This window comes from Harpia harpyja, chromosome 8 (genome assembly GCF_026419915.1).
Source record: "Harpia harpyja isolate bHarHar1 chromosome 8, bHarHar1 primary haplotype, whole genome shotgun sequence".
In the NCBI taxonomy this organism is placed as follows: Eukaryota; Metazoa; Chordata; class Aves; order Accipitriformes; family Accipitridae; genus Harpia; species Harpia harpyja.
Genome location: NC_068947.1, coordinates 41,599,553 through 41,838,450, shown reverse-complemented (window position 1 = coordinate 41,838,450; position 238,898 = coordinate 41,599,553). Strand labels below are relative to the sequence as shown.

At 42.1% G+C, this 238,898-nt stretch overlaps 6 protein-coding genes and 1 long non-coding RNA gene across 21 annotated transcripts; 1 reads left to right on the top strand and 6 right to left on the bottom strand.

The window, feature by feature from the left end:
* Nucleotides 1-28,580: 28,580 nt before the first annotated feature.
* Nucleotides 28,581-34,267, bottom strand: LOC128145293 (uncharacterized). Its single transcript, XR_008236416.1, has 2 exons — nt 29,353-34,267; nt 28,581-29,253 (listed from the first exon to the last, which is right to left on the bottom strand). It is a non-coding gene; the product is annotated as an uncharacterized LOC128145293 (long non-coding RNA).
* A 6,962-nt stretch (nt 34,268-41,229) lies between these two features.
* Nucleotides 41,230-65,825, bottom strand: CD47 (CD47 molecule). 8 transcript variants are annotated; one of them, XM_052794023.1, is made up of 12 exons: nt 65,684-65,825; nt 61,593-61,943; nt 60,183-60,230; nt 57,115-57,204; nt 53,753-53,854; nt 53,277-53,369; nt 52,625-52,720; nt 50,732-50,824; nt 49,248-49,279; nt 46,951-46,975; nt 46,268-46,295; nt 41,230-43,633 (listed from the first exon to the last, which is right to left on the bottom strand). In XM_052794023.1, exons 1-11 carry the CDS (start codon nt 65,727-65,729, stop codon nt 46,270-46,272), a joined length of 1,002 nt encoding a protein of 333 aa, XP_052649983.1. In that variant the 5' UTR covers nt 65,730-65,825; the 3' UTR covers nt 41,230-43,633; nt 46,268-46,269. The 8 variants fall into 8 exon arrangements, with proteins under 8 accessions (XP_052649983.1, XP_052649982.1, XP_052649988.1 ...); XM_052794022.1 differs by lacking the exon at nt 46,268-46,295; XM_052794028.1 differs by lacking the exon at nt 46,951-46,975.
* Nucleotides 65,826-74,791: 8,966 nt separating this feature from the next.
* IFT57 (intraflagellar transport 57) lies at nt 74,792-101,848 on the bottom strand. The gene is made up of 12 exons (XM_052794016.1): nt 101,610-101,848; nt 99,117-99,279; nt 97,907-98,025; nt 96,863-96,953; nt 93,486-93,554; nt 92,814-92,936; nt 88,421-88,492; nt 87,692-87,823; nt 86,689-86,751; nt 84,818-84,884; nt 83,422-83,585; nt 74,792-75,904 (listed from the first exon to the last, which is right to left on the bottom strand). The coding sequence occupies exons 1-12, from the start codon at nt 101,846-101,848 to the stop codon at nt 75,866-75,868; spliced, it is 1,341 nt and encodes a 446-aa protein (XP_052649976.1). The 3' UTR covers nt 74,792-75,865.
* A 337-nt stretch (nt 101,849-102,185) lies between these two features.
* HHLA2 (HERV-H LTR-associating 2) lies at nt 102,186-117,119 on the top strand. Of its 5 annotated transcripts, none has more exons than XM_052794021.1 (7): nt 102,187-102,521; nt 106,906-107,002; nt 108,166-108,486; nt 108,966-109,226; nt 111,127-111,417; nt 114,023-114,108; nt 115,419-117,119. In XM_052794021.1, the coding sequence occupies exons 2-7, from the start codon at nt 106,939-106,941 to the stop codon at nt 115,446-115,448; spliced, it is 1,053 nt and encodes a 350-aa protein (XP_052649981.1). In that variant the 5' UTR covers nt 102,187-102,521; nt 106,906-106,938; the 3' UTR covers nt 115,449-117,119. The 5 variants fall into 5 exon arrangements, with proteins under 5 accessions (XP_052649977.1, XP_052649981.1, XP_052649980.1 ...); XM_052794018.1 differs by lacking the exons at nt 102,187-102,521; nt 115,419-117,119 and adding exons at nt 104,155-104,331; nt 105,452-105,542 and having other exon boundaries at nt 114,023-115,395; XM_052794017.1 differs by lacking the exon at nt 115,419-117,119 and having other exon boundaries at nt 102,186-102,521; nt 114,023-115,395.
* On the bottom strand, nt 116,296-166,615 carry MYH15 (myosin heavy chain 15). 2 transcript variants are annotated; one of them, XM_052794009.1, is made up of 43 exons: nt 166,512-166,615; nt 163,447-163,592; nt 162,254-162,357; nt 161,578-161,721; nt 159,689-159,845; nt 158,212-158,239; nt 157,237-157,330; nt 155,850-155,870; nt 155,172-155,264; nt 153,789-153,852; nt 153,596-153,694; nt 151,551-151,654; nt 150,978-151,116; nt 150,269-150,387; nt 149,050-149,199; nt 147,870-148,040; nt 146,625-146,804; nt 145,209-145,341; nt 143,296-143,363; nt 141,771-141,858; nt 141,422-141,539; nt 141,009-141,132; nt 140,174-140,310; nt 139,543-139,798; nt 138,867-139,109; nt 138,089-138,265; nt 137,417-137,562; nt 136,738-136,828; nt 135,355-135,744; nt 134,239-134,365; nt 133,007-133,125; nt 132,329-132,525; nt 130,966-131,315; nt 130,267-130,391; nt 127,831-127,946; nt 125,616-125,808; nt 124,122-124,325; nt 122,960-123,085; nt 121,390-121,560; nt 120,770-120,874; nt 119,533-119,628; nt 118,899-119,036; nt 116,296-116,427 (listed from the first exon to the last, which is right to left on the bottom strand). In XM_052794009.1, exons 2-43 carry the CDS (start codon nt 163,535-163,537, stop codon nt 116,410-116,412), a joined length of 5,814 nt encoding a protein of 1,937 aa, XP_052649969.1. In that variant the 5' UTR covers nt 163,538-163,592; nt 166,512-166,615; the 3' UTR covers nt 116,296-116,409. The 2 variants fall into 2 exon arrangements, with proteins under 2 accessions (XP_052649969.1, XP_052649970.1); XM_052794010.1 differs by having other exon boundaries at nt 163,447-163,587; nt 166,512-166,584.
* A 19,655-nt stretch (nt 166,616-186,270) lies between these two features.
* CIP2A (cellular inhibitor of PP2A) lies at nt 186,271-216,852 on the bottom strand. Of its 3 annotated transcripts, XM_052794011.1 has the most exons (21): nt 216,599-216,852; nt 214,829-214,976; nt 213,362-213,474; nt 211,700-211,794; nt 210,972-211,068; nt 209,935-210,057; nt 209,633-209,778; nt 208,885-208,960; nt 207,570-207,797; nt 206,909-207,068; nt 205,935-206,076; nt 205,058-205,157; nt 204,056-204,174; nt 198,266-198,449; nt 196,005-196,079; nt 195,811-195,921; nt 194,245-194,441; nt 192,449-192,562; nt 190,524-190,606; nt 189,864-190,003; nt 186,271-188,761 (listed from the first exon to the last, which is right to left on the bottom strand). In XM_052794011.1, exons 1-21 carry the CDS (start codon nt 216,698-216,700, stop codon nt 188,591-188,593), a joined length of 2,724 nt encoding a protein of 907 aa, XP_052649971.1. In that variant the 5' UTR covers nt 216,701-216,852; the 3' UTR covers nt 186,271-188,590. The 3 variants fall into 3 exon arrangements, with proteins under 3 accessions (XP_052649971.1, XP_052649972.1, XP_052649973.1); XM_052794012.1 differs by lacking the exon at nt 209,935-210,057 and having other exon boundaries at nt 216,599-216,851; XM_052794013.1 differs by lacking the exons at nt 213,362-213,474; nt 214,829-214,976; nt 216,599-216,852 and adding an exon at nt 212,042-212,060.
* A 2,963-nt stretch (nt 216,853-219,815) lies between these two features.
* Nucleotides 219,816-231,860, bottom strand: SH2D1B (SH2 domain containing 1B). The gene is made up of 4 exons (XM_052794035.1): nt 231,500-231,860; nt 226,123-226,186; nt 223,473-223,641; nt 219,816-221,004 (listed from the first exon to the last, which is right to left on the bottom strand). Exons 1-4 carry the CDS (start codon nt 231,631-231,633, stop codon nt 220,967-220,969), a joined length of 405 nt encoding a protein of 134 aa, XP_052649995.1. The 5' UTR covers nt 231,634-231,860; the 3' UTR covers nt 219,816-220,966.
* Nucleotides 231,861-238,898: the final 7,038 nt, after the last annotated feature.

Below are 238,898 nucleotides of genomic sequence, written 5' to 3'. Positions count from 1 at the left end.
TTGGACCACTTTATAATTAGCTGAAATCCAAATATGTTACAGTGCAGGCCGTTCACGTTGACAATGGTACTAACTTATTTCTCTAGAAACCTTTAGAGTAGATATATTTTTGTCAAAGCACCCCATCCTTCCTCAATTTAAATTTCAATATTGTTCCTGAAGATATTTCTGTATATTAATGGTACCTTTTTTAAAAGAAACAGAAAATTACTTTTTTCTATATGAATTAATATCTTACTTGATCTGCTTTTCCTTGACTTTCCCTTAGAGAGGGGGTAGGGTTGGGTCAGTTTACTGGATATGACTGTTTTCAGATACTTATAAACCTTTTTGTAGATATGCTTAATTTTTAAGCGATTAGGCACTGAGAGTAGCAGAAATCCTGCAAAGCTTTATAGTTCACTAGGCATTTGCCTTTGTTGGTTCTCTGAGTGATGTCTTGATTTCAGTAGCTAGAATTTTCCCTGAATCTACTAGAAGGGGTATCAGTATTTTCAGGTAACAAAGTCTGTTAGCACAACAAAAATTTCAGACCAATATCTTACTGTATTGGGGTTGGGTTTTTTCCTTGTTTGTTTTGTTTTAATTTTTATTAATTTCAGCTGCTTTTGTTTTGGAAAATCTTATTGCTATTGTGTGTACTTCAGTATACCAGCAAACACTGTTACCCGTTAACACATTGTCCACAAATGCCTCTAGAGAAGAAATTGTTGCACCTTATGTATATCTCAAGCAAACCAAAATATGATGCTTTTCTGCTTTGTTTATTCTGAATATGTTGTATCATACTTTACTGAACCCATTTTAACTTAGCTAAAGCTATTGATATTTATGCATTTCACATTATTTTCTGGATCTGAACCTGTGTATAAATCTTTCTTTAAAAAAAAAAAGAAAAGCATTTACCGTAGTTGTCCTCTGTGACTTATCCATGGGAGGGGGGGAATCTTGTCTCAAGTGTAAAATGCAGTACTGTCCCAGTTTTCCTTGGCTTTTATTTATTTAGTGATCTTTGATACTTCATATGTAGTTTTGAGGTATACAAAATACATTGTCGTAGCCGAAGCTACAGATCTAAGCAGCTGGGAGAAAATTACTGTAATATCTTCTTAATTGTCCTAGTACTGTATACAACTATGGGAAAAATGTCTGCAGAACATTTGAGATGCAGATTCTTATCCCCACAGTAGGCTGTTTTCCAGATATTAGACCAAATCAATCAAAACTCGGATTTTCCAACCTAAATGATGCTATCATTCTAAAAACATCTATGGAGATTACTTAATGCTCTGCTTATGGCAGTAACTACCCCTTGAATGTGCTGTGATTTCAGAAATAGAATATATTTATTTAAGATGACTGAATGCTCTTTTATACTAATACAATATCCCAAAGTCATGAGCAAGAGACTTCTTGGTAGTTTGGGTTTCTATTTTATAGCATTTGTGCATGACTTTTGAAAATAAAGTGATAAGCGTTGTTGGAAAGGGGCACAGGAACAAGGGACTGCTAGAAGTGTGTGAACTTGTGGTGTTTAAATTCCAGCTTTGGTCTTTATTATTTGGGTGAAAGCTGCCTTTGTAGCACAAGGCTGAAAAGCTCTCTGCAGTTTGTATCAAGTAGAAACCCGAGAGAGTTGTAACTCATATCAGAACGAGGGCATGCCTTATAGATTGGATGCTGTCTTTTGGAACAGGACATTAAATTGAAGCAGTTTTAATTTCCACTGCCTGTTTAGCTACTGTACTGATACTGAACAGACTGAAGGCAACAGTTGTAGACACGGGACAGCTGAGGGGATGAAAGGAAAGCTGGCCTTTGTTCTCAGTATGGCAACGTTATGGCAACAAAGGGGAATTAGGGAAAAAAGATAGATGTATATATATGTGAATGTATGTGTGTGTGCCTGGGTGTGTACATTCTGCAAAAAAATAATGTAGGAAAAACAAAAACATGATGGGTCTACAAGAGACTATAATGTATGTTGACCCTTTGAGTGCACTCCCTTTTTTGAACGCTGAGTCTAATATGGCTACCTCTCCTAAAAGACTACTTTCGTTAACTTCCATTTGCTTTCAGGCTTGATTGTGTAATCTTTTCAGCCATTGATACCATTTGTATATCACTGTGTGCTTTACTTTCCAAGAGCAACGTTTATATAGTGCAGACAACGTAAAGGCTGAATATACAGTGGTAGCCAAACTATGTTGCTGGAGCATTTTTGTTTAACCTCTGCCATAGTCATATGGGTTGCAGGATGTGGGCCTGCTAGCTCTAGGTGGTTCAGTGAGATCGGTTTTTGTAACAGCAGAAAATGCAGTGCTCATGGGGTGGTAGACTTCAGATACTGCCAGAGGTGACGCAGTAAGCCAAATGCTGCTCTTGAACTTATTCTGGAGTTTACATTTGCAATCCTGATTTCGCAAGGAAACGTAACTGTGCAACTTGTGTGTTGTATACCTTACGTTATCCATTAGATGCTGTTTGTTTGTCGTGCTTGTTTGATAGGTTCTAGAGCTCCTAGGTATCTTTGCCATGATTTGTAATACTTGTGGCATTCTCCTTACCTTGTACGTATTGTGGAACTGTCACCTACAGCTGCCAGGATGCTGAGGCACTTCAGGACACTGAGCGCCGTGAACGAGTACATTTAGGCTGTGAAAGAGTTACTTGCCTCCTCCCCTGAATTCCCCAACAAAAAGGCGCAGTGAGGTTTATGCTCTCACTTAAGTACTATTATAGTCATTTGTATACTCAGTATTTTCTACTGAATTGACAACTTTGAAGAAGCTTATGAGATGGATGTGTATTTTATGCTCCCCCACTAATTCTTCTAAGGCAGAAATCTAGGAAGACTTGACATGAGATTTCCACTCAGCAACACACCTAAGCTTACGCTGAAAACCCTCTTTACTTAAGGGCCAGCATTGTTGTTTGCACTGTGACAGTGCAGGAGCCCCGATTATGGACCACTACGCTCTTGGAGTTAAGCTTGGGCTTGCGTGATGTTCCTGGGGGAGGCACGTCATTGTGACCTAGGGCCTTCGTTGACATGGAATTTTAAAAAAGACTGCAAATAGCTTAACATTTATTGAGTTCTTCCAAAGAATTATATTGTAGTTTCTGGGTCTGGACTGTTACCACATACCAGCAGACCCACGCTGTACTCCACTGGAACAAAACACATCTGTACAGGCTAACTAACCAGGCTTCCCAAGGTAATGGTCTGATCTACTCTTTTCACCCTTACAACTGAAACCTTATTTTCCCACACACACTGCTACACTTTAATCAGTGGTTGGGGCTTTGAAAGTGACAAGAGGAAGAGAGGCATATATGTGCATGTGTCTGCATCTGTGTATACATATGCATACACACACACATCAGAGTGCAGTGACTTGCAACATGTTCTCTGTACAAAAGTGTTCCCGTGTTAGGTCATGAAACAACATGAGGTTTCTCAGACCATAGTTTTCCAACTTTCTTGCTAGATTTCAGTCTCCTTCCTTCACATTACACCATAAGGTGTGATTTTTGAAAATCACACCTGAAAAAAAACACAGATCCTGCTGACCTGAATGCTACGAAAACCTTCTTTCTCAGCAGTGCTTGCTTTTAATAACCAATATCTGTTGACAGTTTTAACACAACTGGTTTGCTATGATCTTTCTTCCTAGAGCCCAATCCTTCAACTTTTATTCTCACACATAATTCCACTGAAGTTTGACCCAGTATTTGGCTTTATTCTCTCCAAAGCTTGGTGTAAACATGCCTTACAATAGTTCATCTCCATCAATGGTATAACAGAGCTACTGCCTTCTTAGATGTGTGTAGTTAAAAGTCAATAAGTACATTTATAGAATGTCATACTTTCTTCAAAACCCTCTAATTTGATATTTTTTTAAGAGCACATGTTAAGTCATGTGTATAACATGCTAAAGTACATTAAACTGTGATAATGAAACTGAATAAAGTATTTAATAAAATATTTGAAATATTTGATAAGGACCTTCAAATAGATTTCTTTATGTTCATTCTATTTTGGTTATCTAGTGTGTGCCTGTAAACAGTTTCCCATTTAAAACTAATGATTGCAAATAAATACTATTCAAACGGAGCTTCTTTGATACTTCACCTGCTTTACTATCAAATGGTTGTTTACTTTAACATATGGCTGAGTTAGCAGTATTTGCAGAATTTGGTTTTAGCTACAGTATGAATTTGTTGGCTTTTTTATACTTAAAAAGAAACAAGCTTGTTTTCCACCTGGAAATGGAAGATGCCAAAAGCCAGAGATGGATCCTCAGAACTGTAAGCTGTAGTATCCTGTCAGATCGTCCATTCAACTTGTACACAATGACTGTAAAGATGTCACATATTTTGCAAAGAACTTCTGCCCATTTGATCTTGCTTACACATACCTATAATAGGAGCTTCCATTTTATTTTTAAAAACATCTGAGCCTGGTTCAGCACTGTTGACATTTTTCAAAAGATCCATAGACCCATGCAAGTGCCCCAGAATTCAATGGATTTAAATCAGCATAAAGCCAGAGGCTGTGGGACAGAGAGAGCCAGGACTCAGTGCGGTTAGGCTGTGGGAGAAAAGTTGGCCTTTTCTCCTGAGCTTTCCAGGTATCCGCTTTGTTTTTTTCGATTTTGTCTTTGCACAATTGGGAAGCTCATTTACAGTCCACACAAGTATACAAGAAGTCATCTCACGTGAAGAGCCCTTGCTATGTTTTCGGTCTTTGGACACTAAGAGAAGTTACTCAGAAATTGATTCTTTATTAGACATAAGTAGCAAGTGTCATCAGTGTTTAAACATAAAGGTCCTCACTACTTTGGAAACTTATTTAAACCAGGACTCTGTTCTGCCCATGTATTTTACCCTCTTGAGGCATGAAAATCAGACTGTTGGGAATCTTCTCTTTTCCTGTCCTTGGATGCCTGAAGCCTCCTTGATTGCAGTGTATTTTTCTGATCACAGAAGACTTCTCCAAGCACAGACTGCATGAAGCCAGTAGACACCGGTTGTTCACATGGGAGCAGAGCTCCGGTCTCTGAGTCAAAAGTAGCAGAAGGGAAGCCTTTAGGTTGTTTTTTTTTTAACTATGTGCCATTTACTCAGGGAAGAAGAAATGTATGCAATCTTGCACTGCCTTCACTGGGTATGTGTCAGTATGTCTGCAAAGAAACACCAGGAATGGAAGCGCTTCAGCGTTAAAGGCCATGTAAAGGTCATACTTGGGGAAGGGGGAGAAAAGCTCTGATTCAGTGAGCAAAAAAAGCTGGAAGAAATCTTAAGAAATGTATATTCTCAGTATAGTATGCCCAGTCAGGGACACTGAAGTCATTATTCGGGTTTTTTTATTACCAAATTATCTTAAAACCGTCATCTTCATTCCTCGAACTCCCATCTTTTCTCATCTGCTCTCGTTTTGTTCTTCCCACAAAAGACCTGAATTCAGCTCACTCTCGGTGCATCTAGATCTGGTTTCGTACCCAGCTCGCTCTCGCATTGCTTCTTGCAGCTGCGCGGCATTATACTGACATTTTCTTAACTGTCAGGTAAGATAAATTTCCACTAATACTTCTGGAAAAACATGGGGTGGAAAGGCATCATCCTCCTCAAGCGCCGCGCTTCTGCCGAGCCCTCCGACGTTCTCCCCTCGATACCATTTGTTGGGTCCTTTTCATTGTTCATCCTGGAGTTTTTTAAAATGCAGCTAACCCTGCTTTCAAACAGACTTTTTTTCCCCTACAATGTGAGAACATTAAGTGAGACACAAAGTATACTTGAGCATACCATAACCATGCTATATACCAGCTTGTGAATCTGTCGCTTCTTCAGTAGGACACTGGCACTTTATAACAAAATACAAGATGCGTTCCTATATCTGCTGCAAAGTTCTGTTTTGTTTTGTTTTCAGAAATAAAACCTGTAAGATACAACGCCTACCATCTATTCAGTGTCAGCTTCTTTTTGTGGACTGTTCTTGGCACAGCAACAGTAGGAAATTGAGCTCTAATACAGTTGTATTTAAAATGTACTCTAGATTTCAGCTAGGCTTCATTGGTTACTTTCTGATAGGACAAGATAACGTTCGATCTTCAGCAGAAGTAAGCTAGCACAAGATATAGCTGTCGCAACAGCAGCTGATGCTCCAGTTGAAAAGCCAGCCTTTATAAAGAGGTACAAAAAGTTTATTCCATATAGAGCAGCACTTCAGCCTATTTGTCAGCCCATGAAACAAGGAAAAAAAAAAAATCAAACCAGTTGAGTCAGAATGTCAGGTTTAGCATTGAAGTGTAATTTTCTGAATGCGAACACCTAATACTTTAATCCACTCTGTAGCATTTTGTTTATTATTTTTATTACCTTAGTGTTTGGATATGGAGAATTGACATTGAGAGTGTCGGGTGCATTTATTGCACCCTAAGAGAAGGCCAGTGTTGCCATCAAACAACATCCAGTTTAAGAAAAAAAGGGGGGGAAGAAAAAAAATGGAGCTCTCAGGAGATGTCCTTCCAATCCAAAAGAAGTATTTGGAGTACATCTTCGATATCTGGCCCACCAAAGGCTTTCCAGTCATGGCAGACCATCAGGCTCCAGTCAGGTCAGTCTGAGCATCAATTTCCTTCCTTCCAGGGTCTGGGTGGGTTCCCTTAATACCTGGTCAACACCTAGAGTTATGATCTCATTTCAGGCTTTCCTAGTATGAAAAATCTTGATTCCTAGATGTTTTCATGAGTGAGATTCTAAAAATGATACTGCTGCAGGAGGTCTTAAGACTCAACAGCATGTTGCCAAAAGTTTCAAGGTCTAGTATTTCAGATAACAACCTCGGAAAATTTACGATAATGGGGTTTCTGTTCTAATTCGGGCCCTCTAAATGCTGCTGTCTTATCAGTGTGGATTATTAAAATGTCTTACCATCTTTCAGGAGTTAAGGAGAATTTGGAAGTCAGATAGTCCCAATCTGTCAGGAATTTAAGATACTTGGGTTTGGTGTCACTCTCCTGTAATAGTGGCTTTTGTAATGCCACGAAGTCTTTCTGCAGTGCTAGCTCTGAGCTATGCATGTTACAATAAACCTGGGATCTTGAGTTGGTGCATATTCGTTCTTGCATAACTAGTGACTTTGATTCAGAGGATTTGCAGCACACCATTGCTGTTAGCATAGGTCAGGATGATGTCATTTGAAGCAAATTCATTGCACGTCTCTGTCTGACAGACAGTTCCCTGTTCCATTCCGAGCTGTTCCATCTGATTTGGTCCTCGCTGGGTCGGTCAAAGACCCGTTCTTGCCCGTGGGTGAACCTTTCTGGGACTCCCAGTTGTGGCGTTTGTCATGAAGCAGGGCCCTGGCAGAGGGAGGCTCTGTGGCCACAAGCCTCCCAGCCTCTCCCCTTCAGGATAGCAAAGTATATCTGTGCCACAGCAACCTTGTCTGTGCCGCTGGGATCACTTCTTGCCCGCAGCTGCTCAGATGCACTTTTGTAAAACAAAATGAAACAAACCCAGCTGGGAACTCGACGGTAAAGTCGGACCTTCATGAACTTCCAGGTTTCAGTAGGCGGTAGTTTGAGAGTGAGGAGTGTAATGTGTCTTTAGTTAGAGCAGCTATGTAAATTGTGTGCAGAGATTGACGGGTTATGGCAACAAAGCTGAGATTCCTTTTGTTTTGAAGAGCAGTGTTTTCTAATGGAAGTAAGGTGGCAGGGAAATTACCATCGCAGCAGATGGACTATTTCGTTGTCTTCCAAGAGGTTCCCATTTCAAGAGTGAGGTTTGCCAACTGGTCTAAAAAAAAAAAAAAAAAAAAAAGGAGAAATTGCAGTTCTAGTCTGTGGCTTGGAATGGATGCTGTGTTTTGCTTCAGTGACTGTAGCGATAATTTTTCAGTCAGAAGTAATATGTGAGCTCCTTGAGGTGTGATGCAGTTCTAAACCATCCCATTCACTTCTAGATGACAGATGTATTTGGCACATGGCATAAGTGTTGCTAACGAGTGCTTCCCTGCATGTATGTCATAAATAATACCAAGTGCTCATCATCATTTTAATCGGTGCTTAAGAAAATTCTTCCTACTGTGTTTCAAGAAAATACATTGTGCTTGGCTGGCACAAGGCATAGTTTTACCCTGGAAAGTAACGGAGGGAAGCATTCGCTATGTGACTGTTTAATCTCGGTCCATAATTTTTTTCAAAACATTTTTGCTAGTAACTATCTGTAGTGTACCATATTTAGGATATAGTTATTTCAGCTCTGGTGTCTTTTAAAGTGAAGGTAACTACTTAATTCTCATACAGAAATCCACATCAGCAAGGGAATCTCTTGGGGATGAAGCGTTGCTAAAGAATGCCGTATGCAAATGCTAGATCTCATAAGATGTAGGACATACACGACGTATGATTGCAGACCTAGGAGCCAGGCTGTTGGCAGGTGTCGGCACAGGTTTGCAGCGTAATTGTGCTGACTTGCATGAGGAAAAAACAAAAAAGCCTATGGTTTAAACGTCAGGACAGCTGTGTTTAAGACCCATTTGATTCACTGAGTCCAGCACGCTGTCGCTGGCACGGTGTGCTTTTGCCAGAGGGATTCTGAGGGTTGCTGCGGCGGGAGCCTTCGTTGCCGTGCTGCTCGTCCTGAGCTTTTGCTGTTCGTTGGTTTTCTGCTCCTCGGCATTTTTAACTTACCTCTGGCTCTAAAGATGGTCACGGGTGCCTAGATCAGTCGCAGCTGTAGTATAGCGATACTTGGCACAACAGCGGTGTCCCCTGGCAGGGGCAGCAGCCCCACTGTAGATTTAAGGCAGCAAATCGGTAACCAGCGAGGTCCCCCAGGATCGCCTCCTTGGGTGGCCGGGTGCAGTTACTGCCTGCTTCGGAGGACAGGGTGCGGGTGTTAGAGTGGCAGCGCTGGCAAGCCTGAGCAAGTCGCTTGGACGGACTGCGTTGCCCTCAGTGCTGCAGGAGCGCACAGGGAAAAGGCCGTCTGTCCTTAGGGCACTGGCTGCTTTGCTCGGGCCAGGCTCTGGGAACAGCAGAAATAGAGGGTGCTCGTAAAAAGTCCTTGTAAAGGTGAAGCAGAATTGTACTCGGTTGCATCCGTACACACATAGCGACAGGATCCATTCAGTCTTTTATGGCTTGTATTTAAAACTGCCCGGAATACACGATGTTTGCTGCCATGAGCTGTGACAGCCGCCCTACTCACACAGCGTGCACTGTGCGCTTGGTTTCTTACAAATGAGTGAGGAGAAAGTGTACGTATGTTTTACAGATTCCTGTATCTACCTGATGGCAAAATGTACCTGCCATACCTTGTCATCAGGTGGTTAGAAGAACAATAATGTCCGGGTTATCTGTAGGGCTAGGTCCTTATTTTAGTATTTTCACACAGATAGCATATATGCAGATGCATTTTTGAAAGAACTAATTTGTGAGAGTTGTACTCATGGTATGTGTTTCATGTGTGACGACCATGAAAACACCATCATACGTAAGAATCAATATAAAAGCAGTAGTTTAATATTCACAGACTCTGTTACAACTGCAATTAATTTTAAAAACCTACACAAAAAATAGATGTGTGCTGTTCCACCTTGGCAAAGTGATTCTATAATTGAGAGTCAAGGGTTGCCAGCAGGGATTTAAAAACATCTTTAATAATGAGATAAAATTGTATTCTTAAATAAAAATGTCTGGGCTTTTGGACCATTCAGGAAACACTCCAAGTGCTTTGCAAGATAAGTAATTTTTTACTCCTTTTGATTAATAAAACCACAAATACAGTTCGTTTAACAATCTTCAAATAAACAGAAAATGGTGGCTGTCATTTTTTAGATGCCACGCGTTGCCTCAGACCTAGGTGGGAGCCCCTTGGCAGCACTGGCCTGTCACACTTGGCAGTGCTTGTGGGAGGACGTGGTGGCATGTCTGGAATGTGCAGCTGCCTTCAGCATCAAACCACCGTCCCATAAATCTCAGCCATTGGAAATCTGTTGCCATCAAGATAGGAGGGGCATAAGCAGCATAAAAGCTGTTTAAAAATAAGAACTGGTTAGTTTTTGTAGGAAAGCCCAAGCAGCACCAGCATCAGGAACCCAGCAGGCTTTTGAAATACGATGAATTATTTCCTCCTCCTAACAGTTTATTTTTGAGAATAGATTCAGAGTTTATGAGGATTTGGCCTGCTTCATTTTTTAGCGCATGGCTTGTTATAGCAACTAATGTACCTTGAAGTCACATGCTTTTTTTAAAAAACAAACCAAAACCCCCTTCAGCACTGCCTATTAGACCTACGACATTCGCATTAACTCATACTAAGCCTTAACTTGCAAAATAAAACTCTTACCACATTTCTAAATTTCTTTCTTAGAGGGAAAAAAAAAGTCCCCAGACAACTCAATTTTCTTTCTCCATAACTGATGAAGAAACCTTCAGATCACATAAATGTAATACCGGCTTTTCCAGCTACCTTGCCCGTATAGCCTCACCTAAGCCAACAGGTATGCGTGGGGGAAGCCTGCGGGATCAGGACCACGTTTACGTGAAGCATCATTGCTTTGCCTTTGGAGAAGACGCGCTGGCCATCGGGAAACGCGGCACAGCAGCCCCACTGCATCCGAACGGATCGGATGGGGATGGCAGCCGAAGGGTGCGGACAGACCCCCCTCTGCGCCCGCTGCAGTGAGAGTTGCACTTGCAGGATTCACGTATCGAGCAAGGGCTGTTGCTCTGTCTGTCTTGTCAGCCAGTAAAATGTTGCTTTTAATTTCTGTATCTTTCGCCTGCTGCTGTTTGAAAGCTGTCCTAGGCACTGTGTGTGACAGAGCTTGTGTCGGGTGAGCAGTTCTCTGTGGTTTTGAGTTGTTATGGTCAAAGATTTCATGCTGGCTGCAGCAGCGCCTGATACTTGCTGTTGTAATCTCTGGCCGTCTCCTTGAAATACTGTGGTCTCAAGGCCCTGTGCACATGGCGTTATTGCTGATGCAAAGACATTTTTATCCTCATATTATTGTTGCTGGGCATTGATTTCATCCAGAAGCATGAATTCAGAAAGGATGCCGTAGACATTCATAATTAAATGTGTCACTAGATGGTCTTTTTTCACCCATGTGAAATTTATAAATGGGGGGAAAAAAATAATTCAGGGGGCAGACAAGCCTATAGGAAAGGCTAGCATCTCCATAAATCAAATTCTGTGTTTTCTGCTCGCGTTTCTATGGTGAGGGCAGGTCAGCAAGCTGCTAAAGTAACTGTTCGCTGCAGAAATGGTAAACAGATGGATTCCCACGGCCATCCATAGGTGAGCGTGGCAGACTGGTGCTGCTGCTTCTGCTGCTGCTTATTCGCTTCTTTTCATTCCTTGTAGGTTGATTGCTATGAATGTTGTTATATTAATTGTGCACCCTAAGTCAGCTGAGAGGAGCTCCGTGTGTGAGGTCAGCTTCGGGCAATCGTATTACGTGAAATGCAATGTCACAAATCATCATCTCAGTAGCGTTGGTATTTCCTAATGGCGTTTCATATCAATGTTTGCGAGTGCCTGTTTAAAATGTCCCAGGCTCGTAGCTTGACTTTTTTTTTTTTTTTTTTTGAGGCAGGGTCATGTTTCATGTGAACCAGGTAATTCTTTGGGCTACTTGTAGCAGATTTTAAAAACCAGCTGCTCTTTGAATGCCCAACCCATGCAAACTGTTGGCAAGGATCAGCAGAGGATATTTGAAAGATGCAGTGATTCTTGTCAGTGTGGGGTTTTCTTGCTTGTTACCAACTTGCCAACAGTTTGGTCCACATTTTTCAAGACGATTAGAGGCTGAAGGAAAGCTTTCCATGGCAGCTTTTGAAATGTTAGGATGAACATTTCTCTGCATTATTCTTTGTTTGCTGCTCCCATTTCTTTCCAGGGGGACTGTAACAGTAGACAGGCTTCTGATGGTTTGTGAGGAAGGTGTAAGCTGACTTTTAATGGGATGTCTGAAGAGCTTGTGTGTGTTCCTGGACAAACAGCAAGCCAAGGCAGAAAACCGAGCAGCCAGTCAGGATATTAAACACATCCTGGGTCGTGGCAGGATGAGATCTTGGCAGTATTTACTTGGCACAAAGTCACAGGGCCAAAAGGGACTTGGAGGCGTCAGCTGGAGAGTTTCTCTGCCCTAAGGCAGGTTAAGCTGTACTTATCACATACCTGACAGGTGGGTGTTGAGCCTGTCCTTAAAAGCCTTTAATAGTGGAGACTCAACCATTTCCCCATGATGTTTTTTCCAGTGCTTGATGATCTTTACTTTTTGAGGGTGGTTTATTCCCCCACTGCCTAAGCAAAAATTTTAAGGTATAGGAGAGAAAGACAGTGTCCTCAAAAGATGTTAAGACAGAGAAGCATTTTAGCTGTTTTTATAAATGCAACCTTAGAAATAATGATCAGATAAAATCTGAGACGAGATTTTCAAGGAGCACCAGCCCAACTTTACTGCTAGCCACAGGACTCCTCTATGCCTTTGAAAATCTCTTCCTTCAAATGGTGTGTCAGGTTGATGGTTAATAGCCATACCAGAGAGGTTCAAAGAGACCTTTCTCCTCGTGCTGTGTTTTCTATCTAGCAGTTGCCTTTAATTTTTTTTTACAGAGTTCTGACAGTAAAAAAACAGAAAACCAAACAACAAAAAAAAACCTACCCCAAGACAACCCAGCTTGCCAGCTTTTTCCTCGGTACCCTTTTCAGACACTATGAGTCCATCATTAAAGCCATATTGTGAGGAGGAAACCAAAGCAGAACAGCATCGATTTTGTTAGGCAGTGCTTGTGCCAAGAGGCTGGTGAGCCGGCGGGTGCCGGAGCCTGCCCTCGCTCTACGGCCATCCTCTCTCAGCTGCCTCCGGGCTTGGAAACAGGCATTTTCCTGGCTGTCCTCTGGTGGGATGCTGCTGGCGAGGCATCACCTGTGCTCACAGCGAGGTCCCTGCCTGGTGTCCGATCCAGCCTCTCCCGGGGAGACGTGGGAAAAGCTGCCCGCGATGGTGTTGGCAGCGCAGGGACCAGGACATCCCTGGGTCTCCGCTTTGGGATGGGGACCCATGGCTGTACCCGCGATACTCTCTCCAGCTCCAAAACCAGGACTAGTGGAATAATTTTGAAACACTTAGGAGACTAATGGAGCAAGTCCAGTGTGTTAGCAAGAGCGGTGCGCTCCCTTGTTGACAGTGTGCTGATTTACCTGGGGCAATGCCACAGTTTGCCGAGGAGTCTCGGAGGGACAGACGGTGCTTTTCTCTGTGCAGAATACCCATTACTGGGAACAGGCATTCGATGGGGAAGCAAAGGGGAGAGCACATCCCTCAAGCAAGGGGTGCAATTGCCTTCATTTTCTGCCCGTCCCGGGCTGTGGGGAAGCTCCCTGCCTGCGCTCCCAGTCGCTGTGCCTGGCACCAGGGCAGGGTTTCACTGCACTCAGCAGAAGTTGTAGGCTTGCAAGAAACGGGTCGGCAAACCTCTTCCACACTAACGGTCCAGGCACCGGGCGAAGGTCGCCCCGGCGGTGCCGGCACGCTGCTGGGACCTAGCCCCGGGTCCCACCAGCCCTGCTCTTCTGTGCGGCCCCACGCAGCTCAGAGGCGGGGGGAGGCAACGATAAAGTCCCCGGACTCCGGCGGCAAGCGGCGTCAGCGCCTTCGGCAACGCGCGGCAGCCCCTCGTCGGCCCCGCGCTGCCGTGGCGGGGGCCGGCGGCACCGCCAAGGGCGGCACGGGGTGCTGGGGTGCTGCTGAGCACCGGCCGTGCGTGTCCGTGACGTTGCGATCCCAACAAGGAAGAGCAGCCAGCGGCAGCAGAGGTGCCGCCCGTTGCGGCCCCAAGGCCCCCTTTACGCCACTCCTCGTGGCGGTGCGGACCCGGGCACTGACACCCGGGGAGACGCAACCAAAAAAAGCAGGGATTGGGCGCTGTATTGAACAGCTGAACAAAATAAGTGATACCGTAGGCAGGACTCAATGCAGAGGCCCCAGAAACGTTGGCTTCCCGTGGGTGCTTGCTCCAGGTGGTGCCTGGCCCAGGTACGGGCATGGATATGGCAAGGAATACAGATCAGTGAGGGACCCAAGTCTACCTAGTTCCAGTAAGAGCCTTTGACGAAACCCGGTGCAACTGCGTGCCGACCAAAGGCTGACTTTTTAAGGGCGGTATCTCCACAGACAACCCCCTGCAGCAGTTGGCAGTCTCAGAGTGTTGAGAAAAAAAGCATTTCATGGCTAAAAAGGAAACGGGTACAACAGAGCAGTTCAGAAAATGCAATTTCCTCAACAACCTTGTGAGTGGAAGAAATGGCACTATAAAAGGGGAAACAAAGTGTGTGGAAGTGATGAACTGATTTTCCCCAAGCCCAGTAATCACCCTGGCAAGGATGGCCTGGCACTAGGAGTTTTTGCCTCCTGGTTTCACACACAAACTATGAAATAGGGTGGATGCGCCTCAAACTGCACTTCAGTTGCAGATTAACCAGTATGTTCAGCAGTCCCCAGCTTTCGTGATCAATATAATCTTCAGCAATGCCTGGAGAAGGAAGAGTGGTTTTCTCCATGTTTCACAGTTTCTCTCCTGCTCCGATAGACTCCTAATCCCTCGTGCTCCCCCTGATTTCCTCACTCCTGCACAGCCCCAGCAACCCTACCCAGAATAAGCAAAAATAGGTTGTGGTGGAGTCAAAAGCAACAAAAAAGGCTGCACTTTGCAGCAGATTAACCAGAGCATGACTTCCAAATTACACCCTTTTCCTCAGTAGTCAAAAAACCACAAGAGCAGCCAGTAAAGATGAATCTTTAGTTGATTTTATATCCAGTGTAAGTACTTCCCTCCTAAAATTTGCCTTTTTTTTTTCTCCTTCCCAGCATAGCGGGGTGCTTCTTTTATTTTCCCTGCGGTTGAGTATCAGCATGTGCTTTGAGTCCTGTAGAGCTGAACAGGAATTACTAACAGAATTGAAAAATAATACCAATCCTGTACCCCTTGCAGGCACAAAATTCTTACCAAAATATTAAAAAAAGGGGCATTTCCCTTCTGTTGTGCTTGCACGTCCATCTGTGTAACACCAAGGGCAAAGCAAGGTCCAGATACATAAGTAAGTAATACTCCGATGGCAATGCAGGGACTGAAGTGACTGAGTTTTAAACAGCGTCCGTACGCAGTGGCTTTCCCAATTCAGAAGAATTTACATCATGCACCGTACAGGTCAGCTTCTAGCTGCATGCCTCTCTTCTTGCAGTACTTACCTGTGTGCTCCAGAAGGGTACCTGGATGAGGCAGAGAGGGAGACCTGCTGCTTGGATAGCTAAGGTTGCTTCTGAGGTCACTATGAAATATCCATCATGAATTTTCTAGCTTTAATGTTTTGTAAGCAAAGATGTAGAGGGCAATGCTGAATTCAGTAAGGATGTGTTTGCCTGGCCAGGTACTAATGACAGGTATGCTTTTAAATACACTCCATCCTTCATTCTTTAGTACTGCAAATACCTCCTGTTCCATCGGGGAATCCTTTAAAATACCCATTTTTAAGCTCCCCTATCAAAATGTCAGAATTACTATGGGAACAGTTTATTTATTGCCACGCTTTTCTTGATACATGTTTTGTGCTGTACTCAAAAGATGGCTTCTGTTGAAGGTGTGTTGTACACTTCTGGTCAGATGTCGGTGCTTGTACTGGAGGTCGTTTCTGCCTGTGGTCCCGGGGGAGCAGAGCAGTCCCTCGTGCTGGTGGGACCGTGCTGAGTCACACGAGCCAGATCCTGGCTTGGCACGTCGCACAGAAACGTTGCAGGCTGCGGGGGATACCTGGGCACGTGTGAAAAGAGAACCAAAGACAGAAACATCCCTCCCGCCCGCCCGGCCATCTCACTGCGCTGGGTTTTCTGCCCGAGTGGGAGACCCCCATGCTTGCACTGCTGTTTCAGGTCTTTCCTGGGTCTGAGCTGCTCACTTCATGCAAACCCAGCTCCTCACCACCGGGGTGGTACCTGAAATAGAGCGACTGCATAGCAGGGTGTCATCACTGATTTGGGAAGAGGCTCCTAGAAACTCTTATGGCAAGGAGTGTGTTAAGTGACGTCTGCATCATAAACAAAAGTGATGTAGCACCTCGTGAGCAGCAAAGCCTGGGGAGGGTTGGACTGAGAGCAAAATGACATTGTTTACAAAAGGGCACTTGTCCCTCCATCCCTGTTTTTAGTAGAAAATCCCATCAGAAGAGGTGCTGCCCATCTGCTCGTGCATGCCCCCGCTTTACCATTGCGAGTGGACCCCAAGATGCAAACAGGGAGCAGACTGGAAATGGGTGGCACAAAAGGCACCCTTGGTCTCGCTGGGTCCTAACAGTGTCCCCAGCAAACGTCTCTCCCTTCCCCGTCCCCTGCTCAGTGGCTTGGGCTCGGCTCTTGGGCAGCAGCAACAGGCAGCGCTCCGCTGCCTGCCTGCTGTGGGGAGCGTGAGGCCGAAATAGCCCACCTAGAGATCTGGCCCAAAATGTGTTAAAGGCATTTCCTCAAATAGTTGGTTTTAATTTTAATAAGTCATATTTAGTAGCCCTCAGGACACTGGCTGTGGGAGAGGGAAGGGTTATGCCCTAAAAATAAAATTGGATGGATGGATGGATGGATGGATGGATGGACGCGTGAAGGACAGCTGAGAGTTTTGTGTGGGGTGAGAGGCATCACATCTTCCTTAGAGAGAGGAGCCCTTGCAAAGTGGTTTGAACAATGTGGGGGGGTTGGCAGGGGAAGCACTTTGACTGAGAAATATTCTTTTAGATTAAACAACAAAACTCTGCATGCACATACAGACTAGATCTTCATAACTCGGCCAGGCTTTGACAGTGTACTGCAGCATTATTGCTATTTATAATCAACAATTACTAACACTATTATCCAGTAAACTTAGTGGTAGCAATTACAGCAACATAAATAGCAATCCAGATGACTAAAAGCATTGCTGTCAATGCGGATGGCAGCTATAGCATTAGAAAAAAATTTGGAGGGAATATATCAGAAGTTGATATGTGAGCTTGGGTCTGCTAGTCTTTTATATACCATTTTTAATATACTTCCTGAAACGAAGCTTCGAAAAGGTACACTGCCTCTTTAAAATTAGTCTAGGAACTACAGGTAGTTCACATTATTTTTAAAATAATAAATCTCTATATATATCTATATTAAAATATATATGTATACATAAGTTGGCTAGCCTACCTTGTGGAAAGGCTGCAGCTAAACTGAGTCTGAGCTAATATTGTATTACCATGGTCTTCTGGTTTGTAGATAGCCCTTCCTTATTAGATGAAGTTCTGTTCTTGCTCCACAGAAGGTGCCTGTGTATATAACTCCTTTGTATTGCTTTCTGCAGAGTCCCTTATATATTTCTTACTACTAATGCTGTGTAGAAAAGGAAATCCAGAGATTTTACTACTGATAATTAACCATATAATGGCCATTAGCAAAATAAAGATTTAGTGGTTTGGGAAACAGATTATTTATATTGTGTATGGTTTATTGCCTGATAACTTGTTTGGTGACTGGATATTCTTTTCCTTCTCCTGGTCCTTTTCTGCTTTTTCCAGCTATGGTGTTTACTCCTCACTTTGATTATCTAGCAGGCAATAAAGTATATTGTATGTTTTGAAGCCAAGTGGTGTGCTTCTTAATTGTCCATTACGGGGCAGTCCGTGTCGGTGGAGGCCGGACGGTGGAGTTGTGGCTGCTGCCTGGCAGGAGGACAGCTCTCCAGCCGCGGCTGGCACCTCTCCCATGACAAGGCAGGGTCCGGGCAAGCACCCAAGACAAAAACCTGGCGTTTCCTGCCGAAAAGGACGGAGCTGCAACCAGGAGCAGTCATAGCCTTGCTTCCTAGCCATCCCTAAGGACGTGAGGAGACTGCGTGGCCACAGATCAATTACTGCAAATCAATTAGAATCATAGAATCATAGAATCATAGAATCATTGCGGTTGGAAAAGACCTTCAAGATCATCAAGTCCAACCATGCCCCCTAAACCATGCCCTGGAGTACCCTGTCCACTCGCTTTTTGAATACCTCCAGGGATGGTGACTCAACCACTTCCCTGGGCAGCCTGTTCCAATGCCTGACAACCCTCTCAGTAAAGAAATTTTTCCTAATATCTAACCTAAATCTCCCTTGCCTCAACTTGAGGCCATTTCCTCTTGTCCTGTCTCCAGCCACCTGACAGAAGAGACCAAAATTACCTTCTAATTTCACCCAACAACCCTCTTTGCTTCTCCAGCACGGACAGCGGTGACAGCGGCAGATACCCTCACTGTCACGGGCAGCTTCTGGCTCTCTCAACAGCCTGGTGCTCCAGCAGTGCCGGGTTTTTACCCCGAAGTACGGAGATCGGCAGAGCTCGGCGCACACACCCGGCTCGCGTCCACAGCCTGGCTAGGAACGGGAGGGTCGCTCCATGCCTTCCCGCACGCCAGGCGAGGCATCGTCCGTCCTCAGCAGCTACACACGCAGGCAGCGTGTGCCGAAACACCGCTCCCCGGCACGTCCTCGTGCTCGTGCTCGTGTCAGATGGCCCGAACTTACCTGGTCCAGGTCGCTCACCTGACGAAGCCAGTCCTTCTGCGGGAGCCGGGACGTGGGCACGTGGCCCCGCTCCTCTGCGGCGCCTCGGGGGCCGGGGTGTAAGACAGCAAAGCCGCTTCCTGCTAAATCTCGTAAGAAACAAACAGCTTTGGCGTCTGGGGAGATGAAGCTGCTAAAAAACTCAGCCTGCGTCAGTCAACACCATTTTCCGGTGTTTATTTTTCCCCGTTCCACCCTGAAGCAAAAGTTGAAATGGTGGCACTGCCTGTGCAAGAAAGTTTCCCCAAAAGCAGTAAAAAACTCTCATTTGTAAGTCAAATGGAATTTTTTTGCTTCAGTTCTGACCTTCACCTATTTTTCTGGTTTTTGCATGGGCACGTGTGTGCATACTACACATATATACACGTGGCGGAGCCGCTGGAAAACCTTAATCCATACTCACTGGTAATTTAAAATCATTGAATTGCTTACTGGATGCTGATGCTCTAAATGGTGGCAGTTGCAAACGTGACAGTATTTTTACAGTTTTGCATTCGTGCAGCCCTACTTGGGCTCCAGCCTGAGCACCGCTCTGGTCCCTGCACCGCAAGGTGGGTTTTTGTCGGGGGCGGCTGCTGCAGGGGGTGGAGGGGCTCCTCACCAGTGTGTTTAGGTGGGGATGCAGGGGCAAGGGGGACACACCTTCATTTTAGGCGGTCGTAATCGAAGGGCTCAGCAAGTCAAGTATTTTCTGCTCTTTTTCGGGCTGTCCTTTCCTCGTTTAGAAGCGGGAATACAGCATGACCCCTTGAACAGCACAAACCGCCAGTTTGGTCCTCTACCATCCGCACCCCTCCTGCTGGGAAAAAAGTGCTTTTCTGCATTAATAAAAGTATATAGAGGATTATTTAATTTGTTTTGACGTCAACAGAGAAGATGAACCCGAGACTTGCATCCAGGAAATGTCTGGCTTCATCTTGCTGTGCTAGCTGCATCGTGGGGGAAAAAGAGGAATAAAAGCTGGTTCCCATTTCTAAGCAGTGGGGCTTCTCCCTTGGACCATAACCCCCTAAAACACTGTTCCTGTGTCCTCAAGTGCCTGTACCAGGACTTGGCCTTACTTGCACATCCCACCTGGAGAAATCAGTTGGTAATGTAGGCAGCAGCAAAGCTGGCGGCTCTGAGTGGGTACAACAACCCACAACATCTATATTCAGCAACTAGTGAGTGCTGGAGTAAAACTTCAATTATGAAGCATATTTTATATGCATGTGTCTATATTTTATATTTTTTCCTTTTAAAAATTGCTTATTATGGCATATTTATGATTGATGGGGTTTTTTTTCTCCATAGTGCAAATTGGATCTGTCACAGGCTTTTTTGCCAGCACAAATGAGATGTAAGAAAAGAAGGGTTGCTGCAGGTTACTTAGGGAGGTTAATGCCTTTCTCTCCGGATTAGTCCATCTGGCAGTCACAGGGAGCATTTGTACAAATAAAATGAATCTTGTGTTTGTGCTGGGCCTTGTGTCCTCAGAGGAAGCCCCGGGCAGCAGATGCTTCCAGGTTTGCGGAGGGAAGGCTTGGGTGTGCTCCAGGCTCCTCCACAAGCTGTGGTTCGGTAAACCCCACGTCTTCAGCCGCAGACCGGTGCCTTTCTGTAATTTGTTTCACCATTTGGTGAACGCTTTGAACCAGCTTGCCAAAGTGAAGGTCTTGCACCCCAGTGGACTAAAGAGTGCTTTCAGGCTGATTCGAAGGCTGACAAAAGTCTGTGCGGACGCGCTTGTTTTGGGTGAAAGCAGAGTGGGGCAGAGCATGACCAGTCCCTTGGCTGTAACAACCCAGTGGGTTTGGGTAGGAGCATTGGTTATGGGCTCAGTGGTCTCAGGACATGCGTCTGGCAGGATTACGGGGAGGTATCTTTAATTAAACCAACTGGTTTAGGGCAAAAACCAGACACTGTTTCAGCCTGCAAGCCCTGGGTCTCAGCTGTGTGAGCATCATCGCAGCTCATCGTTTTCTACCTGCTGCATGGGGGCTGGGTTGGACAAGACCCTCGAGCCACGAACCCACACCTGGGGCTCGTTTCCGACCCGTGGCCGCGCTGGCCAGGCCCCCTTTGAGCAGCAAAAACCACCGGTGGTGTGTGGTGGTGAAACGCTTGCACCGACCACGTTTCTCCTCCTTGGTGGAAGGTCGCTACCGGCACCGGGAGCTCGTTTTCTGTCACTTTAGTGTTTTTGGAAACGGCTGCTGCTGGGATGGAAACACCAGCACCCAGGTTCCCATGTCAAATCGCTTAAACCCCATTCCTCCTGGCGGGCGTTGCAGGGAGGTGCATACCCCGTAACGCAGCCTGCCTCCGTACACCGCGCCGGCACCGCCGGGACTTTGGGGGGGCTGGCTGCAAGAGCAGGACAGGGCAGCCCACGCACCTGGCGTGCAAGTGCTACCTTGCGTTGGACTTGCTCTGCGAAAAGCGAACGGCTTCCTTGTTGTCTGATAACCGAAGGGAACCTTTGGTTGTGGGTCACTGAGCAGCGGTGATAACCTCTGATTTAAAAATTAAATAAAAAATAAAGCTAGGCACTGCAAGCCATTTGGGGCAGAAATCATCCTCCTCCTCCCCCCCCCTTACTGCATCTCATCAGCTTCCTATTGTTCATTCAGATAGATTTGCAGGCACACTTGGGCTGGCACTTAATTGCTTGTCTTAGGGACCAGAGTCTTTAATTAAAAGCCTGATATTGCAAGGCATGGAGAGGAATCCTAAGTGGCAGCAGTGCTCATGGATGTAAAATCTTAACCGCAGTGCTCCACCTTTCCTGGTCTTAATTTCTCCCTAGCTAAATGAGAATGGATTTTTTTTCACTAATGTGTCTCACTCCTTAAACTTTCTTGAGCTTTCTATGCTATAAATGGTTGATATCTAGTCTCCTTTTCTCCTGATGGCACACCATGAGATTTAAAATACCATGGATGCTTGGGAAAGGAAATTTGCCTGCAAACTTTCAGCAATTCTTTTTTATTCAGATAGAGTTGGGGAAGGGGAAACCAAACGCAAATATTGTCAGTGCCAGCCATCCCTTTGGAAGGGAAATCTCTAATTGTACTAGCCTGGGAAGAGGGGTTTTCTCCCAGGGTCTCCAGCAGTTAATGAGCAGCGGGAGGGGGGGACGGGCGACGGGGGGGACGGGACGGGCTCTGAAAATGCCCTACTGCACTTTTGCTGCTTTTAGTTACTAAGTGAGATTTAACGGTGCCAACCTCCCAGGACATGTAATGAGGAGGCACGTTAGGCAGACACGGGGTGCAGAGCACAAGGAAGCAAACCTGGTACTTGGGCCTCTGGTTATAACCTTTTTCCCCCCCCATATGGCAGACAAAAAGAAGAAGAAGTAGATCTACGTAAGCTGAGTTGCTTGGGTTTGAAGCGATGTGAAAATCTTCTGTTTCTGAGGCATTTGTGATGCCAAACACTTAATTCCTTCTCTGGAAAGAGGTGGTCGGGAAGAGTTGCCGCTATAGACGTCGAGGGCTGGTTTCCCAAAACCAGCTGTCGCAGGCAGGCTCCCATGGCACAGGCACAGCGCCGCAGGGCTGCGCGGCCCCGAGGGGTGGCAAAGAGCTCAGGTGGTAGAGGGGTGTCACCAGGGCTGGAGGAAAAGGGAGGTGTCGGAGTCCCTCGAAAGCGGGGTCCCCCAAAATCAGCTTTCTGAAAGGGCTGTAGGCTGGGAAGCAAAGCAAGCAGAGGGCCACAGTAACCCGCCAAAGTCTCTTTCAGACAACAGTAATAAAGCATCAGCTGTCAGCGGCTGGTGCAGGGTTGGTTATTTTTTTAGGATGTCGCAAAAGAAAGTTCAGCTGTTGAGAGCAGGGTCCGGATTACCCCGGCTCTCGGTAACTGCTGTTCTCCAGAGCTTGGCAAATGCAAAGGCTTGGTCTTTGTGTTTGCATTTTCCGTGGCAGGGAGCTACAAGCCAGCCCTCCCTCCAGACCACTCACACACACACGTGTGCGTGCACACACACACACACACACACACACGTGCACACACGCAGCCTGGTACCGCTGCCCCGGCTCCCGGCAGCGATCCTGTCCACCACGGCCGCTGCCTCATGGCCTGGGGCTTGCGGACGTGCTCCCTCCTTTCCCAGCCTCCTCATCCGGAGCCTCAAGCGACTTCAGGCCTTCCCTTGGCGGCGGTGGGCCTCCATCTCAGGACCTTCGCCACAGGGCTTCCTGCGTCCCCCTCTGCCGAAAAGCCCGCGGGCCGCTGGCAGGCGTTTCCCCGCAGGGCCGTGCCGTGGAGCCAGGCAGGCCGGGTTTTCGCCAAGGCTGCCGCTGCTCCGGAGGGATATCGGGGCACCCAGTGCCCTTCCCGGGAAGTGACAAGTCGTGGGGTGGACATGTCCAGCGTGGGCCGGTCCTTCAGAGGACACGAGCCCTTTTTCCTTCCTGCAGCTCACCTTCTTGACGCTAATGATTTATAGCACTCAAACGAAGAGGCGAAGGTGAGTAACTCCATTAGAGTGCCATTGCTTTCAGGGGTTAGTTTTGGGAGAACTGCAAGGACGGCTCAGCCTGCAAGACACAGGATTCAAAGCGAACTGAAAAGCCAGATCACCTGTCCTGGCGGTGTGCGCGTCTCTCCTTTGGTGGTGGTACGCTGTCAAGTACTGCAGCTGGCGGTGCGTGGTCTAACGCCTCGATGGAGAAGGTCTGCAGCTGCTCATGGAGAGGGCGTCATGGCTGGCAGGAGCGCGGGCACTGCCACGGGTTAGCCTGGCCAGCGAGACGCTGAACCAGTGTGCGTGTAACATGGATGTTATCCCTTAAAGCGTGTGCCCAGCCTGCTGGTGTGGGTGGCTGGCACCCACCGTAGCAGCACGGATGGAGGTTTGGGGGTGGCCAAGGCTGTGCCTCCGGGCAGGCGGTGGTCCCGACGTGCTGGAGTGGTGACTGCAGAGCTGAAAGCATACCTCCTGTGGCAGCCACGCCAAGAAGGGGTTGGAGAAGTGCAAATGGGACCTTGCCTGGGTGGACCGTGGCATCCCCTCTAGCCAGCTCTGGTGGAAAGATCAGTTTCTCTCTACCAGCTTTGTTTATGGAGCATTTTTACCAGACGCGTTGTTACATAGAAATGTTGTCTCTTTTTTAGCTCCTTCCCATGAGTTGTTTGATTTGGCAGGCCACCAAGCCTCAGTAGCTGCTCTGCTTGTCCTTCCCAGTCTGGAGTTTGTCTGGGCATTTTAGCAAACAAGCAGCCTCCCATCACTTACTTGCCATCTGTATTCAAGATGAGGAACTGCTGCGCCAAATGCTGGCGTCTCAGCAGCCCTGGTAAAAACAGTGTCATGGCACGGCAGCAACAGCGTGCAGGTACTCATGTCTCCTTTCGGCTCTTCTGGTTTCCCTGTTTCTCACAAGCCAGTTTTGGACCGCACCACGTTCGCCATCATCCACCCCAGAGATGGTTGCCTTTGATCTGCGATTTGCACGGGGCGGGCAGAACAGAGCTGCTTTCAATCTGGAGCCCATAAATCACTTGGCCGGGGGGATCTGGAGCCCCCCTGCATGAAAACAGAGATATAGAAACCCAGACCTCTGTCAATAGCCCTGTATTTATCGCCTGAATGTTTCATTGTCTGATGATGTGTCGCTGGTCTCTTCATTAGCTGTTGGGTCTTTTCAACAGGTGCCGTTAACGGTGATGGCAGGTTTGATGTAAAAGCTACAGCCACATGGCAGGAAGGCAGCACACCAGGCGGCTGTTGGAGGGGATTTAGTTTTCCCCAGTATTTTCTCATTCCTTTTGTTCCTGGGGGGGAATGCTTTCACTACCGTGCCCTAAATGCACTCGCAGTCAGTGGAGTTTTGCCACATGAGAAATTGGCCTGGCCTGTCCCCCGGTTTTGGTTTCTAAATCTCCAGATTATTTGTATAATTGAGTGACATCCAGTAAAGATCTTTTTAATACCAGGTCCTTTAAAGGCTAATGGAAAATATTCATGTGTATTTATGTGTAATGTAATTATTCCCTTGTTTTGCATGTTACTGAAAAAAGTGGTGTATTCATAACACATGGACATTTAAGGCAAATTTTAGTTGCTAGAAAAGTCTGGATTAGTGATGTACTTGATTCATCCTTTGGGGGCTGGAGTATGGTTGATTCATCACTACAGCTTTAGCCAAGTGTTTAATGTCCTTTTCCTTTTCTTTTTCCCCCAGCTGGCTGGATGTCTAGTTCCTGTTTATTTTAATAGGAATTAGACATGCTTATCCCTCTGACATTTTTGCAAACTCTCAACTTCAATATTTTCCTTAAATAAACATGCAGAGCACAGGCATGCAGAGGCTCACAGTCAGCAGCTGCCCCACTGCTGCTGCCCCCCAGGGCACACAGCCACTACTACCACCTGTTTCCAATGTGCTTTGCTTTCTTCTTCCGAAAGCACCGGGGCTGCGTACAACAGCTCTGGAAAAGCACCAGTGACGAAGATGATTTAAACGATAAACTTGGAGGTAGGGGCAGATGCCCTGCAGCACAGCTGGGGATGTCTGCATGGGGGAAAAAAGGAAAAGGGAAGGGGAAAGGGGAAAATCCCCGGTGGGAGTTGAGTAATCCTGCTGGAAGGTTTATGCCTTCAAAGGCCAGGACTGCAGAGCTGCAATGGGTGTAAATCCCCATCCCTGCAGTGTGCCACCACCCCTCCTGCCTGCCCCCGCTCCAACTCCTAGTCCCATTTTCTGCGTGTTGGTGTTAGCACTGGCAAGGTTCGTCATCATGTAGAGCAGGACTCATCTGATCGAGCCACTTACTTACTTACTTAATAGAAGGATATGAAAGACAACGCTGCTTGCTTTTTCCTGCTCCCTAGCTGATGCACTTGACCCCACAATTTTCTCCTAGGCCTGGTCAAAAAAGGTTCTGTGATGGAAAAGGTACTCTGATGGAACGCTCTTCTGCTTTGCTGTGCTACACAAGTTTAATTCAATTTACGTGGGCTGAGGAACCACATCCGCTACATGGAGCAACAAGTATATTCATGGTCTAACAAAGCCTTGCCAGTCTAATTGAAATAAAACCCAACAGGTTCTATTAATTCAGTTACCATGTTACTGAAATTCATAATCCCAATTATCTAATGACTGCTAATTTTTTATTATTTTACCCTTTCAGTGCATTGGTATGGCATTCTACATTCCTGTTTCTGTGCCAGGAGAAGGACATCGACGATGGGGTTTCTTCCTCCTTGGTCAAGAGCCCATTGGAGGCTTTTTTTTTTTTACACATTTTAAGCAGTCTGGTTGAGCAGTCTTTCCTTTTTTTTTTCATTTGTTTGCAAGTGTAGTTACGCAATGATCACTTGCATGGTAAGAGTCTGACAAACCCTTGCTGTCATTTCCTTGCACAAAGCAAAGCTAAAGCTAAAAGCAAGTTAGGCAACAGTCAGGCAATTTTCTCTTACAGCAAAACACAAGCTGAAATAATGTCAAGACTGCCCAAAACAAGTTTGTCCAAGGTACCAGGCCTTGTGGCACTGAGCTACCGCCTGCTTGCAGGTGTATCTTACTGCAGAGATTTACCCTGGCCCTGGCTCTGTCCCTGCAGTCGGCTCTAGCTCCCCAAAATGTTTGACTTCAAGAGTGCCTCCAATGGCTCCTCTTTGTTAAGCAGAGTGTTCCTCAAAAGATATTTGATTCTGAGGCAGCTTTTCCTTTTATTTTTCCTTTTTATAACCAGCCACTGAAGGTAAACCACCTTCCATTACCCAGAGCGCTGGGGGTGGGGGTGGGGAGCGTCCTTCCCACGTCAGTTTAAATTGCTGCAAGCCTGGGGAGATGCCGGATATTTCTCAGGTCTCACCAGTGTTGCTCCAAGTCTTGAGAGCTGTCAAACTGGCACTGCTCATTTTCATGTAAACCAGTTTATTTCACCCTCTTCTCTATTCCCCAGACTTGTTTCAGCCGATGACGTGATCCAGGCTGAACATGAAAAGACTTTGGCTGGCTGGTACAGGCATAGTTCAGCTACAGCATTTGATGATAATGCAAATAATTACCAGCAGCCCTATGGAGGGAGCTGTGGCCCGAGTGGAGCCTCTCCCGAGTAAAATGCTCGAGGTGTAAGCGTGGCATAAAGAGGCCAAGCTCTTAGGCTTAGCTGTAGTTTCATTGGGTTTTGATGCTGCAATCGAGATTTAGGGGTCATGCTTCTGAGAGCAGCATCAAACATCAGGTGTGACACTCCTGGAAGTACCCGAGAGTTGCTGGGAGAGGAAAGTGCTATTGAGCACCTTCCAGATGAGACTAAAATCAGCACAGAATCATTAAAAATTATGCAGCCTCATCCAAAGCTTTCTATAAATTTTAGTTATTTAGCAAATTCAATGGTTCTCAGACTCTCCGAAGGCCCAGTGTGCCCGTAGATCATCGGTCTCCTGCAGACCCAGGCAAACACCAATGCTTTTCAAGTAGTATATACTTGGGTGAGTACACTCACATCGTGGTTTCAGATCTGCTTACATCCATACAGTTTACACTGATTAGGTGCTGTTTCAAGCTAAGCCACAACAAGGCACTGTTAAATCTATGTAGTACAAAACTGAAACATAAACAAGCCCAGTCCTGATGTCCACACTAACAATTTTCAGGTTATCATAGGCAAGCACAGTGGAACCAGTCCAAAATACCCAGTAAGGGTGGCTTAATCCCACCCAAACCCCAGGGACCCTGTGCAACCACCAAGTCACACCAGATTTGCTGTTAAACTGGTGCACTCACTAGTGCTTTGGCTCAATTCATCTCCTCCTGGGTCTGCTGGTTTGGAGGAGTTGTGTGATGTTGGATCAGCTGCTGTGGTGACGTCCTCCTCTGCTGCAAAGGGGGGTGACAGTGATGCATGTGCATTAATTTTCTTCTGTCATTTAATAACCTGGCAGGTCTGGGCCAGGCATGCCAAACGCAAGCCAGCCCTAAAGGGGACATACGGGATCCTCCTTTGGACAGCTTCCAGCCACGCGTGCGCTGGGGATCTTCGGTGCATGGGCATGGGGACAGACAGACAGACTACACCTAGTTGTATGTAAAACCCCTGAAATTTCAATACAGAGTCAGCGACTCAGCTGTCTTATCTAGTCCATTGCAGCAAATTACTTGCTAATGAGCCATTTGAAAAATGACTTTTACCCACGACTGACCTCATTGTGCTGCTTCGCCTTGCTGGCTACCGGGGAGGGAGAGGAACCTTGGGGAGAGCCCGCCTCGGCTCAGGCACCCGTCCTGGAGCACTGCTAAGCCACCAGAGCAGTGTCACCCACCTGTGGGTGCGAAGGGGAGCAAGTGCAGGTGAAAGTCCAACCTCACACACCTCAGCGGGGTGCGCACATCCCTGTTTTTAAGTGCAGGCTGTGCTGCAGAAAGGGGAAGACAAACATATCTCCACGCAGAGCCAGCTTTGAGCTGTGTGGAAACTGAGGGCAAATGCTGGCCCATGACAAAAAACCCCAGCATTTTCTCTGGCTCCTTCCCAGGAGCCTCATGCCTCCACGTGCCGGGGGCTGGTGGCTGGTGTGCAAGCGGGGAGCAAGGCACCGGCGGCTGGGGCTGCGTGCCTCGGGTAACATGGGTTGAGCGAGAGCAGCGGTGGTGTCTCCGCTAGGACCACGTCACTGCAGGGTCTTCAGCTGCAAGTTTGGGCTCTTTTCCTTCTGCATCCACATGGTGTTAATGCGCACAGGGTCTCAAGCACTGCTAAGGCAATAAATGCAGAAGTCTCTGAAACAGATGCTTTTCCTCCAGCCGGTCTATTGCTTTGCAAAGAAAATGTTATTTCTAACTAAAACTGCTTTATGCTCCTGTGGAAAGTTTTTATCAGATCAAATAGTTTTATCAGCTCAAATATTTGCTATTCTGGTGCTGTGTGAGAATGGCAGGGGTGGTGGTGGAGACACAATGTGTACCACCACCACTAACCAGCACAAGTGGATTTTTTTTTTTTAAAAAAAACCATCCTATTAAACAATATCCCAAGGCTGTAAAGGCCTGTAACCAGGCTGGCCACCATGGCGTGCCACATCCCAGGGACTGCTGGTCTCTGACACGTGATGGGCATGGTCATGGCTATGGGTGACAAGAGGTTGCCAACAGAAACCCTGTGTGCCCCAACTTCCCCACTGGCCTCGGCCAAAACCGCTGCCGGGAGCCTGGGCATTGGCCTGGCGCTGCAGCGAGTTTGGGGCCAGAAGCCCAGTTGGGCTGAAGCCACCCACCCTACACAGCCATGTGTGGAGGGACACGAGGAAGGTGGCTAGCCCAGCGGCACCAGTCTTGCTTGCAGCATGGTATGGGAGAGGATGGTGCCAAGTCTCACGCTGCCAACCACGAGGGGAAGCCACCCCGACACGTGCACTGTGGAGGCTGTTTCACTTGGGGTTTGATGGACGGGCAGAAAGGAGAAGGGGAAGGAACACCACCGATAGTGGGAACCAAGGGAAGGAGTTGAGGCTGAAGTCACCCAAACCCCTTGCAAGGAGGGGAGGAACTTGCCATACTGAGGAAACATTGGTTGTGAACCTTGAACGATGTCCAAGTGCTGCAGGAAGCAGGCATGGGTCAATGTTTTGAGGAACCCCCATCTCCACATGATGTTCTTATACTCCGAGCAATCTGTAGGGAACTGAAGAGAAGTTGTTTGCAACTGTCCAGCAAGCCAAAAATGTTTCTTTTTAAACTTTAATCCATAGTTCTAATCCAGCTTGAAAATCTGTTCACAGACCATTTTAATATTTGGTGGTGCTGAAGTTGGGTGAGGCACATGGTTTAATGCCAGCAGGTGCTCATGGAGGGAGGGTGAGCGAGCCAGCGAGAGGCCACCCTGCCTTCTTCTTCACGTAATTAATCCTTAAACAGGAGAATAAAGAAATTGTATAACTATAAGGGAGAGATCATTCACTAAAATACTTGTCTAAAACAGATGGCTCTGGTGACTCAGATAAAATACTCCCCCTGCTACAAGCTAGCTGAAAAGCAACCATGGTTTGCCATTTACAAAAAAAATGACACACTGTGATGATGAGCCTATCTAGGAAAAATGGAGGAAAAAAGAACACTCACAGGTCCCATTTAAAAGATAAAAAAGGTTTATATCTGGACCACGTCTCTGGTCTAGCACCAGCTTGGTGGTGCGTGTGCGCAAGGATGGGGTGTGGGACATGTCAGAAACTGATTTGTTACTTGCCCTTTTTCAGGATGGAGTTACATCATTTACAAACTCCCAGGGCACAGGGATTTCCATAAATACCTTCAGCTTCTTGGTTTCGGTCACTTCTGTGGCATCGTTGGTTTTTCCTTCATTTGGGGGAAGCTATAGGATATGGTTATTTTTGCCATAGATTTTGTGCTTTAATTCCCCTCTTCTACCCTTGCAAATTCAGCAAATTCTTCCCTTTTGTTGCTTTTGGCTACTGGCCAGCCCCAAGCCTGTGCTTCTTCTGTTCCGCTGGCTACCTTTACAAATATCTGCTGCTCTGCCCTCTTCTTCTGAGACTTGATGCTTTCACACCTCTTAGAAAAGCTTATGTTATTCTGCAGCATTCACATTCTGCTGGAATCCTTCAAAATGTCTGTGTACCTTCCTTGCAGCTTACCAAACACTGCATAGCTGCAGCAATATTAGGTAGACTTTGACTTGAATAAAATATAACTTACATCTACAGATACACTTTTAATTTACCAGTTTTGAGTAATTGCTTGCTTTTCATAGTGTAATTTTTACAGCTAACAGGGAGTAGCTACAGCTGGGGTGGCAGCGCAGATACTCTTCCCTTGCCCAAGCCTTTGCAGTACAGCTGCCAAGCAAGCCGGCATCGCACGACTGCTGCAGGCATCCCGCCTGGGCATCCCTCTTTGGGGTCACACCAGAGGTCAGGGAAACCCAAAAACCACGTGTGCTGCCGGTGGGGTGATGCCAGCTCGTGCTGCCCAGCCTGCACGCCCCTGGCCCTGATGGTGGGAAGCCTGGCTGATGCTCTAGACCCTGCTGGAGGAGGTCTTTCCACCTTTCCATGATGGCCAAGGAAAGCTCTCTGTATAGCTTGTTGTAGGTAGAAGCTCTCCTGGGGTGGAAACCATAGTTTTGGCCCTTAAAATATCTGGTTGGGCTGTTGAGTTTGCTTTCTCGGTTTCTGCTGAAGGTTTCCCTTCAGGACCATGCATTAGGGGCTTCTCAGCCTTTAGCCGAGTGGAGAGAAGGGTTAGGCTTTTAATAAAGTCCATTAATAAAGCCTGCAAGCTATTGGAGTGAAGCCAATGCACAGTGAAAAAGAAAAGATCTGATTAACCATCTCTTTCCTTGTTTTCCAAGCTGATGTACCATCGCTGGTTGCAAAATAAGGCTACCCTTGCCTGTGTTCAGAGTATGGTGCATTCACCACTCCTGTATGGTGTAATGTACATAGTATACACATACATGTATTTATGTATGTATGTGCCTGTATCTAATAACTTACCTTATATACCACAGTACAATGGTATAAGTCCCTTTATCTCCTTATACTGGGGTAACTACTAGTTGCCATACAGAAACTCAGGAATGAGTACCGGGGTCCTTGTGTCTGTGTGACTACAGCTGCAATTGGGGCTACACCACTGCCAATGCATTGCTGAAGAAAAATAAAACAGAAAAGCAGCTTTGAATCCTCCCAGCTCGAGTCCCGCAGGGCTGGGCTGGGAGAGGGCAGCCGTGGTGTGCTCTCAGCTGCATCACCCTTGAGCAAGGGAGGAACGCGGCGGCCCGCGGCGAGTGGTGCCGATGCCTGGTGTGGTCAGAGCCAGTAACCCCGTTCCCTGCTGTGTTTCGCTGCTCTGAAACCTCATGAAAACCACGGTGTGGGGAGAGGGCTCAAGGCAGCATTAACAAGTATGTCAAGGCCGTCTTTCTACCTGCTGTACCCTAATAATGGTGCTGCGTAAGAGACAGCACTGCATTTCCTGCACTTAAGCTCTCAGGCGAGTGAACAGGACTTATTTCGGTGTGTTACGCTACTGGGTAAGGGAAAAATAATCTTTTAGTAATATTAATTCTTTTTTAATTTGTCAGTAGCACACCAGCAGGCAAAATGCCACCAGCATCCCCTGTCCCTAGGTAATAAAGATGAAGGTTTTCCTAGAACATGGCCCTTGGTAGGCTGGGAAAGCCATGTGTGGTGCTAAAGGCTGTTGTAGGCCTCGGTCTTACCCGGTTTGTGCTTGGTTGGGTCAAAGCAGTACCTATAAGCCTTCAACATCATTTTTCTCTTGTGTAAAAACTAAAGACACACTTCAAGAAAGGTAGACATTGCCTTCTGCTAACTTTCCCATCCCACCTCCCAGCCCCAAAGTCTACATTTGGAAAGTCATGAGATTTCAAAGCAGTTTAAGGACCTGCATATTTGTTAAAACAGCCTGTCCAAAAGCTGGTTTTTCTTGGCTTTAATAAGTTGAGAGGTTACAATACACCAGAACTTTTAAGCAGGTATTTTTAAACTGCTTATTTTAATCAGCTGAATTTAAATTTTGGCTCTATTTTTCTGCTTCCCTAAAGAAAAGTTGGTATTTCAAAAGCTCAGGGCTTCAGTTCAAGTGATTCACCCTGCTGCAGATACCATCTGAATCAAAACAAAGCATGGATCCAACAACCACACTCACTAAGAGAGAATTAAGTCACTAAAAACATTTTTTTAATTGGCCTTTATGAATAATCATGACATATTTCCCCAACTGCTCTCTTTTAGCTTTGTTTTAGTAGATATAATCCCCTGCATAAGAGAACCCCCACCAGTTTGAAAAGCATTATCCTCAAAGAAAACAGCCTCTGGAGGCAAGATGGGCCCCACCCTCCAAAACACATGGACCGGTTATTAAAATGTAATGCTGGCCATCCTCCTCCTCACAGGAGGATGGCTGTGTGCCTGCTTGGCACAGGACATACACATGATTTCAGAGGTATTCCCAGGGAACAACAGTGGTTTGCTTCTCTTTTTGTGAATCCTGCAGGCTGTTCCCAAAAAAAGGAGCTGCTACAAACCACTGTCCTCATGATCCCTCATGATCCAGAACCCTAGTTGGCCTCACGCATGAATCCTCAAGTCCCCAGTCTTTTTCCAGTCAAATGCACACCTTGCCCATCCCAGGAATCACAAGTGGTTTTCTCTCTTTCCATGAAATTTCTTAGTTTCAGACCCTCCACTGTGTCCTTTCTCACACACTTCTTTTCCCCAGCTGTAGTCACGTCTGTCCTGTCTTGACAGGAGGTTTTGCCTGCAGATCTAGCTCTCACAATAGCAACATTTATCCTCGCAACCTGATCACCATTTTTACAGATCTCTCTGATCTCCTACAGGCTGAGGTAAAGCAATGGGGCTGTAGTGTGGCTTTGCAAAATGGAGAAGTCAATCAGTGCAGCTCCAAGTCCTCTGTCACCAGAGGTGTACACATGTAGGGGACCATTCTGCTGCACCAATGCATTGTTTGAGGAGCTCAGTCCGTCCAAACCTTCTGCTTTCGTCTTATACCTTTTCACCATAACAACCCTTGAAATGCAACCTCAGAAATTATGTGCTGGGTCAGCCAAAACTCATTAAGTGTCTTTAAAAATAACTACACTGGGATACTGCCTAGCTGGTGTGAGTGCGTATGTGCACATATGTTTTTGGTAAACAGAAGGTTGACATTTTCAAGTATTCAATGGCCAGGAGGGAAAACTTTTCTTTTAATGAAAGCAGATTCCCACATAGCTATGTGATACCAGCAACTGAGCCATTAAGATCACATCGCCGGCAAAAAGACTCATGATTAAATTAAGAGTGGCTGTTCCTCTTTTGGGACATTCAGCTAGTGGTTGTCCCTGACAGTGGCAATCACCTGGCCTGGCCTTGTCCTTCCAAAAGGTAATCATCTATGTCTTGGCTATGAACATCAAAGACAAATTTGCCCGAGGGCGATTCATCCCCATCCCAAAACAGGTGATGGATCTTGCCTTGTAGATGTGCTTTTTCTCTTTTTTGACCATTGAGGAAGCCTAGGTGAGCGGCTGATGCTCAGCTGTTCAGCTGCTAGATGACCCTGTGGGATGAAGTAAGTCCTCTCCCCCCCATCAGATGTAATCTGGAGGAAGAGCAAGGACTCTCCTCTGTGAAATGTGAATGGGGATGACCCTGGGCATCACACATGCCATATGACATCAGGAACAGTTAGAAACTGAGCATTGTTACAATTTAGGAAGAGGTTAAATAGTTGCACTACACTCAGTCTTGATAACTGGTTTTCCTTTTGCAAGGAAGAACCATAAGTAAGGTAGAGGAAATACAAAGAGCACACAATTCCCATTATCACAAGCCTTGAGTTTTCAAAGATACCTGAGATTGGAATAAAAAAAAAAGAGAGAGAAAAGGTGTAAGTTATTTTAGTGTGTAGATTTTGCAGCATTTGATTTTCCTAGCCGTGGCCACGGGGGCTGCAGACCTACGGCTGTTACTGTTGGTCTGGGAGGGAAGACTGTGATTCCCATGTGTACTGGTTTTGGCTGGGATGGGGTTAATTTTCTTCATAGCAGCTTGTATGGGGCTATGTTTTGGATTTGAGACCAAAACAGTGTTGATAACACAGGGATGTTTTAGTTCTCACTGAGCAGCGCTTACACAGAGCCAAGGCCTTTTCTGCTTCCCAGCGCACCCCACCAGCAAGCAGGCTGGGGGTGCACAAGAGGTTGGGAGGGGACACAGCCGGGACAGTTGACCCCGACTGACCAAAGGGATATTCCAGACCATATGGTGTCATGCTCAGCATATAAAGCTGGGGGAAGAAGAAAGGAAGGGGGGGACGTTCGGAGTGATGGCATTTGTCTTCCCAAGTCATTGTTAACGCGTGATGAAGCCCTGCTTTCCTGGAGATGGCTGAACACCTGCCTGCCAATGGGAAGTGGTGAATGAATTCCTGGTTTTGCTTTGCTTGTGTGCACAGCTTTTGCTTTACCTATTGAACTGTCTTTATCTCAGCCCACAAGTTTTCACACTTTCACCCTTCCGATTTTCTCCCCCATCCCACTGGGGGGAGTGAGCGAGCGGCTGGGGGGAACTTAGCTGCCAGCTGGGGCTCACCCACAGCACCATGCAAACTCAGAGTCAGCACGTCCTTGGTGTATCTGATGGGAGAACAAGCAGTACGGATTTCTGCCAGTCTCCTCGCCAGCTCTCCAAAAATCAACCACTTCATCAATCAGACAGGGTAATTTTTTAGAAGTTGGACAAATATTTAAAATTTGCTTCACTGAGGTGCTGCTTCACTGAGCTCACAAGTGGCTGCAGAGGAAATAACAGATAAAGACATATTGCCTCATTTTTGTCATCACTTTGAATCCTTCATATTCTGCAAGAACAGCAGTTCCCAACCATTATTTTTAAACGGCGTCACTGGTGCCGCTTTCCCCTCCCGGTCCTCACCGTCCCTTGCCTTCAGCCGCTTTGTGCCCGGGTATTGGCGGCAGCGGAGCAGCACTGGGACGAGAGGGCAGCAGGGACCAGAGGTCTCCACAGGCCATCGTTCCCACCACGTGCTCTTGCCGTGCCCGGCTCGGCGAGCCCACGGGTCCTGTCGGTGTGTGCTGCCGGCACTGTACGTGGCAGCAGCTCCCCACTGGGACGGCTGGGAAGGAACCACCACGGCAGACAATTTTTTTCCTCGGTTGCTCTTTCTGAGCTATTAAAACATAAACATTAGCATTGGCGAAAGGTAGCTTTAAAATCATCTGGTCTGCATCCCAGTGCGGAGTCAGCTTTTTGTCCTCTCTGCAAAGTTATTATTGCCCTTTTCATCCCTTGTGTTGTCATGCCTTGCCACAGACTGGGTTTTTTTAAACAACCTGTTAGTTCCAATCCTTCCTCTAAGGCCATGTTTTTCTAGGCTTAGGGTCATTTTTCCCCTGGACCCCCTCCAACAGAGCCACAGCTCCCAAAATCCAGCTGGGGCCCTGATGCCTCTGAGCTGAAGGGAAGAGTGACAAGCCTCTTTTAGGCCATCCTCATCTTCCTCCAGCCCAACACGATGCGTTTCTCAACAACAGCACAAGGTGACTTGTGATTCAATCAAATTCTTCAAATGCTACAGAGACACCTCTCCATTTGCACCATCTGGATTTTGGTGTGCATCCACTTGCTGTGGCACATCCCTTTTTGATCCTTTCCCTCTGTGTCCTCTGCTATAGCTACAGATGATCATTTCCAGGTAGTGGCACTTGTGCCACTGTTTCCAGCCCACTGAAGCTGGCTGTGTGTCATCCATCTCCTCCTCCTGATTGGGAATGCACAGAAAATACTTATGTGGTTGCATATGTACCCGAACGTGGACATGCATGTAGGTGTAGGCTCAGGTTAAATAATTTAACAGCTTCCGAGTTATTTATTCTATATTGATGTTCCGACATGTTGCTCTAAGAGCAGCTTTCAACTTGGTCTGCATTCTTATTCATTGCTTGTGGCTTCTCTCTCTCTCTCACCTATGGACTACACAATTCCTTTGAGACTCAAAAGCACTGACAGGTCCCAAAATGGGAATCGGTTTAGGACTACAGGTTCCCAGGCAGACAACCTACGTTTCTTACCATAGCCCTCAAACATGCAGCAGGCCCAAGCCTAAAATCAGTTATGGGTTTTTTTTCCCTCTTTATTTGCTTTTACACCAAAGCGAAAGTAACCTTTTGCTTTGGTTGGCACGGGCAATTTCAGTTTATTCATGCAGTGCCAACAGAGGCAGACCCGCTATTAAATCGAAACCTGGTACTGGTGCCCTGTTCTAGGAGTTGGGGCTGGTTTAACCGGCAGTTCAGAGGCTGTACCTCACAGAATCCGACCAGCTTGGCCGAGTAACGGGGAGCGGCTCCGTGCTGGCAGCGTTTGCCCCGTGAGCAGCCTACGGGGACCTGAGGGCTCCAGCAGCAGCTGCTCTGCAGGAGGATTAAAAGTGACGGGACAAAATCTAAACCAGGAACCTGATCCGCCAGCCACCCTTTGGAGGCTTACGAGCATGTGCACAGGCCCCCAAGGGAAGTGGGGAAGCACACACGCACCCCCACACCTGAGATATTTTGGGCTAGAATACAGGGAAATCTACTGAGGAGTAACTCTGCAGTAATGGAGCGTTTTGCACAGCACAGCTCTTGGAGTGAGTTTGGGTTTCCAGGCTGCCCGTACTTTGGTAAACTGTACTGCTAATTACAGCTGCTTCAAGCTGATGTTAACCCCACTTCAAACCCCCAACCAGCTTGACATGGAAAAGATGCAATTAAAGCCTCCCCCACCTCCTCCCTTTTGCCGGCGTCTGTTCTGTTCTTCAAGCCTTGTGAGCTCTCAGTGCTTTTTCTTTGCTGCTCACATGGGGCCAGATTTTGGACTGACAGACCCTGCTATGTACCAAGAAGGTTATTTTGTTCAGGTTTCCCAGCCTGAGGCTGCAATCTGGATTAAGAGCAGGTTCAGGCACAGAGCAGTCCCTCACCAAGTGCGTGTGATGAAGAGGTTGTTTTTGTACTGTTGGTAAATAAACAAGTAGTCTCCTCTACCTTTTGGTGCAGGGCTTTTCTCTTGTGCTGCTTGTTTTTATTATCCTTTCCCTCCTGGCTTTTTTGACATGCATCATGCTATTAATTCACCTGCAGAGCCTGTCAAGAGCTCACACTGTCTCCAGTGAAGTGTATGGAGTTCATTTAGCCGGCCCTGGGGGACGGGAACCACCTTCTCCTCCATCACCTTCCCTGTGACTGGCACAGTCATGACGTATCTTATCATACATTAATCATAATTCCTTACTGATGCTATAATGAGCTTCATTTCAAGCTCAGTATGACATTTAAAGCTGTTGATGTTTTGGTGCTCTGGTGTACTGTCATTGCAAATACCAAAAGCAGCCTTGTGGTCCAGAATTATTTGGCGATTTTTTTTTTTATTCCCTGATTGCCCATTACTATTTGGTTTATATCATTCACTGGAGAGCTGGTATGAGGAAAAAAGGGTAGCGTAAAGGGCAACCTACCAGGGTTATGGTAGTATCAAGGCATCACCTTTATTAAACACAGCGGTAAAGGTGATAGGGTGGCACATCTACTAGGCAAATCTCGCACCCTGCTCCAAACAAACGAACTGCACATCCATCCCTACTCATCCTCAAAGCTAGGCTGGGGCTCCCTTCCCCACCTCTTGCAGGCAGGCAGGCAGGAGACGATGAGCTGTATTTCCACCTCTCCCCCACAGCCTGAGAGAGGACCAGCCACGCTGCCGCTCTGGAAGTGGTGGAGGAGGCACCGGGGGGTCAGACCAGGAGGGGGAAGGCAGCAGGGGCCCAGCACCCCCTGCCCAATCTTGTTCTGCTGGGATGAAGTTCTCCAGTGACTGCAGTATCAGACGAAAGGGCAGAGAAGGGGTACTGAAGAGAAAAAGCAGTTGCCCTCCTCCTCTCAACTTATTTTATCCAAATTTCTCCAAACCGTTTCATTAAATAGCAATATCACGGTACTGTTCAGCTTTCTCAGTCTATCAAAAAAACAACTTGTTTTTTCCTACCTACATACCAGGTAAGGGAGGAGGAAGCAGGAAGGACATTTTAGGTTCCTACAGTTGTACCTGCTTATCTGTTGCTATGCCAGCTGAAACCTCACAGACGTCCTAGAATAGAAACTGCCTCACTCTGTCAAAGCCTGATGTACTTGATGCACCATTTGCATTCTTAAATGTAACTCTAGCTATACAGGGATTGTTTCCGAAAACCTCACTGTGCAGTGCAGGGTACAGAGGCATCTGCTTTCATGCTGTGCTCCTTTAATTTGTATCATTTCATTATAACCCGTAAATTCTCAGTGTTCTTTGATGCGGGACAAATCAAAGCTTCCAAGTTCTACCTAGGCTGACTCCCAATACCTGCAGAGGTCTGTACACCACACAGCGCCTTTACTTCCACTTCATGTTTAATAAGGTGAATTTTCTCTTTTCCACAGAGCTCAACTCGTAAGAGATGTCAGAGAATCCTAAATCACCTTTTGCTTCAGTGAAACTCTGTATTGACTGGTTATGCTTGAACTTAAATGAAATTAATTGTAATGGATAGACCTTAAAGATCCCTGTTCTCCTTACTGGCATCTTTTGAACTTTTCATTGTTTGTGCTTGGATGAACATTCTGGTCAACAGCAGAGTGAATTTCTGCTGGTTTTTTTGCATATACCTAATTTATTAAAGAATACTGCTTTCTTACACAGGCACACCCCCCCAAACCCCAAACCCCCACAATACAACCAACTGCTCTTGCTCTGAAAGCAATTCCTGCTGCATTTATGAAAGAAAAAGAGGAAAGTTAAAGGAATGTAACCAAATAAAACTACCATTAAGCTGACCCTAAGGGAGAAGTTCTGAAAAATGTTGCCATCCTTCATTTTTTCCACAGGTTCGGTAATCATTCTGAGTTTAACCTGTACCTATATGTGCAGTCTTAAAAGAAAGGGGGGGGGGAATACTAACTAGCTAGAGCAATCAGTTTCAAAATCTTTCCTTATCTGCAAGTACATAAATTGTGAATGACAGGTAAAATTCAGTACTTTAAATTTAAAATTACTTTACAGTACTTAACAGTACTTTAAATTTAAATTAAAACTACGCCAGGCCTTACTCTGCACCAGTTAGTTACTATGCCCAAGGGACATCACTGAGGCACGGAGGCAGCATGCCGAGTTCGTGTAACAACTGTATGTCCCCAAGTACCTCCGCTTGGTCAGCGGGTTGGTAACACGCAGAAGCTAGCACTATATAAATCGTCTTACAACTCCTGAAGGGTCCCAAATGTACTACTGTTAGTCAAGCTGGAGAAACTGTTCACACTCTTCCAGCAAATCTGCAGTTCCTAAGCTCTTTAAAATACTTCTCCCACCAAACGTGTATTCATGACAGAATCTCTCTTCCCTTCATTGCACCCACTCTCCAGCCCAGTAATTTCAAAAGCCTTTCTGTAGTCTTCAAAAACAAGCAAGCAAGCACAAGAACAGAAGGAAACCAAAACTTGTTTCAACACTGCAGTTCTCCTCCCGCAAAGCAGATGATCCCCATCTCCATGCTACTTACGTTTGTGTATTTAAGTTTCTGGCCAATTCATGGATCCACTGAAATATTGCCTGGTTCTGCCCTTTTCTCATACTTCACGACTGTGCCTTCCCCTTATAGTATATCCCAGCTGCGGCAGACGAGGGGGTCTGCGAGAGCTAATCCTCAGTGCTGATGCACGGGTGCAGGCACCGCAGCGCCTTGTGCAGGGTTTGGCGCAGACCCCCAGGCCACGCCGTACCCTCGCCAGGTTGCAGGAGCACGCAGCGGCGGGCAACCAACAAGACAACAGGAGAGACAGCCCAGCTCACGCGCTTCTTTCCTCATGGAAGTTTGCAGGAGTCCTTGAGAAGAGAGGAAGCAAGATGTGCTTAACTCCAGGATAGTACTGGCTGTACCTATGACAAAGGCACAGAACACTAAGCACTAAAGAATTACTTACTGCAGAAAAAAAAAATTAAATTCTTCTGTGAAGCGGAAGGAACTAGAGGATGTCCACTCTGCTATTAGGCAGGCAACTACAGTAGTAAATGTTCAACTATAGAGCTCTGATAAAGCACTGAAGCTCTTCCAGAAGGCTTCTGGACTGGACAGGTCAGGTTTGGGTTGGTTTTCCTGGCTTACCTGATTGGAACAGTCTGAATGACAGGTATTAGACGTGATTGCACTGAGATATTCTCCAACCACTTACATTTAGATTAGCACCATTTTTCTCACCCCAAAGTTCAAGCACGCAGTTTTCCTGAGCTTTAGGACCAGGATCACTGTGAGCTTACAGTTCACCCTGCAGTTAGGTCCCTGCACAGCAAAATCTAAAACTTTTACGTGTCATAGCTCAAACTGTGGTTCATGGCTCTTTAGAGAGGTAAGTGTGTGTGTGTAGGGAAATCACAAAAGATTTCAGAAGAGATTTTGAAGGAACAGCCATGGTTCAAATCACCCTGAACAAGCAGAGAACTGCTAATAATTGTAACTGTTCCCATCAGCTCAGCTCCACTGAAGGCGATGTGCGAGCAGAAACACTTCCAGACAGGACTTACAACCTTCTCCTGTTTCTCCACTCTCAAACAAATGTCAAACACAACTTCAGAAAATCTGGAACTTACGCAGTAGTGCTTTAGCAGTAACACACAGAAATGTCATTTCAGCACTGTGAAGACTGACTGGAAGTATGCCCTGCTCTGCTGTGCTTTTAAAGTTACATTAGGAGCTTGTTATTCCTCAAATCATATTTCCTCCCGCAGCATACTTGGGTGACAACATTCGATGGTTGAAGTCGGTCAGCCCAATTCAAGTTGTTAGAGGGCAATCTACGTACTTCCTTCCCCAACTGGATGACCTTTTTAAGGAGAAACACCAAGATCTCCCAACCAAAACCATCTGCAGCAGCCTAAGCAACAGAGCACGTTCCTGTATATCCAGTAAGTAATCTGGGGGGAGACAGAGGGTGTAAAGGCAGGGGGAAGAGCTTATGAATATGAATTTATGGAAGGAGTTACAGAAGTTCAATGTGATAGTGACAAGAAAAACCTCTCACAAAAACAACTTAAAATGACTTTATTTTTTAGGTATATTAGCACAATATTTACAAAATCGGTTCATGTTTCATAAATAAAAACATTTTCTCAGGTAAAGACTATAGATCTATAGATATTTAAAATGTCTCTATATTTATATATACACACACACATAAACACACAAATGGAAGCATACAGTTATGAACAACTTTGGTTTTAAATTACTGGTGGGAAAGGGCTGGGTGTATCAATGACTTTTTAAAGTCTCACTTTTAAATTTGTACCCACAAGAAATCCAGAGCAGAGCCCATAACACAACAGGATGGTGGGTTTCTCCCATTTCTGGGGAATTGCTTCTGAAGCCTGTACGTGGCCACCGAGCTCCTCAGGTTTCAGCAATGCCTAGTAACAGCTCAGCCTCATCCCACAGTGACACAAACGGGTTCTACTGCAGTTTGCTTTACAGAAGTTAACATAAAGCTATTATACATAATGGTTTTTATAAGGCAGAATACCTCAAGAGAATTCCCATTGGTTTGTTTTTTATTCCTCAACTGCTCAACTTTCAACTTGCCAGAGGGAATCACTAGTTATAAATAGTGAGTTCTGCATGGTACTTAAATCAGGTAAATTCTTACGCTGAATTGTTAATGGAGAGTAATCTCCTATCTTTAGGTAGAGATTGCTGTGATTACAGAAAAACCTGTATCAAAAGATTCATATATAGGACCTCAAATATTATATGAATACTCCCACTGACAAACTTTAAGGTATGAAAGTAAATGTAAACCATACGTGCTTCTTAAATGCTTTATCGCATGAATAACCTTCTTCATTGTGGCCAGTTCCACTGATTTTAGTGAGGGCTGGACCATGGGTTGCTTTAAGTGGTTCAATCCTGCAGCCCTAGCAAGAGGACTGTTTATGAGAGTAAATATTGTAAAATCAGATACCTCAATTGTATTTTGTTGAATTCTTGATGCAAGGTGTCTGCATCAAGACTTGGAGCTCAACATGCAGAGAACTGAATCTCTGCAACATGCACCCACAACATGGATATGAACTCTAGTTTACAACATCCAACTCTGTGACTTGCCAAATGACTCGGAATCTTTAAAAACATGGATTTTATTACATTACTGTTTGGCAACAGCTTTCCAAACAAAGTTTTAAATTGTTACAAGGAGAAAACCATGTGTGCCTTTGAAATACATTACCTTAGTATGAATAGGAGACAGTGTCAAGATTTCTACAAAGTATACATAAAAGTCCAAGAGAAGCCAACTATATTGGAACAACTCTCAAAACAGTTGTAAAACGTGGTAAAATCTCATGGAATGTGCAAGTCCTAAAAAATTGATTTTTAACTGTACCACTTATATATATACACAGAAACAGCCTCCTCACTTCTCATCAGCTCCTCCTACTTACTTTCTATTTTATGTATTTGTGATGTAATGGCAGCATCACAAACTCAGGTCAGAAATTAAATAGCTCCTTCTTCCATTCAAGAAAACAGATTTTAAAACTCTGTCAAAAATACACTAAATAGGACAACTCCTATTTTTATGAAGCATCCATGAGTTTTACAAATTCACTGAGTTAAGAAAACCTGAAATTGCTTCCAGTACCACACACTGTACAACATGAACATACAAAAGAACCACATTCAGCATGAAAATTACTAGCTGCTGTGCTCCAGAATTCCAGTGCTGAATTAGGCTCCAACAGCTGAGCAGTTTCTCATCAAAGAATATGGAAAAGGCATGGAGAGCTTGCTCACTGGACTAAAATATCAGCCACCAGAGCATACATGGCTCCTGCCCATGGAGAGGAATACTACTGTTTCGTGGAATTAGGAGAACTCGATTAATAACTCAAGGAGAGCTGGGAGTAAACTTTGTACTTATGCAACTTTGTGTATAAGCATTTATTTTTTTATAAAAGTTTTGCTGAATGTCAGAAAAGATGTATTTGTACAATCTCTACTTCCTGCTTGTATCATAGACATATGACCATACCTTGCCCATGCACACAAATAAAGAAAACAAGTCTGAATGGTATTGCAATCTTTGGGCTGAGCAGGCCCATTATCGAAGCAGTGACTAATGATAGTTTTTGAAAATAATACCACTAAGGATTACTGCAGGGAGACCCTGTAGTGGGCAAACAGTGCTTTTTATATTTTCACCCTCAACCATCCCATATATACCATAACAGAAGAAAATAAAGATCATGTGGGCAAACACACATGTTCCTCGCTACAGCTGCTGTGACTATAAAATTACATCATTTATTTCAAAAGCACTTTTGCCACACATGCAAAACAACTAGTTTCCTGAATTTCTTCTCGTTGAGTAGTGCATCTTCAAGGCCACGGTGTATCAACAATGGTGTACTTTTCACACATCACATAGCTCTGCAGTCCTGGGAATTAAAAAAAAAAAAAAAAAGAAAAGAAAAAGAAAAAGAAAAGATCGTTTGGGAAGAGCAGCCTACCTAAGTTACAGCTTAAAAAAATTACTTTTTTTTTTTTATTTCAAACTTTGAAAGCACGCTTAGTGCTGAAGTAATAGAAAAGAGCGGTACTAGCAGCAAGCGATGTTTCAGCCTCTCCACAACAGAAAAGTGGACACTGTCTTGGAGCTCCAGCTCATGAATTGGAATAAGCTGTAGCAGCTCCCAGACTTAGCCATCTGACCCATCCTGCCTTTAGTTCTAATGCTGGTTTAGTTTCACATGCCACGTTGTAAGCTGGTGTGCTTCAGCCTCTGGCTCATTCCCCCTTCAGTGTGTGTGTGTGAACTTTCAAGGTGCTTTGGGTTTGTGTGGTGGGGTTTTGGTAGCAGGGGACGGGCTGCAGGGGTGGCTCCTTTGAGAAGCTGCTAGAAGCTTCCCCAGCTCCAATTTGGACCTGCCTCTAGCCAAGGCCGACCCCCATCAGCGATGGTGGTTGTGCCTCTGCGATGACATATTTAAGATAAGGTAGAAAGCAGGTAGAGCTCAAATGGTTCCTGCCTCCAGCTTGCGAGTCAGAGCCCTTGCTTTCGATCTGTAAAACCTTCTGTTATTTTTAGGAGCCATCTTTCAGGGCAGAAAAAGCAGACAGACTTCTAACCCTACCCTAAAAGTCAAAATGAAATGGGTAATTAGCAGTTTCCGTGCTTTTGGAAGCTCTACCTCAGCACTAGAAGAGGCAGGTTTTTATAAGCCTAAATGAGACCCAAGGAAACAAGTCAACTTATTTAAAATTGGATCCCGAAGCAAAACTCTTGCTGGTTCTTCAGCAGTATGTGGTAACTGTATTGATCCCATCCTTACCTCCCTTCTGGTCAGTTCTGAATGCAACAGACTGGCAAATATCTGTTTGTTTCCTGATCTCAAACCACTGCCTTTGAAGAACAAGCAACAGCCACTTCTGAAGCAGGACCTACCTTCCACTCCTCCTACTTCAGATTACACTAACTGGTGTACATTTTATCAATGCGTTTAGGAGACACCAATGCGTTTGTCCTTTGTACTGCCAAAGTGCTTGTGTTCCTATTGGTTTAGAAAATAATCCTTTGGCATACTTGGATGAATCATGCAGTAGTCTTAAGTAACATAAACCTAGCAGTACGTGGTATTTGTAAGGAAGCCTGTTTTTAAAATCAGCTGATACACCTTCTTCCAATTAGGGCTAACTAGTACCTCATTTATTGTCACATTGTCAATTCATGCCTTCTAGAAGTGGCATGATATAAAAATATTTCAAGTAAATTAACAGATTTAGAGTGACCTTACTCTTTATCCTGACTAGCAAAATGTTGTCATTTGATGCAGGAGTACTGGGCTAAGGGTCTAGTGACACCTCATGACAAGCTTGCTCAGTTTCCACAAGAAAATAAGTACCAATAGCGTCAACAAGTGCTCTTTTATCCTACTCCCATGAAAAGGAAGTACAGGTTCTGAACAGAAAACAATCAATAAAAGACTTTTTTCATTTTCAAACCTGAGCATCTAATCTAAAATGTAAGCTCTTCACTGAGAGCAATCTGGCCAGGCAAACTCTGTTACTCTTCCGACGGATATGAGCTGCAGGAACCAAGAATCTTCACAAACTTAGCTACCTGCTTTAGGTACCAGTTTGGGAATTTTGGGCCGAGTTAATACAGTCTTTCTCATTTCATGGCTTATTATAAATCAGGAGGAGTCTATTTACATGTAGTAGGTGTTGCAATCTTACAGGCCGTTATAAAATCAAAAATGACTAATCCCAGCGTTGAGGACATTTCAAATCGGAAGAGATCTTAAGTTAGGCCAGGACACTGCAACATAAATCTTTGTTTACAGTATTTGGTAGATCTTTAAACATCAAGCATAACCAATGGGCAGAAGAAGCCACAGTGCACTTTAGATCTTAAAAGTTCAAAATTCAGGTTTGTCAAAAATACGTTGAAGTTATTTAAGCAGTTCTTAAATTTATTAAGATATGTTTCAGTTCTGTTCATTTTTAAACACTACTATCTGACCCTGAAAAATAATAAATGGAATGAAATCTGATTGGAATACAAACAATCTAACAAAACCCAGAGAATTTAAATAACATCTAAAGGGGAAGAGGGGGGGAGAAAGTCTACTTTTAAACCACTTTCCTGTGAACTTCCATGGGAGATCACCAATTAAATATGTAGAGAAGGCTTAGTTATATTAACGACACCCCCCCCAACCAAATACAACCCACCACCAAGAAAACAGTCCATGCATCTTAAATACTATATAAACATAAAGCAAGCATACAAACTATTTGACTTTCCACATTTGATCAGAAACATAATATTTAATACTTCCCTCTCACTGACTCATCCTCTTCACTGTTTAGAAATACACATTCTTCCCCTATGTATGATACAGAAATTATGTATTCTTTCTTTTCAGTGAAATATAATTTGAATAAGAACAGCATCTGCACTGAAACCTGTCCTCCAAGTTTCATCATATTAGCACTAGGTTACTCTAAACATCAAAATCCCCAGCTACATGTTAATTAAAATAAATAACTGGACATACATTTGGACTTACCATCATTCTAACATCACTCCTTTTGCATCTTTAAAAGCCAAACAAATAGATTAGTAATGAGCAAAGCAGCAAGAAATGCTTCAGAAATAATATTCAGATTAATTCTAAAACTCCAGTTAGAACTTGCTACTAGCCAGCATGCCAATTAGTGAACAGAATAGCAAAAAAAAAAAAAAAAAAATTTCAGTCATCCCTTTCTTACCATAGATTTCCCCCATCTTAAGCACTACCAGAATTTCCCAACACCATGGAAGATTTTCCCCAACCCAAAGAAATATCAAAAGAATAGAATGCCAAGGATTGATTTTGCTATAATCCTAAGTATTCCATCAAGATAAATGCTTATGAAGAAGAATTAACAACAAGACCTGTCCCTCTTTTCCTCTTAAAAGCTGGACGTTTTGCAAAGCGAAGAGGGTGGATATAATATCCTGAGATACTAGATTTGTCCTAAACCAGTCAAACAATGCCACTGGCTAGCAAGCACAGTAGCGTAGAACAGGGAATCTGGAGCTGCAGGCACAATTTCATCGAGAGATCAAACTCTTACTGACTCACAGAGCCACATAAGTTGACATACCGATCTGCCATCTCAGTGCTGTTGTATTGAGAACTAAATTATTTTTTGACCTTTTTCCATAATTAATCCCTTAATTAGAAGATAAGCCTTGAATATCACCTACCATTTAGTGGTTCTTCTACAGCTTTCTGCAAAACATTTAAAAATATATATATGTATAAAAAGCCTTCATGTTTACTTTTGGCTCGCCACAGTTAAATTACTCTAATTGACATATACAGTAAGTAGTGATTCTACAAAAATGAAGAAAGCTGAACGTTAATAAAATTAATGACTAGAGTTCTGAAAAAATTAAATAATCAATAACTGCATTCTCCAGATTATGTTTTCCCCACTGTAATTTCTTCCTCAGATGAAATACCTCTAGGTGGCAGCAAAAGGCATGCAGATACTACTTTCAAGCTCTAAAACCTAACTGATTATTTCTGTGATTTGATCAATGGTTAGTAATAAAGCAGCATGACTAAAAAAAAAAAAAAAAAAATATAGCCAAGTAGCCAAGCAATCAAGTGTAATCTCCTCAAAAGGAAATACACCACAGTTGTGCGTTTAGTCTGGTAGACAATCATCAGAAACAACACACACAATCTACAGAAATGTTAAAAAAAAAAAATCAGTAATTGGTTAAGATGGCAGAATTCAAGATATGCACCTTTTCCCCTCTCACACTCGAAAATATCAAGTATCATTTTGTAAGCGTGCCCCAGTGTCAAAATGAAGCACTTGACTGATGCTGAGTTTTCCATAGTCTTTAGATTACACAGAATCAAAGTGTATTTTCAAAATCACTTCACACCTATATATTGCCTCAAAGTACAGCAGCATATGCTTTCCTTGATGGAAACAAGCAACATACTATAAACACGCTTAGTTTTTCACTAGGTCTTTCTGTAACTTCCGTAAGTTCATGAGCACAAATTATTGTCACCTGAATTCCTCTGTATCTAACCCTCCACTAACTGCAGCCGCAAAAAACGTTATTTGTAGTGGCCGAGATTTCCAATGACCGCTAAGTTTTAAAAATTTCTTTAGATTTCATTCCTGTCTCCAACTCAGAGAGTAACATGGTGTTCACTACTACATAACTGTGGCTATTTCTTTATTTGTCAAATCCTTGCTGCAGTGTAAAGCCACCTTGTGAAGAGAACAGCTCATAAGGAGAATGGAGTTCCCCAAAGGATGTTATTTAGCATGTTGGTTTCTATTTCAAAGCTTATTTACAACCAAAAACTAAGTTTAAAAAAAAAATATCTCCTCTTGCTGTGTTTGCTTCCATTCTACAAGTAAACATAAGCATATCAGATAAAGGTAAGATTGCGTTTTGAAAGAAGCGCATCTATAATACTTTTTCTTTTTTTTTTTTTTTTTAAAACTCCATGCGCTTATATTCCTTCCCTAAGCAAGACCAATTCTCTGAAATACTATTCCTAAAAATGAAAAACAGATAAGAAAAAGCAAAGGAAAAAAAAAAAAAATCTCTGTTGTCCTATATTCAGTCAGCTCTCCCACCCCACTGTTAGAAACCATCTTTCTTCAACAGCTGGGTCTCAGGCTGTAGACTGAAGAGGAGAATATTTGCCACGCTCCCCTGTTACAAGGAAATTTTACTGGTATTATACAGTTGTGCCTCTTTACTTGCTTCTCCAGAACTCCAGAAATCAGGCAGTTCGTAGTCATGGATCACCAGAAAGCACTGCATAAGTCTATGAAAATTACTGTTTTAGGAATGATTACTCTTGAATTCAAAAAAAACTGACTGAAAAACCTTCCTTAAAACAACAAAGTTCTTTTCCATTTGTTCTGTGTTACCTAAAGACAGACACTCTGCTTTCAGATGGTCTCATGAAATCAAGGGACATTACAGGAAAGTAAGAAAAGAAAAAAAAAGATCCAAGGCTATAGCATCCGTATAGCTGGGAATTCAAGAGACTATTAAAGGGGTTTGGTGTAAAAGACCATAGGATAAGAAAAAACGAAGTCTTTGTTATAAGCCACCTAGATGAAAAAATTCAACCGTATTTTGCACTGACCTTAATGAAAAAGTATTTTTATTAAGGTGAGCAAAAGGTCTTTATAAATTCCCGTGAAAGAGTGCATTGTAAAAGAACACCAAAGTTCCCTTCACATCCACCACCTTTTTGTGACAGCCCTTGAAATTCCCATTTGGGCACAACAGTCAGAGCAGCCGCTAGGTAAGGCTGCCACTTACAGTACTGTAGACACACTCAATAGGGACAATGAAGACCACCAACTCACTCAACATTAGACATCTGTTACACAGCCAGAACTTTTGCTTGCTACCAACCTGGTCTGAATTCGAACTACTGAAGAAAGGTTCAGTATCTCACTACAATCCCCTGAGCCATCTAGTCACCCCAAATTTATTAATTTTAAGCTTACCCCTGGACGAGGATGATCTTTCATTCTGGAACCTAAAATAATTACAAAGAAGTGACCAGGCAGATGAATAAATGTCATTATCAACTGAATAAAAATACCTATTGATAAAACTTGGAACAGAGTATCAACACACAAAATTGAAGCTTCTCCTAACCAAAACTACTTAATATGATGATCTGCAAATTCTTAAAGCCTCTAAGCACTCCTCTGTTTAGGAACTGAATAATCTTATGTAGAGTGTGTGAATTGTCTCACTTACACATTCAGCTCTAAAAATGAATTACACTACACACTATTCTTTGTGCTTATTTTGGTGTGCTGGATTCTACCCCAACAGTCACATTTGACTTCTTCAGCCAGCAAAATCAAACTACAAATGCAATATTTATGCAGACCATTAGCACACAGCATTGAAGTCTATAAAAATTACTTTTGTTGTTGTTGAAAGGCTTGCTTCACCTCACATTTTTGACTCATCTTCACCTATCTCAGGTATCAAATATTAGGCATTCTGCCTTAATTTCTTCTTCAACAGAAATCCTCCCTGTTTCAGCGTCTATTATTTCTGACCATGCCCACACACAGTGTGCACATACTAAACCTGGAAGACTGCACAGTTCAGTGCAGACCAAGGACTGCGCTGACTGTACACAATAAGCTTGAGTCTGGAAGCAATATATGCTCAATTGCATGGCTCTGCGTCCAAACTAACAAGCTGTTTGAAGAGCCTCAATGCACAGCTTTAAACAAAGTCACTCTGCTCTCAGACCCAAGCTGTAAAGTCCACATGATGTTAAGCTGTGGTGTGCCACCATTCCAATCACACAGCATTGCTATGTTTTTTGCTTATTTAGCAGGCCTGACTGGCTTTTACACCTTTAAATCTATCTTTTTGAGATCTGGGGAACAGACCAGTTTCTGAAACAAAGTATTGCTATTCTTTGCTCCTAGCTTTTAAAATAAAGCACAAGCAGGATTCACTAAAATGAAAGGTGTGCATTCAAATCACTCTTATTTTAATGCACCTCCAACCAGTGGAAATCACTAGGCGGATTTTGCTTTTTTAAATTCATATTTTGTCTGCACCATCCCATAACCCACTCTATAGAATCTCTGAAATTCTTTTGCTCTCTTCGTTCTAAGCTTCAGCTAGTCAACTGTGTAAATGCAGAGCTTAAACAGCAACATCTGTCCTACAGCTGAAACAGTCTTACTTAAGAAACCTGGTTGTGTCCATCTCAAGACAGTTTATTATGATAAACTGTAAATTTCTTTACTAAAGATTCCCCACAGGCTCTATGAAACAAAGCCAATATATACAGACAACTTTTCAGTGATTTTTAAACTATGTAATTGTGAAATCACACCTTATGTTCAAATAAGCTGTGTCTACCTCTAAAAAGTACAATAGAGAAAATTGTTCTTCTGAATATTTAAGTGCTAAAAAAAAAAAAAAAAAAGGCAGAATATTAGGTGCTACTTACCCATAATAAATACGTAAGCCAGACTAAGCAAATTTGCAATAGCCATAATAGCTAAGCCAGCAATCACAACAGACCCATGTAACGGAGGACAGGCTGTTAAAAACACGATAAAAGAAACTGCATCACCCACCACAAGTAAAAGCACAAACTTTTATTTTTGGATGTAACTGAATACTAAAATAAATAAGCCTGATAAAAACACACAGGATTAATTAATCTTTCAAAGCTATCCCAGAACTACTTCTGCATCTTTTTCTGTATAGATTCTTTAATGATACAGATGCATTTACTGATTTTATCCTGCTCAACTGTACTATTCTACTACAGTTTAGCTATTCTACTGGCATTCACTGCAACTGACAACATTCTTTCATCAATTGTATTTTAAATTTAAACTTGTATCTTCAGTCCCAATTGTTTTGAACTATAATTGCATTAGACCACAGAATACAATACTGTTACTGATAAAACAGAGTAAAAAAGGGAAGAAGGGAGCAGAATATGAGGGTAGTTCTGAGGCAAATCCACCAGAGATAACAGGAATGCTCCATGTTTACAGGGATCACAGAGTGGGAACAGGCTATTATAACCTAACCACAGTTCACTACAGAAACTCCTTGTTGTCTGATGCTTGTTTCCACAGACTTGAAGTCATTGCAACTGCCTGTGAGCTCAACCTAGGATGAGCTATTTCTACTGACACTTAAGGGTCATTGAGCTAAACTTCCAGAGGTACAGATAACATCTACCTTATGTGACCTGTGCAAAGGTCACCCTGAAAAACTAGGGAGCCTTTCATTTGAGAACATTATAAAAACATCCTCCATTTTGCATTACTCTACAGGATTAATGCTTTACCAGAAGTCTCCCACCAGTTTATTTTACTATTACATTTGACAACACTTAGGTACCCCTTAGAAATACTTCTGTAAATACTAAATGATAAGCATAAAACTCAAATCACTGAAGGTCTGTCATTTCACTCAGATTAGACAAACCTTTAGAAACCACTTCAAGGAGAAATAGTTTTCCTTAAATCCCCAACCAAATAAACGATTAAAATTAAGACTGTCTCTATGAAACAATAAATCAGGGGTATAAAGTGCTTCCAATGAACACGAGTATGTATTCTACTACTAAATATACTGCCAAGGATGCCTAGTCCTAAATTCACCCTTTTCTCTGCTGTGGGGTTTTCTAGTGGGTGGAGGGGAAGGCAAGCAGAGGACAAAGGGAGGGTTAGAGGCAGGGATAAGGGTTATCACTGTGTGTGGTGTTTAGTTGGTGTTCCCTGACAACACTGACTGTTTCTCAGTGCTGAAGCAGAATGCCAGCCACAACCAGACTTAAAACAGTCCAAGAACACGTCCAAGTCTACTGTCTCCGTGTTTGCCTTCTTAGGCTGTTTCAATGGTATTCGTTTCTCAGCAACTTGGTTATCAGTTGCATCCAAGTGAAGATTAACAAGGAATTTCTGATTTATTCATTGAATATGAAAAAATTATTATGACTCTTAGTTTCTAAATACCCTAGGCCTCAGAAAGAACAACAGTAATAAAGGTCAGTGTTGGTTTTAGGTGACTCTTTAAGGCACTAACTGTTGCAAAATTAAAACAATTAATTTTTTTTTTTTTTTAAGCAACTGTTCATAAAACACATGCTGGATATAGTCATACTAATGAAAATGATATGTAATACTGCCTTTGGGCTATTCTTCTTTCACCAGATAAAAGAGCATTAACATGGTAGTCCTAAAAGTACATTTACAGAAGTTACTTGCTAACACTCAACATAGTGAAGCCACTTTCACAGCATTTTAGTGTTACAAACAAACAAACAAACATCAGGTACTGACAAAAGTAAAGACACTTTTACAGAAGATAAATTGCTTACCTGAGACACACAGTGCAAAACCAACCACAGCAATTACATAACCAAGAATTTGCAAACCTATCAGAGCAAATGTTGCTTGCTGTAGACTCTCAAAAACTGGGAAAGACAGAAAGAGAAACAAAATTGTAGTTTTTAAAGTTTAACTACAGAGACACAAAAGGTAGATCATTCACATAAAGCTAGAAATCAGATTCTCCTAAATTCCAAGCTCAGCCAGCCAGTGTGATATCAAAACTCACAAGTGACTGCAAGTCATTCATGGCTCTTGTATGTATACACACACACACACAAATTTATGTACATAAATAAAATTATAAATAAGCCACAAGTAGAAAAAAAATGAAACACACACATTCTGAGAGTTACTTATTCATCCCAGTTCCAAGACCCAAGAAGAAAGAGCAGGAATCACTTGGACGTCCTACCCTAAATCTTGTTTTTCAAGCAGGTAACTTATACTTCTTCTCTGAATCAACTTAGCCAAACAAACACAGGTTAAACATTTTGTTTTGAGATACTAGGAAGGTCAGGAAGCCAGGGCCCTATCATAACACCTATTTATAAAAATGAAAACAGTATACAGATTATGGGGGGGTGGAGCTCAGTTTTTCTATCAGTGTGTTCTCAAGCTAGTGAAGAAATAAATACTCACCAATTCCAAACATTAAGTATTGAAGTGGTACCAAAATCACAGCAGGGACTACAATTAGGCCAAGACCAGCTTGATTCTGTGCAGTATAGCCACCTGCAAACATTTGCATGGAAATCAGTAAAACAGAAATACTTAATTGGAACAAAGCAACAAAAGTAAATTATTAGTATCACCAAGCTTTTAGGGTCCAGAAAAAATCCCACTGAAGCACCAGAAGTCACTCCCTAGCCCCTAATATTCATCCAAGGTAGCAGGACAGAAAATAGAAATAAATTTGGAGTCTGTATCTCCCTATGATCATCTGTAGGCCTGACAACCACAATGCTGTTTCTGTTGTATTCTGTAATTTCTTTTTTCCATTTTAAAATTAGCAGATGGCAATTAATAGGTGGTACTAACTTTGATACTACTGCATGGAAGAGATTCATTTGTGCTCTTATTCCCTTAAACTAGGAAGGCAATTTTAATACACTTACCTTGGACAAAAAGAACAGTGCCTACAACAGCAGCAACTGTGAAGATGAAACTTGCTACAAGAATGCCCGTTTTCTTCTGAGGTACAATTTCATATTTTAATGCTTAAATACAAACCAAAGAGAGACAGAGAGGAAAACAATCAGACATACAGATTCTTTCACTAAAATACACAGATTTTATGATTAGGACTGTTGTCCTAAACAAAGGAACAAACTACTAAAAAATTAGAACTATGTATACTACCAAGATTTCAGTTGTTTTCATTGTTTGACATGGTTAATATGGCTTACTCAGATAAATGAAACCTGGCATTGGTGTTCTAGTCAAAATTCTTAATTCCACCTTCTACACATTTCAAGTGATATGTTATCAAAATTACTTTGGGACACAGTACACGTTAACTCAAATGGATGCACTACTGACGTTTAAATAATGTTACAGTGAATTTGTTACCCAGCTGAGTGTCAGACAGGGATTTAGAAATCCCAGGTTTAATTCTCTTCTCCATGACACTGTGTGAGCTCAGATGTATCACCTCTGTCCCCAAGGGAACAGGGTGATGTTCCCATCTCACCAGAATGCTTTGAGGATGAGTAGATAAGGGATGACCTGCGTGTTCAGATGCCACAGACAAGACTAATTTTCAGTAAAACTGCACTACTAAATAGCTGCCATCTCAGAAACAGTTGATTCCAGTGGAGGGTTTCAAAGCAACAGCACTTTAGTAGTCTTTGGAAAAGAAGGAACAATACAAATACATCATCATAATAAGCTGTGTTTGTTACTGCCTTATACACTGCTAAAACTAAGACACAAAAAAAGGCAGCTCTTGCTCCCAGCTTGAAAATTAATATACCAACAACCTTGGTATATGTTGAAATTGGTAATCACAAACAGAGAACAAACAAATACTGTAAGTAACTTCAAAAAGAGAAACAAGGAGCACGTACAGAATTAACATCCCGCTAACATGCACTGCATTAGCACAAAAAAAAAAATCATGAGAATACAGTAAATATTCTACAGGGTATGTATGACAAAATCTTTAATAGTATCTTATCTATGGAACGGTTACAGAATACTCTCTCTCATAATTAAAACTCTATCTTTCATTATATTCACATTGCCTAACACAACAGGATCTCAGTCATACTCTCAAGTACTACTGTCATTTAAACCAAAAACTTATTTGGAATAGTAGTAATAGTAAAAACTTCCTGCATATCTGTACTGGAAATTCACTTTTTTTTCTCACATTGTAAGTACACTAAATAAGGAAAGCAAGACACAAACGCAAAAATAAGTAACTGATACACTATACTTAAATCCTAAAAGCCAATCCTGTAAGAAAAAAAAAACAAAAAACCCTACCCCAAACCAACCAAGAAAAAAAAAAAAAAACCCACACAAACAAAACAACCCCCCCCCAAAAACCCAAAACCACCACCCTCCCATAAAACACAAAACCAAGAAAACATATAGTGCCAAGTGTTACACAGAAAAATCAAGCCCAGTTTAACAAACTATTTGAAGATATACTGTAGCATTGTGGGATTCACAGGTTAACTAAAACAGTGCAAATTAAAGGAAAAAAAAACCAGCAAAAACAGTAAGTACACCCACATTTCTTAAGTTAGAGGTAGCACAATTATTTTTCCCCACAGAGGTCACAGACCTCACAATAAAGTGCAGAGATGCAAAAAAATCCAAGCAGGCTCGACTTACTCCTGCAAAATGACAGTGCTTCTCCATGGATGTATCCATGCATATTTCAGGACAATTATTACTTTCCTATCAAAATGCTATAAAATGTTAAAGTTCTGCTACAAATGCAAGGCAATGACAATTCCTGGACATATCAGACTCCTAAACCATTATAAACAATAATGAAAATCAGGAACCTAACAGTATGGAAATAAAATAATTAAAAAAATAGGTATTAGTTTTCAACCTCTGACCTCAGCTGGACCTTTGAAGAGTCACATACCATTTTCCGAGGTTCATGAAAAAGTAATAAGAAAAATATATAGAGATGGTTGAATATGTACGTGATTACTATAAATCACTCTGAGTGCGACTTCTTTCCATTTCTTATGGACTCGACTCTTAAGCAGAATTTTTTTTTATTTTTATTTTTTAGAAGTCTACAAATTGAAAAAGGCTGAAAAAACCTCAAAGACTGATGTAACAAATCCCACCACAGGGAACCTTCTGAAAGACTAGGACATAAAACACACTCTACATTGCATAGATGTTAGACACCAGTGTATAAAGAATATCTAAGGGTGTCTGACACAGGTAAACGTATTGCCTCTAAAAACATTTAACAGAATAATTGACGTCAGTGTTAAATTCTAACTCAGCCAGTGCTAAAAGACCAATGAACAATTTTACATTAAGAGAGCACCATCCTTCTCTAATATTGATTTTGTGACCATAAAATGAAACATCTTTCTCTTTCTAATGATTCAATAATGTCATGGTGAACCAACAGTGAAGAAAAGCTTCCTTGTTCTAACCAATGACAGCAGACATTATCAATTATACCCCACAAAAATTACACACATGCAAAAAAGCTCATCATTTGCAACAGTATTGGCAGCAGAAACATCACCACATGGTAGACTAGCTGTAAACACAGACCCTTTAGGCTGCACATCATAGTGCATGAAGAAATACAGCTGCTAAAAATCTTAACCCCAGAAAGCAACCCCTGGCCTCCAAGCAAATAGAGCAGACTGGCCCAGATCCTACTGCTTAGGGCTAAACCCCCTATGACAGCGTGCCTGCATTCACGCTGCATGACTGTGGCACTATATGGCACACGGAAGCCCCAAAACACACATCTTTTTGATGAGGTCATGTTTTCAGTTCAAAGGTCCCAAACTCTGCAAATGCTATGGCAGACTATTGTTTTCGTAGCTGGATGCCAAAAATGTGTATGTCCTGAAAGAGTGCAGGGCTCACTGAAAAGGAAATGGAAGACTATGGAGCGCAGAAGAGCGTAGCTTCTTGTGCTCTTATTGACCAAGCCTGTAAATAACAGTGCTTATCAGGAACTATCTTGAGAACTATATAGAAGTTAACTCTCTCGTGGTGGTAACTGTTTCATGCCAAAACCAAGCTCAGAAACGAAAGTATGTAACAGTGTGGATGATCAGGAGAGGATTCCAGAGCAAACCAAACACCAAGTTATTTGACAAAGCAGATGTACCACCTCTCTGTGTATTATCTGGATCAATTCTACCACACATCTTTTAGATGTAAGGACCATCTTTCATCTTACACGGATGCCTTTGCGCACACAAGTGATTTTTAGAACAAATCAATAATTACAAAGAGTTAAAGAATCAATACTTACCAATAACACTTAACTGAGCCGAACACAAAATAATAACTAAGAACAGCAACGCTATGATGATAGCCCTTTCCACTAGAAGAAACCATGATCCTAGAGAATAAACAAAGAAAAATGGCAGAAAGAAAACAAAAACTGAGGTTATTAGCTTTACATTTATTGCTCCTTTTAGGCTATGCTCTAGATTACTCAACACTGTATGTAATAGTTAACATTAAGAGTATAATAGGTCAAGAAAGCTATGATTTATACCTATGTATTTTTCACTCTGATCTTGTATGTGACAATCTTTTTTCACTATTTCTAGTTACCCTAACATTTTCCAAACTGGAGGTCTTAACCTCCACTGAAGCAGAGGATATGTACTATCAGACAATAGCATAAACAAGCTAGTTAGCTTGTGGAACTACAAACAGCACAGTAGATCAGAAAAAGGGTGTATTTAGGCTAAGCAGGAAAGATAGGAAAAGTTCAATTTAGTGCTTCCCCAGCTATCCTATTCTACCTCCAACTGCTGTGATCCCTGAAGAAATCCAGATGTGTGGTAAGGAATACAGGAGCTAACTTAAATGAGAAGGAAACAGTACTTTGTCAATTTCAGAAATCACATATTTTCCTTTAGGTCTTCCCACCATCATCCATTTAGCCTTTTTTCCCCGCCTGCATCTTGGATGCCTTAGGCTGTTCAGTCACTCGTGCTGTAAGACCATGTAAGCCACCTTCCAACATAAAATTCTGAAAATATCTCCACTGAACTAGAAAATGCAGTTGATTCTTGCATCTCTGCTTGTAACTTCATTTAGACTCGCTCAGTGGAATCCAAAGTCTCCATTTCTTACATTATACTTGCCACCACCCCTCTGCTTGCACGCTTGCTTCCAAAGAAATTTCTAATCTTCATTTAGATGCATACTCCTTGCACTTACTGTCCATATTTAAAAGCTGCATCTGCAGCTCCAGAAACATGGAATTAAGTAGCAATACCTCACAACTTTCAAAGTCAAGTAAATACCCTGAGGACAGTTTTAAATTCACAAATTGCCCTCTTCCCCCTCCCCTCCGGGGCAAGGGGTCACTGAAGAAGCTACTGTGGTTATAACATAAATACAAGCAAATCACAACATACACTTGTCCTGGTTTCAGCTAGGATAGAGTTCTTTTTCTCTAAGACTAAAGACTTTCTCTAAGACTAAATTACTAAGAAGAGTAATTTTCTTCTTAGTAGCTGGTACAGTGTGTTTTGGATTTAGTGTGAGAATAATGTTGGTAACACACTGATGTTTTAGTTGTTGCTAAGTAGTGCTTATCCTAAGGTAAGGATTTTTCAGTTTCCCATGCTCTGCCAGCAAGCAGGCGCACAGGAAGCTGGGAGGGAGCATGGCCAGGACAGCTGACCCAAACTAGCCAAAGGGATATTCCATACCATAGAATGTCATGCTCAGTTTATAACTGGGTGGAGTTGGCTGGGAGGGGCAGATGGCGAGCGACTGCATTGTGCATCACTTGTCTTTTCTTGGTTTTTTTTCTGTTTGAACATTCCTTTTTTAATTATTATTATTGGTGGTGGTGTTATATTTTATTTTACTGTAGTTATTAAATTATTATCTCAACCCACAAGTTTTACCTTTTTTTTTTTTTTTTTTCTCTGATTCTCCTCCCCATCCCACTAGGAAGGGGGAGGAGTGAGTGAGCAGCTGCGTGGTGCTTAGTTGCTGGCTGGGGTTAAACAACGACAATACTAAAGGCAGAGAAATGGAGGAGTATCTGCCAGCTTCCTTATCGCCAAAAGCAGCCTAAATTAATTAACTGTTTAAAGGAAGGCTTTTTGCTTCATTTGCATTTTCAAAAAAGCAACTAATATTGAACAGTAACTTCAATGCACAGTTGCCATTCTCTAGATAAGCCAAATCCTACAGGCAAATCACAGCAATGCTGTTCAATGTCACTGAGAATTATTAATGAACTGAAAGTATCTGCAAGCAGAGACTCTAAAGCACCTTCACTTCCTCTGTAGCACTTCCAGATGACACTACCAGGTATTACGAATAGACAAAAAGCAGCCATAAAGCCTGGTATCTGCTAGGACTTCAGCATGCAACATGGAACCACATACAGTCCAGTCTCAAGAGTCTGAAAACACTTCCTGTATGGAAATGCTTGCAATGCTGCTGGTACATGCAACATGCAAATAAGGGAAACAGCTGAACACATTTTCCTGGTAATGCATTTCCCTTACTCTGGTGCTTTATAGCAATAAACTACTGGTGAAAAGTACTATTTTGAGAGCCAATATAAGAAAGTCAGTTCCAAACTAACAGGAGAGACTTCCAGACATGGGGAGGGGGAGGGGGAAGGGGAAGGGGAAGGGGAAGGGGAAGGGGAAGGGGAAGGGGAAGGGGAAGGGGAAGGGGAAGGGGAAGGGGAAGGGGAAGGGGAAGGGGAAGGGGAAGGGGAAGGGGAAGGGGAAGGGGAAGGGGAAGGGGAAGGGGAAGGGGAAGGGGAAGGGGAAGGGGAAGGGGAAGGGGAAGGGGAGAAAAGAGAAAAAGAGGAAAAGAGGAAAAGAAAAGAAAAAAGGGGAAATGTTACAGTCATTCTCCTGTGAAGATAACTGATCAGGAAAGAGTGTGCCCCAAGAGGAGGGCACTGGCACAGAAATCTTGCTCACTCTGCTACCCACTTCCTAGGTGAATCCAGGAATTCTGTAAAGTGAGATGGAGAATAGTTGGCTCTTATAAGTCTATCTTTGCAAAAGCATCAATTGGAACATATTAGAAGTGACAGCATGAATTCATTGCTCAGAAATAACAGAGTGAAGACTGGTACAGGATTTCCATTATTCACTAACCCTTTTCAAAACCAACTTGCTACACTTTCTTCTATTAGCTTATTATCTCGAGAGTCTCTTTAAAACACTGAGGAACAAACAAAAAATTATGCAGAAAAATTTAAAGAGAGAACAAGCGACTGTTTTACCTTCAGCTAAACCCTCAAACATTAAGACTAAGTTTTACATTTTCTAGCATATACCCTCAAACCTAATGTGACCTCTCAACTATAAGTTCTTCACCAACCACATTTTTCCTTTGGTGTTGGGGTATTTTCATCGCCGCAACTGACAACTAGAAAATGAAATTAGAAAAATTACATCAGTTTCCTGCTTTGTAGTCTTTATACCACTTTCAAAATTCTAAACACATAGAAAGTAAAAATAAAACAATAAAACTTGCAAATGGTACTTGATTCTATTACATCCTCCTCTTCTAGAGCTTAACACTGAATGGCAAACACAGTCCAAAAATGTTGAGTAAGGAAGAAGCTATAAGAGAAGGAAGGAAACTGCCTATACCTCTTCCCCTGTTTTTGCAGTGTTCTAAGAACCGAATGATTTTGTAGCACCCTCACTCTTTCAGCGGCTGCGCCCCTCAATCCATTTCAAGATCACATTTGTTTTGGAGTGTATATAGTTAACTTAATAATTAGACCCAACTGTGAATTACACAGATGTTTGCAGCAGGACACAAGTAACATCTGTCTGAGCTTCATAGTTTTTGAATTTGTCATTAAAATTAATAGGAAAAACATTCTAGGACAATTCTACAGTGCACAGGTAAGACTCCATGTGCTATGCATATGTAACATATTCAGTGCTTCTGAGAAGCTTTCCAGAAGCAAGAAGCAAGTCTCCTGTGCGGAACAGATAAACAATACACACATACGTTCAGTGAAACTGTGCCTTCTGCAGAATACGAGACAGACTGCACATGTACAGCAGATCCCATTATTCAATAGCTGAGGCGCTAGAGCACATGGGCTGCGTCTGACAAGATAAGGTAAAATGGCTCACTAAATGAGAAATTCATCACTTAGTCACCATTATTTTAAACACTGTCTTCCGAGGACAACATTTAATGCTAGATAACTGTAACAAGTTACCATCTAGTAGTAGCATTTTCAACCTCACTGGAAAACTGCATGCCTTCAGATCAAGTTTTAGAGCTCTTATACCAAATTTCCATTAGTTCTATCTGTAATTTTTCCAGCATAGCTAAAGACTGCAAGATGCAATTCGTCACAGAAAAGATCTCTGCAGTCACTGTGATGGATGTATACATCTCAGTATTACAAAGATATTAGGAATATGTTTCAGTGTGTAATGCAATAACATGAGGATGCTGAAAATATCACCAACTATATAATCTAAAAGATGTGGGAAAGCATAGATTTTACTATATTAGACAAGTGATCTTCAGACATTATTACAGAATGAAAAAATGTGTTCAGATCTTTCCCACAGAAGCAGTCCCCTATAACTTAATCCAAAATAACTCATATTAGCATTCAAGTTAGAAGGCATGGGTGCTACATTTTTTGTATTTTCAATTTAAAGTAATACATTGTCATACTCATGATTTTTTTCTTTCCCATAAGATTTTGCTTGTTTTCTCTCCCAACAGGTTCTAAAACAATGGCAGACAACTCACCTGAGTGCTTTCTAAGTTCAAGTCTTGTTTCTCCTTCTCTGTTTGATTCTGTTACTTCACAACTGTAATTTCCAACATCTGCTTCTGCGCTGTTAAGCGTTAGAGAGGCAATACCCTTGGGTAAATCCGCCCGAGATACCAAGTTAGCTGACGGAACCGCTGGATCTCTGAAAAACTCCTGTCTTGCTCCATCAAAAGAAAAAATTACTTTTCCTTGTTTTTTCCATGTAACAAACATGACATTTGCATTGTTCTCCTTTAGATTAGTCACATAGCAAGGTAACACGACAGTTTTATTACAGTCAGTTTTTTCAACAACATCTGTCACACTAAATATCAACTGGGCAGAACCTATAAAGAAAAATGAAAATTAACACATTCAGAATTATTTCTTAATATACGAGAGAAGAAAGAAAAAAGAAATACAACATGTGACTTGGGAAAACAAAACAAACTCTCCCACGAAAACACAAAATAGAAGCATGCTTTAAGAGAGTAACAAAAGAAGGAAAAAAGGCATCATTATTATTCTATCACAGCCCCTCTACACAGACTCAGCCATTCTCACATCCATTTAATGTACAGATACCATAACCTGTCATAAATTAAAAGAAAAGTAATAAAACTTTGGGCTGTCACTTCCTTGGACACTTCCCCTAAAATGCCATATGCAGAAATACTGCATTAAGGCCTGGTTTCTGCAAAGCATACACTAACATTAATCACAGGCTGTCCCACTGATGTTCAAATTTTTGCTGCTGATCACACAGGTACCTAAAACCAGAGGTCCAGGCATCAGCTCCACACAAGTATCCTTTACAGTTCATTAAGGACACAGGGAAAAAATTCTACTTTTACACTTTTGAGAGAAGGCAGGCAGGGCAGCTTAGTCAAAGGTTTGTTATGTGTTCCTTCTTATCTCTGAAGGTGGAGCCAAATGCCCATAGGTTTAGATAGTTTCTTGCAAATTCTCTTTTCCTTTCCGATGGAGGAGGTACACACACAATACTATATATTAAATAAGATTATTACTTACTTTGTATTTGAGTGTATACACAATAGGATTTGAAAATGGATAATTTGTAACAATAAACAGCCTGTATTGTAAATCATTGTGATTAATGCTAATAACAATTATCATTCAATGCAGGTAATGAAAAAATCACCACAACACAGGACTATCTTATCACTGCTGGTTTTTACCATTTCCCTCCCACATTGCACCACAGTTTTAAAACAGACCGTAGTACTGACTGATCACTGTTTCAAGAAAGACCTAAATCCTATGCTGAGATTTTACTGGAAATGAAGATCTATTCATCAGTTCCTGAGAACACCGAAAATTATAATATCAGTATTTAAATTACACCAGGAACCCGAAGAGGTTAATTAAACTAGCTTGACTGCAAAATACAAAGGCTTTGAATCTTTTATTTTCTTTATCTTTCCTTGTTTGTGTGAAATTGTATCTTAGTTTAATAGCTGTCATAATAGTCATTGCTCTCCGAAGTCCCAGTGGAATTAATCATTCAAAATGCTTGACTATATCCACCTGAGAAAACGAAATATGGGAAAAGATATGTACTGTAAAACAAGACCACAACCCATAATACTGTAAGCACGCAGACTTACAAACTGGAGTAGCTCCAGTGACTTCAGAGGAACCACTGGTATTCACGTGTATAAACCAGTTCGGAATTGTGATATGTATTTGATGACTAAATTCAGTTAGGGGAAGGGGGGGGGGGGAGATCAATAAAAGTTGTGTCACTTTTTGCAGTAGCCCATTTTTTTCAAAGCAAGAGTCTCAGATCAAATTTAAAAAGCACTGATCTTTGAAACATTGCTTTAATATTCTCACACAAGTCACTGGATTACTACTGAATATCAAAAGCTTATAATAAGCTGACTCTATATGTATTATGCATGACAGCACTTTACAACGAAGAAAGAATTATTCTCTTGTTTACTCATTGTGTTGCATTTTTAAACTGTACCTCAAAAAATAAAAGTAACAAAAGCAGAACAAAAGGAAACTGTACCCAAACCTGAAACTATGCCCTAATAAAAAATAAATGCACACAATTAAAAGCCGTAGTGCTTCAGTGGTTCATGAAATAAATTTCACATGTTTTATTTTAACCCCACCTCACAATAAAAGGTTTCTGAGTGTGTGGTTGTTGGGGTTTGGGTTTTTTTCTCCTTTAGAGCTAGCACATTTACATTTCGTAGGAAGAATTATTCACCACTGTCTCCATTTCACTGAGAAAGGTAATTTTCAACTAAAGGAAGCAACTATACTTCCAAATACTTACCAAAGCAAATAAAACCACCGTCTTGAAGGAATTAAAACAAATTGATCACAATTTTCTCCCTAGTATTAGCACAGACTGGTAGGCAGCTGTAAATTACTGATTCCAGCAGTTTGCTGTTGTGTAGTCTATGAGAGCTGGCATATTTTGCCTGAAGCCAATTAAGAAGTACTCATGTGAACTGCTCCACCAGCAGAGTGCTGGGGAAATAACAAGCAGGCTGCAGACAGGACCAGCAGAAGCACACAGACAAATACTTGCGGGTTTTGTCCTCTGCAAATCTGACTGCTTTAGTAGAAGAGGCTGCATAGCTGCTATCTCACTAAAGGGAACCTGACTGCTTACTACAGGTATTTCCACTATCAACTTCCGACACTCTTCTTGTGGTATGAGGAAGTCATCAGAACCCTGTGGCAATAGTTCCCAGCTTCTGCAGGCAGTAGACTACTAGTGGGCTCCTGGCCTCAAACTTTTTCATGGATTATCAGCTCAGAGGTGTCACATTAAGGTGACAATTTTAGAGCCTTATACTAGGCATTTTGCGGGGCCTTCTTCTGAAGAATATGCAGTTGTGAAGCTGCCACAGAAAGGTTGTTTCAAATGATATATGCAGTGCAAATTTGGGAATAGAGCACATTATGGTAAAATTGGCTAAACTTGGTAGTTGCACCTGATGGACACCTGCATTTCTCACTGACTACAAAACATGCTAGGGCACTCAGCATTTAAGGTAGTCTACTGCTAACTCAGGTCAGACAAGAAGTCAGGTACCAGCTTTGAATATGCAGGTTTAGATGTGCTACTTACTGACAGAACAATCTATCATTTGCACCTCGGTGAAAGCGCCGTATTTTTTTTTAACACTCCCTCCCCCCACCAAGTTTCTTCTCGAGGCACAGAAAAATAAGAAGTTAGATTGCGAGATGTCACTTACACATCAGCAACACCCAAACTTTTCTTAACATCAAGAAATGCCGTCAACCCTAGAAACTGTACAGCAAACCATCAGTTTGACCATCGTTGTTTCTTGAGACAGCACATTAAGCTAAGCTGCTCTAACGCTACGAGGCACAAGACGAGGAGCTTTGCGCTGCTCACGGCGTCCCTCCTCTCCCCCGCAACTTCTGCAAGAAGCAACCCACCCCCAAACCCGGGGAGGACGAGGAAAGCGGCAAGGCGTGGGGCTGGAGGACACCCCCCCCCCCCCCGCCCGCCCCCGCGGGTGGCGAGCTACAGCTAAGGAGACCGCAAGTCCCCCACGCGCCTGCTGCCACCGTGGCCGCTCGGCGGTCACCAGCCACAGCCGGGAGCTCCGGGCGGGGGCGGTGCGAGCCTCCACGCCGAGCGGAGGGAGCTGCAGCCCCCCCCCCCCGCAACCGCGGCGGCAGGGCGGGCTGGTGCCGCTCCGCTCCGCTCCGCTCGCCCCGCGGGACCGGCCGCCTCGCGCCCCGTCCCGCCCCGCCCCGTGTCCCCCGTGCCCCCCCGCCGCCGCCAGGGCGACACCCGCCCCTCCCTTTCCCGCGTGCCCAACGGCTGCGCGGGCCAGGGAAGGCGGCGGCTCCGGCCTCCTTCCCTCACACCACCCTCGCCCCCCGGGGCCTCGCCTGCACCAGAGCCCCTTGGGAGGCCGGGGGGGGGAAGGGGGGGAACGGACGGTGTCGCGGGCCGAGCTGCCGCGGGCCCAGCCGCAGGGGCCGGACGACGCGGGGAGGGGGGGGGAGAGAGGGAGAGAGAGAGAGAGAGAGAGAGAGAGAGAGAGAGAGGGCGGCGAGAACTCACCGGCGCCCACGGCGCTGAGCAGCACCCAAGCGGCCAGCGGCCACATGGCGGAGCGGCGGCGGGGAGCGCGGCCAAGGCAGCCCGACGGCCTCCGGAGCTGGTCGCCGCAACGGGCGGCTCGGCGCAGGGGGGGGGCGGGGCAGGGCGGGGCGCCCGGGGGCGGAGGGGGCGTCCTGCCGCCGCTGATTGGCTGCTGGCCCTTGCTCCTCGCCCCCGCCGCGCCGTGACGGCGAGGCCCGCCTGCCGCGGCCGTTAAGCGCCGGGCTCCCTGCCCCCGCGCCCGGCCGTTCCCGGCAGCGCGGGGTGTCGCCGCGGGCCGGGGCGCAGGGGACGGGCTCGGCGCCAGGGGCGGGGAGCTGGCCCCGCTTCCTTCCCCCTGCCGGGGAGACCAGAGCAGCCGGCGGGAATGGCTTCCACAAAGCTCGGGTTTGGGGTTTTTAAGTGGTTCTGAGGGCACGCGTTCCTTGACCGCTTGAGCTCTGGGGTCGCGGTGTTCCGTTTCTCTCCGCACGCACAGAGCCGAAGGTCGTGTTTTTGAGTCGCGGCTGAATAAAATGGCTGACTAACATGGCCGGGGCCGCCAGGAGGAAGGTGCCGAGTCCAATAAAAGGGGAAGCGTTGCCCGGGCGGCTCCCGCTTCCCCTCAGGACGCGGCTCCCCGGTCGCTTCAGTGATTTCGAGGGCGGACAAAACCCGCTTCGGGGCGGGGTGGGGGGCTGTCCCCTCCCGCCAGCAACCGAAACCCGCCCGTCGCTCCGCGTTGTGCGGCGGCTGCCCGAACGGGGGGGCGGGAAGGGGAGAGGCGGCAGCAGGAGGCGGCGGCGGGCGCTTTCGCTTCCCGTCCCCGTTTCCCGTTAATCGCCTGACACCGCAGTAAGTAATGTAAGTAATCCGGGGGAGGAGAACGGAGGGCTTCCTCCTCCTCCTCCTCAAAACCCCTCTGGAAAACCTGCCCCTGCCAGTGGCACGTTTGCTTCTGGCCGAAGCTGAGCCCCGCGCCGTCCCGCTGCCCTCCCCGGCTCTCGCACGCCGAGGGGAGGGCAGCGGCCCCTCAGCCAGCCCCGCTCCTGCCAACCGCCGGCCCCGCAGCGCCGGGCCGTTCGCTAAGCTGCAAGAGTGATAACGCTCCCCGTGCAACGTCCTTAAAGATAGCGCAAAACGCGGAAGAATTTTTCAGGGATCTGTTGTTGCCCTTAACTTAAAAGCCAGGGTAAATGCTCTCTTTACCTCCTTCCTACCTCTGCAGTAATACGCATTTGACTATCTATCTCAGCAATGTTTCAACAAATGGGTTTTTTCTCTAGAAGTAGCCCTCTTTAGGACTTTATTTAATGGTAGAATTTTCTCAAAATTTTGGATCTATAAATACTAGCAGAATAAATGCATACTTTGTTCTCAGGCGTATGTGTTGGTGAAGCATTAAAAAAAGGACTTGAATATATTTGGGGAACACACACACATGCATATAAATGTTTTTAAAAAGCTCCCCCTCAAAAAAAAAAAAAAGTCCCAAAGTTCAACAGAGGACAAAAGCCAGGGCAGAATCAAAATTCTGCAAGAAACTGAACTTCTGTATTTTTAATGTCTCATGTGGTTTTACTACATTTATTTTGGTTTTGCTGCCACATTAATGCTGGCTTGGGTGGTTCCCCCCCCATGAGACTCTATTCTCTTAAATTCTTCCCCAGCCCTCCTTAAGTGATTAATAGATACCAATGCCTTGACTACTGCGTTTGTTTTCTCCAGATACTCTAAAGCACTCAGACACCCTCCGGTATTCAAGTTTAGTAAAAAGCCTTGAGCAGTGGGAGCCATCTGACTCCAGAAACGATGGATGGGGCTGGCACGAAGCAGCTGATCCTGCTCCTGCCAGACTGACTCAGATGATGTTCTCTGGAGGCCAGGAGAAACGGGCTGGAGCGGAGGGTAGTAGGGAAGACATGTCTGCTTCAGTTGTAGCTCATGCATCTGTGCTCAGGCTGAGTGCCAGCGCGTTGAGCGCAGCAGGCGGGCGTTGGGGGACAGGGTCAGCTCTGTGGGGAGCTGCACAGCATGTTGTCTGTAAGAAAACTAGGGATGCTCTCCTGCTGCAAAGAGGAGAAGGCTACAGCTGCAGCAGGCATTTGTCACTGTTGCCAAGGTAGCACGTAACACACCCACGCTAGCCTAAAAGCAAAACAGCGCACATGGGGAATTTCACACAGCCAGGAGTCTTGCGTGAGAGAGAGCGCGTTGCTTCGTGTCAGGTGCTGCCTCCTATACTACTGAACCAGCTTTCACAAATCCCCGGAAGATAACTCTGTGCATGCTGTTTCCCTGATTTTTTTGCAGGTAGCTGTGCCATCCATCTAGGTGTGCATCTGCAATACTTCGTCTTGTAATGCCCTGCCTTCTGCTGCCGAGAAAGGTCTGCAATGCCTCGGCTTGCTAACAGTGTCAGGAAGCAGGATTGTGCAGCACAAGGCAGTTCTGATGCTTCTGATGCCTACTGAGAGAAAGGTTAGGCAGTTCCACTTTCCTTTCTGAGCCAGGTACACAAAGCAAACCCTGCTGCAATAGAAGAGCTGCGTGCTTTTAACCACTTTTCCTAACATCGCTGTGACCATTTTCCTCTCTTTTTGCCCTGCGGTACTGCGTGTCTCTCCACCCAGTGCATGCATGCTCTAGAAGCTTGCCCAGAAACACATCTCAGAAGCTGTGAAAAGGACAGACCCATCTCTGACTTGCATGTTGGGTCCAAGTGCTCCAAAAGCAATAGGTCATGTATTTTGAAAACTGTGCACGAGTCCCTCATTTATGACTTCCAAGGCACACTTTCAGTCTTTAAATTAGGCAACTGTTTTATAACGACTACTAGGCACTGATCTGCCATTTTATACTGGTTTACTGCTCTTTGGGGTGCCATTGATCACTATCTGGGGTCAGCAAGTGAAGCTGTGACAGGCATGAATCACATACACGAGCCAACGTACAGGAGGCAGTGACTGCTGTGGCTGGCAGAAAAATGCTTGAGTGACATAAAAGCCTGTGTCCCTAAAGCAAAGGGTGTCTGTAGCTGTGATTTGTCAAACTGACTGTGAGAGCTGTCTCCCTCAGCAAGAAATGCAGTGGCCAGACCTCCATCTGTGTTCCTGGACTCACTCAATGGACATAACACAACACTCGCAGAAACCATCCATACCCAATGTCACAGTGCAGCAGCAACATTGGTCTCCCTCAAACACCACAAAGCATTCACAAAGGAGCCTGTTACTCCTTTCTTTTTTGATCTGGAAACCAAGGCATGCTGAGGTTAAATGAACTGACTAAGGTTGCATAATTAGCCAGTGGCAGAGCTGAGAATAGACTCCATATCCATTTCTCCAGGCCTAAGATCTAACTCTCAGACCCGTCTCGGGGGCATAGGCAGGCTACCAAAACTATACATCGCAGTTCTATAGAATATTACATTTTTAGAACAGGCTCAACCCTGAACTTAACTATAGCAACAATATTTTCTTCTTAAGAGAGTTCCTGCCTGGGCAAGAGGGTAAAAATGGGATTCAAGTGACATCTGTAAATATTAATGGACTTCTAAGCACTAGCATATTAAAAATGCTCCCAAAGACCAAAACCTGAATTAACTTTGAGTAATAGCTCCTGGAGACCTAGTCAAAAATAAAGCAATACTGTGAGAAAGTGCTAACCTTTCACAGTTGTTTGATAAGGGTTAAAATGCAGTCATTTTTCCTCCATTTCAAAACTAACTATTTTAGGGAAACATACCGCTTCTTTCACGCTCCTCCCTCCCCTTCCTCACTTACTCTCTTTCTACTCCTGTGGTGTATCTGAATGGATTTTTTTGCATTTCCATTTTTATTTTGCATTCTCTATTCACCTGCCGCTGTAGCTGCCGGGATTCATCACGCAACTTAGCCCTTCAGTGACTTAGCGGCCACTGAAAACCCAGCCTGTGAAACACTCTCCTGCCACAAGGGCTCCTGAACTCAGCGAGAGAAGATTTGCACTTGAGGTTATCGAACACCTGCTACGGGCCACTGCCTGAGACAGCTAGATAGAGCAACTTTCTTGGGTGTTATCTGCAGCTGCCCTCCACTTAAATGAGACTCCTGGAGAACTAGAGCACATTATCAACAAGCTTAAAGAAATTATATGTTATGGTATTTAGGTGGTGAAGATGGTGATCTGCTTTCACCCTAGGCATTTTGCCCCTTCCAGGAAAGTTCTCTAATGGTGAAACAGTATGTATCATTCCAGGGAATAGTTCAGTTAAGCAAAACCTGTAATTTTCTACTCGGTTCTCAAGGGCAGTTCCAGAAACCTCTCATTTCAGTCAAGATGCGCTCAGAGAGAGAGAGGGTCAATTCTTCTAAAATATTTAAGAGGAACAGTTCATAGCTTTAAAGCTGTTTAAAGACATGACTTCCCATGCAGTGTAAGTCAGAACCCCTTTTGGTGTCAGGGAGAAGAATTAGGCTCTACCTATCTTCAAATATCTTGGCTGAGTCACCTAAATGCATTTACAAACCTGGCCTTAGCAGCTTTCCTTAGTGCCTTGGCAGGTCTCTGAGCACAGACAACACATTGTCCCCCACGTTACACGTATTTGTTAGCAATGCACTATTACGTTCAGTTAGTTATAGCATGGAGCGTATTCTAACCATGCCTTGCACTTAGCCAGTCCGTCCTCCCTGGAGGCACCTACCAGCCCAGCCCATCCACCACCCAGGTTTTGCAACCTGCAAGTACAGGCCCAGGGCAAAATAGTGCCAGTGCCTGCATCAAAACAAGATCTTTTCCCTCCATCACAGCCGGCCGACAGAAGGTCTGTGCCTGCTCCCCCCTGCACCGCGGCAGCTGCAGCCGCAGTGACGTCCCCTATGAAATAATACCCAGGGGCCAGAGGCGGTAGGTCTCGTGAGCCGTTCGTTCGGAGAGACACCCGTGCCGGCTGACTCTCCGGTGCCTGCAGACTGACTGGCTGGCTGCCTTCGGCCAGGACGGGCGGAGGATCAGCTGAGGCCCCCCACATTTCCTTGACATGGCACGCTCACAGTGTGGTCTTGCGCTCTGTCCTCTCCCTCCTCCTCCTCCCTAGCCCCAACCCAGTCTGCTGCTGTCTTTCACAAAAATCCATAGAAATATCATTATCATGGAGCTGTCTGCCTCTAGCGATATTTTTCTTTGGAAATAATTATAATTTGCTGTGGCAGTTAAAAACTTATCGGCGTAGACAGATGACAGACAGCACAATCACTTAAGCTTCCCTCTGAGAAAATAAAGCTAAACCCATTTATCATCCTAGTCGGGAACAAAGGGCCTTCCTCTGAAAAGCCGGGCTGTGAAAACACAGAGAGAAGAGTGTTGCGGATTAAATCTGTGGTAGGTAACCAAGCACAAGCAGTCCATTTGCAGCAGGATGGTACTGTGGTAATTAGGATAATATCACTTCTTTCATCTGAGGAGTACCTAGCTAGGGATATATCACCCCGTTCAGAGGCAGTGACTGAGCTCCCAAGAGGTTAATTAAGTGGCTGGAAGCCATGCAGGCCCGAAGAGTGACTGCACCACAGACACAGAAAACTGTACGCGTCTCCCCATGGTGTCTATAGGGGCAACTTGCACTGGGATCCGAAGCTGGACATGAATCACTCCAGGAATATGGAGTAAGTCATTAATTGCCCTCTCCCAGAGCGCAGAAAAGTTTTGATTCCTAGGTGTATCTCTGCGGCACGAAGTCTCCTGGAGCCACCTTTTGTGTGACAGCTCGCATGCCATCCCCGGGAGGGCCCTGCACCCTCTCCACTCCGCTTCCCAGCGGAGCCCGGACAAGGACTGTGCAGCCCTTGTCCTCCCTCCGTCTTGGTTTAGCTGCTACATATAGGGAACCGACGGCTCTCATTCTCCAGCGGGGCTGGATAATCCAGCCACCCTGCCACCGGCCAAATACTCATTTTTTCCAAATGATTTTAACATCTGGCCTCCCTTTGGGCTGAATGGGTTTCTAATGGCACGGGGGTTAGGGGCAGTTGGGGAGGTGAGTGGGAGGGCTTCTCTTTTCCTGAGATATTTTTAAGAAAACGAAAGCTGGGTGAGGAGAATGGTTGTCCTGTGGAAGTTGTTGACTACCCAGTACATGCGAACAGATAGCCTCAAATTCTGTGGGATATGCTTGGATCTAATGGTATTTGCATAGGCACAAAGAGAAATACTGTTAACGTGCAACCAGTTGTTGTATGGGTGAGGGCCGAGAAGGGGACAGAGAGGGGGGAGGATGGGAGAGAAAAGGACAGAGGAATACCAGAAACAGAATTGCACAAAATGTTTTCTATAGCTCTAGTTCCCAGAATTACAAATAAGCCACAAACAAATTCATTAATTGACATGCCTCATGTGCAGCCACATTAATGTCACCACTATTTCACTTGGTCCAGTGCATGCATTTCACTGACAAACTCTTCTGCCTTTGGATGAAATTGTGGATGGTTTCTACTTTTTTTTTTTAATAGTCTTCTTGGCTCCCAACAGCTTTGCCTGGTTAGATTTCCCCTTCTAGCTACAAAAAGAAATTAGACTGATCTCTCTTGGCAGCTGTGAAATGGTTGCATATTGTGTATGTTTTCTTGATAAGCTTGCACGAGGTTTTCTTTTCATGGATACACCACTTTTAGCACAATGTCCCCACAAGATTAGCAAGTGTTTCATTTTTTTAGAGAATTTTTATGTGCATGTAATGTCATGTATGCCATTTCTATACAGCATTACGAATAGTGCATAAAGCTGCTTGAACAGGGAAACGGAACGGATTGAGGAATGTTTCCCCAGTGAATGCTCGATATGATTTGTGATGGTGTGTAATTTGCTAATCACAAAGCTTCGGTTGATGGCAAAAATTCCATGAGATGCAGGTGTTAATTCTTACCACTTTCCAGAGCCAAATTCAGGTGCTGTATAATATACAAAACTGGCTGTGCTGGATCTGCCCTAAAAGCAATTTAGCCCCATGTCGTGTAATGACAGTGCCCAGATGTGGATGCCTGGGGAAAAGGGCAGATGCAGTTCTTACTTTCTTGCTTCCTCAGCCTCCAGTCTTTTTTAGCTCAGACTCCCTGAGCTCCTGGTTTCTGCGTATTTTAGAGCCCACAATGGAGAGAGAGAGAGAGAGGAGGTGAAACTTCCACTGAAGACAACAGATATTACACTGAAAAGCACCGTGGGTGAATGTGATTGCTCTATCTTCTTGTATGGTTATGTGCATGAGCCTCAGTCTAGCCTGTGTTTCAGGGTAACGCTATTATTAAGAATAAAATCAATGAATGACAAAGGAGATGTTCCAAGACAACAGGGAAAAGGCCAAAATGAGTATAAAAGGGTAATAATATTATACGACATCTTTATTATTATAATATTATGAGATAAAGTGGCCGGCATTCTGCCATTCTCTTGCCCGATGTTTAACTTAACCATGAAGGTCTTTTTCAAAATTATATTCAAGAGAGTCTGGAGGGGGGCAGGGGTCAAGGAATCTCTTGAAATTAAAAGCTTTTGTGAGGTGGAGGTGGGATCATTTAACTGTTTGTCTGACATGACTTCTCAAGATCAAATTCAAATGTAAGAAACACTAAGTACTAGAATAATTAGCAGAGTATTTTGGTTTTAGTTATTATGTACTGTTGGCCTGCCTGTTTGGTGAAACTCTTCAGTCCTGGTAGGAGCCATTAATAGCTGATGGGGAATCACAGACTCTGGCCTCGTAGGCTGCAGCTGGACCACCAGCTGAAGCTGGTTGAACTGGGGATTGCCAACAAAAAACTCACCCGTGCCTGCCTTTCCTCTGTTTCTTACTCTGTGTCTTTCCAAGGGGCTGCTGAGCCGACTGCTGTGGGATGGGCAGGCAGAGGGGGCTCCTACAGGGTTAGTTTTCAGGCTGATCTGTGAGCTGTTCCAACTCATCACGCTGCTGTACATTGGCAACTGGTGCAGGAGAAGTGGCAGAAAGGTGCAGATCAGGAAACGAAACGGGCAACTGAACCTACCCACAGCAGCTTCTTGTTAGATCTGTTTAAGCCAGCAGTAAAGCTGATGTCCCAGGGCTGCATGTTTGATTTTTCCTATTGTGACTGCTGGCAGAGTGCTGCATCTCCAGACAGGCTTCATGCCAACACTTACCTGTACAGCTGAGCGGCTGTTCAAGCTGGGGCTTCCGAGGCTTTCAGAGCCAGTGTAGGCAGTCCACGAGGCATTGCCTTCTCCAGCTTGGTGGATCTCTGTGGAGCCAGGAGTCTTCTCAGGCAGACTGGCCCAGGCCCAGGGCATGGAGACATATGGTTGGTCTGTGGCTGTGGGGCAGGATGCCAGGGATGCAGGCAGCACTCCAGCTGAACCCTAGCTTGAACTCTGCAACTGGCTTGTTTCAAGTAAAGCATTTTGGTCTCGTCATGTGGGCATTTTTCCACCTGAATTTGGTTACACCGGAGTATTTTCAACCAGCTTGTCGTAACAAGTGTTTGGTTTGGAGTAGGGACAAAGAAGAAACAAGGAAGAAGTTATTTGCTGAGTTATATGCGGCAAGTTTAAATTCAGCTTATGGCTGTCCTCAAGGAGCATGTCTCCAGTGGATGTTTTTCCAACTAAATTTTATTTAAATATAACTGTCTTTAAACCTGCCTGAGGTGAAATTGTGGGTTCTGCCCTTTGACACCAAATTTGAACTTGCAAACAGGAAAAAGAAGTAAGTGTTCAACAGGAACTCCAATGGAATTACCACCAGTGAACTGAAAAAAACTGTGTAACAGCTTTAGTTTTGTTTGAAATTTCCCTATTGCTTGAAAAAATTATACTGGATGTACAACATTCAAGAATGAAATCCTGTTTATCTACCGAATAACAGCAGATAAATGCAGTTCATCTCTAAAGAGGAAGGAAAAAAAAAAAAAAGCAAGAGGGAAAACATAGTGCCCTGGAAGGGGTTACTGGAAGAATTTTTTTACCCTTTCCCCTCAAGGTAGTAGTGAAACAATGACAATTTTATTGACTTGTAGCTGTTACAAGCAGGGTCTTGCTATGCTCTCGCAGCAGTTTACGCTGTGCTTAACTGTTTCTCTGTGGCTACCACAGATCTCCCTGTGTAACAGCTGGAACAGCTCCAGCTATTCAGAGACCAAAACTGGAAGAGCTGCTAACAAAGGAGGTCTATGTGAAAACCAGCATTATTCCAGCATATTCAGCATACTGGGCTCTGCCTTCCTCCTCCTCCTCTTCTCCTTCCGTTTACAATTTCCTTTGCTCATGTATCTGTTTCTGAAGTCACTTAGCCTCTGTCCTCACCTAACCTTTTGACTTCCCCCTGTTTTTTCACCTCTCCTTAATTCCTTTGATACCTCCTTGTGGCTTTTGGACACCAAAGGTAGTCCTGGTAAACGTAAGATTTGTTTGTTTGTTTGTTTGAGGTGTTTGTGTGTGAGTCTATGCTGGGCAGAATGTATTGTGACTTATGTTAGCTTCTGTTAAGGCTGTAGTGAATTCCAATTTCGTACCAGTCTATTCTCCCCACCCTCCATGCCTCTTTCTCCTTCCTTTAAGCGAGCTGCTCCTTTTTCCTGTCAACTGTGCTTTTCTCTTGCTGTTCCCTCCCATAGCAAATATACTTGTTCCAGTGCTTTTGCTTCCTTGCTGCCTTCCTCTGCAATTGCAGCTGCCTTCTGCCCCTTTACATCACAGAAACAGCCTCATCCAGCTACTGATGACTTTTCCCATGCTGCAGCCTTCCTATTTCCTTTCCAGGATTGTTTCTCTACATAGGCATGTCCAATTGTTTCCTCGTGTTCACCAGCTTTTGTCCTCCCAAGTCCGTCCTCCATGGGAGCTATCACAACTACCGTCTCCTTTACACTGCCTTTCTTCACTCTGCATGCAGGTAGTTGCAGATGCCCACAGGGTCTCGGTTCCGTTTTCAGCTCTCTCCAAGGCAGAGGCACTGAGTATGTGGTCTGTGATTCGGGCTGGCCACTGAGAGCAGTGCCCTTCTTTGCCTGAAGCAACTTTTCATAGAATCCCACAGTCACTTCCTCCTGACAGGGTGACACGTACACCCAGGAATATGATTTCTGGGGAAGAGCAAGGTCCGGCTCAGCAATATGAGTGATATAACTGCCCTAGCTGGTCATGTGGTGGGAATGGAGATCAGCAGGAAAGCTTAAACAGCATTGGTTCCTGGGTGTCCTGGTAAGCATAATGCAAAACAGCACTCAAAATAGCAATTGTCACTTGAAAAATATGACTCATTTTGACAGTCTTGGCTGTTTTAACTGTATAAACCATTTGTAGGGCTCTAATGACTCAGTGTGAAAACTTGCCTGCACAGCTTGTGAAAGGCGAGGTCAGTGCTAGAATTAGCCCCAAACAGAGTCCACCATGGTACTTCTAGGGAGGTGGTCCTGAATGAAAGGGGACCCTGAGCGCTGGCAGCTGTATTCCAACACAGGGTGAAAAGCACCAAGAAGTGACTTCCAGTACTAACCTGACCAGCCGCTGAGAACAGACGCCTTTTTGTCTGGCTTTTGTTTTCAAATGGCCAATAAGAACAGATCAGCACTGGCACCATTGTCTGTAATAAATGTGTTTTCACTCAGTGGAAGACTGTGGCGTGTTGTAAACAATCATGGCCCTGAGTAAAGCATAATCGATCACAGATACATTTGCCAAGGCATGGTTTAAAGATCAGGATCTGTATAATGGAGCTAGCACACTTAAGACAGTGAAAAGGAGGTATCACCATTCTCTGGGATGAAGTATAAAACGGAGTGTCATCAAAAGACTTCATAGCCCTTCACTGCTGTTACATTTTCTGCATCACAGCAAAGCTCTGTCTTCTGCTTGTCAGAAGGTCCCTCACTGATAAACTGGTATTTTGTATTCTGAGTAACTAAAAAATAAATGCCGTGTTTCTTCTCAGATGCAGGCTTAGTTTACTGTTGTGCAGTGAAAGATCTTTCTGTATACTATGGGTCCTGTTCATTGCTATATTCTTGAAGCTTTATGTTGGGGTCACTCTGCTAAAATCAGGAATGGCAAATTGGGGTGTTCAGATACCCCACAATATGTGGCCACAGGATAAAAATCTGCATCCTACAGGGAATATTATAGCTTTCTAAAGGCTACATCCTGTGGCCGTATCTTCTCGCATTTCTCCTTTTCTTCCACCCCTGGACAGAACTTTTTTTTTCTTCCCCACATATGAAAGGTTCCCTCCTCCTAGCCAAACCTTACACTGATAAAGGTCAAGTTAAGCTGCTTTGAAACTCTGAGTATCAATACAGCTTTTCAAGGTGCAGGTAAGAAGGAAGCTTCTTTGCAGAAGCAGGTGGTTGAAATATAAGGGGTTTTGAAAGCTGCAACACAAAGATGTCTCTCCCCCAGACAAAGAGATAAGCAGATCCATTCTGAGGATTTAGGCATACCGGTTACAGCATATGAAGAGAGAGGTGGTGAATATCTGGAAAAAAACAGGTGAGGTAGGAAAGCTAATCCTGACTCAGAAGAACATTTAGCCTGACCCCAAGAACAAGCCAAGAGATCAAGTCTACCAGAAGACAACTTGAATTTGTAAGCAGCTTGTGTATTTTATTTTCTGCTTTTTGTTTGATTCATTCTGGGCACAGGAGTTACCACCTGGCTTCATCACCACTTTCTCCTCCCCCTGATTAGAGCAATCAGTGAGACACTGAGTTTTGATTAGCTGCTTTTAGCAGATGGGTGACAAGCACCATGGTGTTGACCTTCCTTCTGTATGTAGCTGTAATAGCAAACTCAGTCTGCCCGGCCTTCTATGGTCTCCTACAGGTTTTCTTAAATACTCTGTAGAGAAGCTATGGTTTCTATGACAGGATAGGTGAGGCCAGCTTCCTGCTTCTGATCTCCTCTTGACACCCACACTGAATTGTTGTCAGCAGGCCTCCCGGCAGTGGCTGCTTACATGTGGTACTCTACAGAGACACACCAGGTAGCTTCCACCCAGGTGAGCAGAAGCTCAGACTGACTGCATCAGTTATATTCAGATCATGTTGTCAAACTTTCAAGTATTTGGAGGGAAACGTCATCACAGAAGAGTATGCTGTGCACCTGAGAGGGATGAGGATTAACTAGAAGCAATGAAGGGAATATAACTAAGTGAAGGCACATTTTCTGTATTTAAGCAAAGATAACATGGAAGAGCTTTTTAAAGGAAGCTTTTTCATTCTATCCGTTTGAATGTTACCTGTATATCAATCCTGTTCACAGCTGAGAGAAAATCTTTCAATTGTTTATCTTCTCTAACTCAGTTAGCTGCAGTTCTGTTTTTCAATAGAGATCTCACAAACCCAAACACAGTATTAAGTACATTCTTATTTTAACAGAAATGTCAGAGTAGTGGAGTACTTACAGCAAAAAACCTCTCCAAACCTGCCACACCTAGAGCATACCTTTCTGCCCCAGGAGCGAAGTCTTCTCAGAACAATATTTTTTTATTCTTTATTGCTAGCGTGATACAGCTGAAGATGGTGAAAAACTCCAAGTATGTTTTACTTGAGCTCATAATATGGGTACGCTACAGAAGGCTGTAATGAAATGGCTGCTAGACAGATTAGTACAAAATTAGTGAATGACATCCTTAAGATCACAGAGTTTTCATTGTTTTTACTGTTGTTTGATAGCATTTGTCAAACTCGGCAGAAATCCCTCCTGCCATCATACTGGGAACTTGAGCACTTCCTATAACAAAGGAAACAATGATCAACAGATGCTGTCAAACCTCTTGAAACCTTCTGCACCATTTTTTGGCACTGAGTTCCAGCAAAATTTCACAAACAGCCTGTCTCCCTTGGTCTGACTACTGGCTTGTATTCTTTCCCAAATGGATTCTTTGAAAGGAGGTAACATGCTCATGGACCAGGAATGCTGAGAGAAGGATAGAGAGAACTCTTGAAAACCTTACAAGAGCCCCTCTCCCAGGATACAGTGAGAAACTTCAGCCCTAAAACTAGAGGAGGGATGGGAAACTTTTGGTCCAGGGGTTGCCTACAATCCACAGTTTAATTCTTCACATTACTACTGGATAACACTAAGATGTCATTTAAAGTACTGGCATCCTTTGAAAGCCACAGAAACAGGAAAGTGTTTTAAATGAACAATTGCAATTAGTGAGTCATCAAGAGTAATATTATTAGAAAGAATTATTCTGTACTTCTGACGTTAAAATATTCATCTTTGTTGATTTTTACTACAGGTAGCTAAGACGTATGAGTGGCTAGCATGTCTCAGCCACTTCTGGGATGGAGTGCTGAGATACAACCACTCTTAATTACTTAAGACCAGGAATGAAAAAGAACGGAGTGAAACTAGCCGGTAAGTGAAAGACTAGCATTATTCAAATTGTTATTTACTCTTAGTAAAAAGCTCTCAACCCTGCTCATACCAGTGTTGCCTGGGAATAATTGCAAAATGGTAGGGCTGTTACTAGGAGGCTGACAGACAGACATTTCCAGCAACACCAAGCCCTGGAGCAATAGGTCAAGTATTAGCTAAGACCTGAGAAAGCCCTGGCAATGGTGTTTGCTGAAGGGAGAAATACATTGAGAGAAGGAAATGGCAGATGAAAATAACTTTTGCAATCTCAGAGCCTCCTGTGGAAACTCCCTACCTATGTAGAAAAGCTGGCGCTCATATCCTCTGTTTACTTAAGCTCAGAGGCACTGATGTCACAGGCCAGGCTTTTCCCAAGTTTTATTTCAAGCCTTTGTCAGAACATCCAACCATTTCCTAAAACATTAATACATCAACGAGAAAGCGGCAAAGCAGTGACGCTGCTGAAACTGGGACGGGTTATTCACAGACCTGTTGTCATGCTGCCGAAGGCTACTGCTAGTTTCGGCCAAATGACAGGCAGGAGTACGCACGCTGCGTGTGCGCGTGCACGTGCAGCTGCCTTGTGGAGGCACACTGCAGCACTGACGTTCGGGGAGCTGGCTGAGAGCCAGCGTGAAAAGAAACAGCATCACACTAATTTCTTCTTTTTTTAATTAACATTTGTCAAACTTGGAGAGAAGCCCAGGCTGCAAAATTTGGATGCAAAATTCAAAGAGCTCAGAAGCTGGAAATGTTCACATACAGGCTCTTCATTTATGCCTAGTCTTTTTTATAGGTCACGCAAAGATGACTTAATTGCTCTTACTGTAACTTACAATTAGCAATACAGTGATTTTTTTTTTGTATGTCATAGTTTCATAATATTAGGTGGGCATTTGTTTTCCTTTTCAAGAAAGAATTTTCCCTGAAGTTCCTCTTTTTTGGGTAGGGGATGAGGGGAAGGCCTTTAATGCCATCAGCAGAAAAAGGTGAGAATATTTTGACCAGATCTGGGAGTTGTTTGTAACAGTTGGTGGTTTCTCAAACTCGTGTGAACTTCTGGTTCACCTTCCTGCACAGCACTCACTGATGCAAGTTCAAATGATTAACTTGCATCATTACCAAAATACTGACTTTTTGGTGTATGATTGAAAGTCACTATTGAACTCTTGCAATTTCAATATTAAGTCACTAGCTCCACAGAAGGGTCTCTATGCAAGAATTGGATTAAGAGGTAAAAATCCAGCCCTTACTTTGCACTTTTTACCAGCACAGCACATAATATTCAGCAAATCATGGTGTCTGCTGACATTAGAAGAGAATGGGGATTGGAATATTGTATTTATTAAAGATGGTAATGCATGTAACATCACTCAAACATCCTAAATGGCCTGTAAACAGCACCTCTAATAGGGCACCGATGTACCAAGCACTAAGGCAACTTCCAGTTCCTACCAGGGCACTTGCATCCTTTACATCCTAGCCTAGAGATAAGATAGCCCAGGGAAATAACACATTGAGTCATATGACGAGGTTCAGAGGGATTTCAGAGCTGCAGAAACCCTAAGAAGTAATAAGTTGCTAGTGTTCCTTTTCTGGAGCCTTCCTCAGCCACACGTTTCCAAGAGCCAAGTCTCAGCTTTCCCTGGGGCCACATGTGAGACTGAACTATTGCAGTCCTCATGGCAAGGACAAAACCCATGGCTTCTCTAACCAGATTCAGCAAATGAAACTCCTTGTTTGTCCTTCTGTGCTACTTCTGGATCTGTCTACAGCTAGCTTCTATCTGGTTTCTAGATGACATAGTGACACCGTGCCTCCACGCTGATGTATTTCAGAGGACTGAAAATGTTAAGAGACCTTGGAAGAGGAGAGCTGTATATAAAAGTTAACTCTCAGGAATAAGTTCTTCTGCCCCGAATATTCTTCAGAAGAGAGACTGTTTTATAGCACAGCAGAGCTTCACACGCATCCTACTAACTTAGGGACACCTTCGTTTTGTTGGTTGTCAGTTCTGACATTGCTAGACAATGAGCAATGTATGAAATAATGTGAATCAAGTGATTTAATTTTAATGTGGCTTCTGCTTCCCGCATTGATCCAGCAGTGGAATAATTACACAGATAATTGCTTTTTTAGAACAGCCTTTCAGGCTGCTTGTGACAGACCTCATTGCTCTCCACATGCTTTTAAGGAAGGTGGTGTGGCCACTTGCTGGATCAGTAAGACTGCTTTCAAAGCAGGGTCAAGTGGTTTTACTTGTCTAAATGGGCAAATGCCATTCTTTGCCAGACGACAATTAAGGGCCACGTATCACTCTTGAGACAACAACAGAAGTGTCCTGCTAGATTAATGCAGTTTCAGACAGCACCGTGAAAAATAATGTAGATTAATTGCGTATAATTAGCACACTATTTTAGAATTACTTTCGCATAAAGGAGGCTAGCTTTTCTTCCAGAGATTTTTCTACCACATTAGAGGGTTTTTGTCCATGCTTGTCTCAACAGATTCACTTCTAATAGAATAAGAGGCTTGATTCATAAGGGAAGGTTTTTGATTAATTGTGTTTGTTATATTAGCATGAAGGAGGAGTTTTGGGGGGAAAGTATTTACATAAACAGCATTTATACAGCACAACATTTGCAATCCAAAAGCGTCAGTGAGCTGCTTTGCAGGCAATGCAGAAGGGGATTGCTTTATCTTAAGTTGAAGTAAACTCGCTGTTAAAGTAAATATGCAGTAGCAACACCACCTAACAAAGGGAACATGAATAATAACTTTTCTAATTTAAGCTGAATGTGGGAGGATATAGGTAGGCAGCAAAAGAAGTTGGAAACCGATTGCCAGTGTGATTCACAGAGATTTTCAGCAGTTGCTTGCACAGGTAAATTATTACAGTTGACATTTACATATAGCTTTTATCTGATGGGTTTAGGGCTTTTTCTTTTTGGCAAATGAAATACTGGAGCACAACAAAGTTAAGAAACTGGCTCATGGTACTGACTGTGTCAAGTGTCTTGACTTTCAGACACAGAACTGATCCACTGATTCTGCAAAATACTGCTCACCTTTAAGTGAGAGAAATTAATTGTAAGATGAATGGAATTGCCTACAGAAGTTAGGGGAGGATTTTAATATCACTGGAATTGTACCAATATTGTCCATAGCTTATGAACAATGGTAACCAAAAGGATGTACTAATACTTTAATAAGGTTATTTCTTTGTTCCATGCTCCTTCATTACCAATAACATCTAGAATCACTCCCTACCTACACATTTACCAAGACAAAGGGAGCTCCCCATTGCCATTACATTTCCAACCCTTTCCTCCTACATTTTTCTTCTCATTCTGTATTACACAACTAGATTTGGCAACATTTTTCCTTAACAGAGATCAAAATTAGGTGTTCTGACACAAGAACGGAAAACAAGAATAATCCAAATTATGTCCACAGAGCTCTCTTACATACTATAAATGAAAGCAGCGTTTGACCCAATGCTAATATAAAGTGACTCTGAAACAGTGATGACACATGGAAAAAAATTAGAAAGCCAACAGTAATTTCCAAACTGTACTTTCTACATTCTTTGGTCTTATATAGATTTTGTTATCATTGCTTCTGTTAGAGGCAATGAAAAAATAATTACAAAAAACATACATACCAGTCTATCTAGAGGACCACTCAAAACAAAACAAAAAAAAACAAAGTGAGGAATAAGGTGATTGTCCATTCACAAATTTGTGTATGGCTGCTCTAGGAGCATGCCAATATTATTGAAACATTAGTTTGTTGCTTAGTTCATAAACGTCAATTCAAAGCAACAACTTACTTTTACTTGCAGCTGATACCAATTTTGACCCAGCCTTTTAGAAAGGGTAATGCTTTATTATTTCACTATCATCAATTAAATACTTTATACTAAATCTATGTAAATGGCAATAATAGACATTTTAAATTCCTTTCAAGTCCTTTGCAAGCAATTTTTTCTTTCAGCACTGTAGAATATCAAGATTACACACTGTCAGTATCATTCTGTAGACTTTCACACTATGTAATGTTCTCCAATGAAGTAGAGACATGTTCATTAATAAGAATTTATTAGTATATTTGGAAGGGATCTGCAGTAAATCTTTACAGCACAAAACTAAACATGGCTCCATGTTGAGTCCAAAGTGTGCATGTTACTTCTTAGAAATGCATGACAAGCATCTTGTGAAAAAAACAAAAAAGAAAACAGAACTCCACGCTCTCCCAACAAAAAGGAAACCTCAAAATGAACAAAAAAGCAAATTGTAGAAAACTGTATTTTGGGCAAACCAAGTCAGCTCCAAACAATTTTAATAGGTACCTACTGTGGCTTCTGGAATCATTGTTGCATGCATATCTCTAGTCATATTGGATTTCTCTTTCAGCTTTGACTGGAGTAATGTGTGTTCCATTACACCAATTTGTATGTCCATCTGAACCGTTTCTTGCTTCAGTTTTGTTAAGGCTTGTTTAATCTTCACTAGAGGAGCTGTTAAAAAAAAAAAAAAGGTAACAGTACAACTGTCAGCTACTTAACACAAAAGCATTATTTCCTATAATTCACTCCTTAAAATTGAAGAGTTGAATGAACAAAAGGGCATTCTACTCTAAAGAATTGATTGTACTGATACATCATTTTTAATAAGCAAGACACTTTAAAGATAGAAATAGGCAATGACAATTTTGCTGTCTTCTTGACATCTAAGATCTGCATAAAGATGTGCATCAACATTAAGATAGGTTTGTCAATGATGCGTTTGCTCAGTTGAAAGCCTCATCCCGATAGCTGACTTGGGGTTTGGTAGAGAACACAAGACACCTTCAGCAGAATGTCATCTTACCCGTGAACAGCTATTAAAATGTTTTGTGCTCCATACTTTGTTTCTAATCCCTTGCTTCCCACTAATATCACCCTAGGGATGCTGCTGCTGCATCATATTGCCCCTTACAATTCTGGGGTCTAGATGTTATCCTGACCCTTGGCCATGCCATAATACAGAAAAGGTGTTGCGAGGCAGGTGAGTAGCTCCTTCACAGTGAAGCAAGGGTGCACAAAATTTCCTTAAACAGTAACGCTTACAACTAGTTAAGTAAATTAGCTGTAATGGATACAGTTAAATATGGATACAGCTTGCATATTTAGCCCTCCTGTAACATGCATCAATTTATTTCTGCATTCATACTCCTTACACATTTGCAACAGAATGCATTTATCAGGAAAAATCTCAAACCACCAAATTCCGAGTCCGAGATAAACTAATTCAAATAGGTATGCAGTTTTAAATATTAAAAAAGTGCAAACATCAAAACACCAAAATGAATTTTCTTACTGACTCCAGCCAGCCTTAGTCAGGGAATCTAACAGCTACTGCCAGTAACTATTTCAGAGTAAAAGGGCTTGAACTTGTAATGTGTGAATTTCTTCCAGTGAGTTGATAACTTTAAAGCAGAGACACCCTCCCCCCCCCTTTTTCTTTTAGATTTTTATAAATAATTTACCAAAGGGGGAAATTCTGGAATCTCTACCTTCTGCAGACTTACATAACCTTTTCAAAGAGGTTTAGACTCCTGATTTTCTTAAGACACCTTTTAAAATTTTAATACTGATATTTTAGACTAGTCACTCATTCTGGTCTTGTTTTATTTTTCTTTAATAAAGGACAAGTTATGTACCTGTAACTGAGAAAACAGGTGTTTGGTTTGAGGCAAAAACATACTTACCACCATCGGTCATACTGCTTCCTTTCTCTTCCGTTTCCTGCTTTACTCTCTCTAATACTTCTGTAATCTTAAAATAGATATTTTTTTCTTAATTAAAGGAGATGAATGTCAAGTTAAAAAAAGAAAACAAAAAAAATTCTCTGCTGAATAACTGCATTAGTTAAAAAAAATGAACTAATCTTAGTTGTTGCATACAGAGGAACAATTTTTTCAACCATTAAGAAAAATTTAACTGTAAATAAATTAATGTAAAAATTACAGAAAAAAGAACAACAAGTTGGCCAGACAGCATGGTGTTACTGAGAATCTGTGCATCCCAAAACAATAAAAACAACAGTGTAAGTGTTGCAGTGTGATGCTGGATGGAAGATAGGAACCAACGTCCCCGCAGACCAAGATTCACCAAATGACCATGCCAGCTGCCCTTCTGGAAGTGTCAGGACTTCAGCAGGTGATGGTGGAAACCTGAGAAATAGCACTGCAGCAAAAGAAGGTGCAGCAGTCAAGCCTGCTGGCACTGGTGGGTATGTAAAACGTGTGTATGAAGAATAAAAGTGCATTTCAGCACTATCTATCAACCAGTTTGCCTTTGTAAACAATGAAGAGAAAGCAAATGTATGATTCTAAGGTACAGCCTAGGCAATAATTCAGTATTTTTGTCTATAATATAAAAATGGCCCTTCATTAAGGCTTCAATAAGCCTTTTCAGTAACAAAGAAGAAAAATTGCTGCATTGTTATTGTGTACCTACAATGGTACTAGTATCGCCAAGTGGGCTGAGATTTGATTGCATGCTTGAAAGCAGATCAGTAGTAATATCTGATGTGTCTAGTTTATCTCAGATATGCACCACTGCATCTACATAGTTTGAAGGCTGCCAGCTAGTAAGAAGTTCATTGTTACTAATCAGTCAATAACTTCCAAAGCACAAACACATTATAAATCTGAAGTCATCGTAAAGTACTCTCTTTTTCAAACTTACTTACTTGAGAGTGAAGTAGAAGGAAGCTCTAATTCGGCAGAATCCATACACCCAGAAATCTTTGCTAGAAAACTCTCGTTAAACTGCTGTATTACCTATTGCAGTTGGACTAGATGATCATTGTAGGTCCCTTCCAACTGAACTATTCTATTCTAAAACATCTCAAAATTGTTTTACAATTTCCAGCATGTTCTTATGGTGTGATCTATTTTATGTAACTATTTCAGACACTTTATTGTCTATTAAGTAAAGTGGGTTTTTCAAACCAAAACAACAGAGACATTAAAAAAATAATTTCTGAATTCACAAAGGGTTGAAATATTTGGAAATCAGGCAGTAATTCTAAACGAAATGCCGTGAAACAGTCAACATGCTGAGGCAGTTAGGAGTCTGGGTATTTTTCTTTAAATTTGTCAGAGCACAGATTTAAAGAAAAAAAAAACCAGAAGAAAAACAGGTTTAGGTATTAAGATAATTTGACTGGTATGGAAAAGTTAATATTTAGTCAAATACTGCTTTTAAGTCCTTGGAAGATGAAAATTTCAAATCGTTAATTTTAACTAAAAATAAGAGTTAAGCTTTTCTTCTTCCAAAGAATTTATGGACATGATTTGATTAATCCTCAATAATTCTAGGACACAGGTTATAAAATACAGAACATTTACCATCTTTTACAAACTGGGGAAATTAAGAGCTCACAATAGTTTGCCCAAATTCACAAGTTAAAAATCAATGGCAGCCTGGGTTTAAAATTTAGGGACTGGACTAGATTACCTCCACTAAACAAACAGATTAACACAAGAACAAATCAGAAAGAACGGGGTTCATAAAACTGCAAGCACTAAATGCCAACTCTCTGAAGATTGTTTTACGTGAAGATGTGTTGTACCTCAGAAAGCACTCTAATCCTTTCAGTTACTCCTCCACTTCCCTCTTGGTACTTCTCTTTAGCCTGGAAAGAAACATGTTTTTTGCTGTAAAGACAAAGCTGAAGAGATGTATGCAGATAGCTCAGAGAGAACACCAAAACTTGCTCTCACAAGTCCCAATTCCAGAAACTCTCCTAAAAAGTCCCAATGATGTTTACAGTGCTACACATATGAGGACAGGCTTGAAACATCAGCCCCTCTAATGACTATCATTCAAAAATTTAAAGCGGTTTTAAAAATTGTAATAGCCCTAATACATACACAATAAGAAGTATGTTTTCTAACCATTTTACATGAGGAAATAAACATAAAGAAGATTTGCCAGAATGCAGACAGAATTGAATCCTGAAACCCAGAATACTTCTTCATCAACAGTAAATTACTATCTTGAAGTTTCTTAAAAGTTTAACAGTAAGGTAAACAGAAAGCACAGACATCAAATCCTGTTAGCCTTATTTTAATGTTATGCCCACAAATAGGAGGGCTAGCCAAATGGCAGCTTATACAGGCCTCCTAACCAGGGGATCAAAAAGCTTCTCAAACAGCACTCTACTGGCATAAAACTAAATGAAGCAAAGAAGTAATTGGAGGGCTTCGTGCACATTAGCATAAGTAATCAATATAGGAGATGAGTGCTGGACTGAGACTGTAGTTTTTTCCAGTCATCACAGATGTGTGAACTTCACATGGAAAGCAGAACTAGCAATTTACTAGCTGCTCAAGATTGGCAACAGATTTACATAATATTCAGGCAAAACCCATTTACTTTCCCTTGTAGATGAGTTGAATAAAAACTGCTAGTTTAGCTTAAAAACTATATAATTTGACAGCCAATCAGCATTTCCCCTGCTTTATATCCAACAGCAGAATTCACAGATAACTCCTCCGTGTCTTCTTTGCCTTCACCCTCACTTAATAGCAAGTTAATACTAGAGAAGGTGACAACAAAAGATCAGTGCTTACCTCACTCAGCAAGGCTTGTGCTGAACGGTACTCTTGAACCAAGTGCTCCAACTGATTGTTGATGTACTTTTCCCTGCTATTGATCTTTTCCAATGTTCTGCTGATTTCATTAATGAGTTTGTCAAGGTAACCCTAGAAAATCATAATCTGTGAGTTGACAGTATACAGATAGTATGCAAAGAGTATTAAAATGGTGCTGTAATTAAGAAAGGATATTGAAGCCTACAACTGAGAGAGAAAAATAGTACAGAAATGCTGTAAGAAAAAATTACTCCTAATGTGTTCTGGTTTGCCCACCTCCAAAACACGCATTTCAAGCTTTACTGCTTCCATCACTCTCCCCTTCAATTAATTACAAATGTCAATGTCGGTAAGTTACTCTAACAACAGGATTTGACAGTATTTGGGGTTTTTTATCAGCACTTATTTTCAGATTGTATTATTGTATTATTCTATTTTGCCCTCTGTAGTCAGGATGTACTTAGGGTAATGCATATGTTAATGAACCCTAATATCCCTGTTAATCCTCACATATACAACTCTTTACCACAAGATATTTTGCCAGTCCCACTGTCCCTAATCATCATTATCATATGTTTCCCTTTTTAGTTTTACAGCATTAGCACAAAATAAAATGAAAAAAAAAATCAATTTAGTTCTTAACGTATATCAAATAAAAAATAAAAATGCTGACAGATCAGTGAAATATTCTGTGCATACAAGACATACCCTAGTTTCTTTCAAAGAAGATTCAATTCCATCCTTATGCTGATGCATTTGATCTACATGAACCCTCCAATCCTAAAAAAGATGCCACAAAGTAAAACAGAAGTAAGTACAACTTTTAACTTTCTCTGGTTACTAAACAAAGGCTGGTATGCAAGGCAGGGTCAGTTCTCTTTTATACTATTACTGCGTATCATTCTGCCACTGACATGTTCATATCCAGAGGCACTTGCTTAATGTGACACAATTTATAAATCTCCTATATGTCACATGTGACACTTGGATCCATAAACACACACTGACATCCTCACTGATACCATAGTAGCTATGCTTTTTACTCTGTTTGATCTTCATGGAACTATTTCTGCTGGAAACCACTCTGGGCACAAATACTGAAAATATTGATTATAGCTGCACTAGCTCAGCTTATTGTTAGACAAAATGAGTGCTTCAAATGCCCAACACCTACCAGTTCCAGACTATCAGATCTTCTCTTTCTACTCGGTCCCTTACTATTATAAGAAGAAGAATGGAAAGAAATTAAAGAGGCAGAAATACTTAAGCTTATTTTTGATAGTGGGAGAAAATTAGAAGGGGGAAAATTATTTGCAGCTTCTAGGTCATAGGAAATATACACGGACTCAGGGATGAGAAAAGGTGCTGTTTTAACTTTGATACGAGGCTTCTTTTATTTAGAAATCAGTTCCCGTTCCCAAGCTTTATCACAAATTTGTCCTTATCAATGCAAACTTTTTCCATCTCCCGGACACAGCACAGCTGCAGACAGACTGAGTTCAAAATGAAGCAGAGTAGCAGCACTGCAGAATTACTGCTATTTCAGTATTGTGTTTCTGAACATGCTAAAAAATATTTTTAAGATTTTTAAGCTTTTGGCACTGTACTGGTCTAGGTGTTAAAAAAAGAGTGATGTTAATAAATCTTTATCACTTGAATCAAACCTTAGGAGACTTCCTTGTAAAATAGGCACTGTAAGGATACGTGGAAGGTGACAGTGTTTGCTTCAGTAAGATTATCTGATCAGGGACCTTGTCAAAAAGGATGCTAAGCAAAACAGAGAGAGGCACAAAACTGACTGACAAACAACAATGGAAGCAGTAACAAGAAACAAACCTGGCCAGTTACACTAATGGATAAGGGCATGTGGAGTGTGAGAATGTTTGTATCAGTACAATTAACTGATTGAGGACCTTGTCAAAATGGGATGGTAAGGAAAAAGGGGAGAGGAAAAAACAAAACCTATGGAGACACAGACCTGTCAGACAAACACAAAGGGAGACAAGAAACAAAGCTCATCAGTCACACTAACTGATGGGCTATCAAGAAACTGCAAGCATCACTTCAAAGAAGATGAACCTGGCCCTTGCAATTGGTAAGAATGCAAGCTTGAGGGTTCTGGATATTCGGGAGGAGGGTTGGTGCAACTATGCAAACTGATGAAGCAACGTGCAGGGAGAGGACTGGGGAGGAGAAAAGTGGGGAGCAGAGAGGGGTATAAGAGGGGCTGCTGGTCATGTGTAAACTGTTGCCAGTCAGTCCACTTGTCTGACTGAGCCCTGGGCCTGATCACTGCAGTCTGTCCTACCTTCTTATTAAATTCTTTTTTAATTATCTTTCTGTGCAATCTCACTCTCTGTCCCACGTGTGTATGAGTGCTGCAAGGACTAAGTGCCCCCTGCTAGTGAGACGGGATATGGGGCCAGCAACTGGAATCAAACCACGGCTGCACATGTCTCAGGCCTGTGGTGTCTGCAGCTGGAGAGAGTGGGGGTCTCAGTGCCAGCCACAGGAGCAGGTGAGGGTCTCAGCCACCACGGCAGGACTGGCATGTGTCTCAAAATCCAGCTACTGGGAAGGACCGGTATGAGTAAAGCAAGTGAGGGGCTCAGTGCCAGCAGCTGGAGCAGGACCGCAGGTCACAAGCCCACGTTGCTGGTGCCAGCTGCTGCAGTGGGGACAGGCAAGTGTTTGCATCTTCCCTAAACCCGCTGTGCACGTGTAAAATTCAATGGCAGGCTTAAAACTGAACTAGCTGTCGAGTAGTAGGCCCTAGACCCAGGCCTGGGTATATGCTAGTATTCAGGGGGACCCACAAATATAGACTGCCCTTAAGACAAGCGCATGAGTGTGCGCATCTGTTTGCTGGCAAGCATCAAGCTGGACTAACCAGCCAGTAGAAGAGCACTGAAACAGTTAAGAGGGCCTAGGATCCAGGCAGGGGGATAAGACAGACAGAAGGACCATGCCAATAGTTGAGGAATCTATGATGTGCATGTGCTTGTGAATCCAGAGAAGGGGGTGTGCGCTTTCACTACTGAACTTCAATCTTAATTAGCTGAAGAGGAGGAAGGGGGCCTGGCTGTCTAGACTTATATTTTATGGGAATCCTACAAGTGCTGTTGAAGACAGGGCCTTGCTTATGGCAGTTTGTGTAGCTGGCCATGTCAGGGTCCTTTGTGTGTCTGTGTGATACGTGCTTAACTTTGCTACTGGTTGAATCTGCGAACAGGAAAGAAGCAGCAGCTGCATCCATCAGGCTGGGATGGGGACCCACGGGTCCCCAGGCACACGGGGCTGGGCTGCAGCACCTGAGCAAGAGGAGTTCCCAATTCCCAGGATACGGGCACTTATACTGTACAGGTACAAAACAAATCCTGGCTTAAAACAGCTGCACACTTAAACATGTGCCATCCTTCAATCACAGGCAGTTCCACTGATTTGAGGTGAGGCCATCCCCCTGCTTACGACATGCACATAACTACCAAAGGACTGGTGCTTCTGTTGCACTATGTCAGAGGAGCACAGTGCAGCATCTCCAACAGCCGTTCAGCCCATGAAGTTCACCCGCTGTCTACAACTGTGCTGCCGCCCACTATTCTCTTCTGGAACGAAATGAAGGCTAGTAGAGAAAATGTGCTTATGTTGGGTTTTAAGTTTGCAGCAGACTCAAGATCTTTTGTTGGTCTGGTGACAGTTGTTCACAATTTGCCAAACTTTGGAGTTTAAATAAAAACAACACCACCCCACCCCCCCCCGCCCTCGCCCCCACCTCCCACCCCTGCCCAGGACTTTACGAATAAGTTCTAGTTTCTAATGCCATTGATTAAACTATTAACCTGCTCCTGGTACTATGTTTGCATGTACAGCTTAGGAAACAGAATATGATGCTTTTCTTGTAGAATGAAAGAAGGCCAAATACTTCTCTCCAGTTATTTCTGAAAGTATGAAAGCACAGAAGCTGGAAAAAGAAGAATCCTCTTTTATGTTCATTTTGACGTATTCCTTAAAGCCAAGAGATGGTGCATTAAACTGTAAGCTAGTAAACTTCAGTTCCTACAGTGGCTTTAATCTTTCACGTATGTCTTTATTAAGCTTTAATTTCTTACTGTGAGAATCAAGCATCGTGTTCTCTGTAACAGATGGGCTTGCTGAGGATCACAGAAAGGTGGCTCAAACCAGGCAATTCTTCACATAGAATAATGCAGTATAGTGTAAGACAGGCAAGCAATTTAGCAGACAGTTGAGAGCTTAGCCTATTTTTGGCAAGATAATTATCTTTCATTGAATTCCGTATCACTGCTGCAGATCGCTCCAACACCCCAACTAGTCAGGTCACTACAAATGAGCAATTTCAGTACTGCACTGATCTGTGTATGCTATACAAGCTCCTAGAAAGAATGCTTATGGCAATGCCAGGAATAGGTCCTAGGTGTGGACTTGCCAAAGATACAAGTCTACTTCTAAGCTGCTCGTTCTAGACTCTTTGAAATAGATTATGGAGAGAAATACACATTTCTAAGAAATGACAAATTTCATCTTGAGGTAATTACCTGGATAGGTAAGTAAAATCGGTTGAAAGAGTACTCCTTTTTGCTAAACATAAGGAGAGCCCACGATGACTAGATCAGAGGTACAGACCTACTTTATTATCATGCAAAGTTCAGCAAGATGAATTCCATACAATCAACCTTTCATGTGGTTGACAAATGGAACAGTTGAAAGATAAGAAGTTTATCAGCTCTCTTCCAGGAAGATGTTTTAATACCTGCTAAACTGAGGGTATAATTTTTCAGAAGTGTGAATACATTGGAAATGTTTAACTATTTAAGAAGCTTCCACTGAATAAATATATGGCAATAAATCTATAGAAATAAGGTGCCCTGTAAGTAGCAGAAAAAATTATTCTTATACAATGTTGGGAAAAAAGCCTGAAAATTATTGCTTCTAGGGTCAAAGTAAGTGACAAAGGTTCAGACAAGATAGCACTGGAGAGCTCATTATTCACAATTCTTGGCATGACAGAAGAAAAAAATTGTAAATGGAAAGTAAACAACACTTTAATCACTATGTGTACATATGCAAATCCATTCTTGCATACCTTATTGTCAGTCCTGACTGTAACTTTCAGCTGTGGAAGCACACGTTCCACTTCCAGATTCCACTCTGCTGCATCTGTCGTGGACTGTAAAATCTCTTCTTGCTTTGCAGTGTCATTCATGTCCTGCATAAAAATCACAAAGTTTATATACAAAATATCATCGTTACACACAGTGAGAACTGTTAGAAATCATGTTGCAATGGCTTACAGTGTTCATATTCAGAACAATACTTATATCTAAGAATGATCTAGACTACAGATGTAACAGATTTCTTTAATGGCTTTCTTTGAATTCATAGAGATTAGGAATTAAAATAAATATCTTCTCATCATATTTAAAATTGAAAATAATTACATTTATATAATAAGAAATTATAATACATTCCAGATGGGGGGGGGGGGGAATATCAAAATATATTCAAGAAACTAATACCATGTTTCCCTAAAAGCCTCTGCAAAAATTTCTTGCAAATCTGTCCAGCAACCTTCCAGTGATACCAGTTTAGAAACTGGCTGCATATTTTTCTTTTAAAATAAGCTGATTCATTTCAGTTGGAATGTTTTTTTCAAGTTTAGACTATACAAGGATTTTCAGACTTAAATCCAACAGAAATAAATTGCTGCTACAGATGTAAAAATCTCTCAAGAGAGGACTGATGGGTAACAACTTACTGATCTGTACGTTTGTGCCTTTAGAACCTTCAGGTCAATAAAATCTTCTTCATTGTCTGACTCTTCTTCCTTAAGGGAAGTTGAAAAGTAAGACTTCAGTAAGTACTGCACAATCTTTCTCCATAATTTTATTTTGCAGGAGCACAGGACAAGGAGTATTAAGTTCCATATTTCTGAACAAAACAAGACATGGAGAGTTTATGATAATGGAGCTTGTATTTACTTAAAATTTTATGAGGGGACACAATATCTGGGACAAGCTGCAAGATGAAAGCTACCCCACATTTCCCTCAGGATGCCACAGTATTTAAAAACTAAACCAACCAACCAAAAAAACCCCCACAACCTAAGCCCTCTCACATCAAGTGGGCCATTATCAGTAGTTGTATGGTAACTGTAATTTCTTATGTGTTTCCTAAAGCTTTGCATTAAAAATAAAACCAAAACAAAACAAAAACCAAACCACAACCAGCCTTGAACATAGTTTTCAAGATGATGTTTGCACTACATGCAGAATGATGCCACATTTTAAGTGTGCAGAATGATACAATTCAAATTGAGGCAATTGATTTGTTTTCTTGCTCATGACACTACACACTGGGCTGACGGTTTTAGTTCTCTATTATAGTCTCAGAATTGCAATCCTCAGTGACCATGATCAGCTCAGAGCCCATCACTGCATAAGTAAAGATGCTTTTTCTGTGCATTACCCTTCATTTATCTATACTGAATTTCACCTGCCATTTTATCACCCATACACTTCACCCTTATACACCTTGCCCTTCTGTAGCTCTTCTGTTAGCCATCTTCTCCACCGAAGTCAAATTTCATCATCCACCTCCTGTCTAGAAAAATCATGAAAGCTGCAATAACACAGGTCTTAGTGTAAAACCTTTCAAGACTCAGTTAATGAAAACCTGGGAGCTTATTCCTCTACCTTACCTAGTTTTTAACTAACAGGGACCACTTTATTTTCTTCTGGCATGTTTGGCCCCTAGTCCCCTGAATACTTGCAAGAAATTAACGGTGACTAGATTGGGACTACCTTTTGCTAAATGGACAATATATATTTGTGAAACACTTATAAGAACATACTACAACACTACCATAACAACAACAACAATACTAGTTATCAGAACTGAGAAACCAAACTGTGCACATTTCCTTGCACACCCAGCCTCACTGGCTACTGTTGGCTACCTAATATGGACTACACAGTTCCCCGAGATCTACAGAACTAGGCTTGTCTCTGTCAGCCTCATCGACCTCATTCAGAAGAATCAAAACCAAAGAACAATCAATGAACATCATCATTAGCATTTAACTACTGGAAATACTGCTAAATTCAATTATGGATACAGCTAATACATCCAGGACATATCAATATATTGGCAGCAACAATGGACTGGAGACAAAAAAATTACATCGGCATATAATTAATCCCTGTAGAACCATTAGGGGCTCTAAAAAGTGATTATCCCCTTGATATAAACCTAGCTCAATGGTTTTATTAACACACAAACTCGGAACAGCTAATAGAACATGTTAGTTGTGAAAATCATGGCCTAAGATACTACCTGAGAGCAAATCCAGAGGTTCTTTGAAGGGTTTCAACTGTGCTTTAGTTAACTGTTTCGTCCCCACTTCCCAATTTAAACAGCTTAGACCTTAACAAGACACAGAAAAGAGCAGATAGCTGACTGTTCTCATATTCAAAGCTTTTTGCCAACAGCTTACATGTCTGAGGCTGGTCAAACATGCAATGCAGAATGTCTCTTATTCTTCTCAGAATTATTCAAGACTTTTTCTGTGGAGACTTCAAAGATGATAAAAATGCAACCAGACATCCACATCACAATATTTGCATATTGCATGAAATTTAAGAATAGAAGTTTGGAATTTTTCTTGGCTAATAAAAATGAGAAAAATAATGCAATACTTTGGAAAACTGAGAAGAGGAAGAAGAGAAGCAAACTCTTCAACTGTTACATTCTTGTGGACTATTGTGGCATATAAATTGGGACTATAATCAGAACCATATGATAACATTACTGGCATTCTATTTCCAACTTTTATGACCTTTAATTTTTCTCAAGCACTTGAAAAATGTGAACACAAAAATGGGATAGTTGTGGCATTTTCTATCCAGTATTGCTGGGCCTTAACACTCCAGAAAAATGTTTTCTCCTCAACTAATTTACTGACACAGCAAGTGAGCACTTCCAGGCTCACAGCTTTCAATATTTTGGTTTTGATCTACATTTATTTTGCACAGAATCATCAGCTTTTGGAGAAATCGGATGTGAAACTAACTTCTTTCTGTAATTTTCACTTTAATTGTCTTCAGCTAACTTCTGTCTCCAGAAAAATCTTGTTTAAATCAGCAGTAAAAAACCTCACTTCAGGGAGACTGACAAAGGCCTGTGAAAATGACAATGTCTTGTGATCACATTATGCTACCAGTTTACAGTGAGACTCCATCTCTCATAAAAATGAATCTTCTGAGAAAGTCAATCAGCAAGAAACAACATCCGTTCAACATCCATCCATCAGCAAGTCCTAAAAGCATATTTGAATCTACAGGTGTATTTCATAGTCTGTTTCATAGACATGACAACTTCACTGCAATTATTATGGTTAAAAAGCAGGAATAAATAAAACAGTTGATCCTCAAACATTGCCAGCTTGTTGGTAAAAGGATTTCAAAGCACACAGAAAGACTGATTCTGCAGTCAGAATGGATGATGGGATATTACCATTCCATTCATGGAATATATAGCGATGAGCTGCCATGACCTTTGTCTACAGAAACAATTCTGCAACCTTTATTTAGCTCTTTGTTGGTGTTTTTAAACAAATGCTCTGTTTCCAGTTGTTCTCTTCCATCTACTCTGTTCCCAAATTTTCAGACCAACTAAGTACCAAAGTTAGTGTTTCCTATTTGCAGTGAAATCTGATTTATAATAGTGAGCATTCCATTAATTAAGCGCTGGGCAAATTTTAACCTAGTATTAGCCAATTCTGTAAACAGGGACTGAAGTTTTGTTTAACATCAACAGCTTGTATCAGCAGAAAACAAACAATTGTGAATCTATGTAATTTTAATGTATGGTTAGATTCCACTTCACTTTACATTAACTACAAATGCATGTAAGAACATATGCTCTGTCCTGAAGAGTTAACAACCTTATCTGAAAGGAAACAAAAAACTATACAGAGAAGCTGACGATACAGGAATGGAGATGCAGGAAAAAAGGGCGATGGAACAGCTAATAGAAAAGACTTCTTAAACAAAGCCAAACAAAATGAGCAGTGAGTAAAAATTTCCTCATAGTTGACCAATACTAATATAATAAAAGACGGGCAGGTAAACCTACTGCAACATCCTCTTCCAGTTTATTAAGTGTTAATTCGGCATCATCTTCTGTTATTTCTTCTTCTTCTAGCTCTTCTGTTGGATATGCTGGCCTGAAATTAGTTCACAGAACAGCAGAGCTTTTAAACACAGAAAATTAGGAATACTTCTGTAAGTTGCTCCTAAGCAAACAAAACATTTAATGAGAAGTATGGATGATGTGGAACATGACTAGACAGTGATTAGTGTCTCACATACTTAAACAAATAAAATTAAAACTCAGTCTTAAAAGTCTTTGTTTATCTTGGATGGCCTTAAAAGTAAGGGTTAGTTATTATGCTAAGCTGTACAGTACATTCATACTACAAAGACATCTTGGGAGTAAATTTTGATTTGTTTTCTCTTTTGGTCTAACCTCTTAACATTCAAGTGCAAGTCACCACAGACTTATTTTCAGCCTACAGTAGAATTTGTGTACTAAACAGAAATAACAGTAAAATATTTCCAAGATAGAAATTACTTCCATTTCAAAACCCATCAGAAGGAAGGAATGAAATAAAGAACACTTTTTAAGAAATTTTCATATATTTGAAGTTATCTGTCATCTAATTTCTCCTAAGATTTCCTTCGGATTAAATACTCAAAGTTACTGTAGCCTACTTGTAACATGATCACATACTGTGCATACCTCCAACTGAAGAGGTCAAGAATTTAGCTATTGATCGATAGGACCTAAAAGGACATGAAATGTTTCAAGTCAGCTGTCAGATTAACAAGCAGTTATGCATAGGAAAATGACCAAAAAAAGGTCATCAGTCAAATCTTTATTAATTAGCTAAGTCTATTAATGGCCCAAACTCATCCTTTCTGGTAATATACTAAATTGTGTGAAATTGCGTTAGGAATTAATTGGTCCCACTGCTTCAAGCCTAGTTGAATTTTGCATCTCATGAAACATCAAGTAAAACATTTTTAGTCGTTACTATGTTTTGTCTTTACAATTACAACTTGCATTAGTTTGCTGGAAAACAATGCATAAGGGAGGATGCTTAAAAGTGTACTATACCTTTTCCAGCTAAAGCCAGTATATTTCAAAGCTTCTTCAGCTAAACAATCAAGAACATAGCACACTTGCTCTCCGTAACCTGCCTTTAATTTTGAGGGAGGAAAATCCACAGGCCTTCCCTAAAATAAAGAGATAGGCTGTTTGTTTACTAATGGCTACCCATCAATCCGAGTTTCCTCTCAGGGAGGTAACAAGATTTTTTTACACTAAAACCATGTCCATTGTGTATGAAGATTTTACTAATGTTAATTCATATTCTTCCCCTATGCAGCTCCAGTCAGGCAACGGAAGGGAAAACAGAACAACCCAAGGAACAGATGCAGTGTAGAAATCTTAAAGCACCTGGTAAGAGGATACTCATAGGGAGCAGAAGAGTCAGAAACCGTTAAGGGAGCTAGATGGCCAAGCACACAAGTGACATACTGGCAAGGTAATAACAGCTATGGAGAAACTCAGGTACTGAGACTTAACCACCGGCTTTTCAACACTGCCTTGTTTATTCCAGATTTTATTTATAAAATATTTTATTTTTATTTACTGATGTCCTGCAGAGTAAACATCTTAGTTTGTTATGGTTTAACTCCTTTAGAGAACAGCGTTCTTAACATCATTCACAGCTGCACCACAGTATAATCTTCCTAAGATCATACTTCCCCTAAGTCGATATATTCTCCTAACCCCCCACCCCCAGGGGGTTAATATTGAAAAAAATCCCTATAGTTCCTGGCAGTTTACGCAGCTTTTTACTCCTTAACAACAACAAAAAAAAGACGAAAACATAAACAAAACTCTAAACCATTTCCTTCACTATGAATTATATACCATTGACTTTGGCAAGATCAGGATTATAAGCACTGTGCAAACTTTCCAGATAAAATCTTTGTAAATTACACTACTATAAATGAGCAACATATGTGGCACTACAAGAAGTAAGCCCAATTTAATCCATTTTACAGATTGTGGAACAAAACTAATTGGAATCATAATACTGTAAGACCATTTTTGTAGTGCCATAAAATTAGCAAGTAGGTATAGACCGTATAAACTTCCAATTAACTAATTAACATAGTACAAACTTATTCATAGGAAAAGTCTGTCCAGTCCTTGGGAACATAATCAGACAGGAGAGGAAGTGTGTCATTACTGTTATTTCTGAAAGTGATGCATGCGCTTGAAATACACTTGGGAAAACATCATGTTCAACACTTACAAACAATCGCAATTCTGAGAGTACATTTGATATTATTGCATTGGGGTCATCATATTCTTGTGGCTGTTCGAAGGGATGTCCCGCTTTAGTGATCAGCCAAGCGGCAAGCGTGCAAAACATAAAGAACTGCTCACCAGGATTAGTGGGCAGTGCAAAGTAGTGCCTGTTTAAAACGGAGAAAAAATGGTAAATATTTTGAACTCCTGAAGCTCTTACAGCATTATAGGCCAGCACAGGCTAGAAAGTAGTTTCCTTCACTGACTTTCTCAATGAGTGATCCATCTGAACTAAATTCAGGATGTCTAGTTTCACACATAACCACAGTAGATTACGTTTTCTACATGCAGCTCATCTGTTTCCTGCTTTGAGTAAGCTATTAATCAACATTAGACTTCCAAGGAATCAAATGGAAACTGGGTACTCCTCTGCCCTGCCAGCAGGATTATACAGCTTCAGTTAAACACCACCAAATTAACATTTCCACATAAACCCAAGTTACTCCTCTTATTTACCTGAGCAGTCTCAAATCACGATGAGCTCAATTCTGTTCCCATTTAATTTTAGGGATGCAGAATCCATCCCATCACTTCACAAAATACCACCACTGACTAATTAAGAGCCTATACAATGGATTAATTCAAATGTCCCTCGCATAACATAAAATACTTAAAAGCTCAAAAGAATCAAAAGTCAAAGATCTGCAATTGCCAACAACTTGTAGGCCACAAATAAGCTAAGATTTTGCTAAATCTAAGGCATTGTTCACAGGGCAAGTGATTTACAGTGCAAGACAAAATTTAAATTTGAAACTCATCCTCTGAATAGATTAGCAAAAGTGATTGATAACTACTGTCAACATCACACAGCTAACAGCCTACTTCAAAAACAAAATTAAAATGATCCATTGCTAAAGCTTTATACCTTTACCCATGATGCTAGAAGCCAGGGTGGATTTGTCTCATCTTTTATCTACTTTAGAACACATTGAAAAATGCTTTAGAAGTGCATATTGCTCCCCATTAAAGGGAGTTTAGACAAATAGCACAGAGAAAGGTATCTGTATTTGGGTATATGATTATGCCTCTTTAAAAATAAGTAAATAAATAAATAAATAAATAAATGAACTTTGCACCAAGTGACCGCATGAAAACTTGAATGGCACTTCCTTGAGGAGGGGAGAACAGATTTACTGAAGCCTCATTGCCTAAAGAGATGTGTCCTTTTTCTGCATATTGGCCTCATCCATGCCATTATACCACAGTAACCTCACCTCCTGTTCCCTTCTTAACATCCGCAAATACTCTTCCTGACAACAGCAATACATGCAGTTCCTTTTGCTCCAAAGTTCCCCAAACCTCTTCGCCTTCCCATATTCCTCAAGAGTGACAAGAGGCTGGTGTACCTAAATCAGTGCGTCAGCTCAGCTCAGAAGCGTGTTTTTTAAGTGATCCTTCCATCCATCCTCACCTGCTGTGCTTTGGGTTGCTTTAGAGACCAAGGTACACAAACTGAATTTATTTTGGATCGCACTAAATTGAAAGATGTGGTCCTAATGAGAATTCAGTCCATAAAATCAGACCACAGTTAATAAACATAAAAATAAAAACATAAAAACATAAGTTGTGTGCACACTGGATACTCGGAACCAAACTCTTCCCCTTACAGACACGGCTGCTTGCTAAGGTGGGCAAAGGTTTGCTTCCTTGCTCCAAATATATTGACGGTCAGAGAGCTGGCTAAAACCAGCTTATAGCCACTGTGCTCATACTCGAGCCTCTTTCCGAACAAGAGAATGATTCGGACTACATTCTTCCCCCCTACCAAACTGTTGCTTACAGAAAGTGTGACACGCTGCTGTGGAGCCTGCTTGAAACTGACATACGGATTTGGAAGTTGTTTGGGCACGTGGATGTTGGGAGCACATTGGTCCCATTTCCCAAGTTTCCTGTCTCCCCACCATAATTAAAAAAAAAAAAGTATGAAGCAAATATGTATTAGATATGTATTAGATATGACTCAAACCAGACTTAAAAACAATGGGTCCAAGCCCCCTTACAAATACACACACCCCACAAACAGTTACCCTGAATGCACGAAATTCAGCTGGGACAGAATTCTTTTTTGCACAGATACACTGGCATGCAAATATTCAGTATCTACCGGGGGCAGGGAAGGCCAAGTGACCATTTACTTATCACATCTCAGCCTTTAGAAGGACTTCCCGTTCTGAAAGCTTCAGAAGCATACGGGAAGCGGTGAAGTTGGCTGTTTTTCACTTGACCCGGGCATCTTGTCACTTGAGAACCAGCCTTCCTTCCCTCACCCCTGACCACAGCGGCCTAATCGCCCCCCGAAGTTTCCTCCTGCTGACGCTGGGCTTTGCACCCAGCCGCGCACACCCGCCGGACGCCTCCCACGCCCCCCGTGGCCCCTCACGCGTGGAGCCTTCCGCGCCCCCGGGCTCCGCCGCCAGCCGGAGCGGGCGAGGGGCACCTGGAGAGCGGCCGCATGTTGTGGCGGCGCAGCGCCTCCTCCTCGTAGCTCAGCAGCTTCAGCTTGTCCAGCAGGTCCTCCATCAGCACGAACATGTGATACGCCGCGCCCGGGCCCCGCTCCGTCGCCACCGCCCCTTCATCGTCCCGGTCCCGGTCCCGGTCCCGGTCCCGGTCCCGGTCCCGCTCCGCCGCCGCCCCGCGCCGAACCCCCCCACCGCCCGCGGTCTCCTCCGCCATCTTGGAGCCCCGCCGCCGCCGCCCGTAACCGAGGCAACCCGTCCTACCAATCCCCGCCTGCCTCGGCCTCGAAGCCCGCCTCCTGACCCAATCACAGGCGCCCTGGCAGCCGAGAAGCCGCGCCTCTCCGGCGCGAACCACCAATGGCGACGAGGCATGCCGGGTTCAACATCCAATCACAGCTCCACAGCGGCGTGACAGCGACAGGGACCGCCCCACTCCGGCTCTCCATACTACGCGCCGCCGCGGAGGGGGAGGGCTTGTAAAGCATCGGGCTTCGTCACTTCCGCTTGGTAACCATGGAGACGAGAGGCCGCGGCGCGGGGGAGAAGATGGCGCTGTCATTTTGCCCCTGGGCTAAGCATGGGTGGGCAGGAGCGACTCTTTCCACAATGCTGCAGCGGAAAAGGCCTCACGGTGTGGGGTGCGGCCCGCAGTCACCCTTCAACACGCGGGAGCTGTATTTCTTAAAGCTTTGCTGCTCTCCTCTGCCTGACGGGTGGCTCGACCTTGGGCTGTGCGTGCGCGTTTCCTCAGTTAAACGTTAACCCGCTTTAGTACTAAGCTGTGAAGGTGCTACACCGTGCAGGCTGAGAGGAGGCAGCAACTGTACCTGCTGATAGCGAAGCTCGTGGCCTGAGGTGCAGTACTTTACAGGTGGATGTATGAAAAAGTGAGTCCTGCGAGCAGAGGAGTTGTAGCTGGAGGTCAGCTGCAATTGCCAGCTGGAACTGCTGTGCGGTGGTGGGGAAGAGAGCGGGTGGGAAAGCTGGTTCTCCCAGGAATGCAGGAGGCACACCTCACCTGCGTACTGCTAACACCAGCTGGGGTCTTTGAGGACAGACCCCGCTTCCCTTCACGTCTTCCTGCATTTTGTTTGGTTTTTTGTAAGCCCTCTTCCCTAAAATGCTCTCTTAATGCCTGAGCACAATCCCCAAGCGGCATCACCAGTGCTGTAGAAATCACATTTCTGACGATAACTGATTTCTTCTGTTACTCAGTTACAGCTTGCAGGAGTTATCATTGAAGAGTTTGTTCAACAAAGCCAGGCAAAATAAATGGTTAAGAGAAAAAGCTTTTTAAGCCCAAAGAGGGAGAAGTGAATGCAAAAGGTGTGGAAGCTTCACACGTATAGAAACATGGTCCATGCTACATAAACAACTCCTTTCATTTATGGGACACGAATGGACTTGCACATTAAATACTTGAGTTCTGGTATGTGTAGGTGTGGCTGTGAAGGGAGCAGGAAAGAGGCAAAGTTCCACGGCTTCAGGAGAGGTGTATATTTGTTTTATTTTTTTTATATATATAAACCCTGCCTGCAAGAAACACCTGAAACAACGAGAGTCTGAATTTTTTGGCTACTTGTGAAATCAGAAGAGGTAAAAAAACCCCCAACATTCTAATAACAGCTATATGGTGTTACAAGTGTATGAGGTGGGGGAGGTGGGGAATATGGTATGTCTATATTGAGGTAAACCATAGTGTTTTTGGTCTACTTCCTCAGACAATTTTTAATGTTTAGAATGTGGGGACCTTCTTCCTTTGGGAGTACTTCTCAACAACTGAAGTATGGAGTTAGCATTTAAGTCGTAAGGGTTTCATTGGGGGGAGGCGGAGAATTAATTCTCTTTTCTACTGCGGAAAATGCCTCCTGAAGATTCAGTAGGGAAATTCTGGAAAGCTAGTATCATTGTGGCTAGTACGAGATTTTAGCAGTATGTGGTTAACATGGACTTTTTAGAACTTTACACATTTGTTTTTCTTGTTTGCTTGTTGGTAAAACTTGAAATCCTCAGGCATTTCCAGTCCTCATAAGCATGCATGCGCTTGAAATGTGTGTATGGATTGTCCAGCTTGTAGTTCACAAACAAGTTTTACCATGTCTAGTGCACACAGGTGACTCATGGGGGGTTACAAGAGTGACCCAGCCTTGAATTGCCTTGAGCCCTGTCTCTCTGCAGAGACGACTCACGGGGAGCTGTGTAGACAGCTTAGCCCTGGGTAGGCTGATAAACCCTAAACTAAACAGAGCAGTGGCTGCACCTTTCAAAGAACCAAAACCTGAACTGAGCCTTGAAATCCCTTAACAAATAGTATGCCCTGAGTCTCAATCCAACCACTATTCAGTTGCCTGAGGTAACTGGTAGCAAGGTAAAAAAAAAAAAAAACTGGAGGGTTTCAGCTTCAGTTTCAAACCACCACCTTGTGTATTCAAACAATCACAGACCAGCAAAAGAAAGGTAAGAGGAAACTCCACTCAGATATACATAATCCACTCGGGGATACGTCATAGTCCGCTCAGACATAGTCATACACACCATTCCACAAGTCAGGGGATAAAAACCCTAAGATTCAGATTGGAAACTGGGGAGTCACTTAGCCAACTATAGAGTTGGCTTGTGAAGGAGACCCTTCCCCCCGCTTGATCGGGACGCTGGTCGAGGTAGCTTCCCTGGGAGTGAGAGCCCTTACCTGGAGGGGTAAGTGAATATTGTTTATGCTTTAAGTTTGTAAACACGTGTGTGCTTGTGGTTGTCTGTGAATTGCTTGTGGTCGTAGTAGTGTACTACTCTTGCTTTTAAAATTGCAATAGTGCATTCCTCCATTGTATCTGTAAAACCTGCAATAGTGGCGTGTTAAGTCTGTAAGTGAAGTTCAATTAAATAATTTGCTTGAACCTTGCAGTTAAGTCTGCAAGTGAAGTTCAAGTTGTTTGCTTGAACCTTGCAGTTAAGTCTGCAAGTGAAGTTCAAGTTGTTTGCTTGAACCTTGCAGTTAAGTGTTTTTCCACCACAATGTGCTGTTGTTAAGTTACCTTGAAAAGGAATTAATCAGAATCCTTTTTACTAAGGAATAAATAACTTTTGTTTACAGGGTTAGGAGAATATCGCAATATGCATAGCTGTTCTCACAGTGGGTCATAGAGGAAAGTTCACTCAGCAGAGATCGATCCTGATGCCTGTATGCTAGGGGAGTGCTCTGGTCAGGGTTCACATTGAATGCAGAGTTCAGAGATGATGTAGGTCGGACATGTGGTTTGGTTACTGACTAACAGAAGAGAAAGAAAGCATGTGCCTTTTGATGTTCATTTCCTATAGTGGCCAAAGCAAGTGCAGTGTTGCCCCTACCACTACCTGAGCTGTTCAGTATGTCTTGGAAGATGTATTTCAGTGCCTTGCCTTGCTCTCAGAAACCCTGGCTGAGCCTGTGGTGGTTCAGTAGGAAATAAGTCTCCTGAAAACTAGAGCATCAGTAACTGACGTGACTACAGTGATCTTAATTCTAGTTGTGCGCTGTCTGTATAATTTCGTATTGATATTTCACTACAAAGCCTTAGGACTTGATTTCTTGGTTGTGCCATTTAGGCCTGTAACAAACAGGAAAAGCATGTTTCTTCAGTACTTTGCAGTGTGACTCTGACTATCAGCATACATATGCCTGTAAGACCCCAGACCTTCTGAAAAGACGACTGGCCAGAGCCTACGCTCCTCAGGTGTTTCTACAGACCAACAAACATTTTTCTCAGCACACTATGCTGGGAAGATCCAAAGCTAAGAACATGAAATTTTTCAGCTAACTAGTTACTGTTCTGTATTTCAGTACAGTTTTATGGAGTACAGCTAGAAGATGTGAGGCAGCCTGTGCTGTCCAGTCTTCACTCTTTGATGCAGCCCCCAAAGGCATTGCAGAGGTACTGTTGGAACCATGTTACTCTCAAAGTGTCACTGCCAATTAAACGTGACTGTCTATTAAACGTGGCAGATCAGTCACTAAAGGAAATTTAGCATTGATTGCAGTTTCTGACATTCAAACATCAAGCACAATATCTTATATCAATCAAGTTGGAAGTGATGGACAAACGAGCAAATGAGCAAAAAATCCAATAAAACATGATGTACACCACTTGCCAATGCAAGGAGAAAAGGAGGTAGATACTGGCAATTGCTGCTAACACGGAACAAAATTATATATCATAAGTGTTTGTTTTACTCTTGCATTATCTCTGTCTCAGGTTTAATATTTTGGTGCCCCTCTGTTGTTTTTTTCTCCCTAATAGAAAAGTGAGAATGCATAAAATAGTCACAGTAGTTTTACCAAAGAAATAACATGCAAAAATCCTTGGGATGTAAGATTTACATCCACCACAAATACAGCCACACAGACCAGTCAAAATTATTCATTAGTATTAAAAGAACTGGCTAGCAAGCATGGCTAAACCTGTGCTCTGTGTAAGTTAGGAATGGTACCTATAGCTGTCCTTTGGGGAGAATAAAAGGACTAGGGGAAGCTCTTTAAACACTTTTCAAGCTATTTGATTCAGGAGGTAGCTTCTCCACTGTGGTATGCTGTATTTTAGAATAGCATGCCTGGGTGGAGGAAGAGTACGGTCTGTCAGTTACAATAAGATTATTCTTTTTTTGTTGTGTGCAAGAGCTTCCAGTTCATTGTTATTTAACTGACAAACCATAAGATATGATGGGAGAACCTCCTCCCTCTTTGCTTTCCTACCCTAGACTTCCATACACACATTTTTGGAAGTTCGGATGATGCCCTTTTGATCTGGTGAAGAGTAAAGTGTGAAAAATTCTTTATATCTGCAATATTTGCAAATGCAAGCAAATTTCCCACCCAGAAAGTCAAATTTCGCAGTAATCAGTAATATATTTTAGGAAGTAGAAGACTCTGGCTTGACAAGGGACTTCTTACATCCTTTTGGAAATTGTACTTGGCCGTTTTTCCTTAGTGGCCTGTTCATGAATGATTAAGATTAATGTTCCCTAGCCCTGTAAGAATACTGTGGGTAAACACTTTCTATTTATTAAAAATGAACAGCAAGTATCAATCTGCAAGGGATTACATGGTAATGAGAGGGCCTCAACTGTTATGAAATGTATAGCATTACAGGCCAAAAATCTGGGCCAAGGCTGTGCGAACAAAAAACATCATACAAAAGCCTACAGTCCTTAATAAATTGTACAAAGGAAATTATTTAATTAGAGTCTGTATTTTACCTGCATTTAAACAGGTTTTCTCCCCTCCTATTATGTTGTCAGTTTGACATGAGTCTACCATGAACCAAAGAAGACATGAAGGGACAGAAAATACCATCTCTTCTCATCTATTTATTTCACATAGGTGCTACACTTTGGGGTAGGTTTTAGCTCTGTTTTTTATGAAAAATAATAAAGACGACAATTATTATTCATTTTTTTAATAGGGGGGAATGAATTAATTCAAACACTGTTTATTAATGGTAAAGAATCAATTTGGGGTTATGTAAAACACTTCTGAAGCAAAAGATGTCTGTTTGGAAGATGGCTGCACAGATGGCCATGGCCATTGAGCACACTGAGCACCTAAATGGTTACCTGCCAGCGTTTCTGCCCACGGCTTGGCTGCTGGAGCACGTCGTGTGACTGCTCAGCAGGCAGTAGTTGTCAGTTCATACTGAAAATGGTTTGAAGTACATTGGTTGACTTTGCACTGAGAAGACTGAGAAAAAGTCATTCGGATTGCCCTGCCAGATGAGCTGGAGAGGGCATAAAAATTTCCCAGATGACCGCTGCAGCCGGACGCTCGCTACCAGCCTAACAGGTTGTCTGGCCTTGGCCAAGAAGGTCCATACAACAATGCTGAATTATTGCAGTCAGTTTTTTAAAAAGATTAATTTAAAATTGTTCTTTTATGCCAGAAAGGCCTAAATTAAATGTTAACAGCAATTAGATGCTACCACTTGTGTGAATTAATTTTGAGGAATCCACACCTTAATTACCTCTGGGGGCTGGGACAGAGTTTCCTGATGCTGTCTGTAGTAGTGAATGTGTTTCCAGAAGTTCTGTCCTTCCTGTCAGTTGCACCATCACATCCTTTTTTCCTGTGACGGTACAACTGCTTGGCACTATGTGAGGTTATTGGTAACCCAGGCCATTGCAACACGGCACTATGAATGTTTGAGCGAGTAGCAAGCTGCAGCTCAAAAGGTTTTGAGGTTGAAGGTGTGCTTTTGGAAATGCGTTCGAAGCTCGGGTGGTAAGGTGGCGGTGTGCTGATTTGAATATGTAGGTGCTTACTCAGGATATCTGCTTAAACTGATTGTAAGTTTAAAGACTAGAGCTCTGCATTATAGTATTGATTAAACTGAATGAAGACCCTTGCTGTCCCAGAGACATGCCCCAGAAAAGCTGTGAAAGAGCCGTTGGCACGCTTGGTAGGAATGTGCTGCCTGCCACAGCATTTTTTGTCAGGGATAAGGAGGGGCAGATATACGCTTGTAGACTAAATTTAACTTATTCATTTGTACTTACGGGCTTTAGGTTTTACAGAACAGGAAACAGTAACGGGGCTGTTTTCCAAGGATTGCATCCTCCCTTGTCCTTTCCCAGCTGGGGATGATGAAGTAATTTATTGGAAGAAAGGGGAAAAAAACGTGCACAGCTACTACTACCAGAGGGATCAGCTGGAAAGGCAAGACTCATACTACAGACACAGAACACACCTTTTCCACGAGAACATTCCTAGTGGAAACGCCTCCTTGAAACTTAGTAACCTGACCTTGACTGATGAGGGCCGTTATAATTGCTATGTGGGAACAAGGCAAACTAAAACAGAAGTGGAAGTCATGCTGCATGTAAGAGGTCGGTAAGACATCAGAACTGCTTGGGTTGCGCCAGTGCAAATGGGATTACACCAACAGATTTTCTTGTGTTATTTCTCACATGGAATCAAAATCCTCCAACCCCATAGAGCACCTTTTGAGCCTGATGGTTTTATCAAGCAATTCATTCTCTCTGATGAAATGTTGTAACATGAGTTGAAAAATTACAGTGCAGGACTTGTTCTCATAACCTACTGCACTGTGATTTCTAAGGGGTAATTAGGTAGTATACTTGAGTTTTAAAACATTGTTTGGCTTCTCAGAACAGTACTGACCCTGGCATTGACAGTAAATAGTGCTATGCTTTCTTCTCACATCAAACACAGATTAAATTTTGTTCTCAGTTATGTTTATGCTCCCCAATGTTGTTTCAAAAGACCAATCACTTCAAGTTAAAAAGGATTTTAAAAGTATTAGGATTGATTTTTTAATTTTTATATATATATTTTTAATTTACAGTTTCCTCTTATTATGCACTGGAATACCAAAAGACAGACACAGAAAGGATGCTGAAGTGCTATGCCTTTCTCGCTTACCCAGCACCACGTATATCTTGGGTACAAGGCAATACATCCATCCAAGAAACATATCGGGAGGAAACCAGGGATGGAGTTCTCTATTCTCTTAGAAGTGATCAGAACATTATAAACACAGCTGATCCTTACTACTGTCATATTCATCTCCCTAATGAAGAGTGGGCTGCTGAATGGAAGATGCAAGGTAGGAATGAATGGAATTCTCTTCCTGCATTGTTACTGAATGTAACAGCTGGTTTCAGAGCCAAATTAAATACAGTATTTCTGCAGTGGGGCAACATGGATAAGGGATGGTGCAACAGGATGCACCTTCCTCTTTGAAACTTGTCTGTTACAATTACAAGGCAGCATATGTCCAAGAAGTAGGGATGAGAGGGGATAGCACACACTTTGTAAGTTAGCTTTACTCTGAAGTTTTCTTCCATATCGGTTTCACATTTCAAGAGGTGCCTAATAATCAAACTTTACACTCTATCAAGAAAAGAATGAGCTCAGACAAAATACATGGAAACCTTAGTGAACTTGTGGGTTATATGAGGGAGGTGAAAATTTGCCTGCTGCTCTAGATGCGTATGCTCCTTGCTCAGTCCATTTCCCATCTTTTGCCAGACTTTTACCAGTACCATCTGATCCTTTCATTGTACTTCTCTTCAAGTGCATTCTTAAGTGCGCGGGTTGAGTGCTGGGGGTGCATGGGAGTGGAGAGCAGCAAGCACTGTTTGCGTTTGAGCAAACAGCAGCTCATTTCCTCATAGTTAAGGAAAAACAGGGCTATGAAATTTCAACTCCGTTTTGTCCTCCTCCTGAATTTCACTGGAAATTCAGTTCAAGTAAATAACTGGTACTTTTCAACCTCTCGTGGTTTCTTAGGAAATATTTTTTAATTGGATCAAGAGCAATGCAAGAGCAATTCCCTTGTGAGATGTGTATGGCTGCTTCCATCGCCCTGATTGCCCGCTGAAATGTAGCCAGACACTTTCAGTTCCTAATCCACTGCATATGCTTCAGAAGTAGAGTGCAGTTTTTAATTTACATACAATAGCTTACAATATGGAAGGTTTCAAGTATGGCATCATTGTAGGTAACAAGTGCACTATAAGTGTCTATTTTGTTAATCTATCCTTCCGATCCACAAGAGAAAAAGGTACATTTCATTACACTTGTTTGAATTTCTCTGCATCCATCTATCCTCTCACTGCAACATTTTGAAAATATACTGCTTTCCTTTTCCTTATGTATTAGCAGTGTGGGATACAGTTTTGTTTTGTTTTGTCCTCATGGTTTTCAGCCCCACACCTCTGTTCATTCAGCCCCCCCCACAAAAACCAAGCATGGTGGTACCATGTCAAAATAATGTATTAGTTTCCCCTCCAGCAGACTGCCAGCCACCACAGCCTCCTCTGATTTTCCTTCCTTTGCAGCAGATGCCTGCTGTCAGATTGATAGTTGTGCTATGATATTAATTTGTCTTATATTAGTATTTTATACATTAGCTATTAGTTCAACTTACCTGCTCTCTCCTTCCCCTTCCTTTTTTTTTTTTTTAAGCGCTATTCATTAATTGTAAGTGTTCCACACAGACAGGTAAAGTACTTAAGTCCACCATAGCTGAAAGTTATTTCTAACTAAATACAGTCTTGTCTTCTTTTAATTAAATTATGTTGTAACAGTTTTACCCTTTTGCTTTAAATGTGCAGGTATCTGATTAGTTGCATTTTCTCTCTGCTCCCAACATGTGGAATTTCATGCTACTTTACACAGTAACTTAGACTAGGCTGAATTACTTTTATTAATGAGCCCCCTGAGTTAGAGGAGAAATAGGCAAATGAAAACAAAATTTTCGTAAGTATGGCTAATACCAATTAGATGTTTTTATTTTTTTTAATGTAAGATAGGTTTGCTTTTAAAATCTTCAGATGCTTCTAGAAGCATACTGTGATGTTTGAATATATCCAAATAGTGAAATATGTTTTTATATTTGTCCACAGTATTATTGGACTTCAGAAAAAAATCAGAAAATGTCTAAATAACCTTCACAGTATTTAAAAAAAAACTGTAGAGAGTTCTTCAATTATCTGTTTCAGACCAACTGTCTAACATGGAAGGAAGTAGCACTGCAATTCCTTGTGAATACAGCAATAACACTGCAAACACTGAAGGTTTCAGCGTTGTCTGGACCTTAAACAGAAATGCAGTGATTTCAGTCCTGGCCTCCTTCAATGGTACATCTCACTCTTACCAGCCTCGAGTCCAGATTAACCAAAATGACTTGTCACTGATGTTGCGTGATCTTACTGCAAACGACAGTGGAGAATATCTGTGTAACATTTCAACACCTCACTACACAAAACTTACTGTGAGAACTTTGCAAGTTGGTAAGTTGCTGCTCTTTCCATTTTGGAGGATGGGGACCAGTGAGGGGAATGCAGGGCCAAAGGGTCAATCAGAAATCTGTAAAATATTGAGAAAAATCACCTTCTATAATTAGTACAGGTGGGTAGAAGAGATATTTTATTATTTTTGTCCCAAGAAAAAAAAGTTACCTAAGATGTATTTATTTAAAGACTTGAATTTTCTTTCTTTCAATTTGCAGCTTGTTGTGGCAAAGGTCTCAAAATCGGTGGCTGCCCTCAGTTGCCACTGACTGTCCCCAGAGCTAAGGGTACAGGGAAACTCTCAAAATCATGTCCTAAATGCTCTGCTAACAGCAAATATGGTCTTTAAATGTAGCAGGGAGATGAAGAGAAGCCCAAAGATGTGGTATAAATTTGCCTGCAGAAGAAACCTTGTTGATGAGAACACACAGTTGTTATTTTCAAAGCCTTAATTCTACACAGCAGGTCTTTTTTAGACCTGGGGATATATATGTTTATATGCATGCCTGCGTTTTTATGAACTGTAGTAAATTTCCAGCTCTGAACTCTAAGTTACAGTTATTTCATTGTCTCCAGTTTCAAGGAAGCTTACTGATTAACTTTTCTATCTATTGAAAACTCTTACCGAAGGTTAAAAAAATTTACACCAGCTTTCTACAATTATAGTGCAAACAAATTATAGGTTTGTTCAAAAATAGTATGCTGTTTGGGATGCAGCCTCCTTAAATCTCAGTCCAAAGAGAGGAGAAAAAAACCCATTCAAACAGTATCACATAGGCATTATATACAATTAAATACAATCACCTAAAAGACTGAGAACTAATATAGGACACCTCATTTGTTTTTGTTTTTGAGAAGAGGAGAACTTGAAGCAGCCAGTAGGACATAAAAATCAGGGGCAACATAGCAGAAATGGGGCTAGAATAAGTGATAACAACTGCATATTTTTGTCTTCCTTTCTCCACCCTCCCCCATGATAACTTAATTTCAGTCTGAAATCTTGATGTAGGGTTATTTTAAATGCTATATGCAACCTGAAGGAGGAGATTTAGATTAAAGAAAACAGTTAAGTCAGATAAACATACTTCCTTGCAGCTCAAATTCCAGCATGATCTTCCTTATCCTGTAAACCTAATGTTGTGCCTCTGAAGTGGAGAGTATTGAACACCTCCAAGGAGTTACACACTTAACTGATGGTCCTAATTTATGTGCACAAGTCCATCAGTCTCCCTGTACATTTACTGGAGACACACGCACCTGTTCAGTCCAAATGTGATCTGGATCAGCCTCTACAAATGCCTTTCTCTAGCTACTCTCTGCGGATGGATCTTACGGTAGCCATAGGTGATACAAATTGCCTCTTTAGTGGCTAAATTACTGTGCCGCTCACAGAATTTTCCTACTCGTGGACCAGAAATACATTATACAGAACAGAGATGACACTTACCAGAGACATTAGCATCTTTGTGGCAGCAGAGGCTGAAAGCAGATAAGCAGATAGAGACAGCAGGGCATAAGGGAACGAGCTAGATCAGTATGTTGGATAGTGGTCATAGCACAGCAGCTGCTCAACCATCAGAAAGATTTCCAAGTGACACTGAAAAGGAGACTTTTAAGGGGAAAAGTGAGATGAATTTGCAATCATTTCAGAGGCCTTCTCCAGTGTAAAGAAAGGCCACAGCTTAAAGCTGCTCTACCAAAGGAACTGACAAGATGTAACTATAGGTCTACGTGTGGGGACAGAGCCAAGCTAAAGGCAATGACTAGATTAAATGCTCTGTTTTGGCAGTTCTCATTTTTTAACTGTTTGCCAGACATCCATAGGTTGTTCCCAGAGGAGTGTAGAATTTTTCAAATTCTTTGGATGAGATGCAGCAGTGGAAAGGAAGCCTGAAGTAGAATAACTGTACTTAAAGGAATGAGTCCTCCTGGTCTGAGTGTTCTCACATTGAAATTGGCTGGAGTAACGAGATGCTTGGTGCCGTGCAGAGGTTTCTGCTAGACGGGCTCTTATCTCCAGTGGAAACTGTTGTTAAAACCCACCTCAGGATCTGCTGCTTCTTGTGCCCACCTGGATTATATGGTTGCATCATGAAGTTGGGAAATGTTTTAGATGAAAGTTGCAAAGGTTTTGTAACAGAAATCATGAAATCTATGGTCTGGGCCGGATAACACTTACGGAGTTGTTCTACTGGAAGTCAGCAGCACCATTAATGGCACCAAGCACTGTACCTGGGGGCAGCGTTTACCATACTGGGCACTTGATTGTTTTTAAATGGGACTTGTATTAAGAAGTTGTCAAATCATATTACATGAGCACACATGGAATTTTGTATCAGCACAATTAAGTAAAATAATCTGCTTTTAGCTATTGACACAAGTCATTAAAGTATCACTTTAAAGTCTTATAGTATGGGTCAAGTAACTTGAACATTCATGTATTAGTAGCATTAAGAACAACCTGAGACATTCTCCCTAAATCATAGCTTTTAGATTATAAATAAGAGAAAAAACATCGCTTTGATATACTTATTGAACAGTAGTGAACATTAATTTGTGATATAAAGCACTTCTGTTAAACTTTTTGGAATTTCTATTTTTAAAGAAAATGCAGGTAATACTGGGAAAATTGTGCTAGGAGTGATCGCTGCAGTGGTGGGAGCAGGAAACTGTTTCTTGCTCTGGTTCAAGGTACGTACAATCACTAGGGAATTTATTTTTAAAGGCACTATTAAGCTTAAATCCAGACCTTGAATGTTTAACCAAAACATAAATTTGATTTTCATGGGTTAAATATACAATGAAGGAAAACGTAGGATGATAAGTCTCAGCATAAATAAATTGTCCTTGTTCTTGCTATTTTCTATGTCCAGAAGGCCCTCCTTGGTACATCTATGCAATAGTATTTTGGTTGTAACAATGTTAACATGCCCTTCTCTTGACCAGATGCTCTCCTGTGCCCTACAGAAAGATGAAAAATTCACAAATACTTTCTGATAACTTGCTTTAAAAACAAACTGGTTAATTTTTCTCGCTTGTGTTTAAGACCAAAAAAACCCCCCAACCAAAGCATGAAGTCCCTCAAGCAATACACATACCTAGTCTTCAGTAGGGCCCAAATTACTATTTCAATTATATCCAATGGCAAAGCTCACCAAAACTTCAGTGTGAAAAATTATACTAATTGCTTTGTTTAGGAGACTGTTCTAACCATATGATCCCTGATCTCATCTCTCTACACATCTCTCCCATTTACTGGAGTACAGCATCTTCTAGTGAATGCATTTTATTCTCGTGCATTTGTAATAGGCTGTCTCTCTCTTAGAATATTCTGTCTCCTTCCTCTGCATTTGTGGTGAGTATCCTTAAAAAAATGAACTTCATCTCTTAGTCCTTAGGGTACATCTTTCTGTGTCTGACAGAAATATCCATGGGCATATCCATGGAGAGATATAACTTTGAACTCCCTGGGCCTTAAGATTTTGTCACAGCCTGAATTTGGTAAGCTTCAGGAGACATTTTACAATGGTTACTGTGAGGTTTGACAAGAACACACCAGAAAGAAACTCTAAAATGATTGAGTCTTAGTCTTTCTTAATTTTTCTCTCACTTAAAGATTCACTTGCGTGCTTCTTACTAGTCAATTTTAATGCTAACATGCTTTAGAGATGATAACATACTTTTGATATGCAGCTGCTTAATTTAGAGAATTTGAGCAAGATTCATTTATCTTGGGACCTGTTGAGACTTTTACCATATCATAATCAGAGGAAGTGGAACAGTTTACAGGTTAACTCAGCTTCAATTACATTGATGGAGGACTAGATGGAAGAAACAGGAATGTTTCTGCACTGTTATGTGGATGTTTATTTTACTCAGCTAATGTTAAAATGGAAAATACTGACTTACTTATCTTTATAGTGAGTGTGTCTTGTTCTGTTCCCACTAGAGGATTAATTTTACAAATCAGTAGTTCTTACAAACATTTTTGTTTTGACTAGAAATGCAGAAGAAGAGAAGAAATCATATGAGCACCTTGACATACCAGAAGAAAATCCCTCTCTGCACACACAGATGCTACTGAGATTGCTGCTGAAAAGAACAAAGAGTTCCTTCACCTTCCCCATTGAGTTATACTAAGAGCCACATGGAAATGTGATTATCTGAGCAACAGTAACAAACAACTGAACTGGTAGGAAAAAAAAAAAAAAAGTCAATTGACACTTGTATGTGAGGAGTCGGCATGAAAAATTGGAACTTGGATGTCCTAAAGGGACAATGAAAAAGTTTCCGCAGAAGATTCGGTTTTGAGGGATTTTTTTTTTTTTTTCAGTATGAGGGAAGGAGGAGGCTTACTGTCTTGCACTTAATTTAGTATTTTAATTTCAAGCAAAGACAACTTCCCTGTTTAAAAGTGGAAAAGATCTAAGAGAACACCCTATTTCTGAGCCACAGGCAGTCCTGATGGGACATGTCCCTCCACAGCATCTCCTATGTCTCTCCTGCAGCAAAAGTCTTTTGGCTTGTAGTAGTGGAAGCTTCTGAACTGACTGTTCATATGAAAAAGTTTACTTTCTGCTTTCCTACAAAAGTCATACAGACTGACTGGCAGGACAGATGGAAGCTGGGTTATCCCAGCTTTAAGGGCTGTCCCCCTGCACAGGTTTAATCTGTGCTGCTTTAACAATCTGCACATGAAATACACGAGACTGTGAAGCATGACTGGATTTGCCCTTGGTTTTGATTTTGTCAGAGATCTGCCAATTAGGATTTGTTCCAATATAATGAAGTGGGCTGTTGGCAAGATGTAATCTTTTATTGATCCCTGAGGCTTGGCAAAAAGAAAAAAGAAATGAATGGAATACACTATACAGTCTCTTTGGATTTTCACTTGATGTTTATTTCTGTAAGGGCTTATTTTTTTCTACATCTGCTTTCAGTTGTGCCTGATTATATCAAGCATCTTCTCATATCTGTTAGCTTCAGCTGTACTTATTCCTCTTCATGAACCTGAAATGCAATTGAGATAGTATACAACTGTTAAAAATGTTGGGGAGGTTTTAGAGTAAGTTCACAAGCAAATGACAAAAGCTTCTCCTCCCTGGTATTACCAGTTTGTATCTGAAATAGACTAGCACCGATCTAGCCAACCTTTGCCATCTTACTTTAACAATACAGGTTTCTTGTCCTCATGCTAGAGTATATATCCCTTTGATAGCAGATGACTTCTATACAATTCTGTTTCAACAGATGGTGGTGTTCTGAATCACACACACTTCCCAGAGTTTCCAGGAACATGGGTGCTAGTAGCAGTAGACAAGGTATTTCTAATGCTACATGGTTAAAGTAGTCTCTCCAGTGCCTTTCTCTCCCCAAAGGAGATGGGTCATGACTTTTGGGACAGCACTCGCTGCCTGAACATGTTTCCTGGCAGCTACTGCCGTTACTGCCACAAGTCCCTTTTTGTGGAGATGACACCTTTGCATGTACCGTTGAGCTCATCTTTTGACAGCGCACTACTCTGCTATGAACCAGAGCTGGAATAGGTGTTAGCAAACTAGCATCTGACTAATAAAAAAAGGCATCCATTTTTCTGTGACTGTTGCATATTTAAGGCAGAAAGAGGGTACTAGTAAGACACAGGGAATAAATAGCACTCTTAACAGTATTTAAAAAAATAAATTACTCTTATGGTTTACCTATTTCAGTGTCTGTGATGCCATGGCTTTGTGAACTTACATGGGTTTTCATTTTTTTTTGTAGGGCTGGAATAATTTAAAGAATGTCCTGGTTTCAGCTGGGATAGAGTTAACTGTCTTCCTAGTAGCTGGTACAGTGCTATGTTTTGAGTTCAGAGCGAAGAATGTTGATAACACTGATGTTTTCAGTTGTTGCTCAGTAGTGTTTAGACTAATGTCAAGGATTTTTCAGCTTCTCATGCCCAGCCAGCGAGAAAGCTGGAGGGGCACAAGAAGTTGGCACAGGACACAGCCAGGGCACCTGACCCAAACTGGCCAACGGTGTATTCCATACCATGTGACGTCCCATCCAGTACAGAAACGGGGAAGTGGGGGGCAGGGATTCGCCGCTCGGGGGACTGGCTGGGTGTCGGTCGGCGGGTGGTGAGCAATTGCACTGCGTATCATTTGTACATTCCAATCCTTTCATTATTGCTGTTGTCATTTTATTAGTGTTATCATTATCATTATTAGTTTCTTCTTTTCTGTTCTATTAAACCGTTCTTATCTCAACCCACGGGTTTTGCTTCTTTTCCCGATTTTCTCCCCCATCCCACTGGGTGGGGGGGAGTGAGTGAGCGGCTGCGTGGTGTTTAGTTGCTGGCTGGGGTTAAACCACGACAAGAAAAATATGTGGAAATTTTTTAATCTGAAAAGCTGCAAAACTTCTTTTAAGCTTCAGTTACAGTAGTGCTTCCATCATACATAAATGTGTGAGAGACCAGATCTTCATGCAGTTTTAATGTAGCTCTGCTCTAGACAGCGGAGCTACAGTCATTTATAGCAGTAAAAGGTGACTTTATTAGTCCAATATGAAAGCAGAAACTGGAGTGTTTCCTTGCACAGAATGGTGGATACAGAAGAGAGAAGGAGGGTGTTGGGATCAAGTGTGATAAAAATACCAAAATTATACAGAATTTTTTTCTTCCCCCCACTCTTTCTTAACTCAGGAGCTGTCACCCCCATAAAACTTATATGATGTTAAGCATGGCATTTTATGTTTCATTTGCAAATGAAATAAATAGATAAAGCAAAGACCCAGCTCCTCTTACTATCATTCCCACAAATAACAACCCCACTCTTTGCTTGCCTTGTGGCAACCAGGGCAAGTTAGGTAAGCAAAGGCTTGCTTTCAGTTCCAGACCAAGTTCTTGGGCACCTTTTAGTTTCATCAATATTATTGTACTACCGTCCTGCTCAAGTGCAAAACACCACAAATATGTTTCTAATTACTAATGAGTTCCCAGCACCTAAGTGGCTAATCAGTAATATTTTCTTTTTATCCAGCTCTTCAAATCAATAGAAGTTCATTGAAAGAGCAATGTTAAAATATCTGGCAACCGCTAGTGCAGTAATCCCTGGGCTGTATTACATACATAGAAATCTACATCATCAGAGGGAGAAAAAGATGGAGCTTTTTAATATCCCTTGAAAAAAAAAAAAAAACACAACAAAAAACCAAAACCCCAAATCACCAGGTCTGGAAACTTCTGGCTGCTGACCACAGAGGTTAAAGGACAACATCAAGAGGACAGAGAATTCATTTTGCCTAAGCATCAGATTGCTGTCCTAAAGGCTTGCCTTAATGTTAATGTAAAGGGCAGACTGAAACTAAAAAATTCAGTAAACAAGAATTTTTTCTAGTCCATGCTACTTTAAGAGATGTAACAGATCTTCCTGCATACACAGCATCCACTACTGTGTATTAAACAGTCACATTTACCCCATACGGTATAACTGTACCTTTTTCATGCCAATGTCTCTTGACTTGCTCCTCAGCTTATTAACCTGAGATTCAGCTATTTCAGCCCTTTCTTCAGCATCATCCAGATCATGTTGCTGTTTTCTGTACTTCGAAAGGTACAGATTGGCTTGGGCTTCCTGGCGAGAGAAAACAGAGCAGCTGATTTCCTCCTGCCCACGTGAAACAAAGCTTTCCATTTCAAGCAGGATGGAAAGTGCTCAGCATGACTAGGTAACAGCTGTATGGGAACCACTTGCCTCCTGGAGAACTGAGATTGTTGTTTTATAGAGTTGATGTTTCCAGTGGCACTCTACATGTTAAGTGAACTGGGAGGCTCTCAATATGCCTTCTGAGGGACGAAGAGGAAAGTCTTTCCTGTTCCTTCCCTTCCCCCCTTCCCTTGCAAATTATACTGCAGTCTTAAGATAAAATTGAATACCTTTTCTTAAATACAATCAACACATATGCTACGTATTTTAATCTATATTATAAATACATTTATACATACAGGTTTTATATGAATATAAATGCAAATATTAACACACACAAAAAAAATGTGTATTTGTACTAAAAGCTTTGTGGGTTTAGGACAATAAATTTCTCAAAGGTAAAAAGTCCCACATAGTTACTTACAGCTTCCTCTGCTTGGTGCTTGTAGCTCTTCACTTTCAATTGTAGCTTGTCAATCAGGTCCTGCATCCTGGCCAGATTCTTCTTATCTTCTTCTGACTGCATCAAAACACCATTAATTGGATTGCCAGTGTAAAAAGGCCTAAAGCATCTCCCACAATGAAATAGGTATGGCTGCCATATATATAATTTTAGAAACACGTAGTTCAAAATACAAACAAGCAGTATTGTGATCACCCTGTGTATAGAGGAGAAAAATTTCTATAGGTTGATTGAAGATGTATGTAAGCCTGGAGGCTGAGGACTAAAAGAAAGTAGCCTCCCCATTTATATATATATGTAAATATATATATGTATACACATACATATATATGTGCACACACTTTCAGAAGTATACACATAAACACACACAGAGTTCCTTGCTCAGGGATGAGGAGCACGCTTGTCATTACACAGTGTGTCATTATTGAGTGAAACAGACCTATATGTAATTTCCATATTTAGAAATCTTGTTTGGAGGCATTTCTGGTAAAAGGAGCCAGGTTTAAGCTGTCGCAGTCCACAAGCAGAAGGACGAGCTAATTCTGTCTGCCTGTGCTGGAGCACTGTATTCTAGGAAAACAACCTTCAGCCTCCGCATACAAAAGTCAGAGTAAAACAACAGGTAGGAGGCTAAATAATCTCCTAAAGCAGATGGATGGGATTATCTTCTTAAGAATGCTGTTGAAAGCAAAAGGATCAGTGCTCTGTGCTGAAGACCTTTTTCAAAAGGCAAGCAGCAACAGTAGCTGTTAGCAAACCTGTGGGAGGTTCACAACTAGACCTCACTGCTCAACAATAGGTGACAGAGCCCTGGGACTGGGTAACGCTACACTGAGTGATGCATTAGAGTCAACTGAATCCTTCTGGCTCTTTTTTGCAACATCAGCACAGCTGAGAGACAGCTGGCCTCTGTCTTCTCTTGCAGTGTGAATAGTCATCTAAGCCTGCTCCATATTAATACTGTGCTAAAACTGTCCAAATCCCAGCAACACAGGCTTTCTAACGTTAGTCACAATGAGTCAAGCAAGATGATGGTAGCCCTAGGGAGATGTTCCTCCTATCCCTAAAGCTTCCTACAATCAGAAAGCTCTGGGTAATGCCATCCTTCATCCTTCACTGAAACATTGAGGCAACTTATGACACTGGGAGAACACATTCATTTCCAGGGACCTAGTGGTTACTAGAGTCCTCAGCATACCTGATAAGTCAGCTCTTTTATGCGCCTCTCAAACTTGCGGGCTCCTTTTTGGGCATCTGAATTGCGACGGAGTTCAGTCTCGAGTTCATTCTCCAGTTCACGAACCTGCAAAAAAAGGAAAACCCCGTGCCATTATACTGCTACATCTATATAAAGCAGCAGACAATCTGATTCAGTTCAAGAGATGCTAATTTCTTCAGCATCTCCATAGAGTCAAATTTCAGACACAGATAAAAATGTCACCTTTCCATTCTGCTTTTTCATAAATGTATTTGAGCTGCACCAGCAGTCAAAGGTGCAGACATATGCAAAGGCCAAAAAAGTTTAACTGAAGCAAGCATTGGAGAGGCTTTTGCTGGTTTTCGATGTTGGGGATTTTTTTAATTCTTTTTTTAGTTAAGGGCTTGGTCATCTGCTGTGCTACCACAGCTCATTGTAGCTGGATGATGAAGGGGAAGCTTGCCTCCCAGAACTGCTCACCTGCATTTTGTGAAACAGAGGGAAGTGTTCATAGTATCCCTTATTGGCCTCTGTGAACTTATCAGGCAGCCCTAAGGCACCTATGTGGTTCCCGTTCTGTAAGCAGGAGACAGTGGTCTGAAGCTGGATCACAAACTTACCCTGGATTCCAGTTTCTGGATCTGCTTCTTGCCACCTTTCAGGGCTATTTGTTCTGCTTCATCCAGTCGCTTCTGGAGGTCTTTAATGGTTTGCTCCATGTTCTTCTTCATTCTCTCTAAGTGAGCACTAGTATCCTGCTCCTTTTTAAGCTCCTCAGCCATCATTGCTGCCTGAAAAACAACCACATTTTACAGCAGCTCTCTTATGCTATTGGATTATGTCTCAGAAGAAATCATGGAAGATCGGTCTTGGATTATCCCGTTTGGATCATTTCACTGTACCCAAAGCTCCAGAGAATATCTTGTGTGTGTGTATCTTGCCTGCACAGAGAAAATCCAAGGACAGAATAGCTTTGGAGGCCTTTTTTTCCTCCCTATTCTAATGCTGTGATTTTGGATCCCCCCCTGCCTTTTTTTTTTTTTTTTTTTTAAGTATCTGTGCTTTATCATGTCCTCATTTATAAAGCCTACAAGTAAGCCTGTGCCATTCACTACAGACGTTTTACGTAGAACTTATTAAAAATCTAATCTTGGTGTTTGAAGCTCTTGGAAGGTAGTAGCTTAAAACAAATGGCAGACAAATTTCCCGGCACAGCCATAGACAAGAGCTGCCTGAGTTGCTGTAACAGCAGAGCACTTTCTGCAGTCTGTGCTGGGATAGAAAGCTCAGTCTCAACGTCTTACATAGTCTCTGGCCGTTCTGTAAGACAGGTAACAAGGGTGCCAATTAGTAAATTCCTGCTTTGATGTTTGTGCCTGCCACCAAGAGCCATTTACAGATTTTGTACCCATCACTGAGCAGTCATCAGAAGACAGCAGTCATTGCAGTCCAGGCTGGAGCTGAATCAAGGACAATCAGCATCTTCTCTCCGGCAGGCAGTAATAGTGCTGTCAGCTGAGAAGCAGTAAAGACCATGGTACAGGAATAGCTTTGTCCAGGCACTGCAGACACGTAACTCACAGAAACCTCCAGTCCTAGCTTTCATTTTATCTGTTGGTACGATGCAATACATCAGCTGAACTCTGAAGACATGGATTTCTCCAGGTCTGTGGGAAATTAAACTATACCTGCCCAAATTATGTCTTCCTTAGAGGAAGAATGTATTCCGTGTCTCCTCCTGGGATCTTAGTCCTCCTGTTTTTCGAATAGGCACCTAGATCTAGGATACCCTGTTTGGGATTGCGTAATTTTCTTTCTCACATCGGATTCTATGTACACCAGGAGACCAGTTAGCACTAGTTGAGTCTGAATTGGTTTAGCTTATCCAGGTGTATGATTTACCCGATTCAAAGGTGACATGACCTGAAACTTTGAGGATCAGTGGAAACTGCATTCCTGGGGCAAAAAGAAGCCCAACAAAACAACCAAAACCAAACCCCAAACATCAGGAAGAAGTCCTTCCTCTCTTTTTACCTCTAGCCTGGTTTTTTTTGTAGTTTCATCAGTTATCTCCAGATAACTGTGGAGTGCTTTGTAGCAAGCACAGAAATGGCAACTTGGGAAATACTTTCTTGGTTCTCCTAAGACATTGCAGTACTGAAAAGAAGTGAGCAGAGTCAGCCTACTTACATCTGTGATTGCTTTCTTGGCTTTTTCCTCTGCGTTCCGGCACTCCTGGATTGATTCCTCCACTTCATTCTGCATCTGGGAAATGTCACCCTCCAGCTTCTTCTTTTGATTGATCAGGCTTGTGTTCTTTTATTAAGTTTTCCCCAAAAGAACAGTGGAAAAGGAGGAAAAGTGATGATTAGAGACGTAACTTCTCTAAATACCATAGCACACCAAGGCTTACTGATTTTTGCATCTTCTGGATTACAGAAGTATTTGGGAAGGGAGACCCAGGTATGTGGTAAGGGCTGGCCTTTACTACATAGCCTAGCTTGAGACTGAGGAAATATTAAAAATACTCTCAAAGCTGTAAATATTCAGCTTTTGATTCAGATAAAATAATAAGCCAGAGGCTGAAATAGAAGAATGAATAAGGCAGTTCATCCTGGAAAACTAAAGATCCATAATCAGTTAGTCAATGACGTGATTAAAACAGAAGCCCCATGTCATCAATGTGCTGGAGGAAACATTGCAAAACATTGCCAGCCTGTAGCACGTTTTCATTTCGTTCTGACCATTATTTGGTGAAAAGAAGATCTGGTTTTGTAGCAAAACTGCTGGCGCGTCAGGACACGCCCCTCCATGACCCTGTAAATACTGCAGTGTCCATCATGACAAAGTCCAAAGGCCTATCTTAATGAAGACCTGTGATGTGGCAGAGAGCACTTTGCTGCGGGGTGGTTTCCTGCCCTGCACAATACACCTATTTTTAGACCCAGCCTCTACAGTCTTCATTGCTGAGTAACATCAGCGACCTGCGCAAAAGCATCACCTGCGTCGCTTCTCCAAAGAAATGCCTCGCCATCCCAGCCATGGCTTAACTAAAGCAGGAAACTGGTTTTACAGCACGGAAGAAGGAAAGAAATCAAATTTACTCTTGTTATCTTCCATCATTGCTTTTTCTGGGAACTGTTTAAAGCAGTTGGCTGAATCATCAATTCCAGCTAACTTGAAGGGAGTGAGGTGGCATATCTAGAGAGTGACTTACTTCCTCTCCTCATTTTCTCCCTTGAAGGAGGGCAGGGTGTGTCTGACTTATGATGGTCATGGACAAACACTGTCAGTGCTTAATAGGCAAGGCTCAGTTTAACCCAGAGAGGGAGAGAGCACAGAAAAAGCCAACCTGAGTGTGAAGCAGGTTCACACGTTCAGTGGCTTCCAGCAGTTCATGCTCTGCCAGCTTCCTTGCCCGTTCTGTCTGGTCCAGCAAAGCCCTCAGCTCATCCAGCTCTGACTGGAGAAGATTGTTCCTCCTGTCAGAGACCGCCAGCTGCTCCTTCAGATCTTCATTCATGTGTCCCGAGTCATCCAGTTGCACCTGAAGCTCCTATAACAAAACAGATGTTTTTTTACCAGTGCAACTTCATGTCAAGCCACTGCGCTTACATAAGAGGACCTCAGATTGCAGAAGTTGCCATGGGGCCCACCCCAACAATTTCAGCGCTGCTTTATTGGAGAAGGGCTTCTTCCACACTGTAAGCTGAATAGCTTTTGTGTTATGTGATGCAACGGGGAAAAAACCTGTGTGTTCAAATCTGTAAGAGCTTGCAGTTCTGCCCAAGGCAGAACTAGCTGCTTAGGCATGGGAGAGGTGGTGACTTAAGAGGTGTCTTAGCAAAGCACTTTGTCCTGGTTTCAGCTGGGATAGAGTTAACTGTCTTCCTAGTAGCTGGTACAGTGCTATGTTTTGAGTTCAGTATGCGAAGAATGTTGATAACACTGATGTTTTCAGTTGTTGCTAAGTAGTGTTTAGTCTAAAGTCAAGGATTTTTCAGCTTCTCATGCCCAGCCAGTGAGAAAGCTGGAGGGGCACAAGAAGTTGGCACAGGACACAGCCAGGGCACCTGACCCAAACTGGCCAACGGGGTATTCCATACCATGTGATGTCCCATCTAGTATAGGAACTGGGAAGTGGGAGCAGGGAATCGCTGCTCGGGGGACTGGCTGGGTGTCGATCAGCGGGTGGTGAGCAATTGCACTGCGCATCATTTGTACATTCCAATCCTTTCATTATTACTGTTGTCATTTTATTAGTGTTATCATTATCATTATTAGTTTCTTCTTTTCTGTTCTATTAAACCGTTCTTATCTCAACCCATGGGTTTTGCTTCTTTTCCCGATTTTCTCCCCCATCCCACTGAATGGGGGGGAGTGAGTGAGCGGCTGCGTGGTGTTTAGTTGCTGGCTGGGGTTAAACCACGACACACTTTTTTTTTTTTTAAGCTATTACAAATGTTGAAGCAAACAACAAAGCTGAATATACACACGCTTCCTGTACTCCAGCCAACTGACTTGCTCTCCACATTTAAAGGACTTGCAATCTCACAAGAAAATCATAGATTTGCAGTTCCTCATGCTGTAGCCTTCTGCCCCTGCAGGAGGCTGTAGCCAGCAAGGGTTTTATGACTGGATCTCAACCAGCTTGTATGCAAGTCTTGGAAGAAATCCATATTTCAGTATTCTCTTACACCAGATGTGATCACTAAGGGCTTTCCCTGCACATCCTTGGGAGTAGTTTCTCTCTTAATTATCATCACCATTGCTGTTTTGCTCTGTGCTAATGAAACCTAGCCCGCACCTACCATTGGGTGCTTGGGACCGGCAGCTCTTGCAGTACCTTTAGTTGTGTCTGCAAGACACGTGCTGACTTTGTTGCTTCTGCAGCATGCCTGTTAGCATGGCTGAGCTGGATTTCCATCTCGTTGAGGTCCCCTTCCATCTTCTTCTTGAGCCGGATGGCCTCATTTCTGCTCCGGGCTTCAGAATCAAGGGTAGACTGCAGTGAATCTATAGCACGTTGCTGATTTCTCCTGAAAAGGACATGAAAGGTGAATGGAGTCATTTTCCTCTCTGCACAGGAACATCAAACTACATGCAATGGTACTTCACTTTCTGGAAGTGTCCCATTTCCAGAAACAGAAGTATATTTCTGAATGACATACATAGCACAGGTTTCTAGTGCCTCACTGCTGTCTAACTGGCTGGTGTGCTTCACACCCTCAGCTAACCCCTGATCTGTAAGCACCTATAGCATCCTTCTCCCACATTTCCTTTGGCAATATTGGAGCAAGGAGTTCTCTCAGATCTCTTGTAAACTCAAGCAAGTACAGGTTTGAACCTAACAAGAAGCACTTCAAGCTTAGCAGTCACTTACCAAGATACTTACTAAATCATTCACTGGGATGTTTTACATCTCAGCCTTTTTATGAAGGCATTACTGGAAGGGATTAATCAAACTGAAGGTAGGCAGCTACATTCTAAGCTAATTACTCTAGGCACTCTTCATAGTAAATGGCGTGTGTAAGCTACAATTTATTGTGTCTTAAAGTAGATGTTGAAACACATTTCTTATGCACAATTATAAGGGGAATAATTCAGGAATAGAAATCTGTGTTATGGACATCTAAATTTAGAAAAGATTAAGCCCACCCTAATTAACAGCCTGGTCCCCCTGTGAAAGGCAGCTTAGTGTCACTTTAAAGATTGCAAAACAGATACAGACAGGTGCTTAATTTTCTTGACTCTGTAACACTTAAGTCCTATGCTGAAAGTTTTACTCTCTTACAACCAGAAGGTAACTCAAAGCACAGAATATGACTCACACAGGGAAATATTTATCTCGCTGCTGGCCAAGTTTTGCTGAAAGCGTAGGAGTTCTGGGAAATCATTGAGTCAACAAGGAAAACCTTGAGGGCCTTATTGCTTCAGTAAGATACTGAACTGTGCCCTAGACTCCCGGGGAACAACACAGCATGTCTGCTGAAGAACTCAGCAGCAAAACACTCATAACAAAGCTGAGGCATAAAACATTGGTTAGGATAGCTTGTCCTGAGATCTCTGTAATCCAGACATCTGCAGGACTATCAGAAGATTGTACCTGAAAGGGCCAAAATATTATTTGTTTTTGAAACAATTAACATACCAATCCTTTTACCTACACTGGCCAAGGTGGGCCTTGGACTTCCCCTTCCCTACCCTTTAGCCTACCAACAAACAATGACATGGTTCTTGGATTAATTGCATTGCAACACTGACTAATTCAAGGCCAGAGTTTTCTGAAGGATTGCATACACATTGTTGAAAATCTGCCCCAGCATAGCATCATTTTAAGAGTGCAACTCTTCAGACTAGAGTTAGTGCTGAGGGGGAGAGGAGAGACAAAAGACATCATCCTTCTGTCACCTAACTGCTTTCCATTTTCTCTGTTTATCCCTTTCACCTGCAAGCTCCTTTCCTTTTATATTCATATTTTCTCTACCTCTGCAATTCTCACTGCTTACCCAAATGCTGTACACATAATGGCAAGCTCCTCACATCCTCCTACAATCAGTGTAGCTATAACAGCATAAATTAACTAAATGCAGAGGTAAAGATTGCCTTCAGTTAACATAGGTTTGAGTACCACTGAGGTAGTACTCCTGATTTCACCTGTGGTTCCCCCTGGGAGGCAGCCATCCTAGAGGATTAGGAGAAGACAACTCTCTAGACATACTTGTCTCCGTACTGTAAACATACAGACTTAGCGGCCCTTGGTCTGCTGCGACTTTGGTTGTGCCAGTCAATTGTGTTACGGCTGCTATGTGATAAGTGTGATGGGCTTCTGTGTATGCTGGCAGAGACTGAACTGGCAGGAATATCTGAACTAAGAAATGGTAATGTAGTAGGACTTCTCTTTGGCAAATAATCCAAGCTGGTTTGGGTTCTGGTACGAACTGTATCTGCTTGGGCTGGCGTAACTACCTGTGGTGCATTTGACTCGCTTAGGTCTTGAGAATATTTCTGGTCTTTCGAGATTTTCCCCTTAAAAACCCATGCTGCTTCCTGTACATTACCTTATATTTTCCATTTCTTCCTCTTTTTCTGTCAGTTTCCTTTCAAACTCTGCTTTAAGCTGAGAAAGTTCAAGCTGAAAACGAAGGGTCTTACTTTCTTCATGCTCCAAAGCTCCCTGAAATAGTAAACACCAAGACCGGGAGTTGCTATTTTTTTTAAAACCACAAACTGCTGCACAAAGATGATCCCTTCACACTTTTCTTCCCATTCCCAATAGCACTGTTTCCTCCCTACCTCTCTCTCTAGGCAAGGACATGAGCAGCTTACATGGCAAAACAATGACTTTATTTGCCTTCTAATGCAACTTGGCAGCTGGAAAACTGAGCAGCAAGCTCCTCAGAGGACAAATTGTCAAACAGGCCATGGCTCACAACCCCCCCCCAAAACCTTAGGCCCTGCCTGTGTGGTTTTGATATCAATAGACGTTCCCCACTCCACACCCCTGTACAGACACCCTCTGGAAATTCACGGGCGTGTAAGGGATAGGCAAAAGCTAAAGCAAGATTGTTGTTGGAAGGGTGAAGGGGCCCACACATCCCCCAGCTCACAAAGATCTCTCCAAATCATGAAGTGTTGAAAGCCTCCCAATTATACAGTCTTATTAGGGAATATGACTTCAAGGAGAGAAATAACAGACATCAGCTCTATATGACAAAATGCAAAAATACTCTATCTGTTCTTTCCAATTAGCATGAAGACAAGTCTATGAAACAAGGGAGATTTGTTCCTATGTCTTTATTCTTACATTTCTCTCATATATCGAAGCCAAGAACTAAGCTGACAACAGCCCATAGTGAAATAACAGGGCCTCTGACTTCCAGGTCTTGCATAAACCAGGCTTAGTGGCATTCTGTCTCCTTACTGCTCACATCAAACAGGGAAGGAAAGCACAGAACTGAACATCATACATTTTGGAAGTGCTCTCTGAAAGGCAGAATTGCACAGGCTTAGCTATGCTTCCCACGGGAGATGATGGAAACAGAATGGAGGTTCTGAAGACAGAGCTGTACAAAATCCTTGCTAATCTCTGGCTGTCATGCAGCAACTACAGGTCAGTCAAACGCACACTTCATGCCAAGGAGCCACAACATATTAATGGGAACAGCACGCAGGAGTACCGTGTCACCAGTGGTGACTGCCAGAGACCCAAACTCACAAGGAAGGGAGAAAATCTGCATTAAACCATTTCTTTCACAATTAAAATAAGATACATCACCACTTTACTTTTGTTAGTTCCTAATATCACTGAGCTTTAGGAAGCCATTCCACACAGTCCAGGAAAGTAAAGTGTGCCCCTTAGATCCCTCAAGAATGGATGTATTCCTTCTAGCAAAAGAAGTTTATTGACAGAGCATATAATCACTCTCCACATCTCAGAGCTGTGGAAGAAAGGCATGCTCCTTCCTCTGCTCTGATCACGACACCTGTTTGTTTGGCTGCAAAATCCCTGCAAAGTATAAAGCATCCTGTAACAGACAAAAGAAGTTGGACAGCATTTAAGGTTCTAATGGATCCCTGTCACTGGGTGATGTTCGTTTTAGTAGATATTATTTAGAGCACAATTCAAAAGAAATGTAACCTTCACTAAAAATCCCTTGCTATGTGCTGTATTGCTTCTAGCCAGCAACACCTACACACATTGTTAGCTTTGCAATGCACCAAACTTTCAAAAAAACTTGACAACCAGGCCCTCTAAGTGAATAACCAGGATTTCCAGTTGGCTTGTTCTGTATTGTTGGTTTGTTTCAGGAAACTGGGATAAGGCATCCCTCTTGAGTACGTGCATACTTATCACTGTAGAAGTGAATGCAGTGATGCTAAATGCCTTTACCAAACTCCTATTGGGAGTCAAGGATTTTCTAAATGGCCTGTTTTCATTTGGTTTCTGAGACTGCTACCATTTTTTTTAAGCAGGCTGCAGTACCCAACACAATAACTGAGCCCTTATAACACTTAAAGTCAGCAGGAGGTTTGTTTTCTTATTCTCAAAAACAGGAAATGGTGAATTTGCTGTTGGAAACCAGACACTAGAAATATCTGATAAAATAGTATAAGACCATAATTCTCAGCAGTTCCTGTTTCCTGAAAGACTGAAATATTCTGTGCCAAAGTGAGCAAGGACTGGATTTTCAGGAGGTAGGAAGAAGATTTTGAGCTTTCTGAAAGGGGGGGAAAAAACCCCCAACAACAAAAAAACCCCAAACCTACAAGGCACCTCCTTTGAAAGAGCCTCCACTGATGATCTTAAAACTGACATCTCCGAAAGTCACCAGTCACTCTTGAAAACACTGGCTAGCAAGGCCGGAGGAGCTGGGTGCAGAGAGGTTGCGCTTGTTAACAATCAACACATTGGCTGTGTTGCCGAGAGGAGGAAAAAGGAAGGAAAATTGTGATAAAGACACCCTTTCCTCTTCCTCTGAGCTTTCTTTCCTTACCTCTGCCTCTTCCAGAGCCAGCTGAACTTCTGACTTCTCTTGTTCAACCTGTTTCTTGATTTTTTCTACTTCATGGAGGGTCTTGTTTCCTTCACTAATCTGATTGGTCAGATCAGAAATCTCCTCTGAAACAAAAAAGGATGGATGGATTTAGCGATCAGAGTGTCCCGAACAGCCTGCAATTCATGGAGCGTGGATACAGGACCCGTGCCTCAAACCGCTACCTCAAGGGCTCGTCTCTACGCAAGCGCTGCCTTACTTTCAATTACAGCAACTTTTTTTACCTGACCAACCTCAAGGCACAGACTTTCTTGTAAACACTTTCTGAAGTGGTTATAGTGGTTTAGTTTTTATCTGTGATCTGCAGGCTAGCAACACTGTGCTCTGCTTTGGGAGCTGCGTAGGCTTCACCCGCTGCACCTCTGTCATCTTTCTTGTTCCTCCCCCGAGACTGGCTCCTCTGCCAGTGAGCTTCATTGACAGGTGAGCAAAGGCAAGCCTGCTCTCCTCTGGCAATACCAACTTCCATGTTCAAAACCTTCACTGCCAGCATCAGTCAGTGTCTCCAAGCACATTGGAAAGCTAGTGTCACAGATGACATAAACGCCTTTCCCCACAGCTGCTGTGGGGCACCTGCATCCCTCCAGCTGTCCGCTGGCATGGCTTTCGCACTGGATGCGGGGCCTGAATGAAGCCTACCTTGGAGGTTCTTGTTTTCCCTTTTCAACGTCTCCAGATGGTCCAGCGTCTCCTCGTAAGCATTCTTCAGCTTGAAGAGCTCGGTGCTGAGGCCACGGGCCTCCTTCTGGGAAGCCTCCAGCTCAGCCTGTGACTCTTCATACTTCTGCTTCCAGTCATTGATGATCTTGTCAAACCCACGCTGCTTCTTGTCCAGGGAGGCAGCTGCCGAGTTGGCCTTCTCCAGGTCAATCATCATGTCTTCCAGCTCGTTCTGCAGCCTGTGCTTCGTCTTTTCCAGAGAAGAACACTTGGCATTGGCTGCCTCGATTGCTTCCTCAGCTTCCTGCAGGCGAGCGGCAAGCTTCTTCCTACCAGGTGGGAAGAGACAGTGAAATGACCGAGTGCGACCACTGCCATGTTATCCAGAAAAACTGAGACCAAAGCAGTATCTCAAGAAATCAGTTTTGAAAGGGAAAATTGGAGGGGAAAGGGGAAGGGCAGGGGAAATCAAGCCTCTAGAGAGAAGGGACTACGATAGGCAAACAAATTATGAGTGCTGATATGTGGCAGATAGTTTTGTGCATGTGTGTGAATATTTGAAATTGAACTTTTGAACACTCAAGCAGCAGCTTGCTACTTGCTAGCTGTAACCAGTATGGCCTGCTTGTAAATTTTGATAAGACCTGGTCTAAATGAAAGTTTCATTTTCCTCCAATTAAGAGATATGAGACAGAGCCACCAATTAGGAGGCTAGTCACACCTTGGCCTTTTGTTCATAGAATATTTAGGTGGGGAAAACAGGGGGCTGGAAGTCCTGGCAAGAAGAGGTCCTGGAAAGAAAGGAGGGCCCAGAAAGAAGAACGTGAAGATGCTAGATGGAGAAAATATACTGGAAGTGGGGGAAGATCCTGCAGATCAGAGATGCATGGGGGCAGATGCTAGAGATGCTCAGAGACCTTGCCCAGTAACTCCTGAGACTGGTAACTGGGAGTGGCTGCACAGCATGAGCCAACATGACTTTCTGCCCTACCTTCCCAGGGCAGCCATCATCTCCCTGCTGGGAAGGGAAGTCAAGACTGAGGGAACATAGCACTGGGCCAGGGTACAGCAAGTGAGTGTGAGGGATAACCAAGTAGGGTAATCTAATCTTGTTAGTTCTTAAATAAACCCCAGCATCCACATCCACCAGCCCATGGACAAGAACTCAACAGAAACATTGACCTGCTCAAGCAATGAAAAGAACAGGACAGCCATAAATGACAACAATGAGCCAGAGGGATTTTTCCAACCAGGTTGCCCTGTTTCCTTAGCACTATAACCAGTCCCAGGGAGCACAGTCCTGCCAGCCAAGGGCACGATGAAGCCCATGTAACCCACTTACTTGGCATCTTCCAGCTCCTCAGTTCTCTGAATGGCATCAGTCTCATACTTTGTTCTCCACTGTGCCACTTCTGCATTTCCCTTGGAGAGAGCCCGCTGCAGCTCTGCCTTGGCTTCTTGCTCCTCCTCATACTGCTCCCGCAAGAGATCACAGTCGTGCCTGGCTGCTTGCAGAGCATGAGCCAGGGCATTTTTGGACTGCAGGGATAGAAAGGTCACAGTATTACAGGGTTACCTACAGCAAACCCCCAACAAACAGCCCCTAAAAATTCAAATGGAGGCTTAAGCCTTTTTTTCTTTTCGCCCCGGCCTTGACAGTGCAGGTCAAATGAGGTAAGAAGTGTTTGAAGTCCTCCCTAACTGGTGACATGCTGAGGAAGCTATCAAGACTGAAGATAACTTAACACCTTTGGAGAAGCATCCAAACTTTTAAGATGCAAGATCTGAGATTTTGGCTATCCTACTGGGTAAGTTTTACTTAACAATTATGGATGCTGATTATTTTCCTAAACTCTTCTCTTCTGACTTGCCTCAGTCAGGGGCAGGAACTTATATCAGTACAATTACTAGGAAGACTTCTCACTCCTTTGTCTCATTTCAGCTTTTATCCAGGCTACAGATGAACATGAACAGTTTTCCCCATTCCATTTCAATGAATGGAACACAGTCAAAGCATTACCTTGGTTTCCTCTTCTAGCTGTCTCCTAAGTTCATCAATCTGTTGTGTAAATGATGTTTTGCCCCGGGACAGCTGACTTATCAGTGACTCCTTCTCTTCAAGTTGTCTTATAAATTCACCTGCCACAGGATTTAACAAAAAAAAAAAGTAAGATGATGAAATGACAAAGTCCCAGCCAAAGTCAAAGTCCCATCTGTCCAATTCTGCTGAGGAAAAGAACTAATGGTGATTGTGGCTAACCTTTTGTGAAGCTTCTTCCAAAGTTGTAACCATCAGACACTTCACCAGGATACTTTTCCTTAGGTGTTTGTTGTTTGTTTGGTTGGTTTTTGTGGGTTTTGTGGTTTGGTTTGGTTTTGATTTGGTTTTTTTTGTACTGCCAATACCTTGATTTTTAATTTTAGTTCAGCTCACGGATCAGACTAGACTGATGCTTATTTTCACGTGCAGTTGTAGCTGGTTTTGTTTATACTTTTCTTCACTACTTCACATTGGTTTTCCACAGACTTCTTTTCAGAGGGCTGCAAAGCACCCTGAGAACCTCACAACAACCAGCGTACAGAGCAGAGGGATACATAAGGAAAACTTCATTTATCACAAGAAGGGCGTCACTGCAGGGTGGAAACTGCAGACTTATAGGAGTACGTAGAACTAACAAGAAAACACACAGGAAATGAAAAATATGTCTTTGAAAATACACAGACCAGTGGTACCTGATGAAGATGCAGAGGTTAAATAGTACTACTCTGGCTAATAAGGTAGCAAGCACTTAGAGGATATGAGGTATTTTTGGTCAGATGTGAGCATCTTCTAGAGCGCAACACCCAAGGTCACGCTGAGGAAGATGGTATTCACACAGACAGCAGCAGTATGCCAACTCCTTCATCTTCCCTCTAGCATTGCAAGATAGACATACATGTCCTTGTTCCTGAAACTGGGTACCTAGCCAGCGCATCCATTTCAGCTCATGAGACGGTATCACAGTATGCTGGTAAATATGTTTATAGGTTGTTTTTTTAAAAGCCAGTCTGAGGCAAGGTCCCCCCACCAAGGTTATAAGAATATTGAAGATAGGAATGTCAAAAGACACAACGCTGCTGCTCCATTCAGCCATCCTAATCCAGCCACCTTCAGAGCAGACGCCATTGCATAATACATCTCACCAATGCAGTGCTGAGACACGCCTGATAAGTTGCTGGGAAACAGTCTATCTGGGCTGAACATGCACATACCATTCTCACTCTGGAGTTTTGTCTTCTGAGTTGTGAGGTCATTCGTGAGGCGAGTCATTTCCTCCAGTTTCATTTTTGCCTCGTTCAGATGGTCTTCGTAAGTGCGACAAAGTTTCTCTGCATTCGCCTAAAGGGAATCAGGAGAAAAGACAAAGCAAGCTGTAGCTTCCAGGCAACCATTTGGAAGCTGTAGCCTTCCAAATGTATCCTTTTTTTGATTTGTCTTTCAGAGAAATGGCAGACAGCAAAGACACAAATACCACAGCTGTAAAGCGGGGAATTGATGCCCTGTGTCCACAGCCCCAGGCCAGGGGACTCCCCATCAGACAACCTTCACCATTTGTTTTCCCTGAACTGCATTCTGAACAGAAGCACCAGTGTAAAAAGGCTCTGCAAGAACTTCAAAAGCAATCACATGCCCATGAAGTTCAGGCATAGCCTCCTCATAATTGCTAGATGGGAAAATCACCTCCAATGAAAATCGCTCTACTGATTCTGCTTTAATTGCCATTTATCATAAATTGAGTTTGATGATAGCTTTCTAACTCTCAGAATACTGCAATTTCTTTTCTTCACTTGCACTGAAAGAACTCTTTAGAGTGCTCTGAAAGCTACTAAGACTATCTACTCGGGAAACAAAATCCACAATTCAGCCATTAGGAAGTAAAAATACACATAGTAGTCATGCAAGCCTTTGCTTTGCACTCATTGCTAACATGGGTCAAAACTGTGAACCAAGGGGCAGGATCTGAGAGGACTCTGCTTAGAATGGGAGATATCCTGCCTTGGATGGCATCACCCCAGTCATCACCAGCCTGGGGAAGCATCATTTAAGTGACACAGTTTTGTGCTCTGAGATGTATGAATAAACAATATGCCTGGAAGTGGGGATGCACTATGTGTTTTAGACAGGCCATCTTAATTGCCATCCCATCTCCAGGTAAGATGGGTTATACCCCAGCTGGGGAAGGGGGGACACTGTGCACATAAGTACCTTCAGATTGCAAGACACCACCTTCTAAAACACTCCAGCCCTACCAGGTGTCCTGGGAAACCTTCAGACCAGCCTTAGCTACACATGGCCTTTGGGGGTTTGGAAAGCCTCAGGACCCTTACTTTTCCCTTGACCATCTGCTCCATGTTGGATGACAGGTCATCCACTTCCATCTTCAGCTCGCTTTTCTCCTTTTCCAGTTTCTGCTTGACCCGCTGCAGGTTGTCCAGTTGCTCCCCCATCTCAGCCACACTGTCTGCATGCTTCTTCCTCAGGGTGGCGGCCGTGGCTTCGTAGTGCAGTGTGGCCTCCTCGAGGTCCCGCCGCAGCTTCAGGAACTCTGCCTCGCGTTTCTTGTTCATCTCCAGCTGGGCAGCTGTGGCTCCCCCAGCCTCCTCAAGTCGCTCACTTAATTCCTCCAGCTCTCGGGTCAAATCTGACCTCTGCTTTTCCACCTTGGCTCGAGCAGCTCTTTCTGCTTCCAGCTCCTCTTCTAGTTCTTCTATACGAGCCTACCAAAGAGACATGAGCACCTTTGAGTCACCTTCATGATGATTCCCATCAGAAGACCACGAAGCACCTTACAAATTGTTAAACCCCCTGCCAGCCCACACTTTACTACACAGGTGGAAGCACAGCAGTTAAAGGACTTGCCCATTTGTGCCAGTAAATCAGATCATGAGCTGGAGTAAGGATGATGAGTTACATCTTTCTCACAGTAGATTGCTCTACAAGCCCTAGTTCAAGACATTTAGGTCAAGTGCACTGACCTTATACTCATGTACTTGACATTCAGCTGAAGTACATGAGAGAAGTTACTTGATAGTAGGAGTAGCAACAACAAATTGTCATTGAAGGGGACTCTCTGTTCCCATTTTAAGAGCTCTGTGACTGGAGTAACTTCTCTCTAGGAGAGTTAAGACAGGATTTCAAATACAACAGTATGTAGAACTGCACGAATAATGAATATTCAATTGGGAGCAATCTTTTTTATGAAAAAGTTATTTTGATCAATCTGTGCTTCATGTCCAAGTTATGCAAATGTTCTTTATTTACAAAAAAGTAGAGCTGATATTTTGGGTCAAGACATTTTGTTTGGACTGTGCTGACTTTGTTTGGCCTTTTCATCTCTGTTGAAAATTTCCTGTGCATTTGAGCCCTTCCCCAAATTTCAAATCCATGCTTATCACTGCTGAACTCCTCCTCAGCATCCACCCTCAGTTCCATGGTTTGGAACAATATTATTTGCTTAAAACAAAACACCAGAGCCTTTCTGCTTTGCCTGAAACCACTAGCATTCTGTGGTCGTATGTCCTGCTACCGGGAAGGAACCACTATAGAGCGCATCCCGAGGGGAAAAGGGATCAGTCTGGGAAGCTATGGAATTGCACCACTTTGGGTCTCAAAGTCGAGCTGCAGCTAGCCATGAAAAGTCTCTGCAAAGCCCTTCAGTGAGGCACAAAGAGGAACTCATCCTAAGATAAATGAGAAAGAAGCAAGCTAACCTGAAGCTCCTTGATCTTCTTCTGCAGCTGCATCACTATAGCTTGTTCATCTTCTATCTTGGAATTCAGCTGGCTCATTTCAAATTCTTTCCTGCCACAGAAAGGAAAATCCCACTGTGATAATTTTCCCTGCAGCTTCAAGTTAGGCTTTTGCCATTTTTAAAGAGTTGTTCAATAGAACTTCTATCATATCTAAAAATGAATCCAGTCCTCATTGCGATTTGCATGAAAACACATCTTCCTCTGAGCAGCGGTTTCCAAGTCAAGACTCTGCATGCATTTGTGCAATTATATTTCTGGTTCTTTGTGTCATACAAAAGTAACATTATTTTAAGACTCAATGGAAAAATATATTTAACAGAGTCAGATCTTTCAACAATACTGTCATAGCTAGTTAGGATGAACAACTTTTTAGAGACTTCCTTCAGCTTTCTCCTCTAAGCAATGAAAAACACAAATAATTATTTTTTTCTTAAATGCTGGAAAGTGTAATGAATTCTAATGTTTCAGGTATACGGTGCACAAGTAAGAGTGATTTTCCCTCCCTCCTTGGCTACACACTCTCTCCTTATGGAATTTCCGTTTAGCCACCATCAGAGCAGGATGACACACCTGAAGGCTCTGAAATGACAGTGGTAACGGTGCTGCTTTATTTTGTACAACAGAGTCAATCTCTTACTTTTTTAGCTTTTCTTCCATCTGCAGCTTATCATTCTCCAAGTCCATGACACTCTCTTGGGTCAGCTTCAAATCCCCTTCCAGTTTGCGTTTTGCCCTTTCTAGATCCATCCTCACTTTCTTCTCTTGTTCAAGTGAGCCCTCAAGCTTTAGGAACAAAGTCACTTATTAAATATATTGAACACAGATGGTTTACAACAGTCAGATGTATGCTGAGCCCAGTTTTGTGCTGAGCTCTAGCAAGTTGCGAAGCAGAAGTACTTAAGTACAAGCATCCTATTTTATATTTGTTGTTTTCTAGCAGCCAGTGGGCATATGGGCTAAAGAAATATAACGTAAGGGTTAGTCCACGCTTTACATTTGTGCAAGCATTACAGTTCTCTTAGTAGCAAAGTTCTGTTTGACTTCATGCCAGTTACACTGCAAATGCAAACTGAGTGGATTTTCCCTCGTTATCGCACTCCTTTCAAAGGCTGAACTACGCAGATAAGTTTTTAATAACGTTCCTGTAATTATACCTTTTACAGACAGTACGAGGACTGCATTGCTAAATCCTCGATCATTTCTAAAAGGACAGGAATACATTTCAAAACTTTGCAACATTTCAGACTCATGAAAACTGTAAGTGGTGGACAAGCAAGCCTGGGGAAACATGAAGGCAGAGCCGGCTTACATCATCCACTTGCTGTTCCAGTTTCACTTTAGCTTTGCTCAGTGTGTTGACCTTGTCCTCCTCTGCTTGTAGGTCATCCAGAACTTGCTGATGAGCTTCCTGCAAGGACTTTTTCTCCTTAGTAAGTTTGCTGATATTCTCATCAAGAGTTGCCATTTCTTCTGTGAGATTTTTGACCTGTGTGAGAAAGGAAGATGTATTTGTAAGACTTTGAAGAAAGGGATTATCATAACCTGGCTCAAATGACTGCCTGTTCTGAACTTGTATGCAGGAAGATGATGGAAAGAAAGGGATCTCTCTCCCCCCCCAGCCCCTTGTGGCTTTTTGACTGAAATTGCCATCAAGGGAGCCAATGTGTGCCAGTTCTTGTTGGTTTAGTACATTCTTTCAAAGGTACTAAATTCTTTTCAGCGTCACTCTGTGGTGGACTCCAGCTTCTGATTCTCCCTGGGAGAAGTAGGAGATGAGCTTTACATTTACAGGCTCGAAGAAGGTGAGCTGGAAGGACTCATGGTTACAGCAGAAAACTGTTTATTTAAAAATGCCCAAACTAGACGTAATTCTTTAGCTGAATTGCAGCAAAACTCATTTCAGAAAAAGGGAAACTTAGGCTTAGAGTTAAAACTTTTTCCCTCATAAGGTCAAATAACTCTGTATATACTGATCCTTCAGTTTGGCCTGCGTAACAGACAGTGTAAAAGCACCAGAAGACCAGTAGCTCTTGTCAAAAAGGTAATCCATGCCCTCTTTTGAATACATGGTGAAGTTCTAAAGGTACCTTGTTTTCAGTAGCATGCTTCTCTTTCTCTACTTTTGCAAGTGTTATTTCAAGATCATCAATATCCTTCTTGAGCTCAGAGCACTCATCTTCCAATTTTCTTTTCTTAGAAGTCAGCTCAGAATTCATCTCTTCCTCATCCTCAACTCGCTCCGTCAGTTCTTTGACTTTGGCCTCCAACTGAATCTTGGATTTAATCAACAAGTCGCATCGTTCCTCGGCATCTGCCAGAGTGTCTTGCTCCTGGTGTGGCACAAGCAAGAGGACAGCAATGACTGCCTGGCCTTTTTTTTCCTCACTTGCCCCTATCCTGTATGTGGTTAGAGAACCCGACCCAATGCTACAGAGCAGCATAAGGAAAAATTCCTGCTCCTAATTTTGGAAGACAAGACCAACAAGTAACTAATGGAGCAGGATGAGACGGTGGTGAGCACGACTAGTCACATGTAAGCCTGCTTCCACATCTAACTGGCATGGACATTGCCTTGGTCAGAACCTGTTAAGATTGCATTGCTAGCCCACCTGGTTATATGCTAGAACATATCCGCTCTAATTTTTTGCAAGATTCTGACAAGACCAACAGCTTATTTTAATTGAATTGCACTAACACTCCAGTCTGTAAGCCTTTGGGTTTCAAAGAATGTCAATAAATATAGGAATATATATGTCTACTCACAGCTTGGAGCTGGAGAAGCAAATCATTTTTTTCCTGAACTAAAGAGACTTGCTTTTCTTCAAGTTCTTTTCTCCTGGCCTCAGATTTTTCCAGGGCCTCCTTCAGTTTCAAGAACTCTTCCTTCATATTGGCCATCTCCTTTTCAGTTTCTGCAGACTTCAGAAGAGGTTTGATCTTAAAGAAAAGCTTCATCCAGGGCCAGTTCTTCACAACCATAAAAGCGCGAATGTTCCACTGAATTACAAGAAGGGCATCCCTGGTTTAAGAAGAAAACAAACAAAATTCCCTAAAGCTTAGCCCAAATCAAGAAAGTGAGATTTTTTTTTCATTCCTAGTCAGTTTTATGGCTTTGTTCTCTGTAATATTAAGAAGTTGTACTAGGTTCCAAGATATAAAAGAAACTTCCTCCATATCTCTTGATTTTCAGGGACATGAAAAATTTCCAAATCTGATTTTTACCAGAGCTGCAGGCAACTAATATACAGTTGCTATTATTTTTATCATACATCCACTTTAAACCTTTAATTTAGGGTTAGCTATAGCCTTAGGGACTGTAATAATGGCTCCATTCAACATATGATTAAATGGTAATGACTATTATCCAGTAAGATTTAAGGGAGTGCCTTCATACCTGCGCTCCACTATCTTCTGAAACTCAATCCGCATCAGTCTGCCACGTGCCCTTGCCTGGATCATCGTTAAGATTTTCGCAAGTCTCTCATCCCTCATTTCTTCTAGATGGCCCAAGAGACCAGCCTTGAAGAACACCTGGTACATGCACAGATATTATTTCACCATAACAAATGATTTTTCTTCCAGAGTTACGCAGACCTTACTGAAATCATTCAGAAGAATGGTATTTTTATTGACACATTATAAAGTAAAAGAGTACAGAGGGCCAAATATTACTTGCATCAGGGGCTGCACTGTACAGTTCCAAAGCTGTTTTAAAACCGAGTCTCCTCTCCCCAGTTTTGAACAGGCCAAACTATTTTATTGCCACATTTTTATTTCCACAGTACTTTTCAACTGTGGCAGGGTGCAAAGCAGGTCAGCTGAACCACAACTCCCAACTCCCAGATCCCTGCTAATGGGATCGTGTCATAATTGCACATGGCCTCATTTCAAAAGCTGCAGTTGATCTTATGGTCCATATATGTTTGAGTGTACCTATATTATATTAAATAAGCTATTGTTTTACTGGGGGGCATGGAGCATCAGCTGCTGCTGTGTCCACTTGTAGCATTGCTGTAATAAAATCTTTGGGGGACCTTGAGCCGGAGAAATAAAACTCCTTTAGCACAGCTTAAAAATTAATATCACTGTGCTGCTGTATTGCTGGTTTCTTGTATTATTAACTCTTCATTAATTGCCACCACCAGAAATTGCATAATCTCCTATTCTGCAAATTAGACATTAGATCTTTTCTTCTCTTTACATAAGCAGTGGTGATCTTTTCTGGTTACCTTGGTGTGTCCGAAACGATATTGGTTATGGTCAACATCTAAAGATGCCAGCAGTTTTTCAGCAGCTTTTCTGCTATCCACAAACTTATCCTCTGGGATCGCGCCTGGATTCAGAATGCGGTACCTGTTAATAGCAAATGAGCAATGAGTAAAATTGGCCTAGATTCTGCTTCCCCCACCCCTTCCCCCAAAACTTAAAAAAAAAAAAAAAAAAAAAAAAATCACCTAGGGTAATTTCCTGCTTTGCATCTACACAGACACAATCGAGAGCAGAATTCTGCCTTCCATGTTCAGGCAAACTGAATGGAAAATACACTTGAATAGAATAAAATACCTCAAATGAAAATGAGAATACATGCTTTGCTTATTTTGACTGATGGGTTAGGACAGGAGACAACACAGCTCTGCATTACCTTTGTTTAAAGTCAGCATAAAGCACCCTGTTTGGGAAGCCCTTACGGCAAATGCGGATGCCTTCCAGGACACCATTACAGCGGAGCTGATGCAAGACAAGGAAAGCATCCATTTCACCTACAGGGGGAAAAGCAAGGCTAAATTAAATGGAGTTTCTCCATAAGGATTAATCTTCATTTCACCGAGGGAATTGGAAAACGTGAGGTGTCATGTCCTGAAAGAGCAACACCATTGGATAAGGCGAACAAGACAGACAGTATTTAAGTACAATCTGGTGACTTGGACGTAAGTATTGGAATGACATAGTTCAAATATACTAAAATTTCAAGACTGTTGTGTTTTCCATACCTGGAGTTTTTGATTCATTGGGTATAATGCATCGTACAAAGTGAGGAGCTGTAGATCTTAGGTTAGTCATCAGCTTATTTAAATTTTCCTAGAACAGACATATGAAGAACACAATTAGCTTCAACGGTTTAGTGGAATTCCCATCACTTATTTTGTTGGTTTGTTGGTTGTTAAGTCTATTAAGGTAATCTCTCTGAATAGCCTCCAACAAAATTATAGGCTTACCAAAATTATTACAGTGAAATGTGTTCAAATAAACCAAAGTATGAATTAACTTTATTACAGGAATCCACATCCATTTAGCAACGTCTTAGGAAGACACGTTTTACTTACAAACCCAGAAATGTCAGAAACAGAATGAACAGCAAGCAAGATGCAGTATCATCCTGTGGAGCATTTCTGCAAAGCCAGCTGCATTTTTGCCTAGTCACTTCTCTTCTCAGTGAGGATAGTTCACCTTTCCCATCTGTTCTTCATAAAAGCTGGGTTTTTGTCCTTCTGGCCAAGCATTTTCCCTTTATTGATCTTAATCAGACATCTCCCTGGCAGGCATCAAGCTAGCTCGGAAGATGCCAACTATTCAGTGCCTACCAGTGATCACTAAGCTCTGTGGAAAGCGTTTTGTCTAATAAGCAGAAAATAGAGACCATCAGAGGTGGAATATAATGTCATCAACACAACTGTTCAAACTGAAAATTTCTCATATGCCAGTCAGGATGATAAATGAGACCACCTGAGCCGGGTACTTAGCAGCTCCTTGTGTGCTGGAAAGTGGGCTTCTATTTGTGGATTATTAAATTAGTGTCTGAGTGATCCTTCAGCTGTCTTTACACTTCTTCAGCTAGTAAGATACAGGTCTCGATTTCCCATGATTTCCCTTCATGAGGCGTACCTCCAAACAAGATAAAATGATGACTAGTGGGAGATAACTACTTTCTTTCCCTACCTGAGGTTTACCTTCATTACAGCTTCCTCAATGTTACCCATAAGAAATGGTACTAATGTTAAATTACAGGCCCTGGTTTTCCCCAGGCATGATCCTAGCGACAGGTTCCACCAGGAGCACATGCCAGTCCCAGTAGAAGGGAATTACTCAGGAAAAAAGAGGCTATATGACACTCCATTCAACAACTTTTGTTTTCCATGACTGCTCTAACCCTAGGATCCAATTACAAACAGTAATCAGATAGGAACTAGCAAATTACTTGTAATCACTTCCTGTTCCAAAGACATGCATGAAGCTATAAGCCACAAAATAAGTGATAAAGGTTGTTCACAACATTTTGTGATACTTTAGAATAGAAAACACTTAATCTCCTGAATGCTCAAAGAAGCTAAAATGGAGCAGCCGTCGACACATGCGTTTTTAATAACAGTGTATTCACTTAGCCAAGGTCAATAACCGAGGCCCCAAATCAAATTCCGATGTTCAATTTCAATTTTTTTTTGTCCATTACAATGCTTAACGTTCCTCTTCAATGTATTGTCTTAACTGAAACCATCAGATGGGGAGAGGTAAACAAACCTTGTGCAATGAGGACACTGTTTGAAAAGAAGCACCTTTCTTGCGTTTCTTTTCTCCACCCTGGTCAGCTAAGGAAAAAAAAAGAAATAAATAAAAATAAAATCTGCATCTCAGTAAGTGGTACAGGCAGGGCGTGGGAGACAGACAAACTGTTCTAATAGTGCAACTCCCTTTGAATGAAAGGCATAGCTAATGACTTCATGTCTCCGATTGCTCAAATATTACACAAAACATTCTGAACATCAAGTGTGATATATCACAAGTGTGCAGCTCTCTGTCCATACTTGGGATTTTTGTCAAAGACTACTGTAAGCTTTCTGGATTGCATTTGCATTTCAGATCTACACGGCATCACTTGCTATGCAGAAAGTCTATAAATATGAATAAGGTAGAAAAATAACTTTTAACAAAATAGAGTTGTTTGTAGTTCATTAAAAAGCCTATAGGCTGAGATGATGTAGAAAAAGAAAAAGCTAAAGGAAAGGAAAGCTTATGGAAAATTTGTACTGTACATTGTACTGCATAGACACTGATTCTCACATGTCTGCTATGCAGACACTGAACTTGTGCAAGTAACGTTTGTCTAGAATAGAGGGAAATGAGTCTTTGTAATTTTAGATATAGTAGCTTTGCATCCCCTGAATTTTGCTTAAAGGTTCAGAGTCAAAATCACTCAGATCCTCCAAAGGAATGCTAGTTTCTGACACGACATTTACAAATTTTTCACAGGAGCCCAAAACATACGTACATGACCCAAAAATGTACAGCAATTGCTGCAGCTTTCTAAACACTGGACCATTAGATCATTCCCAGGAGGTCTGGCATTCTGTCACCTGTCTACAATAGTCAACATAAAAGCAGAAGTGAAGAGTTCGATGTGCTTGATGCAATTACCCACAGCCTTTACCCCTTCTGAAAGCGACACTGCTGAGACTGGAAGAGGCTAATCTGCACAGGCTATTCTTTTCTCCTGACACTGAGGAAAAGCAAGGTAGTATTGTGACAGATGAGAATATCCACAGGCAAACAGGCAGTTAGTAACTTGCAAGAATTTGCTAGTGGCAGGATTTTTGTTATCTACATTCAGCTCCACCTCTTATTCACATTATGAAGTCTGCAGCCTGCTTGCTTCTTCAGAAAAGTGTCTTATGATTCATGACAAGAACATCTACAGAAGTGGGGTTACTAATAAATAGGCTGTAAGTGATTGCAACTTCAGGACATAAGAGCTACATCTTTGTAATGAATGCCAGTCTTATTTACTTAAGATCAATTTTCTGGATGCTTGCTACTTGTCTTCTCACAAATAAAACAGTTCTGTGTAATGCATACAGCTTAAATATGTTCTCAGACATACGGTAGTCTTGTCAAACAAAAAACCCAACAGCAACCAAAAAGGAAGATGTACTGGCAAAATCTTCTACTTCGGCCAATGTGGAATGATGTTCAGGTACCTTCAATGTCTACTTGCCACTAATCCAACAAAATATTCCAAAACACTCTCTTAAACTTTGTTTTTCTTATATAATTCAGGGTGGCTAGCAAGGAGGACTACAGCGTGGGAAACAAGAGCTATTCTTGTTCATAGGCATTTATGTACAGAATTTTTTGTGCAAGACTTGACTGCATATCTGAACAGTTGCATGCTCAAACTCCCACTGGAGTGTTCACAACACACAGATTTCCTTGCCAAAATTGCTCAGAGGTATTACGCATTCAAATTAGCTGTGTTAATGGCCTCCTTGGTATAACTGGCAAACTCCTACAGATGTTGTGCACATCTAAATAATTAGTCACTGCCTCATTTAGCATTGAGTCAATTGCAGTTGAGAGAATTGTTTTGTTTCTTAAATTCATTCCCAAGCACACATCCCAGAGTTGAAAGAAAACCCATGTGAGCTGATTCTGCTTACCGCTGTCAGCGCCAACATAGCTTTCAAACAAGCTTGCCAGGAGTTTGTTGGATGATTTTTGGAAAATACCTACTACAGTTTCATTAAGCGGGTCTTTGTTCTTCTCAAGCCACCCAATGATGTTATAGGGAACCTACAGCAAGGCATCGAAAACAAACCAGAGATTGCAAATGTTCCCCTTCAGAGCAGCCAGTAGTTCTTTATGGTTTGGCTTGAAGTCAATGACCTTTTGTGAAGTGCTGCTCTCAGACCAGTACCAGCCACCCAGTTTTTCATCACTTCCCCTCCATTTCTCTGCTTCCTAATTCCCAAACCTCTCTTCCTAATAATTACCATCCGAATCCCACACACTCCTTCCAAACTCTCTGGTCCTTACATCTTCTCATGGACACCATGTGGTTGACTGTAGAGATACCACATGTAATCAGTGTTCCAGGAACCCTACTAAGTGCTGAACTATAAAATGCACAAGCAATAATTTCACTTCACAACAGCATGCTACACTGGAATAAACAAGATTTTCTGACAGAAGCTTAATGACTAAAAATCTAACTCCTGGACTTTGCCACAGCTCTGTTTAATGGGAAAATATATTCCATTATTAGTACCACAAGGGGATAGAAATTCTAATTTTCTTGGCTGAATACATTAACAACTACAGATAAAGAGCAAGATGGGCATTATTTGTCTTAATAAATACAAAATTAGCTTAATGTTCAATTATCATTTGAAATTAACAGCATCAGGTAGGTTCCAGCTCTGCTGTGCTGAGGCTTAATATCAACTCTAGTTTGATAAAAAAAATTTCCTCTGTCCCTCTCAAATTTTTTCTGCCCACCTGGTCTGAAAACAGAGCTTTGAAACTGGGCAAGTTTTGGCTCAGGTATCATGGTACTGGACTGTATTCCCGTTCACGCCATCATCGGTGGACACGTGAACTAAACCTTCACAGCAGAATTAACCACATTTGCCTTGGGTACTTTGACACACTGGTCCTAACGTGAATAAAAAGTATGTCAAATTTTTTTTTTTTTTAACATGCCCAAAGTTAGGCAGAAATTACTCAGTTTGTTTGTCCAGGGAACCGAGGTGCTGCTGCTATTTAATCACTAGTCTGAATCTGATGATAGGAAAAGTGATAAAGGCAAGGCAAGGCATATTTTCAGCAAAAGCACTATTAGCCTTCTTCCGTTTGTTTTGTTTTATTTGTGTATCCAAGGTCCAGATGTCATGGGATCTGGTGGCATCTTACTGTGTTGCAATACTTGTGCAGAGAGAGTGGATGCCTGCTTTTACTCCTCACTGTTCCTTTCTTCCCCTCTTCATCCTTCCCACCTTCCCTTGTTGTGCACTATGGGCCAAACCCCACCTGGAAGACCTCTAATACAAAGTCTACCTGCCAGCAGAGGAACTTACTGCACCGGCATAATGAAGAAGTTCAAAGTGAGCTTCGTATTTCCTTTTCTTATCAGGCCTGGGCTTCTGTAAGTTAGGTGATTTGCCAAGATGATTGTCATAGAGTTTTGCTTTGAAAGTCATATCTGTAGCTTTCGGGAACATACATTCCTCTTCAAGGATAGACAGGATTCCCAATGGCTGTGGATTTAAGAACATCTTTGTTGGATAACGCTTAGGCTGCCTGCTTTCAGTAGCTGTGCAGCCTTAAGTTTGATCTAATGGAATTTTAAGCCTGCAAAATTTCTTCTCATCCTGAGGAGGAAGCCTTTGACTATTCTATTAAAATAGTAACCACCCCTTTGACTATTCAGTATTTCAATTCTGCCTTAGCAGGCTTTACGATGACTTCCAGAAAGGGTTTGATTTATCTTTCAAGGCAGTTGGACCAACACCAATTTTATTATTCATGTCTCAGAAAAAGATGAACTAACTTCCTAGCACTGGACAGATTGTTTGAGGGACTAGCATCATGCGCAGATATCCTACCCCTGGAGAAGAAAGTGATCAAGTAGAAGAAAACTTAATAATCAGCCTTTCTACTCCAGCTGTTCCAAATGTCCTGCTAGCGCAAGACTCAAAATTTCATTTTTCCTCACAGATCAGCAGGGTTAGATGCCATGACATAAGAGATGGCAGAGAGAGAGATACAGCAAGGGACAGCTGTCCCCACCAGGACCACATTATACTCACAAAGAAGAGAAAAGGAAAGGCATATCCCATGCTGGGGAAGCGGTGAGAGGGAAGCAAGAGTTCCAGGCTAGGAAGAGCATGAAGAACTTTGCACATCCATATGTAATGTAAGAAACAGGAGCCTCATGGGGGGAGGTACAGGGTGTGGGACTGAAACAGAGCATTTGCCCTGAAAAGCTGACAAGTATGTTTGATGTTAAGCACATGTGGAACAAAGTAAATGGAAGAATAGTAGGGACAGAGAAAGACAAAACTAAAAAACAAGGAAGATTCTACAGCTGTACAAAATTGTGGTTACTGTTGGATCTGTAAGGCAAACTTACAGAGGTAAGGCCAAGTAGCCACAAATGCCACAAATATTGATTTTTCATTGATTCCGTATTGCATGTAGAAAGGCAAGAAGCTTGTCCTGCTGTTTATCCTACTCTGTTCACTGGACCTTGAGGACATCTCCAAGGGAGTATCATGAGTAAAACCAATTCAGTAAACACATCTTAGCACTCCTGTACATACCTTCTCAATTAGATCAATGCAGGCCTGCAGGTCCATGCCAAAATCAATGAATGTCCATTCAATGCCTTCCTTCTTATACTCTTCTTGCTCCAGGACAAACATGTGATGATTGAAAAACTGTTGCAGTTTCTCATTAGTGTAATTGATGCAGAGCTGCTCAAAGCTGTTAAACTGCAGGAGATAAAGAAAGAAGCATTTGCACCACAGTTAACTATGGTAAGGGCTTGGTGGAACAGCAAGAAGGAAACTGTCTACACGTAAAACCTTCTAAACAGTAACCAGTTGAGAAACTACTGAGCATAACACCGAAGGCAAAGGAGGAGGGAGTTCAGAGGCAGGCTGCTGGCTGCCTCATGTGCTGTCCTCTGGAGTGTGAGGATGCCCAGATGTGTTTGGGTCTCTCAGGATGCACATGCCTCTCCTTCAGCAGCTTGCCACACCAGTTCTGTAAAGCAGAGCCAACGCGCTCTTTGCTCTGCTGCGTATGGAGAGCAACACGTAGCAGCCACAGCATTAAGCACTTATCTTCAGGAATGGATTCTGTGAAACAGAAGTTGTGACGTGCTTTTCTCACATACACTTCTTCACAACAATGATAGAATCACAGAACGGCCCGGGTTGGAAGGGACCTCGAAAGTTCATCTGATCCAACCTTTCGTAGGAGGGGGAACCTAGATGAGATTGTCTAGCACCCTGTACCACCGCATCTTGAAAACCTCCAGTGATGGGGACTCTATCAAGTCCCTGCAGAGGTTCCAGTGAATGATTGTTCTCACTGCGAAAAATTTCTTTCTTATATCAAGATGAATACATATCTCTTATACTGAGATACAAAGAGGAAGAAATATCATACCCTATAAAAGATGCTTTCTCTCAAAGAGAAAGAGTGGAAACAATACACTCTCTTAAAACACAGCCCCAAGCATGTGAGATGTTGTCTTTGCTAAAGGTTGCCACCCTCTTCCTCCCCAGGAACTATCAGCATGTCCAGCTGCGCTAAATGCTGAGTGTTTTCTACATCTATTCATGGAAAAACCTTATAAAACCATATACCCTATTTGCTTTACGGCTTTCTCATCACTTTGCCTTCTGTTCATTTAGAACAAGAAATGCCCACCCAAGAGCTATTGCTTAGCATCTTTTATGTTCTTCCACCAAGTCCTCACACATTAATACTCACATCAAAGATTTCAAACCCGGCAATATCCAGGACTCCAATGAAGAACTGTCTTGGCAGCTTAGTGTCCAAGGTCTTGTTGATACGGACCACCAGCCATTTGAACATTCGATCGTACACTGCCTTAGATAAGGCTCCAACAGCATACAAAACCTAAAATACATGTTTCAAAATACCACTATGTGGAACAGAATTCACTGTGGAACACAAGACTTTCAGTGCAGTAGCCTATTTCAATCGCTATTTACGGTTTAAATGAAGTTTCACAATGCTTCTTATAATCACCAAGGCGTACTTAATACGACACATGGCTTTTCCCATTACCTGTGCTGACTTTTCTCCAAATTGTTGTTATGTATATGTATGTATACTAACACGTACATAAATTGCTAGTAAAGTACATCTTGGGAAACAGCTGGACAGCAAGTTGCAAATGTTTTAATCCCTTACATTGCCGTGGAAGTTAGGTACCAGACAGCTCACAGGCCGGATGCCAACCATGATGTCCAGACCTACTGCCAGAATAGGGGAAGTCTGTGCTCAAGTTGCTTATTGCCATTTGCTTCTAATTTTTGAGGGATGCTATGGCATAAGCAGGTGATAGGAAAAGTCTGTCAAAAGTCTCTTCTTTAGCTGATGCGCAACTACACCAATAGGGTAGACCTCACTCCAGCAGTTTTCTAGTTTCTGAGCCTGTACCACAGCCTGTCTTCAAACAACAATTTTCATTGTAACCAAAATGCTGCAGCATCTTCTACAATACTGCTACAGCTGCAGCAGTGCTAACCCAAGGACTTTTGTTTCCTAAATTAAGAGATACCTTTAAGTGGATATTGCCTTTAGCTGATTGAGGTCACACAGAGCTTAAAATTACATGAATAATGGATGAGTGATGAGTGAATAAATAATCCATGGCTCAACTCTTCTAGGTAACTATTCTCATCCAGAATTAAACATCAATCCCCATGTGGTTTTACTGCACCTGGTTTACTTGAGTGGCTGCTGCTAACACATCAGAAAAACAATCCTATCAAAGGCAGTGCTGGCCACTATTCCTTTGTCAGTCTCTTTACCAGTTTCCCAAGTTTGGGGAGATAAAATGAGAACAGGTACTAGAGGTACATGTTAATATTTCTAGCAGCTGTCTGTCTCTCAGATGTTACAGATGAATCCTCAAGGCTGGTAGGACAGGTATCCAAATACCCTGAAAGCTTCTCCTTACCTGTTCAACACTTTGACCTTTGGTCACATACTCGTTGCCAACTTTCACTCTAGGGTGCAATAAACCCTTAACCAAATCGGAGGAGTTGATTCCCATTAGGTAGGCAGCTTTGTCAGCACCTGATCAAGAGAAACAAGGTTTCAACTGGCTTTGAATTTCTACATGGAAATATGCCTAGCCAAGGAAAAATATTAAGTACATCCACTTCCAATGAGAAACTGGATAAAGACGTGGCTCTTTTAATAATTTGTGTTAGGTGTGCCTGCACTGTCCCTTGTGGTAGAGAAGGTCATCTAGCTACCTTAGACCCCAGTTACTGCAACGATCACACTTGAGAAACTCTTTAGGTATAGGGAGAAGAACATATCTCCACACTGATTATAGACAGTTTCAGGTGCAAGAGGAAGTAAAGAAACAAGACATGAAGACACAAAAGAGAAAGCTAAGGCAACAACTTTTTACAACCATTTTGTTCAAATGGTTACAAAAAAGGAATTTCATTGGGTTACTCTGACTGTGTCTATTCACCTTCTACTAAGTAAGGTTACCCACCACTGAACAAGCCACTGCTACAAATCAAGCACAGCACTCTTGGCTGATGAGAAGCTACATTGTGCAAGATCAAAGCAAACAGGCTGCTTCTTCCTCAACACAGTGCATGATACATGCCAGATGTTTGAAGGTAAGTAATTTTAGGTGTTATTCTTACTTTCAGTGCCATCAGCCTCTGCCTGCTCTTCTCTGGGTCTTTGTTTGAATTTCATGTTCCCGAAGTGCATGATGGCACCTGTGAGCTTGTAGGCACCAGACTTCTCATCTGGCACAAAGCCCAAGATGTCCATGGCTTGCTGTGAAAAAGAAACACAGATATTTTGTCACTTCCCTATTCAAAAGCAATGGCCTTTTGCAGCCCTGCAGTCTACCTTTGCATGGCAGGTATTACTAACCTGCCAAGGGGTGTTTTCTCACAAAGCAGCCACTGGAACACCCTGAAGACCCAGTGGCGGCTGGGGAGCAGGAGGAAAGCTCCCTTTATCTAGCATTTTATGTATCAAAACTATAAGAACATTGTGCCCATGGGCATTACATGGAGCATGGCCAGATTCAAAAGTAAAATAGTTTATCAGGCCTCGTGCTTCATAGTATGAATGCAATTAAGACCCATTTCTGCTTTCAGTTTAGTCCAATAGTTTCAGTGACAGAAGTTAGGCTCCTGCCAGCACTTTTCCTCCCCACATGCGCCTAATCTATGAAGCACAAAGTCAAATCAATACAGGCTTACATCCGTTGCCATCAATTCTTCTCCGTCATCCAAGTTGTCCACTGTAACTACTCCTTGTGAGCAAAAGTGGTAGTCATATGGGTTGGTAGATACCAGCAGCATATCTGTAAAAGAACTGCAAGGTCAAAACTGCCATCCATTCAGGATACCCCCAAAAAATGTAGATGGCAAGATCAACTCTGACATACATTTGCCTCTGTGCAACTGTGTATAAAATTGGTTTTTGTTGTTGTTTTTGTTTTTTTGGGTTTTTTTTTTACAACTGCAGGGCAGCAACCAACTCTCATTCTACTATTCCAGTCTGAAGACCAAGATTTAGAGAAAGTGTGAATGAAAAGAATATGGAAATACTGCATACACACCTATTAAGCATGTTTTGCAGTATACCGAGTTCATAATTTCACTTATAGCCCTACTTTCTGCCTTGTGCGCCTGTGTAAAATCCCATCTTAGTACAGAGGAGAAAAAGATTTTGGTATCATCCAAGACAGGGGCAATGGGCATGGTTCCCCCCTTTATAACAGACTCACAAAATAGTGACTTCCAGGACTCTTTGCAGAAGACACTCGGCTCTTGATGAACAGAAGTCTGAATATAGCTGTCACTTTCTCTCCTCTTTCCTTTTCCTTCATATCAAACCCCCAAAATGTAGAATTGTTTTCTAGAGAGTTAGCTGGCTCCAAAACTATAGGGAGAGTCCTGCTTCTCTAAATCAACAGAAAGTTTCACCCACATTTAGCAGACCCAGATTTGGTCTAGATTTCAATCTTTTATATACATACACACACATACCTACAGGTCTAAATAGGTATGTATGTAAATATATATATGTCTATCAATATACGTGTATATAACATCATATTCTCTGTAAGTCTGTCTTACTTTGCTGTGTAGTCAGTTACGTATTCATTTATCTACATTTATATTTTGCTATATTTATACTTATCTATATTTAGATATGTATGTGCTTATATACAAATGCATAAATTTCTCATCTACAAAACAGAAGTCATCATTGGTTTCAGCCTCTTCAAGAGCCTGCAGACATGCTTCTGCTGGCCAGAAAGGTGCGTGCTGTTGTAGAGTATACAGACAGTTTATGAGAAAGAGCATATTTTCCCAGCACAAGGATTCACACAAGAATCTCACTGCAATGCTTCCTTGAAATCTTTCCTATAATCATCATTAATTAGGCCACGTAAAAGCTAAGAGGATTAGGGACTTGACCACGCGCTGTCAGGATAATAAGACTTCAAAACAGATTACAATTGCTATGACTTAATAGCAATTTAGTGCAGCAATAAAGTGACTCTTCAATGCATTTTATAAAATGTGTTTCTTCAGAGCACAGATTAAAGTCAGCAAACCACATCACTTAAGTAACTGGTGAAGGTTTTATTCAAAGCATTAGGAGATGGGAGCAGAGAGACCTAATCTGCTCTCTGCTCTTCTCCAGCAGGTTTACGGGACCACATTCAGCCAGGGAAAACTTGAAAGGGGTAGTAGCCACACAATCGGTGGCAGGCAGCTTTTGCATATCCTCCCTTGCTACAGAACATGCTAGGATGCCAGTTTTGGCACTTGGGGCAGAAAGAGGGAACTGGCTTTTCTTCATGGACCTATAAGCAAATCTCCTCATATGTGAAAATCTGGATAATTAAATTTTTATCACCATAAATGCTTCTGGAGGTGTAGCATTTTCCAGGTATTTCAAGACCTTGGATTACACAAATTCAGTGTGACTTGTTTTTGCCTTTATAATGCTCTGTTTTAAAAGTCCTGTCTGAGTCTCATTCCCTTAGTCTAATCCGTAAATCACTTCACTTCATAGGGTACCTGCATCAGTATATCACAGAAAAATGGTGTCTGTTGCTGCCAGTGGAACAGCATCTTTAAAAGAGTGTATTTGACAGTGGAAGTTCAGTTTTCTCAAGTGGAAACGTAAGGGCCTTTCTGAATACAGGTGTGCCCCCTGCCCCCTCCTCAGCCACTGTCTATTCAGCTAAAGTCGGTTCTTAAAATCTGTAGACCTACGTAATGCTTACCCAGTAATTCTGGTTTCTTTCCCGACAGGATTTGGTAGAAGATGTGATAGTCTCTTTCACCCGGTTGCTGGAAAATCACTCGGGATTTCTCCAATAAATCTAGTTGCACAAAGAAAAATTCAGTGAGAAAGGCTCTCCAAGCTTTCAGATGAGCAATTGTATTTTTGTAAAAAGGAGAGAGTTTGCTGCTTACAAATCTCAATATCAGCAGATGACAGCTTGCCTGTGGTTCCAAAATGGATTCGGATAAATTTACCCTAATTCACACAGAAGAATATTCTAATTAGTGCATGTAGTATACGCAGAGGGAAACAAAGGATGCTGCTTGAAAGCAATCATTTGGCCCAAAGAATCAGCTTATGCTAACTCCTTGACTTTGCACAGGCAGATTTTCAATGAGAAATATCAAACAATGATATTACACCTTTCCAAGCCTAAATCTATATATACAGCTATGTAATCAGCTCATGGGAGAAGGATAACAGTGCACTTATCTGTCAGGCTAAGATATGGGAATGCACGTAGCTTCCAGTTTCATGATGCAGGTTTAGCGTAATGCAGGACTTGGAGCAATAAGCACGGGCATGAGACACACAGGCTCCTTTTTTGACTCCTCCTCATCTGCAGTCTTAACTCATATGCAACTACTTACGTCAGAAGGGTGCTGTGATTTTACGCTGCTTTGCCCATTCAATTTGCATATTCATCCCCCCAAATTTCATAAAAATTGAGTAGTTTTCATTTAATTTATCATATTCAAAACGCATCAACTATTTTAAGTAATTAATTTCCATTCCAGCTGACAAACTCCTTGTACAATTGTGTAGCTTTCCACAGATGCTTACAACCTCTGACCCTCTCCACCCCTTCCAATTTCATTTTTAACTGGGTTTGTTGGGGAAGCATGGACCACAAACCCAGGCTGTCATCCTCATGCCATTCCTTTTGGAACTCTGAGCCAACGTCAACCAGATGTGGCAGAAGCAGAGCTCCCGAGGGGATTGCTCTCCTGCAAGCCTAATGGAAATGAGGAGAGGCCCAAGGTCATGTCAGCGCTGAGGGACAAGCAGGGGCAGCTTAGCCAAAAAGGTAGATGGTATGGATCAAAGGTAGGAGTACTGCTGCATGTGTGGGTCTGCAGAGGGGGAAGATGCTGGAGGAAGCAGGGACTGTGGTGTATTTCTGACACTTAGTGACAAAGTAGAGCTATTGTAGAGAGAGGGAATGTCTTAGGCTAGTGGAAAACATGTTAGGAAAATAAAGGTATGGAGCAGCGGCTGTCCTGGGGAAGACCTGTCATGGCTATTCAAAGGGCTTTATAAAGCTGGGCTTTGCTTGTCTCCTGATCATGTACAGTTTAAACAATTATTCAGGGTAGATCTTTTTATTTCTTTTTATCTTTAATCCTTCCTGTAGTTTTTCCTGGTTAGGTCCTACTTTGTTATTCTCCCACTGTGTGGAAATCCAGTCATCTTAGTGGGCAAAATGAGAAGCAACTTATGGAGGGATTATTACAGAGATGTTATTAACTGGCCATTGTTGAAGAGGACATCATTACGTTATGTTACAGACTTACAAAACGTGAGGAGTTGTCATTTCTCAGGGTTTTGGCATTTCCAAAAGCTTCTAGGGCTGGGTTTGCTTGAATGATTTGATCCTCCAAGGTTCCCTAGAAATCAAGGTTGAAATACTATGGAGAAACCTACAGAACACAAACTCAGCTAGCTTAACTCAGCCATGCATTCACTTAGAGAGAGAAGCCTCCATAGCAAAGTGATCTAGCTCCACCCTAGGGGTGGCACAGTGTGAATGGTATAACAGCAAGACCATCAGCCCCTCATGAGTGCTGAAAAGGCCTCGAACATTCTGCTGCTCTCTACTGTTTTGCTTTGTAGACTTGATATTTTATGCCATCTGCATACAAAAGAAATCACCACATCTTCCTATGTACTGTGAAGCACGTGGGGACATCCAAGTGGATGTGTGTAGGAGAGGGGCTATTGAAGACAGTGGCATTACATTTGAAAGCACTCAGAGCTTGTAATATTTGGGATTTTTGGAGATGAGAAAAGCATTCACTGTCACTCCCACAAAGTTCAGTTTGCTGAAGCAAACTACTTTAACTGCCTGGGCTCCAGGGATCCGTCACTGGGGGAACCATGCAAAGTGAAATGCTGAGGTTCGTGACATGGACCGACAGAGCCCAGTACCATTTTCACATTGAAAAGATAAAATTGCAAAGCTGATGACTTACCCCAGTTTTGGTAGCTGGTTGCTGTTAAAAGAGGAACACAATGGAGAAAAAAAAAAAAAAGAGAGAGAATGTGAGTACTAACCAGAAGATAAAGATTAGCGAGGTTAGATGTCTAGTTGGCACCAACACACCAGCAGAACTTTTTGAAGCCTTCCTTCAAAAAAGCATGTGTGACTGTTACTGCAAAGTTCACCTTCATCATACATCACGAAACAGCCAAGTGCTGTTCCTACCCAGTTTGTTGTTTTAACCCCTGCTCCAGACATCTAGCTGGTTTTGCTCTGGGGGTGTTCCACAACGAACCAAAAGGTTAACTAACTGGACAGAGAAAAGAGACTGGTGCCAGGTGGTAAGAATAAAAGGATGTTAATGCAAACAGACAAGTTTTAGACAATTAGATCATGCTGCACTCTTGGAATATTTAGAAAAAAAAAAAAAAGGGATGATAATGAAAGTAAAATGTGACCTGAGCTGATAAATTACATGGAATATCTTCCAGCTGCAATATCTGTTATTTGCACAATTGTTGCATGGGCACACCAGGTTTCAGACACCATTATGAGCACCAACCTCATTGCACGCAGAAAGCTGGCTCTGGACCACTCAACCACTTGTTAAGAGAGCCTTGCAGGCCTCAGATGAATGTATGTTAGATTTTGGTGACGCAAGAATCTGAGCCTTGCTGAAATTTTGGCCTTGTAAGTACAGTTCATAGGAATCAGTTAATTCACCACAAATGAGCATTGAGCCTTCACGTGCAATGAAGTTCGTAGTGAATAAGCTCATAGCAACACAAGATAAAACCCAGCACAAATACAGTATTCATTGTAACCTCAGAGAGCACTTATAAGCAGAACAGCACTTATCCAAAGAGAAATACAGAAAAGCTGATTGAAAAAAACTTTTTGTCAAAACATTTCTTTTTTGTGAACAAAAAAGCTTTCAACAAAACAGACATTTGGATGAGAAGGGATAATCCTAGTCCTTTTGAAGACTATTTTCCATGTGAAAAAAATCAAATTTCTTAATCTTCATAGTCTCCCCATCTTTTGGCCAACTTTAACACAATCAGAAACATATTTAAACACACATGAATACTAAAACTCCTAGAAAAAAGCAGCAGCAACAAGCAGCTGTTCAGAACCAGGAGCAGTTTTGCTGCTCCATCTGGAGCGTGGCAAGTTCAGGGGACCATTGCCTTTCTACCTTCAGAACAGCATGCTCTATTCTAAAGCAACACCGTGTAGAAGCATCAGTATCTTTTCCTAACCGTGCCTGTTGAGGTCTAGCACGTGGTCTAGTGTTCGGGGTGCAGACTTGTGAGGTTAGTTGTACACAACAGAAAAACCTTTGGAGTGTGAAACGAAACAGCCACCAGCAGACTTACGCTCTTTTTACCAGGTTCACCCAGGGCTGCCACTGTGGCAAAGTACTGGATGACACGTTTCGTGTTGACAGTCTTGCCAGCACCAGATTCTCCGCTAAAGGAAGGAGGAAGATAACATAGGCATCGCTCAAACAGCTGTAACTCATCCTTTCGCCCTCCTGTCCTGCCAGCTCCTCCCTGCACACAGGCTGTTCTCAGAATCACTGACTCTGAGTTCTGCAGCCTGTTGTTTGGCCATTTCAGTGGAAATAACATTAAATTGACTGAATGAAGAGGTGAATGCCTACAATAGCAGCAACTAATTCTTCATGTGACTGGGCTCAGAAATCTAGTACAAACCCACGCTACACTAAGCTTTCTTCAAGGCTATGAAGTTTTATTACAAACATCCAGAATGAGGATGTGAGGTTTACCCATATACAGCTAATGAGTTAGAAAACATACAGAAAAACTGCAGTAATTTGCCAGCATTACCCAGGAGCACATGTGAACCGTGTAGAGAGACACCCAACTCTCCATCTTTCATGCTTGCCAGTAAATGATGTGCCTCTTCTTTTCTGCCTTGGTCATCTCCCTCCCTTTAGATGCGTCTGCACAACATTCTTAAATATAATTTGCAGCAAGAGCAACCACACTGAAAAGAAGGAGTCTTCCATGTCTGAAGAGGGCAGCCACAGCAAGGCTAACCCTGGAAGAAGCTTCTTTAACTGCCTGCTGAGTTGTTTTCATGCCTACTTGGTATGAACACCAGTTGGGGATCAGAAATGGGCCAGCCTCCATCAAATCCTTAGCTACTCCTTTCCCATGGGGCTCAAGGCAGCCATCAGATGGCCAAATTGCCAGTTACTTGGCCTGGAGGAAGTTCCAGGCACTTTAGCTGAGCTCTCAAGGGTCAACTTGTATTTCAGTAGGATGTTTTTTCTTCAAAGGTTTTGGCAGCAACAGTCTTAAATCAGTCAAAAAAGCAGCACTTACGTGATCAGCATAGACTGATTCTCCCGATCTGTGGAGGGGGGGAAAAAAAAAAAGAAAAAAAAAAAAAGAGACAAACTTAGTAGGCTGTACAAATTGCTTATTATAATTGCAAATGAGTACCAACTATTCCAGAATCAGTCCTGCAAGGACAGGAGAGAATCACACGAAGCAGAAATGGAAAGATAAAGACTAGTATCACCTAGTCTGACCTTCAGCAGTGCAAATTCTAGCCCTGCCCTGAATCCTCCTCTCGTGTTTTGTTCAAGTCGGTATTAAAGACCTGTCGGTCGTGCATGTTCCTCCTGTGTCTGGGAAACTATATTAAAGAAAGTAATTTCCTGTCATCAGAATGTTTCTTTTCTTACTCCTGAGTACGTCTTTGCTCACATCTGACCCTTCTGCTCCTGCAATGCTAGATCAACCCAAGAAATTTTACTGTTTGTTCACATGCTGTTCCTTGCTATGCATATGCACTCTTCTTCAGTTGGCCATGCTGCTGGAATGAAGTTTTGTAGTGTCCCTGCTGTTAATGGCCTGACCAGAAATAAGCATTTATTAGAACACCTTGCAACCTTAATGTATTATTAACCAAGTTCAGCAAATGCTAAATCATAGCAGCTTCCCAAGCCGTTGAGCCTAAATTCCTCTTTTCTTTTTTAATTCCAGTCATCATGACAGGCTACATATTGGGCAGCCTGGCCATATTTCACCCTTATCTGATAAAAGAGCATCCTTTGCAGCCACACACACATGCCCTCTGCCCAGCGCCTTCTGTCCCCTCGCAGCTGGGGCACTTTCTATTTTATTAAAACCAGGCGACACCAGGACGTGCTCCCACCAAGTGTCTTTGGGATCTACACTGCCGCCTCTCAGGACCTGGTGTGAGCACATCACTGCTGCCCTCTGCTGATAAACTCTTTCTTTCCAGTAACTTGAGGGTCAGGGTGAGAAAATTTCACACGAAAATCTGGAGTTCATTGCCGCAGGGTTGGTGCCCAGACCCACGGCAGTCAGCACAAGACTGACCCACGGCAGGTTTGTGCAAGCGATGTGTGCACAGCACCCTAGATAGCTGGCCTTCACTAACCTTTGAATGCAGACATCTTAAAAGTGTTAGAATACTGAGCATAAACTGAGAGTTAGTTTATTTTTGAGGTTGGGAAAATACTTACAGACCTTTGGGGCATGGCCCCATTTCTGTTACAAACTGATGGATTCACCCAGTTCAGACAGCTAAATTTGTGCACCTTACAGATAATCCATATACAGAGCTTACTGTTACTAGAAGTACCACAGGGACAGCCAGGGGAGTTTAAAAAAACAATAAAAATTGACACAGACTGCCAAGTCCCTGTTGCTTGTAGAGTATTTGCACGTTTGTTGCACACTGCAAAAGGTCTCACAAACTTCCATCCAGTACCAATCATGTCGGCTAAATAAAGCAAAACCAAATTTGAAAGCAAACAGTGCCACTTACTACGCAGCATGTCGTGGTACGCGTTATCAGCGATGGAGAAGATGTGGGGAGGAGCCTCCGAGCGCCTCTTGCCTTTGTATGCAGCAACGACCTCTGGCTTGTATACAGGCAACCACTTGTAGGGATTTATAGTCACACAGAATAAACCGGAATAGGTCTAGAGAGGAACACAAAACAAGAGTGAAAAAAACTGCTCAAGGAATGAGAAAAAAAGCCTTAGTCAACCAAGCAGGACCTGGTGTTGCCAGCTTCTGAGCTGAGTTTGAATTCTGACTTGAATTTCAGCCTTTGATCTCAATTGCTAAAGCTACTGGCCTGCTAAGTGACTTTAATAAGTGAATTGACAACTGGTATCAAAACTTCAGATATTAAAAAGTTTTCCGGAGGGGAAAAAGTACTTTCAAGATGACAACCAGAAACAGAAACAGCCCTTTCAGCAAAACGAAGGAGCAGCAAACAGACCTAAGTCTGATTTTCTGCCTTGCTACCCCACGAGAGTTTTTTCCTCTTGAAAACAATCATTACGAAGGAAAGAAAAGTTACAGCTTTTCTGTTCAAACTCCATTCTTAGGAGGAGAAACAATCTCCCATTATTAATTTGATGTGAGCACCTTGGGGCAATTTCTGGTGGGTGTTCAAAGAGAAAGCAACTTCATAGTGTTATTCCCCAAAGCTGTGGAGCTTTTTTCAGCTTCTGGAGAAACACAGTTGGTAAAAATCTATCTTTATAGTCGCTCTTTATGCTATCTGCATCAGTTAGCTAGAGCCTGGTCATTCTGAGGAAGAATGAGTTTTCAGTTGTAACCCCAGGGAATCGGTGTTAGCTGGTAACTTTTCAGGTACTTAGTCCAGGTTGAAGCAAAAATCTTCAAAGAAACCCAGTTATTGTATGGGCACAAACACTATGTGCACATAGATTAATGAGATCAATTACATTCTTAAAGTTTCAGGTGAAGTCTAGGTGTCTTCCCCTAAAAATAGCACTAGGACCTGCTCCAGAATGGTCTTGGCATGAGTCCTCAGTCCTATTTTCTACAAGGAAAAGAAAAACCCCAACCACTAAATGGATTAAGGCAAGACGACAAATTTAATTATCTACCTATACTGATCTGCAAGCAAAGCTATGCTTTAGGCCATACATGTCCATACAGCGGTTGTTAGAGAAATGCAGAAAATGTTCAACACTCAGAATTTAAATGGGAAAAAGTTGGATTCGCTCCTCTGACGAACACCAAAAATCAGAACAGGGATTGGCTAGAAAATCTATAAATTCCCCTGACTGATTTCAGACACAGTTGAATGCAAACCGAGAGCAAAAGTTTGGCCTCGTAAAATTAGATGCTACTGAAGCCTGTTCTGGTGCTGACAGAAATTATGTTAACGATGTCATGGGGAAGACACAGAGCAAGGGAAAAGGCCAGAGTGAAACAAGACAGATGTCAGCACTGAAAATGAAGGGAATAAAATTACTGAACTAAAGATAGAAAGGCTCATACTTAAAAGAAGTGACGTGTGTGCTCTAGGCTTGAGGCATTGTTTCTTAACAAGGAAATCCCCATGGCTGGTATTGACATGGATTAATATTAGGAGAGGAAAAATAAACTAGGTCCCCCCAATGCCTTGATGGCTGAAAATATGTCCCATGACACCCGTCTCCTAGGCAAGCAAGCAAAACCAAAGAACTAGACACCATCTTATTCATTCAGTTTTGTCTGTCTGTATTCACACAAGCCAACTCCGAGCAACTTCTTTCCTGAAAAGATAAGCAAGACCCTCAGTTTTGTGACTTATCAAAGTTGTAAACTGGATATGAAGAACACAACATGTTCAAACATTAAATCCGCACTTGAAACACAGATTTCTAAATATAACCTTGTAATGACCCTTACATAGATCATCCAGTTGCTGTAACGCTTTCTCAGGTTGTACAACACAGACGCCTCATTCAGATGGGTCAGCATAGCCATGTCCTCGATCATGTCAAATTTGGGAGGGTTCATTGACTGCACGTCGTCTTCTTTTATAGTCAGGGTCTGCAAAGACAAATAAGTACAGCAACACACTGGAAAACACTGGGATTTTCTGTTGCTTCACACACCTTACAGGAGAATGTATTTTTTTCCCCTGCAGGGGGAAGCCCTTCAGCTCAAACCCAGCCTATGTACGTAACACCATTTGTTTTCACAGCTATCAGAAGAACGAGGGGAAGGCCGAGATGATAAAAGTAAGGAGCGTGGTGGCATGGCTGCGAAAGGAGCCATGGGATTTAGCTACAGCCTGGGCTTTTACCTCGGGGGGCCAAACCAGAACTGGCTGGTTGCATACCTCTGCTCACAGACCGCCCGCTGCTGCGTGGTGGCTGACGGTCGCTTACCCACCACCGCATTGCTGGTTTTCCCTTGGTGGTTTTTCATGCGTCATTCTGATATGGCATCAGTTACTGGGGCTTCCCATTTGCAGCCCGTTTCATGAAACAGGCAACTGAACTTAAAGCGGGACAGGTAATTTCTGGAGCTTACTGCTCTGGCCTTGTTAGGCACAGATCAGACAAAACCAGTGCTGTACCCTTCCATCTGTTGTCTCCACAGTCACTTTGCCACCGCTGGTTTCTGTAATTTCAGCTTCCACGTAAGCCTTCTTTTCATCGGGAACCCAACATTTCTTCTTCCCTGTGAAATTAAGGAGACCGAGGGTTCACAGCCTTCGTCAAACAGTGACACCATGCCCGACCACGCGAGATTGCTGGGTTACTTTTTCCCCACACAAACGACGCAAAACCTCTGGGACCACAGCAGATCGGCAGTGCTGGGGAGCTGCCTGCCAAAGCAGAAGGCGTAGGGCTCCCAAATGTCTCCCCTTTGAAACTACCACTTGGCTTCCTCTAGATCCTTCCAGCACAAGGTGTCAAAATATTTCACAAATGCTGGCTAAGCCTCAGCCTCCACGGGAAATCCATAATCATTATCACCAGGGTGCAGATGGAGGAACTGAGATCCAAGCCTAAATTAAGGCGTTTGCTGAGAAGTCACACAGAAAATTGCGATCTGAGCATGGAATTCAGCCCACATTATTTGCCTGCCAGCTATCAGATTTAACCTTATTCCTGCACATTCTTCTGAAGTTTGTCTTGAAAAACAGCAATGTTAATAACTCACATTGACTTATGTATGTGGCTTTTTAGATTTTGGAGTAGCTGCACTAGACTGTAGGTCTTTAGTTACAGCTACTATTCTGAATAGCAAAATGCTGTGATTATTGGTGTATTTATATTTACTACTACACCTCAGAGCTCATACAAATCCATTTCATGAAAAATAAATTATGGTAAACTAAAAGCTAACATCAGGTTGTCATATAGCCTGCAAATCAAACAGGTGCACAGGTACAACGTAACAAGGCTTCTAGTCAGGCTGCAGATTCTCGTGTTACAGGAGCATCAATGTGTGGTGTTTTTCTTTCAAATGGACAAAGAAGTGAGAGCAGTACTAATACGCCTTGCTTCCAAATCTAGTTACTTACTTACTTACCATAAATTGATAGATTATTTCTATTTAGTACTACCTGGGGTTTTTAATGGCTTTGCAGAAGAAAGAAACTAGAACTTGGTAGAACCAGCTACCTCAAACAGGAGCAGCAGCACAGCAACGACAACAGAGGCTTTGCATCCTGCTTTGCTCTGCATTCCCGCAACTACACTTGGATGTAACCCTTATCCCTCTTAACCAGCCACTGGCAGCATAAAGGGTACTGCGACTCACCGTCGAAGGCAACGGTCTGTGCCATCATCAGCTCCTTCTCGCTCTTTCGGAGGAAGGGAGCAGCGTCCCCGAATTCCGACATGTCCATCATCTTGGCAAGGGTTCAAGGTGGCACAGCTCAAAGAGGAAAAAGAAAGGGACCTGGTCTACCAAAGAAAGGGGGGGAAATAATCTATTTCGTGGAAGATCTGAGGCAATACAAAACACTCCGCACAATGTGGCAGGTGGCCGATCACAGTGATGATTAATTTGAAATGCAAATACCTAACACAGATTTGGGGCTACACTGCACCCTTAGTTAAACCCTTCCCTGGCTCAGCTTATTTAAAGCCAGCCAGATCCTGTGTGGTTCAAAACCTCGACATGGATCACAGTTATCTCCGCAGGAGAATTTAATCTCTTCTTTGTGGCACGAATGGTGCTTAAGAGCAGGAGATAAAATGGACCACTCGAAGCTGTGATTTTAAAAACCACTTAGCAGGGGCCTCTTCTGGCCCCTTTCAAATTTGCCTGGAGCAGGCATATGCTCTCCAGCACATCTCCCTGGGGCTGTGCTACTCAGCCACTTCAAGCATCGTCCCAGGCAAGTGTTTTCTGGGAGTCACGGAGCAAAACTTCACTGCTGCAAACTGAGAACTGCTGCAAGGCAGCGCGTTACACCCTTGGTGTGGCTCCAGGTACGTACGCTTGTGGTTGAGAAAGCCAGCACCGGAGCTGGAAACAGCTCTGCTACCTGCAGCACGCTCCTCTGATCACAGGAATTAGCGTGTTAGAAAACCCAGGACTAACACTGCTCGGGGAGGTCCTGAGCTGGTGCAGCTTCCCAAGTTGCTGGTACCTCCGAATTCACCAGCTTGGGTATCCCCCTGCAGCAAGGCATGCCAGAGGGCAAGTGTATCTGCAGTATTGGTGCAACGGCTTCATGGTTTTTTAGATTGATGTGATCCTACTAATCCAGCTTAATACCTGCACTTGTTTTCTCAAATGACAAGGCCACGGTGTTTAGGAGCCTTTTATCATGAAAGAGAGGGCAGGAGACATGGATGTAAGTGAGACTGATTTGCTGGGTTTGTACTGCCAAGCAATTAATTTGATTGTTATGTACTCTCTAAAGTGATTGTACAGATATGTTTTGGGTTTTTTTATACACACACACACACATATAAATACTTACACACACAGACATGTAAAATACTCAGGGTGCTGTCCAGATAATGTCTAAAAGAAGTTCCACTGCTAAAAGGTGTGGACACACACATGCAATTTAAGAATTCCAAATTTTTTTCTTTAAAGTCAAGACACCATTTGATTCCTATTCAAAGCTGTACAAGTGACCCTCAGATATTACCGCTTCCCTTATTTTATTTACACTGCGATATCCAGAGCAGCTGGGCAAATTTTCAAGAGCCCTATCAAGACAGACACTGTAGTCTTTTAAAATTTAATTCAATTTCTTTCTAACAAAATCCTGGTAGGCATAAAAACTCTTCATTAACTAAGGCAGGTTTTTTTTCCAACACATTCCTGCTGGGGAATGTAAAGCCCTAAGGCAGGAGAGCTGCCAAAAGTTTTACATTCAGCCCTCTCCCGCTGCTGCAGTACAAGCTTGAGACCTTCTGTCTTGTTGCTGTAGAGCAAAAACTTTCTTCCTCAGAACTAGCCTTAACTTTTTTCCTTTTTAAAGATTAAGGGCCTACATAAGCACAACTATCGCCAATTATTTTAACATCATCTGAGCTGACCAAAATTCCCAACTGGAGGCAACACTGAAAACTAGCATGGCAAACTCTCTTTCCCATGGGGAGTGCGTCTTAGCTCTGGTGGAGTGATGAAATTACATCAGTTCATACGTTTAAACAGAACAGCGTTAGAGCATGTAAGTGTCATTTCACATCAAACGTGTAAATGCCAGAGCAGCCACTCCAGTGTTAATCTGTAGGACTCTGGACAGATTCTCACAAGTCCTAATATACACTAAAGTACTCTAAACCACTTCTGTGCAACCTAGCTCCATTTGCAGACCTCTTAGGGACAGTTACTCAGCTATCAGCTTCTTAGCCCCCCCTCCCTTTTTTTTTTTCCATATATATTTGGGGCAAACCACTAGGGCAAGCACGTTATGGTATAAAGCAGCACTACGGCAGCTGGGAGAGAATCCTTTTTTCTTCAGCAGTCTCTTGTACTTGGAGTTACGACAGAGGTCAGAGCCCAGGCAGCACACACCTTGTGGCTGCAGAGAACTCGCTGAAGCAAATCCAGTGCCAGATACGAGAAATTGGAAATGTTGTTTAGTTTATGGTCGTAGGATTATTTTTAAAAGGCAGTATAGTCAGGAAAGACAAGGCAGAGCTAAAGATGTTCGCTTTCCTTTCAGTCTGTTCTAGCTAACAACAAAAAGAGCCAGCCCTTGTGTATGAACTTTGGAACATCCTTGAAAACACCTACTCCCTGTAGAAAGCCAATATTGTTACACAAAGTTAAGTGGCATGCCGAGGACCACCAACAATTTGGTGGTCTGTTCAGACGTGGAAAGGAGGGACCTCGTCTGTCTTTGCTGGGGCTGTTGGAAGAGCTGCTGTAGTGTTAACGGCTGGTCTGCAATAGTAACGACAGCAGGCATCGCCTGTCCTTGAAAGGGAACCCCATAAATTCTCCAAGGGTTGTAACTCAGGTTGGATTAAAGAACTCCTTGGACCAACGAGCTGCTTAAAACTGCAAACTGCATATGCCATCACCTCTCTCAGATGATAGAGAACACAGAAAATATGACTTGCAAGTAGTGGCTAATCAGTCTACCCAGACGCATAATTACAAGGGACCTGACAACTTTCCAAAGCGGTTATTCTAGCTGTCTAAATGAGTGCGCTGATGTTAGAGAAGAAACATGCATTTGCCATGCTAGCAGTCAAGCAGCATCCTAGGATGACTAACACAGGCTACATGTTTAGCGATATTACTGCTAAAACCTTAAGCCGCGTGAAAACCTTAGTCCCATCAAAACCACGGTACAGTGTTAGAGCACGACTGGCTACCCGCATTTAAAAGTGAGAGAGGTTTGTACTCACCCTGGAGAGCACACAGAAAGTGTCACGACTCCACTTGGTCCAGACTTTATATGCCCCTATCTCAAGGTCACTGGTGATAACTGTTTAAAGGCATCAGCAGTTTTCCTCCATGCCTATATTTGTCTGCCGGATCCCGGGTGAGGAGACAATGCCCAAGGAGGGGACACGTGTGGCTGCGCCCTGGCGAAGGGGGGGGCAGGAATGTCAGCAGGGAGCGGCACGCTCCTCGCCGCCTGCCCCTCACCACACCATTCTTGCTCCATGACTTCATGGAAGAAGCTTTTCCTGCTTCTGTGTTTTCACAGGGGCAAGTATTGCTTTTCCAAGTGCCTCGGAACTTAATGACCATGGGCTTGGGGGGGTGGGGGGTGGTGGAAACTAAGACTATTCAGGCATAACTCACCTAGAATATGAAAATCAAAACTTCTTACACAAGGGACAGGCGATTATAAAGGGAATTTGGTTACGTGAGCCAAACTGCCTTCAAGCAACAAAGCCAGGATGTGAGTTCTTACATCCCAGTCAAGAGCTTTAAATCCCCTTCTCGGGGGGGGATTTTAAACCCCAGAGGTTTAAAATCCAAGCCTATAGGCTAAGGTTTGGGATACACAATTATTCCCCAGTTTATGAACAAGGCAAGACAGTGAAGAAATTTAAGAATATATTGATTCTGCCTGAAAAGTGAATCACAGATAATGAACAAAGTAGGCATCAATTTTAGTGAATGTTTTGCTTCAGGAAACTTGTTTATGAGACCAAGTTTAGGCAATGTCTGGCCTTCTTATCGTAAACTCATTTTTCCTGTAAAACAAGCACCATAAGTAACTCGGGTCTCATTTCACTTCAACCCACAAATAGCAAAGCAACTGACACATCCAGATTGATTTGCTTTTACCAGCATGGGAAGATATATAGGTTTCCTTTGGTTCTAGCATAAACTGAATATAAAAGCACAAAGGAAAATAAATATTGCGGATAATGCTTGTTGGCCACAAGGGAAGACAATGTATTAGGGCTTTAGAAAACTCTATTCCAAGGAAGCAAGGGGGAGCAGGGAGGGAGCTTATCCACAGCTTCGTTGAATTCTTAGATATCCACAAGAGCAAGTGGTTTGGTTTGTGCCCAGGCAAGAAGAAAAACGTTTGCATACCGAGCCTGCTATTTTTAAAGCTGTTGTCCTAATGACTGGACAGTGACAGGTTGCACAGACAAAGTTGGTTTGTAAGAAACAGAGGAATTTATGGAAGCGATAGAGTCAAAGACAGGAGATTGGTGTGGCAGGTCTGAGGATCTGAGTGCTTTAGTAACCTGGTATTTTTAGCATTTGGGGAATGCAACCAAGAGGCAAAGAATCACCACTGCTCTGCTAGAGACATGCCCACCTCCAGGCAGACTTCAGTTGAGAAGAGGGGCCTCTGCTAAATCTAGGGATGAAGCTTTCAGTCCTGGTCTGGATACATCTGTGAAAGGAACCTGCGCTTGAGCTTGAAACAAGCGGTGTGTGTCATGCTCCAGCACTCGACTGGCTGTCGCGCTTTTCTCACTCGTTTCCTCAAACCAGAATCGCTTCCCACCCCTCCCAGCCTGCTGCTTTAGAGGTGCTCGGTGCCCCGCAGCATGGATGTATGTTGATGTCAGATCGAACTCATCACCTTTTTGCTTTATAACTGGTGAAAAAGAAAATAGAGCTAGTGATCTCAGCTGCTTTGAACAGTGAGTGATCGTGTAAAGCTCAAGCAGCCACTCCTGATCATGTAATTTGGGACAAGGTAAATTGCATGCATCACCAAGGTTTATGGATGCTGTTAATCTGCTGTGAAGACTGAGAATATGATTATTTCATGCCATGAGGGTATAACCATCAGGTAGAACTGATGTTCTCTGCCTCCTGCTCCTCTCTCACATTGCCAGTAGCTTTACTTCTAAACACAATATTCCTATTACCACCTATTTTGCTTAGAAGGAGGCATCTTTTTCCAAATACGCTGTTATCACTTACGTTTTTTCTGTTCTGCAAATATTCAGCTTTCATCAGTCCTGCATGAACACTACAATCTCACTCCCACGCCTCCCTTTTCTTTTTTGGGGCTGCAAACAACTGTTTCTGTAGCTGATGCCAATGCAATTTCAATGCTTGTGTCACTTAGAAAGGGACACACCCAGCACTGGTTCAAACATGATCAGTTTATTTTCCTTGCTAGCCTGATATGAATTGGTACTGCACGTGTTAGTCCTACCTTTCTGGAATTTATTTGCTTTCTTTTAATATGAACCAGAATTTGCAGCACATTTCCCCGAGATTAAATTTGTAATGGTGACAACCAAAGACATTTGTCTCTCGCAGGGGCTACTTTTAGAAAGGTTAATGCTGGTCACCGTTTCTAGGGAAACAAGGGACTTTGATAAGAAGCCCTTGTGACTAACCTATTTTTAATAACATTACATGTTGGAAAGGAATGCAATAAGGTTTATCAGCTCTAGACACAGATAGTGTCAATATTGTAGTCTTATATAGAAAAGTTGGCATCTGGGATCCGTAAAAGCCCAGTTATGAACTCTCTCTATTTTCTTAGGAAAAAAGATTGACCAGCCAGCTGTGTTTTGCTGAAAGCTGGCCTTTAGACTACTCTTAATAAAATGTGCACTGTAATAACCTGGCACTCTGAAAAAGCAAGATCAATGAGATAGAAGGACAGTAGTTCAAGATACAGATGTTTGGAGAAAGGGTCTCCTGAGTCAGGATCCTCTGGACTGCTCCATAAGCAAGCAGAAAGACTGTCTCTCTGAGAGAGGGATCTCATCTAAAGAGATTGAGAACCTATTATTTACCTCGGGGGTTTTTTTGTCACTGGTCCCTGCTGCTGTTGCAGTCTCTGTTTAAAGGACAAATGGGAAAGAGCCAGAATGATCTAGTCAGATGCTCTTTGAAAGAGAAAGGTCATTGACATGGGAATAGTTTTGGCGGAAGAAAAATGTGAACATCATGCCCAGCAGCAAATCCAGGCCTATTCTATATGAGTGGATATATTTTCTCTTGTGAAGAATTATGGTTTAATTCTTCAAGCCGTTGATGCCCCAAAGAGAAATTGGAGGGGGAGAGAAGCTTAGCTTTAAGAATACTCGCACTCTGCTACGTCTTTAAAGGATGAGAAAACTGGCACTACACAGTACATTTAAAGTGTGTTTATGACAGCTAGATTCGCATTATTAGAACTGGAGATCTTCAGGTTTCTGCAAGCCTTTGTGCTCCCCCTGCCGCAGTGCACATGCTAGGCAGTGGACGCAAGCATCTGCAACCTGAAGAGGTATCGCGATGGAGCTTCTGTTCATGCTCGTTTCAGAATCATCCTTTTAAATACTTTCCTCCAATTAATTCTTTGCTGATAGCTACTGTGTGGTGCAATAGCATAAAGGAAATTTAAATTTCTCTATGGAAAGCATCTGCTTTCAAGCAAACATGCCTGGGGAAATAATTTCTAAGCCACCAAAAATGTTTTAAGTGCCTTTTAAGCCACTGAAATCCATGATCTATTGCTATCAGTATGCAGACCCCTGAAACAGAATACCTCTTCCCTCTTTGAACAACTTGAAATCGCCAGTGACGGTGTAGAATTAACCCACGAAACCGCAAGAGGAGAGTAGCTGATCTTATTAGCGTGGTAGCGCAGAGCAGCGTCCGTCCCTCGGCCGCGCTGGCAGCAGACCCCCTCCTCTCATCCCGTGCCAAGCGCTGAGCTCCGGGCTGCATCAGCACCCTCCCCTTCTAACCCGGGCTAGGATAATAAACATTTCAGAGCTGTCATTGCTGCCTCTCCCCTGCTGACATCTGATCATTATGGTATCTTAAGAACGTTTAAATAGGTCAGGGTTTTAATGGGAGAGCTCAGCTTCTGGGAGCGAGACTGACAGCGCTGATAAATCAATCTCAAACTAACTCACAGCCCTAAGAAAAATAGCAAGGTGAAAACAGTAAAAAGTGAGCCTAATTAAATAAATGGTCTCAGCTCTTTGGCTCTGGAGATGCACCAGGGAAGGCAAAGAAGGTTTTTGTCACGTGCCTTCTCACTCTTCTCTCTCTAAAAGCTGACATTCCTCCACTCCCCCCCAAAAAGTTTACAGTCTCCAACAATCTTGAGCATCCCAGCCTGCCCATCAGGTCAGAGAGTATGTAATGGCATGTTTTCAGAATTGCTGTACATCCTTTTCCCAACTTTCATGTATCCTAATTGCCATTAGCAAGTTTTGGGGTTCTTTTCCCCCACCTTAAACTGCTCTGTATTATCCATAACCACTGGGGCAAGGCAGGGAGTTAAAGCTCTAATAATGCATGTAAGTAGTTCAGGTTAATCTTTTCAGTATTCATTAACTATGCATTTATTTGCACAGCACGTCATTAGAATTACCATAGCCCATTCACCAATTCTATTATGCCCTTCTGAAGCTAATAGTCAGAAGTATTTTAGCCTGGGGGGGGGGGGGGGGGGGGATAAAAATCCATACATGTCTCTCTAGGGTTTGTATTACGCAATCTGGCTTCAAAGACAGGGTCCTTCATTACCCCTACTTCAGCCTGTGACTAGGATACACTCTCTCTGCTCAAGCAGCCTGAAAACCACATTTCCATTTCAATAGGCAGCACTACCCTAAAATACTCCTAGGCCTTCAGACACAACATATTCTAGCTGCCGGTGCCAAGCTCCTGCAAGACAACCTGCCTTTCTTTGCCTTTTTCACATTTCAGCTTCAAGGATTCAGAGCCTGCCTTTCAGGTATGGGCAGAGGTCGGTACAGACCTTGCTGATCGCCTGGCTTTGCTGCTGTGGAAGTTTATTTTTCAGAGGAGATGAGGGGGAAAGAAAGGAAAAATATTCATGCCTTTTTAGACACAAGCGATTTTTCAATTTTTTGCTTCTGTAACTCTGAGCCGTAACTAGACTTTCTGTCAAGGATTGTTTGCTATGTTGTGTTTACCTTATGCCAACTGCAAACTATACTAAAAAATGCAGTAGCAGTTTAATTGGTGAAATAATTGCCACGGGGGGAATACTTTATTAACATTGCAAGTGCCGACAGAATAAACCCAATGTGACTGGCACGACACTAAATAGCAAGAACGCGCTACAGGAAGCAGACTGTGTGAGTTTTTCAGCATTTACATTCTGTAAAGCAAAGACAAGATGCTGTTTCTTTCCAAGCACAGCTACGCCGAGCTGGTCACCTCTGCCAGGAAACTCAGTCGGCAAAGCTCCTTGAAAAAATAAGGCCAGTTTTTAAAGAAAATCTATTTCCAGAGGTATTACTTTCTACCATGAGCTCAAAAAAGCACAAGTCTCTGCTTCTCACATGGTCTAATGATTTGATGCTTCTTGTCAGTTGAATTTAAACACCTCCAAAAACGGACATGACATCCCTCTCTCCAGCAGCAGCGCTCTGGAGCGAATGGCTGGTGTGTGCATATAAATATATATAAACACACACATGTATATATTTATACGTCTGTGTGTATATCTAAACATATATATACACACATGTATAGAGATTCACGAATGTGCAAACAAGTTTATTTTCTAGCCTCTCCCCTGCTGGCTACGATGCTCCACGCTTACAGCGCAATACTAGCTAAAACGAACTTTTCCCGTGGAGGCCTGCTGAACCGACCCCGTGGATGGTCGCCGTACCGCAGCCGAGCCGCGGTAGACTCCACCACCGCCGCGCTCCCCCCGCTTTCACCGCACCAGGCTCCTGCCACCCAGGCTCAGCACCAGCGAGACGCAGAGGCTGACGCCAGAGCTGAAACCCTGCCACCAGCAAAACCCCCCAGGAGCTTTAGGCTCAGCCTCTTTTCTGCACAGGGCATTTTTATTTTCCTGGACGAGCACATCGTGCCTAACCCCAGATTAGTTTCTGAAAAGGCATGGCGGGGCGAGATCGTTAAGGGGTGAGCTGCAGCACGCTGGGCTGCTGCGCGCTCCCATCTCTTCGGCACGGTTTGGGGAGGGCAGAGACAGGAGAGAGCGTCGGGGAGGCCGTGGTGAGAAAAGATCACCCAGAGAAACCCACAGAGCCCTTCGGAGATAGGCTATGCTACATATCTAGACCAAAACCCATTGAGAGACCATCGCCGAGATCGGCCGGGCAGTGCCTTTGCGAAGGAGGACCGCCTTTGCCACAACAGCCAGCAGCAGCTGAGATTTCCAGTAAGGTTACAGGCATAACTCTCTTTAGAATCACACGGGCTCCCCAGCAGCAGCTATTCCTGTTGTAACAGAATTGATTTTAAATGTCTGTTTGTGTAACTGAAATAAACATTTTGTCTTTATAGGGGAAAAATGAAGGAGATGGGGAAAAACATACAGTAAAATTATACGCTTACACAAAGCATATTGCACAAAGCCAAAGTACCTGCCACATACACATTTTTAGATCTCACAAAATGGTCTTAAAAAAAAAAAAAAAGAGTAAGAAGAAATGAAATAACACCTCTGGTATGATGATGCAAAGCTAGATTGCTGTAAAAACACTGAGCAAGAAAGGAAAATATGCCTGCCTCAGTGGGGGCCTCTGAAGCTTCACTTTAAATACCAGTAGCTCAGCAGCATGCAAATGCCAAACAGCTCATTTGACAGGACCACCAGCCCAGTTGTTGAGTAACATGTTAAATTTTCATCAAAACTCACTCAACAGAAAACCTCAGGTTTTGATCTATCCAGCCCATCCCACAGAAACTTCTCACCAGCAGCTCCAGGTATTCAAGCCTATTCACCGAAAAAGCATTTTGGAATAGTCTTGATTGAAGAGCTATTGCTGTACTGCCCTGTGGATGCAGACGGTTATTCACCTCACCTTTCTAAATGCTGTTCTGCAGGTCCAGTGCCTTTGCCTTGCCTCTGCTAGAGAAGAGAATGGAATCCTAACAATAACTCCTGCAGGGCAATAAAATAATATTTTTATTTCTATAGCTATAGAAAGATGTATATAATTTTTTTTTAAATCATCACTGATGTTGTTCAGAGAATCAAAATTTACAGCAGAAGGCTTAGCTGCAAAATTTAACACAGAACTTTGACAAAAATATAGGCTATTTTGGGGTATGAAAATATGCTATGGAAAAAAAAAAAAGGAAGCTTTATTTTTTAAGTTTGATTATTCTGCCTCTTGCCGGTCAAGATATACTGGTCCTGGCAGAAATTCTGGTCCTTCTTGTTGTACTGCAGCTGATGAACAGGGATTTTCCAGAGCAGAAAAATCTCCCCTCCAATCCTCACCCAAATGTGCACCAGAACCGCAGAGGAGGGATTGCAGAACTTAAGCGGAGATGATTTCCATTGCATCGCTAGCATGGTCTGGATACTTACATTCATCCATTACTGACACACCTTCATAATTCAAGATCTGCAATGTATCCATCCTCAGGAAAAAAAAAAAAAAAAAAAAGAAATTAAAAAAAAAAATCACCCTGATACAGAAATTACAACACCTTTCTAGGAAAGGGAAGCTGATTGAGGCAAAAATAGGAGCTACATCCATATAAACAATAAGGCACTTAATTCCCACTGCTTTCTCTGTGTGGAGTTACAAAGCTGATTACCTTCAAAGAAGAGGGACTACGCAGTCTGTTCATGACCACGCTTGCTGGACCAGGAAAAACCACGGTGCACTAGGGCTGTGAGAATTTGACAGTGCCCTCAGAGCAAGTCCCACTCTTCTCCATGTGGAGACGGGCTTCTCACCAGATGGGTTGTCTCTTTCATGTTTACTTGGTTTAAAAAGTAGGAAGCTTACCTGTGTAAAAACTAATGGCAAGTCGTTCTTGCCCGACCAGTTTATTCTGAATCAAGAACGAAAGGGGCAGATTTTAGATACTGAAAGTATAAGGAGCAATAGCACTATGTGGCACTAGTGTTCAAAACAGAATAGGTAGATACATTCAAAGATAATAGCAATGCCCATTATGTTTCAAGTTACATCTCAGGGAAATTTGGCTCACTCTTCATTGGACACACAGACTTGAATTTTAGCTACTTGCAGCAATCAGAAAACTATCCTGAATACACCTGAACTACTTAGTTTTCTATTGCCACACAGGGTGTCTGTGCCTTGGGGTGAAAAAAGCATGCAAATTGGAGTATGAGACCAATCAGTAGAATTTATTTGAATGAGAGAAAGAATCAGAAAGCAGACGTATAAATCCATTCCCCAGAAATAATAAACCAGATGCCAATTAAGACAGAGTCCAACGCTAAGCAAGAATTCTATCCCATACCCACGCAATGCAGACAGGTCTTAGTGATTTGGTCACAGTGTACAGATAAAGTTCAAAGAACAAAAACACCCAAATACTCTTGTAACCAGAAAGGACACGCTCTTTCAGACTACAGCTTCAAGATGTATTTTAATGAGCATTAAAAAAACCAAGTATGAATGAGCACTTTTGTACAGCTTATGGAAAGGAGGTTCCAAAAGGGCTAATGAAACACAATCTTCCACTCTCTTCCTATTCCCCATAGCACAGCCTGTTTGTTAGTAGTAACAACATGTGACATGTCACACGGGGCTCCGCTGAGCTGAGCTCCAGACCTCTGACACCAAATCACCGATAAAGTCATGACATGGAAAAAAGGGCTGTCCAAGTGCCTTCACAACAGCCAAGCTCTGGGAGTCAGCAATGCCCACCTTAATCCAGCTACCTCCACTAAGTGTCTCCCACCACCGTTACCAGAACCAGAGGTGAAAAGGTATTAGCAAAGGAAAGACATTTTTGCACAGAGCTCTTTCACTGGATGGGGTTCGTGTCCGACTTCCACTGTCCAGCTCAGCAGCAACGGGCTGATCGCGGAGAGCGTGTGTGTGCGAGGGCAGGCGTCAGGACCTCAGCCAGCCATCACGGCTGCTCGCAGCGGCGTGCGTTCAAAGAGCAAGCCGAAGACAACCATTCAGCCACCCCTTACCTTATTCATATAATTTAATTTTCCTTAGCATCACCTCCTTTCTCTTCCTGCCCTCACCTAAGGACAAGGTGATCTAGGAGCCGGCCCGTTATCTCCCTCCACACCATTCTCTTTTTGGACTTGGGGGAAACGCACGGCAGAAGAAGAGCAGCAGGAGAGCTCATCGCTTGGGGCTCTGCATTTACAAAACAAGACAACCATGTATGGACAAGAAAGAATAATTAGCAGAAATTGTTTCAAACTTACTCTTCCTTTCTTCGTTACTGTCTTCAAAGATGCCCCCTTCCTCCCCCACAATAAACCCCTCATTGAAACAGCAGGATGGACACATCACCTTGGATGTTTTTACAACCTGACAAAACATATTAAGAACTGACATCTAATTCATCAGTGTCAAGATTCAGCACTTGTCATGTCTATCAGAATTTCCTTAGAGATCTGAAATACCAAAAAAGGAATCCAGCACTTACTAAGAGAGTATCTTCCTAGCCATAAAGGATTAGGGCCCTTAAATAAAAGAAAAGCTGAAAAAGCTGAAAATTCTGTGTAAACTGATAATAAGAACAGATCATTAGTATTCAAAATGCAAATACACAGAGGATATACCACCCTCCTGCACCAACAGTATTTCCAATCAGCCAGGCTAAGTAAATCCAGCCCAGTATTTATGTATTCAACTTGAAGAGAAATACATATTAAGGACAGAATTACAGTTAGGAATAAGACAACGATGCTGCCATTAACCTCCAACCAAGCATCACTGATCCAGGAAATTACGAGATTAGCTAAAAAGAAATCCAACTAAATTGAAGTAAGAAACATATAGTTAGGGAGTTCAAAAAGTCTTAATGCTGCTGTATAGTGAGGGCAGACTGTGACTAAGGCATCTGAGTGTTTGTATTCCTGCAAGCTTTTTTAAAGCTGATTCCACCTTTCTGAATTCATTGAATGAGTAATCACTAGCATTCATTCATTTTATCAGGCTTTTTTGCTTTTCCTCCCTTCAGGAAGTTCCCATTTCAAAATGACTGCATGGAGACTGAACGAGGAGCACCAGCTGGGGCTCCTGCACCAGATTTCTGGCCTTCTGGAGGAGCAGAGCACTATTTTAAGGGCAGAGCTACTGGAGAAGCATAAGACAACCAGTGGTTGCCAGTCTTCTAAAGAGGCTTGCACCTATTTTCCATGACTGGAGCCTCACAAAGCAGTCCATTCCACTCACAGGTTTGGTTTTTAATTCGCACTAAAAGAACTGGCTTAGGGCTTTTTTTTTTTTTTTTTTTAAAGGGAGAACACATACAAAGAAATGGTGTGAAGATCCTACTTTCTGAGTCCTGCCAGCACCAAACTTCTGTGTTCTCTGTGGTTCTCCCTCATTCCCACCAGCAGGCAAGGTTTCAGTGGTATGGGGGACATTTCAAGTGGAAACACGCAAGCCACTCAACCATTAAGCCATTTAAGCTTTAAAGACTAAAGCTAAGTAACACAGTTAATCCACCAGTGAAAGTTTATGTGTGCCCTCTCCCCCGTTAGAGTGGCATTTCAGCCACTGCAGAAGACTGATAGTAAGTTGTGTTATCTCTGAGATCACAGTGGACCTATTTAAGAATTTTTAGCCTGGCTGTACTCTATATGTAACATTAAATACAGCCATAGCTAATAACTTGGCTTAATTATTAGCTGATTTCTTCATATACATGTGGGCAGATTATTTCAATTATTTTTAATTATATGGAAAGTTCCAAGTGTCTGTTTTATTCCATTAAGGTCATTCAGAACTTGGCAAAACCCACAAATGCTTAATTCTTTAAATGACAGTTTTTAATTAATTTGAACTCAGGCTAATTAAAAGATTTGCAGATTGCAACAATCTAGTCCATTTTCAAAAGGCAAGCCTTTACATCTACAGCAAATATGCTCTATTTTCCATTCAGATTAAAGATTCAGCCCCTACTTTAAGTGCAAAAACCTCCTCCAGCCCTAACAGTGGAATTACAACTGATAGCAGGTAATAGAAGTGCTCCATCAGTTTGGGCTCCAAGCTACAAACTGTCTCTCGAGAATACCCAAGTCCACTGCTCCCACTTGTATGAAAATCTGGGCACTGGAGACAGGAACAAGAGCTTTAGCCAGAGCCTTTGGTGGTAACAGCCTCAGCTTCATCCCCCTCACCTACCAAACACTTACCTGTTTGTGCAGCACTGTATGAAGGGGGAAAACAACACCTAGCCCTGACAGCCACTGACAGCCCCCTGCAACAAAATAAGGGAACTGTATTTGCTAGGTACCCTACAGAAGCACTAGGTTCAGTGGATAACTTCAAAAAGGAAAGAAAAATATTTTTCTTTAAATTTGTAACCAACAAAAATAAGGCTGTGGTGACGCTGTAGATCTCTCCCCGCCTACAGTTACTTTTGTCCTCACCGATCGATTCCAATGACATTTGACAAAGTGGCTCTGGTGACAGTCCTACAAGCTAGTAGCTGGCTAGAAGCTGGACTCTGAAGCCAACATGGGTGGAAGTTGTTTTTCTCATATTCTGTGCACCAGAGCCTGGGCCACCTAGCACCTCCATAATTTCCAAGCCAGCATCATGACATACTGTTTCCACCTTAGTGGAACAACCTCCCCAGGAACATGGCAGAGCCCCTGTCGCTGGAGGGCTTTAGGATGCAATTGGCCAAGGTGCTAGATCATCTCATCTAGGCTCCCTTTCCCACGAAATGTTGGACCAGATGATCTTCTGAGGTCCCTTCCAACTTGGGCTGTTCTATGACCACTGGGGGCACAGCCGTGAGGAATCTGAGGTCACTTTTGCATAGAGAAAACAAGGGCTTAAGGAGGACAAAGGACCCGACCCCACAGTGCAGAAGTTTTGCTGCTTTCAGTATGCACTGCTTTCAATGCATGAAAGTCACTAAGTCCTTGACTGACACGAACAAAGTTGGATTTTCAGCACGACACCTTCACACAGCTGCTGGCAATGAGCTTCCTTCATATACAAATATAGTTAATGTATACAGCGATTGTTGGCTTGATTTCTCCATTTAGAGTGAGTAATGCATATAGCCATAGTAACCAGCTCCTGCCACTGAGTCTTCCTTCTCTTCTGAAGTCAATCTGTTTATGCATGGGTCTGTGAAGAGGAGTTTACATTTCTCCTGGTTGGAAGAGTAGGTGAGGGAGACCTGGCTCCACAGTTCTGCCACACGCTGCAGAAATGACACGGAGTGACCTTGGCTATTGTTCTGTAAGTGGTTTTCCAGCATGTCACATGCATCCGTTACCCACTTATCGACCCACTTGAGTCTATATAAACCAGCCAATATTCTCTTTGCTAAACAGGGTTATTAAAAATGCAACATTGATGTGCAGTAATACCTCCAAACAAATTTCCCAGTCAAGGTATTAATAGTTTTAAGGTGTTGGAAAACCATTTTCAATGAGTTCATGGAGTTTTACAGCAAAATAGGTTTGTAGCTAGCATTCACATTAGCATTGTGCCTGCTAAAGAATCTTGAATCTGATGACATTTAGCTTTTAACGTTTTAAAGATACAAGCATGCCAGAGCCTTTAACACAAGATAACAAAATCCAATTTCACTTGCCTAGATCAGCCTTTGTTAAGTGTTGCTACCTGAGTGCCAAACTCAAGTCCCAGATCTGATCTAAGCTTTAGCCCATTCTAAATGGGTAAAAATAAACACATCCTTTCTTCGCCTTTATGGAGATGAAAACATTGCAAAGAAGGAAGTACATGTGTACTATGAAGACCTGAGCCAAGCAGCAAAGATTACCCCAAAAGGACATGCAGCAAGTACTACTTTAGTTGTTGAGCTCTTTATAGTAAATAATGGTGTTTATACATAAAATTAATGATTCGGATAGTGGCTTAGACTACAGACCTGTTCTGGGAGAAGGGAAAATCCCACCTCCTTCCCCAGAAAGCACTAAAGAGATTACAGAGGCCTTTGCATAGAGGAATAATATGTAGAGACTAAGAAAAAGCTGGAAGCTATTGTGATATTTTTAATTGTTACACAGTACCTTACTGAATGAAAGGAAAGCTGGCCGTATGCATGAACTGTGGAAAGCAACTTATTTTAGACAGCAGTAAAACAGGTTTGACATAAACTGTTAGGCTTAACTTCACCTTGGGCTCTGCACAAGTGCAGAAATTACCAGAGCCCAGCTGGCATCAGTAGCCCACTGGATCCCTTAGCTTATCCCTAAGTTGTGAGGCATCATTGTAACTATCCAACCAAAAATTACCAGTTTGTATCAGTGGTATGAATGGTCATTGTTTAATATTTCAGTCCAGCAGAGCTCTCATCCAAACACACGTCCTTGCTAGATTTGCCTGGGACTGATGAAGTTTAACGAGTCTGGGAGAAATCCAGGAAAATGTTATCACTCAACAACAGACAGAGACTAATGCCAGACCTTCAGCTACCTGATCTAAAATTTTTATCATGCTTTGACACTGCAATGAATGGAAAATACTTCCCAAAGATTAGTGCCACTCATCCTATCTCTCCTGTAATCACTTTCTACCTTAAGTTCTGAGAAACAGAAGAATTCTTACAGAATTCAAACACTGACATTTTAAACACTTTCCCTCTAACCTGAGACTTATTGACATAAAACATCAGTTTTACCTCCAGAGGATTTTAAGATAGAGGAGACTTAACAAGTATCACCCCCCCCACCAAACAGTGAAGTTATCTCCTGGAGAACTGTACCTCAGAACTCGCACTTGCGTGGGCTCAGCCAAAAGGCTTTTCACCCTCTAGCAATCCTCCTTGTGTGCAGACTTGGTAAGCTAATAAAATTGTATCTGCAATTTAGGTCTAGCTTCTATCCTTTCTTCTCACCAGCTTATGAATAAACATGACAGTATCATCAGGCCTTGAGTAGTTAGATTTATAATAAACAAGGCTTGGGAGCAGGAGGGAAAGGGGGAAGGAAAAATGTCATTTGAGTACTCCAGGCTTCAGAAATAGAAGTAAAATTGGAGGCTGTGCGACCTCGCTCCAGCACCTGCGTGCGTAAGCGCTCTGCTTCCAGTGATGTGATTAGATGCTATTTTTCCCCTGGGGGCTCTGCCTCATTCTGCATGAGATAGGCCTGCGTGGGGAGGAAGGCAAAGTCAGGTGGTGAAGGAGACACTGCTGTCTGCATGTCCCTTTTCACTCTGTTGCAGAAGCTGCCTTCTGTATGAGTCAGAAGTGGGAAAAGAAAGACGATTTTAAGACTCAGGTAATTGCTTGCTGCATTAGTATGCCAGGAGGCTTCACCACAAAGTACCTGTGTGATGGCAAGCAAGCCATTTACAAGAACTTTTAGATAGGCAACCACCATAACTGGTTTTATTTTCTGTGCAACTAGGTTGAAAACCCCTGATTTGCATGGAAATGCTGAGTGGAAGCGCATGCAAGTACTGCATGCCAGGGCTGCAGTCAAAACAACCAAGAATCATTTTCTGGAGCTGTAGAAAGCACATCCGTGCATGCATGTATGAAGTGTTATGTACTAACAAATGGAGGGTTTCAACTTCCCACACAAGGAGCCCCAAATTAGCAGTTTACCCCAATTTGCATCTTGATTCTCTGTTGGTAACATGAAGGCAATTGTATGTAGATACTGTAATGATAAGTACTGTATGGAAATGAATGAGTGAGAAAGGCTATACGTTAGATATTTTACCTTCATCTGTTCAATAACTACATATGGGCAAAGGTTCTTCAGACAGACAAGCGTTCGAGCACAGTCTAAGCAGCAGCATGTGTTTGAGCAGTTACGAGCTGCAGCCGTGTTCTGCTCATGCAGGGAGAGGCAGGAGCAACCTCTATTCTGGCACTCCACAGAGTCGAGCAGCCTGTTACTCTCTCTGGGGGAGAACAGTCACCTTGGAGGATAGCATGCATCAGCCAGCCCAAAGATTGTGCTTTCCAAGCACACCATGCCTAAAAATATACAGCACTTCAGCCACAGACATTAAACAGGTGAAGGAGTGACAGCAGCCTCACACGCAGAGAAGATGCTGTTCCCCAGTGTATTAACCCCCCCTCCAATAAAAACGACTTCTGCTCTTGCCAGTGAAAGACATAAAGGCATTTGCTTGGTCTTTGCAGAACACAAGCAAGGCAACAGCACAATACCTTGAAGCATACTCTGAGGAGCTTTTCAGCGTTGAAGCAAACCATTAAAATGATACTGAAATGAACACAATAGCTCTCTGAGATTTCCCACTGCCTTAAAAAGCCACAACAAAGAAGTTGTATTGGTTCACCTCATCCTGAATATAAGTAAGAAAATTAAGGGCTTCTTTTAAAACTAGACTCACTTCCAATTGCTAGATACATGATAAAAATAGCCCAAATATATTTTTCTAAGCTTTATCCTTAAAAGATAAAAAGAGAAACAATTAAGGCACTTGATACAAAACACAAGCAAGCAGAAATGGGTTGTGACCATGGCCCCCACCCTCCAACCAAGATTAAACAAAATATATTGTAACTGAGCAGCACTGGATTATTTTTCGCCTGGGGCTTATCAGAAGCCTCTGGATTTTTAAATTACAATAGCCTTCTATTTCCTTCAAAGGTTATAGGACATTCTGGCTGTACTGTAAAACACAACTGAAATGCAACACTTGCGTATCAATATACGCAAATAATACACCCAGATAGATTATTCTGAAGTAAAACCGAGCCAAAACAACAGCTGCTTACTTACAAAATTAGTTTTTAATAACTTAATACACCACAAAACCCTAAACCAAATTGTTTGCTCAGTTACTCTGAGAAAAATTTAACTAATACGGTATTTGCTCTCTCATGTGAAGGCTTAGCTATGTATGGGTAAATCAAGGGCTAGCCATCCCTGCTATGTGGGAGATCCCAGCAGTATGAGGTGCTTGTTCTCATGCAGAGATAACCTTTTCAAAGACGTACTTTGGCCCAAAGGAACAGGATCCTACAGAATTTAATCAGCGTGTATTAAGTGACAAACCCACAGTCTGGACTTAGAACAGAGACTCTGTATCACAGGCCAACCATATTAAAAGAAAACTGCAGTCAACTATTATACTACAGTAGCTTAGCCAAGGAAATCTGGGATTTTTCCACTCCTATCAATTTGTTTAGGATCTGGTGACACAGTCTCCCCTTTTCCCTGCACTCTCTCCTGTCCTTATCCCAGAGCATAAGCAGTGCTGGGAACATCTCACAGAAAAAAAACCAATTGCACTGGCTGTCTCCCTAGGCTTCCCACGTTGCAATAAGGAATGTGTAAGCCACCTTCATCACGTTTCTCAAACGCTGAAGAGTTCATTTCTGATGCAGAGCTTTAGAAGAAAAAGATGTTTTAAATCCCTGCAAGCAAGCAGGCCTTTCAAAGTCCATCTAAGCAACAAGAGCTACAATGCCTGCTGCTGAGTAACATTACATTGTCCTTGGTTTTGTCTCTGCTTTCTTTAAGGGCCCCAGATGTTTGTATCACACCCACACCCACGTAGTATGCTGTGTTCAGGACTGGGATTGTGTACTGACTGAAAAGATACTTCAGATTATTCCCAAATATGCTTCAAGGTGCTTTGTACCATCTTCCTTCCTGCCCCATACACTAAATAAAGTTTTTTCATGATCTGCTTTCCTCAAGGTTGTGCAAAGGCTCAGCTATTAGCCTAACAGCTTCGGATTCAGTTTTACAAGTGTAATACTATGCATGTTTGATACAACCAGGTTGAACGCTTCCTGTTGCCATTAAGACTTCTTGCCTAGACTGTGGCCAATTTTGTCCATGCAGTCCATTTTCCAAGCTAGGCCAGAGCCTGCACTGCAAGACTAAAGTTCTGTGGTAGGTGAACCCAGATTTCTTTCCTCCCAGCCAGGTGCCTTACCCCCAACACCATCTTTTTTGTTTGTTTGCTTCCCCAGTCAACATTGAGAATACATAAGGCTAAAGGAGAAAGTTGCTGCCCCACTAGTTTTGTTACATTGTTTTCCCTTTTTAGTGGTTTCTCCACAAACTTTCTGTTTAGAAGGGAAGATACTGGCAGAAGGAAGAAGGCAGCATGCGGCGATGCTCTTACACATTCTCCTGAAAAGATGGGGTAGCAGGGCAAACACCACAAAAGTTTTAATAGAGATATACCAGTAGACTTGTATATTTCCATTTCCAAAGACATCCTCAAAAAAAAAAGAAAAAAAAATTCTATTGTTATGAGTAAAGTGCTGCAATGTTTGCTCAAAACCCAACACAGCCCAACAATAATGGGTCAGGGAGACAAACTGTAAACACATCAATGGTAGCAATGTATATAAGGGCTCCCATAATTCCCAAGCTTCTGTTTTCAGACAAAAGCGAATAGCCATAAAAAACCCGCCAACCAACCAAAGAAAACCCACCCCCACCTCCTAGACTCAAACTTGCATTTATAGGTCAGTTCAAAAGCCACGCAGGCATAAGAGGAGACATGGAGTTTCTAATCACATACACGACACTAATGCCGAGCATGAAACACATGGATGGATCTAGCTGGCTCTTCTTACTGATCTCCCTTGACAAGAATCATTCATAATAAGACAAGATATTCCAGCTGACCACCAGCTTTTCAGCCAAGACCATCAGTTAATCCCAGGTCAAAGGGCAACATGTCAGAAGGGACATGAGGTTGCTCCTTAGGAAGAGTTCAACATATTGCAACTATGAGAAACTCAGGCATAGCAGATTCAAACAGAAACTGGACATAAAAATGAGGACCATACTACCTTGTTACTTCTGTTCTGAAATGGATGGCCTCTTTGATAAAGGTGCCTAATTTTTCCAGCAGTGACCAGAACAATCCAGACTGCCACTCAGGAGGTGGGAAAGCACCTTGCCCTGGTTGCCAGGCATGGTCTGGGACTACCAGATTGTTTACATCAACAGCTACACAGTTTTCAGCGTGGCATAATTCAGCCTAACTAGTTGTTTCTCATTTCTATGTACTCCTAGGAAAGTAGCCAATTTAGATTGGACTGGGGTAGAGAGATACAAATGTGTCACTGGGGATGTAAAGCTAACAGACTGTTCCCAACTTCATCACGCTGCAGAAGGGAAATTGGTGAGAAAGAGTTGGAAAGGAAGTCTGCTTCAGTGAACAAATCTGAAGGTTTCAAAAAGTAACCAGATGGGAATGCATGGAGTTTATATATAAATCAACTTTGCAAGGTTGAAAGCATTTTTTGTGAAGTACTTGCCTAAAAATGCTTCATCTTTGGCTGCTAACAATAAACTCTAAGAAAAAGGAGCAGAGAACCTCTCCTTACATCTCTTAAGAACACTTAAACCAAACCTATAAAGCTAGGTGGCACAGTTTCAGTGGAGTTTGTCTCATTTTTGGCCTGCATTTATTCCAGAAAAGTGCACTGCTAGAGAATTCCTGGAGAACGACACACACCTCTGAATCAAGACATTTGTAAGCATAAACAAGACGTAAATCTTGACCAGCAGTTAACACTTTTGGCACTGTTGAATCTGTAGCATAAGTAGTTTTTAGACTTTACTCAGAATTTTATATTTTGTTTACACCATCACTAAATAAATCCTACTACTCACAATCAGTACTAAATGCTTCCTGAAAAATCTATCAAAGATGGTATCAGCTGTTCATTATATTGCTTGTTTTAAACAGGCTTACTTACCAGCACTTACATTTAGGATCACTTCCTACAGCAAGGCCATGCTTTCAGTTTGTAAAGCTCAGAAGTCCTACCATTTGTGCAGGATATTAACTTCATCCTGAAGTTAAGAAAATTCCAGACAAAGTTTCAAAAGCCTGGGAGGAAAGGGTTTTTTGCCTACATTAAGTTGCACATGCTAGCACAAATACCACAGCATAGATATTTTGACCACACTAATTAAAAAAAAAAAAAAATGCTCTGCCTTGTTTATAACAGAGATAAGCATAGGGGGAGGACAATGATAGCATGAGAATTGGTTCAGGAAAAGCTTCATGTTCCATCTTCTGTGTAGGCAAGGATGATCAATTGCACTTAATTCGAAAGTCAGAGTTCAATTCCACAGCCTGTTTTATCCCAGAGGTGGGAAAGACTCCACTACTAGATCCAAACAGCACACAAGAAAAGCTTCCCAGTTTCAATACAAGACAGACTTCACCAGAGAAAAGCAAGTGATAGGCACTGTCACTTGGCATCAGTGATGAAAGAGAGGTGGAGAGATGGAGAAGTGGGGGAAAGTGAAAGCCTAAAATAAACCACTAGCAGGGAAGTAGAAAAAGATCAAAAAATGCAGAATTGAGACCAAAAGAGAAGGGGAGTGGTAAGATGAAGACAACATATAATAGACTATGAACTGAAAAGCATCAACTCCAAACTGCTTACTATCTCATTGTCCCCCAAAAGTACACCAGAAATGAACTAGAGAACACAGAAAATACACACTTCAGAAAAAGAAATACTGTTTTTACAGCAGGACTGAAATAATGTACAAAGCTATTCAGAACCACATGTTGAATCGAAAACTTTCTCCAGATTATGTAAATAAAAGGCAGCTACTTTCAGATAAGTACTGGAGTGCCCGATATTGAGACATGAGGTTGCTCTGAACTAAGACAGCTCATGAGTCTCTGTACTTGTAAAACAGACAATTGACAACCTGACATAACACAGATAATTAAAAATCGACTCTGTTGAAGAGCTATTCGTTGTGCTGGTGCCAGCTACTCTCTGCACTAAATGAAGGAGCCTGTGGGGAAAGAAAAAAAAAGTCCAACAGCATATTGGATACAGCACATAACAAGAATATTAAAACAGCACAGGGACTTTATTACAGAACTATTTTGAACACTGATAATATCAAGATGCCTAAAAGCAAAACCCCAGAACACAGCTATTTCTCTGCACGAATTAAGTGTAAAGATTCACAGGTTTTTCTACAGTGAAAAGAGCTATATGTTTTGAACAAAATTTTAAACAGACATCAATTTATTTCCTAGTTCCATTAGCCACTATTCACTACCAATTGGAAAAGCACTGCCAGGAAAGAACACAAAAACACTGACAAAGTAGCTTGATGTGTCCATGCATTCATTCGCTATGCAGCCCAACAGAGTTCAGCAACACTTGGCTTGGAACAGCATACTGAAGCAGCACATTTTTCCAGGGGAAAAAAACAATCAATATTTATACACCGTGCTTATTACTGTGGATTCTATCATGTAAACTCCAAAGACTCGTTTACCATTTTCTGGGGACATGAACCTTATTGCTGCATGACCTTACTCTGGTGAGCAGCTTGACATTTTTGCCCTCCCATTCCACCATTTGAAAACAAAGTCAGACCAGCATTTATCAGTTTAATTAGTAACATGCTTGACATTTCCTACTTGAATTTCTTTACATGAGCAGTTTCTGCCAGAAAAGGAGCAAAAAAACCATTTACTTACCCGTTCCCCATGACCAAAAGACTTAAACAGAAATGAAACCATGTTTGCAAATTTACTTTGACACTCAAATTTCTTAACCCATTAGACTGGAGTAAAAATTGATGGTTGACGAAGCTTTCTTTCCCCATTGAGTTTGCAAAACTCTAACAAGACCCCTCACTTCAGCAATTCTGATAACATTCTTTTTTTTTTTTTTTTTGGCCTTCCTAAGCAATAACTGCATTTTATGCAAAAAGGCAACCAAACTGGATGCATTGTGCACAAAGCTGGCAGTCATCCCTGTAATTTACCTCACTTAGCAGAATACATAAAACACAGAAAACAGAGCAATTTTTTTTTTTATTCCCCTGGTCTTCACAGAGACCAGAACAGTATCTGTAAATCTTACCTGTGATTAGGTTATGAAAACTATATTTCAGCAACAGGTTAAAATAGATACAACATCAGATGAATTGGAAAATTGCAACTGAACGTGCAAGGCTGTTCTTAGACGTGAGTTCAACAGATTCAGTAAGACACATCTATTACACAACTGAAAAACAAAGAATCTCAGGTATTTTAAAATCTAGCCATTACAAATTAGATAAAAATAAAGGCAGTAATGCTACAGAAAAAGATATATATTAGATCACCCAAAACTCTGGCAGTTCTGCCAAAATACAGATACTAATGAAATAGTTCTGCCAACTGCTAAAAGACATGTTATTCATGTCACATGTAAACTAAGGACAGGAAAGTGTTCTGCCACTCAAAAATGTGTATCGAAGTCTAGTGCTAGTCTTTCATATGAAAGTACATTTTTTTAAAGACCAAAATTATCTAAATAATTATAGTATGACCAATATATGAAATCCTGTTGGTGTACAGAAAACGACAATGCTGACAACAGCTAGCATGCATCAGATAGGATTGTCAAAAACGTGCAGATCTTTTCAAAGAATGAAGAGAAGCATTGTAGGATTAGGAAAGTATTATCTAGTATTTAAGAAATATTTGTACATTCATATATTTTATTTTAGCATGCCTTCCCTAACAGATGCTACTTGCTGAAGAGTCATTCAAATGTGGTGTTCTACTTGCTCAAATTCATATCTCCTCATAATTAGAAACGCCTCCACATATTTACTACATGAAGCACTTGCACCAATACGCTGATAAATACAGCTTTCAATGTAACATGTTCTAATTGATATAATCCATTTTATTTTTATGTTTATACCTTCGACGTCAGGAAGCAACACTGTACAAATAATAATGGTATTCAGAAGAGTCAAAATTAACAAGATTACATCATAAAAGCGCTTAACCTATGAAGCTCGCTGCTTGCCAGATGGCCAATAGAAGAATTTACAGACAAAAAAGTTGACAGTGACTCCTATTTTGCTTTACGTTTCCCTATATATATTTAGGAAGGTTAGTCACCAGCAAAAGTTGCATTCAGCTCCCAATACAGATGATAATATTTCTACCAAGACCATCAGAAGACCTATTTGCTATATAGTAGCTCAGTTTTTTTCAGATCAAAGCTTCCACAATTACTACTTTTTCTTCTCAATTGATAGTTAGGCTACTTAAATTTTAGTTTTTTTTGAGGCAGATCATATGCTAACTCCAGGTTTAAAAATCTTTACATATATTCATACATATGTATAAAATACTAAAATCTTAACAACAGAGCCCTATAAACTGAGGTTCACTGCTTCTGCACTTAACTTGCCACCACTTAGGCTGTGAATCATTGCAATCATATTGGAGTGTTTGTTCAATTCTTCCTTCTGTAGTTTTACAAGCGCTTCTTTTTCTTCCAAGCGTCCTTCCAACTGGGATTTTTGAACTTCCAGAGAAGATGCCTGCACAAACAAACAAAACATTGCAGTTTCCTCCATTGCCGACTGAAAAACGTACACAACAGTGAAAGCTGAGTGGCCTGATGGTGAATTTAAGCAAGTAATTAAAAAGCAGTTTTAAAATTACAAGCTTGTTTCAGATATCTTTCTCAGCTATACATTTGGTGCACATGAATGATTACAGCTACTGCCACACTTCAAAATGTTAGATACCATGGGAAAGCACCAACCCCCATGTTACTGTCCTATTTAAGCAGCAGAATTGTTCACAGTTAAGCCATCCACATTCCATTTCAAGTCCTATACCAGTAAATATTTACCATGAACAAGGGAAATATTTGCTATATACTGGATAATATTTCCTGGAGAGATTAGACTTTGCTTCCAGGGAATGTAAATACAGCAAATGCATTTGCCAGACTGCACACTTTGCGTTTGCTGATCAGTTTGCATGTAAAATGAATCTCTGCCTTGTGAGTTTACAGGTAGCCTAACCTACAGGCAAGGACAGATAGGCTGCACTGAAGTTTTGGGGATTTCGTTTTGGTTTTTTAAACATTAACCTGTTAACCTGGTATAGACAAACTGGTCTCTGTTTTGAAAAAAGAGACTATTTTTCTTAGAGATAAAAATAGATATTTTATTAGAATTTCAAAGATCAAGAAGAAAATCAGATGCATTTTGGAGCACACATGTAGCATATATACCTTAATTCAGGACATGAGAAAGGGGAGAAAGCAAGCCAATCCACATTTTACAGTAGTCAAAACTACTGAAGAGGAATGGGCGACATTCTCTTATTTAATATTGTACTACAGGTTTGTTTTGTTTTTTGGTTTTTTTTTTTTTTTTCAAACGTTATGTACTCGCACAACATGCCTCATTAGAACCTGACCCTGACTTCTTTTCTCTTAAATTCAAGCTCACCTACTCAAAACTCAAAAGGTATACAATTAAATTTGAGAGAATTTGTTCTTGTTCACTACATAGATTGCTCTAGTTTCTTTAGCTACTTTACCACTGAAATATTGATTTACCAACTCCATCAGTTAAATACATATCTGAAATTCCAGTCTCTAGAATGCAGGTGCAAATAATTCCTTACCTTGATACTCAGTTCCTTCCTTGTTTGCTCCGTTTTACTTAATTCCTTTCTAAGAGTATCTATAGTTTGTTCCATATCTGTTTTTTCTTTCTGCTGAGCTTTCAGTTTTTCTTCCAGAACTTTTATTTTCTGTTGCAAGGCTTAAGAAAACGAACACATTAAAAGATGGGTTGCCAAACTTAGAAAAGAGATACTGCATTGCCTGGGAAACAAGTTTTTGGGTTTGTTGTTGGCTTTTTTTTTTTTTTTTGACTCAACATGGCTGCTAATAATTGAATTACTGCGTAGTGCCACCTACTGCTAAGTTTTAGTAGTTGCTTCCAGTCATTTGCAGAAGAGTTAAATTAAGCTCTCGTAATTTGCAGTTCCTACAGAAAATAGTTCTAATGGACATGCTGTAAGAAGATCCTGAAGGGACATATGATGCTGTACAGAGATTCAGTGAAGTCCATGTAGTCTGGGAAATGAAGTTTACGTATCCTTCTAAAAAATAAAAAACTGCATTTGTTTCATTCAACTGTTAAATTGCATATGCCTGGCTAACTTAAGGTTTACAAGTTACTTAATAAGATATAGCTGCTTATCTAGAGCCCATAACACCACCACCTAGTTAATCTACTTAGTTCTTTAGGTTCAGTGACCTTTAGGTAAGTGACTTACTTGCTATTTTGCCATCTCTCTCCTGTAGCTGTTGCTGTAATTCTTTTCTGTGATCCTCAGTTTCTATCAACTGTGCAGCAGTCCTAAAATTGCAGAGAAATAAATTTTGATGATCAAAGTGAGATATGCCACCATTTCTCTGTCCTAAGAAGTTAGAATGATTTTTGTATCATTTCCAATTGCTGTCAGGAGCTTCAAATGATCAAACATATGAATTTGCAGGGTGGGAGCACAGACAGATTTTATTTCTTCCCCCCCCCATGAAACAGTAATTTCCCTTCTCTGATCATGGAGACACAGTAGAAACTACTAAAAAGGTTCATACCTGGAGCTTAAACACCAGAAACTATTGCTTTTGATTACAACCACAAAGCATTCAAAATACCATGACAGAACTGAAATTGTCATTCAGCCCGAGTCAAAATTCATTGCCATTAGTGATAAAGGATGCTGGGATTTAGGTCTTAGTATGCTCCTGAATCGACAATACCATTTGTAAAACCTGTTTCAGCTATTATTCATGCAAGCACATTTATGCATACAGATTTTCCAATACCATTCTGAACATCTTCCTGATTGTCACTCAGCAAAAACAACCATTTCATAAGATATTACCACAGCCCATATACAGGTCTGCGTCAGTCTTCACTAGTTAGGATAATATTTAGTTTCCACAATCATTTAATATATAGGTACTGTCATCTACTAGCATTATAGCTGTAACCTGGGCACTCTATGAAGGTAATGTACTTTTTCCATTAGTAGCTAGCCTAATTTCTAAGGCATATTCTATCTGCCACTTGCCTTGCCTAGATGACGTCTGCTGTCACTCTTGTTTACTTGTTTACCCACTTCCTATCTACCAGTTTCTAAGCTGCAGCCTCTAGCAAGGAGCGGGGGGGGGAGTGTATTTCCATGGTCTCCATTTTATTCGTGGCAGTTCAAGAACATCTGTATAATAAATGCTCCCCTGACCTGCCTTTAAAAAGGGGCAGCTTTTGTCAGAATATCTCCCCAACTACACTGAGCTGCATTTTGCAGCAGTGAAAGTAAGTGTCCAAATTTATTCAGTAGCAAACTAATGTATCAGTATGAAAATGTTTCCATTTGAATCAGAACTCAAGGCAGTGATTTGGACTGCTCTGATTACTGACAAGGCAAGAGCCTGGAAGGATGAAGTGAACTTTGCAAGTAAAACCAAGAATAGCATTTTATTTCTAAACTGAATACAAGGCCTGCCTATGAGCATATTTTAAAGATATCTTCTGCAAAATTAAGCATTAAATAAAATTTCTCAAAGAGGAACCCTATTCCCTTAGTTACATTGGTGAAAGGTACATCAGACCTCTATTTTAAGCCATCAAAAGGGAAAAAATAATTAGTCAAGAAGACATAAGTAAAGCTAGTTTTTTGGTTGAGGAATGATGTTTTACACCACAGACAGAATAGCAACCACCAATATTTCTAATATAATCTTTAAATGTATTAGTTTAGTAGGGTGGTTTTGGTTTTTTTTCTGATCTGATAACATTACAGAGAAACCTTGCAGGCTAAAAAGGAATATGTGAAAATCTTTGGGCGATAACAGCATTTAAGAATTCAACAACAACCAAAAAGATACCTCCCCACCCCACTAAATGCACCCAAGAATTGGGTTGTCTTCATTGCTCCTTTTAATTCCTCCTGTCACTGAAATCTGTGGGTACTCCTCCCCGCCCCCAACCAATACAGGAGCAAACAAAATAAACCAAACTACGGATTTTCATCTAACATACACATACAAAGCAACACTGAAGCATCTTTTGCTTCCTCTAACTCCACTTCTCAGTCATTACTTAAAGCAGAATTGAAAAATTGAGACTAAAGTGCTATTTAGTTTTACTGTTTATCTTTAATTTGCTTTAAAAAGACCAAATTGAACTTACCTGTCATGCTGCTGCTTGAGTGATTCATTTAGTGTCTTCATTGCTTCCATTTGTTTATTTAGTGAATTGCATGTAATCTGTAGATCTTTATATTGTCTTTCAGTTGTTTCATACCTACAAATGAATTAGGGGGTTATGGTTGAAGAGTGTAAGTGCTTTTGAAGAGCTTTTACTTTAATAGTTTGTCAAATAAAAATACTTGACATCATCTGTGCAATCATCCCACTCAAGCTAAAAACAAGGTGTTTTGGGCAGGGTGGGGAAGGGCGGTTCAGTTGAGGATTTTTTGGTGGTAGTTTGTTGTTTGTTTGGGTGTTGTTTTGTTTTTTAAATGAACATACTTAGAAGAAGGAAAAAAAAAAAACAAACCCAAAAAACAAGCCAAGCTTCAGTGGATCCCTTACATATCCTTAATTATTAAAGATCAGGAAGCAACCTTTCTCCAGCAGAAAACTCTTAGGAACTGACAAAACATACAGATGCCTTTATAAATTTGTCATACATAAACTGTTATAAATTAGCTATTTGCAGTCGTCTTTTAAGGGACCCTTTGAGTCAGTCTGTGATCTCCAGTTGTCTCGTGATACTAAAAATTGAATATACTGAAGACAATGCAATGTGCATTTAATACAAGTTTGAGGCAGATCTCATGCTCTAAGCAAATGTTTTTCTACTTTCCTACCAAAAGGAAAACTCTCTCCTCTGATGTCAGTTATCTGATTGTTTTTAAGGAACAGTATATTTAAAGTGCACAGATCATTTAGAAAGCAAGTTTTTGCTTTATAAACACATTGTAAGGATCAGAAATCTATTTTATTCCTTCTTTGGAGAATTTACAACTGTTCAATACTAGATTGAGGCTGTTTTCTTTCACATAAATTAGTCAAATACATGTTCACACAGTGTATGGCTGCATACAATACAAGCACAAAAGCAGGCACTGCCACAGCGACTATACTAGCTACTTACTCAAGAAACCCCATAATGGACAAAAGTTTTATACATTTTTCCTCCCTCAATGACTCCCTTATTGGGAGCAATATGCCTTCAAAATTGTCTAATACAATGCCTGCTCCCATTATTAAGCAAGAAACTCGCTCTCAATTTTATCAGCTTCTTTGCCTTGCTGACACCTAGTGACGAGACCAGCTCATGTGAGTTGAAAAGCCAAAGCTTTTTAAAGGCTTTATTCTTCCAAAGCACATTATATTTTCATAAATAGTTTCTAACTTTATGTACTTTTTGTGCCTCATGTCCTTTTGTAGCTTAAGATTCTAAAGAAATAATGCTTATAAATAATTTGGGACACACAATGTGCCTCCTTCCTCCCTACCTCACTTTAACCTAATTTCAGTCAAATTTGCTACAGAAGTGATAAAAGATGCAGACATACTGTTATTAGCTGCTTCACCAAACTATTTATAGCATGTCATCAAGACAGCATATAAGATCAAAGAAAGAAGCTGAGAGTATGGTATAATACTAATAGAAATTAAGCATTGTTAATTTTGTTTGTTAGAGAACAATGCTCTCTTTTATACAAAGTTCATGCTACTTCCTGAACTGGACCTTCAACATCTACAACTTTAGTTCTCACTCCATTTAACATATTAACTTCCTGAATGACTTAAGTTAACCTCATTGACAAGCTTACAGAAGAAAGAAAAAATAATGAATTTTTCACTTAAAAACATGAAGTAGCATGTAATGTTGACCTTCTAATGCGCTTAGCCCAGTAAAGGGCTTCATCACTCTTTGGATACGAAGCATTTGCTTAGAGATCTTACGTGCCTTACCTCTGAAGAAGATTGACAGAGGATATTTTCAGTATTTCATGTTCTTCAGCAACTGTTTGTAATTTTCTGTTGTGTTGAAAGAGCTGTTCAATATCAGTCTGTGCTCTTTCAGATTCTACCTGCTGAGCTTTCAGCAAATCATTAAGTTCTTCATTTTTTCGTTCTGCATCCTTCAACACTGCAGCAAGAGTTCTTGCCTTTGAGTGGAAAGACACCCCCCACCAACAAAAAAAAAACCCAACCCACAATTACAAGCAATTCTGTTTCACAAGTCACTTTGTAATAGGCATATTTAAGACCATAGATCTAACACTAAAATGCCAGCAGCTACATTAAGAAAAGGATTTCTCTCACCTAGTATTAACTACAAATTAATTTGTTCACTAAATTCCTTTAGATCCCTTTATAGACAGTGGGAGGGGAGAGGGAAGAATAAAGTAAAAGGTGATACATTTTAGCTATGGATTTAGTAATCTGTAGCCCAATCTTTATTATAACCTTTAAAAAATAGAAATTATTCCGAGTTTTCAATGCACACCTGCCGTGGTTTCGGCTGGAGTAGAGTTTTTTTTTTCTTTCTAGTAGCTGGTATAGTGTTATGTTTTGGGTTCAGTATGAGAAGAATGTTGGTAACACACTGATGTTTTCAGTTGTTGCTAAGTAGTGTTTAGACCAAGTCAAGGATTTTTCAGCTTCTCATGCCCAGCCAGCAAGAAGGCTGGAGGGGCACAAGCAGTTGGGAGGGGACACAGCCAGGACAGCTGACCCAAACTGGCCAAAGGGATATTCCATACCATGTGATGTCATACCCAGTATATAAAGCTGGGGGAAGAAAGGAGGAAGGGGGGGGATGTTTGGACTGATGGCATTTGTCTTCCCAAGTCACCACTACACGTGATGGAGACCTGCTTCCCTGGAGATGGCTGAACACCTGGCTGCCGATGGGAAGTAGTGAATGAATTCCTTGTTTTGCTTTGCTTGCGGGTGTGGCTTTCGCTTTACCTATTAAACTCTCTCTATTTCAGCCCACGAGTTTTCTTGCTTTTACCCTTCTTATTCTTTCCCCCATCCCACTGTGAGGAAGTGAGTGAGCGGCTGCGTGGTGCTTAGTTGCCGGCTGGGGTTAAAACACAACACCTCAAATACATACCCCATGGAAGCAAGCTTTATTTGAAAGTTCATCTTTCACAAGTGATTAAAAGGCACAAACAGGAAACAGTTCTTCATATACCAGCAAATTCTATATAGGATTCTAGTAAGTGGCTTTATTAATTTTCAAGATTACTACCATTAAATTAACACTAATGGTTAACAAATGATAATCAGTCCAGTAGGTTTGTTTTGTTGACTTCCTATAGGGGAAAGGACATTAAAAGAAAACTGTTCCAAAGAACAATCCAGAGGAAAACAGGGTGTTTATGATAAAAATTAAGATTGCCCTAACTTGCAAGCATAGCTTACAGTTAAGCTATATAGTTTCTACACATGCAATCACAGTTAAAGCTACCCAGACAATTATTACTCAGCCCCACCTCAGAGTCCCAGAAGGAAGCTCCTGCTACTTACCTCGGACTCAGCCTGGGCTCTCTGACATCGGTACTGAGCCATCAGCCTATCAGCCTGAGCCAGAGCTAATGTCTTTGCTTCCAAAAGGTCTTGCAGCCTAGTTTCTTTAGACTGTACGTAGGAAGAACATTTTTAATTAACATTTTCTGAATGTACAGACAGCAATGTACCCATACACATTAGGTTGTACTCACTGCTAACGCCGACAGCTTCTGCTCATAGACATCCATTATGTCAGATATCCTCATATCAGTGAATGGCTCCTTCATCTGTGGAAATGTTTTCCAATTACTGCTACTGTAAATTGGTATTTACTTAGATAGGTAACGCAGGCCTAAAGAGCGCAGTAGTTTTGTGAACTCCACTTGTCCACTAGCTTTTTGAGTTCTTATGTCTGAGACTGTCTGCTCAAATGAATCCACCTGACTCTTTGTGGAAAGTTTCTGAATAATTGAACTATTTAGGCTGAATAGGATTCATCTGCAGAAGACTATCAGTCCAGCACTATGAAAAGGTAACATCACCACTCTAAAATGGTTCCCCTTGGTCTAATCTTTGCTGGAGAATTAGCAGTCCTCTCATAGGACACCTAAAGTAATTTGCCCTAGTATTAACAGCACAAAATACACATGGCTAAAAATCTCTGTTCATACTCCATGGCCTTCTCAACATACAGATTATCAGAAAAGGCCCAGGTAAGTTGTTCTGAAAGGATACTACCCAGAACAGAACTTACTATGTTAACCCACTGACTTACTAGAGGAAATTTACCATATATGGTACAACAAGTCCTAAGTGTTTATTAAAATATACGCCTGAGTCAAGTGAGAATGCTACTTGGTGATTTCAGGATATTTTTTCTTAGGCAGTGCTACTATAACAGCAGTTTTGAGCAGCTGTTCATAAATGCTGATACATTACCAAGTACAAGCTATCCCAGCTGTTCATACAATGAACACCTACTGAAAAGCTACCATCTCTGCACCGTTTTGAACCATTATGTAAGAATTTCTTTGCATATTAACAGTAGCCCCTGCATGGCTCCAGTTCTCAGCTCATATTTTCCTGTCCCTAAAGTCGGAAACAAGTAGTTTCTTTTCCTGCTTGCAAACCTGTAATCTCTACGTCCTTTTAGATATTACTACTATAAGAAAAGTTTCTGTAAGTTCCCTCCACTCTCTCTGTGCAGTAATACTATTAAAAGTGTTTTCTCAATTATGTTTTAACACACATTTGAGCTTCATATAACATACAGAACACACACAGAGATGAAGTACTGGATATTTTAAAGTGAGTGTGTATATTCATTTTTAAAGGAAAGTTCTACTAATTAGAAGGTCTAAGAAAAGATTCACTCAATTTCTCCCCTCAAAAATTGAAGCAGCTTTACAATCCGTCACATTACTGGAAGGTGCTGCACTAGTGCTGTTAGGCACTTGTGGCAGCTTTGACTTACATTGATATGTACACAGCAATGCACCTACAGACTGTTGTGTGCAGCCTCAAAAGGATGATCAATGGGAGCATCCCATGGCAGAGTATGAAGTAAGCCAATGAAGACTCACTTGACCTTTTTCACTATTATGCTAGCAGCTGCCTGGAACTGGTAGCTTGCTGAGTTTCATTCTTATCTGTTACAAGAGAGAGGACCATTGCAAAGCTAAGGCTGGAGGCAATGCCGCTAATACAGATATCAAGCTGTTATCAGGCCCATTCTGTTTGTTTTCCCAATTTGCATACTGTTCTTTTAAGCCAAAAGAAAACAGAAGCAACCACACAGATCCATCACGCAGTCTAAAGCAGCTACAAAGTAACTAACTTGCTTTGAAAAGAAAAAAGAAAGAGGAAATATAGCCAGTATCTGACAGCATGGCCCACAAAGCAGCACGCTATATGTGGTGCCTGTTTGAGTGTCTCATTCATAATGCATATTGCTGCAGAGGGAAGCAAAAACTTTCTTCTGAAGTAATAACAGTGCCTTTCCAAGAAGGCCACAAATACTAGAGTCAGCTACAGGCAAGAAAAGGAAAATGTTCGTATGCGTGTTTAGGCATATAAGAAATGCACCATACTCTTCTAAAGCAGTATATGATCTCTATTTTATCACAGGCTATATCTTAGGAAGCAGGGGGAGGAGGTTCCTTGTAAGTGTCCCAGCAAGTCTAAGCAGTTGTGACTATATGTGACACCTGTCTCCACATCTGACAACTAGAAGAGTGTGGGCAACCCCACTGGAGAAAGGGATCTCAATAAGGAGCCCAGCTTCTGATGTAGCACAAAGAATTATTATTGAATTCTGCTCAGGAGCTCAATAAAAGGAACACATTCTAAATAGGCAGGAATCTAAACTGAACTCAGCTGATACATGTGCTATAGCCTGACACTTGGATTTTAATTTCTGCCCCCCCGTAAAAAAGTATCAAATATTTAACAAGTGTATATAAATTCTACTAACCTGTAGTCCAGAATGAAGTTTTTGTATTAATTCCTGAATATTTGAAGTTGTGGATCCATCACTTGAAGGACAGGACCTCACCGAAGTAACGTTGGTCATGGGTGACCGCATTTGGATTCTTTTTGATGCATGCTCTGTTTCTTGTTGTCTGTAAGCATTATTTGCCGCAATGCTTTCACCAAGCCTGTATAAACATAAAGGCTATAATGAAATAACCTGCTACAAATATCATTGCAAGAATTGAAGATGAGAACAATTTCATAACATAATCAGCTTCCCTTTCATTGAAAACAGATTACAGAATAGTCACATTTGCATTATCACACAACATTAAGATGTAGTATCAGACATGTGCCCAAACTGTCCAGAGATACAGAAAGTAGAACAAAGGGAAAAAAAAAAAAATAAAAGAGAAAGAGAAAGCCTGTCATGGCTAACCTTCAGAAAGAAATGCAGTATCACACCAGAAAGGGCAGAACAGATCATCTGTTCTTTATTAGCCTGAGAAACAGGTTATTTCACATGTCATTATTCAACTTAACTAGGCCACTCTTTGTAAGTAGGAAGATTGAGAAAGTATTAGGCATAAAAATAAGAAGATTGAATCGTGAAAAGGCAGAGGGCTACCAATAAACCTTAGTTTTTCCTTGTCTGTGATGCTATTTTACATATTATATTGAGTATGGCACATTTAATTTTGTAGGTTTTAACCAAAATTTAAGTATGCAGATAAAAGTGCAATTGGTTAAAATTTGTACAGGGAAGAGAACACAAAAGCTTAGACAGAAGTAATTACAGTACCTATATTCCAGTGTCTGTATGTTACTTGAGGTTGGTGTTTTTGAGGCAGCTACTAATGACATGTTCCAAATCAGAGAGAATGGTAAGTGAAAAGAGCTGATTTTTGAGGCACCAGTCAAAAATCTTTTCTTCTAGATAAATTCCTTAGTTACTAGGTTATACCAAACACTTCACTGAAGTGCTGTCTCAATTGATTCCTAAGTGAACAAAGCCTATTTTTAACTTGTATTTATACATGTTGTTTGGTTATTCCATTGTACAATTCTCAGCATATTGGATTGTACAGATACATCATTCTTCCAGCCACACTATTTGTTACTGGCCATTATAAAAATGTTTCCTATATCCACAAAATCATGTGATCATAGAATAGTTGAGGCTGAAAGGGACCTCTAGAGATCATGTAGTTCAACTCCCCTGCTCTAAGCAGGTTGCCCAGGACTACATCTAGTAGTTTTGACTGTCTCAAAGGATAAAGACTCTACACAACTTCTCTTGGCAACTTTTTCAGTGTTTTATTCCCCTTATAGTAAAAGTGTTTTGTTTTTTTTTTTTAATATATTTAAAGAAATTAAAAAGGCTTTTTTTTCTTATATTTCAGTTTGTACCTACTTCTTGTCCTGTCAATGGATACCACTGAGAAGACTCTGGCTCCACCTTCTTTGTTCATTTCCATCAGACTTTTATACACATTGATAAGATCCCCTGCCAAGTCTTCTCAAAACTAAACAATCCCAGCTCCCTCAGTCTCACCTTGTACGACACACACTCATCCCTCAAACGTCTTAATGGCCCTTCACTAGACTCACTCTAGTATGTTTGTGTGTCTCTTGTACTGGGGAGCCCAGACCTGGACATGCCACTCCAGATGAGGTCTCGCCACAGCTGAGCAGAGGGGAATGATCACCTCCTTCGACCTCCCACCAGTACTCTTACTAATGCAGTCCAGGGTGCTATTGACCATCTTTGCCATTCTTGAAGACAGAAGTTATATTTGCTTTCTTCTAGTCCTCAGGAACCTCTCCCAATCACCATGATTTTTCAAAGATAATCTGGGGTGGCCTTGCAATGACATCAGCCAACTCGCTAAGCACTCATGGGTACATCCTGTCAGGTGTCATGGACTTGTGTATGTTCAGTTTGTTTAAATGTTCCATAACCTGATCCTCTGCCACACAGGGTAAGTCTTCCTTCCTCTAGACCTTCCCATTGCTCTCAGGGACCTAGGATTCCAAAAGGCAAATCATATCAGTGAAGACCAAGGTGAACATGGCATTGAGTATATCAAACTTTTCCATGTCCTTTGTCACCAGTTCCCCTGCCCCATTCAGCAGAAACGCACACTGTCTTTTGCTGCTGACATACTGGTAGAAGTCTTTCTTGTCGCCCTTCACATCTGTTACCAGGTTCAACTTCAGGTGAGCTCTGGCTTTTCTAACCCCATCCCTGTATACTTGGACACTTTGTCTATCTTCCTCCCAGGTCATCTGTCTCTGCTTCCACCTCTTGCATGCTTCCTTTTTATATTTGAATTTTGTCAAGCATTCCTTGCAGGCCTCCTGCCATGTTTGTTTGATTTTTCTGCTTGTTGGGATGGGATGGACCATTGAGGCCTTGAAGAAAATGATCCTTTGGGGAGGAGGGGTGAAGGGGATGGGGCAGGAGGTGAGGGGAAAAAAAAAAAAAAAATCAACAACAAAAAAAATCAACCAGCTGTTCTTGGCCCCTCTACTCCCCGGGGCTGTATCCCATGGGATTCTTCCAAGCAGATCATGAAAGAGACCAAGATCTGCTCTCCTGAAGTCCAGGGTTGTGTTCCAACTTTTTGCCCTACTCCCTCCTCTCAGGAACTTGAGCATCACCATCTCATGGTCACTGCAACCAAGAATGTCACTGACCTTCACATCCCCAAACAGTTCTTCCTTGTTTGTAAGCAATCAGGTCCAGCAGGATGTCTTCTATCATCTGCTCTTCAATCCTCTGTGTTAGGAAGTGTTCATCAAAGTGCTTCAGAAACCTCCTGGATTGCTGGTGCCCTACTGTGTTACCTCTTCAGCAGATACCAAGGTGGCTAAAGTCTCCTACAAGGGCCACAGTCTGTGAATGTGAGGCTTCTTACAGTTGTCTAAAGGCTTCATCTACTACTTTTTTCCGATCCGGCAGTCTGCAGCAGACACCCACTAAGACGTTGCCCATTTTGGTTTGCCTCCTAATCAGAACTCAAACTCTCAGCTGGTTTATCTGTCCCAAGGCAAAGTTCCATGCCTTCCCTCTGCTCTCATAAAAAAGGCAACTCTCTTCCTCACCCTTCTGGCTCATCATTGCTAAAGATTCTGTATGCATCCATTGCAGCACTCCAGTCATGTGACTCATCCCACCACAGCTCTGTGATTCCATAGCCCTGTAACTGCATGCAGACTTCCAGTTTCTCCTGTTTCTTCTCAAATGCTGTGTGCATTATTTTGCAGGCATTTCAGAGAGGCACCCCGCCTCACTGATCTTCCAGGAAGAGTATGAGGGCTTTTCCCCCACAATACTATCCTGTAGGCAATCTCTTATTTATGTGCATATTGGGGTGACCCAGCTTTAGCCCTATTGTGTTGATTGTACAGTTCTTCCTGTTCACATAAACCCAAACCCTTTGTTTTCCAACTGTCCTGGTTTCAGCTGGGATAGAGTTAATTGTCTTCCTAGTAGGTGGTATAGTACTATGTTTGAGTTAGGTATGAGAAGAATGTTGATAACACTGATGTTTTCAGGTGTTGCTAAGTAATGTTTAGACTAAAGTCAAGGATTTTTCAGCTTCTCATGTCCAGCCAACAAGAAGGCTGGAGGGGCACAAGCAGTTGGGAGGGGACACAGCCAGGGCAGCTGACCTGAAGTGGCCAACGGGGTATTCCATACCATGTGACATCACATCTAGTATATAAACTGGGGGGAGGGGGGGGGGGGGGGCGGAAATCACTGCTTAGGGACTAACCAGGCATCAGTTGGCAGGTGGTGAGCAATTGCATTGTGCATCACTTGTATATTCCAATCCTTTTATTATTACTATTGTCATTTTATTAGTGTTATTATCAGTATTAGTTTCTTCTTTTCTGTTCTATTAAACCATTCTTATGTCAACCCATGAGTTTTACTTTTTTTTCCCCCCTGATTCTCTCCCCCATCCCACTGGGTGGGGGAAGTGAGTGAGTGGCTGCATGGTGTTTAGCTGCTGGCTGGGGTTAAACCATGACACCAACCCAGTCTACCACTTCCTCACTTGATTGTTGGTCATCTTTTCCCCTTGTCACTTTTAGTTTAAAGGTCTCCTCATCATGTTGGCCAGTCCTTGATCCTCAGTCTCATGGTCATGGAAACCAAACCAAAACTGTTTCTAATACTGGTTGCACAACCAATTGTTGACCTACAGAATCTGTCCACTTCTCTCTCCTCAAGCCCTTCCCCTCTCCCTGGTGGAATCAAGGGGAATATCACCTGTGCCCCCATGGCTTCCAGCCATCGCCATCATAGGAGTCTCCATTTCCCAACCCAATAGGCATAGATTCTGTCTGCCCCTCCTTTGGCACATCTGGAGTCTCAGACACTTGAACCTGAAGGTCTTGAAGAAGGATCTGGTCAATCTCCTCTTCATCATTTCTGATACTCACAAGCTGCTGACCTCCTGCAGCTCCTTTACTTGGCACCACAGATCCTCAGCAACTGCACACCTCCTGCAGGCTAGAAGACCACCTCCTACTGGCCCAGCCTTAGTAAGAGATCCCAAGCACTCCCTGTAGCCTCAGAGCTCCAGAGCTGCATACCTCTTCTGAAACCCTATTTGGGTTGGTGCTTCAGCTTTCAAAATTTATTTTGTACCCGTTTTGATGGTTTTACAGACATTCCTCTACTTAACATACCCTACCCCCAGCACCCCCCTGTATTTCTCTCCTGAAGTCTACAGCTAACTAGATATATTGATATTATTGATATGTAGTACTACTTGGTAATCATAAAAACAGCACTGGTGTTTTCAGGATGAACACAGTTTTAGACTGTTATTACTGTGTTCTTATCACTGGCCTATTTTGGGGTTATGATAGAGAAGAGTATGATTCCCTAGGGTGTGTGGATTTTTTGTTTGTTTGTTGTTTAAAGTTCCTGTACATGCCACTAACTTCACAAGCTTTCTCAAAAACAACCAAAAAGCCACAATGAAGCAAATTACCACGATTTGGTTAGGTCATCTTCCTTTACTTTTTTCCCTCCATATAAGTAGTAATTCAGTCACTGTTCCAATATAAACTAGTTATGTTACAAATCTTTCACTTGAGAAAAGCAGGTCAAATGCCAAAAAGGCATCCGATTTGGAAGTCCTTTCAAACAATTCCCATTTTTGTTTTTAAAAAGCTCTGCTAACAAAAAGGGAAGAAGTGTCACACTGGTTTTCTAGGTTGCAAAGACTGTGACGGTTTTTCCTATTTTATTACATCTACAGAAATAAGGACTCCATCAAATAGTTTCTCAATACTTTTTCCCCTATTTAGGCCACCTTAAATACTACCTGAACTGCCATCTGCCCGTGTCTTATCCTATTCTGTTCTTTCTTGGAAGTTACGCAAAAGGGTAAGCAAAGCTTTAGGAACTGAAGAGTGACGTGTCTGACAAAGTTCAGTAGAGAGAGAATCTGACAGTCAGAATATTAGATGCACTCCAAGTAGTAAGTCGCAAGCACAGACTTCAGACAAAAGAACCCGGAAGGACAGAAGTCATTTACTACTATGCTCTCTAGGATCTGATGTTAATTGAATACCATCAGCATTTGAACTACTTCCTCTGGCCTCCAAGATCACTACTGTCTCTTAACTGCAGATAAAGAAGAAACAAGACAATTTTTCCTAAAGTTTCTGTCTCTGATGAATCGAAAGTAATATGCCAAGAAACATGAATATCACTAAGCCCATAAAAATGTCAAATCCTACTAGACTATCACAAAAACAAACTTACACTATGGCAGGAAAATCTGGTAAGGGTGCAGCCTCAAACAGTATTCTAAGTCCCACTTGGACTTGCTCTCTGTGGTCTGATGTTAAAGCAAACGTCAAAGGCATAATCAAGCGTTGATCCTAAAAAAGAAACTACTTCCGTCAAAACAAGGTATAACAGTCAACAACAAAAAAACCCCCAAACCACCCAGCCATCACACTATCAAAGCCCATGAGCACAGAATTGTTTTATTCAAAACTTAAGCTACCTTCTTAAAGTTTGCCCTTCTAAGTTTCTGAGCCTGAAGTCAATGGAAGAGAAGAAATTTTAAAAATAGTTTACACTTCAGAGTATTTAGAAACATGTTTTCCCATTAAAGCCAATGCAACAGGTAAAGAAGCTACTTAATTGCTTCAAGTTTTCAAGTGCTTGATTTCCATGATAAAGGGTCACAAGCTTAAGTTTTATAAGGATTTCCTGAGGACTGTGAAACTCTGATTGCTACCCATTAAATTACATAATTCTCATTATTGAAAGAAACCCCTCCAAAACAGCATGAAGTGTTTGACTGTCTGGATTACTTTTCAATCAACAAAGTAAATTGTTAAGGTATGACCAATAGTTACCAGAAACTGTTTTGACTACGCAAAGTCACAAATTAGACATATATATTTAATAGTAACCAACCTTACAAATAATTACATGGTTGTGATAACTTTTTTCTAGTTTGCCATCTTTAAAATGCAGTCCTAATGCAGTCTTAAAAGGATAATACTTACTAGGCAGCTGAAATATGATTTCACAGGCATTACTGAAATAAATGATTGGAGTAAAAGCAAACTGCTCTTCTTTTAGAAGAACTAACCATGAAACAACCTTTAAGAATTGTGCCCAGGGGACTATATTTTCCTAGAAGTTTTACCACTTCAGAGACAAGCATCCAAAACATTCAGAACTAAGCTATGGTAGTGCAGTGACACCTTCCTTCACAGATATGTTTCTTAAGACATTTTAAAGTCATACCTGTAAGATTTTGTAGAAGCTGACCTCCATACCAGGTACATCCTGTTTCAGTCTGCTCATGAGATCAAGTGTTTTCAAAATAGTATCAGCAGCAAGTTTGCTTTTAAACATAAAAATAGAAAAGCAAAGTGGGTGAGAAAAAAAACCGGCAGAAAAAGGTTTGTCAAATCAGCACTGATAAATAAATTCAGTAAATTTAAAAAAATTAATAAATACCTTCACAAAGAAATTAAATGCGTCTAGTAAGGCAACAGTGCCAATACCAAGAGAAATCACTGAGTTCCTTGGACATGCTGCTGAGCTTCTCCAGCATGCCAAGGATGGCAACAGTGAAGACCAAAAAAATCACTTTCAAGTTGAAAGTGAGGAGGGTTTAATCATAGGTTCCATTATATTTCACTGTTTTTTGGCCATATAACTATTAGTTATATCAACATTCAGGTTAATGACACTGGGCTGAAAGAATGTATATTCCATTTTCAGTGCAATAATTCCCTCCCATACTGATGTGTGATTTTTGAACTCTTCTTGCATAAAATCAAAATGAAAAATGAGGTGCCATAAGCAGTTCTGGTAAGCTTCAACTTGGGTAAGTTTGAACTACTGCATGAGGTTTAAGGTCACTGTTCTACATAAGTGGATCTCCAGGTTACGCTGAAAACAATATCTGAATGTTTAAGCTAGGTTTTACTTATTGAACTGACCAGCAACATTACTTTCTATCGCCACAAAAATGCTAAGTTTGATTTAAAACCAGTATTGATTTACATGCATTTAAATGGTACTTTCAACTACAATATACTTTCTATTGGAACAACATCACAACTCTCATACACGTCTTGCTAAATTAGATTTTAGATAAAATTTATGTGCTCACCACATTTTAGAGTCCATGGCTTTTGTCCCAAAACCAGTATCAATCCCACTATAGGTAAATTGGTTTTCTATTAGAGATGTACATTGGCTGGCAGTCAGTACCTTTGAGGCATGCATTTTCAGTATTTCATCTCTACAGAGCAGTAGACTGAGTTAAGAATAAACTTAATATACCTATGCTTTGGTGCTATTGGCACCAAAAGGCAACTTTTTCCAATAATAAAGGACACAAAAGTTAGTGTATCAAAGCACAAGTGCCTCCAAAAATGCTTTTAAAACCCAACTACATAAACTACTTAAGTCATGGTTAACTCACAAGCCAAGCAAGCTTCACTTTTCAATTAAAACACACACTTACTTGGAAACTAAGGGAAACCACAATAAAATGAGTGGCATAAAGAAAAATGATGAACAAAAGGCAGTGAACAATCAGTCCCTAATACAAGGATGAGTTATCTAGGAGTGAAGTGAGACTTCTTCATAGAATTCAGCTTAGATGCAGGACTACATCCTGCAGTCATGTCCTCCTTGCTACATGACACTGTGGACACTAAGGACTCCAAGAGGAGTGTAAAACTGTATCATTCCACTGATCTAAATTTCTATCATATTTAACTGGGAGCTGCACTTGACTTAGCTATGCAAAAACACTATACTGATCAAGAAAATGGCCACCCAAACTCCCCTTACAATTTCAACAGAAAACACTCATCTTCATTTTTGATCTGCAAAGTGCTTCTATACTGTTGAATAGCCACCACATTTTATCCTGCTCCACTGTATTACAAAATAATTTCACAGCAATTAGAAAGCTACTTAAGGTCTTTCAAGACGGACAGTCCTAAATAAAATTAGGGCAGTTATTGTCTAAAAGCTATTAAAGTGATCCAAGATGGACATTTCTTCTAACATCTTAGAGCAGATCACGGTGGAGCAATAATAAATGAACTGCCAATAGGCACATAAAAAGGATATTTGTCAGGACATCAATAGCCTTGATTATTCTTTGACACTTTTTCTTCACTAATAGCTCATCCACAATCTGTTCTGGCATCTGAAGATGATCAAGAAGAACAGGCAGCAAAAGATCCACAAAGTGTTTGGCCGAGGCACTGTTCCCACTATTAATAACATCCTGTAATAGAAACATTTTATTTTATGTCAATGTATAAGACTACAGAACAAGGAAGCTAATCCTACCCTACCCCCTCCTCCACCAGCCTGTCTTCTAGATTTCCCAGCCTCTTGCTATTTCAGGTTTAAACCTGAGTCTTAAGACTGCTGATCAGTATCATAATGGAGGACGAAGTTTAACAAAGAGCACAGAAACAGCAGAAACTTTCTCACTTCTACAAGTCCTAGGAAGCTATTCTTTGATAGCTTTGTATCTACCTCATGACTTTATGAGCTACCATATCTTCCACTTAACTTTCAACACAGACATATTTCTAAAATATAGCATGTTTTTAAAAGAAAAGTTGTTTTAGAAAGCATGGAATTCTAGAACAGTAAGAATATTTTATTTCAGGTATATTCTTGCATGCTATTTTTCAAGTAAAATGCTAATAGTTGTTTAAAAATCAATTAAAAATATAGCTGCTAAGAAGCTCTTAAACTCAATTATCAGTCTTGGTACCTCAAAAATCTCTTTGAACAGTTGCAATGCTAGAACTGAACAGTCTTCAGAGCCTTCCAATGGCTGGTTTGACAAGTGCACCAATGCAACAGATGGTTCAAAAGTCTTTGAGCGAGTCACAAATCTGGTATTTCCAGACACTGGCAAGCCAGATGGTTCCAGTATTGCCTGCCGCAGGGTATGACGCAGTTCTATCACAGAACAGAAGGCAAGCAGCAGCTCCAAGATCTGTGTGAAGTGAATGAGAGTTCAAATGCTTTTAAATCAAGTACTTGTACAGAAACTGCAACGCCCATAGCACAAGTCTAAAGAGATATGTAAGTTCTATGCAACTCCTTTCAGCACTTTAAAGTTTTCTGAAGAATAGTTTTCTTTCCTTAAAGCCAAGTCAGCAGCAGAAACACAGTTCATTAGACCGGTGAAGGCTTCTGACAGTATTCAGTGTATTGCTTTCTCTTCTTTTTTTAAAAAAGCATGACTGTTGGCTAGTGATCTAATAAGCAGTAGAAATGCATATACAGTCAGAATGAAGAAAGCTATGGAAGGGAAAATATGCTGCGACACGAATGGATGCACACAAACAGGAAAGCACCCTGGAAAGCTCCTTGTCAATATGTCTTTCTAAATAAAACCAACAAACAACAAGAAATCACATACACAGAAACATTAGCATTTATTATTTACTATGATGTGAAACACATTCATAAAAAAAACCTTAAGATTTGTTTCACAGATGTATTTAGCCCAAATATTTTCACATTTCATATTTTAGCCTTTAGCAACAGATAGCCAATGCTTCATTTACATAAGGTTGTAGTGAGACAAAGTTGAATGTAACGGTTAACTGTTTAACCAAATGTGGCATCAATTTGCTCAACTAATATGACAGAACTTATTCCTAAGTCTTTGAAATTCGCATCATGGTTGCCTGATCATCAGTTCAATGTCTGAGTAGTATTAATTCAAGTTTTAGCCAGTGAAGTGGGGTACACACTGCATTTCTGGTACATTCCCCAAATTTCTTATTAGCCGAAGCACAAGAGGTGTTTATGTTGGCTTTTTGCCTTTATGTCTGTTGCCTGAAAGCAGACACACATAGTCTGGCGAAAAACCCAACCATTACAAATTCAACCTGACAGCCTTTTGAACAACTAGAAAATATAAACTTGGTGAATACCATAGGTCACTTAAGAGTCCTGAAGACAATGTATTTCATTATGAGCCCTTGTACACAAGGAACCTACATATGACTACAGAAGTGGAACTAGATTAGGAGTTTTACCCTCTTATTCTTAAGCTGAAAAAGTATAAATACCTTAAATGATGAATCAGGATCCCTTCCATGAAGAAGATCTAATACTTGACCAAGGCATGAGGTAAAGTGCTCATATCTACAGCATACATAGAGGGAAAAAAAAAAATATTGGAATTTCACACTCAGACATTTATACCAACTGATGAATGCAAGTGCTCTATTCTCCCTCTTACCCCCAAACACTTCAGGTACAGTGATAGTTTTGATAATGTAATTTCTATTTAAAATAGACTAAGCTTTAAAAATATTCTAAGAATGAAAGCAAATTGCTTAAAATAAGCCAAGATTTTCCATCTATTTTTACTGCTAGATTTAGATTGAAATTCAGCAAATAAATTGTGCTAACTGAATTTGCAGAACCACTAGTCAAGCTCTCCACAGAACTACTCTGTGATGCCCTCCAGCAAAATTATTACAACTTCAACCATACTATTCCACTTCCAGATAATACAGGCTACTCATCAAGTTGTCTGACTACTGATACTGTCCAGACAAAGAATTACTGAACACACTATTAAATATTCCTAAGTGACAATGAAAAAACAGATTTTGATTCACACTTCTGTGTGAAATTAGTAACACAAAAATCCTTTAGTTTCAGGTGCAGCAGTTATAATCAAGTAGTAACATTCAAAAAGCATCTAGGGAATTTTTTTCCAATGCTTGGTTCAGAATGCAAATAGCATACAGCAAAGAAACTGAACAAGAACTTCAGAAAAATATCCTGTAATTTTAAGAGAAGTCATACCTGGTAAGATAATCTGCAACTTTGGGGTTCTTCAGAAGATCCATGAGTAGATCAACAGAGTATTTTCTTGTTAGAGTACCATCTCCATTTACAACAATATTGAATATTAACTGAAATGTCTGATGGATATTTCGAGCATGAAAGAGCTGAAAGGAAGAAGAAAGTTATGTATGGGCACATACTTACTTTGCTGGGTCTCTTGCTTATTAAAACTAGCTGGAATTAGAATTTTATTTGGCCAGTGTGACTATTAGTTTTATCTACAATTTAAGAATAGAACAGACTTCAAAAGCGTCACTTACTTTTTCTCCTACTTCTTCATTTAAAGTAAGGCTTGATAATACTGAAAGGGCAAACACAACCATAGTCAAACTACTATGGGCCAGGAAACTTATTAAGGTACGATAGAAACTCTTCACATTATTCTAAAGCAAAAAGGAGAAACATAGGCATTATAAATTTTATTCTGTTCTATAAAAACACCAGACTTACAGGTGATACATATTTATAAGCAAGCCATACAAAGAATGAATAAAACAAAAAATATTAGAATGATAACAGTTCTCTAGGAAAACTATTTTAGTGTTCTACTGCACAATACTGGTGTTGATGTTAATGACTAAATTCTCTGTTGAACTTGTATAAGTTAAAATGAAAAAAAAAAAAGGGAAGGAATTCCATCATAATTTTAAAGAAAGATGAGAAAGTAATTTTGCCGAAGTCTCTAATAGAAAATAACCACTGAAAATTGACCCCCATCTGTTCTCTGCTCAGAGATCGGATCTGACAATAGTTCCTCCTTTCCTCCCCACCTCTCTTCCAAGGTAAACAGTACATTCACTGCCATGTAGATGAATTTGTATTTCTGAATTAAAAAATAAGTTATGTTTGCACTTATTTATGAAGAGACAGGAACTGAGTAGCTCAGATATGGATGCATATTTGAGGATTTAAGGGCCCTGACCTGACATCAAGATCAGCTTACAAAAAATCCAAATAAAGTCTTTATATGTTAGCAACATTTAGTTTTTGTAAGGAAGAACACTCAAATTTTAAACTCACCTTTCATTTGCAGAGAACAGTTGCAGAAACTGAATGTATAACACAAGCTAGTGCAACAACACAGGAATGTAGAGAAGGAAAGAGAATAACCAGCTTCCTGTTCTACTGGTTATTCTCTCCAACATGGGAGAAACAACCACCAACTCTGCTGAACAAGCAAGTCAGGGCTATTATTGCCGCAAAAAACCGCATAAGAAATACTAAGGTAATAACCCTGTCAAGTAACTCTCTTTTGCCCTCAAGCCAGAGAATCATGCCACAAAACCAAAACTCTTACCAAAGATTTTATCTGAGTTTGAATAGTTAAGTTGTGACGACAGAGATTTGCCAGGAGTCCTAAACACGGTATCGTTAACTCATCTTCAGTGGATTGACTTAAAAGAAAAGTTCAGAAGTTTAAATAAAGATGTTTTTATTAAAGCATCCATAATTTAATTACAAGAAATTGTAGGGCAGGGGGTGGGTGACGACTTATTTTGTTTTGTTTTTTTGGGGGGGTTTGTTTTTTAATTAGACACCATTCCACCAAGCACAGCAAAATTCAGGTTGCAATCCCCACAGCGTGGGCAGTTTTTAACAGAGTACATCTGAAACCCCCCCCCAGTATCAGAGACAAGTGCCATCAAAGGTCATTTATTGCAGGTGCTTTTAATAGTCATTAAACCTCTTACAAGGACACTTGCACAAAATCTGTATTAATGTAACAAGTCTGCTCCTAATGACAAGCATGAATTTTTTCCTGGTTTTTCTCCTTGTTAGCTTCCTGCTCCCAGTGGGGTGGGCTAAGAGGCCAATTACTATTAAATCACCCAAAGTCCTACAATCATTGCATTTGACAATCTGTAACAACATGGTTTTCAAAGAAAAGCCTCTGTTGACTTCAGAGCAAAAATGCCACAGCTCGCTCTGGAGACCGGGTTAGTGCAACATGCTAATGGCCTTCAGAAAGTTTAAAAACTTCGCTAGATATTTCCCACAAGAAAAGACAACCAAGTACACACTTACACATGATGCAGTAGAAATGAAACTAATTCATCGATGTTGGCACCAGCGCAAAAGACTGGAACATTGTAGGTTAGCCTCTGCAGCAACTGCATACTCTGAGGAAATAAAAAGCTATTCACTTATCTCTTTCCTATAGCATCTGACTGAAGAATGTTACAAGTTACAAAAGCTGAAACTGAAAGGACAAATAATGAGACACCACAACTTAATTAATTTTCAGACTCTGTAATGTTAACACAACAGTTACACGAGCTGCTGCAAGCACATTGGGTAATGTCCTACCGCACTGATGTACTTATTAAAAGCCCAAACAGATTAATAAGGTTTTGACAGAGGAATTACCTTTTTAGCCTATCCAGTTTGCCCCTTTGCCTCGTCAGCAAGTTCTCCATTCTGTTAGTGAGAAAGGGACTTTGTCCTATTGAAAGATCTAGAAGTCTCAAAATCCAAAAAGCACTTTGCAAGCTCTTGCAGAAAGTATGTTTATAGGAAAACAGGTTTGCTGTAAAGACTGCCAACAGATCTAATGGTAGTAAAGTCCTTCATACAGCATTCTTTTGGCACATAACTGAGTTAATGTGAAGTTAATATACTCAAACATGACAAAAATCAGAGCATATGATAGCAGCTGAAACAAAATCTCGCCATGTAAATATCTGATATAAGAGCTTAAAGGCATAAATAATTGGATCTATTTGGTGACTACAAAAATCTCTCCCACTGACTGGCAAGTCACTTGGATCTCCAAGTCTTCTGGTCCTCCTAGCGCTTTCAGAAATATGCAAACCATAAGAAAAGTCTTCTTTACTGGATGCTTGACTCCTTTTCCACAGTTCAAGGGCAACAGAACTACTAGCAAATTCATTTTCTGCTTTCTCTCTCCAGAAAGAGAGGTGACCACAGGTAGCCAGCAAGTATTTGCTGAAAGCTTAGAACCACATATGAGAAAACCTGTGCATATTTTTAAAACGTAAAGAAAACTTTACTGTTAAATGCACAGAAAGGACAGGTTAAAATTGGTGAAGTCAGACTGGGAGATGTCACATGTTCACTTAAAAAAAATAATTTAAAAACCCCATAAAAACAGTAATGTCTGCACTTGGCTCCTAAAAGCAAGCTTCTGTTAGCACAGCCCCCTTGCATTCACTGGCAGATAGCACTGACCAGAGGGAAGGAGGCATACATGCCCTGCAAACCTTCCATGAGAACTGGCAGCCACAGCTTTCCTTTCACTCCTTCACAATTACCTGTCAAAGTACTGATGAGACAAAAGTCTCCAGGGTTTTGTTATGAACATTATGAAAAACAACTAAACACCTCAACTGGAAAATAACCTTCCAAGCTCTCAAGCAGTGATTTCTTGAAATAATTTCAGAAACAGGTTTTGGGTTTTTTTGTTTGTTTGGTGGGTTTTTTGTTTTGTTTTTTTAATTCGAGCAGGTGAGAGGGACAAGCAAGATTAAAGAGAGGATACAGAGAACTCTATGCAGTGTTAAAATCCTGTCATACTAGCCTCATACAGCAAATGAAATATACAGCTAAGACCAACTTTCCCTCAACACGTTATTTTAGATAGAGCTTTTAAAGAGTTATTATATGCATACAATATAATGTATACTATGTAAGAGTAGCCAAACATTATTAAGCATTAGTTCCTGTTACCTGCAATACGACTGGGTCGCTAAGATTTGTAGAACTTCGATGAACCACTCCTGCCAGCACGCTGGTCAGATTGTAGGTATTCTGAAGAGCTTCTCTAGTCTCATTGTCTAAAGCTAGAATTTAAGAATTATTAACAAAACACCCTATCTAATAGCAAAAGCAACTGTTGTATTAGCTACCAATCTAAGCAGAAGCCAAAGTCTTTGACCAGTTTTTCATGTATATTTCACAAATAACTACAAATAAATCACAGCTCCTATGCACTTGCATCTCTACCTTATTTCTGAACTTACAGTTAATTGAAACATTAATACTTTTCCTTAAGATGCTTAGACACTGAAGGAATGGCCTACCTCCTACCTACAAAGTTTTAGTTCTGTTTGAGATCTTGAAACTTGCACTTAAAAGGCTTTAAAGTTAAAAATCAATTATCGCAGTTTCTTGCTTCATGCTATGGTGGGCAAGTAGACTAAAACTGGTAACTTGATAGGGTTATCTAGCAATAGTTACATTAAAAAAGCCAGTTCTGCTTAGGCAGTCTTGAAAAAGACGTAGCAAAGAACGATGACAGGTAAAGTAACAGATCAGTTAGAGAAGGACTAATTCGTAAAATTTTCCAGACCCAACAGGCTGGAAAAGACAGTCAAGAACCCCAGCAACAAACATAATTTTACAGTAACTGTTTCAAAAACCTAAAAGGAAGCTAAAAGAGGCTAAAAACTCCAAGCATTGGAGAGGAGAAACAAGGGGTCATCATAAAGGACTCAAATCTTGAAAAACTACTCATACATGATGAGAAACTAAGCAGTTAAGTAATAATTTTTCCCTATATATGTAGGTTATGGTGAGCACTGAGCACCCTAGACAATGAAATCCCACTTCTGTGAAATGGAAAAAAACACAAAACCAAAAAAAAACCAACCCCCAAACCAAACACATCTCAAGAAACAAGTAAGAGGCAGTAGAACCTATTCTGTAATTGGGAAAGTTGATGCACACAGGCCCAGGCCATTGGAGAGCCCAAACAGCCACCCAGCAAATGCTGCAATGGGAAAGGTAAACTGAGGTGGTGACAGTTGTTGATGCAACATGGCTTCTCCCTATCTTTGCATCCCCTAGGCAGGTTTCTTCACTTCATTAAAAAAGGTAGTCTTTTCAAGCTCCAAAAATCAAGGTCAAGAAAATAATTCCTCACCCTACCCAGTGAGGAAACAAATTCTGACAAGCATGATCATTGTCATTTCACAGTGATGACTTCAAATATGCTTCTCATGGTGATTTAACATCTTATCTAGCCTTGTACATACAGTCAGGTGGCTCAGCCAAGCATTCCACTACAATGAAAAACACTTCATCTTTCACACCTTATGCTTTTTCCAAGAAGTTCTCACCCATGCCACAGAATCAGCACCTGTCTTGTCTTCCCTTTCCCAGACCAAAGATAAAAACTTCAGATGCAAACCTTACCTAGCTGTGATAGCAAAGTAACCACAGACAAGGTTAGAGATGGGTTTATATCAGCATCCTCAAGGAGTTCTATTAGGCAACTGAGACATTCACTTGGTAGAATTTGGTTTGAAGCAAATAATTGTGTAAGCTTCAGTCCAGAGAAAACCTGGAGATGAAGGGACAAAACCAACCTCTAATTACTCAACTGCAACAAAGTATTTAACACAGTAGTCAAAGCACAGAGGTGTATTAAATACATTTTCAGTTTGTCAAATAGGGCAAAATCTAAGTGCCGCTCTAACAGGACATTTGTATTCACATTTGCTGCAAAAAAAAAAAAAGAATTTTTGAAAAAAATCTGGTTATCATTCCTGTGGATGTGTTCCCTTTACTCTTGGAAAGTACCAAGTTTACATTGTGTTAATTTATAACATATTGAGGCTTCGTTTGTTTGCTTGCTGACAGCATTCGTAGTAACAGCATTCTTTTTAATCTCATAGCTGTAGCAGAGCAACACTTAGTGTTTCTTCACACATAGAACAGAATTAACAGGTTACTCTTCCTACCTATGTTTTAACATAGACAAAAGATAGGGTTCATTTATTTTGAAAGAACAACCAATCAGATTGCTCAACACAGACATTTAGCAATCAGCCTTCAGCTCAGCCCAACGGCCAGCTTTCTAAAGACATGGACAAGAACCCAAAGGTGCCACTCTGCAGGAAGGATAAGAAGTGCAGTCTAGTACAGGTAGTGCTGGTTTGGGAGCACTGTGTGCTTGAGGTGAAAAAATGGAACCTGAGTTCAAGGAAGCCTATATAAGGTGCTGAAAATGATACACCTGCACATCAATACAGGTACACACAAGCTATACTTGCACAATAGAGCAAAGTAACATTGTTTTTGCATATTCCCTGTATACCTCTTTACAGTGGATACAGAAGAGAAAGCTAAGCTGAATACTAACTCTTATATCAATGTTTTAGCAATTAAAAAAAAAAAATCTGTATTTGAAAAAGGTACCTTGCAGATTAAGCAATTCAGTCATTGTGTTAATTGCTCACCATACCAAGCGTGCCCACCACAAGCGTTGTACACAAGGGTCTACGTGGAGATCAGGGAAATGGACAGGCCTACCCCTTAGCAGCAAACACCTTTGATTACATATTGTATGAAATTAGCAAACTCCAGATACAAGATCAGTTCATCATTCAAACTCTGTTTTTAAGTTGTGATAATAAATGATCTTTCGGGGTCAGAATTTAGGGGATACTAAAAAAACAGAAGTCCCTCATAAGGCACACTATATGTTTAGCCTACGTGCATACGAACGTACTGTACACATATGTAAATACACACAACCGCCATAAGGCATTATAATAAAGGACATAGTCATAGTCCGGGGATATTGCTAAAAACTGAAAGGTTTCTTCTGTCCGGCGGCCCCCCTGGACCACCACCTCCCCCGGCAATCGATCACCGGGCGATTTTCCCCGTCTCCGGCCGCTGAGCCACGGGGCAGGCCGCGGGCCCGGCCCGGCCGGCGCCACGGGGCGCCTGCAGGCAACGGCGGGGGGAGCCGGCAGAGGCCCCGGCGGCTCCAGAGCCGGCGCTGCGGCCGCCCAGAGCGATGACGGGGGAGAGGAGCCAGCCGAGGCCGGGGCCCGAGAAGAGCCACCCGTGCGCCGAAGCCCGAGGGGACACCGCGGCCATCCCCACGTTCCCGGCCGCGCCGCCCCGCTCCGCTTCCACCGCGGCCCGGGGGCCCAGGACCGGCGCTGCTCTCACCTCCAGGCTGCGCTGCAGGAGCGCCGCGTTGGGCGGTGTCTTGGCAGCCCGGTACTGCGTGGCTGCCAGGAGCAGGGACTTCATGCAGCCCAAGGCGTCCATAGCGCCTCAGTCAGTCTCTCAGACGCGCGAGCCACAAACCCCACTCATATTTCCCGCCGCCGCCGCCATTTTGATGGCAGCGTCCACTGAAGGGGCGCGGCCGCCGACCCCGCGGGGCACGACGGGAGACGCAGCCTCCGCCATCTTGCTTCAAGGCGGGTGGAAGTGGGGAGGAGCTCCGGCGGGGTGTTCCTCCGTGGTCAGCCGCGGCGCGTTGGGGCTGGGGGAGCGGGGACTTCTCCTGTTTTGCTCCCTGAGGGAGCAGTAAGGGAAATCGAGGACGTGCAGCTGCTTGGGTGGGCGCCTCCGGCTTCAGGGCTGGCCTGCGGCCAAGGTGGTGCGGAAAGTTAGGGAATGAGGCTTTCTTCCCCCAGCTTTATATGCTGAGCATGGTGTCATACGGTCTGGATATCTATATCTATAGCCCTGTGGTCAGCTGTCCCAGCTGTGTCCCCTCCCAACCTCTTGTGCACCCCCAGCCTGCTCGCTGGTGGGGTGGGGTGAGTGAGAGAAGGGGAGTCAAAAGAATCTCAGCCGATACAGTAGATATAGGGGATGAAAGATGATGTTTGACGCTTACATTGTTGAAATTAGCTGAGGCAGAGACAGTTCCTGATAAGCAGGAGCTGGCCCCAAGAACCAGCCAAGATGGGCCTTACGGCTTGGCTGAATACCAAGAAACCACTGAGCCTGCGCAAGAAAAGAGGTTACTAGCGGTGATGGAGTCATCTATCTTCATTTCTGCGACCACCAGACGACCACCATAAAGAGGCACTGCGCAAGCGCAGTTGAGAGGAGACTATGGAAATGACCGCTCGGAACTCATTTTAATATGAAGCGGGGACAGGCTATGCATGTGTATAGGCGTATTGCAAAACCTGATGTATATGTAACACTTGATTGTATAAATTCAAGGCAAACTGCCCTTAAGGCGCGCACAACTTTGGTGGGACTACCGCCCGTGCTGCCCAGCGCTGAATGAACATACCTACTTTACAACCTCACTGATTGTGGAGTCTGTTTCTGCACGTCAGTGAGAAGCAGAAAAGGCCCTGACTCTGTGTAAGCACTGCTCAGCAGTAACGAAAACATCCCTGTGTTATCAACACTGCTTTCAACACAAATCCAAAACGTAGCCCCGTGCTAGCTACTATGAAAAAAATTAACTCTATCCCAGCCAAAACAGTAGCATGACGATGTAAACTCTCTCAAAACAGTCCCTACAATTTCATAGGTTAACGACTAATTGGTACAATAGTTGGGGAACGAGACTTTTCCTAAGAGGAGGTGTATGGGGTTGGGGCGTACTGAGCCTCCCAGCCCCCCCACCTCTGGAAGGCAGCCTCAGGCTCGGAGCTGCCGCAGGTTCCCACCTGCGCCCACAGCCCTGCTTTTCCTTGCTGCTGCCTTCCTTGTCCATGTCAGCCTTTCCCATGCCTTTGGTGTGGGGTTGAAGCCGGCCAGCAGCCAGGCGCCCATCCTGCCTGTGGCTCCCTGCTCTCTCCCATGAGAAGGGGAGAAAGAGGGCAAAAAGCCTCCCGGCTCAGGCTGGTGACACGTAAAGGAGGAAAGCCAAAGCTGCCCGTGCAGTGCTAGCCCCTGTGGCCCCACCGACGCGCCTCCCCCCCCACGCCCACGGGAGCCCGGCAGCTCGCGCCTCACGGCCCGCTCTGCTCCTCCGCCACACGGGCTCCAGCCTCTCGCCTCTCCTCCTCCTCCGTGTCTCCCGCCCTGCGCAGCCCCTCCTGCCCCCTCGCCTCCAGCTACAGCCGGGCAGGACCACCGCGGCCCCTCGCCTTCCTCGCCGCTTGCCTGCCCGCTGCTTCCCCTCCGGCAAATTTCCTTCTGCTGCCAGAGCAGAAGACCCTTGCTGCTGCTGCTGCTGCTGCTGCCAGGGACCTGCTCGGGGCCTCGCAGTGTCACCAAAATTTCACAACTGGCCCATGCCCACCCAGGAGAGAGGCTGGGATGGAAAGGGTAGCGTGGCAAGAGTAATTCTTTCTTCGTGGGCCTGCGGCACCCCGAATGTGGTTTTACATTTGGTTCTTATCCCTTTCGAGCCTTCAGATAACAAGATGTGACCCCTCACTGCTCAACCCACACGCGCACGCATACTCTGCTTTGGGATGTTGAAAGGTAGATGCTGGCGTGTGAAGCTTTTGAACATACTTTTTCAGAACCCATGCAGCGATTGTTTCCTAACGTATTAGGCCTGCGAAGATGTGCAGGAACATGTATATTAACCTCATTTTCTTATACTGTTAATGAATACATTTCTGTAAAGCACAGCTGAATATTGAACTCAATTCAATTGAAATTGAAACGTAGATTTCATTTCACTCTAGGTCCTTGCTTCCTCCTTTAAATCCTTGATCCTTCCAACGCACTTTGTGCTTCAGCTGACTGCCTCGGAGGTAGCGCCTGAGAAGTGACTGGAGCGTGGGCTTGGATGCACTCTCGGGTCTAGATGCAGCATCCAGAGCCGCAGCCGCCACGGTGCTGTAAATCTGATTCTAAAGCACAGCTGCCTGCCCTGCAGTGCTTTAACTGGAGCAACTGCCAGCTAAAAAGCACCACAGCCCAGCCCCTTGTCCCCATCAGCTGTGAGTAATAGTCTGTTCAGCCATCAGGAATCACCCAGTCAGGGTCATGAGGCACGGCCTGGGATTCCTTTGTCACTCGGCCTTTTCCTAAGGTTGAACATCAGTGCGACTGACTGAGCGTGTGGGGGACTGCTGAGACTCTCATTTCAGAAAAACTGTAGTGTTGTGTTCTGTTAAAGACCAGGCTGCTGGCATTGGGATGTCTCAGCACAGCAGCTGCTCAGTCTGATACATGTGATAACCAACTATCAGGCAGGCTGCTGAATTCTGCAAATAGACACACCAGTGTACGCAGTTCTACAGAGCAAGTGTTGTTTTTTTCCTCTCCAATAGTACCATCTTTCATGTACAACTACTTTCTTTCCGATTCATGATTTTTGGACACATACATATTTTTGGCAATGCCAGAGTTAATTAATATTCTTATTTTTTGTCTCCTTCATCCTAAAAGTACCAGTTGAGCCTGGCACCAAAACCTGTTAGCACTGTTAAAATTCATAAGTCCAAAGCACTGAAAGGTCTAAAAGTCCTTTAATAAATAGTGGTGTGAAAGAAACATAATAGAAAGAAATCTAACTAGTATTACCCATTAAAATGCATACATGATTTGTGAAAGATCTTAAACAAACACACAACCAATGTAAATGTTGTCCTTAAGATCACAAATGGAGAGGGAGTTGGTACTAGCGACTAGGAAAATCAGGACATACGTTCCAGTTCCGGCTTTGGCTGCTAGTTGCAGCCACCTTCAGAACAAAAGTATGTATTAAATATTTAAGATCAGGGCTAAGACTAAAGCAAATTCTTACATTAAAAAAATACCCAAAGCCATATTATAATACAGAGCTAATGGCAGTAGCAAATGAAATGTAGTAAGCATTCTCATATGTACAGTACCTATGAAAAAACCCAAATGTGTTCATACAGACATGCATGTAGAACTTGCACTCCTCTTGTAATCTACCAGAACCACTCATCAATATTAAAAGCATTCAAACCATTTTCATATTGCTGATTAATTATTTATGGCATGGATTTAACACAGCCTTTTTGTTTTAATTTAGATTATTCCAAACTACAGGATACTACTAGTATAGGTGAAATACTATCTACTTATCCAACAATGAGATAACATGAATCATGCACAAAATAAGAGTTCAGAGGTTTAACAGAGTTTAGAGGGTTTTATGCCTCATATGATGCCAATAGAATTTTTGTCGTGTATGGTTTTTATCAACACATATCAGTTCTGCCATAAACTACTGCTTTATGCACATTCATTTGTTGTATTTATATTGCTGCTTTCTAACAAATTGTTCATATTAACACTAGACATCTTGGACAGTTTGCTGACTAAAAAACCAAAATACACATACATGCATACAGATACCCTTCCCTGCCATAGGTATGTGTATGTGTATTTGTACATGTGTGTGTTAAAAAAATTAATTCTTTTATTGCTAAACAAAAATATATAGTAGCTTGTACTGGATCTACTAGGAGAAAATACAGCTGCTCTGACGTTCTGCAAAAGGAGAAGACTAATTCCAGAGGTACAGATCCACAGCAGAGAATGCTCAGCTGGCAGCTCTCCCCAGCTGATCCATTGTGCTGTGGCACAACCTGAAACAGCAGCTTCCCAAATCATCAGGTTGCAGATCCTTCAGGGTAAGACATCAATGTAATCACTGTCATCAATTTCTGTAAAGAAATCAATAAAAAAAAAAAAATGTCATTGCAAATGGCTCCTCTGAAAGCCCATGGTAAACAGGATGGCCTGTGGCTGTGTTGCTGGGCAGGTACCAGTAACTCAATTTAGTTTCTTAATAATCTCTCTCCTATTGCAGGGCCAATGTTTAGGCCCCGTGTCCTATGGACTGGGTCCTCCAAGGGCCCATATGAAGGCAGAGCCTGCATTGTCTTTTCTGAGCCAGCAAGCTCTGTTATGAAACAGTTGTATCCACATGAGACCCCTTCTTCCTGAGGAACAGTCAAATGTCAGAAATCATCCATACTTAGTAAATCAGATCAATAGCTGAGGTAGCTATGACTATAGCATAACACACCCTTTCTTCTCTAAATACCCAGCAGAGAAGCTCTCCTCCCAACTAAGGGAGGAGAGCCTGAAAAAACCCTTTCTCTCTTACACCTTGTCAGAATTACGATGTTTTTTGAGAAGCTGGGGAAAGGCTGAAATTGAATGCTTGGAACTCGGTCTCCACTATGGAAACCTACTGGTGTCGTCAAGCAGTCACCCTCAGATAAGCTGTTCCTAGGGTAGAAAACGACGTCCAGAAATGTCCAACAGCCAGTATCGTGACCCAGTCCCTTGAGGTGTTCCACTGGTCACACTGGAGCGCTCAGTCCTATATGTGCTGCAAAGCCAGCTGCCGGTGCAACACAAGGGACTGGGCCAGAAAACTATGGTGCTTGCTTTAGGAAGCACTGTGGTGTTTTACGTGGTGCCTGCATTTCAGAGAGATATCCATCATGACATTAACCTAAGCTCCCCCTGTGAGCATGTAATAAAGCAGTCTGAGGTAGAAGTTTGGAATGCTGTATAAGTGAAATTTAAATTAAAATTGAACAGCAACAATTCCAAAGTAATTTGATTGTTTCTAAAAGCCTCCAGTTTTATGGACAACCACAAACATTTTGATAGTGAAATGAAAGGGTTTGTTTTCCTCCCTGTGAGTCCAAACCAGGACATTGTGCATCTTCTAGAAAAGTTCATGTTGCAGGACCAGGCAATAAAATATGTATTAGACCTGATTTTTCCTAAAAATATATCCATGCTACTGCAGTATTTTCCATCTCCCTGGAGCAGCAATGACAAGATACCATAAAAACATTTTTAGAGCAAATGTGGCATATCTGCCTTAGTGATAATGTAATGTTGGAGACACTGGAAATGTCTCTATGCTACTGTTTCTCGTAGCAAGGTTGTTGCTGCACTGGCCCCTAAAAATGCAGCTTAGTGCATGCAGTGGTAGGGAGAGCTCACCCCTTCCTATCCTGTCTGCTTGACACAGGGAGCGCCAGAGCTGTTGTACTGTTGTTGCGTGCAAAAAACCAGCATCTGTCGTACTGACAGGAGGTATGACTGCAGCACAGAGAGGCTGGCCCACACGGCTGCATTTGAGCTAGCGTTAGTCGTGAGATATAAATCACACAGAAGATTGGATACTCCAAGATTTTTTTCCTTTACGGTAACTGTACTTAATTAAAGGATTTCCCTTGCTCACATGTGCTCTCACTGTGGCTCTCCTTATGCTTAGTCAGAGGACCTAGAAGAATTTCAAGGTTATTTTGCAGCCTGTGACCTGATAGGTACTGCAGCTGAGCATTGTACAGCAGTAACATGAAGAATGGCTTCCAAAAGTGTGTGAGGGGTGCTGGCAAGTCACCAATAGTATCTCTGTTCATCCTCCCCAAAACAAGGAGGTAAAGATGACATGGGACTATAAAACATGGTCTACCACTTTGTGAAAACCTCCATCTTTATTGTATCCTTTTGCATAATATTTGTCAGGTAGAAACCTCTTATCCTTATTTTATTCCTGGGACTTGTGAGCATAAATTAGCAGAAGAACGACCAGAGACTGAACTCTCTGGTCCCAAAGCTGTGATCCTGAGTGCAAGGCTATATGCTTCTTATTTTCAACTTACTAACTTAAAAAATTAGTCATGTTTTAATACAAATGACAACAAACCAGAAGCTGGCTGGCTTCCCCAGCATCTCAAAACCAACTAAGTTAGATTTTGGTATAAAAATAGCTTTCAACTTGGATGATGAAGGTAAAGGACAGCCTCAACTCCCAGTGAAGTGCAGGGGCCTGGCAGCTTGGTAGAACCACATTGGGTAAAACTGATCCTCAGCCTTCCCTAGCCCAGAAGCATCAACACCCATGCAGGAGCAAGCTGTGGGCAACGTCATGCTTTGCCTTCTGTATCTCTTGCAATTTTAACTTGTTAATTTGTAGTGGATACGGGTATGTAACCTGTGAGCTGGGAATAACTGTTTTCCAGTGAACATAAGAGAAGGAAAGATGTTGAACTTCTGTTCGTGTGAGTTGGTCTCACAGGACACATAGCAACTATTCACCACAAACCTGTCCATGCAGTCATCTTAAAAAAAAATACCACAAAGACAGAGCTAAATTTCTCACCATCATAAATTTCATTCTTTCCTGACTTGAAACTCTGGCTTCTTTGTGAGGCCTTTTGTTTCTTTACTGGGTAGCGGAGGTTTGTTATTAGTCCTTGGTCTGGCTTTTGATAATTGTATATTAAGTCCTTTAATGTTCTGAAGATCTTGGCTGGAACACCTTCAGAAGTCTGCAAGGAAAGGAAAATAAAGTTTACTTGCAACTGCCTTTCACATAGAGTCCCCTAAATGAAAGGAACAATAGGGTGTGTCTTGTTTACCAAGGAGCTGTTTTGTAAACAGAATTGGTGACAGAATATTGTACTATCCTTAAGACACTAAGGACACTTGTTTGGTGGCGTGGTTATGGCATTAACTATAACTTCCCTCACCATCTTTTTTTTGAAAAAAGAACATCAGTTTAAAATATTGGCTCAGATGTTTTCTGCAGAAAACCACTACAACAGAGTGTCAAAGAGTGACAGCATTACAGACTTCCCTCTGGTCTTAGAGCACAAGTTTAGGGGCAACCTATTTAGTTCTCATTTAAAATGTTGTATTTAAACAACTACGTGACAAGCAGATGTTTTACAAAACATCAGCATTGTCAAGCAAAGGACGTGTGCAGAGGCAGCGGACATGTCTGATGATCCATATGGAAGTCCCCAGCACAAGCTTTCGCTTTTAGGCAGGAATTTATTATTTGTCCAGCTTTGTGACTTGCTTTGGAGACCCCTGAGGCCAAACACAGAGGAGGGCACTCCTAAGCAGGGGAACAGCATTCTCACAAACTGCTTTTTAACGTGTGGGTTCATACAGCTGGACTGAACTGCTTCTGCAGCACAGCCCCCCTGTGATCTGTACAGAAACTTTGCAATGCTGGTGACTTCGGGACAGTGACAGACAGTAAGCACATTAATCAGCTCTAATCACAGTGAGGGTCCTACTACTGGTCATTAAAAGTGAATGGATCTTTGGTGTCACTTAATTTGCTATCTAACAATGAAACATGTCTTTATTTTCTTTGTTTATCTGCATCCTTTATCTTCCTTTCAGCTCTGTATGAACTGCGTGCCACTGCCTCTGTGTACTGGGTCTGGCTGGGATGGAATTAACTTTCTTCATAGCGGCCCGTATAGTGCTGCGTTTCGAATTTGTGACTAAACCAGTGTTGATAACACACCCGTGTTTTGGCTGTTGCTGAACAGTGCTCACACAGCCTCGAGGCTGTTTCTTTTTCGCACTCTGCTCCCCCAGTGAGTAGGCTGGGGGTGCACAAGACGCTGGGAGGGGACACAGCAGGACAGGGGACCTGAATTGACCAAAGGGCTATCCCATCCCGTGTGACACTGTGCTCCGCAATAAAAGCTCAGGGAAAGTAGGGGTGTTCATGGTTATGGCATTTGTCTTCTCAAGTAACCGTTACGTGTGCTGAGGCCCTGCTTTCCAGGAGGTGGCTAAACATCTGCCTCCCGATGGAAAGTGGTGACTAGACTCCTTCTTTGCTTTGCTTGCATGCACAACTTTGCTTCACCTATTAAACTGCCTTTTATCTTGATCCAGGAGTTTCCTCATTTTTGCTCTTCATGTTCTTTTCCCCCCCTACCCTGTCCCACTAAGCCAGGGAGGGAGTGAGCAGCTGTGTGGCTGCTTAGCTGCTGGTCGGGGTCAACCTACTGCACTCTAGAAAGTTCATGGCTGAATCTGGCCCTTAAAAAAACCCAAACAATCTCCCCTCCACCATCAATATATTATTTCAGTCTATTAATTTAGTAAGCCAAAACAATCTGACTTAAAAATCTGAAGAACAGAACTCTTCTTTCACTTTCTTGGCAAAACCTTGTAAGGAAAATTGGGTTTGAAAACTCTAAAAGTGTTTGAGTTATTATCTGCTGATAGGCATGACAGCAAACCCCAGTAGAGTGGCTATAGTCCAAAATAGATTATTTTTTGTCAACAAACCATTCTTCTTCACGGGAAATTGTGCCTTTCATACTCAGTCCAAACCACTAATAAGCAAGAAATTACCAGCATATGAGAGCTTGGTGTGTCCTTTATGGAGTGAGTTCCTCATTCCACTTAAATGCTACTTAATTGCTGGCAGTCCTGTTGGTTGTCCTACTACAAGCAGAGTGAGCCAGCTTTCTATGTGTCCTCTCATCTTGCTTAGGGATTTGATTCATGCAGTCTGCTTTTATGCTTGTTCAAGCAATGAGCAGCATTATCTGGGGTCATCACTTCAGGTACCTCAGAATCACACAGAATTATAGATAGGTCTCTCTAAATCAAAAAGATCATTGCAATATTCCAAATCCCTACAAGATGCTGGGTGCAATGGCAGAGCTTTCAAATAGAAAAAGCTAATTAGGAACAAGAACAAGTAACGAAAGTGATAGATTTTTCTTTAATGCTATCAAAAAGAAATGGTCAAATTGGAAAGCAGCTGGTCAACAAATAACAGATCCACTTAGGTTATAAGGGAATTCTACAAAGATAATAGCTACTGAGCTCATATGTAATAATGAGCGTAACATTAAAAGGTCAAGAATTGAGTAGAGAAGAAAGCAAACTTGGAAATATTTTCCAAGGTAATGTGTTCATGTATATTAATTTTTTTAATCAGGACAATGATCTTTAGTGGAATCTTTACAGATGAAATGAGAATTACTCACCTGTATTCTGAAATATCCTTGGTGTTCCCTGAAGATACGGTAAGTGTAGATGAGGTCTTCAAAGCTGTGAAAAACATTGTTGTACACATTATGCTTTTTATCAACTGTCAGACCACTGCAACTTGCTTAGACTGCTACAGCTGATCTTGCCAGCCAACTTTTGGGTTTGTTTGTTTGCTTGTATCTTAAAGTAAACTGCAATACAATGAAAGACGAAAAACAAAGAAACAAATCTAAAGGAATGCCTGATGTTAAATAGCATCATATGTGTGTATATATATATATATATATGCACTCACTTTTCCATTTGATTCATATATCGGAGCTTTCAAAATACTGGTAGTTCTCCAAGTCATATGTTTAACTGTCTGTTAGCCAAAATTAGTCATGCATGTTGTTTTATTAAGCCTCAGAAATCCAAATATTACTTTATCATGCCTTGCCAATTCAGATCTGCCCCCCTGTACATCGCTATGCAGATCAGTTTGATTTTGCACCAAATTTATGGCACTTTTTTTTGCCCTGCAGAGTTAGGCCACATATGGTAAATGTAGCTAAGAGTGCTGTGTTCAGTCTGTAGTCACTGCACTTTGCTTAGCATAGATCTTGATAAAGCATGTCCAGCTAGCTCATCTCCACATCATCTAACTGCCCGAGCTTTCCTCCAGCTTCTTAGGTGCATTTCCTACTACAGCTACAATAAAATAGATCCGGTAAGCCAAAGCAGTGAAAATGCTTCAAGTTTATACATCCAGAAAGGGCTGGATGTCACGGAGAATTTGTATGACTTGTTCTGAGGCAGTAAAACACAAAATAGACCCCAGAATTCCACTGCAGGTGCCAGGTAAGAGATGAGTCCTTGCTTCCGCGGGGTGCCTAACTCCTTGCTCACCACCAGCAGAATTGCTTCATGGCACTAGAAACCACTTTACGCAAATGTCAACATGAGAATAAACTGCAAGAAAAGGGCTGGCACGCATGTCATCGAGAACTGCAGTATCTCTGTCAGCAGTGAGGAGAAGGGGAGCCGTGGCCTGGTCAACTCTCAGACTTTACACCGTGTTGGACTAATGATCAGACCACCTTTTCACAATGGAAATACAGTGCTAATATCCACCTGTCCTTCAAAAATGAAGCTATAAGGAAGACCTAAATAGCTACAAAGACAAAAGTGAGGTGCCCTTCTTTCCCTGAAGTCATACTCTAGGAGAAAATGGGCTGGCCTCCAAGTAATTATCGCATCCACAAGAGAAGCAGTCACCTTTCAGAAGATTGATCTACAGCTGAGAACAAGGATGAGAGATGCACCTGGGTTATGACACAAGACTGCAGTGCTGTATGAAAACAAGCACACTGGCATGGAGTGATGCTCTGAAAGACTGTCTTTGCGAATGTCTTCTATCATATTGATAGAAGTTGGGAAGGATGTGAAGGGAGAGAGAGAGAGAAAGAAAACCATATTAAGCTAAGTAGTGGTAAAGAATGATTTGTAGAAAACTTGCAGTCACCTTTTGCTTGAGATCTGCTGGCATTTCTCTGAAGAAGAGAACAGGCAAGGAGGTTGCCACAGCATACACAGGAGTGTGAAACTGCAGAATGATTTTCATGTAATCTGCTTTCCTTGTGGGAGCCTTCAGGTAGTTGCAGCACCACAAATTCATACTGTTATTCCCCCCACGCTGCCCCACACAATGACCCCTTGAGCTGTCTGTACCTTCATGTATTCCAGATGTGATCATGTACCAGTCTACTTCAACCTAGAATATTTTTTATTTGACCAGAGTATAGCTAGAAATATGTATGATACTGGACATATACTGAAGAGCATGTATGATATTAGGGACTTAACAGTGGGCTGAGTCTCTGACCGCTGCTGCTGAAAGTGGACATTGTGGTGGAAGGAAGAGACACCATATTTTTAACAAAGCACGAGACTGGATATGTCTGCAAACAGCAGGTAGTATTAAAGACATGAGAAATTGTGCAGTAAAATTGAATGGGACAGAGAGAGAAAAGCAAAACAAGAAGGAGCCTAGAGTTTGCAAAATGAGAGAACGTTTCATATCTTGCAATGTACTCTAACCAGGGATTTCAAAGAACTTATGAACTACACCTAACACAGGCCTTTATATAAAGAGTAATTTGATTCCACAGACATCCCATCCTCTCATCTATCTTCTTATCCTCCTCACGTGTGATACCTCCCTAAACTTCATTTTGCAGTTGTATCACAATAAGGTTGTTGAATTCATGGAGAGATGTTAACTGAAAATGGCCTCCAGTCACCAGCACGCAGAAAATGACTGCACAGGTCCTACTTCTAAGAAAATTATTCTTCCTTTGTGTTTCCCAGGGTTTTAGTTAATATTATTTTTAATAATATGCAGGAGTTTGAACACTCAGGCTACTGATGGCTTTGGATATATTTTGTCAACAGAAATAAAAGCTTTATCAAATACCACAATGACAGCTATTCAGAAGATGAACTGGAGATCATGACCATGATCAAAAAAGGCAGTAAAGTTGCAAAGAAATATACACCACAAATAAATGGAGGGGGGAGAGGTAATATCTGAAAACAAGTTCTTTTAACTGGTATGCATGTTGATCAGAAGGACTTCAGCTGTAGCTACGTGAATTGAGCTGTCATGACAGGGAGAATCTTAGGGTGAAAACCTAGCTCAGGGAACTTGTGCATAAATGAATAGTCACTCTAGAAATAAACTATTTTGTTCTGTAAAAAAAGTTACTATGGACTGACATCAGGATAAGAGTTCCAGTTAGAACAGATTTACTTTAATTCAAAGAGTTGCATCACAGGGATACACCTTTTGGTTTTTTCCTCCTTGAGATACCTGTGGAAATTCACATGTTCGTGGCTCAAGAGTATTTTATAAATGTAGGTGTTCATTGTTTAAACATAGACATAGAAGTGAGGAAAAAAAAAAAAAGCAACAGAAACTGATCATTTTTGAAACTTGCTCTCTACTGATCATCTAAATTTTGAAGGGTTACTGCCTGGATATTTTTTGGCTCCTGCAATTTTTACTAAATAAACATAAAACTACCATTAAAATGGAAACTTCTGTTTCCACATTAACCACTAAATGCTTACCAACAACTGCATATGGTACAAATTAATAAAGTGCCTGGTCTGCGCACAGGGCAGATCCAGTGGCAGAAAAGCAGGGTGAGAGGAGCTTTTTTTTTGGAGAATGACATGTTTAACCATAAGAAGAACAGCAGCAAGAGCAGTAGGTCTGGACTGAGGCACTGTCAGAGACCTGGGACAGCTTTGGATGAAAGCGGCAGTGTGCAGTGCAGGAAGACATATCAGCAGAGCTGTGTACCATGCCTGATTAGAGAAGAGATGCTTTTGAACTGGTCCCACCATTCTGACTCCCAGATTCTCCATGGGAGTGCCCTCCCCTCTGATACCCCAATCAGCAGAGGACAAAAAAAAGTTGGTTGTTTTCTGTAGCAAGTGGATCAGTATCTGCCCATGGATCAGCTAATTTGAGAGGTGTGCATCAGTTTGTGCATCAACCATGTTAGGTGCTAAGCAATGTTTTAAGCTGCAATTCTAATCCAAAACTTGTCTTGAAACAGCGCTGAGAGTTTCAGTGTTGATTGCTTCCAGTTTTAGGACAGCTTTCCTCTGCCTAGTCAATCCCTGACAGACAGTCCACTCTCTGAGGCAATTCTGAGCCAATACACTATTACTGTCCCATTTGCTATTGGAAGACAACCCTTGCTTTCACCTCTGCAAGCCAGTGTCTCTTATACAATTGCTGCCACCCCTACAGTTTAACTATTACGTTTGTTAATGCATGAGTTAAAGTCAAATACACTAAACACTAAAGTTTTTAACAGTTTTTAACACCAAAACCCCACAGAGGCTAGCTGGAAGTCACACGCTTTTTCATATGCCTGCCCAGAACACTGTCAACAGACAAAAGCACGTCTGCAAGGTATCACAAGGTAAATCTGCTTTGCCCTTAAAATACAAAAAAAAAAACAAAACAAAAAGAAAGGGAAAGCAACTGTGTTAGTGTGGCACCAAGCTTAAACTTTACATGAGCTTGCATCTGCCCACAACGTACTCTGTAGAAGTGCCCTCTGTTACATCAGTAGTTCAAACTCCCTGTGCACACCTAAGCAGACCTTTACTTTCTCATCTGCCTCTACCACATGAGATCTCAACAGCCATCTTCCCATGTCAGGGACTAATATTGTCATTCTTCCTCTGTGCCAGGATCCCCATTTGTCCCTTCTGACAGTGTACACCCTTTCCCTCCCATGCTCCCTGCCCTCCCCGCACCCCCTACGTTCTCTCCTTCCACACCATACCGAAAGCAGGTTCCCACAGCTCCCTCCCCGAGGGCACTATTTGTCCAGCACTTACCATTTCTCTTCTCCTTACTCTGTCATGTCACAGACCTCCTTTCTTCTACCCACCAACCCCATAGTACTCCATTTCCCTCTCCCTTTTTCTCCCTTCTCCTTTGATTTTTTTCAGAAGAAATGCATTTTTGATTATTAATAAAAATATTTTCTGATATTTTTGAATTAATTAGATGTGGTGTTCAAATTTTTTCATGTCACACTCAAACACATCCTCAAGGAGAGTGTAAAGCCTCATAGGGTCAAAGAAAGAAAGACTCAGAGTTACTAATTTATAAACTTTGAACACATTAGGAACAGATCAATTATATATGAAAAGTGTAAAACAGGCTTCTTGAAAGGGTAATAAAAGTGCTATTCCCTACAGGAAAAGAAAATAGTAAAATTTTAATCGTAGAAATTCAAGTTAAGGACTAGAAGGAGCACTTTTCTATGCCCGTCTTGTTCATGGACTTGTCATATGAATTCAAAGAGGGCATTATATCTTTCTGTCTCAGCTTATGTTCCTACATCAGAGAACATTCCTTTGAAGCACAAGGCTAAGCTTTCACCAGATAGAAAGCCTACGAAGAAGGAACTGTTTTGCAACCTACCGTGAGACTTTTCAGTGTCTCAGCAGTGCTAAAATGCTATTTACTCATCATTACAGAGGCAGTAACTTTGAGTAAGGTTCTTACCATGTTTTGGCAGGCTAAGCTATTTTCTCTGGACTCCCTTTATTGTCTGCAGAGAGAGACCAGCGTTGGCAGATTCCAGTTCATCTGTCCTCTGTTGTATAAAATGCCTTTTGCAAATGCCACCCTCTCACCACTCACTATAAAGGAAGCCTAAGGCAACCAGCGTTACTTCAATACATAGACAAACCCTCGGAGCCTGTTAATATTAGGGAAGAACTATTAATGTTAGAGAAGATGAACACTTGTCTTTGGATCTATCTGAAAACTTGTTAAAAAAATAGTATTAGAGTACTTACAAAACACAGAGACACAAGGCTCCTTCCACGCTTTCACTCTCTCGTATTAAATAGCTACCATTCTTTCCATTCTTGCTCAGCAGTTCTTCACAGGTTCTTCTTGTTATCTTTCCATGAAAAAATGGGAACTCCATGGACAAAAGAAAACAAGGTCTCTCACCTTTCGAAGCAATTCCAGAGAAAGTCAGAAGCCTGGCATTAAAAGAAGACTTATTCCAAATGCAGCTGTCTGCAGACAACTGAAATTGGAGGTGCTAAGTACATACACGAGTTCAACTGTGTTGTTATTGCTGACCTCGTAGTGAAGGTGGTCACCAGCCTGTGCTGATGAATGCAGTGAAGGCAGGAAATGGAAAATGGTTTGTCTACACTGGTCACAGTCCACATCAGAAGGGAAGAGTCTTTGTCACATTCTGTCAGCAGACCTTTGAGTTGTGTATCACACTTCCAACCTATGCAACAGCTAAGCTGACACCTAAGTTTAGTTATAATTTTAAGTTAACTTTTGTGTTTAAAGTGGCTCAAAGCCCTGCAAATAGAGTTCTTGCTCATCATTTTGAAAAATGCTGCTTGGTTGGATTCCTTTCCTTGCCACGCTTGCCTTCTAAGACAGTTGTTTGGTTTTTGTTGTGGGGGTTTTTTTTTTCCTTCTTTCTTTTTTTCCCTTTTTTTACTTGATTTTTCAAGTTTTGGTGAAAGTTAGTAATATTTGAGAATGACATTTTTCAAAACAGAACATTCTCCCCCTTTCTCTCCTATTTTTAAAGTATAGCTATTTTATCAAGAAGTTCTGCCGTCTCTGTGCCATGATTTAGGAAATGCGGCAGGAAGGACAAGGGGTTCAGACAGTGCCTTTTGCCACCCCTGGGAAGCTGCTGTCAGTTCAAGAAGGACAGGGTACAACCACGTGTAGAGCTGCTGCTCCCTGATGAAGGAAATGCTGTCCAGCTCCACCGGAGATGCTCTCCCAGGCATTTTGTACTTTCCCTGCTGGAAGCCAAGGACCAGGGGAGGAGCACAGAGACCTGGAGAAGCAGGAGACAAGAATTAGTCTGGGCAGTGTTTGTGAGGAAAAGCAGATTGAGGGAGGACATAAAGATGTGGGGGAAGCAGTGATTCAGATGACAAGAATGGCAGGAGAGACAGCGTCCTCAAAGGAGGGGAGAAGGATCTGGGACCCCTGTAATACAGCCCGGTCTTGAGATCAAAATGGAATCCAGATACACGGGTGTTGGCACTGGCAAGGGTCTTCCTGATTTCAAAACATGCTGTTTCCACATTTACCTCCCAGCTCTGACACCTGGGGCCAACTCTTTCTGAACTATGAAGTCCTCGTGATGTGTCATGATTTCCCTGTTGCTAAGCTGTGCCAGTGACCCCCTTGCCCCGAGGCAGTGACCCCTCCAATTTCAGTTCAAGGTGGTAACACCTGGCACCACAACTGCCACTTACCCCATTAGTACCGGTGACATTGGACCTGTGTGGCGCAATTCCAGGATCCACCTTGCTGATGATCCACACAGAAGACAAGGGAATGCCAAAAGATGACATTCTGATATTTCCCCCTTCTTTTTCACAAATCCTCCCCCATTTCACAAAACTCCAAGAAACTTGTGATGGCGAGTACTGGACAGTTGGGATATGCCAGAGTTACAGCATGCTGCTGGCGAAACTTCAGTTCTCTCCGCTTTGTGCAAATGGAGTATGATAAAGGATGAGGTGTGATGGTGGGGTTGGTCAATTATATGACTTTATTATTTTTCTGTGTGTCATCTGCCTCACTAAAGCCATAGATTGGGCTGTGCTACAGGAGTAAGTCAGGACTGTGTAGAGGAGGAGGAAATTATCTATAGGAACTCTTGTTTTTTTTGTTCAAAATGAATAGGTGAATTTGAGGAAAAAAATGATTGTTTGTGATGTCCTGATCAGCCTCAGTCATGAAGCCATGGAAAGCTCCAGAAAAGAATTGGCAATTCTCTGCTTATGCAGAGGTTTAAACAGAGTTCATCAAAATAAGCTGTAGAACTACACAAGGGTTTTAATAGAGAAACAAAGTGTGAGATACAGTGACTGCTGGCATCTTGACCACAGAGTGGGAAAAACATCCTGTGGAAAAAACAAGGTAAATACTAACTGAACGCTGGTAAGCTAAGCAAGGACAGCAATGTTGTACATGCAGCTTTTACTTTCATGTTTCTTACTCTGACAACTTTGTACACACAAAAACCTTACATTAACATTAGCATGTTTAACTGCAAGTTAATCATGCATGACACTAAGAGCATTTCCAGATGGCGTATTAGTGAGTTCAGGAATAAAGCAAAAAGGTACGGCTTTGTGTCAAAGAAAATTAAGGCGCTAGATAAAGAGATTCCCTTAAGAGAAAAACCTAGAAATGGCAAGTCCAAGGTGAAGCTAAAGCTGAGGTCTGTACTGCAGTGACCACAGATTGCCAATAAAACAAGTCCCCATCTCCAAGGGGATAGTGAGAGTGGGGGGAAAATACCATCCCTTGAAATACCATCCCTTGCCTTGCAAGTATCCTTAAAAGCATGTGGTAAAGGTTCTTGTTATCAAATACACCTGTATTTTCCTGCGGGTTCAAACTCTTTGGTGCTTTTTTCTACACATCTTGTAAATAAAAGCTTTCTGTGAGGTATTGAGGTGAATGGCTCTTCCAGAAGCTCAGCTCTGCAAAGGAAGAGCAGCAGCTGCTCAGCGCTGCCCTGCTTCAGGCAGGTTCTCTCTCCTCTGCACTGAAAGGAAAGCAGGTAGGAAACAACTGCAAATTCCTCTTTCAGGAAGGTAATGACTACATGTTCTTCACAATTTTCCCTACAGACCTCATTAGCTAGGTGCAGAAACAGAAGACAGTCATTTCAGTAGATCTTGCAGATCTGAATCTAGGAGTTACTTAAAGGGAAATGGAAGCCACACGTTGCCCACTGACCGCTTAGTAAAGTGCTTCTCTGATGACAAAAAGCCTTGAGAAGGAGAAAATGCTTGAGGAGAAATGGGGGCTGGGAGCTCCTTTCAGCAGCAGTCACCATCCACAGCCTTGACCACCTTCTTCCTCCTCAGGCAACACCAGGAGCAGCAAGTTTGTTCTTGTCCAGCCTTTTCCTTTTCCTGCCAATGGCAGATGCAGCGTTGGTGCCGTTCCTTAAGTCAGCACACTTCTGTTTCACAATGCTCTTCAGAAGCCTTGAACGAGCTCTGGGAAAGATATGGTGAGGTTTGAGACGACACTGAGACCCAGGCAACGGGCATCAAGCAAGGGGAGAAGGATACTGAAAAAACATTGAAAGGGAAGAAGCAATGGACCTCAAAAAAAGTGAAAAAATGCTCAAGTGGATTTGGGGCATAAGGCAGAATTTAAATCAAGGGACTTGAATGATAGTGAATTTGTCAGAGACCTTGCAACAATTTCAAGAAGCAACAATTTCAAGAGGCTCAGTGGGATGAGAAATTTTGGAATAGCAATCAGGAGCTACAGTTGAGGGAAAGGCTAATACTGTTGTGGTATAACAGCTAAAGATTATTAGAAAATTAATGGAAAAATATTCATTTGTGTAATATTTGCAGGACTAAAAAAATGAAGGGGGCAAATGCACAGGAGCTTGAGAATACTGAGAAAGAAGATTTCAAAAGGAAAAACTCATGTTAAGGGGAGAAAGGAGTTAGCCTGTGATAAAATAATTCAGTACGCCAAATAGAAAAAGCTTTTAAAGAAAATGAAACAAGGACAGCGGAAGGGTTAGAATTGGGAGAAGGCCTTAGCATAAGTAAAAGGGGATGGAATAGACACCAAAGATTAGTAAATTTGGTAATAAATAACTGAATGTAGTGAAAGATACTATCAGCCATGATCACTGATACAGGTAACCTCCTTACTTATTTCAAGGTCTGGGCAGTTACTGAGCTCACATAGTATCAGAGCAATGGTACTTACACTGGTAAAAATGACAATTTTTGAGCTTGGTACTCCACTCTGGATACTACTATTGATGATGTTCTGCTCAGTTTTCCTAGTTTCTATGTCTGAAAACCACTGAACTGAATCACCTCTAAAATTCTCTGAGAGTGTGGATTTGGGTGCCTAAAAGAATGCCTAGTGTTGTAGTAGGTATCCTAGGACATCTGATAGCCGCACAGGGCTGGAAGGTGTGACACTGGACTGGCATGGGCAGACCCATGACCTTTTGGAGTGGCAGATAAAGGTCAGTCAGAATAACTACAGCATCTCAAGCAATACTAGAGGGTGATGAATGTCTACTTTTGTGTCTAAGGAAGCCAACCCCTTTACCTGCTTCTTAAAGAATTAGTTTCTGCTCTGGATACAGAAGAATGAAGGTGAAATGAACAGCTTCATTTCAAGAGAAAGCGCAACGGGCTCAACAGTTTTCTCTGCTGAGGAAGGTTTGCTTTCCTCACTATATTTGTGCACCTATCCAGCAATTCCTTACTACAAAAACAAGTATTGTCTCCATTCCTCTTTAGAAAGAATTCCGTGGTGCTTTCCAGGAGAAAAAGAAACTCCAGCTCCTTCTGCTTCTGTCCCATCAACCATAGCACTGAGTCAGAACCTGGGACCACGGACTTTCTTAGTGGTGTGCAACTGCAAAGCTAGCTTTGTTAAAACTTCAGCAACAACTCAAATTTTCCAACCATCGTGGTAAATTCCTGTTAGAAAGGTAAGAAATGTCTTGTGCCACTAGTCAGGCGGTCTACTTTGTGCAACGCACTCCATTTGTTCACAACCATGGTCTCATACCTGATGTATTTCTGTCAGCTGGAGGCAGGGACAATGATGTGTTTGACATGGCAAGATTAGAGCTTTGCTGTAGTTAATCTAAGATCATTGCTTTAAAAATCTCTCCCCTTGGAAAGCATCATGAGATGAAGAGGGAGGAGTTGTGCAGAGGTGGATTTTTGGTTCCTTTTAAGGTTTCCAATTCTTTATTCAAACAAAGAAGTGATATTCCCAGGCGGAAGTTCTACCTGTAAAACAGAAACTTCAGACACAGAAAACCTTCCTGTGGTTCACTGTGCACGATGCAAGCATGGTTTTAGCAGAGTTAAGAATTTAAAGGATACATCAAGACAATACAGTTTCCATAGCTCCCTGACAGTGTTTGGTAGAAGAGGGCACCCAGGAATTAATATGATCCTTTTACCTTACCTTACCTATCTATCTGTTGTATTCAAGCGGAGCTGGGAATAGGAGCTTGGTTTAAAAGCAGAAATCATAGAAATACACCAGAGAAAGAGGTCTGGGAGGAAGAAAGAAGAGAGAGGCTGTAAATACAGTCTGGTCTGTCACTAAACCACAAACATGATTCAATGACCAGACACAGGAACTCCACATTGTGTCTTGTATGCATACATATACATATATATGCTTTGCTCTGGCACTGGTGGGCTAGTCCAGGGCAAAAACGCAAGGCTCTGGCAAAGAACAGGACTTGCAGATCACAGCCTGGGATACCTGTTGATGGATGCTGTGTAATACCTGGAAGGCAGTGGGAGATGTCCTTGACAGCCATCACAGAGCTGCGCCATGAGTCTCACCACAACTTGCATCACACAGCATTGAATCTTTACCATGTCTGTTGGGGTCACATAACAATATATCTCTATGGGCCAAATTTAGATGTAAACTCTGAGCAAGCATTTCTTAACAAGTATTTCTGGCTTAATGAATTTAGCAAGTATTTTCGGTTTACACAAACCTGCATACCCAGGCTGCTGTCTCAGCTGAGAGTGAGGAGCTGTCAGAAATATGAGCTGATGGTATTAACTGTGATGAAATCTGTGTATATTTCAGTTTATGGGCCAGGGGGATGCAGACAGAGAACACCACCTGGGTTTCTTCGCCACAGTTCACCAATAGAAATTTCTAGACTGCCTGATGTCTGAGAGGCTCTCGTTTGAACAGAAGAGAACTGGAAGAGGTGTTGCGTACGTGACAGTTAGGAGCAGAGTCTTTCTCAGTGAATTCAGAATACTGCATGGCACAATAATTTTTGTGCATCCAGGGTGGAGCTGGGGCTTCTGGTCAGTGCAGAGGAGCCCTTTCCTGTAAGCTGCTGTAACCCTGCCTGGTAAAAAACACAGTGGGCGAGCCTGGTCTCATTTCTCACTTTGGCTGCGCTCATAGTGGTGACAGAGTTTGAAGCCACTCTAATTCATGTTGTGGACAGTTTGTGACAAGAAGGGCTTTCCATTTCAGAGGAAAAAAAGCCTGAGAACTGCTCCAAGTTATGTGCAGTTTGTGATGAGCAGCCTGGGAAGGTAGAATGGCAGTGATGCCCCAAGGCAGCGGGGCTCAAGTGGTTGAGGCGGTCATGCCAGGGTAAGCCTCTGGGCATTATCACTCAAAACTTAGCTACACCAAACCAAGCTGTGGCTGTTGTGAATCTGCTTTTAAGATCATTTTACTTTTCTCCTCATCCACTGGAGGAGATTTCACAGTTCCTAGGATAGCCTCCTGCAGTGACTGACTAGCCTTTCAGATGTCAGAGAAAGGGGAAAATGCAAAGTTCTTTTTCCTGAGACACTGTCTCTTGGCCTGCTTCTACCCCTACGTGGAAAAAAAAGCTAGATTATCACTTTCTAAAAGTCTTGATACCTCAGAAAACTTATATCCTTTAGTCAGTCTTGTGTTTACTGAACTAAACACAACCACTTCCTTCAGTCTTTTCTCACAAGCCACATTTTCCTGCAATTGTTCTCTTTGTTTTTCTCTCACACCACTTTGGCTACTACTTCTATAAATTTGATGCCTATAATTGAACAAAATATTTTGGTTCGAAGACCAGGATAGTTAGGTACTCTTCCTTACACAGAACAGCTGTTACAGAAACAAGCCCTGCAACGATTTGACAGCAGTGCGAACTCCTGGTTGACCGTATATCTAATTTGTTTTCTGCCATACTGCTGCCTTTACCCATTTCCAGTTTTTCCTTCTGTTGGCGTAAAACTTAGAGGGGCCTTTTCATAGTGATGCCTCATATTGCCAAGCACATTTGGAGCTCTGGTTCTACAACCTCTCCTGGCTGCAGCTCTAACACAGCAAAGCTCTTGATAGTGCCTCTTGTAAGGATAGGAAACCTGAGGAAGAGCCAGGTTGCTTGACAACATTGAGAGTTAAATGTTCAGTGAATAATCTGGGAGGGTGTGGGAGATCAGGGTTAGATTGATAGCTGTAGTCAAAAGCAGCTAAAAGCAAAACCGGTGTGGTTGACAACTGTTGTGAATAAAGCAGGAAACTGAAGTGTCAATTGTTGTTTGACCAGATAGCAAAAAAGACAAGAAAACAGAAAGAAAGCTGAGCTCTAGCTAAGTCTCCTGAAAATTTGAGTTCTCATTGAGCTATGACGCTAGGCAGACATAATAC

Bases quoted from the DNA above. Each gene is read 5' to 3' on its own strand.
- CD47 (XM_052794022.1), bottom strand. From the start codon at position 65,729: ATGTGGCCGCTGGCCGCTTGGGTGCTGCTCAGCGCCGTGGGCGCCG. The intron at 53,370-53,752 runs GTAAGTGTATTA...AAATGTTTGCAG, and splicing joins CACTGTTCTTTTTGTCCAAG to GTGGCTATACTGCACAGAAT. The intron at 46,976-49,247 runs GTAAGCTTAAAA...AATGTTTTGCAG, and splicing joins AAGATCATCCTCGTCCAGGG to AAAGCTGTAGAAGAACCACT.
- IFT57 (XM_052794016.1), bottom strand. From the start codon at position 101,848: ATGGCGGAGGAGACCGCGGGCGGTGGGGGGGTTCGGCGCGGGGCGGCG. The intron at 93,555-96,862 runs GTAGGTTTACCT...ACTTCCCTTAAG, and splicing joins AACTGGAAGAGGATGTTGCA to GAAGAAGAGTCAGACAATGA. The intron at 87,824-88,420 runs GTATGTCTTGTA...ATGATTTTCTAG, and splicing joins CTTCTTTGAAAGAAACTAGG to GGTTACCTTGACAAACTCAT.
- HHLA2 (XM_052794017.1), top strand. From the start codon at position 106,939: ATGAAGGGACAGAAAATACCATCTCTTCTCATCTATTTATTTCACATA. The intron at 107,003-108,165 runs GTAGGTTTTAGC...TACGGGCTTTAG, and splicing joins CATAGGTGCTACACTTTGGG to GTTTTACAGAACAGGAAACA. The intron at 108,487-108,965 runs GTCGGTAAGACA...TTTAATTTACAG, and splicing joins AGTCATGCTGCATGTAAGAG to TTTCCTCTTATTATGCACTG.
- MYH15 (XM_052794009.1), bottom strand. From the start codon at position 163,537: ATGATGGACATGTCGGAATTCGGGGACGCTGCTCCCTTCCTCCGAAAG. The intron at 153,853-155,171 runs GTAAGTCTGTAA...TGTGTGAATTAG, and splicing joins ATGACAACTCCTCACGTTTT to GGTAAATTTATCCGAATCCA. The intron at 119,037-119,532 runs GTAAGTAACTAT...TTCTCTCGCCAG, and splicing joins AGCACCAAGCAGAGGAAGCT to GAAGCCCAAGCCAATCTGTA.
- CIP2A (XM_052794011.1), bottom strand. From the start codon at position 216,700: ATGGACGCCTTGGGCTGCATGAAGTCCCTGCTCCTGGCAGCCACGCAG. The intron at 211,069-211,699 runs GTAAGTGTGTAC...TTTTCTTTTAAG, and splicing joins TCATTTCTACTGCATCATGT to TCAATCCACTGAAGATGAGT. The intron at 207,069-207,569 runs GTACCAAGACTG...TTTCTATTACAG, and splicing joins TGTTCAAAGAGATTTTTGAG to GATGTTATTAATAGTGGGAA.
- SH2D1B (XM_052794035.1), bottom strand. From the start codon at position 231,633: ATGGAGTTCCCATTTTTTCATGGAAAGATAACAAGAAGAACCTGTGAA. The intron at 226,187-231,499 runs GTAAGTACTCTA...TGTTTTTCACAG, and splicing joins GCCTTGTGTCTCTGTGTTTT to CTTTGAAGACCTCATCTACA. The intron at 223,642-226,122 runs GTGAGTAATTCT...CTTTCCTTGCAG, and splicing joins AAGGATATTTCAGAATACAG to ACTTCTGAAGGTGTTCCAGC.